We start from the raw sequence: 278,971 nt of genomic DNA, 5'->3' as shown, positions 1-278,971 counted from the left end.
GGAGGGCCCGGAGGGCAGGAGGAGGCAGTGAAACACTCCAGAGAACAACCTGGGGTCATAATGCTGAAAGCATTCCAGCAGCCTAGCCTCCAGGGCGGGTTTCCCCTTATGTAGCTGTGAACTTCCTCTGCCGTGCCTTGGCTTGTTAGAGGTCCCTGCTGGGCCAAGAGGCAGGACTAATTGGCCATCAAAGAGAGCAGCTGGGCCAGCGGGAGGCTTCCTTTGTGAGCCGTCTCCACCCCTCTGCCTTCTGTCCCCGCAAATCCTCTTCCAGCTCTTCCAGGACGGCTTCTATCAGGCTTCTCTGGTGACCCTGTCCCCCTGGTGGCTCAGAGCAACAGCCATGCCGTTCTACAGTCCGGGGTTTGAATCCCAGGTCTACCACTTGTTACAGGACGTGTGATCCTGGGCAATCACTTCACCCCAGTTTCTTCATCTGTGCAATGGGCCATGATAGTACCTACTCAGAGGGTGGTATGAGGATTAAATGAAGCGACCTACATTAAGTGCTTTGCCAAACACCCAGCTCAATACATGGCGACTGCAGTTACCACCTGAGGTGTTATATAGCTCTTATCCACCTGGAAGCGTGCAGACACCTACTGCGCACAGCTCTTTACAACTGACAAAGCCCCTTTGCCTCTCAGATGTTACAGTTAGTCCTCACAGCAGCCCCAGGTCAGCGAGGCAGAGCAGGACCAGTGACCCTACTTCATACATGTGGAAACTGAGGCCCAGAAGGGGAAGTGAATGACTTGCCTGAAGTCACATGGCCTGTCAGATGTGGAAGGAGGGTCTAAACCTGGGGAGTTTCTAACCCAAACCCATCGCTTATTCCACTTTAACCATGGAGAATACCAGCGACCCAGCAGCCCCCATTAGGAGGCCCATTATCTGCTTGATCTCCTGCCCGCACCCTGCTGGGGACTTGTGAGCGCCCACACTGCCTGGTTCCTGCTCTGGGGCAGGCCCTGTGCCATGCTGGGCCTTAGTTTCCTCCTCTGTGATGTGGGAACACTACACCCCTCCCTGCAGGCTTGGGAGTTTTTGCCGAGATGTGGCATGGAAGGGCCCAGAGCCAGGTGAGCGCCACAAATGGTATAATCCCAGTCTCCTCCTCACTTTCTTCCTGTTGGCCCAGGAACTGGAGGCTGTGAGGCTCATGCCCTTGTCTGTCGGTTCTTCGGAAACCTCGTCCTTGTCTGGTCTTCTGGAAAATCGTTTCTGGATGTGGTCTCCACACCCCAGCCTTTGGAAACAGGGACAGGGCAGAGTGACTGTGAAAGAAAAATAGAGATCCAAAGAGACTGGGGAGAAGAGGAGGGACTGTGGCTTCCTTCTCTTGGCAATGTCTCAATCCTGGGGCTGGCGTGTGCCTCCCAGGGGTGTGAGGAGCCAGCAAGACCCCACAGGCCCTCTCTTGCTGTCCCTGGGGACTCTGCCCCAGCTTACGCCAGCCCGGGCTCTGTTGGGGCCTGCCTCCCCTACCTCCCCTGCCTCCCTTGCATTCAGCTTTCCACCTCTCTCCTTGACCGTTGGCTTCTCTCTCCTAGTTGTTCTCACTCTGTATTCCTGCCCCTTTTCTCCTCCACCCCACCCCCACCCCTACTCACACTGTGCTGACCCTGTGGCTTTCTATCAGGCACCAACAGAGGAAGTCTGGGAGGCCATGCATCCAGCAAGGTCAGCCCTTGCTGATGTCAGGAGCAGAGGGTGGGGTTCTCCTCTAGTGTCCCTACCTCCTGGCCTCTGCCACCAGGACCATACTCATGAGAAGTTCTCTTAAGTCCTCGGGTCTCTGGTTAATAGAGAGACCTGGCTCCTTGGGGTCCAGCCAGGAACCCCCAGGGATGGCATGGTCTCCCTGTTCTTTGTCCTCTGCCTTGCCCCCTTATGCGAGCAGACTTTGCGGGAAAGGGAGGTGTCAGGCAGCACCCTTGCTATGCCCCAAACACCATCCCTGTACTCAGGTACAGTGACAGAATGCAGATATGAAAACAAAACTGGCTTAGAGAGGAATCCTAGACAGAGACGTGCGCACCAGGACTGTGCGAGCATATCCACTCAGAACTATGAACATTCAGGCACAGATGTGCACACCTGGAGGGAATAATTTTATACAGAGACACACACCTGTACACAAACAGATCGCTGTGTACCCACGGAAATAGACGTGCACTTATAAATGTTGACATGCGGAGAGGCACACATCCCCTGAGATTGTCATGCACACACACAGCTATGACATTTGCACTTAGACACAGATATACACCCAGTGAGGGACATTCCCACAGAAATTTTGTACAGATCCAGAGAGAGAGCTGGGTGTGTGCAAGTCTAGATGTCTATCCATAGAAATAGAGACACTTCTACACACGGAAGCGATGTGATTCACACGTATACCCAAAGGTAGGCGTGTATGCAAAGAAACAGATATGAATACACGGTGATGGGTGCCGTCACAAAGGGCATATTCACATTCAGAAACTGACAGTTACCCACAGAGACTAGTAGTGTACTCACTGCCTGATGTGTAAACCCTAAGATGGGTTCATGTACCCGAGGAAATGGCATGACCAGATGATGACACGGGAGCATCCAGAGACAGGAAAGTGTGCACAGTCACAGAAACAGGCAGGCATGGCAGCAACCCCCTGCCCCCAGACATACCCACAGCTCCCCGCCAGGGACAGCCCTTGTGTCCGTTAGCTCTGGGATGCTGCAGAGCCAGACATGGAGAGGAGGGTCATCTCAATGCCAAGAAACCCCCAGAAGTTTGAGAGTAGGTCCTCAGAACTCAGTGCCTAGGGCTCCTGTCCCATGAGCAGCTTGGGCACTCACTTACACACCACATGTTGTATGGACCCTGGCAGGCAGGCTGCAGGTGTCTTTGTTGCTTCTCTGCCACCTCCCCTGGGGACCAGGAGAGAAGGCTACTGATCGGAGGGAGGGGCAGCCAGGAAGGGGAGGCCCCACCCAGAGGTGCCATCAAGGAGAGATGGGTTGAAAAAGCGCAAGAAGACTTGAGGCCTGTGCAGGATTTGGAGCTCACACAAATGCAACGATTGGAGGGAAGGGTGCAGGAGCACTTGTGGATGGGGAGAGGGCTGTGCGATGGAAGAGTTCTGCTTCCTGGCTTGCCCTTTTGCTTTGTATGAGGGGTGGGGTCATCTGCAGGGGCAGGTGGGGACGCACTGTCTCTGGGAGACTGGTGACCATCTGGGATGTCGTCTGTGGAGAATCTGAGTGAGAGCCACCTTAGGAAACATGAAGAGGCAGGGTGGGAGGTGAGGACGGAGACCCTGAATGAGACTGGAAACCATGGACGAATGCCGTGCTGTCTATGTGGTAATAGGACTCTGCTCTGTAGTGCTCAGAGGTCAAGGGAGAATGTGGCCATCAGGGCTTGTCCAGCGGTTGTTTAATGAAATCTCCTGTCTCCTCAGACTGCCCAAGACAGCTGAACCTTTTGTTCAATCTGCCAGTCAAGCCCCACAGGTAAGCTGATGCCTCAGGCCTGACTATTCCTGATGCTCTTTGCTGAACACCTTCCAGGTGGCCTCCCATGCTGGCAGCAAAGGGCTCCCTGGGGACCTGACAAAAGGATGGGCCAGAGGCAACATGTGGTCTGGCAGATGTACGTCTGAGTTCCTCTGAGGTAAATAAAAATCATACTTGCTCCTATGCACTGAGCCAGGCACTGGCTAAGACGTCCCCCCATACATTATCTCGTCCAAGGCTCACAGCAAACTGCAGATGACTGCGTATTCCTGTTTCACAGTGAGGAGCCTGGGCCTCGGTTGCGTGACTTTCCCAGGTTCCCACAGCCTGGCAGCGAGTGGTGGAGCCAGGATTCAGACCTCATTGGTCACACCAGAGCCCAGGCTCCTCACTGGGAGGCAGAAAGGTGCCATGTTCACCTCAGATGCCCCGTGCCAGGTGTGCACTGTGAGCAGACGAGCTTTGGAAATGAGCATTGGGCTGAACGGAACCAAATAAGTCCCCAGGAGGAAATGGATCCTGTTTCCTTGTTGGACACACGGCCCTGGAGGGCATTTCTGCAGCTTAGCTCCTAACACAAGACCTGGCACACAGGGATGTTCAAGCAAGTTTTGGGGACTCAATAAAGGAGTGAACATTTAATATCCTTGGGCAGAATTTACACTATGCCCTGATCCATGATTGCATTAGGAGATGCACAATACAAGTTTCCAATTCTGTTATCCCTGCTGCATCCTTCCATGAAAAGGCTTTTCCCTTGTCCGCCATCCACTAACCTCCTTTGCTCTCCCTCTGAGCTAATCTAAGCATGTCTGAAGGATGCTTGTCCCACTCGCCCCACTAGAGGCCTCTTTCAACTCCCCCCTGGTGGGGAATGGGAAAAACCTATAGCGAGTGCCCACTCTGTGTTTTAGCGTATATTATCATGTTTCATTTCCACAGACCTATAGGCACGGCTGAATGGCCCCACTGGACAGATGAGTAAGACCAAGACCCAGAGGAGTTAGTTAACTTGTTCCAGGTTACCTGGCAAGTTACGGGCTGACCTGGATGCATTCCAGATCTACCTAGACCCCATACTCATGCCCCTTCTCCATCGCCAGATTCTCTTCCAGCCCCAGTTTGCTTCTCTTCTCGATGCAGTGTGGCCAGTGCAGATCTCAGAAAGTGTCAACCTGGTGACACTAGATCCGTCACCTTCGGGTGGAGTGAAGGAAGCACCTGGGGATCAACTTACTAATTCGAGGGGCCACTGAATTATTCACACCATTAACTTGGAGGCCCTTTCAGCCTCACTTCTCCTTCCCCTGCGCCAGATCCTCAGATCCTGGCCTGCCTGGAACTCTGCAGACTTGTGGGAGTCCCCCAGTGAGGAGATGCTGGCACAACTGAGGTCCTGTCTGCTGCTGGCAGTGGCACTGCTGGGCCCAGGCCCCAGGGCTCAAGCCATGAAAGGTAGGCGCTCCCGGGGACAGACAGGACCTGGAGGAGGGGGAATAGAATGGGCAGGCAGCAACTGGAGTCTCAGGAGGTTTCTATGTGGGAGGCCAGAAAGCAAGAGGTCCTTTTGGGGGACTTGGTTCAGTCAAGGATAGATTTGTTTCTGAAATGGGGAAAAACAATATCTACCAAATGCCTGATATATGCTGGATGCTTTACATGTATGATTGTATTTCAACTTCACAATAAACTTCAAGGTCTCCCATTTTACAGATGAGAAAACTGAGGGCAAGAGAGGTTAAGTAACCTGTCTAAGCCCGTATGGTTTCCAAGGGCAAAGAAAATGGCTCAGAAAACTAAGATCTGAAGGTTTGTTGCTGGCAAGAGTCTTTATTTTGTTCCTGAGAGCCTGTCGTACTCCCCCACTGCCAGCCAAGTGAAATCAAAGTTCCTTATTATGGTATTTAGTGCCCTCTGAGCATTGTCTCTGATTTCTGTTTAATATCCACCCTCTGTTCCCTGTGTCCCCTGAGTATCCTGTGCTCTGTCAAAGGGTCGCACCCTCTTGTGGAGATGCTTCAGCCTCAGGGCTTTCATCCACTGGCCCCTCTGCCTGGAAGGTCCCTTTTCTCTTTTTCCACTTTAGAACTTCTGGCTCATCCATCAAGCTCAGGTCAAACACCACCTCTTCCAGGAAGCTTTCCATGTCCCTTCGTCAGCCTCCTGCTCTCTCCTTGGAGCTCCCAGAACCTGGCTAACACCCTGGTCCCAGGCCATTTTGTGCTGCTCCAGCCTCCCCCACCTGCCCCCCACCCCGAGTGTTATATGCCAGTCTGTGAAGTGAGGGAGATATCATCTCACCCATCTCAAAAAAGTGTGCAAACAGCCATCAGTGACTTGTTTTCTTGCCGGCTCAAGGGGGCTCAGGAAGGAAATATAACTCATTTGTGTGACTCCCCAACCCCTGTCCCCCCACCTGAGCTCTCAGGTAGGGGCCCATTCTGAATCAGCACAATCCTGGGACAGGGACATGCTTGGTGAGCATGTTTTCTCTTACAGGAACTTTGGTTAAGGGGGTTCTTCAGGATGCTTTTGCTTGCAAGTGACAGGAACCCAACTAGAATGAGTTTAAGCAAAAAGAGGAATGCATTGGCTCTGTAACCAGGGAGGCAGGAATGTCGCTGAGCTAGACTCAAGGATGCCTGAAGCCAGCGCATCTTGGCTTCAGGGCCGTTTCCACTGTTCACGTGATTCTTGCCATCTACTGACAAGCTTTCTCAGTGGGCCCTGAGCGTGGTCCTTCCCAGGGCTCTCCTTATACCAGGGAGCACAGGGTTTTCCACCAGGCATTTGCAGCAGGACTCTGGCCTGCCCTAGAGCACAAGCCCACTCCTTAGGCCAGTCACTGTGGTGGCAGTTGGAGCCCCAGGATTGCCCAGCTGGGTCATGTATCAACCCCTGGGACAGAGGTTTAACCACATAGAGTCAGGGGAGCCAGTGTCTAACAGAGGGGGTGTGTTGTTGCAAGAGGTGGTGCCAGGCAGACCAAAATGATAGCCGTCAGCTACAGCAAGTTACTTCCCTTTCTGGGCCTCAGATTTCTCATTTGTAAAATGAAGTCAATAACACCTGCCCCGTCTATTTTATGGGGCTATTGTGAGGATGATGTAAGACCATTCACTTATTCAATTCAGTAAATATGCACTGAGCACCTGCTTTAGGCCTGGTACTGTTCTACATGCTTGGGATACAGCAGAGAAGAAAACAGGCAAAAATTCCTGCTCTCAGAGAGCTTACATTTTTGTGGAGAGAGACTAATAAGGAAACAAACAAGTGAAATATACAGTATATTGGAAAAAATGTAGCAGAAAAGAAAGAGGAGTTTAGGGATATGGAGGGTTATATTGTCAATAGGGTGGTTGGGAAAAGCCTCACTGAGAAGATGACTAAGAATTCTGTGGTTATTTTTTTTAAGTTTTAATTATGAAAAATGTCAAACACACACAAAGTAGAGAAAATACTATAAAGAATCTCTGTCTCCAACAACCGCCTTCAACAATTATCAACATTCTGCTTGTCTTGTTTCTTTTCTCCCATCCACCTCCATTTTGGGGGGTCTGGAGAAATTTAAAGCCAATCCAGATATATTATTTTTCATAAATATTTCAGAATATATCTCTAACAGAGAAAGATATGTATATATACACATATATATGTATACATACATATATATACATATATGTATACATACGCATATATACATATATATGCATATAAATGCATATACATATATTCACGATATCATTATAATGGTATAATAATCCCTTAATTTTATTTAATATTGAATTCATATTCAGTTTTCCCCAACTATTGCCAAAAAACCCAAACTCATTACAATTGGTTAGTTTAAATCAGAATCCAAACAAGGCCTATACATTACATTTGGTTGATATTTGACTCTTAAATCTCTTCCTTTTTTTTTTTTTTTTTTTTTTGCCAATCTCTTTCCTGGCAACCATTTTTCTACTGTTTCTTTCTTCCTTCCTTTCTTTTTTTAATATTCCACATATAAGTGATATCATACAGTACTTGTCTTTCTCTGTCTGGCTTATTTCATTTAATATAATGTCCTCAAGGTCCACCCATGTTGTCATAAATGAATGAATGGCCTTCTTTGAATTCCATTGTGTATACATACATACATATATATATATGTGTGTGTGTGTGTGTACACACACACACACGCACACGCACGCACACACACCCCCCCCACATTTTCTTTATCCGTTCATTCATCAGTGGACACTAAGGTTGTTTCCATATCTTGGTGATTATAAACAATGCTGCAATGAACACCAAAGTACAGATAATTCTTTGATATCCTGCTTCATTTCTTTTGGATGTACACTGATAAGTGGGATTGCTGGATCATATGGTAGTTCTAATTTTAATTTTTTGAAGAACCTCCATATGTTTGCCATAGTGGCCGCACCATTTTACATTCCTACCAACAGTGCACAGTTTCCCTTTTCTCCACATCCTCACCAGCACTTGTTATCTCTAGTCTTTTTGATAATAGCCATTGTAAGGGATATGAAGTGATATCTCATTGTGGTTTTGATTTGCATTACCCTGATGATTAGTGATGTCGAGCACCTTTTCATGTAACTGTTGGCCATTCGTATGTCTTCTTTGGAAAAATTTCTATTCAGTTTCTCTGCCCATTTTTAACCAGACTATTTAGTTGCTATTGAGCTGTATGACTTGCAAATATTTTCTCCCATTCCATAGGTTGCCTTTTCATTTTATTACCTACGAAATTAACTTTTTGGGTATTTTTTAATTATAATAATTTTCAAATATTTAGCAAAATTGGAAGTATTTTACAGGGAATACCCGTCTACCCAACCATCTAGGTTTTACTTCTCATTATTTATCTTTTACTCAGTGATTAGAACAGACATTGATGATGATTATTTCATTAAGGTTTGCAAAAATTTTTTCCTAATGTGGTTATTCTTTCTGCAGTCTAATATAAATAACAATTTTCCTTCATCAGCTATTTGGTTTTGCTGAAATAAAGTCCACAACAGGAAAAGTAAAGTAGATGCCTAATTCTATTTCTACAGATCAATTAAAAGAAAAAAAAAAGAATTTGTGTCCCAGCAATCTCTAAAAGAAACTAATGAGATTCTTTTTAATTTCTTTTGAGTTGCATTATGAATTCATGAATTTTTATGTATTCAATGTGTTTCAATTCGCCACAGTCATTATTCTTTTTTGATGCTCAAATTGTACCTTCTCTAGCCAGTGGGAGCCCCTTCAAGTAGGTCCCTGTGTCCTTTGACACAATCCTAGCAGTCTTTGGTAGCTTCTTTGTTTTTCTGGTGTGACAAGATGTCCTGAGAATGTTCTGTATATTTCCTGTCCTAGACCCACCATTTCTCTAAGAAGCTCTGGTTCATTTTAGTTAGATATAATTATCCTAATCTAAAGCCTAGGGTACAAAACTACTGGAAGATCTTTGACTTTAGGACTTTTTAGTGAACAGAACTAGGAAATTATTTTTTTTAGAAAAAAATCTTTAATTCATACTGAAGTTTCCCATTCAAATTAAGGATTACAAAGGTTTACTTAATTTTTAAATTTTATATTTGGATCATTCTTACACTGAAAAAATCTTAGTTTCTGTTTGACATTAACATACTTGCTTTATTCTAATACATAAAATACAGTAATAGTATTTACTATTATTATTAATAATCAATCAACTGAAGGTACTTAACATTTCTTTGTGATTAATTTTGCCCTTGGGATATATCCCACGAGGAATATACAATAAACATAGTGTCTTTCAAAATCATTTAAAATCATTTTTCCCCAGGTGAATGTGCCTCCAACTTGATAAATAGTTAAGTTTATTTTTTTTAGTTTGGAATATTTAGGAGTTATTTAAATTTTGTTTGATAATTTAAAATTTTTATTAATATTATTTATAAAGTCAAAATTATAAAACAAGTTGCATTTAAAGAGGTCTAGTAGTCATGTTTGCCTCTTTCCTCCTGTTTGCTTCTCCTCTTACAGAATAATTTTTATTCCTTTTCTTTCATTGTTTCCCTTTTTCAAATATAAACAGAACAAATATGTACCTACTAGGATGTACTTTTAACATTGTTGTGCAAATTTTCACTCAGGGCGATGGGAAGGGTTATTATTAATTTTAATTTTTAAATTCCCTCTCGTACATATCTAGGGCCAGGCATATAGCACTATTTTATCTAAAATTATAGGCCCACCCTGACATGTCCTGTCTCCTTTCTGTGCTTTATTTTCCCCCATAGCACTTATCACTATTTTATATGCTCTATATTTTACTTATTATGTTTACTGTCTGTCTTTTCCACCAGAATGTAAATTCCACAAAGGCAGGAATTTTTGTCTGTTTTGCTTCTGCTGTAACCTCGGTACCTAGAACAATGCCTAGCACTCAAACAATATTCATCAAATGAATAAAAGGGTACCTGTTAAGTATTTGAAGAATAGTAAATAAATGAACAAATACATGAATAAATGAATTAATTTGGGACCATGGATGGCCTCATGCTCCTTCATCCCATCCCAGGGACCAAGCTTTGTAGCTGGTCCCACCACGCAAGACCCCAGCACTGACTCTGAGCCATTCTTCCCTCTTGCCTCAGGTGTCAAATGTGGGGGTGTGCTTTCAGCACCTTCTGGAAACTTCTCCAGCCCCAACTTCCCCAGGCTCTACCCCTACAACACGGAATGTAGCTGGCTGATCGTGGTGGCTGAAGGCTCCTCTGTGCTGCTCACCTTCCACACCTTTGACCTGGAGTACCATGACACCTGTGGCTTCGACTTCCTGGAGATCTACAATGGGGCCGCAGGAGACAAGGGCAACCTTCTGGGGAGGTTCTGTGGTCAGGTGCCCCCGCCACCCTTCACCTCCTCCTGGCATGTTATGTCTGTCATCTTCCACTCAGACAAGCACGTGGCTAGCCGTGGATTTTCCGCAGGCTACCAGAAAGGCAAGGGGGTACTCAGCAGTGGAGAGGGTGGCCCTGGGATAGAGGTGGGAAGAGAGCAGGGAGGCTAAGCTGAGACTTGCTGGGTCTCAGCATCTTCTCATGTACGCTGCTCCATAACCTGGATGACCCTCTTCTTGTAGCTCAGGGGACAAAGGCAACCTCCATATCTAGTCTTGGTAGCTGAGGGTTTTCAGCCCTCACAGGAACACTCCCCATGTCTTCCTCCATTATTCCTGGGAGCCCCAGAGGGTCTCACTGTGCTCGGGAAAGAGGCCTCTTATATTTTTCTATCATTATCCTTCCTATCCCATGCCATGGCATCAGAACACAGGAGGGAAAGCCATGCTGCCACTGCTGCTGATCCCTCTGTGCATCCTATCTTTTAACAGGCACAGGACCTCCCTCCCCGCCACTCCCAGAGTGGAAGGAGCCAGAGGGCCCTTGTGGAGCTGGTCACACTCTCCCTCCCCAAACCTTTCCTGAACTTGCTTCTTGTATCCTGAGTCTTTAACCCCTCCCTCCCCCAACTGGGCTTGCAACCTGCCCCTTGGTCTAGAGAAGGGAGCAGAGGCCTTGTTCTCCTTATCTTTCTCCTTGACTCAATCCTCCTATACTCAGGCTCCTCCGCACAGACTCAAACCTCCTGCTTTCTCCCAAGGCCAAAGCCAAAGGCCTTATTTATGGCAGCTCAAGCAATAGACAACTACCGAGGCTTCTGGTGCACGGGGTCCACCAACGGCAACCAAAGGGATGGCGGGGGAGGGTCAGGTGGGACACCAGTTCCCTCTGGCATTAGAGGCATAAAATTTTAGAATGCTCAAACACAAGAATTACAGAATGGTCTAATCACAGTTTTGGAATTTTAAACTGTTAGATTTTTAGAAGGTTAAGATGTCGTAACCTTCATCAATGTCATAATATCATGGGCAATGTAGTCCAACATTTTTTAGAACAGGAGTACCCATATATCAAATGAAACCTTATGTTAACCTCTGATACATAAAAGAGATAAAGGCGGCATTTTAGTGGTATACGTTTACTTTGTAAGTTCATATTTTTAACATTTACTTATTATAAGCCAGTCATTGATAACATAAGTCAATATCGATGGCCTCCAATAAGTTAAATTTTTACATGTAAGACATGTGACTGTGGACATTGTTTTTCACTGCATTAAAAAATAGTTTTAATACAACATAAGAATGAAATTTGCACCAGATGCCTGCAGATAAATGCCCCAGAGGGCCATGGTGGAGTCCTGAAGCACAGTTCAAAAGGCTTAACTATGGGTATTAGCCTTGGAGAGGATCTCACAGACGGCTAAAACTTGCCCTCTCATTTCACAAACAATAAATCTGAGACCAGAGAGAGAGTGCACCGTCCAAAGTTAACACAGCTCAGAGGGGAAACACCGGGACAAGAAGTCAAGTCCTAGGCCACCCAGCAGTGCTCCTTTCACAAGCTATGCTATGAGGCAAGATTCTGTTGTCTCAGGAAATACATCCAAGTGTGCCCCTCCCGGGTCTTAGGATTTCTAACATTCCCATGAGGCTCAGAGAGGCTGGGTTACTTGCCCAAGGTCACACAGCTAATGTAAGGCAGAATTGGGAGGACACTTGCCTTCAGACTTCAAGCCCATCTCTACTTCATTAGATGCTCTCTCTAAGCCTCAGTTTTGTCATCTAAAAGGGAGGTTTGATAACATATCTGAACTCAGGCACCTCAGCCTCTGTACCCCAGGTAAAAGGGGACAGTGAGTATCACAAGGTTGAGTGTACAGGCTGTGCAGTTAGTCAAACCCCATTCTCCATGTTACCTGCTGGGTGACCTGCTGTCAGGGGCCTGCTCATGTCTCTTGGGACTTGCTGCTTTAGTGGCTCCTGCCAACCCTCTCATCTCTTTGCTCGAGGGCTTTTACCGAAGACTTCATGAGTCACTTCTTCCCACAGCAGCCCTCAGCCTGGACTCTCTGGAATTGGTGTCTGAATGCCCCAGCTCCCTTACCTTCAGGTGGCATAACTGAAGTGTGTGTTCTACATCATTCCCCAGAGTTCCCCAACATGGCTCCACAGCTGGTTTGTCAATGCCCTTTAGTAGCCATCTCCCCTTCCCTCCCCTTTGGTGGCCTTCACTCCCTCCCTCCCCACATGGGGTCCCCTGCATCTCCCAAATACACTCCTTGTGCTCAAATCTTTGTCTCAGGGTCTGTCTGGGTGAACCCAAACTCACACTGGTAAGTTACATAACTTCCCTGTGCCTCCATTTTCCAACTGTCAAACGAGAAAAATCACCGTGCATCCCTCATTTGGTTATGGTAATAGCTTAAAAAAGAAGGCATAGGTGCTAAGAGCCAGGCCTGTGCCTGCCACATAGCAGGCACTCAGTGGATGGTGATGAGGTTCCCTTGAGATACCTCTGGAGTGGCACGTTGAAGGTTGACTGGTTCCCAAGGGAGGGGTTTGGGGAGCCATGAGGGGAGAGGAAGTTCAGTTCGAGTGGGCTTCCTTGCAGATGTGTGTGGTGGAGTCCTGACGGGCCTGTCGGGGGTCCTCACCAGCCCCGAGTACCCCAACAACTACCCCAACAATGTGGAGTGCCACTGGGTGATCCGGGCTGCGGGCCCCGCCACCGTCAAGCTGGTTTTCGTGGACTTCCAGGTGGAAGGCAATGAAGAGTGCACCTATGACTATGTGGCTGTGCTTGGGGGACCTGGCCTTGCGAGTGGGCGACACTACTGTGGCAGCACCAGGCCCCCCACTCTTGTGTCACTGGGCCACGAGCTGCAGGTGGTCTTTAAGTCCGACTTTAACATTGGAGGCCGGGGCTTCAAGGCCTACTACTTCTCAGGTAGGAGGGGCTGAAGGTGCACCCCAATCTCCTCTGCATGCTGAGCTCCTGTCTCCCCTGTATGCTTGTGGGGAGAGAGAGTTACAATTTCCTGCCTCCGGGCTTTGAGCTTCTTGCTCTTTTTCTGTCTGGAATGCTCTAGTACACCCTCCCCTGCCTGGCCAACACCAAGGCGTAAACATGTCACCTCCTCTGTGAAGACTTCCTGATTCATTCAGAATTAATCCCTTCAACTCTTTACGGAAGTTTTTTCACAGCAATAATCTAACACATCACTTCCGTGTGTGGTTTGTATGTCAATTTCCTCTGTCTGACTGTGAGTTCCTATGGGCTTATCTTTGTACTTGCCACATAGTAGGTATTTAATTAATGTTTGTACAAGTGTATGAACAAATCTGTGGGGTGTTTGCTATCTATTAAAGAAGATGGACAAAGAAATAGACAATGACAACTCACTGTGACCTATGCTATGTAACAGTAAGAATCATGGATGACATCCTGAAGGAGGAGAGTAACTGGCAGTGCTTTGAAAGAGTTAAGCAGAGGCGGCAGGAAGGGACGGGTGTTCCTAGAAGAGGGATCGGCATGTGCACAGGCATGGAGGACAGAGAGGATTTGCTTTGGTATGCTTGTAGTACGAGGAGATGTTTGGTGAGGCTGGAAGGTAGGGGTGGTTGAGGGCAGTGAGAAAAGGGGAAAGGTCAGATCATGAACAGCCTCGTCTGTCAAGTCCAAGTTTAAACTCATCTCTGAGGACGGGTATTAGGTGCTGTTATCGAATTTCTAACAGTGCCAACACTCTTGAAAGGGATTGTCAATTGGAATGAGGGTCCAAGCTTTCAGTGAGTTTCAGTTTAAAGCAGGTTTGGGATCAATTGTATGGTTTGCTGGCCATGGTGCCCACAACCTTCCAGTGTGATGTTAGGACCCGTGTAGCACCTGCTGCTCAAGTGTGGCTGCAGAGGGAGATAAACCCCCACCCTCTCACCATTGCTCCTTCTACCCACTCTTCCCCAGGAGAATGCCAGGAGGTATACACAATGGTGAAGGGTAACTTCTCCAGCCCACAGTACCCCATCTCCTATCCCAACAACATCCGGTGTCATTGGACCATCCGCCTGCCTCCTGGATACCGGGTCAAGGTGTTCTTCCTGGACCTGGAACTGGAGGGACCGAACAGCCTGACCAGGACCTGTGACTTTGACCACTTGGCAGCCTTTGATGGGGCCAGTGAGGAGGCGCCCCTTCTGGGGAATTGGTGTGGTCGTCAGCTGCCACCACCGGTCACCTCAAGCCACAACCAGCTCCTGCTTCTTCTGCACACAGACCGCAGCACCACCCACAGGGGCTTCTCTGTGGCCTACATTGGAGGTCAGTTGGGGTTGAGGCGTTGGGTGTGCTGGATGGGAGAAAGCGAGGTGAGGGTCCCAGGTCTTTAGTGCTTCCTTCCTTTATGCCCGACTTGTCCTGATTCTCATGAATGGTCTCCCCTAAGCCGTTCCCGGGTGGCTCCACCACTGCTGACTCCCGCCTTGGGACCTTTGGTACCAGTGTGGCCCTTGCTTGCTCATTTCCACTATTGCAGGGCCCTACTTTTCCAGCTTCCAACTCCATGATCCCTAATCCCTCCCTATCTGGCCTCTCTTGTACTATGGTTGATCCTTACCTAGGGGTAAGACAAAATATGATAATATAGTTTACAATAAATAATTGGTATAACTGCTGAAATGCAACCAGCTTTGCTTGTATCAGTCAGAAGTCCTGACTGACAGTGCTTTGAACAAAGGGCCTTTGTTTTCCTCACATAACAAGAAGTCTGGAGCTGGGCAGCTACTGTGTTGTCCCAGATGGTATCTCTGGGATTCTCCTAGCCTCGTGACTGCACAATGGCTGCCACAACTCCAGGCATCATGTCCATGTTCAAGGCTGGAAGAGGATAGGAGGGGTGCCTATCCTCAGCTTTCCCAGCCTCCAGAGCACCAGTTAGATTTACCAGCCGACAGTGTTCACCATTTCTTTGCTCCTCTCACCACCTTTCCCTGGGCCATGGGTCCAGAAAGGCCTGTGCTCTGGAAGCATTTTGCCCTCTGCCTGACGAAGCCGAAGCTCTTGTTGCGCAGATAAGGACATGGCGGTACAGAGGGAGGAAGGGTCTTCGCTGCAGTCGCACGGTGGTGGGTGGCACAGCTAAGACTAGAACTCAATTCCCTGCCTTTTTGTGTAGCCGAGCAGGAGGGGGGAGGGGGCCCGGACCTGAGCTCAGACAGATCAAGGCCACGTCCACATGCTGCAATTTACTGACCATCCACAGGGGCTCATCTGTAGAAAGGGTTGATGAATGTCCTAGACAGGCAGTCGTTAAGATGAAATGAGGTGACACAGGTCACAGTGCTTGGCTTTGAGGACATCCTGGCTGAGGGTGTCTTTCTCTCAGGTGCTTCAGGCCTGAGAGAAAAATCTTTCCTCTCTCCTTACCTCATACACAAATTTGGGGTCCCGGAGATGGGGAAGGAAGCAGTAGAGTTGCAGCAAGCAAGCGGCAGTGAAGTGACCGGGGCAGGCCCACCCTTGCTGAACCTCAGTCAGCTCCATCCCTAAACTGAAGGAGAAAAACTGTCCCTCTGTTAGAGCAATCCTCTTCTCCATTGCACTCTGGAGAGCCAGGTTCCATGCAGCTCTGCCACAGCTAGCTGGCAGGTCGCTTTCTCCCTGACTGTCTAAGTTTTTCCAACTGTAAAACAAGGACATTGGCTCAAGGAGCTTTAAAGTGCCTTTTGTCTCCCACAGTCTTATTTCCAGGCCTGAGTCCTCTCCCAGCTCTGTGTGATCGCGAACAAGTCCCTTTTCCTTTTGGTGCCTCCAGAGACTGAGGGTGGGGCAGCTCTAATCCTGGCTCCTGTTCAGGGCCAGGGGCCTTGCTCCCACCCCACACCGCCTCCCTGCCCAATCTCTGTGGGAGCCCGGGGTCAGACAGGGGCACTCATGCTGGGCAAGGCGCCAGATGTGGCCCAGGCTGCAGGCAGCCTCCTGGCTGGAGGACAGCTTCGGCATCAATCAGGGGTGACACACAGTTCAGCACCACCAAGATCATCGTGGGAGACGGCGGGCCCATAAATCCCCAACTGCCCAGACACCAGAGGCTGAAATATGTCTGAGGCATTTCCCGAAGAGGGGTTGAGAGTTCCAGGCCTCTGCCTGCCGGCTCTTTCCTTTTCCTTCCACCGTCACCCCTTTCCTTTCTCCTATGCTCGCCCCTGCTCCAGCAAGCACTGCCCATACACACACACCTGCACACATGCACACATGCATGCGAAGACCCAGACACTTAGAATCACGCTATCCTGGCCTGGACAGTGCAGGGGGCCACTAGAGAGGGGAGACAGACCAGGACCTCTAAAATCCTACAGACTTGATGCTTAAAATCCCAAATCAACCACTGCAAATTTCACCTCTCAGAGCTTCAGTTTCTAAAACTGTAGAGTGAGTTTAGTCATGTTCACCTCATGGGGTCATTGTGAGGACAGAGCGAGGCTCCTTTGTCCACCTTTTTTTCAAAACTGTACACCTACCCCACTCTTCAACACTCCCCTACCCCAAAACCTGCTCTCCTTGCCTTTCTTCTTTGCCTGGTTTGCCTGCAGACCACTCTGGTGCTTAGGTATATTTTGCATATTTATTGCCCCTCACCCAACTACAGTGTACGCTCCAAGAGGGTGGGAATGTTTGGCTGTTTTTTTTTTTCTTTTCATTTCTGTATCTGTGGTCCTTAGACTAGTGCCTGCATATAGTAGGCCATCAGTAAATATTGGTTAACTGATTGAATGAATTGCTTGACACATGGCAAAGTGATCAGCAAATAGAAGCTTTTATTATGACTAAGAATATTCATTCAGTCAGTCAATCATTCGTTCAGCGTCCACCGTGCCTGCCAAGCTCTGCGCTGGACTCAGAGAACTCTGAGAAGCATGTGTGGTGCCTGCCCTGGGCAGCTCATCAACTGATGGAGTTAAATGGAGTAAAGCATGTAAAATGTCCCTGTAGGACTGCATAAGAGCCATCCTTGGGTGGGGGCTTGAGGAGGGTGGAGGGTCAGAGTGCCTGTCTTGAAGGCCTCCAGCTCCTCCCTCCTATCCTCAGTTGTGCCCATGAACGTGAGCTGCTCCCGCACGGACTTCCAGATCCTGATCTCTGCCAAGGCGCTGGCCCCACTGGGGCGGACCCAGGTATACCTGGGCAGCAGGCGCTGCACTGCCCAGGAAGTCAGCGGCACCTTCCGGATCCAGGCCCGCTTTGACACCTGTGGCACTGAGTCTCAGGTAGGGCTGGGGGAGGAGGGCAGGCATGAGGGAGGATCTCTGACCCCTGCTGAAAGTCACCTGCCATTCCAGAGAATCAGCTTCTCTTCCTGGCTGACTGGTGACTACACGAGCCTGCATGCAGAACTCAGCCCCTCTTGCCTTTCCCTCAACAAACTTGCTCATTGTAGACGCAGCAAAGAGCTCAAATATGGGAGACAGAAAAGGGATCCTACTGTACAACCTCCAACAACCCCCTAGTGGAGGCTCCTCCCACAAAGCTCTGTGGGCTAACCATCTCCAAAGTCTTCCTGCTGCTCCCCTCCTTCTTCCCGGAGCTCCCCAGGGCCATGGAGTCCTCACCCTCACCACTTTAATATGCAGAGCTGCAAGTGAGCCCGGCTACCTGGCTACCTCCGGCCCAACCCTTCCCTGACCTTGTGATCCAAATTCTTCCCTGGGCTCTGCAAAACAAAAGGGCCCTTCAAGTAACAGGATCCACCTCCCTCCAAAGGCAGCAAGGCTTGAAAATGATTTTTTTCTACGATGCTTGTATTTTGGAGACTTTGAACCTGGGTTTGGGCCCTCAAGAGTCTCTGGGCAGTGTCCCAAGCACCCTAGATGTTTGTATTCTTAGGGACAGGTCAGGCAGGGGAAAGAGGGAGAAGGGACAATGGCTTCTGTTGGGGAGAGCCCCACCTGCCCACCCCCCCCCCCCCCGGTATCGGGGATTTGCCAGACTGGCTTAGCAGAAATCACGTATTTTCTAGCAAACCGTATTCCTCCACTCCCCAACATTAACTGAATACTTGCCCCTAGCCCCTCTGGTCTACCTCTCTGCTTCCCCAGCCTCCTGGCCGCCACCGTCCTTTTGACCTGAGAGGAGATATGGGAGACCAGTCTTGGCTGCCCAGATAATCTGCCCTTACTCCTACTCCATGCCCCAATCCTCCGGGGATTTTCTTTGGGGCAGAGCCTCACTTTCCTCAGAGCCAGGAAACGATGGAGACGGGGTCTCTCAGAAGCAGGGAATCGTGAAATCTAGGAGGGACTCACAGGCACTTAGAGTCACAGAACCACCACCAGAGCATGGAAACACGGAATCACAGAATCTTGGAATCATAGACACATAAAAGCTGAGGACCTGAGACTCAGTTATGGATTCTTAGTGCACCCCTTAAAAGCCTAGACTCCCGAGGACCAGTCTGCTTTCACAGATGCAAGGATCAACCGGCCAAAAACAATGACAGCCTTTCCGAACATCTCTTAAAAAATATTGCAGACTTGACTTCATAATCGTAATACCTTATCTTGTGCCATTTTTCTTTCCTCCTCAAGCTTCTCACTCATCAAACACTTTCCTGCACTCCCATTTTATGATTTTTTTCTCCCTTCTTTATTATGTAGATTCATTTCCACCCTTTCACTGGATCCCTTTCCACTCTCAGGTCCTGTCTTTCTTTGCCCAATGTCTCAATTCTGTATCACAAAATTCCAGGATGCCAGTCTGAGAGTATGGTGGCAGCCAGGCTGAGGAAACAAATGCAGTCCATGGGGGACATGGACTCAGAGCCTTTTGGAAACCCAGAGTTGGAAGAGACCCTCAAGGTCACCTGTCTTCCAAACCCCAGATTTGTGTCTCTCCTTCACACCCTTCTCCAAAGTGTCCAGCCACAGCAGCTTCCTACTGCTCATGACTGCTCATTCTGCTTTAGGCAGCGTTGATTTTTAGAAGTCTCATCTCACTGGGCAGGAGCAGTTGGGCAGCCTGAAGAATGTAATGACTGCTCCAGATTTGGGGAGGGTAGGGACAGTAGCCTTGCATCACTGCAGCAACTTGCTCCAGACAATATCAGACTGCCCCCCAGTCCCAGGCCCAAACACCCTACCATCTCAGGGCAACTTGACTCCTGCCTCCCTCATGTGTGGGGGTGAGGGGGCAACAGTGTGCCAAGTCCCCCACTTCTCACTCCTCAATGGCTCAACCTTAAGGTGGTGCCACTCTGGTGACCAGGGACTCAACAGCAGAGACACACAATTGCTGCAGACATAATTGGAAGAAAGATTCCAGAAGGAAGGTCACATTACACCAGGGGGGCAGGAGACGTGGCTTCTGGACCCAGCTCTGTGCCTTGTTGCCTTTGCTGGGCCTCAGTAGTCACATCCGTAAACTGCCAAGGAAGGGAGATTGAGCTAGGCACCCTGAGAGTCTCTTTCAGTCTGATGTTCTTTGGTTTGAGTGAGGCATGATGGTTAAGAGCATAGTTAAGAATCGGGCAGATCTGAGTGAGAATATGTCCTCTGTCACCGGTGTGCTGTGGGACTTTAGACAAGGGGTTTAACCTCTGGGCCTCAGTTTCCTCATCTGTGAAACGGAGATGTTAATGGTACCGATAAGAGAGGGTTGTTACTCTCTGTCGTAGACCCTGCCTCCTTGAAGCCAGAGCAAACATTGACCCATTAAATCTGATATTGTCCTTTCAGACACCCTCATAAGTGCCACTTCTAGAGGTGGGGACACTGAGGCTCCACATGAGAAGGGAGTCAGTGGCCAAGCTGGAACTAGAACCTAGGCTCCTGGGTTCTGCTTTCTGGGCACCGAGTTCCCACATACGGGGGGACAGGGTCAGCCCTAGCCCCTTCAGGTGTGAGCAAGTGCCTCATGACCCCCACAGAGAAGGAACAACACCTCAGTGATCGTCAGCATGCTGTACATCGACTTCTCGGCTGACGGGCAGGAGGACATCCATGAGTATGAGGTCCTCTGTGAGCCACGGCGCAAGGAGGCTTCTGCCCACCTGCTATCCGGCTCTGACTGGCTTGGGCCCTATGCTGCCACAGCCGAGCACCTTCAGGAAGCACCACCCAGGGACGAGGCAGAGGCACTGGAGGGCCCTGTGGCTATGGTAGCCCAGGACACCAGTGACATTGTCTTCCTGGGTCTTTGCGTACTGGCTGGAGTCCTCATGGTCATTGCCATCGTGGTCCTGATGCTGCTGTGAGCAGGCAGGTTAGACATCTGGCATCTGGCATCCCTGGGAGGCAGCTTGGGGACCCTACACACAACAGAGGAGGAACCAGGCTTTGCTGACTTGTTGGTGACCATGGGCAAATCACCATCCCTCTCTGAGCCTCAGTTTCCTAAGGATTATCACTCTGCCATGCTTATTTCACAGGGCCGGTGTGAAGCTCAGAGAAGAGAATGAGTCAATAAGAGCTTTGTAAACTATAGCATGCCATGTATGTGTATGCAGTTGTTATTATTAATTTTAAAGATATAAAAGAACCGTGTGTGTTACTGTCACTGATGACAGAGTGGATAAAGCTGACTTGTTTTGTAACTTGTAAGAGTGCTTCGCCAACTCAGGGTACAACTAAGGGCACCTCTTATTTTTTCAACTAACCACTCATCCGAAGACTTCATTAGCAGGAAGTTCAGTATCCATCCAGGGGCCTTCACTCTGTTGAACTGATCCAAGAACCCGAGGACTTCATCTAAAGCAGCCCAGTCCTGCCTCCAAACTCCAGAACAGAGAGAGGGAGCTGAAACCCCAGCTAGTGCTGTGGTTTTGGGCCCTGACACATGGTGTTGCTATTGAATGCTCTCCCGCCGAGGTGGCAAAGCCCTGCTGGGTCAGACCCCTGTGTAAACCCACAGGCAGACCAACACTGCTCAGCGGCGAGGCCGGCCGAGAACTGGTATCTCTTTCATGTTGGAGTTTTTCCTTAAATATCTTTTGATCCTTGACTGAAAAGCTGATTGAAGTCTCATGCGTCTCTGTCCTCCTCACCCCTGATGTTGAACTTAGGTCAGCAGCCCACCCTTCCTTCCAGATGAATTCTCTTTGGAGCCCTTTGGACCTTCTCCTGCCACTGAATTTACTCAGAGCTACTCCAGTTCACCCATGTTTTTCAAAGTTCCCATCACAGGGAGCAGGGGCTGGGTTCCCGGTGCTGCCCTATGAGAAGACTTCTGGCATACATCTGCAAATGGTCCATCCTTCCCAAAAGCTCTACATACAAAGAAGTGGAACAATCTTATTAACAGGAAATAAAAAAGCATTTATTACGCACCACGTTCTTTTGCTCACCTGTATATTTGCATCAAGAATCACCAAAGTGAGTCTTTTCGCAGTACTAGAAATCTCCAAATTGATCGTGCTGACCGCAAGTATCAACTTAAACAATTGTAGCCCAACATTCATTGATGTCCAGCTTGAACCTGTTCTTGTGACAGGCTCCAGGCACATAGCAGTCAACACCTCAAGGAAATGCCTGCCTTCGAGGTGCTTGCAGTCGAGTGTAGCAGAATCAGGGGTGGGCAAGCTGGGTGTGTTTCTAACTTGAGGAGAGAAGGACTAGAGAGAAGAGAACCAACAAAGTAAGAAATAAATTAAGGGAAAAAAAGTTGCCTGGACATTAGGAAAGCTAAAGTCCTCCTAAAAACTAATGTCCTCCTGAGCTGGAGCCTCTTAGGACCCCAGGTTCAAGTTCAGTTTCTTCTTATTATTAACTTTGTAAGCCTGGGCAACTCACTTTGATTCTATGAGCCTTGATAGCTCCACCAGTAAAATGAGACCACTGTTCAGAGTTTGCTGTGAGAATGTGGCAACATGATGAATTAGGGAGGTCTGTTGAGGTAATGAATGTGACAGCAGGAGAGAGTCTTGACTGCTACCCTGGGGTGTTTGGAGCACAGGCCCCTTCCTGTTTCTCTCCCATCCACCTAAACACTCTCAGACTTCTGGAGTCACCAAGTGAAGCTACCTCCTCCAGCCTGCATGCAATGTGACCACCTCTCAAATCACTTGGGTCTCAGTTTCTGTGTCTGGGCAGGATTGAACACACACCAGATATTCTCTGAGGGTGCCCCCCTCAGGTTCTGCCCTCCAGGACCCATGGGTGGGACTTAGGGTACAGCTGGTAAGATCTGGAGCAAGTGGATCCAAGCTAACCGTGTTCTTGTCAGCTTATCTGGGTGGGGGAGACAATAGCTCAACCTGTGTGAAGCCTGATTCTCAAAGCTGAGTGTCTGATTGTGTGTGTGTGTGTGTGTGTGTGTGTGTGTGTGTGTGTGTGTGTGTACATGCATGTATACGGGAAAGTTGGAGGCCTCCACCTCTGCTCTCAGCAGCTAATCCTCTGGGGCCACTGCATAGAGGCCAGAACTTGGGCTCTGCAGCCAGACCATGTGAGGTTTAAGCCAGACCACCAATATCACATCCAGCACCATCACTGTCATAGCTACCTATCATCTCTTAAGCACTGACTACATAGCAAGTGTGTAAGATGTGTCATCTCATGTAAGCCACCTCATGAGGCAGACACATTGCTCCCATTTTACAGATGAGGAGACTGAGGTTTGGGGATGTAACGTGCCATACCCAAGGTCACATGGTTATGAAATGTTAAAGCTAGGCTGAGAAGAGATAGTTTTTCCCTGAGCCGGGGGGCTATGCCCAAAACTGGGGCATCTTGGGACCCCAGACCAATGCTCTCAAAGATGAGGGCTGTGTCTAGCTGGGAAATGACGGGAATGGCCGAGAGGGAGAGGATGATTTTATCCTCATGGAAGTGCCCAGGTGCTGTCATTCCCAGCCCTCTGGGCAGCCAGCATATTGATTATCCTGCATGAGCTGCAGGAAATGACGGTCTTTATGACAGTACAGTGTCTATTAGAAATGAAAGAGCTAAAATGATATCCAATAGCCAACATGTCCTGGCCCTGGAAGAATGTCAGGGTATGGTGAGCATGGCACAGGTTTGTGCTCACCTACCAGTTTCCCATTTGCCAAGGACTCCCTCATTGGTAACATTAGCCCTACAGGGACAGGTTTGCAGGAGGACCCAAAGGTCTCAGCTAGAGGTAGGCACATCCCAGGGCCACACGGCCAATGGGAAGAGAGCTGGGGTTTAAGCCCGACTCTTTTCACAGCCTGGGTAGCACCAGTTCCTTCTCTTAGAATGGTGAAAGCAGCCCCTGTGTCCTTAGCTTCAGAAGGAAGCCGCCCACTGAACCGAGAGGGCCAAGTGACTACTCTTTTCTGTCAATGATGTCTTATCCTGGGACACAGCCCCCATGTAGAAAGGCCCTTGATCTGTCAGCCACACGCACCATTTGGAAGTAAGCCAGCTTGACTCAGCGAGCTGAGCCCTGGGTTCTGTTTCTGTCACCTTGTGGTAAAGTAACCTTGGTCTGTCAATCCACCAATTCTCTGGGCCCCTTTCAAGAGGCACTTCCTCAGCACCCATCATGAGCCAGGACCTGGGCCAGGGCGCCAGGGTCTAGAGAAGAATGGGTCACAGCTGGTGTCAGGAGTTGGGCTTGGGAGTGGGGTTCCCGTCTTGGCTCTGCTACTATCCATAACCTCTCCAAGTCTCAGTTTTCTCATCTGTAGATTGGGAATAAAAGTTGTACCATTTATTGAAAATTACTCAATGCTAGACATTTTTTTAGATTTTTTTTTGCATTTATTTTCTCCTTTAATTCTATAAACAGTAACTATGATTATCCCCTCTAGAAACAGTAGAGGCAGGATTCAAACCCAAGCAGTAGGTCTGTCTGCAGAGCTCAGTAAAGCAGAGGCCAGTGAGAGGAGTCAATGAGAAAAACAGATAACCATAAGTCACCTTTGAGGCTATAACAAAATACATGTTACATATGAATATTGAGCTCTTTGTATCTGGCGTTCTCAGAATCTAAGTACTTTCCATAAATTAGTTTATCTAATCCTTGCAGTAATGCTGTGAGGTGAGTACTGTTATGAATCCCGTTGTACAGATGAGGAAACTGAGGCACTGAGAAGTTGAGTAACTTGCTTCAGGTCACAGCTAATAGCTCCCAGAACTGTTTTCGACACTGTATCTGTATGAGCTTGTTTAGGCCTCACGACAGGGGAGCTAAGCACAGAAGTGCGTATCTCACCCATGGTCACATTCCTAGTTAGTGGTCCAGCCGAGCCTTGACCAGGTGGTCTGATTTCAGAGTCCCCTCTCCTACGCAGCAGCTCTAACACTTCTTGGCTCATTGGCCAGTGCACAGCACGAGCTTAGGAAGTTTTGACCAGTCCCAGTGTGATGCCATGAAATGAGTCCTGGGCTCCTAAGGTCCTGGACTCCTGAGGTCCCAGAGAGACCCCGACAAGCTCCTGCCCCATCGCAGGTGCCTTGTCAGAGCTCAAGGCTGCTCCCATGTGGAGCCTTCCAGATTCACGGCCTCCCTGGGCAGCCTGTTCTGCCCTCGCAGGCACTGAAACACATAGTGCCTGAGTCACGCCTGAGTGCCCTGGACACTGCGCCTCAGGGCCTCCCAGGGCTGCTTCATGGGGCCCTCGAAAGTCAATGATGCCCCCTGGCTGGCCTTCTTCCTGGAACGTCAGTGAGCTCACTGGCCTTTGCCAGCTTCCTTTGAGCCTGCCCAGGGTCCAGAAAAAGCAAGCACCTTTGGGGAGGTTGCTCAGCTCTCTCAGGGCCCTGGCTCCACCTCGGCCTGGATCCCACTGCTGCCCCGGCATCCTTGCTGCCGCTTTGGGGGGCTGCTCTGCAAACAGCCCTGGATGCCATCTCCCTTGGAATCGCTGGCAGAAATGGGAATATAGTAGCAGTGGCTCCTGCTCAGTGAGCCCCTGAGCATTCAGGCACTTCGTCCACCCTAATCCTCACAACCACCCCACTTTACAGACGAGGAAGCCGAGTCCCAGCCAGGCTGAGGGGCTTACCGAAGACCACCCAGCTGGTAAGTGGTGGAGTGGGAACTTGAGTCCAGCTTATATCTGGGGGTTCTTTCCATAAAATCAAAACCGCATGGATTCTCCCAGATGGTCCCCTGCTCTTTGTTCCAAGAGGACCCTTCAGAGGTATTCATTTATGACTTTTTGAATGCCTGGCCCCGAACTGGTGGGTGTTGAGGAGACAGCGGGAATACAGTAGTGGGCAAAACTGTCCATAAACCAGCAGTGACACAAAGCAAATGAGCACTGTGGCCAGCAGAGCCTTGATCCTGCCTGAAAGCATGGAGGTTCCCCGGGGCTGGTGATGCCCAGGCAGGTCCTAGGGGTCAGTTGACATTCAACAGATCATTCAGGGGAGTGAGGAAGAGGAGAAAGGGCAACAAAGTTGACCAAGCCCCACCCAGATCATTGGGGCTAGGCAGGGAGTTTCCCTGTCTTTGAAATCAAACACAAACAAACCCCAAACAGAAACTGCCTCACAACTGAGCTTCCAGGTAAGTGCAGCCCAGGCTGGTGGGGTGTACACACCTTTTGGCTCACATCCAAAAGAGACCAAGAATAAAAACTCCCCTGGGCAGGTGCCCAGCATTTTATAGTTTGCAAAGTGCTTTCCCAAAGCATTCTCCCTTTGATCCTCATACCTGCCCTGGGAAGGAAGCTTTGCCCATTTTACAGAGGGAGTAACCGAAGCCTGAGAGGTGAAATGATGTGCTCAAGGTCACACAGCGAGTTGATGACACATCTAGGGTTAGGAACAAGCAGCCCCATTAGGCTGCACGTGTTGGCCACAAATCAATTCAGTGATTTGTCTCTGACAAATGTGATGGGTAAAACCAAGGGTCATTGGCCTGAGTGGGATGGAGGAGGAGGTGCCAGGGAGGCCGAGTCTTTCAAAGATGCAGTCACCAGGCAGAACGGAGGGGTTTGGGGGAGAAGGGCTTCCCGAGGAAACAGCGCGTGCAAAGAAAGGCCTGCAGTCAGGAAAGCAGGTGGACAGGGTGTGTGGGGGACACATGGAGGTGGCGCCCTCTTTCCCCAGTGGCCCTCTTCTTCCTTGCTGTGCCTCCCAGCTGCCTCTCTTAACATCTTCTCTGCTGTCACTGTTGGCGTTCAGTTCTGTCTCCCCTGTCATCTTGGAAGCTCCTGGAGGACAAGGTCCCTGTCTAGTTCATCTCTGTGTCCTCAGCCTCCACCACCACAGGGGTGACCTGGCTCAGAGATGGAGTCAGTGAACGAATAAAAATGAATGAATGAATGAATGAATGAGTACACAGTGCCAGCTGCATCACATAAAATAGCAGCTAACATTTTTTTGAACACCAACCATGTGCCACCAAGTGCTTGGCTAACTTACTTTATATAAGCATCGTCTCTTTATCCTGTGATACCTGTGCTATTATTTATTTTTTATTATCATTATAGTCCCCGTTTTATAAATGAGGAAACAGAAGCACAGGGAGGTAAAGAAACTTGGATAAGGTCACAAAATCCCTAAGTATCTTTGGGATTTAAATCCAAGCCACAGGCTCATTTGAGAGATTTTGTACATACTTTCAGCTACATGGAGAGATACTCTCTTGTATATATTCATTATTGTGCACACACATGCACACACACACACACACACACACAGAGGTACGCACAGCTGCATACATATGAATGTGCAGGCTGCAGCCCCGTGCTCCTGGATGCCCACTCCTTGGATTTGCTCACACCCAGCACAGCAATGGGGCTCACAGGGCTGGTGCCAGGCCAAGGGCAGGGCAGGGTGGGTGGGAAGAAGTCAGTTGGGCTCTGAGACTGGCCCACCCTTTTACTCCCCTGGGGATGCAGCTCCTTGTCCTTACGCACCTCCAGCTCTGTCAGGGATATGGAAATCCTTTCTTTCAAATCTGCCCACTCCACACAATCTCCACCCCAAAATGATGATTCCCAGTCATAACGGAAGCAAAGATTTCCCAGATGCCCCTGTGTCAGCTCCCTACACAGTGCCACCCCTGGAGCGGCTTACCAGGGTGCCCAAGTCATTGGAGTCAGAAGTGGAAAGGGAGTTCTTCTGATTCGGGTATGTCGATCCTGCCAGCCCAGCGCATCCCTTACTGCCCAAGTCTCTCACTAGGATCCCCCAAGCTCCCTTTAGGTCTGATGGAAGATGGTCAATCCTCCCCAGGAAGCAGGGGAGAGACCTCAAAGGGGAAGGCCTTGCCTGAGGTCGCATAGCCAGTAGAGAGGAAGCTGGAGCCAGGCGGGAGGTGGTGGCAGGTCTCAAGAGCACATTTCCAGCCAGAGCTGAATTTGAGGCTGGCTGGGGGCCAGTCTGGAGATTTGGGGAAACCCTCCCTGGGCACTGGCCCTTTTCGCCAGCTCTTTCATAACAGAAAGAGGCCCACTGGGGGTCTGGTGTCCAGACCAGGCCTGAGGTTTGAGCAGCAGGCGAGTTTGTGTGCTGTGTGTCCCTGTGCTGGTTGGTATTCACACACATGGCTGGATAGGGGTTCCCTTGAGTGTGACTGGGGCACAGGTGCGAAGGGCTTGCGTTGCTGCATGTGCACCTGTATTTGAGTGTGTTTGCAGATGTACGTGTGTGTCTAACGCTGCCGCCACTGCATCGTCATGTGTGCCTGACTCGTTTCAGCCTATGAAACCCATCTCTTCCAGGATATCATCTGATTCCCACCACAGGGCTACGAGGAGGTGTGGCAGGGGACGAGGAGGAAGGAGGCCGAGAGGAAGCTAGGATCCCTGTGCAAAGTGAGGGGAAGCGCCTGACTGCCGGGAGCAGCTACGTGCATGTGTTCATGTACAGGGGAACTCCCGTGTGTGTGTGTGTGTGTGTGTGTGTGTGTGTGTGTGTGTACGCTTGTGCATGTGGGTGCTCTCTCTTTAGAGGGGACTGGAAATAATGATCCCTCAGGTCCCTGCCAGCTCTGCTGAGCTTGTTCCTGCAGGGCTGTCAGGGTTGGGGTATTTCGGGGTCTGTGTGGGCAGGAGAGTGTGTCAGGGTTTACATATGCCTGGTGAGAGAGAAAGCCCATGTGTGCTGTGGGTGAGTCGGAGTGTCTTCTTCCACCAGATGTTCCCTGAAAACCCAGGCCTCAGAGGAAGGACCGGGAGCCAGCTCAGAGGGTTGGCGGGTGCTCTCTGGATCCCTCTGCCCACCTGGCAGAGGCCTGGGCTGATGTTGGGCATAGCGCCACCTTGTGGAGCCTCAAGGTGGGATCCGTGTCATCACTGGGAAGCCAGCCGATGGCCTCTCTGGAAAGAGGGATGGTGATGGAGGAGCGGCCTGGGTGAGCTGGAAGGCCAAACCATTCCCCAGAACCTGGCTGAGCCACTGCATCTTGGCTGTGCCAGTTTTCTGGCAGGGGAAAGATCCAAAATGCTCCCCTGAGGTTCTACTCCCACATTCCAAATCTGTCCCTAAATCCTCCTGGAGGATTCTCTTCCCCCATTACTGTGGACCAGCGAAGACAAACACTGACCGAATCCTTGAAACTGAGATAAGCAAACGGTGACCAATTGTCCTGGTTTTCCCAGAACTGAAGGGGTTCCCAGGATACGAGACTTTCAGTTTTAAAATCGGGTCAGTCCTAGGCAAACCGGACTCATCAGTCACCCTCAGTGAGTGAGTGTGGCAGAGGAGAAGCAACCAGTGCGTGGAGACAAGTTCCCAGAAGCCTAGCCGAATCTGAAGGGTCCCCCCGCGTCCCCACCCCAGCGGGAGTCTTGCTGGGCACAGACTCCTTGTACAGTTTCTTCTGTCTTGGTTGGTTTGGTTGCCGTCTCTGTAGTATTTGGTACCTCCCAACCCGGGTCTCCCCCCCCGACCTCTCTCCTGGGTTCAGTCCCCTCATCTGCCGCTATGGATGACAGTGCCAGGCCATCCCGTAGGCACAGCCACCCCAGAGGCCTCAAGTGGAATCATTATGATTTCTAAGCCTCTTCCTCTTCCTGTGTTCCTCTCTCAATGAGCAGCATTGCCACCTACCTGTCACTCAGACAGACATGTGGGCTCCTCTTTGATCCCTCCCTGTTCCTCACCTCCCACGTCCAGCCCTGCCAGTTCCATGTACTCCCACCTCTCCAGTCTGCTCCTTTCTCTCTCAACTCCACTGCCTTTATGCTGACACCATCAGCCTCCCCTGGCCTCCCTGGCTCTAGCCATTGCCCTGAGTTCACCTAGACCATGGCCAGACCACGGAGTCTAGTTCTAGCTTAAGGATAAGAGAATGTTGCTTTGAACTTGATTCCAGGTTTTAGGTCCTGAGAATTTGTGCCAGTCTTGGGACATGCCCTCCTCTTAACCAGCAGTGGAGGATCTGAGAAGGTTCCACCTATATCCTTGAGGGCTTTTGTCTGGGCAGGCTGGCGACAGCCGGTTCAGGCCCCTCTACTCCATCCCCATACTGCAGCTGGGGGCTCTTCCTGTTCAGGCCCCTCCATGGCTCCTCGTTGCCCTCAGGACTGACGCTGGAGCTTCTCAAAAGGCTCTGCATGACCAGCTCCCATCATTCTTGGAGCGATGCTGCCAACCATTGTTCTACCTGCACCCACTGTGCTGCTGGTTTTCTGGGTTCTATGGAGAATGATAACGATATGTGTGTAACGGTGCGTGTATGCGTGTGTGAATGGTGTGTATATGGTGGTATTCATGTGTGGTAGTTGTGACAGTGTGGGTGGTGACTGAGGTATGTGTGGTTGTTGGGATGGTGTGTGGTGATGGTGATGGTGATGGTGATGGTGATGGTGATGGTGATGGTGATGGGGTGTGTGTGTGTGTGTGTGGTGGTTGTGATGGTGTGTGAGTGTGCTGATAGGGACAGAATAGGGCTTTCAGACCCCTCATGTCTACTGCAATCACAGCAGTTCCATTTGTACCTGTTTTGTGGATTGGGGTTCCTCATGTGACCGCCTTTGTAAGAAGGCTTCTGTAGCTATGAAAAGTTTATCAAGAATCACTGCTCTAAGAAGACTGGTCCTCCTCTACTCCTCCTCCATGTCAAATGGGTTCCCACCTCCGTGCTCTGGCCCATGCTCTTCCAACGACCTCCATCTCTGTCTGTGGAAATGTCACCCTCTCAATGGCCATTCTTAGGGGATCCGCAGTGACTATTGCATCATCCTCACTAACTGCAGCCCCTGACGAGCCTTCCCAGGACTAGCCCTCAATTGGTGCTGTGACCCAGGCTCTTTGGCTCTGCCAAGGGAAGGGCTCCCTACTTTGGGGAACACTGACAGGTGCCCCAATAAGCCTCTGGGGCTCTCTGCAGGGATAGGATGGCTCCCTTCTCTGAACACCATTGCCCTTCATCTCTCCCTCCTTTGTGTTCTGCTCTTACTCACCTACCTAGGCTGAGTAATCTCCACACTAGTATTCTTCCTTTTGTCTCTGCTGACTCATTCATAGAAATTAATAAAACCTTAATGGGGTTTTTGTGCAGAACACGACTCGGTGGGGAAGATAGAGGAGAATATCATGAGTTTGGTTTGGACCTTGCAAGTTTGATTTGGACCATCCAGATGGAAATGTCCTCTAAGCAGTTAGAGTGTAGGGAAGGAGACTGGGCTTGACAGTCATCAGCATGTAGCTGAGATTATCAGGAGAGAGCGGGGAGGAGGGAGGTGAGAGGGGGCTCAGAGCAGGACGCTGAGGGTCCCATTATATTGTGTGCTCTGGAAGGCAGTTCCTGACCATCTTGCTCACCACTGAGTCACCAGACCTAGCACAATGACCAACACATAAAAATAGCTGGATGAATGAAGGAGTCCACAATAGCCCAAGACCTAGGAGGAGAAACCAGAATGTATGATGTTGGGAAAACCGAGAGAAACAGGTTTCAAGGATGAAGTGGTCAGCAGTGCCAATGTGGCAGCCTGAGTAAGAGCAGACAATCGTGATTTATGTTTGGGAATGAGGAGATCACTGGTGACTGGGCGAGTGACAGTGGTGAAGGTGGAGGCTGAGGTGAGTGCTCAGTGAGCGTGGAGGCAGATTTACAGAGTGTAAACGTCAGGGTAATTCTGAGAGCCCTTGCAGGAGAGGTGTGGAGTCAACAGTGAGTGCAAAGCCTTGTCTGGTCAGCCTCAGCCCTGGTCAGGAAGCCAGGATCAGACTAAATGAACTTAAACAGCTGTGGTTGGAGGAGCTGTAGTGACTCTACTGCATCCTCACTGGCTGTGGTCCCTGACAAGCCTTCCCAGGACCAGCCCTCACTTGGTGCCGTGACCCAGGCCTAGGGGTCCTGCCAAAGGAAGGGCTTCCTACCTCAGGTAACACTGATGAGTGCCCCCGTTTTAAAGTGTCCCTAGGAAGTAGGTAGGTGGAAAGGGATAACTAGAAGCTTATAGTTTTCTTTCCCTCTCCTAAAGCTGAGATTTTTCATAAGCTCCAGGCATATCAGATGTGAAGGCGAAAGGCATCTGGGAGGAGCTGAGATACCTTAGAAGCACTTAAAGTCAGAGAGAGGGTTGGCCTTGCAGCCAGATGGCTCAATAAACCCTACACCATCTCACTGCTAGCTGGAACCTAGTCTAGCTGCCATGGTGACACCTAGCCCAGAGGTGGCCCCCACGCCAGTGGTGGTAGCTCTGAGGGATGCTGGGGCTTTGGCTCTGGCTGGCTCACTTCCTTGCTAAGTGACCATGGGCCAGGAGCACCTCTTCTCCAAGAGCATTTCTTGCCTCTACAGTGGATTTACTTTACTGCCCAGTGCCCTGACATTCGAGGACTCCAAACTGTCCTACAGAGACCAGTAGCAGACACAGCACAGCACAAAAGATTCCTGGAGATGGAGTGATCAGAAATAGGTGTGGGGCCTAAAGATTCCCTTCCTATTTGTTGAGGGTCTACTAAGCGCAAGGCAAGGTGCTGAGAGCAGAGGTGCAGCCTGGGAGGCAGGAGCTCAGATTCTAGCTTCCTTTGCTTTTAACTCAGTGTATGACCTTGGTTTCCAACTTCTTGTGCATGCACAATATCAGAATCACCAAAAAAGGACACAGATTGCTGACGTAGTAGGTCTGGGGTGGAGCCCAAGAATTTGCTAACAAGCACCCAGGAGATGCTGATGCTGCTGGTGGAGAAATAGTGCTTTAAGAAATGCTGGGGGGTCAGGGGAGGAGGTAGACAGGGTAAAGGGGGTCAAATATGTGGTGACAGATAAAAAAGCTAACTATGGGATGTGGACGCACGGCGTAAATATATATATGCCTTACTGTTAAAGTGTACAAGCTGAAACTTACTGGATTTCGTTAACCAATGTCACCATAAAGAAAAAAAGAAAAAGAAAAAAAGAACCACTGGCCTAGCCACTTCCCCTCTCTGAGTCTGAATTTCCCTGGCTCTCAATAGGGAGACTCACCCTGGCTCTCCCTATCCTCTCCCAAGAGGTGCTGTGAGGCTCAAATTTAAAAAGCCAGGTGAACCTTTGAACTTCTGAGAGCTGGTTGAGACCTCAAAACCTATCTGCTTTGAACTCCCCGCTTGACAGGAGAAGAAACTGAGGACCAGTGACTGCTCGGACCAAGGTCACAGTCAATTTGAAGGTGACAGAGCTGGAACTAGAATCCAAATAGTCTCCACCCTTCTCCTGGGCTCCCCCAGCTTGAAGGAGATGCTTTTAGCATCTTGTCTTTTAGATGAAGTGACAATACATGGCATTTAGAGCTGATGCTCTGAGTGTCCTGCCTGTGTCCCTTGTTGTTTGCCATTTCTGTGCATGCTGGCTTGACAGCTTCCGAGTGCCAGCCCCTGTGACTCTGCCTAAGGACTTTCTCTGGACTTAGAGCCCCTGGGGCATGCATGCAGACAAGTTGCCAGAGACTTAACATGCACTCCCCCACAGCAGATGCCAGCAACGACTCACAGTGAATACACACACAGCTCCCTCCCTGGACTGGGACAACTTTGAAGCATGGTCTATACTATCACTCAGAATTCCTTGGTGGAATTGAGCCCTGGTCAATAATAGCAGAAACTTCCATAATAACATACCCTTTACTTCTTTCCCCCTTCCTTGTCTCATCTTCCAACACTTCTACAGGTGCTTCTTCTGATCACCTTTCAAATAAACCACTTGTCTCCAATCCTCATTTCAGGGTCTGTTCTTAGGGAACCCAGTCTCAGACAGCTCAAAATTATTATTAATAATAATAATAATAAACAACTGCCATTTATTGAACACTTACTATGTGTCAGCTGTCATGTACCCATCATCATGTGATCCTCATGACAACCTTTCTAAGTGGGCACTATCACCTTTATGTTGCTGAAGTTGCTCAGATGCAGAGGGGAGGTGGCCTGACCAAGGACTCTCAGATAAACTTTCAATCCACAAAGGGGACCCAATCCCTGCACCTCATAGGACTAGGTGTCAAGGGACCTGGATTCCCTCCCTGGGGGCCTAACTCCACTGGGTGGTTGCAACCAGAGAAGAAACAGTGTAGGGCACTTTTGAGTCCTGACACTGCCCCACAGAGGCACTGTTAATGGTGGCAGCAGTTAGACTCCTTCTAAGGGCCTCACTGGTCGAGGATATTGACGAAGAAAGAGTCTGAGCTGGAGAGGAAGCACAGGGAGTTGTCTTATGGTGACTATAATCGATAGGCTTGTTCGTTGCTACTTTTGGGGATTCCTAAGAATAGCTGGAGGACCCTTTGAGAGGGATAAGTTCCCGCTTATGTAGAAAGGGGCTCCAGGTCATTGGCTTTTGGACAAAAATACGACTCCGTTTTGTAGTCATAGGCTGGTGGAGTTGGGCAATGTGTAGGCTGCACTTCATACATTCCTAATTGTGGGGACAGAATATGGTCTTTGTTTATGGAGGTGCAACATCTTGCTTTAGGCTTAAGTTTCAGAGCATGTTTCCATAGCAAATAGTTTTGTTATATAAAAAGAAAGCTATTTGGGTACTAATGAAGTCATGCACTCATCTACAGTAAAATAAGCTCCCTTGATAGTACTCAGAGGCCAGCATTAGACTTCATGCTGGGCCCATTTTCCCTGGTGGGAACTTTGAATATATTCCCCATCTCTGGATTCTGTATCTTCATGTGTGATAAGCAAGGCAGCTGAATGGGCCTCATGCTCTCTGAGGTCCCAGGTTTGACAGGGCCCGTGGCTCTCTAGGGGCAGCTTGGCAAATCTAGGCAGGTTTCTGCCCCAGTCTAGCCTGGAAGCAGATCTGTAATTGAGCCTGCAGGGTCACTGTGACAGGCATAGCCTGTAAATCTCAGCTGAGGAAGCAGCCCAGGGAGATAAATATTACTGCAGCTGGCTCTTCTGTCTTTGGAATTATCGTGGAGAGAAGGGGGAGCTGACAAACCATTCCTCACGGATGTAACACTCAGTAGGGCAGGGAGCATGAGGACCCAGGCCCCCTCTGGCAGGGAAGGAATGGTTGCAGAATGGAGTTTGCTCCTTGGAGCCCATGAACATGAGCACAGGATGATTTAAGCAAAACAGTGACTTGGTCAGAATGAATACATTTTCATGGGGTATTGACATGCCTCTCTCCTCCCTTGGGTTCTGAGGCCGGACACTGCCTCTGGGTCAGCTTGGTGTGCCCAGCGCAGGGAATGGGAAAAGGTAGGCATCACTGAATACAAGTAGAATATAACAATGGTAGTTAATAGTGATTGCTTATTCTGGGCCAGGCCCTGTGCTTATTGTTCTACACATATCATTCACTCCTCGCAACAATCCCAGGAGGTAGGTACTTCAGGATATAGTTGAGAACACATCTCCATGGCACAGAGAGCTTGAGTAACTTGCCCAGGATCACTCAGCTATTAAGTAGTTGAGCCAGGATTGAAACCCAGGTCGTTTGGCTCCAGCGCCTAGGCCCTGAATCACTCTGCAAAATGATCAATACAGTAGTGAGGACAATGATGAAAACTTATTGTGTCGAGCGCGTGTCATGGGGTCTATAGGAGAAATGAACAAAGGATGGGTCGGGATCTACGAGGCAGCCTGGTGGAGGGAACATCGAGTACAAGGATGCAAGGCTGAGAACTGTTATTGCACGATTGAGGAATGACGATACGTAAAGTGGCTGTGTGCTGAGAGATGGATCTGGGGAGGACCGTGGTGGGGGGGCAGATCCTGATAAATCTCAAGGGCCAAGCTAAGGAGCACAGACTCTATCCCATGGGCAAGGGCAAGGCAGTGACAGGGCCAGGCATGAGGACCATATCACCTCTCACTAGCTCTGTGACCTTGGGCAAGGTGCTTCCCCCTCTTAGAACCTCAGTTTCCTCATCTGTAAAATAGGGGTGACAAATCCTTCCCATTCTGCCTTCAAGGCTTAGGTCGGACTGGTAAGACAATAGACAAAAAGGATTTGGTAAACTATGAAAGATTTTACCAAGGCAGGTTGGTGGGTAGGATGGAAAGAAGTGAACATCCAGTAGGTGTGAATTTAGCTAGCTGTTTTTCCATGAAGACTACCAGATTCCCTCCATCTTTTATCGTTATTGAAAATCACGCCATTTGAATGGGGCTTTGCTACTTGCCATTTTGCCTTTATTACCTCACTTGAGGATCCCTAAGCCTTTTAAGGTAGATGTAATTATTCCCATCTTATAAGTGAAGACACTGAGGGACAGAGAGGTGGCATGACCCGCCCCAGCCATGCGGGCCAGAGGGGCAGAGTTGAGGCGTAATCCAGGTTTTATGGCTGCCAAATGTGTTTGTTCTAGTCTTTCTCACATCACCTTATTTATACTGAGCAGCTTGTCAGAGCTCATGCCTCCGAAGGGCATACCAAGGGCATGAAGGTGCAAGGAGGCAGGAAACAGCGAAAACTGATGACTTAGAGGGATTCAGGATTGGAATATTTGAGGTCTTGATGATTTGTCAATAGCCTCGAAGGTCTGTGACAGGTCGTAATTTGTCATCTTATTGAGACTCAAATTTGAATTCTTTGCTGTAAGACTGGTAGATAGAGCAAAAGCCTGTCAGTGAGGAAGTCCAGCTGACTGCCCAGCATACACATCTCAGCTCAACTTTCCAGTTTTCTCCTCCTGTGGGAGGCAGGGCGGCCCGGGGTTAGAACTCACATGGGCTTAAGAGGCAGCTCATCTGGGGCAAAATCCCAGCTGTGCCGCTCGAAGCTCTGCGACCTTGAGTAAGTGGCTTGCTGTCTCTGAACCTGTTTCAGGATACATAATACAAGAATAATAATACCTATCTTAAAGGGCCAGTAAGAAGACGAAATGAGATACTAGTAATTCATGGATTCTGTGGGACATCCCAGGAACTGGTCACATTGCAGTCTCTGGGAAGGGAAGTGGGGGACAGGGGTGCAGAGGAAGGAGACTTACCTTCCACCAATACCTTTTTGTAACTCTCTTTTTAAAAAATGATATGTAGAGGGTTCCTTATTCAAATAAATAAATTTCAAAGTGAGATAATACATGAAAAGTACTTAGTATAGTCTTGACACTAAATAGTCCATAAATGTTAGGTTTTATTATTATAAATATTATTCTAAAACAGTTCTTAAAAACTTCGTTTCTTTGCGGACAGTGACTCCCCCAAAAGCTGAATGGTCCTTGATAGAGCTGAAGAGGAAGAGGTTAAGGCAAGTGATGTTTCTTAGCCAGAAAATGGAAGTTTCACAGGGCAAACACCTGTTTTTGACTTGGCTGAGTCAGGAGAGGCTCATACCTGGGCACCTGAAGAAGCGTGGCAGCTTTGCTGCAGAGGGAGGCTGGCCTGCTCAGGAAGGGCCTTGAATGCTCGTCAGTCCACAGCTTGTCTTAAAGCCTGTCTCAGAGCTGTCTCTGTGGCACACTGGCCAAGTAACCTTGGGCAACTCAATCCACCTCTCTGAGCCAACAGATTTCCATTTGACAAATGGGGATGATGATACTCGTCTGCCTTGCAGGGCTGTTGTGGGATTGTAAGAGAGTTATGTGGTAGCTGCCATCATCACATCTTCATCTCCATTATTATAAGGCATTTGGGCTTCATCCTGGGACAATGGGGGCCAATAAAAGGCTTTCTGTCTGGAGTGGTAAGGTTAGATTTTAGGGGTTAGAGAGATCACTGTGGAGGGCATAGAGAGGAGGGAACTGGTGGGGGAGAGCGGGGAGAGGACTGAGAAGGATCGTGTGTGACCCTCCCCTCTCGTACCTTATTTGACCTCTCTGAGCAGCACTCTTAGCCATGAGTTGGACTAACCCAGCAAAAGGATAGTTTTAGATTGTGTCAGGGAAACAAAATCTGAATGTAACTAACAGAGCTTTACCTTATCCACTTGCCTGGGATGGTATTTATGCTAATCCTATTCCAAGCAAAAGCAACTCAGACTAATAAAAGCCATGCCTCTGCTCAGGCTCCACACCATCTGTCAGTCCACACACTTGGGATTAGCTTTGCCTAAGTAGTGCAGATCATGCTGCTTGGCATGGGCTCTCATGGGCTAGCCTGGAGGTGTGGAGGGGGAGACATTCATTCATTCACATGTACATTCATTCAGTACCTATGTATGGGACCCTGCTAGAGGCCAAGCCCTGTGCCAGGAACTGGAGAGCTGGTGGGGAAGAGACAGACAAGGTCACCATTCCCATGAAGGGTGTGCCCTGGTGGGGGAAGCAAAAAATAAATAAGTGAGTATGATAAGTTCAGATAGTGTTGAATCCTGTGAAGAAAAAAGGACTGATGTGTCAGACAGTGACTTTGGGATGAGGGCCTCACTAAAGAGGGCACCCCGGGAAGATCTTTCTGAGGAAGAGAGACCTACACGACAAGGGGTCAGCACGGGATCATCAGAGTGTGCAAGGTAGAGGAAACAGTGGTTGCAAATGCCCCAAAAAAGAGTTGGTGAGTTTGAGGGACAATAGGCTGGAGTGGGGGAGCCAGGAGTAGGATACGAGATGGAGATAGTACCAGAGGTCAAGACACGTAAGACCTTGTAGGCCACTGTAAGGACTTTGTGTGATGCGGGCCACTGAAGAGCTTTGAGCAGCAGGAGAGTGACATGACTTGTTAGTAGGTTTTAGATGTTCACTGTGACTGCCAGGTGGAGAACTGATTACAGGAGGGACAAGAATGCCCCCAAGGAGAAAATGCAAGAGCCTCTGGCTTTGAGGATGAGGAGAAGAATAGTGATTGAGGTTATAGTTTAGAGGTAATAATAAGAGTAAGATAGAGTGTGGAGCAGCAGTCCCCAAACTTTTTGGCACCAGGGATCAGTGCTCCTATGAGAACCTATTTTTAAAAGATTTTTTTAGGAGAGGCGACACTTGATTGACCTCACAGATTACAAGGAACTTGTCAGCTTACAATCCCTTATTTTTTATTTTTTACACCCACGGCACCTGGTCTTCCTAGGTGGTCTCCCATCCAAGTCCTAAAAAGGCTCGACCCTGCTTAGCTCCCAAGATCAAATGGGATTGGGCTTGTTCAGGGTGGCATGGCCATAGTCCTATGAGAATCTAATGCCTGATGATCTGAGGTGGAGCTGAGGCTGGCCCTGGTGAGCAGCTGCAAATACAGATGAAGGTTCTCTGTCTTGCCCACCACTCTCCTCCTGCTGTGTGGTCCAGTTCTTAACAGGTCACAGACCGGTACCAGTCCAAGGCCCAGGTTTGGGGGACCCCTGGTGTAAAGTACTTAGCACAGTTTCTTAGCATGTAGCAGGGGTTCACTACATGGTGGTTGAGGTTTTGATTATTTTGATTGTCCTCTGCCAAAAGCCACCCCAAGTAACACCTTTTAAGGATCCCGATATTTGATCAGTTCAAGTACTGGCCTAGAGGCCCCCGTGACAAAGCTAAACATATTTTCTCTTGTGCGCTGGCCTCAATTCATGTCTCCCATGGCCATGTGGGCTGCTTATCTCTGAAGCGAAACTCCCATGGGCCATGCATTTTCTGCCTCTAAAGCAATCCAGTCCTTAGTGCTTCCTCAGGGAGTCTTGAGCACTGCATCAGCAGGAGGGGATGGGGCTCCTGCGTGTATAAAGATCTCCTGACCCAGGAAATCTTCAGAACCATGAGAAACCCATGGCGGAGGACTTGACCTCAATCCTGCACAGTGAGATCCTAAGCGGAACCCAGGCACAGGGTCTCACCTGGTCTTCTAATTTACTCATTCAGTGCATGTGTACTGAGTTCCCTCCCGCTCTATACTAGATTCTGCTGAGGACACAAATGAATCAGACACAGTCCCTGCCCTGGAGTTCAAATTAAGGTGGAGGAGGAAACAAAAAAATAGTGCTTGACGTGTTATATGTACTCAATGTTTGTTGATGAACAGTTACCCACATTGTAAGCCTCTGATACTATACCTATAATTTTACTTAGGTATTTCCTTATCTCAAAATATCAAAATTCCCCAAATAGAAATTCTTGGCCCAGAATTCAGGCCCCTCACAGACTGGTCCCCAACTCATTCTTCTGTCTCACATTCTTTCTTCCTGGACTTTGGTTCCAGACACATTATACTTATTGTTCTCTGTTCTTTGACATTTTTCTGGCTTGTATATATATACCTTGTATGTGTGTGTGTGTGTGTGTGTGTGTGCGCTCCCATGGTCCTCCATTCATCCCTCTATTATGTCAGATTGCTATGGATTGATGACTTGGTGGCCCCACTAGATTGTGAGTTCTCAAACAGAGTTCTTACCTGGTTCATTCCTGTGGCCTGGGAACTATGACAAGGCCTCACGTAGAGGAGGGAGATATTTTGTATTCCATAAGCATCTTCATGGTAGTGATAAGGACGTCATTGAGGCTGTAGTATACGTAGATGAGAGGTACAAGAATGAGGCTAAAGAGGTCAGCAGATGCCTGTTAGGGCAGGGCCTTGAATGCTGGGCCTCTGAGTGGGTTTTAGCCACTGGGGAAAAAGCTGAGGAAGAATAGGAAGAGACTGTCAAGATGATGGGACACAAGGAAAGACAGAAACCGCCACAGAGCAGAGGAGACTGAAGAGGCATGATGACTTAAGTGCCGTGTGGCGTCCTGGACTGAGGCTTGGAACAGAAGAAGAAGAATCAGAAAAAGAAATCTGACTTAGAAAAGTGAGAGAGCAGAGCAGGACTATTTGGGGTTGTGATAGGGGATATAAATATTGATTATGTTTATGCGATGTTCTCAAAGGCTATTAGCTCTGGGTTTATTTTCCAACATAAATAAGAGAAGATAACCCTTGCCATTAGGAACTTAAGGTCTATTAATAGACACACACACACAAAAATACCTGTACTCCTATAAACATACAAACATTATCCCCTTCACCACTGAGACCATTTCATGAAACACTCTCTTATTCAGATGGGAAAATCAAGGCCTACAGAGTTAAAATAGCTCATCTCAGGTTGCTAGCTGAATAGCAATAAGCCAGTGATTATCCTACTCAAAGGCAGTCATGAAGAGTTGTGGAGAAAAAAAATCTTGCCAGACATATGGTTTGCTTCTCACACGGTACAGTCATTTGTAAGTTTCTGCAATAAAAAAGAAAAAAAATATATATATATACATATAATACATGAATTTATGTTCATTCACTGGGGAAAAGCAATAAGATTGGAAGATAACCCAAAGTATAAAATAAATATGAGAGTCCATACTGATGTTAAATAAAATAAATAAATAAATAAATAAATAAACAAATAAATAAATAAATAAATAAATAAACAAACAAACAAATAAATAAATAAATAAATAAAATAAAGAAGGAAGACTGGACAGTTCTTCCTTAGGGAATACTTTCAAATAATATCAGTAGACACTTCACCCTCCCCCAGAAGGTGGAGTGTAATTCCCCCACCTTTGGGTAGGGCCTGGTCTTTGTGACTTGCCTCCAAAGAACAGGGTATAGAAAGGGAAAAATAATAACTTTACAGTAGAGAAACCTGGCAAACACAACCGTAGCCAGGCAATCAAGGTTAACATCACCAGTGATAAATTATGTGGATATCCTGTACCTCATGATGAGATGTGACAAGAAGGGCACTTTGCATCTGTGATATTCTTCCCCCAAACTCATAACCCCAGTTTAGACAGGAGGAAATCATCAGACAAACCCAAATTGAGGGGCATTCTGCAAAATACCTGGCCAGCACTGCTCAAGACTGTCAAGGTCATGGGAAACAAAGAAAGACAGGGGGACTCTCATAGAGCATAGGAGGCTAGAAAGGCATGATGACTAAATGCAGTGTCTTAGATTGAATCTTGGAACAGAAAAAGGACATTAGTGGAAAAACTGGTGAAGTCTGAATGAAGACTAAAGGTTAGTCAACAGTAATGTACCCATGGAGGATTTTTAATTTTGACAAATATAGCACATTAATGTAAGATGTTAGCAATAGGAAAAACCGGGTGAGGGGCATATAGAAACTCTCTCTGTTATCTTTGTAACTTTTTAGTAAATCTAAAGTTATTCCAAAATAAAAAGCTTATTTTGAAAAATCAGATTAGGAGAGAGTCCCTCCTTTCCATCTAAATCCTCTCTTTAAATTGAGGTATGTATCTGTACATGTCTTTTTTTTTCTTTTTTTCAATATGTTCCTATAGAAATAGATTTTTTTCTAATATAAATGGTTCATACTGTAATATATTGTTCTGCAACTTTACTTTTTCACTTAACAATTTGTCTCAATGATGTTTCATGTCAGTACTAACAGATCTCTGCTGTTCAATACAGTAGCCACTAGCCACATGTGGCTATTAAGCCCTTGAAAATGTAGTTAGCCCGAATTGAGATGTGCTATAAGTATAAAATACACATCAGATTTCAAAGACAGTATACACACAAAAAGCACAATATCTCAATAATTCTTATATTGATCACATACGGAAGTGATAATATTTTGGGTATATAGAGCTCAAAATACATTAATTCCATCTGTTTCTTTTCACATTTTTTAGTGTGACTACTGAAAAATTTTAAATGACATATGTGGCTCACATTATATTTCTCTTGGATGGTGCTGTTATATAGATCTAATCTTATTTTTTCTATCTGTTGCATAGTATTCCAGAAATGTGTAAGAACCACAATTTATTTAACCATTTTTTTCTAATGTACATGTAGATTGTTTCTAAAATTTTGATATTACAAACCATGTGGCAATTAAAATCTTTGAACATGCCTATTTTGTGCACATGTAAAAAAATTTCTCTAGGGCAGGGGTTAGCAAATTAAGACCCACAGACCAAATGTAGCCCAATGCCTGCTTTTGTAAATAAAGTATTATCAAAACACAGCCACACTCATCTGCATGTTGTCTGAGGTTGCTTTTGCACTACATCATCAGAGCTGAGTAGTTGTGATAGAGACCATATGGCCCGCAAAGCCTAAAACTTTTACTGTCTATCCCTTTTAAAAAAAACTTGGCTGCCCCCTGCTCTGAGTTGTTACCATCAACTTAGAGGAGCTGTGTCGCAGGTCCAGTTCCCTGGAAAGTAGACTCTGAGATGGAGATTAACATACAGGAAGTTTATTAGAAATTGCTCTTGGGCAGAGGGAGGCAAAAAGGCAAGATTAGGCAGAGAGATAAGTTGAGTGATGCAGTGTTAAGACCTCAGCCAGTTGTAAGGAAGCTCTGAAGCCTGGGCTGGTCTGTCAGAGTTGTCCTGAGTTGGGGCAATGGAGCTGGACCTTTTATAACCCTAAACAACCTGCCCTGGGAAAAGGGTCTGACCTTGGTTGAGGCAACTCTCTTGAGCTGGGGGAAATTCCCAGTGAGGGCTGCTGGCTGAGAGGAAATAGGCCCATCAGTCCTGGGGGTGGGGGTTGGGCTAGGCAGTACAGAATAGCATCAACTATAACCCACACCTGTGCCACACAGCTCCACTTCTTAATTTAAGCTCTGGGAACATCTCTCCTAGGATTCTGGTGGGCCTCTTTTCCTGAACAAAATTTACAGAGAAAAGTTAGTCGGACAAACTACAACCCCTACTACCATGATTGATCTTGAGGTTGTAACTGATACTCATCATCCCCCTCTTCTACTCCCCATTCTTGATCCCCCTTATTCTCAGTGCCTCTTCTGGCCTTAGTGACTTACATGGTGGCATGATCTAGACCTTCTATCCAGAAGGATCTGGGCTATGGCCCCTGCACTTGTCAATTTACCATAAATATTGGACAAGGGAGTCTCCAAGTTAATCAACTGGGTGCCAAAGATATAACTCCCTGCCTTCCATTGCTTAAAAGCAGCCTTGCCTCCTCCTGATGATCAGCATTAATTATCCCTAAAAGAGTAGTGACTCTGCTTATTGCTTGTTGGTCCTTCGACACAAGGAGCTCAAAGTACCTGGGTGGCAGTCACAGCTACAAGTTCAATTCCTCTTGATGTTTCCCCTGGTGGAAGTGTTGCCTCTTTGTGAACTAGGACCTCTAAACCTGCAGAATCCAGAACTGTGGAGATGGGAAGCACAAATGCTTCCTGGAGTGATGGTAAGAGTGAGACCACTTCTGCTTGCACCCCTGGACCCAAATATTCTACCTATTGGAAACAAAGCACTGTGTAATGGTCTTTGAATTATAGTGTATGCTACATCTTGGAGGATGGCACCCCATTCTCGCAGAGTATTGTTTTTGAGCTGGTGCCTCGCCGTGCCTTCAACAGATTGTTCCAAAACGGCGGTTTAGGGATAGCACGGTGTGTAAACGGATAAGTGGATTACATAGCCACGTGGCCACTGCTTCTCCTCCCTTGCGGTAGTCATATGGGACCCCAAATCAGTAGATCAAACACTCTATAAATCCTTAGAGAGTTTTGCTGGATAAAGCCCTACAAGCAAAGTTGTATCTGGAATATATGACTATTCCAGTAAAAATGAATTGCAGCTCTACCCACGGTGGAAAAATATTTAATCAACTAGTCAAATGGCTGGTTGTTCTCCTCAACTAATGGAGATGTATCTGAGAATTGGTCTCTGTAGTCAACAGGCTGAACACTCAGCATCAGCAGTAGCTAGGTCAGTATTGGCGTGAGTCCATACTATTGGGCCCATAGCTGCCCTTTCTCTATGCCACCATGGTTACTGTTCATGCACCCATTATGCCAGCTCTGGGGTGGCCTTAGATAGAGGCTGGCTGGTGTCAACTGCATATACGTGGCTGTTCAGTGCTTCTTCCATAGTATATATTCTCTGGTGGGTGTGAACATGGACTATGATGATCTTCACACTTGTTACCCACTCTCATAGGTCCAACTACAGGCCTCTACCCCAGATCTCCTTTTCTCCAATTTTCCAATCTTATTCTTTCCAGTCCCCTAACCAACCAGACAAGCTATTTACCACTGTCCATGAGACCATGTATATTCTAATCTCGGGCCTCTTTTCTTTCCACAAAAAGTGGATGACTAGATGTAATGTTTAAAGCTCTGCCCATTGGAAGGATTTCCCCTTGGCTGTCTTTCAAGGACACTCCTGTGTGAAACCGTAGTGCCACCAGAGTCTGCTTTTTACTTGCTCATTTGTACTGAACTGACTTACCTGGGAACAAAGCTTCTTTTCTCCTCCAGCTGGATATAAAGGAGCTCCTCATGCAGCCATAGGTGAGCTGAGGGAGAGGTGCTGGTGCAAAGGTGGCGAGTGACATAACTGTCTGGACCACCTTTCATGCAGCTACCTTCTACTCTTTGGCCCTGCTGTGCCCATTGCCAGTTGTACCACGTCCATTTTATGATGAACTGTTGCTGGGCTTTCTGACCTTATGATTTGGTAGATTTGATAGAATCCAACTCACAATGAGCAGCTTTGGCTGCACGGTCAACTTGATGATCCGTGCTCCAATGATCTGTCTCTTCCAGAATCCTGTAGCAAACCAGTTGTTTTTTGAAACGTATGTCATTCCTGGCTACAGATGGCATGTCCCTGCTCCAGAACTGCAGAGGTCTACCTTGTGATTCTCCTCCTAGGCCTCGTTATAAACTCCATATACATCTTTTCCCACTGATACCTCAAATACCGCAGGTTCTGCTAGATCATATGGTCCATGCGGCATGGCTACTTGTACTAGTCTGACCTGCTGCTGAGCCTTTTCCTGTTCTGGGCTCCCATCAAAACTGGCAGCATTTTGTGTCACCCATTATATGGGATGGAACAGTATTCCCAGGTATTGAATATGCTGCCTTCAAAACCCAAAGAGCCTACAAGGCATTGTGCTTCCTGGGGAGTGGAAGATGCAGTATTTTTCTTTTACTTTGGAGGGAATGTCCTGATACATCCCAGACCATTAGCCCCTAAAAATTTCACTGATATGTCAGGCCCCTGAATCTATGCATGTGTCTTACCGAAGCTTCCAATACCCTTACTGTTTCTTGCTCATCTGGCCCAATAAGCTGGTATCTTCAATATAGTGGAGAGGGTGGTGGTTTGAAAGATATCTAGGCAGTACAGGTCTTTTCAGACTAGGATGTGAGAGGTAGAGAGAATTAATAGCCCTCGGGCAAGACTGAAAATGTATATTTCTGTCTGTTCCAAGTGAATATAACTCTTATCTTTTCTGATGGGGAAGGAAGGAAAAGAGAAACATTCACCAGATCAATGGCTATATAGCATGCACTTGAGAACATGTTAATGTGCTCTAGGAAAGGTGCCGCAGTTGGCACAGCAGCTGCAATTAGAACTACCAGCTGGTTGATTTTGCTGTAGTCCACTGTCATCTTCCGGGATCCATCTGATCTGTGTAGGGGCCAGAATAGTTAATTAAATAGAGCCATAATGCGGATCACTGTCCCTGCATCCTTTACTTCTTTAAGGATGGCATTTATCTTTGCCATTCCCTGATTACTAATGAGGCTGAGCATCTTCTAACATGCTTACTGGCTTATTTCCTTTTTTTCGAAGTCCCATAATTCATAATCATTTGCCTTTTTTTAATGGTTTATCTAGTCCTTGGCATTCGCCTTCACTAAACTGTATGCTTTCTGGGGCCAGAGACTATGTCTTACTTGTGCCTGTGACCCTTGGACCTGGCCCATAGAACTCAATAAATATGCACTAAATGAATAATTTTAACAAGGAATTAAAAGCAACACTTGATTGGACATCCTGGTCTTCTTGAATCTTGAAACTAACCTCCTTAGCTTATGAGTAAACCTTTCCCTGACAGCAATAATATCATTTTGGTTGATTTAAGAGAAAATACAATGTCATCCAATCAAACCATTGCTCTTTTGAAATCAAAGCAGTGTCACTGAACTAATCGAAGCTCCAAAAGCCTTGTTTTCTGGATGGACTCCCTTCGATAGCAATAATGGGTAGTAACAAACTGAGCCCTCGCCCCATATGGCTGTGATAAACGCATCCAAAACATATTACAAATCTCAAAATGAGGCTCTGAGGCCTGAGGCTGCAGCGAAAGAAAACCAAGGTTGACAGGCACAAGTGTAAGAACCTGATATTCTTTAAATGAAAAAAGGCCAGCTGCCTGTTCCTTCACCACTGAACACAATAAATACATTATCTGAGCTTCCTGGCATTTTTCAAACCTGGGACTCTCTAATGATATCTGTTTGGTCAACTCTAAACTTCATTTGTCAAAAAAAAAAAAAAATCTCTAATTTACTGAATTGTGAGTGTTTCTTTCCTTTGCTGGGGTTTTAAAATATTTTAAATTTTCTTAAATATCTGTTTATGTAGAAATATTCTTATCTTTCTAAAATGTACTTCTTATTAGGTCCCTCAGCTTCTCAAAAATTTCTCATGGTCACCCATTATCTGAAGGCCAAAGTTTAAACTCCTTCATGAGACCTCTAAGGCCCTGGCTAATTTTTTGGTCTCATTTCTCTCTATCATTCCTAAGAACCTTATGCTTCTACTACCCCACATTATTTGCCTTTACTGAAACAAAGGCATGCACTTTATATTTCTAGGCTTTTGTATGCACACTGATCACTCTGCTAAGAACTCCTACCTATCCTTAAGACTTGGATCAAATATTAATTCTCTGTGAAGATCTTCTTTTCCTTAGAATGATATTAATCCCACCCTTCTCCACTTTCTCTACATTTTAAATAAATATCTATAATAATCACCTTATATGCTATACTGTAACTATTTACCTATGTGTTGTCTCCCCGCCAGACTAAGAGCTCCTTAAGGGTAGAAATTATTATATCTCATTTATTGCCCTTTCCCTAGTGCCAGTCTAGTCCTTGGCACACATTTGTTTGCCCAGAAGATAGGCAACATTTATTGGGTGGATAAATGAAAATAGACTCAGTCCCCATCTAAAGGGCCAGGACTTCCAATTTAACCACCAGAAGAAAGGGTCAATAAGTTGCCAGAGCAGACTCTAATAGTATTCAATCCCCCAAATTTCCTCTAGCAACTAAACGAACATAGAAGACGTATTCACGCCTAGACTTGAGGGAACTCATAGGTCCTAGGAACTTTTTCAGCCCATTTCAAGAGCTGACCCCTTCATTTTTAACAGGCTGGAGCTAAGAGGTGCTTCTTAGTGGGTGGGTCAGCTTGGATGGATGTCTGGAAGCCTCTTTCCCTTCAGCAAACACTCAGAATAGCTCCATGAGTGTTCATGGAAATTCTGCACATGCATCAAGGAGAAAACAGCCACCAATAACAAAGGCTGCTTTCCAAATCTCCAAAGCACATCTCCGCAATCATTTTACTTTATAACTATCACCACTGATGCCTTTCAGCCACAGAGCAATTTGTTTTCAACTTACTCTGGGTTCCTAAGTTAGCAGAACTTTTTGGTTGCTTATAAATGAAGCTTCCTACTTCCAGTCTCTCTCAATGCTCCAGCTGTCTTCCTCAGCCTATTAACAAAAACCCAACCAGTTCCTGCTTGAAATCGGTTTATATGCCTTCACCTCAAGACCCTTCAAATTTGGTCCTGGTCCTTGCCCTCCTCTCCTGCTTCCTCTCGAGCTACTCCCCTCTACTCCAGCCATATGTCATCTTTCAGATATCTCACAGTTCGGAATCTTTCCATACTCTGCTCTTTTGCCCGACATACACCTCAACCACCCAATTAACTACTTCTGCCCTTTAAGACTGCACGCATGTATCACCCCCTCTAGGAAGTATTACCTGATCGTATTAGATGTTTTCCTGTATGCCCACAACTAGTCATTTAACTGTTCAAAGTTACGGAGACCTAGCTTGTGCCAGGCTCTGTTCTAGGTGCTGGAAATACAGCGGGAAACAAAGACTACTTTCATGAAGCTTAAATTCTTTTTTAAAATTTAATTAAGCTTATTGAGGTAATAGTTAATAACATTACATAAGTTTCAGGTATACAATTCTATAATACATCATCTGTATATTGCACCGTGTGCTCACCATTCAAAGTCTGGTCTCCTTTCATCACCACATTTAACCCCTTATACCCCCCCCCTGCCTCCCTTGCCCTCTGGTATCACCACACAATTGTGTCTTACTGATTTTTGGCATAATCTAGTGGGGAAAAACAATCAAAAGCACCACTACAGAACATGTGGATATGTACAGAACGATACACGGGCTATTATTTAAATAATACTAACACCCAATTAAAGGGGCAGGAGAAAGAATTAGGTAGAAAGTAGTATTTCAGAGAGAGAAAATAGGATGTGAAAATGCTCAAGAGGGGGAGTGACATGGTGGAATTTCACTTTGTTTCTAGCCATAGAGAGGTGGATTTGAAGAGGTTAAGAATGAATGCAAAAGGACTGGTTAGGAAGCCACACAGTCAATCTGGGAAAGAAAGGATAAAGTCGTGAAGTAGTACCAGAGATAAAGAAGAGACAAGAGATTCTAAATACATGTGAGGAGTAAAACCATCAGGACGCTGTTGGGTGAGAGAGTAGGAGAGGAAGGGTCTAGGTTGACCCTTAGGTTCTAGCTAGAGTGCCTGCTTTGCCAATATTGTCAAATGAGAGAAAACATCTTATACCTGAGATGCCCATGGGACATACAGGAGATATTATATGTTTACATGACCACATGTAAACATAAACGATACTTAAAACCATGACAGTGGATAAAATCAACCAGGGAGATTGTATCCAGTTAAAACAAACCTGGGTTTTGAATCCTAGCTCTGCCATTCACTATCTGTGTGACTTTGAATAAATTACTAAGCCATTCTGAGCCTTGTTTTACCCATCTTTAATTGGGTGTTATTATTATTTAAATGTCTATCACTGTGCTGAGCAAATGGTAGGTGCTTAATTATTATTTTAGCTCCAGTTACTTCCCAGTAGTGGGAAACCGAACAAGATACTTCTACTAGGCTCCTGCTAGGTAGGTATCCATAGTACCCCATGCTATGCATGCTCAGTAAATGATTGCCAAATAAATGAAGAAATCTAAAAAATTAAACAATACGTAGTAACATAACGAGAGAAAGATTAAATAGAAGTTTTAAAAATGATATAAAGATCAATGTAAATGCTAATAAACTATCTTAGGAAAAGTATCTAGCACTTAGAAGGTAGATGATGCTACCCTTCCATTCTTTCCTTGCTTTTAACCCACCCACCCCCCATTTTTCTTGAATTTAAAATCGCTCCCTTTTTATTGGCTCCTTCTTTTCAGATTACAAACATGCTCTTGTTTCCCCTAACCTAAAAAAACCTTCCTTGGGTCTCGCTATCTCTCTCAAATTCTTGTCACCAACTATACTTTTTCTCAATCCAAAACCTTTTCCAATAAACAAGCCATATCTTTTGGTTTGGAAAAAAAAGTCTCAGTTTATTATTCCTTTAAAAAAGCAAATATCATTTACATAGTTGTTCAAGCAGGCCTATATAGAGGTATTTCATTTTAAAATCTATATGTATGTAATTTTTCTACTACAGTAATTCATTTCAAAAGGAATTTCATCACGTTATTATCTTCTATAGAGCCCTAAACTGAAAGAGCCAACATATTCAAATAAACCCCAAGATGTAGGGAAGCTTCAGGCCAGTTCCTCATTAGAAGCCTCAGCATGGGGGCTCCAGAGACCAGCGCAGAAGGTCTTCCAGGGAGAGCTGAAATGTTCAGATAAGTGAGTTCTGGGAAGAAGGGGTAGTTGGCTGGCTCCGGCAGGCTCACCCCTGGGGTACAGAAAAGAGAACAGACAGGGGAGTTCTGAGAGGCACCAGAGCTATCTAAACTCAGGGGGATGGAACCGAGTGAGCGGCAGCAGTAATTGAGTTTCAGTTACCTGCAGGGTGGCGAAATAAAGTACTAACTTCATCTGCCTGACATGGGGGAAGTTTAGAGGTGTCCTTGGCACACTCGCAGTGAAATCTATCACCTTTTCGCTGTGTTGGGTGATGGCAACCGCACAGCAGCGCTTCCTAGTGACAGCTAGCGCATGTCCTGTTAGGCAGCACCAGCGTACTACAGCTAATGAAGCATTTCCTGCAGGCTTGTCTCCTAGGGCTCTCTGCATCCTCTGTCTGAAGGAATGGCACCATGGGAAAATTTAGCACAGCCAGCATCAGCCATCACCCAAACTCAAAAGAGTCTTTGAATGACATTTCCTTTCTGCTCAGCCCAGGGTTAGAACCATCTTCAGGTCACTTTTTGTGGGTCTGTACAAACGTGCCGACTGGCAGTGAGCCGTTCTTCACCTGAGCCCGGATTTCAGCTTGGTGCTTTAATGTGAAGACCAGGGCTCTCACCGTCCGCCGGTATGGCCCATTAATGAGGCGGGAGCAGAGATGAAACGTTTCCCGCTCAATATTTTCAACCAGTAGGTGATCCATCTAAAAAACAGCAAAATTATCAAATTAGGGCCTTGCATTGCATACGGATTAAAAGCGAGAGAGGCTGAAGCACTCTGCTCAGAGGCCTCCATTAATCAACTGAAATTCAAGGACATCTACTTCCTGTCACAAGAGAAACAGGAAGAGCAAATTAATTCCACCCTGGCAATTAAGGAACAAGGCCATGTGCTTTGTGACAGGGACCTCATTCACAACCCCTGCCGGGTGGTAATATTTGCCATTATAACAGGAAACTGGCCTGAACTAAGCAATGGGTACCAGGCCCGTACTTTACCAACCAGGAAACAAAGACCAAGGATAATAAATCAGTATAACAGTTTATACTTTGTTTTGTTCTAAAAGTGCCTTTTAATCCCTTACAGCATTTTAGAAACACTGGGTCTGGATCTTAATATGTGTGTAAAGCAGTTATAAATCACTTTTCACATTTAATGCTCACAACTCCTATTATTTCATTTTACAGATGAGGAAACGGGTTAAAACATAAAGATTCGAGTCTTATAATTACTAAGAGGCAGAGCTGGGACTTTGACCCAGAGCCCCCAACTCCAAAGTTCATGTTTCTTCCCTTTCACCATACTAACTGGCCCCTCGACATTCTGAGACCAGTTAAGTTCGGGGAGACCCTTGCAGGGTCACCTAAGCAGAACAAGCCTGGGAGATGGAACCTGTAGTGATTCTAGGGTGGTCTGGCTCAGGCCCAGGCCCTCCTGAGGTCACATAACCAAGCAAAGCAGGACAGGTCTGGGACCCTGCTCACATAGTCTGGATCCAGGAAGCCCCTCAGCCCTACCTTCCTTTCCAGACTCATCTCTCACTATTCCCCTACCCAGTTCTGACCACAACCCAGCCTGTGCCTGCTCAGCTGCTTTTATATACCTCTCTGTCTCTGGCCAGGTATTTGTTCCCTCAGCAAGGCACACTTTCCCTAAGAAACACATTCTTATTTGTATGTCAAAGCTTAGCAAAAAGCAACATGCAAAACAAACAAACAAACAAACCAAATCCTAGCTCAGAGGACTGAAGTTCTTTGAGCTGTCACAATGTTCTGGGCTTGCCTTAGTCATTATTATATTATAATGATCTATTTTTTTTTGTCTCACCTGAGAGTGAGTTCCTTAATTACATGACATAAATTTCTCTCTCATTGACTTTTCCCCCCTTCATTAGAATATTTATTCAGCATTTACTATGTGCCAGGCTTTGTGCTTGGGCAGAGGAAAAAGCAGCAAACAAGGTGGGCACAGTGACTCCATGGAGAATACGGTCTATTAAGAGACAGGCAGTAAATAGGGATTATAAGAGTACTGAGTGCTAGGAATGGGGACAGGAAATCGTGCTGGGGCACAGAACTATGGCAAAGGGACCCAACCCAGGAGGGCGGCACCTGGTTTCAGGAGGAAGTAATGTCTAACCTAGACCTGGATAATGAGCAGGATCTGTCTAGGTAAAGTGGGCATCTGCTTTGTGATAAATTCACTGGGCTGTACCTCTATCTTTCGTGTACTTTTTCGATATATGTACTATACCTTTATTTAAAAAGAAAAGTTTATGAAAAAAAATGCACCAAAAATAAAAAAGGATCACCTAACATTTGATAAAATATCCCAACATAAGAAGCAGACACAACAACAACAACAACAACAACAAAACAAAAAAGAAACTTGGAAGAAATAAGGACCAAGCAGAGGACAGAACAGGATTGAGAGAGAGAGAGTGACAGAGAGAATGAATATCCAGGCACAGATATCCGCTGAGGTGCAGCAGACAAAAGATGTTCAGGGAAGTTTGGTCCTGATGACTGATCATCTAGGCCTGTGCTGGAGTGAGCAGATTTGGTGCCATGGCTCTCCATGAGCTTTCCATGGCCTCCTGGGTGGGCAGTGAACTAGCCCTTGGCCTGAGGCAGCCCTGGTAGCAGATTACTTTTGAAGGCTGGAATGGTGGCCGATGTCTGCCGAGCACTTATCCAGCAGCAGCATTTGCCAGAGAGACCTCTTATTCCATTGTTAGGATGGTTAGTTACTAACTGTTTAGAGATTCCCTTGGTTTAACTGTGAAGAAGAAAACAGTTTTGTTTTGTTTTGTTTTTTAATTTTTATATTTTAGAGGGGAGTGGTTGTTAGGGGAAGGAGGGTATATGTACCTTGCAAAACAGGTCATGGCCATTCCATCTAATTGCTGTGTATACACACACACAAAAAGAACTCTGAGAATGCCTTGGAATTCATATAACTAAATACTCATACATAGTTAATCAGCAAATAGTTCCTGAGCTACTACTCTGAGTCTGGCCTGAGTAGCAGGGTATTGGGGACACTGAGCAGAAATGCCCAGATCCCTGCCCTCCAGGAACTAACGGCCTAGAAAGGAGACAGCATTTACACAGACAACCACGGGGTAGTGGAATAGGCGCTCTACCAGCAAAGTGATGGGAATAGGGAGCAAGCACCTCACACTTCTCATGCATGCTTTTTATTAAATGAAGGCCAACTGGAATGAAGAAATGAAGAAAAACATCAGTGATATTAAAATGTGAATTATAAGGGAAAATGATTTACCTTGCACACTTGTGTATAACAAGCTCATTGCACAAAGTGAAAAATGCCTCTCTTACGGAATTTAATGGATAATCCAAACCTACCCAAGTTGTTGAGTCCTTTCCAATGGGTTCTAACCTGGTAATTTAGGTAAGCCTTTTTAGGTGAAAGGACCAATCTCACTAAGACCTTGAGAAAAAAGGGTTTTGTTGTGAGATGTATCTGTAGGATGGGAATGGGAATAGGAACACTGTAAGAAACCTAGGGCTTTAGTTAAGAACGATATCCCTTCTCTGTGTCTCTCATGATCTGCCTGGTCTCTTCCTCACAGGTTTTTGCTCCTCTCCATTTGCCTTACTCATTATCAATTCCAACTGCCTTATTCTTTCCCCATATTCTACACATCTCTACCTACAGCTTCTGCTTCCTCATAACTCCTCCGACATTCCTTCTGTTTTAACACTCCCACCGTTGCTTTCTTAGTATTTCGTAGTTCATATTTTTCAAGACACAGAGAATCTGATTTGTCTTCCTTATCTATTTGTACCTGTGAGTTATTCAGTTGTTCAATCTTGGACGAACTGGCTATGTCTGGGAGAAGTATAAAACATGATCACCTAAAGCTGTCTTTCATCAAGGATTCGAGCCTCAGTGGGAAATGGTGCCATAATCAATTAGTGATGTCTGCCACATCTGTAAGCCCATTAAAAGCAAGAGAACAAGGTCTTCTTCGTGTGTTTACCGTAAGTGCAGAACTTCCCATATTGTGCTGTAACTGTTTATTTGCAGTATCTATCTACCTCAGAAGACTGAGCCCCTCTAGGGCTAATACTGTGTTGGATTCATTTCTAAATTCCCCCTGCCTAGTATAGGTACTGGTAAATAGTAAGTGTTCAGTAAATATTTGTGAAACGACTGTCCTTTTTCTCCCATGTAACCATCCTCCTTTCCTGCTCTTTCAGGAATATCCTATGCATAGCACATAAGATTAAATATGATGTTTCTATTTTATATGTATTTTTTAGTTAGCAGAATCCTACCCCTCTTACAAAGGCCAGCTCAATTACCATCTCTTCTGTGAAACCACCCCAGATTCCTCCATCAGATTTCACGTTCTGTTCTTTGTATATCTACACCACTTACTAATACCACTATTTCGTCCTGCCTCGAATTAGTCATTTACAGGCTCTCAGCCAGGGGACAGTAAGCTTTCTTAAGATAGGGCCTGCAACTCACTTATGTCTGTAGTCTACTCTGATACTAGTAGCAGTAGTACTAAACATTTGTTGAATTAAATATCTACTGGAGACAAACTTTCTGTGAGTTTTAGCACACATAGTATGATTGGATTTGTACGTATCTACCCACACTCCTTTTTGACCACTTGAATACATTTATAAAAGAGCTGGTCAAAGCCAGAGGTGCAGTCTGAGGCCATTAAACAAAGAAAAAACTAACAGTCCCATATGGGGATGTACCCCTGACCTGGATCTCATTAGCACCATCTGACAACCAACTGGGCCAACCAGCCAGTGTTTCATAACTCTTAATGATACAGGCTCACTTTGAGAATCGGGTTCATTTTTTTTAATGACATAATAGGAAAATGATCACAGGCCATGAGGTAGGAAGGAGAGTGGATAATGAGGAAGGGGAAGTAAGAGAATGACACCACAGGGGACGTTCATATGAGGGAAGATCTAAAAGACAGGGAAGAACAAAGAAGATCCGGAAGGGAGAAAGTAAAGGGGAATGGAGCCACAGTCTCAACAATGGAGTTTTTATTCATCTGTTCCATTATTCCTAGAACAAGGAAACAATCCATGAATCTGGAAAGCATGATCTGTAGAGTAATAAAGAGATGCAGTTGGTTGTGTGTGTGTATTCATCATCTGTGGCTTTCACTACTAAAGAATATGACTGAAACAAACAAAATGAAAACATTTTTTTTCCTATAGAAATGTAATGAGCAGATCTGCAAAAACACATGCTAGGATCAAATCGTGAAGATTTTTTAGTCATTGGGCCAATAACTTATCCAACGGTTTTTACTAAAGCCTAATAAAGTACATTTATGGAGATCTGATGTCTGATTTGAACATATTCAACATTGGTTACTGTCAAAAACCAGATACTGGATTAGGTGAGTCACTGATTTACCCTAATATGGAAATGTTTCAAATGATGATAGGTGCTAAGAGTTAACTTTCTGTAAAAGTGTTTAATTTTCTGACATACCAAACTGATAAAATTATTATCAGTTATTATGAAAGAAACAGATTGATTGATTTTTTTTTGGGGGGGGGTGGTACCAAAGAAGGCAGTAAGATGCATACTTTTAATTTTTTAAATTTACTCTTTGGGAATGAAACCATTCAACTATGCTTAATCTGATATTTTTTCCAATTACACTGGATAGCACTAACGAATGTATCACTTTTTTAACTTAGCTTTGTAACACTTGAGTGCTTACCACTTGATGTGCCATTTAAAGGATAATTAATGGATAAACTAAAAGGATAATTATTATGGAGTTTAATACAGAAGGCAAACTGCTCATTAATCCTTACAAGCATTGCTTCGTTATTATCATTTACTTAAAAAGATACCACAGGGAACTGGTATTTACCACCACATTAACTACATATTATATACCCACACTCTATGTTTCCGTAATAATTTTGGTTTATTTAAAAAATAAACTTTATTTAAAATACCAAATAGCAAGTCTTGCTGGCTAATCAATACTCTGGAAAATTAGACTTACAACCTTCATATTTTTTCTGTCTTTCAAGGGTTTAATATTCATATTAATGCTTCCTTCAGGAAAAGGTAGCCGAACTTAACAGAATAACAAACAATTCACTGAACTATTAGACATCCAAATTATAAAAATGAAAAAATAAAGATATATAGAAAAGGATATACCAAATGACACTGATACTGATCAAGGGTAAAAAGACAACACAAATGTAAATAATGATAATTTCGTGCTATGGAACATTTGGCATATAATTGGCTCTTAATAATCAAGGATAATCGTAATTTGCCCAACATTCATTTAAAAAGCTATAATAATTTACCAACAGAATATACACCAAAATGCTAACAAGATTATGTCTGGGTGGTAAGTTCAACGGTGATCTTATTTTTCTTTTCTATATTTTTCTCATTTTCTATCACAAGTTTATATTTAAAAAAACAAACAAACAAAACTCAGAGGAGAGAAAGAGCAATTAGGGGAATCGTTTTATAGACTATGTAAATGTCTAACCAATGCACTGTATACTTGAAACTAATAAAATAAAATGAAAAAACAAACAAACAAACAAAAAACCCAAAACTTGATTTTAAAAAGGTAAATAATATACTACAAGTCCATTTGCCTTCTGTGGACGCCTAATTGAGATAGAAATGTTATAATATTTTATCAGAGAATGCAGTAGCAGATCTAGCATCTAAACCAGACTTCTGAAATGCTTCTTTTGTTAATAATATTAAATTATTCTTTTTCATAGGGATACCCTAAGAAGAAAAAATATGGATGTTATGTTTGATTTTCCAAGAGTATTAATTGACCTATAGAATTTTCCCCTTTACTTTGATGATGACGATGATTAATATTGTTAATGAGCGAAAACCCTCTAGCATGCATACCTCAAACCACTAATATCATCTGAACCGTTGGCTATGAAGATGATGGGAATTATGTCTAGCCGATTGATTATATGCTTTAAAACTAAAGTTATGAGTGTGGACCAAAAAAATGGGGGAGTAGAGTCTTTTCAAGAGATGCTATTTATTTTGCCACTGATATTCCGTAACAGAGTCCATCCCAGAATTTTTGCTTCAGTGGGAAGGAAAAGAATTTTAAATGGGAAGGAACCAATATTTGTAAGTGACTTCTAATCACCAGGAATTATAATATTCTTTTGTATAAACGGTTCATTTACTCTTTCCAGTAAACTTAGGTAGTAGGAATTGTAATAATTTTACAGATAAAAAATAAAATCTTAGAAATGTTGAGGGATTTGCATAAGGTGCCACAACTAGCACATTCCAGAGCCAGGGTTTTAATACAGGTCTTGCTAATTCTTTTCTATAACACTATCTCCCAGAATGATTATAAATCCGGAACTCTTAAAGAAAAACAGTTGGAATAAAGCCATGGCACTAAGACTATGCAGGTTCATTATAAAAATGTGAGGCCACTTAACGAAGAGTGCTTAGTAATCACATTCCAATCAGACATTACCTCTAATTCCAAGGCTTCTGAGATTAATTTCTGGGCGTTTTTCCTAAATGTCTCGGTTTTGGGATCACTTCGGACTTCAATAGAAGGTCTATTAGAATGTTTCTCAATGAAAGTTCGCCACTCAGTATAAACTTCTCTGGCAAGAGAAGCGACTTCTGAATCTGAGTGTTGACGCATCTTGTTCACCGTATGACCTGGAACAAGATGAGAGAAACCAAAAGTTGTTCTGTCTTCTTCTGAAAAGTACAGGACTAGATGGACTGATGTGTGTGCGGCACCTTGTCATTCACATACCTAAGGAAATACTGGGTCTTGTGCAAATGAAGACCATTTCTTAAAGGCTGAGATAACAAGATAAAAATCACTGGGGGAGAATCAGTGGATTATACAATGCAATAAGTCATAAACTAGAAGCATGATCAATAGATACTTAAAACAGAACAACTAAGGTACCAACTCCTTAATCCACAAATTGCAATAAAAGAAAATGAATTAAGCATTTACCTTATCATTTCGATACATATTATATTTCAGGACAACCAAATAGCTCTAGTTATTGAGGGAATGTTCTTTGTTCAGCTAAAAAAATGTGAAAAGATTGACCTAATGTAAAGAAATTTTCTAACCCTACCAATGACATATTCTTGCACCCTTCTCCTAAAGAAAAGATGAACCAGATTCTGATGAGTCATTCAAAGCTAACCTCTCATTTATAGAAAATATAAGAGACAGAGGAATAAATTAAATTATACTATGAGAAAACAGACAAGTCCAGAATGCGGCACATTCTACAGAAAAAAAGACCTGGTTTCCATAATGGTCAATGGCATTTAAAAAAAAAAAAATGGAGTAAGGTCATGGACTGCTATAAATTAATAATCTTTTGAGTCCAAACTACCAAATGTGTGATATGCTTGCAAACCTTAATGCCATCTTCTAAAGTAGCCAGAGTTGCCTTCATTTGACTTTATTATATTCTGTTTTAGGGAGATTTTTTCTAAAACATAAATCTAATTTCTCTGCTCCATTTACATCTTTCGATCCTATACCCAAACTTTTATCTTTAAGTCATACAAGCCCCTTCTCAATCTGCCACCCCCTACCTGCTTTCTAGCTTCATTTCCAGCTACTATCCCACTGTCACCCTATACTCGAGCTACTTGCAGTTACTAAAACGCTTCAATATTTTTTCTTGGCTCTACTTCTGCATATATGACTCCAATGAACATTCTTTCTGCCTGGAATACTTTCTTCCCACTTTATCCAGTTAACTTCTACAGTGTCTTTAAGACTCAGTACAGGAGTCCCCTCCTCTATGAAGTCTTCCTTAATACTCCTGGTCTTGGTTGGTACCTCTCCCCTGTGTTCCCGTAGCACCTTGGGCTTTTGTTCAACACAATAATTATTATAATTAGTTGTAATTAGACCAGTTTTATCTCTTGTGCATGCCAAAGAGAGCTCCTCAAGGGTAAGAGCTTTGACATGTTCATCTCTGTATCTCCAGCAGAGAGCACAGTGGCAGGAGGTAGGGATCAGGAGAGAGTAAATACTGGTGGAACGAGAGACCCATATGAAAAATGACATATTTTTATTAAAATATGTATCAAGATTTGAAAAAAAGGGAGTAAATTACCATATTATGTAATGGAAAGATCAGTAAAGATGCCAATATAGAAATTTATTTGTAGATTTAATGTAATCTTAATAAAAATTCTTGATAGGCTGTTTTTATTAGAATACAATCAAGTATTTCTAGACATATCTTTGAAATACAAATTTGCAAAAGTATAAAATACTATTTTGAAGAAGAGGAATTATGAGGTATAAGTAGCCTTATCAGAGAGGAGAACATAATATAAAGCAACTATAATTAAAATTATAAGAATTAGCATCAAAAAAAGATGGACCTATTGAATAAAAATTGACGCTCAGGACCCTAATATATATAAGAATTTAATATATAATAAAAGAGTTATCATTGAACACACAGAGACAGAAAAAGAATTTAAATTTGGAGAAATGGCTGAAAACATTTAAAGTTTCCCAAATTATGCCAACTTTGTAGCCTAACAATGATTCATTTACTTAAGGCCTACTCTTTGCACTGGGTACTATGCTATGCACTAGTCACATGCAGAGCTGAACAAAAAAATACCCCTGCTTTTAAGGTTCTGGGAAGAACATCCTGAAGGTGAAAAAGAAATGTAACTTTGAAGTGAAGACAAGTCTTTAACTTCTCACTCTAACCAATTATCTACCAAGAAATTTCATCTAGCTTTTCTCCTGCCCAGGGAAAAGAGAACATCGACACACACCACAAGGGGAGGGACGAGGAGGCATGTGGAGCACTCGTTAGGGATGTCTCAAAGTGCTTCCTAGTGGCAATGAGAGTGAGGTGCTTCCGGAACACACAACAGTTAAAGGCTGGTCACTACTTAATACTTCCCTTTTCTCAGTAGAGTTCTCCATAGCCTTGAGATTATTTATTCAGCAAACAAATTTTTGTGTTATTGGTTATGGTTACAGATGCTAAAAATAAAAAGATAAACGAGACACTGCAGGAACACAAAGACCTAAATTCAGGGCACTTTAATATTTTTACTAAGCTCCCACTTTATGCTTTGTGTTGAGGGTACAGAGATGAGAAAGACACAGTCCCTAGAATTTAACCTACACTCACCCTGCCAAAGTGTGCAAAGAAGGTATGTGTACAAAAATATTCATTCCAGTATTGTTCGCGGTACTGAAAAGCTAGAAACAACCTACAAACTCATCATTAAGGGTCCAATTTGTTAAATAAATTATAGTCAATTCGAACAATGAATGCTCTGTAGCCCTTAAAGACTAGACTAGCTCAACATGGAAAAATGATCACTTTATTCAGTTAAGTGAAAAAAGTAGGTTCTCAGAAGAGCACATACAATATAAGCCAGTATTTGTTTTAAAAATTATATTTGTGTACACATATAAACATATGTTTGTTTATATATAGAGGAAAAAGTCTAAAAGAATTTATAATGAAATTATTAGCGGGTCTCCTCTGAGTAGTGGGACTATGTGTATCTATGCAGTTCAGCTCACAATGTTGTGGGCTGGCTCAATCTGTAAGCAATCCTAACAGTGCAGGCAGTCTGTGTTGTAATAGAGCTGCATTCGGGTTTCTTTAGAATAGAGAGTGTTCTCTTCATGTGCTCCCCATATCATCCTTTTCTCTCGCCAAGAAAGGCACTGAGAAATGAAGACACAGAAGTCTCTCAAACTGAGTCCTTCTACCTGTGGAATCCAAAGGACCTTCTCCATCATGATGTTACTTGATCCCTCTGTGGCGTCTCACACTGCTGCCTTCTCACTTCCACTGCTTTGAGACGCAACCTCTTACTGGTTCTCCTCTTCCTTCTCTATCTCTTCTGCTGGCTGCATATGCCTTCTTCAACTTTTAATTATCTGTGAACCCTACCTGCATTGTCCTTGGCCTCTTCTGTTCTTTCTTCGCCTGCCTTCCCTTGAATAATCTTACCTGTTCCTGTGGTCCAACTACCATCTGCAAGCAGATCACTATCAAATATGTATCTCTAGCTCAAAAGCTCTTGCTAAGTGCAAAACTCAAATATCCAGTCCCCTAATGAACATCTCTACTTGCTTATTTTGTAAGCACCTCTAACTCAACATTGCTATAATAGAAAATGGAATTCATTATTATCTCCCTCAGTCCCTCCTCCTATATTTCTTATTATACAATGACACGGCCATTCATCCATCATGTTAGGCTTCTTAACATTTCTTATATCTCTTTCTTTTCCTCTTCACCTCCCTCTTCATCCTCACTGCTGCCCTGATTCAGGGCCCATCACCCGGAAGCATTTATGGCAATGATTTACTAACCAATCTCTGTGCTCTGTCTAGCCTTCCTCCATTTATTCTTCTATACAGATGCCAAAAATAATCTTTTTAAAACACAATTTGATCACATCACTTCCTTACCAAATCCCTTCGGCAGCTCTCTCCACCGCCCTCAAATTAATTTCTAAGTATAGCATTCAAGCTCTGGATGACTTGAACCTCTTTGGCCTTACCTTTCACCATGTTGCCTTCTTTCCTACTTCCTCTCACCTCCAGTATTCCTACTCCTTTACCTCCATGCACTAAGTTCTAGCCATAAAGAGCAGCTTGCATATTCTTATTTTGGGTTAGGCTGTCTGGCCTTCTTATATTTCTGTGCCTTAGTTCACTGTTCCCTTTGCCTAGAATGTTTAAATGTTCACTTTCCCCTCCAAACTGCAAATGGCTTGAGGGCAGAACTTATTCCTTACTTCAAGTTCTATTCCAAGCTCCCAGAATAGTGTCTAGCAGAGAAAGATCAATAATTGTTTGCTAAACTGAATCAAAGAGTTAAATAAATAAAAAAAAATCATATTTGCCTTTCAAATTGTTTTTTTACTTACATTTGAATATGGATGCATTTGATTGGGAAAATCACACAATTGCAAACAAAATAATGAAATGGTACTGCAAAGAATTGAATCCAAAGGTACTAGGAAATCAAAAGTTTCTAATCTTTACCCGTTGCTAAGAATTCATCCTGCTTGCTACTCCAGATTTTATATAAATTATCTCATTTAATTTTTATAACTAAACAATGAATTAAATGCTTTTTTTTTTATCTCTTTTTATAAATGAAAAATTGAAACTTAGCAAAGTAACCGCCACGGTCTTAAAGCTGGTTAAGTGTGGAAGCCAGGATTTGAATACAAGTAGCCAGACCTCAGGACCTGCACACTTAACCCCTAACACCCTGTACTTCTCTGTTATCAGGGACCAGGACGCAGAGAGTGTTCACCTTCTTGGTATTCCCATATCAGAAGAGCAGGGGCCCTATGATGTGGCTAAAAGGCCTAAGGCTTCCACTCTCAGGGCAAGGCAGTGGAGTCAGTGCTTCTAGCCTGCAGCGGGCAGCACGTCCCATAGATAACTCCCACAGGAACCCCACCCAGACTGGTCAGGAGGCTCTGCCAATACCGAGGAAACCGTCCCAAGAAGGCAAGGCTGTAAGGGACCCAGGGGGATGTAAGATTTGTTAGCAAGAGGAAAAAATCTCCAAAAAAAGAGTGACAGCAGGAAGAGCAGTCCAGTTTGGGGCCGGAAAAGAAAAGAGGAGAAGGTGTCTAGGGAACCCTCTTCTAGAAAAACAGGGCAAAAATCATAAATTTTAGATCAAAAAAAGAATTCATGATAACAATAATGATGACAGCCACTGTGTTAAATGCTTTACATACCTAAACTTGTTTGATTCTCAGGACAACCCTATGAGTTAGCTGCTATTGGGATTCCCCGTTTTATAGGTTAAGAACCTGAGAATCTAAGAGGTTGAGTAACTTGCGAAGCACATAGCAAGTAAGAAGTAGGGCCAGGTTTCAAACATAGGCAGTTTGGCTCCAGAGCTCATGCTTTAACCCTATGCTATTTCCTCTGGGATCACACAGTCCTGCCTCCTCCTGATTCAGGTGAAAAAAACGAAGCTGCATGACCTCTCCCCAAGGTCACAAGTTGGTCAGTAGCTACATCAAGAAAGTTAATGATCTGCAAAAAGTCATTATTTGCTCCATGAAATTTATGTTTTAAAGCAAGTGGTGCCACTGGCTGGTCTTATGATCTAAGTCAGGTCCCCTGGGCTTAAGGATAGGGGGTTTCTGCATCCCAGCACACTGTTAAGACAAATTCCTTACAGGAAATAGTCTTTCACTCATTTAACAAACATTACCAAATACTAGGTATGTACCAGGCCCTATGCTAGACATTGGGATACAATGTTCAGAAAGACACAGCCTTGTATTCAAGGAGCTCCAGGTAGGTCTAAGTACAGAAAATACCTAAACAAAACAAATGCATGTAAGTGTTACAGGTCCCAAGATAGCACTGAAGGGGGACCACCAGGGAGGGCTAAAAGGATAGAAGAGTCAATTAAGGATAGAAGAGCCAGGAAATACCATGAAAGGGGCAAAATCTCATCCTGAGTCTTGATAATGACTCAAGGAGACAGGACTCACATAAGAAATAGAGTGAACAAGATCATGGAACTTGAAATTGCATGGCATAATTTGAGGGCTTGTGGTAAGCAAAACAATGGTCCCCAAAGATAGCCATGCCCTAATCCTCAGAACCTGTGAATATGTTACTTTACATGGAAAAAAGGGACTTTGCAGGTATGATTAAGGTTAAGGGCCCTGAGATGGGGTAGATTAGCCTCAATTATCTTGATGAGCCCAACCTAATCATACCAGTCCTTGAAAGTGGAAGAGACAGAAGGGTGGGTCAGAGAGATGAGGTGTGAGAAGAATTCAACCCACCACTGCCAGTTCTGAAGATGGAGGAAGGGAACCATGAGCCAAAGAATACTGGTGGCTTCTAGAAACTGGAAAAGTCAAGGAAACAGATTCTCCCCTAGAGTCTCCAGACAGGAATGTAGCCATGTCAACACCTTGATTTTAGCCTACTGAGATCCATACTGAACTTCTGTTCTGTAAGATAATAAATTTGTGTTCTTTTAAAACACTAATTTTGTGGCAATTTGTTATGGCATTATTCATAGAAGCCTATAAGTAGTTTGGGATTGTTAAGCAAGGGGAATCTACGGTACGACTTGAGAATAGAAGTCCATCTGAAAGGTCCTTGCCACTAACTTATACTGTGACTTTAGGTGAGTCAAATCATATACCCATTCACTCACTCACACACATTCTCACTCATTTATTCATTCAATAAATGTTTTTAGTTTCATGTATGTTTCATCTGGGTCTTGAAGGACAAGAGCTTGCCATGGAGAAAGAAAAGTGCATCTTGAGGTTTCAGGAGGAGGAATGACATAGGATAAGAACATCTGAGCTTAGTCAATTATTATTTGGTTTTCTGACCTGGGTAAGTTAAATTCTCTAAACCTCAGTTTTCCTATTTGTAAAATGAAGAAAATAATAACATTTACCTTCCAGAATTACTGTATAGATCAAATGAAGTCATAGATGGGAAATCACTTTCTTAAGTATAGGTTTTTTGGTTGTTAATCAACCATAAATGAAAATAAGACATCCCTGAAAGCAGATCAATATGATTGACATAAAACTTTTCCCAGAATATTCATATATACAGCATCGCAAAGTGGAGCATGCTTGCTCACCAGGTTGAGACTGCAAGGCCTACCTCCACTGATTCATCGGCCATCTACTCAATATCCCTTATCCACTGGTCTTCTTAAAAATAAAAGTGTCCAATCAGAGGCTCCATTAAGGGTCAGGTCCAAAGGCTTTAGCCCAGCTGGACCTTAACTTCCCAGGTCACTTGAGAACAGTGAGGCCTCTCATTTCCTCTGCCTCTTAAAACACTCCTCCTTGGCCTGCATGTCACAATACTGCCCTGGCTCTCCTCTTCTTCTTGCTCTAATTATACTCCCTCTGCCACTTCACTGGCTCTTCCCCCTCCTCCCGTTTCCCTACCATAGATCTTCTAAGTTGAATCTTTTAGCCCTTTAATCATTTCTTTTACTCAAAAAATTCATCCAGGTGATTTTAAGCAAATTTTTCTAGACAAATGACTTCCAAATATATATTTTTAGTCTAAATCTCTCATCTGAGCCTCAGTCTGACATCTTCAACTGCCTGCTGGTCATTTCTGCCTTAAGAGTTTATGTCAGATGCTGTAGGCGTAAAAAATAAAAAAACAAGGGATTGTAAGCTGACAAGGTCCTTGCAATCTGTGAAGTCAACCAAGGGTTGCCTTGCCTAAAAAAATACAAAGAGTTTATGTCAGAGAATTCTAGGGGCATTGGCTAAAATGGGAGTACTAGGAGAAAACTTGCATTTGAAGTACACAAGAAAAGGTACTAAATTCTGTTTAAAAGAGGTGAGTTTGAGCAGATGGCATAACCCATAGAGATGGTCCAATAAAATAAAGGCACATATGGCTGTGATCCAAGGCACAGTGGCAGTCTGCTAACCAAGAAAAAACAATTCCCCAAGAGACCTGGGTTCTCATTATATCTCTGGTTCTAACTCACTATGTGGCCCTGGATAGGTCACTTTATCTTCCTTGGTCAGAGTTTCCTCCTTTATAAATTGAGATAGCTAAATGGATTTAAAAGTGTTATGACATTGACATTTACAAAGCTCAGAAATAGATAGCAAAATTAAAAGATCTCAATAGTAAATGGACAAAGAACACAAACAATTCACACAAAAAAGGATGAAGTGCCAATAAACATAAAAACAATTCCATATAGCAAATAAAAACAAGATGCTATTTTTACCTTATTAAATTAGTAAAATTTTAAGAAAATGGTAGGAATGTAAACTGGAACAACATTTCTAAAAATCTAAGATTCAAAAGTGGATCAGGCTGGGAGATGCATACCCAAAGGTTGTCTGAATTAAGGTCTCAGTTAAGCTGGAGAGTGAACAGGCTCTCTGGTGAAGTGCCCTAAAGCAGCAGCAAGACTGAGGCTGGAGCTTTACAGAAAAGCACCTTATTAGGGAACAGGGAACAAGGACTGAAGAAACAAAGAAAGGCAAGAAACAGGGGTCCAGAAAGCTAGAAAGAGCCATGGAGAAAATCTTATTGGACCATGTCATTTTTATTCATTTGATGACTATATCCTGAGTTCTTGCTATATGCCACACTAATGCTTGAAATGCGTTACTAAATAAAGTGTGTTGCATGGTCCTGCTGGCATAGAGTTACTGTTAAGTAAATAAAAAATAAATGAGTAAATTATTAAATAAGTAATAACAAACTCAGATAAGGGCTATGAAGGCAATAAACATTTGAAAAATAAGGAATTGGCAACAAATTCAGTGTCATTTATATTGACAGAAAAGAGATTTAATCAATGGTCTCAAATTCATAGTTCTGGGAAGATGAGAAATGAGACAAGATGATTGGATTTAGATAGAATTAAATCACTCGTGTCCTGGAGGAAAAAAAGAGTGGTTGTGGGAGAACCAGTATGGAAAGAGTTGAACGAAGGAATGGGAGGGGCAGAAATGGGAGTTTTGATTATCAATCACTTTTAAAACAAATGGCCTATCTGGAAGAGATGGCAAAGCCAATTAAAGGGGAAGATCTGGATGTGTCTGAAGGTAGAAGGAGCCAGTGGAGAGGGGAAGAGAGGCAACAAGATGAGAGGCATCTGACATCCTCATCTCCACAGTTAACCCTTGGTGAGTCCAGTCCACTCTCTATAAGGTCTACTAAACTGTCACTCAATGGGTTAGACTCTCTCTATTTTAAAAATGACAACTTTCTTTGGTCCCACATTCCTTTTCTGATACCGTGACCTCTCTTTTTTCTTTCAATACCAAACTTCTTGAAAGAATTGCCTATTTTCATTTTGATTTTCTTACCTCCTCCTCACTCAACTTTCTGCCCCAAACCCTACTTTGACCTGACCAAAACCATTTATGACCTTACTTTGCAAAATCTAATGTGCGAGTTTTAGACAGCATATTTAACCCTTTGAGAACAGCAGACACTGCTGACCAATCACTCTCTAGAAATACTCCCTCTCATTCATGACAGTATTCTTGTCTGTTTCCCTTCTGTTTCTCTAGTCATACCTTCTCAGTCTCCCTCTATAAGTCTCTTAAATATGGGTCCGCTTTAAGATTTTGGACTTAGCTCTATGCTTTTCTTAAATACTCTCCCTGAGCAAGTTTATCTATTTGCATTGCCTCAGTTTCTAACTGCATGCTGATGATGACTCCCAAGTAGAAACTTATGGTCTCTCCTTAGCTTCAGCCTTGTACAACCAACATCCTATTTCCTCATGGATTTCCCTCAGTATATCAAACAGTAAGTCTAAAACTGAATTTATTAATCTCTTCGCCTCTAAACCTGTTGTTCTCTATCTTAATGAGTAATACTGCTATCTACCTACTTGCCCATAGTAGAAATCTAGCTTTCAGCCTTCACTCCTTTATCTTCACTTCCAACATCCAATCAATCTATAGGTCCTTTGGGATTTTATTCCATTTATGTCTCTTGATTCCAACCGCATTTCTCCATTCCCACAACTACTACCCCTTCAGGCCACCCTCATGTCTCAGCCAGATGTTTCTGTAGCTTCCTCACTGGGCTTCTTGCCTCTAGGTTTGCTTCTCTCCAATACTTTCCCCACATGGCATCCAGATAGATTTTTTTCTAAAATGCAAATGTGAATATATCATTTCTCCATTCGAAACCCTTCAATAATAATCATTTTATTGTGGAGTAAAGCTACCCTTTCACTGCAGTAAATCTGGATTCTGGATAAAAACCATCTTATTTCCTCTTCCAAAAAAGTAAGCAGAGGCTAAAGGGGTAGGCGCAGGGAGAGGCGGGGCTAAACTAAGGGCTGCTGTTAATAGCAATGCTGCTAAAACACTTAGCTTTGGGCCAGTGGTGAAGTAGGACAGCTAATCCTGGGACTCTTACACTGAGCTGGGATCCTTGAGAGGGGTACTAAAGTATTCCAGGTCAGAAGTCACCCTTCTCTATTGGCAGAAACAAACAAACAAACAAACAAACAAACAAACAAGCTAACCCCTCTATAGGGAAGCTTCTTCAATTTAGTCACACAAAATTCCCATAGATTGAAATAAAATAATGCATTCACAATTAAAAGTCTACAAACACATGGGGAGCCAAGCACCATGAGGGTTAGACGAAATAATAAACAACAGATCTAAACCTCTAAAGACTACAGATATTAGAATAGTCAGATGAAAAATACAGAACTATACATTAAAGGTTTAAAAAAATAAAAGGTACAATCATAAGAATGTACAAGTAATATTTAAAAGAAATTTAGGGGAAAAATGAAATTTATAAAAATGATCAAGTTTTTGAGATAAAGAACTCAGTGAATGGGTTAAATAGCAGATACAAGTCAGGAGAAAAGAGAATTAGTGACTTGGGAAATATATACCTAAAATTGCCCAGAATTCTATAAGAGACAAAGAGATAAAAAAAATGACAAACAAGCTCAGGGGTACGGAAAATAAAAGGTCTAACATATTTTTAATTACAGAATCTCAGAATGAAGGAATAGACAGAATGAAAAAGAGGCACTTTTGAAGAGATAGTAGCTGTAAAATTTCTACAAATGAACATAAATCTACATGTCCAAGAAGTATAATATATCTAGGAGAAATAAAAAGAAATACTTGCTGTGGTAACCAGTCTACAAGATAGCTACCAATGGTCCTGTCCTCTTGGTATTCATAACTTGTGTGTAGTTGCCTCTCGAATTGTACCAGGGTTGGTCTGTGTGACCAACAGAATATGAGAGAAGTGACGGTACGTCATTTCTGAGATTAGATTATAAAAAACACTGTGGCTTCCATCTTTGTTGTTCTCTCTTGGATCGCTTGTTCTAGGGAAATCAATGGCTATGTCATGAGCAGCCCTAAGGGGAGGCCCATGTGATGAAGAACTGAGGCCTCCTACCAGCAATCCTCTGAGTATGCCATTTTGAGTATATCCTTAAGCCCCGGTCATACTTTCAGACCCAGCCAACAGCTCTTTAGAGACCGTGAGCCAGAATCACCCAGATAAGCACCTCAGAAAAACTGTGTGTGATAACAGATACTTAAGCTGCTAAATTTGGGGGTAATTTTCACACAGAGACAAATAACCAATAGATTAGTTTTGAATGGCTTCCAAAGGGCCTTTTCCTACTGATCCATATTGTCTCCCCAGCTTCACTTCGAACATACAAAACTTCTTTTAGTTTCTGCAGTGTATCCTGTTCTCTCCCACCTCCAGCCCTCTGTACAGCTCACATGCCTGACACATTCTTTAATATCTTCTCCTCTACTTCCAAAGCATATACTCCTTGGGCTAACTTCTCCCAATCATTAGAGCACTCATTACATTGTCTGAGGAAGTCTTGTTAAATTGTCTGTCCTTCCATTAGACTGCAGGCTTCATAGAGGCGGGGACAATATCTGTCTCTACTATTATGCCAGCACAGTTCCCAGCACAAAGAAGACACTCAGTAAATATTTATCCCTTATAGCCCACAGGATAGGGACAGGCAGGAAGCTAAAGGTGGAAGAATGTAAACATTCTCAGGCAACGATCCAAATGAATCTTTAGCCTGGCAACTGATGTGACTCCAAAAGAAATCAAGAAACCCCTATCTCCCATACAACCTCAGGTTTAGGGAAGGCTTAGAGTAGGGTCGAGACTCAAAAGTTAGATGGTTTCCAGCTCCTCCCAAGTTGAGGCCCTTGTTTCATTATGATCCTTGAATTGAAATCTCTGATCGGACACACCCATTCTTAAAAGCATACTCACAATTTACTCAAAGAACAAACAGAAATGATTTTTCAAAAATGATCATGTTCTGTATTTGTATGACAATTCCAGCCTATTATATGGTTAAAATCTGATCATAAATAGTATTTGTGGTGTGTGCCTAAATATGAACACATACATATATGTAAATATATACGTCATAAAATATTAATCACCAGTACCCTCTACTGGTGGAAATTCCTTATCTGCTCATCTGAATGGTCTTATTGCCCTCTAGCGACCACAACCTATAAAGAGAAAATCCACCAGCAGATGGGAGAATCTCCTTGGCTATAATGATAGGGTTTTATGTTCTTTAAGCTCTAATTTTCTCAGATTCTGGTTTATATTACAGGGGTGCAACTCTCAAGACTCTTGGGGGGTCCTCTGGGGCTTTCACACAGCTCTTGCCAGCTGTTAGCGCCAGTCTAAAGCTGCTCTCTCTCCTGCTTCTCATGAACAAGAGGTCAAGGGGAGGCAGAGAAGCCAATGACTGCACTAGTGAGGGCAAGAACAGCAGCTGCGAATGACTACCCTGGACTCCCTGGGGAGTTGGGAGCAGCTTGAGGAACACATGTTGGCTCTCCCTTGCATATTATTCACAGTTGTCTACTGTACTAAAATGGCAATTCAATGTAGTCCCTGACTTACCTTTTAAATATCTCTAATGCTTTATAATAAATGATGTAGCAGCAAATGATGCTATCATTTTGCTTTTATAAACCATGCTTTGCAAGTTATTTCTACTCAAGACAGAAAAGCTAACTCTCAAGATTTAACGGAAAAGATGCTACTTCAATGAAGCCTTTTCTGAATTCCTCAGATGTAAGTAACTACTCTGTCCTTTATACCAGCACATACCTTACACAGATCAGAATGGTACCCAGGATATTATTTACATGTTTTTATGTATAATCCATAATACTTTACTGTTCCCATTTGTCTACATGCTTATTTCTCCACCAAACCCTAATTTCCTTGAGGTCACGAACCAAATCTTACACATTTTTGCACACCCACCATCGAGCACATTCAAAATGCTATCTACAGATCACTGCCAGTTACCAGTCCATGCAGTAAGAACTGAAGCATTTAGAAGCATTTATAGCAATATGCTCTATAATGTAGCAATATGACAGTAATTCTATATGTTAAATCTAATTTAAAAAGTAGGACTCGTATTTTGTATATTTTAATTTTCTTATAATTTTTATTATATATTATTGTTCTGCAACCAATGCAGAATTTTTTAAACAATGGTCCATTACCATGAGTAGTTTGAGAAGCACTGATATGAAGGATAACTTAATGTTTGAGTGAGGGAGGAAAGGAAGAAGGAAGGAGCCAAAATATAAGTACTTTTTATAACATTCAGAAGGAACGTACCTATCCTTGTCGATTTTAACACTTCCTTGGAGGGTATTTTCTTCTTTAATTCTTGTAAGGCTTCAACTAGATTCTCTTTGGTTTGATCAGGAAGCTCCAACGTAGTTTTCCATCTTTTGATGTCTTCTATAACCACAACTCTCTGGGAAAAGGAAACGTCATTTGGAAAATGGAACATTTTCATTAGAAAGACATCTGCCTTCACCTGAGCTAATGGGACTCCTATTGACATATGAATTATTGATTATGACCTGAACCAAAGCACAGTGTGTATGATAGCCCCAAATGATAGGTAATTGCTTAAAAGCAGGTCCTGCCTACTGCACATCAGGAAGGGAGTTACACCTATTAGGAAAAGTGCAAGTTTTAATCTTACCGTGTTACACACTACTGGGCACTTAGCAGTGATACCAGTGAGAGGCAATAAGATGGGAAGAAAAGAAAAACGATGCCGAGGTGAATCAACCCTATAGCTCACTTAAGTGTCTTAATTCATAGGCAAGGACAGAGAGCAGAAAAGTCATAAAGATATATTTATTTCAACAACAAAAGCACACTTCAACAGCTTCCCACTTCCTAGATGATAAAACTTAAACTTCTCTTGTTTGAAGAATTTTTAAAAACTTCAAACACAAAGAAAAGTACAGAGTAATTCACTATTTATAATGAAAATAAGTTAACATTTTGCCATTTCACATAGAGTAGTAGAGCACTAAATTTTAAGTCTCCTTACCCTTCACAAACTCATTCCTCTCTTTCAATTCCTGGAAGAATCTACCATCTTTCCATTAAGTGTAAAATATTAACAATAAAGGAATATGAGTGAAGGAAATGGGAAGCTCTTTGTACTATGTTGTAGCTTTGATATTATTTCAACTAAGGAAAAATTTTTAAAAACTAAACTGAGAAACAAAATAATAAAGTTGCTTTTAAAATCTCCTCAGATGGTTACTACCCTGGGAATGGAAGGGGGCACTGGGGCTCTAGGACTCTGATAATGTTCTGTTTCTTGATTTAGATACTGGGGACACAAGTATCTTTACTTTGTGAAAATCTGTCAGGATGTAAACTCATGTCTGTCCACTTTTCTACATGCAGGTGATAGTTCAATAAAAAGCAACCCCCCCCCCCCCAAAAAAAAGTCTTACTCCCTCCACTGGCTGGGGTCTGTTTTCAGCCCAGCAGGCCATGGTGGGAGGAGGGGATTTCTGACTCTATTTCCCTATCTTTGTTCCTCCCTTTTCCCAGATCTGCTTCTTTGCTTTGGTCTCTGACTCTACCAGGTTCAAAGCTAGGAAAAGGAGGAGAGGTAAGAGACAGAAAAAAAAAGCCTTACTTTCTGTTGTGATGCTATGCTAATCAGGTTTTAGTGCTCTCTAGTCTCAGCAGATATATAAAGCTGACTCCTTTTTTCTTAGGGGTTCTTTTGTGGTTCCCTGGAGAGTTCCATTGTTGAGATCTCACTCGCAGTTCCCAAAAGGTTGGCAATGCCTCTTCCAGCCAATTGCTTACAAGTCCGCCCAAAGTCCCCAGTTTTGGCAACCCACTTCACACAGACTCTCTGTGGAGGGCTCCCATTGTCCTTCCAAGGACACTTGTAAACCCAAACCCTTTAATTCAATTCCAGAGCAGCCAGCATTTTCTCCACTATTGCCTATATATTTGCCCTGAAAAATTCTGAGGGTTAACAGCCTTCTCAATGCAGCCACTTCCCCTGGCATCAGTCAGCCACTATCCCTGTTTTCAGATGTTCCCAGGCACAGGCCTGGTCTGTGTCCACCACCTCCAAGATCTGAGGTCAAGTCCTCCAAGTGAAAACACTCACTTTATCTAGAGGAATTATTTCTCTTTTCTTCCTTCAACTTCAACCTTCATTATAGCCTAAGGTGGGTGATAGGTCCAGGATTCCAAAACCGGTCTTCATGTATTGCCTTCACAAGTTCTGCATGGATGGTCTAGAATCTTACTTAGGAATACCGTTTCATACCTGTTGCTTAGTTCTCAGCCTTTAGAGGCCCAAGCCAAAATGAGACAAAGTCCTTTTTTATAATCTATTATAATATAAAATAGTATTAGTGTTAAATGGTCTGAAAAATAAATAAATGAAGCCAGCTAAGGGGATATTTTCAATAGGAAGAAGATATAAATGTCATGTGATTCTGCAACTTGCTTTTTTTCACTCAATATATTTTCTTGATTTATTCACATTGATATGTGTGTGTGTGTGTGTGTGTGTGTGTGTGTAAAGCCAGATGATCCACTTTAACTATATTGCCTAGTATTCCATTATTTTTATATACTAATGTCTTAGAATTTTAAAATCTATTTCCCTAATGAATATTCAGGGTCCTCCTGATGCACACATATTTTTCCTGTTATAAACATTGCTTCAATGAATTGCTGCCTGTGACATATTCATATTTGGTCTTCCATCCCTTTACGTTCAACTTTTCTAGGTCATTATGCTTTAAATATCCCATGGCTGGTTTACTTTGCTCTGCCTTCCCTTTCAATCTGAGAATTTCTCTCTTTTAATAGGCATGTTTAACCCATTTGCATTTATTTTGATTACTCATATAATTGGACATACTTTCTTGTTTTGTTTTTTCTCTTTTACCTTTTACTTAATAGACTAAATTTTCTTTAATCTTGATTTTTTCTTTGTGATTTAGAAGTTATACATTCTATTATTTTAGTATTCATCCTTACAATTTTTAAAGATGTATTCTCAATTAAATCTACACTAGTATCCTCTCTCTTCCTGGCACCTGAGGATTTCTCTTTCTTGCTTTCAAACTCAGTTTTGTATTGAAGATTTTTTATACAGCATTTCTACATGGTTAGGATGAGGTTTGGGGTTTCACATCTGATAATTTCAGCATATGGAACTATAGAAGCCCAAACTTTTTAGTATGGCATAAGAAGCCTTACATGACTTGGCTCCTGACATCTTCTTCAGCCTCATCATCTGCTCCAGATATACTAAACTATTGTAGGCTGTTTAAATGAATCACAGTATCTCACACTCTCTGCTTGGGATGTTCTTTCTTTGCCTCAACCACGTGATAAAAACCTATTTACTTTTTAAGACTCTTCAAACATCACCTCTTTTATGAAGCCCTTCTTGCCTCTCTCCAACCACATTTGACCACACTCCATTCTGGGCCCCTCTGTAATCTATACAGACTTATGCTATTGCAACTCTGCTTTCTACATATACTTATCTAAAGGCTGTCTTCCTCACTTGACTATGAGCAACTTGAGGGCTGGAACAATTTATTAGTCTCTCTATCCCCAGCGCACAGTAGGTATCATTGAACAAAGACATTTCTACCCTCGAGGATTAAGTATAGAACAGTTTTCAGATCTGAAATTTAATTGGAGAAAAAGAAATATGTAGCAGTCGGTTTCAGAGCAGAGGAATTCCATAAACATCAAAGAATGTTTCCTTATGTCTGTCCAAATATGGGCCCAAAAACATAAATTTCAAGTTCTTATCAGAATTATTTAGAGGAACAAGGAACATGAACATGAAATATCAATGGGATAACTACAATGAGTAGCGGAATGGTTATTGCCAGAAAGAAGATGTCCTCTCCAAAATACCATTTGGTCTTACAGTTGTGGATGGCTGAAATATCAACCTTGACAAAAACCAATTAGGAAAAATGATTTGCTCATAAGCAATAACATGGGCACCACTCCACTGGTTGGGACAAGGAACAACATATAAGCTAGCCAACCCTATAAAGGGAAGAAAGGTTTATAGAGCACTCTTGAGTACTGAACCTAAAAAAATTAACATTCTAGAATCTTTTAATTTAAAAAATCTCCTATTGCAACCAACAGAAGAAATTACTTTCCCTTAAGGGAGTAAGAAGAGATTAACAAAATTAACCTCTACCATTCAAATGTACACTACATGAACTCTATTGAGTATCACTTTCATTGAATGTGATAAGACTATGGCAAAATTACTTGTACTATGCTGATAACAGAAGTACAATGGTCCTAATATTCTAAGATTTTTATATCTCCTTTGCATGGCATTCAGAAACCTCCACTTTTTTTTTATATAGAGAGAGTGTACCCTACAGGGGGCAGACTGTGGAATTAGACTGTCTAGTTCAAATCCCAGCTCTGCCATTTATAGCTGCAAGACCTTTAAGCAAAATATTTAATCTCTCTATATCTTAGATTCTTCATTTGTAAAATATAAATGATAAAAGCAACCATTTCACAGAGTCCTTATTAGAATTTAAATGGTTAATATAAAGCACTTTGCACAATGCCTGGTCTATAGAAATGGGCTCAATAAATGTTAGTAGTAATCATTATAATTATCATCATCATCATCATCTCGGATCTACTTTTACTATACAAGCCTCTCCTTTCCCATACATGAAAAGAGGAAACTATCACTTTTTCCTATGTTCCATGCACAATGCTTAGCCCTTTCAACATGCATTTACTGATTTAGCCCTCATAACAACTTTGCAGGTTAGATATCATTATCTTTGATGTTACTGATGAGGAAATTGAGGCTTGAACATTTAGCAAATTCTTGACATTAAACTGTGACACTGGTGTGTGGTCATGTCATTTGGCAGAGAGTAGACCTAGCTAAGTCTATAGAACTCGCATTTAATTCAATTTGATTTAAATTTGTCATTGTATACACATGAAAGTAAGCATGTGTGCATGCATAAATAAAAGAGAACAGCAAATACCACTTATTGAATGGTGACATGTCACTACTTCCCTCTACTTAGTCAAATTTCTCTCCATCCCTTCAGGATGTTCTGTCCACTAAAACAAACACTGAGCTCTCTCCTCTCTTAACTCTTACTGTCCAAAAAACAGTTTTGTAATGGAACACATACGAATTACTTAATAATTTCTTATGCTATGATCCTCTAATGGGAAGTCCCACAAGTCCTCCTACTTTGAACTCAAATTTCTCTTTTGGTCCCTAGAGCAGCAGTCCCCAACCTTTTTGGCAACACGGACCAGTGCTCCTATGAGAATCTAATGCCTGATGATCTGAGGTAGAGCTGAGGTGGTGATGCTAGCTAGCGTTGGGGAGTGGCTGCAAATACATATGAAGCTTGGCTCTTTGGCCCGCTGCTTACCTTCTGCTGTGTGGCCCCATTCCTAACAGGCCACAACACAGCTGGGGATTGGGGACCCCGTCCTAGAGTACCTACCATAGTGCTGGCCATAAAGTTAATTCACGATAATATTTATAAAATAGTTTAATATCTAGACTCTGCAAGGGCATCTCTAAATAAGAATGATTCTTATTTATTCAAAAATTTTTTACCTATAATGTATAGGTACTGTGTTAGGTCTAGGAGTGGAATCAGAACTTAATAAGACACTGTAGTCCTGGTCCTTAGAAGTTCATAGTAGACAGGAAAACTACAGGTAATTAGATGATTATAATACAGTAAGATAAGTACTATGACCAATATTTGACCAAGTGATAAAAGACTATTGAAGAGGGAAAGATTAACTCCAAGGACCTAGAAGGCATTTTAACATTCACTTATTTAACAAATATTTATTGACCACTTAATGTATGTCAAGTACTGTGACAGGTCCAAGGATACAGAGGTAAATAAAATACCCAAGGTCACCAAAATTTATAATCTAGGATTCACAGGGAAAGTTGCATTTTAGTGGGTTGACAAATGAATAGAAATTCACTCTGTAAAAAGAAAGAGAAGGCTTTCCAGAAAAAGGGACCAGCATTATTCAAAGCCTTGGAGACAAGAGAGTAGTGTATTCAGAGAACAGCAAGAAACGGGGCGTGGCTATAAAGAAATAGGGTGTAGCTCCCTGTGAATGGGGAGCTACAAGAGATGAGATGACAAGGCTCACTGGGTCAGAACAGGAAGGGTCTCATACGCCATGTCAAAGCTTTTTGGAGTTTTAGTTCATTTGGTCATTAGGAAAAAGGTATTGAAGCCTTCTACATGCCAAGCCCTCTGCTAGGCACTGCAGTCACAAATCAATAAGACATACTCTTTCGAGACGCTTAGAGTGTAGCAGGACACAGGTATGTAAAGAAATACTTATAATATAGCACAAAGAAGTGCAGTGATGGGGGCATGTTTAAGATATAGGGATGGCTTAGAGAATGTGAAACCGAATAAAGGAAACTGCATTCAAAATAGACTCAGGAGGCCAGAAGGAGGAGCTGTCATGCACTATTGGCACCACCACTCCATGTCAGTTACAGACCCCAAGAGGAAGTGACCATATCTTGCATTCCCCACAAAAAATGTCTCTACTACCTGAACAAAAGGAAGGAAGATTTTCTACTTGCCCACAACAAGCCCAGCCAATGGGAACCCTCAAAACTCAGTCAATGAGAAGCCATCACCACTCTCTTCCCTTCAATGGACTTACTTGCAAAGCACCTCTCCTAATTTCCTCTTTTTTCTCTATAAAGCTCCCTAAACTTTGTTTCCTAGACTTGCCTATATTTTTTTTTTGCTATAGCATGCTTCTCTTGCTATAGCAGAGAATTGTAATTCTCTGCCATTCCTGAAAAGAAAAACATTTTTGCTGATAAAATAACTGGCTGTTTTATTTTTAAGGTGAACAAATATCTGTGGGATAGAAGGGTAGTCGAGAAAGGCCTCATAGCAGAGGAGACTCTTGAACTATGTCATGGGGACCAGATAGGATTTCATAAAGTAAATGATAATAACAAACACTGACATAATACTTAATATGTGCCGGGCTCTGTTCCAAGTACTTTACATATATTGACTCATTTAAGCTTCATAACTACCTTATAAAAGATATTATTAATCCCATTTTATAGATAAGAAGACACAGAGAGGTTAAATAACTTGTCCAAGGTCACACCAGGAGTAATGGCAGAGCTGGGATTTTAATGCAGGCAATTTGGCTCTAGAGTCTATGTTTTTAATTACTATACTATATTGTTTCCAAGAGAGTAAAGTCATTCCAGGCAAACAGGAAAGCATATGCAAAGGTACAGAAGTATGAAATAGCACATCTCTGGGAAATTGTGAGTGGCTGACACTGGGTTGAAATGTAAATAAGAGCAGCAGAGACTGAGGCAAGCAGGTGCCAGGTCATGGAGAACTTTTGGTGTCATGTAAAGAAATGTCTTTATCGATAGGTACTGAGAAACCACTGAAGGATTAGGCAGGGAGGTGACTTGAATAGATTTCCATTTTTTTTAAGACTTACTTCTCTGGCTTAAGTGTGGAGGGGAGAAGGACAAGATGCCAAGGGCAGGGAGATAGGTTAACAGACTATGGCACTACTCTAGAGGAAGATAAGATTTTTGAATTTAAAGTGGAAGATATAAGGGCAAGAAATATTTTTAGGAGACAGAATTGAAAACTGAATATAAGCGAGAAAAGAGCTAAGGATAGTCTCTAAGTTCCTAGTCCTAGTTATTGGTATATGGATACAAAAGTAAATATAGGAGAATAAAGAACAAGCTTGGAAGAAAAGCTATTACATTCAGTAGAAATGTTATTCCATATGCCTATTGTTTATTCTGATTCCATAAGTTTCACATGATTTATTCTCATCATCCTAAAAGTGAGTCTCAACTGGGGCACAAGTGGAGATGCAGAAGGAAGAAGGGTCAGGTGGGAGTAAATTAGAATTTGGGTGTTTACATATGAGTGTATGTGTAGTTCAATTACTAGCCTCCTCTCTTTCTCTCCCAGTTGATAGCACAATCCTGTCCACCACCATCCATCATTGAGAATCACTGCTATACACAATTATCCGTGAATACTCTGAAAAAAACAGAGACAGTTGAAAAACTTGAATGTGTTCCATGAAGTCACAGAACTGTAAGACTAGGAGAGATTTTAAAGATCATCTAGAGTTCAGTAGGTCTCAATCAAAGGCTGGAAATATGCGAGGGCATTTTTGGTTATCACAATGAAAGATGCTATTGGCATCTAGTGTCTGAGGGCAAGGGATGTTAAACTTCCTGTTCATAGGACAGTTACAAATAATGAAAAATTATCTTGCCCTGAATGACGACGGTGCTCCTTTAAAGAAACACTGATACGGTTCAATCCCAGAGAAGGAAATGACTTGCTGAAGATCACCCAGTTACACAGTAAGTACTATAACCCAGGGCTTCTGTTTATACTTCCCTTTCTAATGTGGTTCTGGTAAGCCTGTAGTACATCTAGGAGTGGAGTCCATCCTGAGTATATAAAGTACACAGAATGCCACCTTGCTATCAGTTCTTTGCACATTTTTTCTAGCCCCAGATTTCACTCTCACTCTCAGAGATCTAGGCTGGAGGTGCATGTATGGTAGTTATCAGCATGGGAAGCCTTAAAATGAATAAGGTCACCCTGGACAACTACAAAAAAATGTGACAAAGCTCTGGGGAGCTCTGGACAAAGCTCCTAACAAATATTAGGAGTCTACTGGAGGAAGACAAACCAATAAAGGAAACCGAAAAGAAAAAGTCAGAAATGTAGGAAGAGAGGTTCTAGAAGACAAAGGAAACTAATAGCAGGCAGGTTTTTATTTTTGTTTTTGATTCCTTGCTGGTTGTCTATCCTATATCTATCTTGGCCTCTTCCTTGCTAACAGAAATCAGGCTGAGTACGATGTTACAAAAAGTCCATTGAAAGTCTCTTTCCCAGTCTCAGCTATAGCTATGGAGGCCATGTCATACAGTTCCAGCAGATAAGATATAAGAGTATAGTATACCACTCAGCCTTATTGAGTTTGTACACAGTACACAGAATCATATTTGGTACTTTAACATTTCTAACAGACAAGAAAATTTTGCAGAAGAAAATAACTTAGGGGTCTTGTCGTACCCACTAGCAAAACATACCATAAAGCCAAAGTAATCAGAAAAGTGTAACAGAAGTGAAGGAATAAATTAGTCTGTATGAGGTATGGTTGAAACAAATTAGTAGTTGTTAGGAAAACTTTGGGGAGTAAGCATAGCAAGAAATAATTCACACATCTCCCATGGTCGACCTCTTTCACACAGCCTTACTATCACAGCCCTCTGCACATTTTCTCCAGTCCCAGATCCCCTCTCACCTTCAGAGATTCAATCGTGGCCTGCTTGTAAATCTTTCCTCCGGAATCTTTCTTCTGAGGACTATTCTGGATTCTAGGTGTTCGAATGACGAATTTATCCATTTCTAGAGGATTCCAATTACTTTTGGTGTGTTCTGCTCAAGAAAGAGGGCAAGTCTGATCCCAGAACAGGAAGAGGACATGGAGGTGGGTGGGGGATAAAGTTCAAATAAAGTTTGTAGTTTTTTTTTTTTTTTTAAAAGAAGGAAGATTCTAAAACATCATCAGAACTGCTGGGATGCATGTTCACTAAAGTGACACAACTGGGTTCTATTTACTCTGGAAGCATTCCTGAATTATAAGGACTACTGGGTGGAATTTAAAGGAAGATTTCCTTTTGAAAAAGAAACATCTTCCTAAGAACTCAAACTGTTACAATGATGGGTTTACTTTCTGAGTTAGGAAGGACCTAGCTTTCAGGAGTGCACACTGGGAAGGGGATTCCAATACCAGGCATTAAACCTGGTGGCTTTTAAAGCCTCTTCCAACTTAGTCTGCGTTATGGCAGGGTTAGAGTTCCACTGGGTTCAATGAAACTCTCTTTAACAACTACCCCCACCATAGCCACAATCCAAAGGGGTCTACTAGTAACCAGCAATCAACAACTACCTTTAGATCTCAGCAGGATCCTAAGATCAAGCAGCCATCTGCAAGAACTGCTTGGTAGTCAGAGGACCCTAACCGCGACTATCCTCTTCTGGATCCCTTGGAGCAAAAGTAAACACACCGTCTCCCTTTGCCCTCGGCAGGCATGAGCCCAGGACAGGAAACCTAACAGCGGTCTGACGGGAAACCCATCAGGAAAAGCAGCCCTGGCGCAGCTAGGCCCCTCCAGAGAACATCCTCTGAAGCCACCGAGCCTGGACCACGGGTAACGAAACTAAACGGACGCTTCCTTCTAGGGCGGTAGTTTCTCAGAAGAGGACCAGTCCGCCTGCAGAACGCCTCAGGAACACAGCAAACCACACTCCCCAGAATGCATTACGAAGGGAGCGAGCGATATCCCGCCTAAGGTTGCTGTGGTTCTCCCAGACCAACTTTCAGCACCGCGCCGTGCGCCTCCAGCCTGCAGAGAACTACAAGCCCCAGCGTGCTCCGCAAAGGGAAGGAGCCAGTTCGCTCCAGTACTCGCGATGGTTGGCCCCACCTCCTCTCGCCAACCTAGAAGTTCGTAGACCCAGAGGTGGGGCGGGAGGCGGCAGTTTCGGGCGGGTCTGGGCGGAGCCGAGGAGACTGCGGAGGCGGAAGCGGAGGCCCGCGGGGCGGGGAAGGGGCTGGTCCCGGAAGGAGGAGGAACCTCCGAAAAGAAAACATCAACTAGCTGAGCTGCTGTGACAGAGGGAAACAAAATGGCGGCGGCGAAGGGGAGCTTCTGGGTCGGGGCCCAAATGGGGCTACCGCCGCTGCTGCTGCTGACCATGGCCTTGGCCGGAGGCTCGGGAACCGCTTCGGCTGAAGCGTTTGATTCGGTCTTGGGTGATACGGCGTCTTGCCATCGGGCTTGTCAGTTGACCTACCCCTTGCACACCTACCCCAAGGTAGGGCCCGTCCGAACTGGGCTACAACCCTCCCCCGGCCGCCTATCTCTCCGTTCTCCTGCACTCTGTCGGCTCTGGAACCTAGCCGTTGAATCCACCATTCAACCGCTGTCTCGCACCTTTGTAACTCGTGTTTTCCACTATCCTACCCGCACCCCGCCCCTACTGTAATTACCAGAAGTTGTGCTGCACCTACCTACCCTGTAAAGGACTGGGGGACACAAAGATGAGTAAGATGCGACTCCTTTCCTCCGGGAGCTTGCGGGGCAGCAGGGGAGACGAGCACTCCAAGGGGGAGGAGGATACTGATTATTAATGTGGGGTCCTCACCTTCAAGGAGCATAAGAAACGGCGGGTGTGGGGGCCAGGAGCAGATACGCAAGCCCGCAAAAGGTTAGTTCGTAACCTACGTTTACTGAGCGCTTTTCAGGGCCGGGAGCGCGGTCTGCGTTTGCAGAGTCAGGCGAGTAGACAGTTCCGCTGTGGTGTGAAATGTATTAAATCAGCCTAAGGAGTTGTGAGACGCACAGGAAAGGCTTTGCGCCTATGTTAAATCACTGTGTGCAAGGCGCTAGGGACTGGGATGGCTTAGAGAAGCAGTAAGGTTTTTGCATTCAAAGAATTTACCATTCAGGGCAGAAGACAGGCAATTCGTGGAGTGAGTAAGGAAATGAGACCGCCCCTCGGGGGAGAAAGGGACATAGCTTACGGAGAGGAGTGACTTTCACTCCTTGGTCGTCCATCGCCCCCCACCGCAGATGCCTTTTCAGCTTCTTGAGAACTCTATTCACTCAACGTTCTAAATTGCATGGTGACTCGCCCACTCTTTCTTATATATGATTTGGGTATATGTTCCCTTCCCTCACTACCTTTATTTATAAGAGCTTTGCTAATGTTGCTGGTCTTTCTTTGTTTTACTTCATCTCCTCCGTATTGTTTGCTTAACCGCCTGGCTAGCCCTTTTTGCTCTTTCCAACTACAAAGTGACCACGAGGACAGGTCCAGTGAATTTAGGATGTTTCTTATTGGCAAGTGTTTTCAGGTCTTTTAAATGTAAATGCTATCACTTCCCCTATTTGCTGCTGTATTTTACATTGGGTGAGGAATACCAGTTTTCAAGAAAAAGTGTAGGGGAGGGTATTATCCTAAAATTTTCAGAGACTAATACTAATACAGCAAGAAAGAAATGAGAAATTTCAACTTCCAGACTTAAATCAATGTATAGTGTCCCTAAATACATTATTTTCTTCTCTTATAAACTTCTCATCTAAGAGGATTGTATGAGGAAACTCATTAATATCGATTTGGCCTGGTTTGGGGTAGAGACTTATTTTGTATCATTCTACTGTTTCGTTGTGGAGTTTTGTTTGATTGTTTGTTTTGAGATTTTACTAGTAAATTCGTAGTATAAACCAGAATGCTGAGAAAATAAAAGAAAGGATAAACATTTTTGGAACTTTTAGGTACTTGTATAGCATCCATTACTTTCTAAAACTCAATGTGATATCTAAGCCATTTTTACATATTCCTTAAAGCTGTTCTCACCAGGAACTCAAAATCATCTGGCTCCATGTCCTGAACTTAAAATTTATTAACTCTCTGCCCTCTGTTAGCCAGTATCATGGGCGATTTACACCCAGTATCCCTAATTATCATAACCACTCTGCAAGATAGGGTTCTACAACTGATAAAATTGAGGCTCTGAAAGATTAAGTGAATCGCCCATGGTTACATAGCCAAGTAGTGGAGTGGTAGGACTCAGTACTAAAACTAGCTACACTGTGCTGCCTGCTATTAATAAAGTTGTATTAAAAATATTTAATTTACTTATTTCACAGATTTCTTTGGCCCGCCTATGATTTACTGTGCTTTGCAGTTCAAGAAAGAGCCGTGTTATATAAGAAATGAGTTTCTAAGGTCACAAAGCTTCTCTTGGTCTGGTATTTGTAGCTGACAGATAGAAATCTTATTAATGACTTTTTCAGAATTGTTGTAATAAAGTATCTTACCTGTTCACAAGGAATTATTTAAAAATGATTATATTTTCCCCTTGAACTTTCCTCAAAAGTGCCATTGCATAGTTTGCCTGGCTCCAAATAACCAGAGACATAAGTCATGTTAATAACAAAGCTAACTAGAGCCAGCCTGCCATTTTTTAACGAAGTTTGGTCTCTGGAACCATGCAAACCTGGGTTCCGTTCCCAGCTCCACTTTTACTATCTGTATGTCCTTTCTGATCACTTAACTTCTCCTGACTTAATTTTGTCAGCTGTTAAAACAAACAAACAAACAACCTCACACCTTGCAGCGCTAGTGTGAGGATTAAAGATAATATATGTGGCATTCTCAGCTCAGTGCCTAACACATGGCAGTTTCTTGTTACATGGCATGAAACCAATTTGGTACATGTAGTATTAGTAGTGCTGAATAATGAGAGAATACTTAGCTTGACTTACCTCAGGATATGAAAACGTGTATAAAATCTATAAATAGTATCGAGATTCCTTGTAATTAGCTGATACTCTGTTTGGTGGGAAGCACCATCTCCCTGTACTCTAAATCGGGATAAGTTTTATTTAAAAAAGCTTGCCAGTCATTTGGGATACGTAGGGCATGAATTATTTCCTTGAAGTAATAAAACGTACTTGGAACAAGAATATGATTCTTCATAGCTACCTTTTGAATGCCTACTCTGTGCCAGGTGTTGTATAAGATGTTAAGTGTTAGTACGGTGCCTAGCACATTGTGGGTGCTCATTAAATATATTATTAAAGTTATGTCTATTTATTAGATAGTGTAACATAATATTAATGATATTATGAGTATAAAATGTGTAATCCTCAAATTCCAGACTGATATAAAAGTATTGTCCCTGTTTTACAGCTAAGGAAACAGCCTGAGAGAGATTAAGTTAGTTGTCCAGAGTTGTACAGAATAAATGATGAGGCTGAGCTTCAAATCTAAGCTCTTTTTACCATGCCATACTCTCTTCTGAGAAGAGTCCCGGAGGGCTTATTGGGTTGGTTTAAAAGAAGAAAACATCTGAAAATGAAATAGTATGCATTATAGCTCTTATTAATGAGCCGATGCTTCCTCTGTGCAATATAAGGAAGGATGGGGGGCTCCTAATATATGAGAATTGTTCCATTGTTTTACAAAGCTTGCAAAAACAACTCAGTTATGAAACTTATTTTGTTAAAAGGCTTTCAATTTCATCTTAACAATAAATGCCACTAGAACTGAGGTCCAAAAATGTGTTACCTTCAAAGCTATATAATAAATCTTATTTAATATTAGACTGCAGCCATCTCTTCCTAATGGATTGCTGCTTCTGCATAAATTTTACTAATCCTTCTGCTGGAAAGAAATGCATATCTTTGTATTCCATTGGTTGCTAACTGGTATATGCACATGCTGTTTCCTTCCTTATTAGGTGCCTGCCAGTTTGTACACAGTGGATCACACAGTAAGTTGAAGGGGGTCCCCCACATACTGATTTGTTTCAAATACTCTATTTCATTGAAGAAAGCCTGTTGAAGACATTGTCATAAGCAATTAACATTTTCCAGTAATGAAGAAACTATTCTATCTTGAGCTCCCATACATGTACAATGATGTGTATAACTATTGTTTTCTATTTTAAAAATCCATTATGATTAACACTACCACCATTTATTGAGCACCTTCTATGTCTCAGGCACTGTGCTAGGATAGCTGTCTTCCAGCATTATTGAGGGAGCTGGAGATAATTTATAGCTATTATCTCCTTTTATGATGAGAAAAACTGAGATTTAGATAGAGTAACTTGTGCAGGTTCACTCACCTCTGGCTGATTCTAGTGGCCTTTGCCATACATTACACTGTTGCTCTTGCTTGTGTTTTGTTAAAATAAGCCAAGTTTTAAAAATCTTTTCATGTATGAGTTTTTATAGATGTACACCTCACTTCGTAGGGGTCTTGATAGCACTATTTGCCATGTGAAGCTAATCATGATACTTTTTCTAATAATCCTGATTACAAATAAATATTTATGTGGCAGGAGTATGCCATTGGTCCTAAGTTATTTGCTTAATCATATCTACCTCTGTTAAAGTTCTGATTGTCACTGTTATTTTTATTTTCAGTTTTTTCCTCCAAAATATGACCACAGAATATAGGAAATAAGTAATTTTACCCACTAGGCTTCTTTTTTGGGTATCACTTTAAAAATAAGAAACTAAAGCTTCTTTATATGGCAGAGGTCTTAGGTATTACCTGGCTCATCATTTTTCTTTCAGTTATAAACTTTATTAGAAAGTTTATAATAAATCCTACTAACTTTGCTTTCTTTTTTACCTTTTTTTCCTCTGAGAGAAAAGTACTATTTTTTGGTAATCCTCTCTATTCTTGAATTCCCTAGGAAGAGGAATTATACGCTTGTCAGAGAGGTTGCAGACTGTTTTCAATTTGTCAGTTTGTGGATGATGGAATTGATTTAAATCGGACCAAATTGGAATGTGAATCTGGTAAGATGCTAGGCTAATGACATCAGCAGTATATAACATTTGTGTTTTCTCTGAGTTGTGTTATATTTTTAATGTATTTTCCTCAGAAAATGACAAGCATAATGTTTAAACTTGTCATCCAGCACAGTAAGTATTAAATTTTAATTATTATGAAGTTAAGAGTTTTAATAGCTCCTGCTAGAAATTTCATGGGCTTTAAATTTTATCTATTTGTCGAGACAGTATTTATTTTGTACTGTGGATAGGACACCTTTGTTTAACTGAGTACTTGGTTTCGAAAAATGCAGTAGTAATTATCCTTCTCATAATTCATTGCTACCTTTTCAGTGGATAGTATAATTTTTCTAAGCTTTTCAATCATAGTCGAGTTGACTTAGCTCCAAGTTTTTTACTGAATCAGGCCTTTGACTTAGTATTTAATAGTGTATTCTTTGTGGGTCATGCCAATACAAAAAGTAACCAGAGTCTTTGTCATCTCTTAAACCACTGTTCTTACCTTTTGTTGAAAGAGAGTTGTTTAATAAAAGAAAACTGTAATCAGGGCAACATTGATATTTAACTTTTTAAAGAACTATGATGGAATTTTTCCACTCATTACATTACACTATTTATTCAATGTAGCAGGAGGTGCCTTACTTCTTATCACTGCCATAACTCACATCCAGCCTGTGATATAACCTTATTTTTAATGGCTCAGTCTCCTAACCAGCCATCTTTATGTGTGCATAATGCTGTTCAGTTTATTATCCAGCATCTTCAATAAATATAGTACAAATACATAACTGGGTTGGGAAGAAAAGTAAGATTGTTATAGTGGTATAAAGTGTTCTATTACAAAAAGAAATGGCTCTGGTGAACTAAATGAAGAGAGTGTGTATGATAGAGACCCATTTCAACTTCAGACTCCTGCTGTAGAATATTTTCTTAAGTTCCATTTTCTCAGAATTTAGAGTGTTAGACTGATTGCTTTGTTTTATTTTTCCTTGCCATGTGAGTACCCTTGCTTCTCAACTAAATGATCTAGTTGTGAACAATAAGATATTTGTGTAAATCACTATATTATTTTGTTCAACCACATGAAGTAGATGGTTGTATTTCTATTTTAGAAACATGGAAATCAATAGTCAGAGAGGTTAAACAGCTCAGCCCAGGTCACGTACACAGCCAACAAATAAATGATGGAGCCAAAACGTCAGAAGGCCTGTCCAGTGTTTTCTCCACTAAGCAAGTCTTAGCTATGAGGCTCCCCTCATATGAATGTCATATAGCCAGAGTCTGAGTGTGTAATTAGTAGATTTATACCTGAAACATTTGACTTGTGGAAGGTAAAAGATAGATATTTTATTAAAATAATACATTTGCTACTGTTAACAATTTGGAAATTCCTATTGATGAAATGTTTTATAAGAAATTTCTTCATAAATGCCAAATCCCTTTTGTCTCCTCCCCCTTTTCTTTCTTTCTCTCTCTCTCTCTCTCTCTCTCTCTCTCTCTCTCTCTCTCTCTCTCTCTCTCTCATAATTTGACTGTTTTTCTCTTACAGCATGTACAGAAGCATATTCCCAATCTGATGAGCAATATGCTTGCCATCTCGGTTGCCAGAATCAGCTGCCATTTGCTGAATTGAGACAAGAACAAGTATGGAACAATACCGCCTTTCAAAATTGCCTGCTTAGGTTACACTCACTTGTACTGAAATGTTTATCACCTATTCGATCCTATTTTAGTGTTATATTTTATAATTAGTTTTCAGCAAACAAATTATATGTTTGCAAATAGAAATATCAATTATATTTTTGTATAATGCTTTACTGTTAAAAGATATGTTCACATCCATAATCTCATTTTGTTTTTTCTCATGGTCTAGTGAAGATACTGTTCCCATTTTACATAAGAAAAAACTGAGACTCAGGGATATTGATAGTTCAGAGTCCTTTTTTTCCCCCCATCTCAATGGCAGTTACCTTAGCTCAGATTGTCATCATTTCTCATCTATATTACTAAATTAACTTCCAAACTATTTTCCCTCTATAACCCCTTTTGCTTTCTCTTTTAGTCTGTGTCCAGATATTAATTTTATGAACTGGAATCTCATCATGTCATATCTTATATACCTTAGTAGCTTCCCACTGCATAGAGGTTTAAGTCCAAACTACTTATCACAACCTGGCTCCTGATTACCTACCATTCCTATGTCATCTGTTATATTTCCCCACCCCTTGTACTCTAAACTCCAAACATGTGGTTTCTTAATTTTATTAACTTTTGCATAGATAATATAGCCACATGGTACAAAACTCAAAAAGTAAAAAGAATTTGTAGTGAAAAGTGTCTTACCTCTGTATGTCTTAGGCACTTACTTGTCCTCCATTAAAGTAAACATGGTTACCAGTACAGATAGATTATGTATATACAAGGATAAAGTTTTGTGGTTTTTTTAGTATAAATATACATAAAGAATGTCTGTTTTTTAAACAACATAATATTCTCTTGTATGGATGTATCACTTTTTAAGTATTCCTTTATTTGTGGATATATAGGTTGTTTCTAATCTTTTTCACTTAAAAACGATATGCATATTTTGTACATTTATGAGTCAGAATTGGAGAGGAGATAATACCAATTAATGTTAAGATCTTACCAGTAACTTACTACATAAATATTCAGCCCTTAAATACTTTTCTCACCCTGCCCTGTTACTAGATGCTTCACATTTTATACATATATTCTTTTGATTGATCGATTGACTTTTTCCTTTTTCTTTCCATCAATGTTCATTAATGCATGATTTATTTTTCATAAAAGCATTAAAGATAAGAATTGTATGATTTATACCTTTCGCTTCTACATCTTAAGGCCTTATTTAATCAAATCTTAAAATTCTCCACATTTTTGGACCTAATTCAGAAGGCTTTTATTCTGATACAGGTGACAAGCAGTTTATAGATATGTTTTTGGCAAATTCAAAGGATTTTAAGCTTTACTATAGTTAATTTGAATAGATAACTAAGAGTTTCCTCTGATGCTAACAATTATAGCAGATTCACTTAATTGTTTATACTCTGTCCCAGTAAGGATTTGGAGAATCTTAATTGTGTTCTCTCTTGAATATACATATACAAAAAACAACATATTTATCATAATTTAAATTTTTTTTTTTTAAAGCTCATGTCTTTGATGCCGAAAATGCATCTACTCTTCCCTCTAACTCTGGTAAGGTCATTCTGGAGTGACATGATGGACTCCGCACAGAGCTTCATAACCTCTTCATGGACTTTTTATCTTCAGGCTGATGATGGAAAAATAGTTATATTCCAGGTAATAACTGCTTCATAGATTAATCTAAATACCAACAGTAAATGTATGTGTTTTAAATTAATGTCTTGGCATAGAGCGTGTATTCAGTTGCAAATATTTATCATGAAAAAATAATTGCTTATTTGATGTAATGTAAATTTTGGATATCACAACGCAGTGGCTTACCCTTCTCTCTGCCCATTGGAAGCCTATTTCAAGACCATCGGTCTTTGTCTAACAAGAACTCTTGAGTTTTCTAAATTTTATAGTGGTTAAGTTGATAAGGTGAAACCTCTAGATTTGGGACATAAGAATAATCAATATACTTTGAATATAAATAGCGGCATGAATATACATCACGTGGATATTAGAGAAAAGCAATATGACATAAATTTTGTTGTTTTTAGTGCTTTTACTCATAACTCTTGTAAGAAGCTTCTTGAAAAAGTAGAGTTACCTTCTAGAGGGATAACTTTTTCCTACTTCATTATTTACTATGTGATGCGATAATAATAGTAGCTATTTCTTGAAGGTTCTTATGTACTAGGGATTTACATATTTTATCTTAAATCTTCAAACAACTTCAGGAGATTGTATTATTCCTATTTTATTGATGAGGAAACAGAGTCTAACTTGTTTAAAGTCACCCTGCCAATAAGTAACAAATAGGCTTCAGACTCAGGTCACTTTAGCTTCAAGGCTCATATACCATTATACCATGCTGTCTTCTTTTTAATACCATAGTTGAATTCCTCATGTTCACCAGCCCACAAATTACGTTGTGGCACTATCTTTCTCGTCATAATAATTAAAGTGAATCTTTTAATTGTTATTGCTAATTGAGCGGCTTACTTTAAGGCTAGTATGTTATTTTTAACACTATCTTGAGCCTTGGGTCTCTAATAAGTAAAACAAAGAATTTTCTCTGATTCTGTCTTAAAGCTATTTAAGTTAAAGCTTAGGTTGACTTTTAGAGTGGAGGTCTCATTTATACCTGATTAGATGTGAAATTAGCTCTGTTTCTCTTTCTGTGTCAACTTGAGTATAACTAGGATAGAGATGAGTGATATATGTAAAGGTAAAGTATAGAGTGTTTAGTTGTAATTTATGAATACTCATACTTGAGAATGGAATATTTCAGATGAGAAAAAATAGAGATGATAAGCATTTAGCCAAAAATGTTGACAGTCTGCTAAATTATTGCTGATCAACTAGAATTAGAACTCATTTTTGCAGGATATGATATTTAATACAGTATGTTGTAATTTGTCCCTCTCTTTTTTTCTATTTTTAAAAAAATGTTGTTAGGAAATTAAACTAACTAAATATTTGATGGTGCCAGAAATCTGTCTGTTTCCTTGTAAGGCACTGGATCTGATGTTTAGGATGTACAATTAAAATATATTGTGGTTAATGAGTTTTATTTTTTATACCATATTTCTGTTACTTTTACTCAATTTGAATATTTATAGAGATGATGTGTTATAGAACTTACTACTGAGAAAGGCATAAGAAGTACAAATGACTTAATTGCTGTCATTATCATTTTAGTCTAAGCCAGAAATCCAGTATGCAACACAGTTGGAGCAGGAACCTACAAATTTGAAAGAGTCATCACTAAGCAAAATGTCCTGTAAGTTTTAAGTTGCTCGGGATAAAAACATTAGCAATCAAATCTGGTTGTGGTAGAATTGATTGTATGATTGTTTATACATTAATGAAAGACGAACAAATAATTTCTAAAATAGTGGTTCTCAAATTTTAATGAACATTTGGATCTGGAGAGCTTGTTAAAACAAATTTTTGAGACCCCACCTCCAAAGTTTCCAATTTTACTAGATCTGGGATAGGACCTAAGAATTTGCATTTCGAACAAGTTCTCAGATTTTATTAATGCTGCTGGTCTGGGGACCATACTTTGGAAACTGCTAGTCTAAAAACATTTAGTTTGCTTTGAGGGATGTTTTGAGTATAAACTAATTAAATATTCTGATATTTCCCAATAAACTAACTAGTGAAATGACCCTGAAAGTGTGAGTTCCTATTCTATTTTTATTTCTATACTAGAAGTGAATTTTAACTCATAGGAATATAAAACATCAAGCTAAAGCCGAGCTTATCTTTTAAAATGTACTAGCTCATACCTTATTTTAGATACTGACTGAATTAACTTTCTCATTATTTTAGTGAGTAGATAATGACAGCACATAACATAAAGCAATCTTTAACTTTAGAACAAACCAAAGTCTGTTACTCAAGCCCACGTGTAATTAAACTGAAAGCATCAGTGTCAATGAGAATTTGAAAATAAAATAGGAAATCCTTAATGTAGTAGAATATCCATTTAGTGTTTGATATGCCACAGGAATTTGCATTCATTATAAAATGTATCAGATCACACTTAAAGACAACTGGATATCTGTACAGTGTACAGATCTAGAATTAGTCATTTGAGACTGTCTTTTAGAGTATAGGATATCATAAACATATACCTTGTTATTTCAGCAGATCTACAAATGAGAAGTTCACAAGCACAGAGAAACTATCTTGAAGATGGAGAAAGTGATGGCTTTTTAAGATGCTTCTCTCTGTAAGTATTCCTCTTCATTTATGAGTATAAGAGATCAAATCCGGCTTGTATTATTTTTAAGTTATTATTAGTCACTCAAAAGGACCTTTTCCCTACCAAATTTGTACTTCTGGATATCTTAGTTTCTTTAAAAGGTGATAGGCATAGTACTTTAATAAAACCCAAGCAAGTAGTTTTCTTTTTACAGTACAAAAGTTTTCTTGTTAGGATTCCTTGATTTATCTTAACAAATGTGCTTCTCTAGCCATTTAAATCAAGCTTTAATTTTAAAGTATATGTTAATGGTTTGGGGGTTGGATTTTTGATTTTAGCTGCATGGCCACACACAAAGCTAGGGGAGGCAGATGAGTGCTTTAGATTAAGCAGGGCTTTGTGTTCTATACAAAGATGCGTCAGCTCTATACCAAGTATTCTTAAGTATGGAAAAGTGGGTAATGGGTACCTTATGCTCTCTAAGGAAGGAATATCAAGCCTTCTGAGGATGAGGAGGGTCTTATCAAAGTATGCATGCTTCCACTCCTCAAGAATTCCGATATGAGCCCTCCCCAAACACCCCCCACTAAAGAAAAAGAGAAAGAGGACTGTAACACTTATTGATAATTATTTACTCTGTGTCAGGTACTAGGCCAAGCACTTAGGTAGAGCAGCAAGCCAGCTGCAAAGGGCTCGCCCTCATGATGTGTATACTCTAGTGGGCTGTTCTATTTTAGGTGTAATACTGCACTAGTCCAAAATGTATGCTTCCTGTAATTTTTTGTGAAAGAAATAGTTTCTTGACAGGTTTTATCATATCAGTGAGGTTATATTGGAACCTGGAAAGTTAATGCCTTTTACTGAACAAATTTCTTTACTGGGTGAGAGAACGAAGATTTAACTTTGAATTTTCCCTTTTCTTCATTTCTAAACCTGCTTTTGACCGTTTGCAAAAAAAAACCAGCAATTTTTCTCTCCTTTTTTTTTTTTTTTTTTTTTTGCAGTTTGATACTTTTATGAAAGCTATGTAATCACCTAATCTTAAGTTATGATTTAGTCTCAGTACTATACGACCTGGCATCTTATTGGAGACTTAGTACCCTTTAACATTTTGTCTTATTTATGTTCTTTTAAATCTAATATTTTAAAAATAATTTGATAGATGTTTAACTTAGGAAACAACTAACTATAACTAGAAATTCAATCCTATGAAGTTTCTGTGTATAAACATAAATTATTATAATACTATCCTACATTTTAATAAAAAGTATTCTTTTTTAAATGCTTTTTCCCCTCAGTGATTTCAAGTGACTCTTAGAACAGTATACCCTGTGATAAGTAGACAGATCAGAGAGGTGAACCAACTACCTCCAAGGTTATACATTTACTGTTAAAATTCAAAACTAGGTTTTCTAATTCTACATCTTCTATGCATCCTATTGTGCCATAGCTATCTACTTTCTAAAAGGTCATGGTTTTCCATGATTGCAAGCAAGATCACCAGTCAGTGGAATCTGGTCTTCTAACTCTTACTACAGTGCTTTTTATTATACCACAGAGCTGTTATGAAGGTACCCTTGTCTTCCAGAATAGAAATTGAGATCGTACTCTTTTTTTCACTTGCCATTTCTTTTTCCAGAGTCTGTTATATGCCAGGTATTGTTTTAGGGACTTGAGACCTAAGAAAAGATGTTCCGTCTCTGCCTCTGCAGAGTTTTTAGGTCTAGTATTATTGTGAACAACACAATAATAATTGCTGTATATTGTATACACACATATACACCTCTCATATACACAGTACAGAGAGTATACCTAAGTCTGTCAGAGGTTTCAAAGGGAGAATTTACGGATAAGATGAAAATAAGTCTTAACGATGAATAGAGATTTTTGCTAGTTACTGCACATTTGTTTAATTATTTTCAGCTATGCTGGCTTCCTAAAGAATGTATAAAATACAGTAATACGTGTGAAGAATCAGGAGAATCGGTGATTTGACCAATCTAAGGAGACAGGAACTAGATAAGAGCAGGAAAGTAATCGTTTTAATATCAGGAAGAATCCTGAACCAGATTGGAGAACTAAATCAGGCAAGAAATTGTGAGGCCTGAACTAAGGGCAATGGAAGGAGAGCAAGAGAGAATGGTGATAGTCAAGAATCTGTAGGATTGTTTTGTTGTGGAGTTTGAAAAAGCAGATTGACCTTATAAAGTGAGCTTCAGTTTTCCTTATTAACTAGTTGTTACTGGAATCCACATATCAAATACATCCTCCTCATTTCATGGAAGGGAATTCCTTAGTACCCAGATTAGAGCTGGAATATGTAAATTAGGTATTTTTTATTAAAAAATATTTTTTACTCTATTATCTTTCTAAATTGGAATACTTAAAGCATCACATAGGAGTTTCTGCTTTTAGATGCAGTGCATTTTCCAAAGTCTGCCTGTTTTGCCAGGAGACGTGCAATGGCTATACATACTTTTTCCTTAGCATGTTCAAGTGTTGGCAAACCATCAAGTGAATGAGTTATGGTGGTAAGTCCAGGTATTTTATTAGTGTTGTATGAGCACAGGTATGAAAATTGGGCTACCCGTGTTAAATCCATAGTTTTTCAGAATTAGACTCTTAATTATCTAAAAATAGCTTGATATTTTTTCCTGTTCCTGGAATCTTTATAGTTTGGCAAATAATAGGTCAATTATGGGAAGAATTGAAGTTGCTGATTCTTGTAACTGGTTTTCTACCTGAAGATATTTTCATCATAAAAAAACATATAACTATATCTTTACTAAGATATACTGTTAAAGGTACAGAATGCCTCATAATAGATTTACTCTTGTAAATTGAAATATATGTAAATTGTAGCAAATTAAGTATTTGAACTATTCTAGAAAAGCTAACTTCTGGAAGCCTCTTGTGGATCCCTTTATAAAACAAATGATTTCATAATTTACCTATTCTACACCTTAACTCTGGAATATTGAATTTTCTTAAAGCGAGTATCATCATAATACCTTGCAAAATGATATATATGACATTTTTATAGCAGTGTACTATTTATAGAACAATTTCATTTGTCTTATCTCATTTAGTAATTCAATACCCTTAACAGTAATTTGCTCTAATTTTTTACATCTAGCAGAGCCAGTATGTCTGATTTTTTAAATTACAAAAGTTATACAGCATGTTACAGGAACTTGAGAAATGGAGGAAAGGATATCATGCCACCCTAATATAATAGCTATTATAGAATTTCCTTTTATAAATATGTTTTTAGAAATAGTTTTAAGGATAGTACACTAAAGTTTTAATTGTATTATTAAACTAAGTACATAAGGTTGATTGCCTTTAATTATTATCTCCTATAAATGAAATTTTAACATGACTAATTGTTGATATTTTTTCAGTAACTCTGGGTGGATTTTAACCACAACTCTTGTCCTCTCGGTGATGGTATTGCTCTGGATTTGTTGTGCAACTGTTGCTACAGCTGTGGAGCAGTATGTTCCCTCTGAGGTAAATTTAATTCCAACACTTAGGTCATTGGAAGACTCAGCCATATGATTTACCATTCTAAATGCCTTATTTGTTTAACAAGAAAAACAAGGCCTCTCTACTAATAGAATGAGAGTAGATTTGATGGTTTAGTCACACACATAGGGTTTGGCACATATGAAAATTATAAGTTTGCAGCTCAAGAATCACTGCTCTCAGTTTTCTGTAGTGCTAACTACCATAGTTACATATATGTTGGTTGTTTGAATAAAGTGTCTCCCTCCCTTGTTCTTTGAGACTGAAAAGAACCTGTTGACATCAGTTTATAAGGTGATATTTAAGAAAGAAGACTTTTAGGATCACTTAAAATTTTAAATTAATTGCCACAAATCTTAAAGGGTAATTGCCGCTTTAGAAGCAGCAAGACTAGAATGTTTGGTTTTGAGTTAACATGTTCTGGTATATAACTCTGAGAGAGACAGAAAACTGTCATGACTTCCTTGGTAATTAAAATTAACTGGCTTAAGAAACAACTGTTAAGGTAAAGAAATTTTGTTTTGAGAAGTCTAATGTGATTATTCTATTTAGCTTTCAAGGAAAGTTATTTATATAGCTAAATACAGTATAATGATGTTTATTGATATTAAATCCAGCTGAAATAAACTTTAGTTCTCTTGTGCCTCCGAAGTGCAATTGAAAAAGAAAAGAAAGGAGGGAAATTAAAATAGAACCTAATATTAAGCAATTAGCATGTGCCTAGCATGGTGCTCGGCAACAGTCTTAATAGACTATTAAGATATGTTTTAATATAAGAGTTACACATGAATAATTAAGGTAATATATATATTTTATTAAAACAATATGTGATATAGGCAACTAGAAACTAGGACAGCATGATGTTGTAGTTCTTTAAAATTTACAAAGTATATATCTTAAATGTCCAGTAGTACTCTACAGCAGGTTTTAATATCCATTTTATAGATGAGTAAACAGGCTTACAAAGTCTAGTTAACCTTCCTAGGATTGCACAGCAATGAAAGTATTGAGGCTAGAATTAAGCTCTTGTCTTTTGACTTACAACTTCTTTTTTTTTTTTTCCTGTGTGCCATCTTTCCTATGGCTGATAAGGTGGTTAAGTGGCGAAAATAATAAATGTATAAAATATTAAGGAAAGCAGAGGCTATGTACTGGGATTATCAATTAAAGCTTTTAGATAATGTTGGTCTTGACCTTAATCTTGAGGGATGGATAGTAAGGTGTAAGGATTAGCAGAGATTAGAGGGGCAGAGGTGGGCAATTTTCCCAGGTACAGACAAGAATAAGCTAACTGTTATGGAAGTAGTATAAGGAATTGACTTGATTAAAAGAGCTTAAATTAGGAAATTAAACAAATTGGATAAGGTTCGACAGGATTGGGAATTGTGGAAGTGTTATAAAATGCATAAATTCCTGTTACATTCATCGACTTATGAATGTACTGATGGCATCCTCTTGCTGCATTACCTACTTGTGTTCTTGTTTGGTTCTGATGTCCATATTTTAGTCATTTTAGTGTTCCTTATAAAATGAAATTATACATCTTACATAGATTGCCTGTGCCTATTAACTTTCTTTTGAGTTACCCCATGCATTTTAAATCCTATATTAACAAAGTTAAATACCTATAGTAATCTTTTGAATGGCTGGCCTCAAGTGAAATTTACCTTAAATCTACCACAACCTGGATTCTGGTTCCCAGGCCTACTGACTAATGTTGAGCGCTTTCTACTAGGCACTGTTTTACATGTTTTATATGAATTAGCTCATTTTAGTCCTTTCACTAATTCTATGAAAAATGGAAATTCTATCTCCATTTTCTAGATATAAAAACTGCCAGAGAGAGTGTATTAATTGTCCCAGTGTCACATACTAGTAAATAGTAGAACCAGAATTTGAACGCAGGTGGTATGACTCCAAAGCCAGTACTCTTAAGTTTCTTTAGTGATTCTGGAATCATAAGTGGAAGAGTTGATTATGAGATTTATATTAGGAGCTGATCTATGTGTGCCCTCTGACACTAGAAAGATAAACACCACAGAGACTGCATGGTTTCTGTTTTTGAGCCAGGATGCCCAAACTCTCTCTTATCCACATTGTTCTTAGATGGACATTTCGTAGTTTTTCCTCTCACCTCCTTACTTAACTTATGGAAGTGACCTCTTCTTCTACTGTTTAGATATACCAGTGCCTCTCATTGTGGTGGTCACATCTTATAGATCTGGAGATCTTTCGCTCCCTTTCAGATAACCCTTAACCTTTCTTCCTTTTAGACGTTGTCTCTGCTATGATAAATTTTGTTTTGATTGTATAGCTTTAATTCTGTGAGAAATTCTCTTCCCTTATATCTAAGTTCATTGGGGAATACCTCACTTTTCCCACTTATGCCGCCTAGACCACTGTGATCGTAAAGTCTAAGTTATCTAAGTTATCTAAGTATTTCTAGAAAAATGTATGGAAAATAGCCATTTAGATACACTGCTTTTAGGCTTTACTTTGTATGTGAAACCACATGTAGCCTAGGTAATAATGTTTCAGCTATATTTTTATTATAAAAATACTATATACTTCGTTTGGAAATTTGTAAAGTACAGATAAAGAAGCAGAAAAAAAATCCTATCATTCAGAAATATTGTATTGCCATTTTAGTGGATTTCTTTTCAGTATAAATGATTTTTAATGTTTCCTGTTTAAAAATATAGTGTAAATACTCCTTTCCTGGTATTTTCCCTTTTGTTTACCATAAAAATAAGTGAGAACTTAGCATTAGAAAAATTATTCGGATATTTTTGGCCAAAAGCCATCTGTTTTAAACTTTACTTTCATAAAGCCTTTTCATTGACTTTATTTCCGACCCCTCTCCATAGTAACTTGAAACTCCATTTTAATTCATCTATGAGCAGTGTTATTTATGTTGTGTAATGTCGTTTACATATATGATCCTTTATATTTGTAGAAAATCATAAGCCTCTTGAGGGAATGTGTTTCTTCAGTACAGACCTGGTTCTTGGAGCTTAAATGTGAAATATAAAAAGCTTCCTTTTTCAGTCACTACAAACAAAACTTAAAATGATGGTAATAAAGGTCAGGAATTTTGGTCTTAGAAACTTATGAGTAGCTTTATTTTTCTTATTTAGGAAAGCTCTGAAATAATTTATCTTTACTTTGCATGTAGTTAGGTAGTCCTCATATATCAAGTATGCAAAAAATTTCATTTCCTTGGCTGATCTTAAAACAGTGTCATTTTAAGTGACGATATATAAAGATTTTGATTCTTTTTTCTCCACTTTTTTCCCCCTCTGTTCCTTCACATTTATGATGTCATTGTTTCAAAAATGACATTGTTTCATTTTTGAAACAATGACATCATAAATGTGACACTTTTTCTTGTTGAGCTATTTATTTAAGAAAAAAATGAAGAGTCGTTACCCAGAGTGGTCCTTGTCAGGCAGGTCAAACTTGACATATAAGAACAGGGTTCAGCAATATTGGATATTCCTTTTTAGAGATCAGGCAGCCTCAGAAATTTGCTATAGCAATAGTTATTGCTATATTTGTCAAGTCTATGATCCTCTGATTTCATGTGGTCAGCTAAGAAAGGCTTTAGAAGACTCCTAATAACACTTGCATTAGTAAATCACATACATTTATGGATAACTTATGTGCCAGGCTCTGTTTAAGGGGTTAAAGATACAATGAAGAATAGATCACGATGGAAGATAAATGTTAAAGGCTTCTAGGACTCAGGAAGTAGGGTGAAACATGTCTTAAACTATAAATATTATTTCCTTTGTCTAAAAAACAAGACCAAGAACCTTGCCATTCAGAAGCTTTAAGTCTCATAAAAGAGTCAGATGATCAAAAATAATATAAGTACCACAGCTTTTTAATCTAAATTTTTTTAAGAAACTGAGTTTTAGAAAATATTTAACTTATCTAGATCACATTACTGGTTATTGGGTAGCTATGCCTGAAACCCAAATATATATTTACTCACTGAATTTGTTTAACTTTTAGAAGTAATCATGTAACAAATTAAACCTTCCTCTTCCTCACTTCTCAGATAAATAATAATCAATAGTTATTTAAAATTTTCCAGTGGTTACCATTTTTAAATTTTATCTGCTATTTTTTTTTTTGTTTTATCAACTTTAGACATTATTTACTATCTTCCTACCGATAAATAAGGAATTCTCTTATACTATTTCCTCACTTCACTTCATCTTTTTATTCCATATTGATGTTTGAAATCATTTAAACAGTTCCTGGTTGCTGTTTCAAGGCCTTTAAATATTGCTAGGTAGAGTTGTGAAGGTTTTCTTTCACAATGACCCAGAGCAAATGATCACATGTTAATTCTAGATTTTAAAGAGACCACACTGTATCAGATCCATGTCCAATCCATCCATCATGGAATTTGTCTGGAAGATATTCTCTTACTAGAAAAGTAGAAGGTACTGGACCATTGTTGTTGCAGAAAAGTCGTCTTGAAACAGTAGGCAACAGACCATATCTGAAACGTGCAAGTAAGCAACCATCACAGTAGTCACTTTTGGAACACTTTTATCACCACAAAAAAAAAAACCTCATACTTAATATTCTCTCCCCATTTCCTCCCAAGTACCACCACCACCACCACTAGGCATAGTGAACCAATACATGCTCCCTTATGACTGGCCTCTTTCACTTAGGAGAGTGTTTTCAAGGTTCATTAATGCTGTAGCATGTAACAGTATCGATAGGTACTTAAACTCGTAAAGGTGCTCTTTGTGCAAAATCTTTTAAATGCACCTTTCCAACATTAAGTACTTCTCTGTGGTTCTAGTCACGTGCTCTATTAGTACTTCAGTTCTTAACTTATGATTCAGAGAATTGTCATAGGAGTGAGTTAACAAAATCTATCTCATTTCCTAGCAAAAATTTTTCACTTCGCTTTTCCTCCTCTAGGAGATAGACCTATATCTAAACAGACCTACTTTCAAAAGATATTAGGTATTCCCATTGTACTCTAGTGAGTTTTATGACATTTGCAGTGATTCTGTTTTACATTTTTATTCTTTTTATTCTTTTGTTGGTGCTGTCTTCTCAGATACGATAGTAATAATTTGAGGAGCTTTTATATGTTTGTGAAGACTTTTCTATCAGTGTTAAAATGTTTTTAATATATTCTTTGTTCTACTCACAGCCTTTTAAAATAGCATATATTTTCCAAATGTATTAAGTTAAAACATTTGGTAGCAGAGAAACTTACCCCAAATCATTTGACAGTTTGGTCAGAGAGCTAAGAGTTCAAAGGAATTGATCGTTTAAGGCATCAAACATCCAGAATCAGTGCTTTTGGTATGACCACACTAAACTCCATTTAAAGTGAGCAATTTTCTTGACATTCAGTTGTTATACTTCTAAATATTTTAGTTGGGACATGTGGAAAGTATTCTTCATTGTCGAAGATGTTTATAGAATTTTTTTTTTTTTTTACCAAATGCTTGTAGATTAAATTGTTATTTGAAAACTTACTTAGAGAGGTTCCTAATTATCCAAATTGCTAATATGCATTGATTTTCTTTTGCAGAAGCTGAGTATCTATGGTGACTTGGAATTTGTGAATGAACAAAAACTAAACAGATATCCAGCTTCTTCTCTTGTGGTTATTAGATCTAAAGCTGAAGATCATGAAGAAGCAGGGCCTCTACCCACAAAAGTGAATCTTGCTCATTCAGAAATTTAAGCTCTCTTTTTTTTAAAAGAAAAGTGTGATAGACATCTAAATTTCCATTCCTCATAGAGCTTTTAAAAATGGTTTCATTGGATATAGGACTTAAAATCACTAAGAAATGCAAATAAAGTTACCCAAATTTACAAAGACTGTATTTGCTGTAACTTTACCTATAATTTTTTCCTAATAATTTAAGAGATGGATATTTGGGATTGTATTTTAATTTTAATATCTCTAGCCACTTTATTATTATTTGCATTGTTTTTGTTTTCTTTTTAGCCAAATTCTGTGAGCTGATCATTGTTCTTCCCCACCTCTTCCCATGATGCTATCAATCACCTTAATTAATAAACTGAATACTCAGTAGAACATGATGCTTCTGCTCAGAAATGGCCCACAACCTATAAAATGAAATTTAGCAGGAAATGCCCTTTAATGACACTACATTTTCAGTTGTATTGAACTGAAATCATTAAAATTTTATTTGAAGAATAAATATGCTGAGCTTTGAGTTAATATACTTCTAATTTTCTAAATCTTCTCTCATTTATACCCAACCCATGTGAAAATCATGAAATGTTTTATTTCTGTCTGTTGCTATATAATAGGACGATTAGGGAACAACTCGAAGCAAAACCGATCCTGTGCATTTTATGTTATTTGCACAGGCTATAGATTTTTGTTGATGAGTCTTTTCAAAGAATTGTTTTTCTCTGTTAGAACGCATATCAGTATAAGTTTAAAGATATTTTCAGAGAAAACTTTTCATTTTGACAGTAAAATTAGACTCTTATGGTGTAGAATTAAGTATAGATTTCACTTGGCAAAAGCTATTATTATCATTCCTTTATAATGCAGATTTAAAAGAAGAATGATATCAGGTAAAATAGTATGCCAGAATCTTAACATGATTCAGTGTCATGATACCATGAAATGTTAAATAACTTTGCCAACATATTTTCGTTACAGGGGCATGCTGGCACTGCAGTAGTGCTTTATGTCTAATGAGTGAGTCACATACTTAACCTTACAGCCTAAGTCGTTAGCTTTGTCTGAGACAAAAAAAAATAATAATAATACAATTAACAAGTAAGACCTGGGTCACAGAATGCAGGTTTTGGTTTTAAAAATAGTTTGTCTAGATTCGAAAGATAGAGGTTTAGAAAGTATGTGAACACGTTGAGATGGGGAAGAGAAGAATTACTAAGCAGTCATCAAGCAGTCTTTGTCTCTTATTTATTGTGAGAAAACAGTTACAAAACATGAGGAGTGGATTGGGGTTCATGCAAAAGCCTGGTCATCTTATTTCCCACTCATAGTACGTACTTACATTCCTTAATATCACAAACAGGTTTAACTGATATCTATCCTGGGAAGTAAACTGAGGAGAAATATACAAAGTGCAGATTTATAGGAGTCAGTCCACTGTTAAGAAAGCTTGCCCTTATAAAAACAGCAATAAAAGGAATATATAGATAAAAAGGAGCAACTGTATGATTGATTGTTCCATATTCTCTCACCAGGCCTTGGTTTTATTTCTCTTCCTAAATAAGATTACCTCTGAGATAATATTTGTCTTGAAAATATGGATCCAAGGGTAGTCAAACTCACCCCTTTTGTTTATGATACAATTCCTGTATGTGGAAATAACCAGTCATTCCTGGTGTTTCATAGGCCTTCAAATACTATGTCCTGCCTTCTTTTTATTTTAGTATGATTAAACTAGACTGAAATTTTCAAAAAGAGTTTTACTTTAAAAGAAGAAAAATTACCTCCCCTTTATATCCCCCCGTGTGTGTGTGTGTGTGTGTGTGTGTGTGTGTGTGTGCGCGCGTGCGTGTATACATACACAGCATAAAAAGTGACTTGAAAATTCTAACAAAAGCAACCAAGCTGAGCCTCCAGGCCCCTTCTAAACAGTTTAGCCCTTCTTAGGCCCAACTTTACTTATTTCCATGAGACAGGTGTCACCTTTCCTACCGCATAGGGATTTTCCAGCTCCTTGAGAAGCTTATCTTGGTCCTAGGCATATCCTTTAGACCCTTGAATCTTTGATTCAGACCTCCCAGATTCCTAAGGTCCTTCTTGATTTAGATCCCTGGTTGAAGAGACATACTAGTTCAGGCAATTACAAAGATAGTGGTAGTCACCACAACGAATAATCTAATTCCAAGATTCCCAATTTTTTCACAAAACTTTATGGATGGATACCTTTTATTCATGATATATATTGGTAATCAACAATTGCCATATCATCTGATCCGTTTGGTCTCAGATATTCCTGTGATGCATCAGTAGCCAATCGGCTGCAGATGAGCATGTGAAACCTAGTATTTTTGCTTTGAACTGATATTCCAGCCAAAAGCAAACAACTTTCTCATTATTTGTTTGGTGTCTTAGATAAATGTGCTATTTCCATTCTAATTTTCGAAATATATAAAATAGCTCCATCATAATTTTTGTGGTCTCTTAGGTATTTTAGGATCACATATTGGGAACCATTGATACAGAGGTTAATTCTCAACTGAGTCCCCACTATCACCACACAATGGCATTGATTTTGTCCAGATATTCTATAATAGATCTACAGTGTAACCACTGAACAATCACTTGAGAGTCTGAATGCCAGGCCCTATGCTATGTGATAGGACTGCAACACAAACAAGTACCTGACTCCAGTTGCTCAAAGTCTAAAGAATATTATTAATGTGATAGTTGCTGTGAGTGGATAAGCAGAGTACTATAGGAGTACATAAGTACTCTGGGAGGAAGCAATATCCAAGTGTAAACCTGGAGGAAAAGGAGAATTCAAAAAATAGAGGGAATATTCCAGGCAGTGGGGAAGTATGCTCAAAGACCTGGAGGCAAAAGAGTGGGAGAACTACAAGTTGTTTAGCAGGCTGAGATAGAGCATACAAAAGCTTAGCAATAGATGAGACCAGATAATAAAGGACCTTGTTAAACTTGTACTTGCTCCTGAGTGTGGTGGAAAGCCATAGAAAGGTCTTAAGCAAGAGGGTTATAGTGTTTTAGAATGACTCAACAACAACGTGGTGATAGACCAGAGGAGCAAGTCCAGAGACCATCAGTATCTTAGCTCTACAGTAACCTCTAAGACCTATTAAACTTTGTACTTAACCCAGGCACACTGAAATGGGAAATTTCATTCCCTTCCAAGAGTTTGCTTTTTTTTAAATGCCTAATATTCGTATTTCATTTTATTTCATGTATATTTTTGAGCTCTTATCTATAAGGCTCTCTGTACATCTACATTTTGTTTGGATGGTAATCCTAGGACTGGTCTCTGAAACATGGTCACCATCTGAGTGTTGCCAAGCAAACTGGGAAGGCTGTTCCATGGATCCCAAACTTACCAGACTTCATGTTCTAAATTTTTAGACTATAATGCTAGGTCAACTTACCACTGTCCTCAAATTCTAGGTTTGCCAACCCAGTCTCTCCTAACTCAGTGTGCTCTTGAGTGCCTCCCACCAGGTTTCCAGTGGCTAAACATTTTATGTTTGCTTTTGAGTATCATCAGTATGAGTTACACTATTTTATCTTTCTTTCCTTGATAACTTGTTCTAGACTGGAGTCGGGGGGGTGGAGATATGTACAGTGATAGAAAAGATTGAGATAGTGGGAAATGCAGTCCTCTGTGGGAAGCCAGTTTGTACAATTAATGTGGATTATCCAATTCCTTCAAGTAATTAAATTCTGAAGCATAATTTACCTTTTTTGAAATTTATAATTGTAGTTGGCTTCACATATTTCACTATTAAATAATCTCTTCCTGTGATGTTAATGACTTATTTGCTTAAAGCAGATGTTCTTAACCTTTTTTATGCCATAGGTTTTTTTTTTTTTTTTTTTGGCAAATTGGTGAAGCCTATAGACCCCTTCTCAGAATAGAGTTCTCATGCATAAAACTAAATGTGAAGGATTGCAAAAAAAACCTAATATACTAAAATAGTTTCAAAATTTTGTGGTATAGGTATCTATGTACTTCTGTTAAAATAAGATCTAGTGCTGTTTCTAAAACTATTATAATTTCAAATTACTATTTTGAAATACATGCAATAACTGTAAAATGATATCTAAATGTGATTTCTATGAGTGCTAAAGTGACAGATACTGCTAATCCTACTGTCAATTGTTTCCTGTGTTCATAATTGAAGGAAATGCTACATTTCAGTTGGAAGTTAGTAAAAATAAAGACTTAATTTTTTTTTTCCCCATCCCTGAATCCCTGGTTTAGAGGTTGTTTAATTTTATCTTGCCATTTTAAGAGTGAAATATTTTTGTTTGTTCAATTCTAAATTATTTGGGCTTATTTTACTGCCTCTTGTATGCTTTTTATCTTTGAATTGTTCTGCAACATTGAAATAGCAATAATTAACGGCTTGGATGGAAAGAAGTCAGCTTCTGATTAGAAATGAAAGGTTTCAACAAAAGCTCTTGATAATGTGTTAGCTCAAGATATACCACCATGCAGTTACCCACATCCGTTAATTTTATAATGCTTAAGTATGTAAACTTCAACAAAATTTGGATCATCTGCATTAAACAATATTATAGTGCTATCTTATAAATGTGTCTACATAGATATTTCACTAGGGCATTTGTCTACTTTTGCAAAGCCCTTTTATAGCACTATAACTTTCACCTTAAATGGGTCCTCGTAACATCCCTCTAGGAGAGAAGAATGGGGTCTAAACATCTCAATTTTAGAGTTGAGGAAACAGTCTCAGGAGAGGAGGCCAGCCAGGGCTCCCAGAGTTGTGGAAGGTACAGGGAAGGAGTGATAAACGCTGAGGCAGGGACTATGCCTCTCCTCTAGGCAGGTCTGGAAGAAGATCTCCCGGGTCTTTGAGTCAATCAAATAGTGGTGCCCACTTAGTATTCTCCACCCCAGAGATGGGCCCTGGACTTAGAAGAGTCCCAGCCCTCAATCAGATCTCTCTGTAACTGTAAACAGGCCAAGGCATCCAGAACATGTTCTGCACCTCAAAGGGTGAACATGTTCACATATGCGCACTCACGTCATCCTTACCACAATTCTCTGAGGTAAGATTTCTTATCCCCATTCTTCAGTTGAGGAAACTGAAACTTAGGCTATAACTGGTCACTTAAATTAGATAGGTATTAATTTGGGAGAGTCAGGATCAAAACCCAGGTCTGTCTGGCTCAAGCTGAGGTTTGCTGATCTCATGTCCAGAGGGTCTCCCCTAGCCACAGCCACACTAAGATTGAGCCCTAGTCCACACGAAATATGGGGAAGGGTAAATCCAGGGGAGCAGTAGGAGTCAAAGAAGTGAAGCAAGAATTTTACCTGGTTCTGGGCAAGAAAAAATGGATTTAGAAAGGTAGAGAGAGCCCCCAGAAGTCACTCTGAGCAAGTGATGATCTATAGACTGGGAGGGACATGTAGAACCCATGTAATGAATTATTCAAATTTAGCATAAAGAAATGCATAAATCAATAAGGAAAAGAAACCACCCATAGAAAATAGGAGATAGGAAAAAGCAATTCACCAGGGAGGAAATTCATATGACCAATATATTTTAAAAAGGCAACCTAAAAGCATGGGGTAGAGCAGGGCTTTTCAAATTGTGCATTCAAATCTTCTGGGGATCTTATTAAGATGCAGGTTCTGATTTGGTAGGTCTGGGGTGAGACCCACCTCTAACCAGCTCCCAGTTGATGTGATGCTTCTGCTCTGAAGACCACATTTTTGAATACTGGGGGTATGGGAAGAAGTAAAGGTGTGATCCTTTTAGCCAATCAGGCCTGTGTCTTGGTTCTGCCACTTTTCAATTGTGAACCTTGGACAAGTAACTTGATATCTCAGTGCCTCAGTTTCCTCATCTGTAAAATGGAGATGATAATAGTCCCCATCTGTGGCTGGGAGGACTAAATGAGTTAACATAATGTAAGGCATGTAGTATAGCATGTGGCAAAGGCAAATGCTCAGTAAGTGTTAGTGATTGGTGGTAGCAGCAGGAATTATTAGAGAAATGCCAATTAGCCACACTGAAATACCATTTTATACCTACCAAACTGGCAGATGTCAGAAAGTCTGACAATTTTCAAGGTTGGAGAGAGAGAAACTCTCATACACTGCTAATGGGAGTGCAAATTGGTACAGTCACCTAGAAGAGGCTTTTGGCGATATCTGGTAAAGTTAAGTGCCCATAGAGTGTGATTCTATGTGTGTGTGTGTGCCCCTTCCAGTGCTGCTGTCCCTGAGAGCTGCCCCTGCCATTTTGTCCTCTCCCACCCTCTCAGACCACCACAGACTTAACCGTTTATATCCCAACAAAAAACAAAATGCTGGTCACAGGTTAGACAACCCATGAGCATCAGAGATAGACAGGCTGCAGAAGGACCCTCCCTGGAACCCCCAAGCTCATTTCTAGACATCTCTCCTCCTTTGGTCTGGGGCCTCCGACCAGACCCTTAAGCTCCCAGGACCTTGGTTTCCTCAGCAGAGGGAGTGGGCTGCAGGAGAACACATAACAGGTGGGATGGGGAGAAGGGGTTAATCAGGTAATCAACCTGCCCCGCCCCTCCCCTATCACAGGCACCATCTCTGAAAAAATTTAAATACACGTGGCCATTTTTTTAAAGAAAATAAGATTATATCTGCTTTATAATTTCAGTGGAAAATACGTGTTTACACTCTTTGGGCACCTCAACTTTACCAGATATCGCCAATGAGAAAGGTGGAGAGAGCCACTGCTCCTGCCTTTCAGCCACTGGAATATTAATTCTGGGTATTTCTGCCTGATTCTTTCTGCAGATAGGCAACCTGAGATCCTCTAGTCTCATCATTGATGTGGAGGAAAAAGCATGTCTTGAAAAGCTTTTAGGTTCTAAGCTCTCCCTCTCCCCTACTATGTGATTCAAGGGACTTTTCTCGCTCTGACCCTCAGGCTCTTTTTCTGTCAAGTAGGATGAGAATTCCCCCTTGGGATTCAGTTGCCCGTCAGACTGCAGAGCGGGGAAGGGCTGGGAAGGAGGAGGGCCCTCCTGCCCTTTCCTCTACGTGGGCAGCTTGGGAGGGGACTGTCCACAGGGTGGGTGTGGCCAGGCGGGGCATCTATCCTCCCTCCTCTTGGATGCCCCTGGTGACAAAGCAGGGAAACTACCCTGTGCTGGCCCCAGTGCCAGGAGATGAGCTGGTCACTGGGAGCCTGAGACATGAACAAGATCTTCCCCCAGGTAAGAGCTGCCCTGACATGGCTCCTGACCTGGAGCCAACCATGGCTTAGCTCTCCCCTGCCCTGGAGACTTCTACCCAGCTTGTATGGGGACCTGACAGGTGAACCAGCTACCCAGTGCAGGTGGCGGGCTCTGGGAGGGAAGCGGGGGGCCAGGGGAAGAAGCCGTCGGCATGATGGGAGGGGGCGTCAAGGAAAGTCTCTCTGAGTTGAAGTTGCCTGAGTTGGTTCGAAGGACGAATGTTTGCAAAGTGGGCAGGGGAGGCAAAGGCATTTTGGGTAGCGGGCAGAGTACAGGCAAAGGCATGAAAACGTGAAGCGGGTGTAATGAGTTTGGGGCATTCAGCATCCTGGAGAGTGAGGAGCCAGGGGATCCACCTAAGACTCTTTGTGGCCCTTGTGAAAAACTCTTCTGTGTGGCTCCCTGAGGCTGGACCTCACCTCACCAAGGCCCACATCTCACTCTGTTCTCTTGGGCAGGAGGATGTCAATGGCGATGCTGTCACTGGAACCAAAGCCCTCCCTGGAAGGGAAGGTAAAGGATGGAGGGTCTGGGACCTGTGCTCTGTGAGCCCCCTCCCAAGGTGGGGTTCCCTGTAGCCGAGCCTTCCCTGCAGAGGCACAAAGAGCACTCCCTAAGGCTCCCACTGTCCCTCAGATGTCTGCCTCCTATATTGATATCGTTTACTTCCAACTTCCAGGCTGGTTATGCTGACAGCCATCTGGTTAAGAGAACTATTCATTATCTCCATGCACAAGCATTTGTATGCTGTCTACCCCACGGGCTCTGCACCACATACAGTGTCCACCTGTAACCTATAGAGGAAAGAGCTCTGGCGTCCAATACCTGACCCAGTGGGTGACCTGGGCAATTCTCTTTGCCTGTAAAGGGTAAAGTAGGTGAGATCGCACACTTATTTAGCACCAACTATGTGCCACTTACTCACCATGTGACCAGGACAGTCTGAAGGAAGGAAAACACATTTATTGAGCATCTACTAGGTGCCCTATCTTGGCCCACATTTGATTAATGAGGAAACAGACCCAGAGAGGTAAATACTGATGATGGTCATAAAGGATCAGGGCCCTCTTATGTTCTTGGCACTGTATGGTCTCTTAATCCTCAGGACAGCTCTGAGAAGGGGGGTCCTGTTATGGGACAATGATAGATGAAGCCGATGAGTTTGGGATCCCAGATCAGTAGGAGGTGGGAGAGACAAGGTTTGAATTCAAATCGGGATCCCTCTGCAAAACCCCGGTGACTTTGTTGCTCCACACTGGTGTTTGTTTATTTCCAAGTTCTGGCTCATGGTGGGCATGGTTATGAAACAAATGGCCGCATTTTCCCCCATCTGCCTGTGGGGTGGGGGAGGGAATTGGCACCTATGTTCTTTCTGGCTTTGAAGTACAATGTCTTCACCTGGGCGTGGGCCTTAGTTCTGCCAATTCTGTCTCCATTCTCTCTGTGGCCCCATCTTGCCCCCACAGCCTGCGCTACACAAATATTTGAGGAGCAGCGCTTGGCTGACCAGGAGGCATTTCTTGCCTAGCCTCAAGCAGTCTTCCTGGTTACCCGAGTTTACACTATGTTTAACGGACAACAAGGGAACCACTGACTGGGCTGTGGGGGTCATCGGTTTTAGATTTGAATTGCATCTCCTACTATATCCCCTTTCCCAATGCACGCCCATCCTGGGCTCCAGCCACACCAGGCCATTGGCTTTCCCCCACAGATCATCCACCAAGCCTTTACTTCTCCTATGCTCTCTACCTAGAATGCCCTCTCCTTGCACCCTCCCCTCACCTGCCCGTAGAAATCCCACCTTCCTTCAAGCACCCATGGCACCTTGCTCATGCTTCCTTAATCACACTTGCTACCTGGCTCTCTGAGCTACACAGGAACAGGTCCGATTGGTAGGGAAGCAGAGTAGGCAGCTCCACAAATGTGGGTAGATTGGATGGAAATGACCCGAACTGACCTGAAATGGGGCCCCGCCTTTGTCTCCCTGATCTCTGAGTCAGTGTTCACAAAGCACCTACTGTGCCTATCTCTGGGCCGGCCCTGGGGACACAGATTCATCAGACCTGCTCCTGCCTCTTTCTCTGAGATAACTGGGGCTCGGAGAACAGCAGCTGCGCCCACACTCTTCTTTTGACCTGTCCGTACTTGTCTCCTAAGTGCAACTGCAAACCTGTAGAGGGCGACCTGAGCTGCCACTGCTTTTGTGTCCTCTACACCTAGTAGGTCCTCAATAAAGCTTTCTTTTATTGTTTCCCAAGCAAGCCAAATTAAAGGAGCAAGGTAAGTTTAAGAAGCAGGATGTCTCCTATTATCATTATTTCCACAGTGTCTAGGATACAGCATGGCACCTATTAGGTTCTCAGTAACACTAACAATAACTTAAACTTTTATAGCACTTACTATGTGCCAAGCACTGTTCTAATATATTAATTGGCTTAATTGTCTCAATAACCCCAATGTAGATATTATAACCCCCATTTTCCACATGAGGAAACAGACACAGAGAAGTAAAGTGACCTCTCACTGGGGCCCAGTTGGGAAGGGGTGGAGCTGGGATTCCAACCAGCATCCTGGAGGGCTGCAGAATGCACAATCAGTTGACATCATGGAAAGGGCCCCAGTTTTGGTGGCAAGCAGGTGGAGATTCACATCCTAGCTCTCTGCAAGAGGTGACCTGGACCTTGTCTTCTCTGAGCTTCAGTTTTCTCATCTATGAAGTAAAGATTATTTTGAAAAATATAAATAATGGCCACGAAGGGTCTGCTATAGTAATCCTGTTGTAGGGGCTTCGTAATCAGTTGTCCATCTCTGCCTGCCTCCTGAGGAGACAGCCTCTTGGAAGGACAGGAGGATGAGGGTGGTGGAGCAGAGACCTGAGACCCTCATCCCAACTGCCACTCACCAGCTACTGGACCTGGGCCAGTGATGGGCTCTTGGTGGGGTTGGGCCCACAGGCAGAACCAAGAGCATGGTGGTGGGCTTGGGAGCCCCCTCCCTCAGGGAAGCCCTTCCTGTCTCTAGACCCCCAGGCGGGGAGAGGCCTCTTGTAGGAGGAGCCAGAGGAGCAGGATCCCAGGGTCCCAGCACTGGCTTCTCCATCACTGATTTCCTGATCCACACAGCAGGCTGCGGCCCCCTCTGCTACTCACGCCAAGGGGCCTGCCTCTCGGCCTCCGTGCTGCTTCTGCTGATAACTCTTGCGGCCCTGATCACGCTGATCATCATCGCTGGACCGCCACCACGTACGCCAGGTCAGGGTGGTCAAGAGAGGATGGGTCAGACTTGCTGGGAGCAGGTGGGGGGCACAGAGAGATGGGGGAAACCTGATCCTGCCGGGCTTCTCCATGAAATGACTTTTGGACAGTTCCTTAGGGTATGTAAATAGATGTGAGCACACACACTGACACATACATGTCTCTGAGCCTCTATTTGCACATCTGTAGTATGAGCTATTGAGAGGACCTAGCTCTGATGACCCATCTCCTCCAGGAAGCCTCCCCTTTTCCTTAGGTTGGTTAAAAGCCTGGCCTCAGCCCTACAGCCACATACTCCCTGTTTCCCTAGCCTGGCTCTCCTGGGTGGTGCCATCCGTCTCTGAGTCTGTCTCCACCATAAAGGACAGGGACGTGTCTGATACATCCTTTCTGCCCTGGCTTCAGTAGTGAGCCCCAACACGGTCTGTCCCTGCCTTCACAGAGCTAACAGTTTGGAGAGCGACATGAACATTAAATAAGCGCATTAAGGCGAGGGTAATGGAGCTCTGAGAGTCTGGAACAGGGGCTCTGACCCAGTGAAAGGGAGTTGAGGTATGAAGCTAAGCGGGAATTAGTTAGCAGAGGGGGTGGCAGGAAAAGCATCCCAAGCACAGGGCACACTGTGGACAGGAGTAACATGAAGGGAAAGAGAAACTGCAAGAAGGCGAGGGGACATGATGCCCTAGAGCAGTGGGCGGGGACAGGTACCCAGGACCACAAAGGCTGCTCTGGGAAAGGAGATGACCATCCAGAGAGCCATGGAAGGGCGTTGAGCTGGGGGTGGGGTTTCACCAATCTACCTTCCTGACAGATGGCTCTGTAGCCAGGCATGTGTCGAGGGCAAGGTGGAAGAGAGAGTAAAATCTACAGTGTTCTACGTGCCCGTGCAGGAACATAGGCACTGAGGGCATGTGCGTTGATGTGTGTACGTGTGGGTGTGTGACAACGTGAGTGTCTCTGAGAGTCAGTCCCCCGGCCCCCGCTCACACGAGCCGAGACAGTTCCTGGAGCTCAGACCTAGTTCACATATGCCCAAATGCACAAGTGCAAAACCACTCCCACTTCCAACCTGTGTGCATGCGTATACATGTGCACGGCCAGTGGAGCCAGGTGACCTCCCAGCTCGCTCTGCCAATTTCTCTTTAATTGTTTGGGGCAGCCCTGGGGATGGGTGTTTCCCCTCAGTGGGACGGAAAGGAAGACTCTCAGAAGGACATACATGTTTAGATGTCTGCCCGTAATTCCTGGACTCTGGGAAGGCAGCCCTGGCCTTGGGAAAAAGCCAAGTCAGCAGGCCTGGGTTATTAGTTGTGTGACTGGACCCATTCCACCTCTCTGAGAACTTCCTTTTCTCATCTATAAAATGGGGCTAATGATGATACTTCACAGGGGTTTGAGGAAACGGTAGAATAAAAATGTGAAAATGCTTTCCAGACCTTAAAGTTATACCCAGATGTAAAGAATTAAGGCATAATGGTCCCCAGCCAGCCCCATTATATTGCTTCTGACAACCTGTTCTGGCACTAGATGCTCCACCAGCAAAATCCCTTCACTGACTGAGCCCTGTCCCATGAGACCATCAATAACTTCTCAGTAAAGAAAAGAACCATGACTTACTCTACACATTCTATGTCCTGGGGTTATGTAAAATTTCCCAATGGTTCTATGGGGTATGTGCTATGATCCCCATTTTGCGGACAAGAAACCTGAGGTTCAGAGAGGCTGAGTCATCTGCCAAGGTCACTCAGCTGGCAAGCGGTAGAACTGGGACTTTGGCCCCCAGTGCCCAGCCCAGAGTTCTCCCCACCGCTCAGCCCCTCAGGCCAACTAAGGGTGGGGCTCAGGGCCAGGGACCTGGTGATGCCTTGTGAGTACCGCCCTTGACCCTCTGGGGCCTTCCCCTGCCCACTCAGGGGCCCAGGCCTGCGTGACACTGACGAACAGGACAGGCTTTCTATGTCATGACCGGAGGAGCTGCATCGCAGCCAGCGGAGTCTGTGATGGTGTCCGCACCTGTCCCCACGGCGAGGATGAGGATGAATCCTTGTGCCGTGAGTATCTGCTCAGTCCTGCCCCTGCCCCAGAAGGGCCTTCCAGGCCCCCCTCGGTTGTTTCCCCCTAACTCCAGCTATCTCTACAGCCAAACCGAAGCTCAATCACCCGTGAAATTACCAGATACTTTCATGTCCTCAGGCCTTTGCTTATATGGTGCCCTCATCTAGGAATGCCTGCCCCCACCCACATACATACATACATGCCCACACTAGGGAATCCCGTCACTGCATTCTGTGCCCAGAGAACCTATATTCAAATTTCATGGCAGAGTTACCAGGGAGCCTTCCCTGACTCCCAGATGAGGTTAAGATCCCTCCTTTGGGCTACCACAGCCCCTGTACTTCCCTGTGTCCCAGCCCTAGTCATCTTGGTTGTCACTCTTGATTGGCACATTTGCCATGGCCATCAGGCTGTGAACTCCTCTGGGGCAGGCCTGGTCTATTTGATCTTGGGGCCCCAGTGACTGGCACAGGGCATGACACACAGGGGTATCTGGAATGATTTGCTGAATTAACGATGGAATGAGTGAATGAATGAATAGGAAGATCTGGTCCCAGACCTGAAAGACCTGACAGTTCTTAGGAGAGAGAGATCAGGGAGGGAGAAAGCTTGATGAGTTGGAATGGGTGGGGTGGGGGAGATTTTGGGGGAATCATGGATTCTCAAGATTAGAAAAGATCTTAAAAGTCATCTAGTCCAGGTCCAAGCTCATGCCCAAACCCCTCTATAACAAAGCCAATAGAGGCCACCCGGCCTCTACTTACATATTCCTGAGATAAGGAGCTCACTACAAATGATGAGAGGCAGCTGTACCCATCATTGCATGGGTTTTTCCATGGGATTATGTCCCTTGTCTTGAGTTTAAAGCTGCCTCCCAGTAGCATTCTTGAACGGTTCCAACTCTGCCCCCTCATCAACTCCTGCCCCCACCCCCACCATGAACCACATTTTAATCTATCTCCTATGATGGTGGACTACATGGATTTGGAGATTGCTTTCTTGACCCCATGAGTGTTCCCTTCTCTGGGCCATACTCTTAAATTTCATAGCCATTCCCCCTGTGATAGATCTTCCTCACTCCCAGCACTTCACAGAGCACTTACCAACTGCCCATGTCCCTCTCCCTGGACAGGCCCCAAAACCATTCATGACACTTCTGATCAGCTCTGGCTAGTCCAAGAAACAAAGGCTTTTCCCCTCCCAGGTCTGAGTTATACCTCTAGTGATGTGGCCCAAGTTCGTGTTAATTTTTGGTAGCCCTGTCACATGGCTGCTTAACACAGAGCCCACTTTCAAGAAAGGTATTCTGATTCCCTCTCATAAGGTATGTGAACCCATATACTCTGAGTTCTGAGTTCTGGGACCCAAGCACAACTCTTCATATTTATTCTTGTTATGTTCCAGTTGATGGAGGCTTCCCGGAGGTGAAGGAACTTGAACCTGGCTAGACTTGATAGGTGTCGAGGAGGACATTTCTAGAGGGAGTGTTAGTTCAGGCAATGGTGTAGGGTGAGGATGAGGAAGAGCTAAATAGGGAATGAGGAAAGGAGAGGCAACCTCTCTGGGCATCTTGCTAGAAAGGGAAAGGACACCCCTCTTTCCCTGACCCAACCTCCTCCCCAAGAAACCTTCTCCTGTTCCCTTCCTAAGATGGGTGCATGGTGACCCCATGTTTGGCAACTGCTAGGGTGGCCAGGATGAGACAGCTGTGGCCAGATGTGGACTTTCTCTTGCCTCATCTGTCCTTCTGTAGGAGATGTGCCCCAGAGCCTCCCCACTTTCCTCGTGGTCCGCTGTGGAAACCCGAGTTCCTGGATCTACTCGGACCAAAAGTGTGATGGGACCAATAACTGCGGTGACTGCTCAGATGAACTGAGCCCAGGTGGGGATCTGGACACAGGCCGGGCTGGGGCAGGTGGCCAGGCAGTGGTCAGAGGGCAGAGGTTGACCAGGGAAGCTGTGAGGTTGCCTCACTACATCCCCTCCTTGCATCCCAGGAGGAAGTTTTCCACCCCTGCCTGGATACCTCCAGTAGTGGGGGGCTCACTAGCACACACTGTGGCTTCTTCTGGAGGTTTATACTTCTGTGGCGGGAAACTTGCCTTCAAGGAAACAGATGAGGAAACAGACTCAGCGGGTGATCATGGAAGGGATATGTATGTACATGGCCAAAGTGGGATTTGAACTTGGGTTCCTCTCATCTCCTCTGCACCTCCCAACAACCCTGTGAAGAAAGCAAGGCAGGAATCACTGGCTTCAGTTTATGTGTAGGTAAACTGAGGCCAGAGAGGAGAAAGGGCTTAACACAGTGAGTGATAAGAAAGGAGCTTGGGCGTATGCCCAGGCCTCCTGACTCCCAGACTTTCACTGCCCTGGTTTCCTTTCAATCTCTTTTCCCATGTTTAATCAACAAACATTGTCTGGGCAGTGTTGGGGGCTGGGCCTTTGCCAGGTTCTGCTAGGAGATACTCCGGAGTCAAACATATGTCCCACCCCTAGAACTCACATCATACTAATGCTAAAAGGAAGTGCTGAGGACCTGGGAAGGATTTTGTTTTTGTTTTGAGGGGGAGGGGGTAAGATTCAAGGGAGACCTCCCTCGGTGTTCAAGCAGGCCTCAGAGAATGGACAAGGTTTCAACAGGCAGAAGCTGGATGTGTAGGGAAGAATGCTTGAGGTCAAAGTTACAAGGCAAAGGAGGGAAGTCTGTGAGTCATCCTCAGGGCGTTCTAAGTGGGCTGTGTGGCTGAGTCAGGGTGATGGAGGGAGGGGGTGCTGGGGAGACAATATGCATTAATTTTTGAACCCTGACCATGTGCCTGGCACTCTTCCTTAATAACAACCTTGAGCAGATGAGGAAATTGAGGTTCAGACGAGGTCAGAGACTTGCTTGAGGTCATACAGCCTATGAGTTGGGGTCTAGATTCTCTCTCCCACACGGAAATAAGGAATACAGTCAACTTATGCCAGGTGGCATGAAGCTTTAGGGAGCCATGGCCGGTGTCAGAACTAGGGAGTGTCCTGGTATTTGGCGCACTCCAGGACACTGCGGCTTCTACTCCATTGGCTCTTGTCCCCCTAGTGACTGAGTGCCCACCTTGTGGCCCTGGGTGGTGGCGCTGCCCTTCAACTGTCTTCAAGTATTGTGGCTGTATCCCAAGGAGCCTCTGCCGGGACCACGTGCAACACTGCTCCGACTGGTCCGATGAGTACTCCTGTCCTGGACTCTGAGTGAGCACCCAGGCCAGAGCAAGAAGTTGGTTGGAGTGGCACTGATAACCCTTCACGTGAGAGTCAAATCCAAGAACACGAAGACAGGAAGGAACCTTCAAGATCATCTAGTGAGATCTATGCACTGTTGCCTCTGAATGAGAATCGCCTCTACTGCTTTAAAGATGTTCAGCTTCTCCTTGAATACCTCCAGTGACAGGGAGCTCACTACCATGTTAGGCAGCTCCCAACAAGAATGAGGGAAATCTGCTTCCACAATTTTAGGCCTGCCTCTGGGACCCCACAGAGGAAAATGGCTTGTCTGCTCCATGACAGGCTCTCAGATCCTGACCTTATCACCCCTTGGAGAACACCAAGCCAAGAAGGTTAGCCTTTATAGATGGCACATATGTGAAGTACATGCCACTTCCTGTCCCTTTAGTACCCAGATATTGCTGGGCTTGGCTGTAGCTTTATCACTTTTCTTATCTCAGTAATCCTAGCAGACCCTACTGACGGAGCACAGGACATCTCACTTGCTATGCAGCATTTGTCATCCTGTGAGTAGGAAGCCATCTAGGAGCTGTGGATTAGAAGGTTTGGAGAAAGAGTAGCCCTTCAGGCCATCCTATTCTCTACCCTACCACTTTCCGCCTTCCACCCCATCACCAGTGCCCAGCCAAACAGCCCAGGTTTCTTGGAGTAGGGATTGTATTTTGGTCCCAGAGCCTGAGTATGGATGAGCTGTTTCTCTGTACACCTTTCCAATTTCAAAACACCCAGAGAGCCAAGGATGGATATCCCCATTAAACAAATGAGGAAATTGAGGCCCAGAGGGAGAAATGACCTGTCTAGGATCATACAGCAAAGTCACTGTTAAAACTGAGACTCCAACACAGTCTATGGTGTCCCAAACCTGAAGCCTTTCCTGCCGCCAATGTGATTATATCTTGGCGGGGGGGTGGGGGATGGGGATGGGGGTGGGGAGGGGGTGCATGCAGAGTCCCTGTGGGGTATTTTCAAAAGTAGCTTGAAGGTCAGAAAGTGTCCCACCCTTGTTCTGAGAGATTTGGAATCTGACCCCAAAAAGATTCCTGTTGAGAAAGATAATCGTATCCCCATTGGAAATTAATAAAGTCAGATTTATATGTCAGTCTCGTGTGAATTTTAAACTGAAAATGGGCAACTGAGAGACAGGTGAGCTCTGATTCATTCATCACTCACTAAACAGTCTCTTTGCACCTGCTCTGGGTCAACTGCGTGCCAGGCACCGAGGAGTGAAAAGACCTGGGTCCCAGCATAGGAGGAGCGCAGGGTTTCGCAAAGGAGGCGTCTCACCATGGACAGGTGGGTGGGACAGCAGGAATTGCTAGCCTGAGGGCACCAAGGAGGGGCCTGCGGGGGCCAGGGCGCAATCACGTTTCTGAGCCAGATGACCTAAAGACCAGTTCCTGGAACAGGGTGCTTCAGCGAACCTGCCTGAGGGATGGTCAGCCCTGGGCACTGTCACCTTCGGCTGTTTCTCTCCAACTACAGCACAAGTGAGGAGCTGCTTGCATGCTCAGGACATCCTGGGTTCTCATGACCAATCCAGAAGGGCCTCCCTCCCAGGGGAGGGGCACTTGGGCTGGCTCTGGAGGCCCAGGAGAAGGTCCGGTGGTACACGCAGAGGAGAAGGGCATTCCCGGCTGAGAGGCCTTGTGAACGAAGGGAAGGGGGTGTGACAGGGTACAGCTCACCAGTCAGTGCCAGTGTGATTCAGGGAGGCCAAAGCATCGGTAGGAGGAGACAATAGGAGGTGAGTGGTGACGCGATCCTGGAGAGCATAGTGTGTCACACTTCATCTGAAGGACAGTGGGTGTCATCAAGGTGTGATAAGCAAGAACACTATCTGGAGATACAATGACCTTTAATTATAACACTCCAAGAAAAAGATGCCAGGGCTTGGACCAACTGGGCAGAGAAGAGGGGATGGTTAAGGGCTACTTACTGGTGGAACACGTGGGCCTTAGGGAGAGGGGTCAAGGAGGTGAAGAGGAAGACAAAGGAGTCTGGGAGCCTGAGAAGGAGCACGTGGCCTCCTGCCCTGGACCATACCTTCTCTAACAGGACATCCATCTCTGGGGGAAGAAAAAGTTGAGGAATAAGAAAAACTCCCAGAAGTTCATTTCTACACTCAAATGCCAACATATTCCTGATGCTCAGAGCATTGGTTGTTGAAAACGAGGTCACTAAGGAGAGGCCATAGGAACATGAGCCTATGTTTGCTCATACCAGTCGGCCTTGGTGGGTCAGGTGGCAGGAGAACACCCAGTTCCCAGCAGGGGCTGGTGGTGCTGTGGTTGGGCCCCGCAGGAGAGAGGCAGGTGAGCCTTGGCGGTCATTCAATCCTGGTGTTCCTCAGTGGCCTAGAGCTCTTCTCAGAAAAACGCCCAGAGACACCTGCACCGCTGAGTGCGCCTCGTTTTACCCTGTCTTCCCAACCAAGCCCGTCCACAGGCTCCTGGGGGTACAAATGCTTCATTACATAGGATGGAGAAACCAAGGCTGAGACCAGCTTATCCAAGTCCACTGGGCATGTCAGTAGCAGGGTGAAGACTAAAAGCCAGGTTTCTTTTCTTTTTTTAAATTTAATTAAGTTTATGGGGGTGACATTGGTTAATAATATTATTCAAGTTTCAGGTGTACAATTCTATCACCTAACATCTGTATATTGCGTTGCGTGTTCAGCACCCAGTCTAGTCTCCTTCCACCATCATATATTTGAACCCCGTCACCCTCCCTATTCTCTCCCCACCCCCTTCCCTCCCGGTAACCACCATACTGTTATCTGTGTCTATGAGTTTATTTTGTTTACTGCTTTTTGTTTTATATCCCCCAAATCATATGGTTCTTGTCCTTTTCCATCTCACTTATTTCACTTAGCATGATACTCTCAAGACTTATTTATTCAGATGTCACAAATTATAAAAGCCAGGTTTTTAGGTGCGCACATTAGCACCTGGTGAGCGCTTCCTACGAACAAGGCTCTGTGCTAAGAGCTCATCCTATCTACAGTGCCCAGAGGAAGGTACTGCTTTTACATGAGGCTTAGACAGGCCAGGCAGCTTGCAGGGCACATGACTGATGGGATGCAGAGCCAGATGCCTGGACACTTAGTCAGGGTGGTTTGCTGTTTTATGCTATGTCTCGTGAATTCTGGAAGCCTGAGGATGCCTGAGCAGGGGTGATGAAGCCAAGTGGGAAGCAGGGACAGGGCAGTCCTGGATGAGGAATGTGAAGCAGTTCCCCATGACTGCAGTGTGAGGAAGAGCCTCAGATTCTGGGCAGCAGGAAGTGAACTTGACTCCAGGCTACAGAGTGCTGGCAGAGGATTTGAGCAGGAAGGACACATTGAATTACGCCCTCTGAGAAGGGGCTGCAGGGAAGGCTCCCCCTCTCTGTACATCAGGAATAAGGACGTCATGGCCAGACTATCTTGCAGGCTTATGAAGAGGAAAAAGTGAGAACGAAATGTGAATGTCACTTGGAAACAGTAAAACTTCAAGCAGAAGAAAAGAGAGTGCCCTGTGCTGTGCTAGGGGATTGAATGAATATTTAGTAAGCATTCAGTACATGCCAGGCACCATTGTAAACTTTTGTATTTCTTGTCTCTTGTAGCTCATCTTCTCTAATCCTCACAGCCTTTCTCGGAACCTGATTTGGTTATGTGTACTTTACTGAGGCATGAAGTTGCTTGCCTAAGATCACACATCTTTTAAAGGACAGAGGAGCAAACCTTGATAGGAACAAATCCAGAGCCCACCATACCTCCTCCTTAATGTATCACTCATTCTTAGCCAGGGCTCCCCAGAAGAGAAAGTTGGAGCCCAGGCCAGGGGATACAGCCTGTAAATAGGAGGTGGCTGATAATGGCAGAACAGTGTTCTTTTCTTATTTATTGGTTCTTCCTTTCATAAAGAAGCAGATGCCGTAGTATTCAAAAAAGCACTCCATAAGCCAGGTCCAGAAAGACACGAGAGCCCGGGGCGACCAGCCAGGGCCCTCCCCTGGTTCACATCAGCAGAGCGAGGGACTTAATGCCACAGCCCGCAGGGAGAACCCTGGCAGCCTGTGTCAATATTTGCCATCTTCCAGCCTCCCTGTCCCCAGCTCCAAGATCAGTACTTTGATTACAACAGGTTCTTTGCTGTGCAAACACGCAAGGATAGATGGATGAAATTTAAAGTGGCTTAGCCTTTGCCCCAGGGGTTGGATTGGATATCTGGTCTGGTTTAACCCTCTGCCATCACTATTTGCCTGGGATTCTCTGTTCATCCTTAGACTAACTGAACTACAGACATTAGAGCTGGTGAGGCACTCAGATCCCAGCCAGGCTTTTGACAAGAGGACATAGCTTCCCAGAAAAGAAGGGACCGACCCAAAGTAGCACTGCCTGGTGGCTGTTGATGGCATTCTGAGGGCCAGCCAGCAACTACAGGTCAAGGTAGAGCAATTTTTCCGAGTCCTTTAAAAAGTTTTTTAATCAAGATGTAATTTACATATGATGAAATGCATAGATCTTAAGTATACAGTTCAATGAGTTTTTAAAAACAGCTTCATTGAAATATAATTGACATACAATAAGCTACACATATTTAAAACGTACACTTTCATAAATTTTGACATATGTATATAACCACGAAGCTATCGATCACAGTTAAAATAATAAATATGTCTATCAGTCTCAAGTGTTCTGTGCCCTTTGTAATCCTTTGCTCTCACCCCTCCTCACTCCCATACACAGGCTACCACCAATTTATTTTCTATCATATTAGCTCGTACTTTTCTAGAGTGTTATATTATAGAAATGGAATCATTCGATATATAGTCTTTTTATTTATTTTTTGTCTGTCTGGCTTCTTTCAGTCAGAATAATTATTGTAAGATTTATCCATGTTGTAGCCTGCCTAAGAGTCATTCTTTTTATTGTTGAGTAGTATTCTGTTGGATGGATATACAATAATTTGTGCATTTCAGGCTGAAGAGATACACTCTTCATTCATCCATTTGTTAATATATTTGGAGTTATTCCCAGTTTTGGCTATTATAAATAAAGCTACTATAAACATTTATGTATAAATCTTTATATAGATGCATGCTTTCTTTTATTATGGGGGAGTGGAATGGCTGGATGTGGTACGTGTATGTTTAACTTTTTATGAAACCCCCTGTTTTCCAAAGTGACTGTATCAGTTTACATTCCTGCCATTAGAATATGAGACTTCCAGTGGCTTTATATGCTTGGCAACACTTGGTTTGGTCAGCCTTTTTAGTTTTAGCTGTTCTAACAGGTGTTGGTAGCATCTCATTGTGATTTTACTTGGCATTTTCCTAATGACTAATGATGTTGAGCATCTTTTCATGTGCTTTTTTACCAGCCATATATCTTCCTTAGTGAAGGGTTTGTTCAAATCTTTTGCCCATTTTATTAGATTGCTTGTTTTTCATTATGGGGTTTTTAGAGTTCTTTATATATTATGAATACATGTCTTTTATCTGATATATGATTTGTAAATATTTCTCCCAGTCTGTGGCTTATGTTTTCATTCTTTTAAGTGCCTTACAAAGAGCAGAAGGTTTTGATTTTGATGAAGTACAATTTATCAACTTTTTTCTTTTATGAATCATGTTTTTGTATTTAAGAAATCATCGCCTAACCCACAAAGATTTCATCCTATGTGTCCTTCTAGAAGGTTTATAGTTTTATAATTAGGTCTACAATTCATTTTGAGTTAATTTTTGTACATAGTACAAGGAATTAATCAAAATTCTTTTTTGTTGTTTCTGTACATGTAATTCAATTATTTCAGGACCATTTGTTGAAAAGACAATCCTTTCTCTATTGAATTGCCTTTGTATCTTTGTTTAAAAAAATCAGTTATTCATTTATTTGTGGTTTATTCGTTCTATTGATTTATTTGTCATGTTGATGTCAATACCATACTGTCTTCATTCCTATGTCTTTGTAATAAGTCTTGAAATCAGGTAATGTTAGTCCTCTTACTTTGCTCTTTTTCGAAGCTGTTTTGGCTATTCTAGGTCCTTTGTATTTACATATGAATTTTAGACTCAGTCTTCTAATTTCTGTAGAAAAATTCTGCTGGAATTCTCATTGGGATTGCACTGAAACTACAAATCAGATTTAGGGAGAATTGACACCTCCCCATGCCCGTCTTTATTGAAATAGACAATTGTCTTGTATTTACATTGTACAATTCAATGAGTTTTTTTTCAATTATAGTTGACATACAATAATATACCAGTTTCGGTTGTATAGCATAGTGATCAGAGATCTACATACCTCGCAATGTAATCACCCCATCAAATCTAGTACATATTTATTACATTATTAACCATCTTCCCCATGCTACCCTCTACATCTCCATGTCTATTCTGCACTATCCATTTGCACCTCTTAATCCCTTTGTTTTTTTGTGCCTCCAACCCGCCTCCTATCTAGTATCTCTCTAAATATTCTGTTATCTATGAGTTTATTTCTGCTTCTGTTGTTGTTGTTGTTGATTTTGTTCATTAGATTTCACATGTATGTAAAATCAGGCAATATTTGTCTTTTTCTATCTGACCCATTTCATTCAGCTCAATACCCTCTAGGTTTATCAAGGCAATATCTTTTTCCATCCCCTTCCTTTTAGTCTGTGTGTGTCTTTTAATCTGAAGTGAGTCTCAGATATATATGAGGGGTCGGCATATGTAGGGCTCTTGTTTTCAGCCACTCTATCTTTTGGTTGGAACACTTAATTCTTTTCCATTTGAGGTACTTGTTAATAGAAATGTAGTTAGTATCATTCTTTATTCCTGTTTTTGATATATGGTTTTTCTTTTTTAAAAAGTCCTTCCAACATTTCCTGTAATACTGGCTTGGTGGTGATAAATTCTTTTAGCTTATTTTTGTCAGGTAAGTTCTTTATCTGTCCCTCATCTTTAAATGATAGCTTTGCTGGATAAAGTATTCTTGGTTGTAGATCCTGTGTTTTCATCATGTCAAATATTTTGTGCTAAGCTCTTCTGTCCTGCATAGTTTATTTTGAGAAATCAGCTGCCAGTCTTATGGGTGCTGCCTTGTAGGTAACTAACTACTTTTCTCTTGCTGCTTTTAAGAGTCTCTCTTTGTATTTAATCTTTGACATTTTAATTTTGATGTGTCTTAGTGTGGGCCTCTTTGGGTTCATGGTTTTTGGGACTCTCTGAGCTTCCTGGGGTTTTATGTCTATTTCCTTCACCAGGTTAGGGAAGTTTTCCATCATTATTTCTTCAAATAGCTCTTCAACGTCTTGTTTTCCTTCTCTATGACATGGATATTTTTACCTTTAAAAGTGTCTCATAAGCTCCTTAAATTATATTATAGTCTTGGCCTCTTTTTTCTTGCCATTCTGATTGAGCTTTCCCATCCCATATATAAGTCATTTGTTCCTCCTCTTTATTCATTTTATTTATTCCATTTAATATACTTCTCATCTCAGATAACGTGTTCTTCATTTCTGACTGGTTCCCTTTTATAATTTCCATTTTCATTTTTATATTTTTTATCTCTTTGTTAAAGTTCTCACTGATTTCATTTATACTTCCCATAAGTTCATTGAGTATCTTTATAACTAGTGTTTTGAACTCAACATCTGTTAGATTGCTTGACTCCATTATTTCTGGATCTCCGTTTTGTTCTCTCGTTTCTGGTTCTTTGTCTTCCCATTTGGCTGCCTTTCTGTGTCTGTTTCTATTTACTAAGCAAAACTTTTAAAGCTGTTCAGTGGCACAGTCCTGAGAAAGTTCAGCCGCAGGCCAATTTTAGCCCCAGCCTGTGCCCCTTTGGGGCCACCTGTTAAGATTCAGCAAGCAATCCACAGATGCTGTGCATATAGTTACCACGAAAGATCACATCAGAAACTGAGGCCAGCTGCCCCCAGTATGAGTTTAGGCACTGCTCATCAAGGGGCACCAGACTAAGAGTAGACATACCTGTATGTGGCTTGGGTGGGGCCATGAGTTGGGGGAGGTGGAATTTCAGGGAGTCCTCTGGGCGGAGTGACCTCTGTTACCTAGTTTGATGGCGTCTCCGCTATGGCGGCGCTGTGTCCGCACACTGGGAGTGGAGAGGGCACAACAGAGGAACAGTGATGCTCCAGCACTTCTGTAGAGAGCGAGTCTCGCCTCGGCCCTCACTCTGACAACTCAGTGTCCCCTTGTAAATCCCTGGTGCCCCTTGCGCAGCCAAACCGGCACTGATGCTCAGAATGAGCAGGTCTGTCACCAAGAAAGTCCACTTGCAGACATGACCCCTTTAAGGGGTGTCTGCAACTGCTGCTACCGCAGCCTCTGTCCCACTCAGCCGCTCAGGACCAGGCAGCCTCACATCCTCACCCCGTCCTACCTTCTGCCGTTGCAGGGCAATTTCTCAGATTTCTCCCTTGTATGGTTTGTTCATCTAGATAAAAGGAGATTTCCCTTGCTATTTGCTCCTTGTTTCTGTCACAACTTTGATTTGGTCACCAGAGGGATGAACAGAGCCTCTACCATCTAGACCTTTTTTTTTTTTCTGATCGGAACTGCCATCTTAACATGAGTTTTCTCACCCATGATTACATTATATCTCTCCCTTTATTTTTTTTCTCTACTTTTACTCAATAATGTTTTGTAGTTTTTGGTGTACAGGCATGTAACTCCTTTGTCTGATTTACCCCTAAGTATTTCATATTTTTTAATAGTAACTTGTATTTTTTAATTTTAATTTCTAGTGCATAAAAATAGTTGATTTTTGTGCATCAATTATGATTCATACAACCTTAAGAAACTCACATGTTAATTCTAGTAGGTTTTTTTATAGATTCCATCAGATTTACTATATAATCATACAGTCTATGAATAAAGACAGTTTTATTTCTTTGTTTCCAATCTGGATGTCTTTTATTTCCTCTGAGCCTCAGCTTCTCCATCTGTAAAATGAAGAGCTATGATTATAAGAGTCTATAAGAAGAACTCGACCTCTCAGAAATGTTAACATACTTCTTTCTTGTCAAAACATTTTCACTTCTAGGCTCATATTATACTCTTCTGGTTTTATCATCAACATTCACTCCCCTTTCACTTGATCTTAAGTGTGAAAAGGCCCTAAGCCCAACCTCAGGCCCCCTTGTCTTTTCTATCTACACTCTCCCGAGTTGATGTCATGCAGTCATAGGGACCAAATATCAGCTCTATATTGTTGAACCAGAACTTTATATCTTTAGTCCTGACCACTTCCTTGAGCTCCAGACTCCTAAGTCCAATTGCCTACTTATGCATCCCATCAGGCATCTCAAACTTGTCTAAAAAGAACCCTTGATTTCTCCACCCACCCCAAACCTGTTCTTCTGCATTTTCTCATGTTAGTAAATGACACCATTAACCACTCAGCTGCTCAGAGAAAACCTTAGGAAGCAGTCATCTTTGATTTTACTCCTGTTCCTTAACTCTCTGACACCAAATGCATCAACATGACCTATCATCAGCTCTCCCTCCAAAACAGCCCCTGAATCCAACCTCTTCTCGTCGACACTACCACTCCTCTAATGCTAGCTGCCCTCATCTCTCACCTGGACTTCTTTAGTGGTTCTAATTAGGCTTCCTGCTCCACTATGATGCATGTTCCACACACACACACACACACGAGGCTCATCAAGCAGCAAGGTTTCACTCTAAAATATCAGATTACATGTGATTTTACGCTTGTTCAGTGGCTTCCTGTTACACTAAATTTCAAATCCATGACTCACAAGACCAAGAAGAGCTGACATTTGACTCTCTCTTAAACGTATCTTTTACCACTTATTCACTATGTACTAGCCACCTGGCCTTCACTTTCTTTCTTTTGTCCCTAGAACATGCTAAGTGTTTTTCATCTCAGGTTGTTCTTTCCTTCCCAGAGAACTTTGTTCAGATGTTTGTATGATTAGCTTCTTATCATACTTATCAACGCAAACATCACTTTCTCAGAGATGTCTCTGCAATCTCCTAAATTAAAAACCTAAATTAATTCTCCCTATTCTCAAATATCCCATTACCCTGTTGCACTTTCTTTAAAGTACTTAATCACTATGTGAACTTTGTTCACTTAAGGTCCTATTTACTTACTTCTTGCCTGTCTCAACACCCACTCCCCACCCCCAAGGAAAGCTTCTTGAAGGCAAATACTATCTTTTGTCTTGTTCACTGCTGAATCCCTGGCATATGTTAAATGTTTAATAGGTACTTTCTCAAACTTATAGCTCAGTATCCTTTGAATAAATGTATAAGAAAACTTGGCCTAATGTTAGAATCTCATGTAATTCTAACAAATGAAAAAGATGCTGATTTCATAAAAATGGGTAGGGTCCAGAAATTTTCAATTTAACAAATACCCCAGGAGACTCTGGGGCAGAGGTCCACAGACCTTACTTTTGAGAAACACTGACTTATTTATTTTTGAAAGCATTATGTAGATAAGTGGCACAGTTTTAAAGGGGTAAATTGAGGTTTAATAGAATTGAGTCATGTGCTCAAAGTTCCTAAGTCAGCAAGTGAATTCTAAGAATAAGAAATGGTAATTTAAAAATAGTTAATCCTTGCATGTGAGTTAAACACGCACAAATTACCTTACCTATTTTACGCCAGTCATAAATTCCTGACCTTCATCTCGGTCATTAAAACAAAGTCTAGACTTTCATAACTCCATTTGAATGACTACAATTAATGGTTCAGATCAAACAAGAAATATTTGTTTAAGGGAATCACTAGAAAAGGAAAATGAGATCCTTAAAAGAAAAGGATTAAAGAAAATGAAATCTTAAGGCTTAAAAGTAAACTGTGTTTATAAAAGAAGTAATCAGAAGTTGCTTTGAAGGAAGATTTGCCTTCCAAAATGATCAGAACAGGTGGGATGTTTGAAAAGGAATTCCAGATGCCACTTTCTGACACAGCACTGCAACACCACAGCCATCGGGGAGAGGGGTGGTAGTGGGGAGAGATCAAATTAGACTCAAGTCTGACTAACGATACATGCTAAGTTTGACAAGTAAGGCCGTTTACTTGCTCCAGGAAATATGGCAAGATGTCCACCCAAATGACATTTTAAAACTCAACTTTACTTCTACAAAGAAATCAATCTACATTGAATCTGTCTTTTTCATTTTATAAATTTCAGAAATCAGAGCTTCTGATATGATCCTGGGCAACAGGGCACCTTTACAGAGGTAGTACCTTGCCTAGCTCTAAATAGCAAATACCTATCCAATCCAAGATCCCCCTTATTAAAATCCTGATTAAAAGCCAGAGCATTTCCAAATGTCAAACCTGTCATAACAATGTTCTGGATTTCTTTAGGTATTCTCTCCATTTAACTTGCCAGTAAGCCTTGCTTTAAGCTTCCTTTTAAGGACAGAATATGGTCTAGAGTAGCAGTGTCCAGAAGAAATAAAATGCAGATTACAAATGCAAGCCATGTAAGTTTTTTAGTAGCTACATTAGAAAAATAAAAACATGTGAAATTAAAATTGTTAACTCCCAAATTACCATTTTAATGTGTAATCAATACTTAATGCAGATATCTTTCATTAATACTTTCGTAGTTTGATGTCTGATATCCAGTGTGTGTTTTACAGCACATCTCAATTTAGCCACCTTTCAAACGTTCAATGGCTATATGTGACTGAGGGCTGCTGTATTGGACAGTGAAGGTCTAAAGCCGTGCTACTCAAAGTGAAATCCACAAATAAGCAGCACTAGCATCATCTGGAAACTTGTTAGAAATGCTGAATCTCAGGTTTCCAGACCAACTAAATCAGAATCTGTATTTTAACAAGATTTCCAGGTGGTTTTCATCTGTAATCGAGCTTGAGAAGCACTGGTCCAAGGTAAGTCATTGGTCCCAGGTTCCTCATCTGTCAAATGGAAGATGATAAGCCTTACTTTTAGGACTACTATGAAGATTCCTGGTGCTTTACTTCACATATGTAATAGTTGAGATTTTAACAAATGGTTAACTATTATTTAAAAGGCAATGTAAGAGTGTGGGCTTCAGGGGTGGATAGAAAGGAGTATAAATTCTGGTTCTGTCACTTATAAGCTTGGTGACCCTGAACAACTCACCTAACTTAGGTTAAGTGAGTTTTCTTAACTCTAAATTGGGGCTAATCCCGACCTTCCATGATTCTTGTGAGAGCAAGGCATGGCAAATATGATGCATTCTATAATGACAACCATACACACACACACACACACACACACACACACACACACACACACACGTATACATATATATCCCATTGGTTGGGCCAAATTGGGGTATTAGCAAATCATGCTAAGCTGCCTGGTTAGTTCACATGGTCTTTCATTCCAAACCAAAGTGTTATTTCCTGTGGCTCCGGTCTATATTTCACAAGCAGAACTCAAGGACAGCAAAAATGTTTATTTGAAAAAATTACTATGTATTGAAAATATACATTAGAAATTATTACATACTTCCATAGCATTCCCCTTCCCCACCACAAAAGTAGAAATATCTGCTTGCTATGCTAATGCCATAGGTAAAGTCAAACAAAAAGGAAAACATCAGCTGCCTTTCCTCATACGTCAGAGCTGGGGGAAGAAAGGTCTGTCAATCAATAGGAATTTAACAAGTCCCAGTCCTCCACAGCAAGACACACATACTTCTGCTTTGAAGACTGTGAAGAGTTACCCTGTTCCTTTTCTGGCTCTTCAAAAGCTCTCTTGCTCTTCTTTGACTCCTGGCTTGAGATAGCTTCATGTTTCAACAGTGGCCCATGGCAGTCTGAGACTTTCTCTTTATAGAACTGGAGTTTCTCAGTGGAGTTCATGTGGGTGTCTGCCAGGGGACACTTCACTGGGGTTTCTGTTCGAGTCCTCTTCCCATCTATTATGAGAGTGACAGAAGGGAAGGGTAATGAGTTTACTACACTGACATATTAATGTCTGCCTAAGTCTAGAAAGATGATCCAAGGGAAATGACCAAGGCCCAAACAGGGTGATGTCTGCATTAATTTTATTTCCTTCTGAGTGCCCTAGAAGGTAATGGTGGCATATGCACTAGCACAGCTGAAGGCCTGTGCTCTGCTGCCTCCTGGATACGTGACCTTGAGCAAATGACTTGTTTTGAGATTTGGTTTTCTCATTTTTTATAGGTATATAAACCTATTTCATAAGGGTGATGTGAAGATAAATAATGTACATAAAGTGCTCAGCACAATGCTTAGCACACAGTAAAAGCTAAAAAAAAATGTTAGTCATTACTATTCAAATTCTGGATTGTAATTTATGGCACAACTCTCAAATGATACAACCTTATTATATATTTTTTGGTATGCCTTTGGTTTTTATTTTGTTACCTTTATTTCTCCTTCACTTCGACTTCATCACTTAAGTCCTTTGTAAAACGTTGTTAAAATATACATAAATTTCCTATTTTAATCCTTTTTTAGTGTATAGTTCTGTAGCACTGTTGTGTAAACATCAGTCCATCCATTTCCAGACCGTTTTCATCTTGTTAAACTGAAACTCTGTTATTATTAAACAATAACTCTATTACCCTTTCCTCAGTCCTTGGCAACCGCTATGTCTTTTTTTGACTGGTTTATTTTAGTTAGCATAATGTCTTCAAGTTTCATCCCTGTCATAGCAAGTGTCAAAATTTCCTTCCCTTTTAAGGCTGAATACTACTTGATTGTACGTAGATACTATATTTTGTTTATCTATTGATCTGCTGATGGACACTTCGGTTGCTTCTACCTTTTAGCTAAATTTAATTCCTTTTTAAACATCTGTACTGTCTCCTGTGCCACAGCAAATCTCTTTTCGAACAAGATAGGACATACAGATATACATACATACATATATACATACATACATACATACATACAAACAATAAGCTATTTTCCTGGTGCTTGTGCTCAAAGCTAAGAGTGAACTCACGCTGTAAGCTGTGTTGAGAACACAAGTTTTTGTGATCTAATTAAGTCAATACCATCACAATTAATTTTCCCACTGAATGAAGATAGGATTACTGCTTTAAGGGTGGCAAACAACCTAAGGGCAAAAACTCCAAAGGAAAAGGAATTTCTCACAGAAGTGCTGAGCTGCCTTTCGAGATTCTGAGGGTTCTTGTGGCTTCACAGCTTCCGAAGTCACACGCTCCCACTGCAGAACAATCTAAAACATATTTGGAAAGATCTGAGTCTCAACAAAAGCTCAAGCTTTTAATCTCAAACCTTCCTTATTCCCCCTGTTCTCTTTCCATAAAAATGATAATCTTACTTCAGATGATTGTTGATAAGAGTAAGAACTAAGTCAGCCCTGGATTTTCTGTTTTACTGTAGGAGTCGGGTAACATACAAACATGTTGGATGTATGTATTTGCATGACTTAGGACAAATCTGTAAAGCTGACTCCCTATTTTCATGTCTATTCCAAACTAGAAATAAACTGCATATCCTTAAACTAAATAATAAAATTTAAAACCTTAATCAAATTACTTTTACACATTCCTTGACTCACTCATGTCTTAAAATATACCAGCTATAACTCAAACTCTGTGTGTGTATAAAATGCCCACATTTCCATATTCTCAACATACTTCATGAACAGCTTCCATTTTTTAAAACTGTTACAAATGTATTTTTATTATAAGCTACAAATTAATTTGGAAATTTGGCTGGCTATAAACTATACATAAATAAAATAAATGATTATTTCACACATACCACAAGTAACAAGAACTAAATTAAGTATTTCTCATTATAGTATGCAATTAAATGATTATAAAGAAAAACATTTTCGGGACACAGAGGCAGTACAACACAGAGTTTAAGAATACAGTTCCAGAGTTCGCTTTACTACTTACTAGCCAGGGGACCCTTGGCAAGTCATTTAATTTCTGAGTCTCAATTTCTTCATTTGTAAAATGAGATAACATACATGTAGGGTGTAGCATAGTGTCTGGCATCCAGAAAGCACTCCTTAAGTATCAGTTGTCATGCCTTCTATGATACTTTCCTGATTATGGAAAACGGGACACATCTGAGAGAATGTGAAGATGAATTAGCTGAATTTGGAGATGTTTGGAGATGAAGAAGAAGAAAATGAGTTAGGCCCTGGACACGTTGAATTTGAGATGCCAGGTGGAGATGTATGGACGATATTTAGGAATGGGTCTACCATGTGCAAGAAGGTGGAACCATCACAGCAGGGACAGTTAAGGCTTTGAGTACAGTTAAGATCACCTGGAGAGTGAGTGGAGAGTCAGAGGAGAGGAGGAAAGGAGGAATTAGCAAGAGCTAAGGGGAGAAGTGAGAAAGTTAGGGGAGAGCCAGGAGACAGGCCAACAGTGGAAAAGCTGCAGAAAAAATGCTGCAGAAAAGCCAAGCAGGTGAAGAATGAGATTACATGCCACCTTTAAGAGAACGCTTGCAGGAGAGCAGTAGTGGCTAAAACTAGATGACAAGGAACTAAGAACTAAATAGGCAATGAGGAGGAGGGAGAGATAAGAATAGAAAACAATTCAGTTGTGTTGGGAGATGAGGACATGTTAGAGTAAAAGGAGCGTAAGTATGTTTATACACAGAAAGAAAAGAGCCAAGAGAGGGTGAGGCTGAAAATGCGAGTCAGGGGGCAGTCGAGAGAACTGATTAGTGAACTATCAGAGAGGTAGCTGCTGATCTTAGGAACAGGGATGAAAAGCAGCACCCTTCCCTCTGCCCCCCCACCCCCCAAAAAAAACCCAAAGGGCCAATCACTGGAATAAAGTGGCATACCTGCTCTCTTTACATATGAGGGAAGTAGACTACAATTGAAGAAATGAAGAAGTCTTGAGACAGAAATAGGGAAGTAAGGGGACTCTGTTAGATGGCCTCATTTTTATGTGTCATATTCTACTTCCCTCCTAGCTAAGGGGAACAGTATGTCACCTGCTGAGAATGAGGCAGGAAGAACATGGAGTCAGCCTGCAACAGTTTCAACAAGGAATCAACAAGATAGATAAAGCTCTGCAGCCAAGCGCCATAACCAGACTGTCGTCGCATGGTGTAAGCTGCACAGAGCCCAATCCACTTACTTTCAGGCTAGGCTGTTTGGTATTTCACCTATACCAAGCTCTGCAAGAGAGATCCTGGTTTCCATGTTTTACAGATGAAGAAACAGAGACTTAAAGTTTCCTTAAGTCGTACAGCTATCGAGTCGTCAAGCCAGAATTCCAAACCTAGGTCTCTTTGACTCCAAAGCCTATGGTCTTCCCACCATGGCACCTGCTACCAAACTATATCAAGCCTTTGTATAACTATCCCAACCTGGCCCAAATCCACTGGCTATGTCTAGGATTTATCCAGTGCTACAAACTGTGTCTGGCAATGCACTATGATAATTACTTCAGTATGTGTTTTCTGGACTAACTTCAAAGTGCTTCTGTAACACTGACTCACCAGTCCCCCCACCTTCCTGTTTACTTATAGAAAGGTGATGCTATAATCAGGCAGTTGGACAGGTCCACCATCATATGTATCACAGCTTAAGCCAATCAAGTGGTAATGAGGTCCTCTGACCTCAAACCCTGCTCCTTCTATTCTTTGGACACCACACCATCCTGCCATACTTTCGATGGATGCTCAGTTAAATTAAATGATCCCTTTCCCCAAGAATGGATCCAAAACAAGAGTTTGGGGAATTCTCTATGCCTCCACTAAGAAACATTGGTTTCAAGTGTTTGAACGAGAAAGGCACCAGCTACAAGCAAGATAGCATCTACTGGTGCTGTACACTTGGCTACCTTCTGATTTCCTACTTAAGTGTGTACTTTACCAACTTAAGGGAGACCAAAAAGACAAGCCATAGTCAAAGCAAAGTTCAGTCACGAAGTTGAAAATGGGAAGGCTCAGTGAGAAAAAGAGAAAAAAGACTTCTCTTTACTAAGGCTCTGACAGGTTAAGAAATTTGCCCCTCAAAAGGGGAAGAGTCAGATTTGAACCCTTACAAGTATGACTTACTTTCTCTCTAGTATATACACATTGCTAAGAAAATCTGTCCTTCTGAAACTGGGTCATGCTGCTTTTTTCATGGTAAGCCAGAATTCATTATGTTTCTGAGTCATTTCTAGGATGGCATTTTCTTCTAGACCCAATAAAGATGAGGCATGATCTAGTGACCAGAGCATGATATTTAAGGACCAGCATCTAACACCTTTTCTTAAGTAGCTGGGTCAGTTATAGCCCATCAGTGTCTCTGATTTGACATGACGATGACAATTGAGCCAAGGAATACCAAGAAAATTAATGTTTGTTCTAAGTATTGAATAAGACATTTGGAATTAAAATGAAAAACCATATTAACTGTAGGGGAGAAAAATCTGCAGTACCTGGTCAGCCCAGCCCTCTGTCTTGCAGTTACTGTGATCAAATTCCTTCAAAGGCACTTTGGAGTGGACAAGGCCTATGTGGGTCTGGAGCTTGTGCTTGATGGCTTTGATGTCCTAGTGAGGGAAAGACAGAAAGGAATGCCCGCATATCTGGTCAATTCGTACTTGCTTTCGGTAGGAAATAAACGCCCTCAAAAATAACAGCCCTCTCTCAACACCAATTAGCAGAAAAAACATATTTAATTGTGAGTGTGCAAAAATAAAAGAACAAAAGTCTTACCTTGAGCCCTGTCCCAGAGATATCTAAGCAGTTTAGTTTTCTAAAAGAAAAGAGGTATCCGATTCCCGCATCTGTGATCTCAGGGTTACCTTGATGTCAAAAACATAGGTAGTATTCTGTTATAGAAGAACTGTTGCTAAAATGTCAACAATAAGGTCAGAAAAAAGGACATATAATGATACAATATAAAATACTGAGTGAGCAAACTTTTCAGAGTAAATTAGATATATGGATCTCATCTTTATACATCTCTAATATGAAGGAGCCATGCTAGATAATCCTTAAGATCCTTTATAGGGCTAACTTTCTAGGAGTTGGGGGTTGGCAGAAAAATAAATGGACCAGGTTGTTAATTCAAAGGGTTTAATTTGCAACCATATGAAAACAGCATATATAATCATGTATTAAAATGGTTCATCAGATTTTGTTCATAGTCATTTCACCTCCAAAGATTTAAAAAATTTCAAAGGTATTCAGACATAGAGACTATTACTACTCTTACTAACCATAATTTTCAGAATCCTTTCTTACATATTATCTTCTCACAGCAGAGAGTACTACATTTAGCAGAGTCCTCAAGGCTCTGAGCACAGTGTCTAGCACACTGTAGATGCTCAAAAAATATTTGTTGAATGAATACACACTTCCCTGGGAGGAAGGTTAAGATATTCATTATTATCTTCATTTTACAGAAGCCAAAACCAAGGCTCTGAGAGGTTAAATAACTTGCCCAAGTTACTTAGGGTAGCTAAGTAAGAGCAGCAGAACAAGAAGTGTTCTCTGACCTCAAACCCTACTCCTTTCATTCTTTTGACACCATACCATCCTGCCATGCATTCCGTGGATGTTTGGTTAAATCATAAATGATCTCTATAAACTTTCTAACATTGGAGTCAATATCTGGTTAATCCTGAATAAGTTATCATAATTGTTAATTTATGTGGATTTTCACCAAGCAAATGTTGATTAAAAAAGACCTAGCTCACAGACAATATGGATCAGCAACTGAAAGAATGTAAAGATGAACCAAATGTGCTTTATATATGTTATGAATATGATGAAAGGCTGCCCTGTCTGTACAGTGAGTGACAGAGATGAATATGTATGGGCTTTCCCTACCCTAAAGAGGTGGTAGCATGCCAGGAGAGGTATCTGGCCAGGAGTCAAGAGCCTTTGGCTTTAGTCCTGCTCTCCCACCTACTTGCTGCGGCACCTAGGAAAGTACCCTCAATTTATCACCTTTAAAATGAAAGGAAGAACTAGATGATTTCTAAGGCCATTCTTCCAACATTAATAATCTATAATTTCTAATAAAACTTACAAGATAAGTCTAATAATGTTAGATTTTCAAGGCCTCTTTTCATCACTCGAACTGGTGCTGTCATTTTCCGCACCCCGGCATCAGACAAACAATTATCCTTCAGGTGGAGTTGAGTTACACTAGGGAAACAAAGTCCATAAATAAATTAAAGAGTTTGAGAAAATCTAGGTATGAGAACATGCTTTCAAAAATTTCATTAAAAAATATAAATATCCTCTACCCCCTATTTCACACTCAATGCATTTAACAGTTAAAAGATCTTTTGGTGCTATTTCAGTTACTAAGGGAAGGTTAACTTAGAAATCAGTGTTATGTAGTACTAACCTCAGAGGGCAGAGGGCACTAAAGGTATATGGTGGAATGGGGCAAATGAATTTTATTAAGGAGATAAATATACCTTGATTAATAGAAAAGCTGAATTCCTGACAAATGCACCAAAAACACTCTACGTATAAAGAGAAAGTCTGTTACAGAACTCCTATGAGAATTCTTTTAGCAAAGGAAATAATCCTCTAAGTTTAACCAACTTTATAAATCTAGATTTTCAGATTGAGTTTTAAGGTATACTCATTAAGCCTATCCATTTAGCTAACCTCACAGTAGTGTATTAATGTGTTCCACTGTTCCACACTGAACAAGAAATTTGAACTTTTACTATCCTCACACAAAAATACCTTTGTATATGGCAGTATATAGGTGTTGCTGTCCTAGGCAGACCCCAGGAAGTGGGTTAGACTCAGGTTTGTAATTTTGTTGTCCTTCTGGGTGTTTATGAAACCACAAAGGAATCTATCTGGCCTCCTCTCTGCCCACCAGACTGAGATAAGTTGGCATAAACTGGGCGATTTCTTTAAATTGTGGTTCTTGAAAGGATGTATTTGGCTGTCTTTAATAGTTCACTATTTAAATAATTTATAGTTCATTAATAGTTAAAATAGAAAATAATTACTTCGGAAAATTGGGTAACTTCTCATCTCTTGCTAGAATAAACTAGGACTAGACAAATAAAGTGCAAAATCATTTTTCAACTCAGGTATCTTCAAGCACTACAAGTTGAAATAAAGGTTATTTAGAAAAATGAACCAACTGAATTTCATAAGAGTTGTCAAATCTATATTGCTTCTACCAAGTAAATGGAGATTAAAAATATTTTAGGAAAAAAACTAGCAAACACAGAATTGAGAAGTAATTGGTATTCTTCAAGATGATCCCGTTGGATCACCCTTTAAAAAAATGATAAAACAATTCATCTGCAATGGTGGCAGGTCAATACCTAGACAGAGCCTCATTGGTGAGATGTTCTAGAAGTTCATGCTCATCTCCAAGCTTGCAACAGGAAAGATCCAGGCAGGTCAGCTCCCGGAAAGACTTAATCTCCTCAAGTTTTTCTGAGATCACCAGATATCTGTGGGGTGTGGAGAGCAATCAACAGCTTTTCTTTTTCTTCTTTGAAATAGTATCATTTGTGGCTTTCTGCTGTAGTCCACATTTCATCAGGACAAACTACTATGGAATAAGCACACTTCACTGATTACTACATGGGCACAGGTTAAATTGTTTCATTAGTTAATGCCTTGAAAGTCATTTTACATGACAGTGGAATAAAAACTAAATAATCTATATGAGCAAAGACAAGTCACAAAGAGATAACATCTGCTTTGTTAGCAGAAAGACTTTGGTGTTGGTGCTGAGGTCTTATCACAGATTTTCCAAACTTTAGGATATTTGAAATTTTAATTAATAATTTCTTGAAGGTCGCTTTTTCTCTAATGTTCAGTATCCAGTGGTTGGAAAACTGGAAGAGGTCCAAGAACTCGAGGTTCTAATCTTCACATCCAATGACCTACCAAGAGATATTTAGCGTATCTCATTTTATCTTCTCTACTGAAACCCAAGTTTGAGTGTCTGCCCACTCTCCACTGTTCCTCTGTTACCCTGCTAACTTTACTCCGAAAGTATGTACAGTATAACTATTACGAGGACCCACTCAAATCTAGATGGTTATTAAGACAAACCCGTGAGCACCACCAATTTAATTACACAGGAACTGTTACCAGGAAGCATCAGGGAGGCCTCTGGAAAGGAAAAGGAGATCACAAAGGCATTCCACAGCCCAGGCTGTGGTCTCCACCCTGCTTTCTAGTCATTTATCTGTTTTAGATGAGGTCAGTGAGAAAAAATGAAAAGGAGTTAGGTTTGACAGGAAACAGAGAAGAGGATCCTAAAAGAACAGGGAAACTGACTTGTGGCAAAGCGCACACCTTTCTCATTCATTTCCTCATGGATGTCTAGAAGTTTCCAGAGAGATGGCATGCTAGGACCAATGCGGTGAAACTTAAAAGTGTTGACATCTCTCTTCTGTCAGCAGGATCATAATTACCAAAAAAGGATGAAATAATCAGAAAGTAAGAAGAAAGTCAGATCTCTTTTCTTTCTACTTCCAAGAAAAATAAGATGTACTGAAGCTGTGGCTGGCCTGACTGCTAGGTTCAGATGGCCTGGGGCACTGATACCCACTCTAAACTGCCTAGTAACTGAGCTCAGCTGGGTACACAAATGAGCCTTATTTACTCAGATGTATTTTAATTGCACTGTAAATAAAGCTGCCGGTTTCCATCTTACAATCAGAGATGAAGTGGGTTAATAGGGATTTGGGGGATTACTGGCAATCAGAGAAAGGAAAGCATACATCCTTTGATCAATTAACCAAAAGATTTTTAGTAATTCTGAAACGAGTTATCTGTGAAGGGCATAACAATGTATAACATGATTAACGAACATCACAAAAATTAAAGCTGAAAAAACAACATGCAAAGCAACAGACATTAGTAGATGTTTACCTAGAACACAATCAAAGTTCTAAGGTCTTGCTGAAAACTAGTCTTCCAATTTGTCCCTTAAAGAATTCAGAATAATATAGTGGGGAAGCAACAGAAAGATCACAGACATATTTTACTGTCAGACCTGAGCTTGGATTCTAACAACCCTAATTACTTGTGTGATTGTGAGAAAGTTACTTAACCTCTCTGAGCTTCAATTTCTCCAGCTAGAAATTGGAGCTGATGATTACTTCTTTTCAGGATTATAAAGAAAATTAAAATAGTATTCTAAAATACATGGATTCTAATAGGCCCTCATTAAATGGTAGCTATTATAATTACTTCAATTATACAGGGTGATATTTTAAGGAAAACATACTTGCCTCCCTGCAATCACCAGTGGGATTAAAAATCACTGGGGTTTCAACACAGGGAATACAGTTTCATAGCGTCAGAACCCAATTGCAAAGATACTGGCTTTTCCTTCTGGCAGGCAGCTTTGACTCAACCCCAAGATGGCAAGTCTCTGAATCTACCCAATTATCTCATTTTCAATTATTTTCTCAAGTGCTTTCCTTTTGACCTGAACCCTTTTGTGCTGGAAAAAACTTTGCTGGTAAAATCTTAGCTGCTGCAGCTTCAGCCCTGGATTGCAAATGCAAACCCAAATCTCCTGCCCTCTTCCTTTTTTCCCTTGGAGATTCAAGAGGGGACTTTTTTTCTTTTTTTGTAAATCACAACTGAAAAATCTCGCTCTTGTATCTGAATAAGACAGCAAAGTTTGGAATTGTTGCAATAAAATATGAGCCAAAAAATGTTTAAAATGCTTCTAATATTTTTTAATAAAAATAATACATCCTCCTTAGAAAAAAAAAGAAAATATAAAAAATTATTTAAAAAAATAAAACTTAAAAAAATTAAAACTAATTTCAATCCCATTATCCCACTATCTAGATTATAATTCAGTGGGTTTCTTTTTTTCTATGTATGCAATACATAGAAAAATTCCTATTTTTTAAATAAAACTGGGATCATATAGTATATGTAAATTTAATTCTTATATTTTCATTTGGTACATAATGAACATTTTGCCCCATCTTTGGATATTATCTAAATAGTTATATAATATCTCATCATATCAATGTACCATAATTTGCTTAACTGATTTTCTATTATTGAATAGTCAGCTTTCAGGTTTTCGCTAATACAACTAGTACTATAATGAACCTTATGTAAAAATATTTGCTCCTATATATAATTTTTATGTTAGAAAATAGAATAGATTCCTAGTAAATTGAATTAAAGGGCAAACAAATGGTATAGATGTTTTAAAGGTTTTTGATACATATTGTCAAGCTGCTTTCCAGAAATGCTTAGTTATGTGTGCATCAAACGTGAATAAAAGTGCTATTTTCATCCAATTTCACCACTAGAACAATATGCAGACACAACACATGTGTAAAAAGCATTTTCACTATCATGAGAAATATTTAAGCTGTAATAGTAGGTGGAATAAAAGGAAAACAGGATACCAATTGTAGATTAGGGTATATTTCCAAATGTATAAAGAAATTCTATTAAATTTATTAAGAAATATTAAATTAAATTACTATAAATGGTGGGACTAAATTTTTTAATGTTATGTATTGCCTTTATAAAATAATTTTAAAACAAGATATTCATTATAATTATTTTTTCATTGTTCTAATTTTTCTATAACAAATATAAATTAGAATAAAAAATAAAGGAGTAATATGTATTCCAAATGTATGAGCTACAATGAAATTGCTTGACTTTTTCTTTAAGGCAAGGTAAGATTTTCCTTTCCATTGGCGGCAGCGCCAGGCCCAGCCGTGACTGAGGCCACAGCACAAAGACAGAGCTTTCATAAGGTGTCTGCACGCTTCATGAGTCCATGGTTCTGTTTCTGTCTGCATTTATTCATGCCTTTTCTTTTTAAAGGATAATATTTGGCCAAGGAAAAACATTAATTCTATGAGCTGATTAAATAGATGGCTTCTTTATTTTTTTAAGTATACGAGCTTAGCTTATGTTTTCTAGTATAATTTCTCTTCTTTTATCACATGCTTTCTGTTTAGCCTTTTTAAAAAATTTATTTAATTTTTAAAATTAAGTTTATTATGGTAACATTAATATAACTATATAATTTTCAAGTGTACATTATAATTTGACATCTATATATTCTATTGTGTGATTACACCCCAAAGTCCAGTTTCCTTCAACTACCATATATTTGATCCCCTTTACCCACTTCACCCTACCCCTACCCCACCATATTTGACTCCCTTTACCCCGTCTACCTCTCCCCTCCTCCACCACACCCTACTCTCTGGTAACCACTAGAGTTTAGTCTTGTTTTAATAATCATATTGATAGTGCATCATAATTGTAAGCTGTCTTTCACATTTTCTAATTACAAAAAAGTTCATATATTGGTAGATTTAAAAAATCTACAAGCATTGATGCTAAATGATTTTTAAAATAAATGAAGAAAGCAAGGTGCTCAACAGGGTAAGCAGCGTGCTGCCATTTGTATGACAAAGGGGAAACCTATACATGCATGTATATGTATAGAATACTCTGGAATATTATAAAAGAAATTGATAACAGCAGCTGCCTCTAGGGAGAAGAAACAGAATGATGAAGGAGGCTTATGCTTTGCTTTATACTTTGTTGTGTCTGTTTTAAATTCTTTTCCATGTACATTTTTTAAAGTTTTTCTTTTTAATTAGTAGATGTTTTGAAAATCATCTTCCATGATGGTGGAAAACAATTTTAAATAGATCAATAAAAGTATATGCGTGAAGTCACAAGAAAATACATCTGCTCAGTTAGAAAACAGACAGACCTTGGTGTTGGTGTTGGGACCTTTAAGAAAATTTCCAAAATTTAGGATACTTGAAATTTTAATCACTCATTCTTTCAAGTTTCTTAATCTAATGCTCAATATCTTCCTTTGCCTAAATGAAAAGGTCTAAAAACTGGAAAAGGACTAAGAACTCTGGTTACTAGTTTTCACATCCCAAGAGCATATGAGAGCTCTTTGGCATGAAGAATCACAATTTGTCTTTTCTATTTTCTCTTACTAGAAAAGTTGGTTGAAGAGTATTTTCTACATAATAAAAGAGCTGTGGCAAGCAACTAATCTTGGTAAAGTAGTTTTAAAATAAAGCTAAGTGCTGTCTGGAAAAGGGAGGGGACAAAAAGAGTGATTTTTCTTAAAATGGCCCACCACTTTGTGTCTGGAAGTTCTAAATTGCAGAGCTAGTTATTGGGAGAAGGCCCCAAGCCCACTAAGCCCCAGAGCGTGACACAATTAGCACACCCAATAAAATACTCAATATTCTAATCAGAACACTCACCTGTTTCGCAGACACAGGGAGCAAAGCACCAGACTTCCATAGGCCTCAGTGAATTTCTGTAAAGCCCTTAGCCCTGTACCTGGTTCTGTGAATTTCTGTCTAGCTTCAGCAGCAGAGAACAGCTTTTCAGCAATCTGCTCGGGAAAGCCAATAAGGGAATCAATGTGATCAACATTGTCGGAGATGAAGCCCAGGACCAGGCTGAAGAGGGATTTGGCAGAGTACCGAAGATTACCCTCCCGGGTGTATGTGAAGATGAAGTGATCTGTCTTCTCTTTCTGTGTGGTATCATCTTCCCGGTTCATGCAAAGCTCTACAGAAAACCCTTTGGGAAACAGTCTGAAAGGCCTTGGCTTCTGCAGGCTATTCCTGACGCCATCCAAGGCCAGATTGACCATGTGCAGCTGCCCATTTTCTCGCACGTAGATGGGCCCTGGGTCTAGGTGGTTTTCTGAGTTGAGGTAGTAAGACATTGCCTTTGTTGTAACTGTAAAAGCAAGGCACAAAGGAAGCAAATCCAATTAAAATGCCATTTGTAACATGTAACTTCATCTTGCTGTGCCCAGAGCTTTTTGAGCCTACCGGGAAGGCCCCGTGGCTGGTTTGGGGAAACGAAGCTTACCAGCTGCTTGTGAACTTGGGCACTGGTAGTTGCCTCTATTGCTGCTACCTGGAATTCCCTTTTCTACCTTCCCCCTTTTCTCGTCTATCTGGTGATCTCCTATTCATCTTTCAAAAACCAGCTCAAATCTCATTTCTAAAATTCACCCTGAAGAAGTTATCACAGAATGGGCAGAGTCATTTACAAGGAAAGTCATGGCAACACAGTTGATGTTAGCAAAGCAACTGGAAACAACCTAAGTGTCCAAAAACAGAGGTGTTACTAAATAAATTATGATATATCCATACCATGAAATGTTATATAGCCATTAAAATTATAAAATGTTTATTGATTTGCAAGTTACAAACGAGTACATATGGAATTTATTATTTGTTTTTTAAACCATGTTTATGCACAGAACAAAGACTAGAAATGAGTAACTCCCTTGTTACTCTGGCCCATTCTACACACTTTTTGGTTGTACTTGGCTCACGATTCTGCTGCTGATTTGTTTCCTGGCCTGTGTTCTGCTGGTTTGAGCTCCTTGAGAAGGGACCATATTTAATTCATCCAGACTCTCTAACAAAATGTTCTGGTATGTAACAGTCCCTGAGCACATACTTACTTGCAGGACTAAAATTTACTCATTTCCTAAACCTTACATAGACTGAAGGAACAGCGTTTTTAAAAATCTATATCACAAGAGCTAAATAAAAGCTATTATAGTCCCTGGAAGCTTCATATCTATTAAGGTTCTATTAGGGCACTTTAAAGATAAGGCAAAGTATCAAAAACAGGTATTTATGTGATAATTTGGATGACATTTTGTGCACAAGCACTAACTGGAATAAATATTTTCCTGAGAAACTGTGGGATTTCAAAATACACAAGAAATTGCTATGTTAAATAAAGTGAAAAGATTTGATGATCATTTCTACAACAATTTAAAGGGAGGGGAGGTAAAGTTTAACATAATATAGGTAAAAAAGCTTCTGTTATCTCTAAAAGACTCTGATTGACTTATAGAGTGAACCAATTCAGCTTTTTCTGCATCAATACACGGCTAAGATGCAGCTCTGATGCCACTTAAAAGTGTCAGCAATCAAGTCAGTGATCAAAAATGCTGAGTCCCTGGAGATCAAACAGTTGATCCTGTTTGTGGGCATCAGTACAATCCATGTTTCTCCTGAGGATAATTATGTGTGTAAAAACACATCAGAAAAGAAGGACCTGCCTAGTCTGGGAGCTCGTCCTTTTCTGCTCATTTCCTTATGCCCTACTCTGGCCATGCCATATGACCCAGGTAAGCTGGCTGTGTTCTCTTGTCCCAATGGCCTTTGCCCAATTTTGCTCCCTTTGGCTGGAACACCCTCTGCTTCCCTAAACTCTGCACCAGTGCATGCCTGTCTGGTTTTGCCCAGAGCACCGCTGGCTCCTTCTACATAGCACTTAGCACCATGACTATGTCTTTCTCTTACTAATGTCCCCAGAGTTGTGAGCTCTTTGAAGGCAAGGCGCTTATTTGATTCATCACACTTTCCTAGACCCAACATAGTGCCTAGTACTGAGTAAGCCCTTGACGGATTATTTGCTGAATTTACTGAGAGGAAGGGTGAGACCTCAAAAGGACAGACTTAGTGCTCTGAGCTTCAGGGCCTGCTGATACTGTTGCTAGGAGCCAGTGCCTCTTCCAGGCAACAGCTGCAGCACCTCCCCCACTTGCCAGACCCTTCTGCAGGTGGTAGAAGAAAAGCAGATGATGGGAGTATATTGCTACTGGTATGACGATGGCAGGAGGTGGGGGGGGGGGATCTACGAACCAGGAAAAAAACCTCTTGCCACAGTGACAGCTCTTATAACTGATACTCTTGCCTGTATTTAGTGTCTGCTGCTAAGAAGATACCTCATTTATTCTAAGATCTTCTTCCAGTAGGAATAAGCATCTGGCGCCTTCAACCTCACAGACTTTAATCTTGGCCAGGAGATAAAGCAGATCCCCTTTGGTCTTTATCCCTATGATTGGATATTCAGAACCTTATTCTATCTGTTTATCAGAAAGTAAACATCAAGCATGGACCTAAAAAGGAATGACTTGATCTAAAAGAAAGGCAAATTCAATGGAAGGTAACATATTATAATAGATCAGTACATTATAAGCTCCCTGACAAAGAAATAGGGTCTGCCCATCTGTACTGTCCCTAACCCTCACCCTCAATACTGCCTTCAACAAACTTTGGAGTAAAATGGACAAATAGATGAATGGATGACTACTTTGGGTAAAAAGCAGAAAAGTCTGATTCCACCCAGCAGAGGGCACAGCTGCTTGGGACAAGAGTAAGGACGTTAACCCAGGCTCCCCTCAATCCTGGCAGCTCCTGCTTCTAGGAATCATTTTTCTTTCTTTCTTTCTTTCTCTTTTTTTTTTTTAAAAGACACAGTTATGGCTATAGTTTACCTTTAAATTACTCATCAAATGCTAATTCCCTTTCTATATGATTAAAAGAAATCCAATACTTCCTAAAGAGTAAACCTACATCATCTGTCCAAAAGCCTCCAGGCCTCTCTATTCTTCAACTATGGGATTTGTGAAACCCACCTTCGTTCAGGGTATCCTGGTGAACTGAGTTCTACTACTAAATATGTGCATCCTGCATTCTCCCAATACGGAGTATCTTGAAAATTTGTAAGGTACTATAAAATGATCTAAGAATTATATTAGTGTTTAAACCTTTCAAGGTTCAGAACCATAAAGCAAGTGAATTCCACACAAAGCTTCTGAACTTGGCTTTTGCTTATGCCTGGCTGTTGCACATGGTGGTCTATTATAATGGGCGCCCTCAGGAGACATACTATGGCAAAAATCTTCTGCAAATGGGAAAATCAAAATAATCAGTATCTGTAAGAATAACAATGTTCATTGTAGATCTGCATTAGCTATATTTTATATTAGGTCATCAAAGTAATAGGCATTTTAATAGTCTTCCAGCTTCCTACAGAGAGGCAGTTTTGTAACCCATACAACATCACAAAAAAAAATCACTATAGTGCATGTTCTAATATTTGGCCACATGAATGGGCCAAGTTACCACAAAGCATGTCATTTCATCAAATGAAGAAAGTATACTACATTAAAAGTTCTCTATAGCCTTTTGAATAAGAGGCAAGATAAAGAGATTGATAAACACCACAGCTTTTTATACCTTGAAGCCAGTTTACCAAGCAAGAAACAGGACTATCCCAGTTAAGTGGGGGTAGGGGAGGTTGGTAACAGGATTAAAATTGTGAACTGAGTCTACAGCTATCTAATTTGAAGAGAAAGAGAAGAAAGCACCTAACTGTAGTAGGTAAAGTAAGTTAACAATCCTATAAGAACAATAATGATTATTCTTAATTATAGTAATGATTAGGATGATAGTGATAGTGGGTGTGATAGCAACCATTTACTAAGCACCTACCAGTTGTCAAGGACTGTGCTAGGTACTGTATTAAATGATTTCATGTAATCCTCAACAATCCTATGAGGTCAGGATTGCTGTTGAACAGATGAAGAGGCTCAGAGAAGCAAAGTAACTTACTTATGGAACAGAGCTAGTAAGTGGCAGAGCCAGAATTCAATCTCAAGGCTGTATTACTCCAAAGTTCAAGCTCTTTCCACTGCATGATGTTGTCTCTTAAGAATAAAAATATGACATCAGCCTTAAGGATAAAAAAAAGATGTTAAAAATTAATCTCCTCCACCTGTTTGATCCCTCTGGTATTTACTGACTCAATCTAGGGGGACAGGAAGGAGATACACACACACATACACACACCCAAAAAGACAGTGAACATCTGAGGAAAGAGATGGTGGGAACAGAGCCAGGACAAAGTTACATTGAGGCCTCACTTCTTCCCTCTGCCAGGCCATAAATTACCCACATCCACACACCAGGAAAACTCTGTCAATCCATGGCCTTCATCCCAAAGCTGCAGACGTCCCGTGTTTATTTGGAAATGCAGAATTTTTGAGAAAATTTCTAATATAAAAACCTGAACAGAAACTAGTTCCTAACCACCAATAATCATCTAACAATCTTACCTTCATTGTTCTGTGTCAACTACCATTATTTGATTTTCAACTTCTCTCACTATTTCTTTTTTCCTATAACTTTCGTTTCCTACCTGCCTTCTTACCCATATCCTTCTCTCCCAAGCTCCAGAGGGTCACACCATATCCAGCTCCCTATTTCCCCCATGAACATACCAATCTCTCCCACATCTTGACACTCTTATAGTTTTTCTCCCAGCTAACTCGAGAGCTGCTCACACAAAATCCAATCTCCACATCCAAGATTCTAACCCCTCCTTCCTTCACCCACTTCCAGCTCCTATGCCCCTACTTCTCTTATGCCCTTCTAATACTTCCATGGCCCTTCTGAAATCTGGCTCCCCGTTCCCCAGACCCAATCCCACCACCACCTGCCTCCCCCTCCTTCCCTACACCATTCCACGCCGACCCACTCTAACCAGCAGGCACTCTTTCTCTGTCCTTCACCAGTTATTCCCTTCCTTTCACTCTGGGATTCCATCTCCTAGGACCCCAATCTCTCCATCTCTTTCCTTGTCTTCTTGTCCTCAACCTTCAAAATCCTTTTCCTTCAGGCCTCATTATGCCTAATTTCACAATCCACAGCCCCAACTTCTTTCTTCCCTACCTCCAAGACCCCACCCTTTCTCCTATTCCAATCCTAGATCCTTTCCTCCTTGTACTCAAAACCCCTTACCCAGCAGGGCAATTCTTCATCTCTCTAAATTCCCACGCATGCCCCTCCCCGGGTACACCCTAGGTAATCCTCCTCCCTTCTCCCATCCTATCCCGAACCCCAATTCGTACCTCCCCATGACTTACCCCAGCACCATGAACCTCGCCCATAAACCCATCTCCCACACGCCTATATCCTCATCCTCATACCTTTCACCCAACCACACACCCCAATCCCATTCCTCCGGGTCCTCCCCTCCCCCACTCCGCCCCTCCGTCACACACCGCCCCCGCCCCCACTCGCAGCCCGGGGCTCCGTGAGCCGTCCAGCCCGCGGCCGCCACCTACCTGTGCCCCTGCCTGGGGCAGAGAGCTGCACTCCTCAGTGGCAGCTCCCTCCTTCCACGGAGCGGCTGAGGGGGGTGAAAAACGGCTCAGCGCCCGAGGCACAAAGCTAAGGAGCGTGGGACAGAGCGAGGATGGGAGGAGGGAGGAGGCTGGAGGCGACTTAGCGCCTTGGGACCGCGGGGCTGACAGGCGGGGGGGAAGGCTGGGCAAGGGAGACGCGCGTGCGCGGGACCCGGCATGAGGGGCGGGGCCGAGCCCAGAGGCGGGGCCCGGCCCTGGGTAGGCGACCTGAGGGCCAAGAGCTCGGAGCTCGGAGAGGTGGGCACTGCGCGTGCGTGTTCGCTCGGAGGTGGGTCCGTCGGTCTAGCAGGCCCCAGTGATCGAGCTGCGGGAGAGTAGGCAGTGCTCTTGCCTGGGGTTAAGACCCCTGGGCGGGGCTGCGCAGCTCGGCCCGCGAAGTAAAGACGAGCACGGGGGCGTGGTCTAGGGGTGGGGCATGAGGGCGGGGTACAGAGAAGAACCCGGAGTAGGGATGTAAGTGCGCCTGGGAATTCCGAGGAGGCCGGGGCCAGAGGGGGTGATGCGGCAGGCAGGGTCGAGGGGCAGGGTCGGGGGGCAGGGTCGGGGGGCAGGGTCAGGGGGCAGGGTAGGGGGAGGCGGGCCGGGGATACGCGGATACGCGGGGCGGGGCCTGCGAGTGGGGTGGAGCGAAGAGTCCGAAGTAGGGATGTGCGCGCGCCTGGAAACTGGAGGCCGGGAGGAGGAGGAGGAGGAGGAGGAGGGGTGGGGCTGAGGGCGGGGCGGACAGGAGTTTCCCGAGGCCCTGCTGTCCGTGCCCCTGGAGCTAACCTGAGGCCCAGCGAGCGGGCTGACGCGGCGGGTTAGGCCGGCACCTGGGGAGGTGGGAGCCTGGCTGGACGAGGTCAACGGAGAGGGATGGTAGTGGTGAAGGATGCGAGCGAGAATGGAGGGGGGGGGAGTCATGAGGGGACGCGCGACGCGGAGGCGGGAGGCGGAAGGGCGCTGAGGGACGGCTGGTGAGCGGACCCGGATAGGGGAAGCCTGACGCAGGTCTGTTCCCTTAGCCCTAGACACACTAGTGCCAGCCCACAAACTTTTTTGAGTTCTGAAATGTTTTGACTCCCAAAAGGGAAAAACAATTGCAAACCGAAATAAATCTACGAAAAGGTAACCTGACACCACCATGTAACCCATATAGCTATGCATTATATTTAATGTAGGGTGTGGGTTCATTTAATATATTTAATATAATTTGAGCCGAGATATTCAAAAAAGTATGAGTGCTTAGGATCCTTGAAGGTTTCAAGATGGCCTTGGGCTAAGGAGAAGGGTTTTGGATGGAGGGGAAAAGGCGGTATCAGAACTGGTTTGCCTTTTGAGGGATACCAAACATAGACCGTGGGCACCGGGAGACAGGTTAGCTGTTTTCTAACTTACACGGAAGTTCCCAATGGTTGTTACGGGAAAAGGTTTAAAAGTACCATAACCAAGGAGCTAGCTGCTCAGGGAGAAAGTGAATCGAGGACTAATCCGGAGAAATTTTCGGAAAGGACCAGAAAGGCCATGTGAGAAGTGAATGGATAGCTAAGTGGCCCTGGATTAAGAGGACAGGCGAAGGCATTCCAGAGAAGTTCAGGGTCAGGGGTATTTAGAAATGCAAAGGATAGCACCCTGGAGTGCACCACCTTTGATAAACTGAGGCCCTGAGGAAATACATGTGTTTAAAGTAGGCCATCCCAGGAAGAGAGATTATACTACATCCCAAACCCTGCATTTTGGAGTTGTAGAAGCAACATATTATATGCTGAGTAGTTGTTCCATGGGTTTCTTTGGGGTTAGTTTGCCTCTTTCTCATTAATTATAGCAAGAACCTTAAAGAGAACCCAATTTCTGCCATTTCTTTCTTGTTATTTAAGTAATTCCATCCAACAAAGGAAATAGGAAGGATACTGATGGATATTGGAGGTATGAAATGAGTTTTGTATTAAAGAATGTGTTTGCTTTTCTCAGACAACTTTGATTTGTTAAGAACGTGAGGTAAGAAAAATGAATATTTGAGGAATACACTCTCTTCATTATCATGTGTTACAAGTCAATGCTAGATACTTTTCCCTAAAACATAACACTTTTTTAAAGCAAGCCCTTTCCCAAAGTCTCTAACCCATACATTACCACCCCAAAAGTAGATTACTGTATAGTTTTTCCACCTCTGTGCCATTCACATTTTAGGTCAGATAATTATTTGTTGGGGGGACCGTCCTGTGCATGATAGAATATTTAGCAGCATCACGAAATGCCCACTAGATGCCAATAGCATCACCCTCCTTTCCAAGTTGTGATAGTCAAACTGTTTTCAGACATTGTCAAATGTCCCCTGCGTGGCAAAATCACCCCTAGTCTGGTTGAGAACCATGGGACTACAGGATAAAGCATTGTCTTTAACTTGGCTTTTAAAATAATTCATTATCTGTTTATAATATACCTTTCCTAGAATTTGATTCAATCTAAACCACCAATATAGGAATCCTTTAGTTTCATTCATAGATATCACCTAGTCTTCTTGAACACTTTCAGGAATGGAAAAGATTTAAAATTTTTACTTTGCCAGAAAGTTTTTATATCTATGATGTCTTCCTGCTTAAAATGTGTATTTGTTGAGTCCAGTTCTCCCACTTGCAGTTGTAAAAAAAAAAAAAAAAAAATTCTATATCCATTTTTGAACACTTGTGATATTAAAAATTGTGGTCATGTATCTCTTATCTCTCTTGAAACATTTCAGCCTCTATTCTTTCACCTTTCTCCATGTAACAGTATATAGATTATCACAAACTTTTTGCTCTTTTTTGGATAATACCAAGACTGATAATGTCTTCCTTAAAATATACTACTCAGAACTGAACACAGTATTCTGGATGTAGGTCACACTATTAGCATATACTGTTATTAGTTTCATGGTTGTCCATCTTCCTTGACTCTGAACTTAAAAGCAAGAACTAAGTCTTAGTCACTACCTTTATCTTAGGTTGTGGTCATGTTTTCATCACTAGCATAGTACCTGGTGCTTAGTTGGAGTTCAAAAATTCTAACTGAATGTAGTTCCTCCTTAACTTTCTTGATATCTAAGATCTTATTACTTTACCTTTGGGGGCAGATACAGTGTACTCTTGCCTTATAGTGACTTTGTAATGAACCAAACTGATGCTTTTTATCAAAGATCAGCAAACTTTTCTTTAAAGGTCCTGGTAATATTTATGCTTTACGAGCCTTACTCTCTGTCATAACTACTCACTTCTGTCTATAGCACAAAAGTAGCCATGGACAATGTATAAATGAATGATTGTTGGCCATATTCCAATAAAACTTAAGGGAGACTGAAGTGCAAATTGCATGTAATTTCATATAATTTTCATGTGTCACAAAATATTTTACTTTTTAAAAGTATTTTAAAATAAAAAGCATTCTTAGCACATTGACTATACAAAAACAGGTCCCTGGCTAGATTTGGCTCACAGGTAGTAGTTTGCCCACCCTGATCTAGACCAATCCCTGTGTGATTGGTTTTTTATGTTTGAGGATACGCCTTTACTGTTATCCTTAACAAATATTCATTGCAGCCCATATTTCTAGCTTACGCAGGTCTTTTTGGATGCTGATTCTGTCATCTAGCATATTAGCTGACATCCCAGATTTATGTCATCTGCAAAATTGATAAGCATACTTTTTCTATCCTTAATAAAAAGGTTGAATGAGATAAAGGATAGAGGTGTTATGTAGTTAATTTTTTCCATTAATTTTCATTCTTTTAGCCATTCAGAGAGTCATAAATATCGACCTAAAGTACTGCCTGTCAGTCAACCCACATGTCTCTGTCTAGTCCACAGGGTATCTTGAGAAACTTTGAAGTTTTGTCGAAATGTTCAGAACATGTCTTTAATTGGTATAAGTCTATCAAACAAACAAAAATGTATAGGTATGGTATAACTTTCGTGAACTTATGTAACTACTGCTTCCTATTTTACTATCTCATTTACCTTTTCAAGGCCATCATTTTAATGATGGAATTTAATAATTTTAGAATTTTGTTGAGAATTAATATCCAAATTCATCAATCTGTATTTTTAGGAATTCATTTTCTTCTTTTCAAACTAGGGGTTAACAATGTTCCTCCCACACCAGTCCTCTGGTTCCATTAGTGTTAAAAGCAAGAAAAAAGGCACAAATTAAAATATTAGAGTATATGCCTTTTTTTGACCAATCTTACCACAGCTTTTAACACTATCAGATTTTAAAATTACAACAAAAGTGAACTTTTTGCCAATAAATATAAAAAGAAGAAATGGATAATTTTCTACAAAATATTAATTTCAAAATTGTCTCAGGAAGGTGTAGAAAACTATTGACCTTGAAATAGTAAAAAAAAAATCTGCGTACAAACACTATATCAGGCTTACAGGATCATATAACCCCTATCTTATAAAGCTTGTTCCAACAGCTGAAAAAGTGGGGGAGCTCTCCAACTTCTTTATGTTGGGAGTATTATATTTATTCCAAAAGTAGACATGGACTGAATAGCAAAGGAAATTTATTGGCCAATCTCACTTAGAAATATGTTTGCAAAAATTACAAATAAAACATTAGCAAACTGAATACAACTATGGATAAAAATAATATACTTTGGTCATTGTAAATAGACTTTATGCTAGAATCTGGGGATGTTGTAACATTAGAAATATTGATTTAATTTATCACATTATCAACCTGTAGAGAAAGCCATGTGATCATCTTAGTAAATGTTAGATGAGCATTTGATAAAACTCAATGTTTATTTGTGGTTAAAATAAAAATAGCAAACTAGAAGGGAATTTCTGTAACCCAATGAGCAGTGTCTAATAGAACCTTCAGTGAGCATTACATTTAATGGTGAAATGTTAGAAATATTTCTTGTGTGATAAAGAGTAAGATTTTTTAAAAGTAATATTTTTAAAAGAGCCCCTGTACAATAGTGATAGAAACCATAAGGCATCTAAGAATAAATCTAACAAAAGCGGTGAATATATGTTTGGAGAAAACTATAAAACAATTTAGGGACTTAAAAGAGGTTTCAATGAAGAGATAATCCCGACCATGAATTTTATTGTTATACATATGATATTCTGTCTAGATTAATCTATAAATGGAATTGAATTGCAATCAACATTTCAAAAAATATTTGTTTCTGTAATTTAACTGTTTCTAATCAGGTACAAAGCATAGAACTAAACCAATTTTAAAATTAAGTAGAGGAATTTACCTTACCAGATATTAATACTTATTATTCCTATCCTTCCATTTTCAGTCTATCTATATATTTAGAATGTATCTCTTGAAAAGTGTATCTAGTTGGGTTTTTAAATTCAGTCTGATAATGTAGTGTTCAGTTTATCAACATTTAATGGAACGATTTATGTATTTGTGCTTAAAACAATCTGGTCATTTTATATTTGTCTTTATTCTTTTGTTCCCTTTTTTGGCCTTCTTTCAGATTAATCCGGTATTTTTATGGCATCCCATTTTTTCTTCTCTGTTGCCAACTTCCTATAACTCTTTGTTTTATGGCTTTTAGTAATGACTTTATTCTAATCCTAGGATTACAACATGCAGCCTTAACATCCTCATCTACTTTGAATTAGTATTATATCACTTCATGTTCAATGTAAGAACTTCACGAAAGTACTTTATAGAAAGTCTCATGTAACTTCTCACCTTCTGTATTATTATTGTATTTATTACTTCTACATCCATTAAATCCCTACCATTCACTGCTATTTTTTTCTTTAGTCAATAGTCTTATAATTTTTAAAAAATATTCTTTTATGTTAGCAATATATTTACTCTTTCCTGTGCTCTTCATTCTGATACATTCAGGGTTCAACCTGGAATCATTACCCTTCAGCCTACAGAACTTCCTTTAATATTTTTTTGTAGGGCGGATCTACTGGTAACAAATACTTTCAGCTTTTGTTTGCCTGAATATATCTTTATTTTGCTTTCACTTTTGAGGGATGTTTTTGCTGGATATAGAATTCTATTTTTTATTGTTTAGCACCTTAGAGATGTCATTCCATTGTCTTTTGGCTTCTATTTCTGATGAGAATTCAAATCTGATTCTTACTGTTCTCCTTAATATTATGTGTTTTTTATTTTGACTGCCTTTCCCCCCTTTCTTTTTTCTTTAAATTGCAGCAGTTCACTAAGGTGTGACTAGGTGGGATCCTCTTTGTATTTATCCAACTAAGGGTTGATGAACTTCTTGGATCTGTGACTTTGTCTTTCATATATTTTAGAAAAATTTCAGCCATATCTCTTTATATTTTTCTTCTACACTATGTTCTCTTTCTCTTCTCCTTCTGGGACTCCAATTACATGTATCAGAATAGTTTGATTGTGTTTCACATATATCTGATGCTTTGTTCTGTTATTTTAATTTTTTTCCTCTGTGTTTCACTTTGGATAATTTCTATTGAACTATCTTTAAGTTCAATGACCCTTTCCTATGCTGGTTCTAGTATGACGTTAAGCCTATCTGTTGCAATCTTTATTTCAGGTATGACATTTTTCAGTTCTAGATTTTCCATTTTGTGTTTCAGAGTTTCCACTTCTCTGCTAAAATTCCCTTTCTGTTCATCCATCTGTGCATCTTTTTACTAAATTCTCTAACAGATTTATAGTATTTATCTTTATCTTTGTTTGCTAATTCCAGAACCTGAGTCAACTATAGATCTGCTTCAGGCGACTGTATGCTGGACATTGTGTTTAAAAGAACAGACACAAAACTATATAGTGTTTTTTCCTCAGAACACACAATTTTCTTTGTCTAGGAGCTGTGATAAGGGGCAAAACACTTCAGTCCAGCGCTGAATTGTGCTGGAATTGGACCGAGTTGTAGTTTTATTTAAATAATTTCAATTTACCTCTGATTTCTGATATTTAGGAGTGAGATCAGTTCCCTCTTTCATGAGATCTTTGAGATGTAAGTACCTGAGGTCACAGAAATCTTTCTTTGCTTTAGTTTATACCCAGTTTGCCTGTGAAGCTCTGCTTAGGGGCTGATTTTTTTTTTTTTTTTAATCAGGAATTAAGCTGTGTGAGAGCTAAGATGTAGCTCTGCTTAGTTACGCACAACAACATGGATGTATCTCAAAAATATAGTAATGAGTGAAGCCAGATACCAATGAGTACAAACTTTTGATTACATGTATATGAAGTTCAGGCAAATTGAATCTATAGTGTTAGAAATAAGGACCATGCTTACCTTTGGGAAAGAAGGTGGGGTTGTGATTGAGAAGGGGCATGAGGAGGACTTCTCAATTGCTGATAATGTTCTATTTCTTTACCCGGGTAGTGGTTATCAGGATGTGTTTACTTTGTGAAAATTTACTGTGCTATATACTTGTGATTTATATTCTTTTCTCGATGTGTGTTATAGTTCATTAACAAAAAGGAAGTGTGTGTGTGAGGGTAACTTTTATACACACACACACACACACACACACACACAAACACACAAAAACAAAGTTAAAAAGAAAAATCAAGCCTCAGAGTAGAAGACATTTATAAAACATATAACAAAGGATTTGTATCCGGAATATTCTATTTTAAAAATACCTACAAATCAAAAAGAAATGGGCAATTTTTTTTGAAAGAATAATCCAATAGAAAAATGAGCAAAGGATAGGAAAAAGGAAATAACAGAAGAAGAAACCTGAATGGCCCATAAACGTAAGAAACAGTATTCAATCTCAGTAATAATCTTGGCAATACAAATAGAAATCTTATTGAGATACCATTTCACACCAATGAGATACCAAGTAGGTGATTGTTAGAATATGAGGAAACAGAGACTCTCATACACTGCTGATGGTACTATAAATTGTTATAATTTAGAGATCAAATTGATCAATTATTGAAGATATGCTGATTCTAAATTTCTGCAATTTTTCTTCTATGAAGAAATTCTTTTATCTGAAAAACTTTCTCCCACATGTGCATATGGATACATGCACAAAGATGTGCATTGTAAATTTGTTTATAATAGCAAAATTGGAAACCAACCTAAATATCCATCATTAGAGCAATGGAGAAATACCTTACAGCAGTTAAAATGAATATAGTAGATTTACATGTATCAACATGATAAAACCTTGAAAACAATATTGAATGAAAAAATCAAGTAGCAAAAGGATATATACATTGGAAAAAAACCCAAGTTTTCAAAGAACAGTACCTATTTTTTGGAGAGATATATATATATATATGATACTTATGTATTAAATATATGATAACAGTATAAAAAATATAGTCAGGAAGCATATTCATTAAGGAAGGGAATAGGGCCAGGTAAAGGCTACATATTTCTCAAAAAATTTTTTCAAATAGATATGGCAAAAATGTTAACATTTAGAAATTTGAGCAGTGGTACATAGTCATTTAATATATGTAATATTCTTTGTACTTTGTCATTTGTTCATTTGAAATAGTTTTGTTTTGTTTTGTTTTTGAAAAGTTAGACTGGAGTCAGAGTATGAAGGGTATTGGAAGCTTTTCTCACTTTTCTAAATGTTCTTTTGATTCTTTGTAGATACAGCTTTTCTAGTCGCTTTGTACCTATATATTGGTTTGTGCCCACCAGATCAAGGAGGAGGGTGAGCGAGATCAGATAGAATCTTCTCTGTCTTCCTTCTGACTTACTCACCAAGGTTCATAGTCAAACTCAATAATATCCTTTCAGGATACTACCATTAAACTTAAAATATTATTATACAACAGAAATGTCCTTAAGTCCATGACCCAAGTGAGTGATTTGTAATTTAAAAATAAGTAAAAAGATGTTTTATCTCTTCCATTTCTGCTAAAAAAATTACAAGATGTCTTTTCAGATGTAAATATTTGTTTGCTACTTCATTGATAAATGTATAAACAGTCTCAAAGAATCTGTTTTTATGCTCCAAGTTTTTTTTAATTTCAGAAATATAACTTTAAAAAATTTACCCACTAATTTATATCACCTTAGCTTGTTAACTATTTCAGCATAGTTATTGAGAGTTTTAAATTTTAGAAGCAGAAAAATGATTTCAGAGTAGTCAAGAACTTGTTTTGAGGAGTAGAGTAGTCGAAATGCTTATATCTTACAGATTATTCCTGTGAGAGGTCAGAAGTCTGCTTATGTAAATAAACATGTTAGAATCCCTCCCACTTGTTGAATGGCTTGGTTGTTAAGCTGTGTGCTAGGCAACAGGCTTTCTTCCTTTCTCAGTTAAAGTGCAGAGAATTCATAAGTTGCTTTTGTTGTTACTGTTTTATTTGCAGGTTAAACACTTAAAGATGAGAAAAGTTGATCTCTGTTTGAGCACTGAAGGGGCTGAAGTGATTTTAGCTACATCAAGTGATGAAAAGCACCCCCCTGAAAATATGATTGATGGGTAAGAGTTACTATTCTTTCTTCCTTAAAGTTTTTATATTAGGTCAATGAACCCCTTGAGTACTGGGACTGTGTTTTATAACAATTAGCACTGTTAAACATAGTTTAATAAACATTTGGTGATGTAGATAGTACCTGACAATATCCGTCTTTGGCACCATTTCTAAAACTAATTCAGTTGTATATATTTAGGTTTTTGATCCTTTTCTTCATAATGCCTAAACTGACCTTTTTATACAGATAGTTTTTTTAAGAAGTGGTTTAACAGGGCAAAACTTCAAACACTAACTACGTCATTTTGTACAAGTGTACACTTTAATATCTGGTTATGGTTTTATTCCAAATTTGTCTTAGTAAATAGGAATATAAACATTGTAACTTCCTATGTATTGCCTATTTCCTTATTAATCTAAGCAATATCTTTTCTAAACTGAATGTTTCATTTCTTGCTATCTGCCTGCATTGTTTGCTTCTCAACTTCTTGATATTATTCCAGTTTCTACTCTTCGCTGTGCTAGAGCTTATTCTGCATAGAGATAAATATCATTCTCAGACTTTTAAATTCCAAGAAAAAGGAATTAATGGGAGAACTCTGGCTATTTTATTACTCTCTCGAGTTCTCTTTCTTTGTATTTGTATAGTGACTAGAATTTGACTCATAGAACCCTATAATTTTAGAGCTGGAAGGACTTAGGAGTTCATCTTATCTAAACCTTTCATTTTAGATGTGTGAGAGAGGTCAAGTATTAGTTTTAACTATTGAAAGCAGAGCCAATTGTAACACAGATCTTGTTCTTTGTGTTCTTTTGTGAAGCCCATGTATCTGGATAAAATTAGCAACTCAGACTCTTCCTTTAAACCTAGTTGTTATTTCCTCTCTGATATCTGTCTTTTTTCCTCAAGTAGAATGAGTTTACCTTTTTTGTTGGAACTCTAGTAGAATTCAGTATATACCTCTATTACCTTATTTATTCCTTTATTATATAATTACTCCTCTTTAATGTTTGTCTCTTAACTGTGAATTGCTAGAAGTCAGCAACTATGACTTATTCATCTTAAATTCCACAGTGTCTTAAAATATTTGTTGAGTAGGTTGTTGAAGTAGACCATCAAATATTAAACTCAGCTAATACTGGAGAGTAGCTGAGTATTTATACATACACATACATATATGCATAAGTTACTTTACATTTGCATAGGACTTTTTAGTCTCATAGATGTTTTGTTATTTGACCCACATTGTAGGCTTAGTGAATAAAAGGCAAAGAGAAAAAAAAAAGATTTTCAACCCTAGAGGTAAAATGACTTGCTCGAAATCATACAGATAACCAATTAGCAGGATCAAGATTAACACCCATATCTTCTAACTCCTAGTTTGGGGTTCTTTGTACTGAACAATGGTAACTCAAACTTAAAGTTTGCATAAAAAAACTTACTATCTGTTTTATTTGTCTTTTTGTTTGTTTGTTTGTTTTTTGCCTGTTCTTAATCTTTCTTAGTGTTTTACTTTCTGAAATTCAGGTAATAGTTATTTATCCCACTCTGCCTGGGAGTAGGGAAATTAATGTGGGAACTGGTGTGAGAATACATAAACCTATAAAGATTTGCCTCAAGTTGTTTGTCAGAAAAATAGATCTTTCCACATATCAGTCCATATTAATGAATGGTTAAGTATGTAATATTTTTTTAGGGTAAGCAAAATCCTTAATACAGAAAACCATATGAAATAAAAATAGTTACTGACCTCATAACTTAATAGAGCACATCAGAGACTTTTAATCCATATACATTTCCAACAAATAGAATTAGACTTTATATGGTAGATATAAAAATTATTCTCTGCTCATACATTGATTAGTCTAAATGGAAGTAACCATAGAATTATTTAGAGAAAACAGTGCTATAAATTTGCCCCTACAGGGAAGTGCTCCCAACTTTCTGTTTCCCAGAAATGAGAATTAAAGAAAGTGATGATATTTTTATTTGCCCTTGACTCCCTTTTTGCCATCTGGCATTTTATACATCAGTGAAAAAGGAGAAAGGAAGCTTTTAGAAAAAAAACGAGTTAAGAGAAAAATTAGAGAGATTAGTCCTTTTGGGATAATGTAGAAGAATACTAGATTTACAGTTCAGATTCCTGGATAAGTGCACTATATTTTATCTTGGGCTAAAAATATACGTGTTACTCTTTGAGCCTCGGTTTTCAGGTCTGAAAAATGGGATTAACATTACCTTCCCTGATTATCTCAGAGTTATGAAAAAATCATATGAGGTTATAGATATTAAACAGTCATTGGCTGTAAAGCCTCATTTAAAGAAAACTACTATTTTCATGACTTTATTATATCTAATAATGAGGATTCAGTTATATGTCATTTTTAAATCCATATGTCTCTGCACACTATTTGATGTTATTATATTGGTTTTGTTCATTAAAAGCACCCAAGAAAAAACATAGGGCAATCAAAAGTCATTTAATTTACTTAAATAATATTTAAAACCATATCAATGTAAATGTTAAAATTATGAAATATTAAGCATAGTATTAAAAATCCAGAATTGTGAGTTAGGAAACCTGCTTCTTTTTTTTTTTTTCCCTAACATCTTTACTAACATATTATTCACATACCATACTATTCACCCCTTTTAAAGTCTATAATTCATTGGCTTCCAATATATTCACAAGAGTTATACAACCATCTGCACAATCAATTTTAGAACATTTGATTGCCCTAAAAAGAAACTTCAGAACCTATTGAAATTACCCTGTCTTTCCCTATTCCCACCAATCTACTTTCTGTCTCTATAGATTTGCCTGTTCAGATATTTCATATAAATGGAATCATACATATGTGGTCTTTTGTGACTGGCTTCTTGCACTTACATGTTTTCAAGTTTATTCATATTATAGCACATATCAGTGCTTCATTCCTTTTTATTGCCAAATAATAGTCTATTGTATGTATATAGCACATTTTATTTATCCATTTATTACCTGATGGAAATCTGGGTTATTTCTACTTTTTAGCCAGATTTTCCCAATCTTATTAAAAAATGTCAACTTACAGATCCAAGAAACTAAGCAAACCTCAACCAGGATAAATACAAAGAGACTATATCTGCTAAAAAATAAAGATAAAGAAAAAAATTTTAAAAAGCGAGAGAAAAAGTACATTAAATACAGGGGAACAATAGTACCAGTTACAGCTAACTTTGTATCACAAACGGTGGAGTCCAGGTAACAATGCAACAATATTTTTTAATGCTAGAGAAGAGAGACCAACCCCCCAAAACCCCTGTCAGCCAGAATTCTATATCTAGCTAAAATATCCTTCAAAAATTAGGATAGAATAAAGACATTTTATTTATCACAAGTAGACCAACATCACATGAAATGATAAAGGAAGTACTGTAGTTGAAGTGATTATAATACTAAATGAAAATTCAAACCTACAGGAAGAAAGTCGGTACATTGGAAATGGTAAATATTTGGGTAAGTAAAAATAAAACCTTTGTTTCTTTTAATTTTTTTGAAAGACACTGACTGCTTAATGGGAAAAAAATAAATTATACAGTGGAATTTATTACATATGTAATAAGGCACAGGAGCATGAGCCTGCATGACTTGTTTGCAGATTTTAACTGGCTCACTATGACTACAGTGGTGGAAGATGATATCATGATGGGAGAGGAGACAGTACTTTAATGATGGGACCAGACTGTACAGGTCATAAAATGCCACACTAATACATTTACATTTATAGGCATTAAGGGGCCACTGAAGGCTTTTCGATAAGAATGACATAAATTCTGTTTCTGTGTTTTTAGGAAATACATCTGGTAGTAGTAAAGAAGAGCTATTAAAGTCGGGGAAATATTAGAGGCAGAATGAACAGTTAGAAAAGGATTGCAAGAATCCAGGGGTCATTTATTTTTTTAAATACTGATTCACTAGAATTTTGTGAATGTTTAATTTTTACTTGGCTATTCCTTTCTCTTTTTCTTTAAAATTAACAATAGGAATTTAGAAACATTTTGGACCACCACAGGAATGTTCCCCCAAGAGTTCATTGTTTGTTTTCACAAACATGTGAGGATTGAAAGGCTTGTAATCCAAAGTTACTTTGGTAAGCAAATCATACATTAATTTTCATCATCTTTTAATTTCTCTATAGGCAGATGGCACATATGTAGACTTTTGGCAAAACACTAATTTTCTTTGCATCATGGAATCCAGTTTTTTTGCATTGGGAGAGTGGAGAGTATGGGTTAAGTGCCTTAAGCACAGTTAGACTCTCTGAAACTCCAAATTTGAAACCCTTCCAAAGCACATAATAATTTCCATGTAATTTACTATGTGAAAGTCTTTGGCAAAAGACTGTATTATGAACATAAGAAGCCAGCTCGCCAGAATGCCAGATTCCTTGATGTATTTATTGCAGATTTATTTGACTTGGGGTTCTCTGTCAAATTCTTTCTGAAAATATGATAACCCTGATTATTTGTATTGGATAATTTTGATTCTTCTATTAATAATGAGCGTTTTCTGAGGGCTTTAGGAGGAGAGTCTCCCATTGCAACATCATTCTAATCCTGCCTTATGTTTATTTAAGGATAAAGTATTCTGACAGAATCATAGTAGGAAACAGAATACATTTCAGATGGTTCAAATGAAGAAATTTTATTGATGGGATTACTTAAAAATTATGTTCTGGCTTAAGGGAATAAACCAGGGATGGTGAGACACAAAGAAACTGGCTACAGCAGGAAGGCATTTCCACCTCTGGGCCAAGGGAAGGAAGTAGTGTTACTGGAGTCCAGTGAGAGCCGTAGCCTGTAAATAACGGCCTGCCTGGCAGGAGCTGTAATTATGAAGGGACATAACCACTTTCAAAGACATGGCACTGAAGCAGGAAGGGAGTGGAGAAAAAAAAACCTGCTCTACTTCCCCACTGCCCTCCAGTTTCCTCCCAGTGTCTCCAATTGGCCAGATCAAACCAGTAGCCATTGGACAAGAGAGTCCATGTGATGCAGTCCACAGGGGTCCTCGCCCCCCTCCACTGGTCACAGAACAGAGAAGGGGATAAATCGGTCTGGCATAGTGGGGACTAGGTTAGGGTAATGGAGAAAAATCATTGCAGAAGGAAGATGACTGCTGTCCTGTTAAGTTTCACTTCTGTCATCAGTTGTAGAAGTTCTGGTGTCAGACAGACCTAAAATTTAAATTTCAGTTCTGGCACTTGCTAACTCTATATTGTTGAACGTTTTACCTGACTTCTCTAAGTTGCCTGATTTCTCTAAGCCTGTTTACTCTTCAGTAAAGTAGGTTAGTAATACTATTCTCACAAGATTGTAGTCAGGAGTAAATGAATAAATATGCCTGACTCATACACAGTAGATTCTCTGTAAAGATTTATGACCAAGACTACTACTGTTATTATTATTACCTGTATAGAAAAAAAATCGTGGTGATACTAAATTCAAAAAGGCTCCACTAGGTCTGTTTGTATGCTCGCAATCACTTGTAAGATTACAGTGACACAAGACTGCATTTTACTCTGGGGACTTATGGAAAAACAGTAAATGAATTATTTTCAGAACATGATGTTCCTGATCCCAGTTCTTTGTGCAGTCGCACCTATGCCTGACAGTCTCAGACATAGGAAAAAAGGAATATAGGGGCAGAACATAGAATCATGTAGATAACACTTTACTTATTTTCTTTATTTGCAATGTCAGTGCGAACCTTGAGGATTGAAAAGAGTACCTCTAAAGAGCCAGTCGACTTTGAGCAGTGGATTGAAAGAGGTATGTGCTTGTTTCACCAGCATTTTTCTGAGCATGACGGAATAGAGAATTGTTCTTTAACTCTGTTTCCAATCGGTCTGCATTTTGGTGAAAACAGATGACCTGAATGATTCTTGTGACATATTTAGAGCCTAGAAAAACCCAGTTTTGCCACAAGACTGCTTCTTTACTTAGTAGTTATGTAACTGTTAACATGTTACTTAATGTTTCTGAGTTTCTGAATCCTTATCTGAAAAATGGAGATGATACCTACCTTTTAAGTTTTTTGTGATTATGAAGTCTGGTGTATGGTAGACAAACAATAAATATTAGTTTCTTATCTTTCCTTCCGGATTAATGGTACTATGTATCAGAAGAATTAGTAGCCTCTAGTTACACATATATTGCTTTCCTTCCCACAATGCCATGAAAATTATAGTAAAGGAATAAAAAGAAGCATAAACCTACAAGGACAAAAACAAAAAAAACAAAAAACCAGGAGATCAAAGCAGTTGTGAGAGATATATATTGTAGAAGAGAAAACACAGATGTAGAAGTGATTTCTGTAGCTGAATTGAGTGGGTTATAACTTAAGCGCTGGCCAAGGAGTAAATCACTAAGAAGCAAGCCAATTTGCCCAACAGAACCCTGGAAAAGTCTAGAATTTGAGGCAAATGGTACCATGAGAAGTGTGAGTGAGACACTGGCCGGAAGAAAAGGGTCATTAGTTGAACATCTATATACAGAATGTTTGAACCCTAGGTATCTTCTAACCCACAAAGGTAGGTAACCACTCCATTCCCCTACAAACCACCCCAAGGGATGACTTGGAACATTGAATATTGAGGTTCTCTCTACCAGGCATAATAGAGAGAGTGATTGAGACATGGAGGGAAACAGATTTAGGTGGAAGCTTGTGTATTGAATAGTGGGAACTCCTCCTGTGCTCTGCTGTTTATGACAGCAACCAAGATTATAGCCCCAGGTAGGAGATAGGAAGATTCATCTTTGGAGGAACTGAATGGCTCCAGAAAAAAAATCTATGGATGCTGACAAAGGCTAGTTCATTCCTGCTCACACTATCAAAGTCTACTGGTCAACGAGCCTGGCTCATGCATGCAGTTTTCAAATGATTTATTCATAAGGTGCAAAAGACAAAGATCATCACACTTTAATGAAGGCCTCAAATCCTGAATATAATCAAGTCCTTAGCTCTAATTTCCAAGCTATAGGAAATATGGAGGATAAAAGAACAAATTAAATCATGAAGACACAAAGTGACAAAATGTAGGACATTCTACAGCAGGGATCCCCGTCCCCTGGGTAGTGGACTTGTGCCAGTCTGTGGCCTGGTAGGAACTGGGCTGCATAGCAGTAGGTGAGCATTGGCACGAGTGAGCGAAGCTTCATCTATATTTGCAACCACTCCCCAGTGCTAGCATCACCACCTCAGCCCCACTTCAGATAATCAGGTATTAGATTCTCATAGGAGCACTGGTCCCTGGTGCCGAAAATGTTGGAAACCGCTGTATCTATAGGACAACTGACCTGATCTCTTCAATAAGTCAGTGACATGGGGAAAAATATGTGTGTGGGAGAGAAAGCAGTTCAAGATTAAAAGAAACAAGTCTGATTTGAATAAATCAACTATGAAAATATTTTGGGGACAGTGGGAAAATTTGAGTATAGACTGGGTATTATATGATATTAAAGCTTATTTTTAATGTTAATATGATAATGGTATTATGGTTATGTAAAAATGTACATTTCTTATTATTTAGAGATGGATAATCGAATATTTAGAGGTGAAATGTCATGATGTCTTAGACTTGCTTTAAAATACTTGAGCAAAAAAAATTAGATAAATCAAGTATGGTGAAATGTTAGTAATTATAAAATCTAGATGATGAGTATATATATATATAGGATTTAGTTATGTTCTGTCTTTTATGATATTTGAAATTTTCCAGTTTTTCATAATTAAAAACTAAGCAAATGAAATGAGTTTATTATTAACTCCTGGTGGGGGAAGAGTTGAATAGGAAAATGTGATCATCATTCGTTACGTATTTCAGCAGCAAATAAAATTAATGTAGACAGTAATATAACCAAATAATTGATTTCAAAATTGAGAGAATGGCAGAAGGGAAAAGTTGCAAGAGGAAGAGGAAGAGGATATTAGTTTAAGAGATCTAAATTTTCATCTGCTATAATATAAAATTAGTAAAAAATTTGACAAATCAAGACAAGGGATATAAATATAGTATAATTCCAGGAAAACCAGCTTAAAGAGTTGAAAATGCTATGTACTTCTAGGAAGCAGGACTGGAGGAGAAAGGAGAGATCGAGCAGAGGATTACTATTTTTCATTACCTCAGAGAAAGGTTGGGAAACAAAGTCATACATAATCTTCCTAGAGACTTCCCTTTTTATACCATGTGCCTTTTAAAACTATATACACTGACTATTTTAATACAAAATAAAATTAATTTTTAAATAATGTCAGTATTTTTTATTATATCAATTAAATCTTTTGTTTCCAAAAAAAGTTTGATATGATTAACTAATGACCAAATAAATCTGTCCTAAAATAATATGAGTAAAGATTTTCTAAAGTTGGATACCAGTAAAGATCAATGCAGGGCAACAGAATTTAGCATGATAGTAAAAATTTACCCCGAGAAACTGAGCTTTAGTCATTGCCCATGGAAACAGTAAGATGGCTCCTTTTAGGCCTGCAATTGCTGTTAGTAGCTTGATCCTTAAAAGGGATTTTCACATTTTATCAAGTCCTTTCTTTATATTCCTTTACTAAAATTTACATTTACATTTCCTTATGTTTATACATACTCACTAGAGGTATTTTATAACTCATAGTTTATCTTTTGTACCTTTTTTATCAAGTATCTTTATTTTTGTATTAAATTTAAATGCCAAAACACAGGTAAATTTGGTGTAATTTTAGATTACCAGATAGTGTGTTTTGCTGAACATAAATTTCAGTAGTTATCCCTCTTGTACTTTGAGCCCTAATTTATTTCTGTTAAATTTGTATTTTAGATCTAGTACACACAGAGGGGCAGCTTCAAAATGAAGAAATTATGGTAAGTAAATATACTTCGTAGAGATAAACATTATATTTAGCTAGCATAGAATATTTAAATTTTAAACCTATCTCCATAGTCATAAAGTTAATACCCTCATGATATGATAGGTTCTATACTTAGTTAACCAATAGAGAAGGTTATTTGCAATAATGTTATAATCTAAATGTAGCTTTTATAAATTAGGCTTTTATCTAACTGACAGAATGACAGGCAAAGATAAAACAATTCACTTATTTGTTTTTATTTTAATTTTTTCATTCATTTATTTGGAAGTACTTTCTTTGCTTTCTTTCATTTGATTCTGTAGGCCTTTTAGAATAGTAATCAAAAAAGGTTGAGATGCCAAAATTGGATGTTAATTTAAGCATGAAAGGACAAGAGAGATTCAGATAAGGGGAACTGGAGCATAGGATCAGCAACAAATAAGCCAAAGAGAGATGAGGTGGAAAGAGAACAAGCATTTTTCGACAACATTCCACTGGGCTTTGCTTGTCAAGTGGAATGAATGCCTGTTGATGAGGAAGCTGCTGCCTCATCAGGAGTTTTTCTGTTCCTGCTAGTTTGTCAGGCTCTGGTTTTAGACAAATACAAAAACATGAAAAAAGTGAGTGTGTGTTTTTTCAGGTGGTAGTATTTAATTAAAGCCTCTTGAAATGAGGGTTAAAGTGGTACCTTGTTCATTAAATTTCATTTTCACAACTTTCTGGGAGCTGCTATGAAATCAGTGTTTCAAAAGAGTTTGTAGGAAGTTTTGAATCCTTTTCATTGTCTTTTCTACCAGCCAAATGTGCCCAGTGACTGTGGAGGCCAATGACGGGGACAGAAAATAATTAGACTGAATTTTATCTTCCTACTTTTCTCCATCTTTACCAATGGGTTATGATTAGTACGTCTCTGCTGAGTATTTTGTTTCAGGACTTACTGTGGATCAGGGAGGCTCCCAGCATTATAGAACATTTAGAAAATAGTAAGAGGGAATGGGAGGCTGAAAATCCCCCATATTTTTATCATCCTGTCACAACAACTTTTATTATACCTACTTTTTTCCAGTTGTTGACCATATATATCACATATAGTTATAATGGTAATATGTCAACAATTTTGTATCATTTTTAAACTTAATATTATAATTTTATAATTATAATTTTAAGTTTAAATGTATGCAAATAGGCAAATGTTAACTAATTTCCTTTTTCTTCCCTCTGTCATTATACTACAAGGGACATCTTTACGTTTTTAATTATTTAATAAGATTAAATTTCAAGGAATGGAATTACTAGGTTCAAGGGTATAAACATATTTATAGCTTTTAAAATATATTGCCAAATTGCTTTATAGAAAAATTATATAAATGTAAAAGTGTAGTAATGTTTCAGGGCGGTATAGTCTGAGGCATCATTAACCAAAGGAAATTTATTATGAAAAATACTTTAAAGAGACACTTTGAAAAAATTGGTCAGAAATGTCATTTTTAGCTCCACATGCTATTTTTCATCAAAGCATGGCTGATATTCAGCTGATACACACTAGAACAACTATACTATTATATGTAGCTGGCTTCTCTTCTGAATATGATCTTATATATGTTATAATTAGAATTTTACTTTTGCATCATCAAACCCTTTCTTCTGGTAACTGCTTATTTAACAGTTAATTAGAATTGCTAAGAGCATCCATATTGATTTTCCCCCACAGGCACACGATGATGGCCATGCCACTTACTTGAGATTCATTATTGCATCAGCCTTTGATCATTTTGCATCTGTTTATAGCATTTCTGCGGAGGGAATGGCGGTCTCCCATTATTCTTAATAATTATAACAAAATGCTCTTGCATGATTTTTAATAATATATTTATTTAAAAATGAAATTGTCATTGATATACTTTATTAAAGGGATTTTTATCAATCTGTTTCAGTTTTTATTACTTTTTGTTAACATTTTGTACAGAAGAGTTTGGTATTATCAGTCAGCAGTGATGGCTATCATGAAGTATATAAAAAAGTTCTTGCTTCAATATATATCTTAATCAAGGAGGTTACTGTACATGAAAACTTAACTGATCACACATTGTGTTCCCATAGCATCTAACATGGTGCCCTTCAAATCTTAGTGCATTAATTTTTTAATTTATTTATTGATAGATGCAAAGGGCTAAGTGAGCAGTATAGATAGTAAACAATGTACAAGTTCAGAAAAGAAAAAATACTTTATGGGAAGGTTTCACCGAGATCATGGAACTTGAGCTGGCACTGTGGGACAAATCATTATATGTATGTATATATGTATGTATGTATGTATGTATCATTTTATTTTGTCTTGATTTGAAAACCTCAAAGAAGAGTTAGGAAACACAATTCTACTGTCCAGAGACAACCATTTGATATTTGGAATGGATTGAGGGAAAGTAAGGCTTCCTTAAATATACTTTATTATATAGCTTGACTTTGTAAACACGAATAACTAATATAGCCAAAAATTTAAAAAGCAGTTCAAAAATTTGAAAACAAATAGACATGCATAAACCTAACTTTATCACAAGTTGATGAACGCACAAGAAAGAATTGACATTAGAACATAATATTTTGTCTGTTGTCTATACTAGTTTCTTAGTGTTGCTGTAATAAAGTACCACAAACTTGGTGGCTTAAGCAGTAGAAATTTATTCTCTTGCAGTTCTAGAGGCTAGAAATCAGAAATGAAGATATTGGCAGGATTTGTTTCTACTGGAAGCTCTGAGGGAGAATTTGTTCCATGCCTTTCTCTTTGCTTTTGGTATTGCTAACAATCTTTGGCATTCCTTGGCTATGGTTTCATAGATCCAATCTCTGCTGCTGTCATCACATGGCATTCACATCATCTTTCCTCTATGCATATATGTTTCTATATATCTTTTTATCTTCTTAAAAGGATATCAGTTATATTGAATTAAGGGCCTACCTGACTCCAGGATGACTCATGTTAACTAATTACAACTATAATGATCCTATTTCTAAGTAGGGTCACTTTCATAGGTACTGGGAGTTAGGACTTGAACCTATCTTTTTGAAGACACAATTCAACCCACAACACATTCTTACTGAAATATTTTTGCGATAGTTAATTTTATATATCATATCAAGTAGGCCACAGTGCCCAGATGTTTGTGTAAACATTCTGGATGTTTCTCTGCAGGTGTTTTTGGATAAAAATAACACTTAAATGGGAGGACTTTGAGTAAAGCAGATTGTTTTCCATAAGGTAGGAGGGCCTCACCTAACCAGTTGAAAATCTTAATGGAACAAAGACTGATCTCCTCTGGGCAAGAAGGAATTCTGCCACCAGCTGGCTTTTGGACTTGCAACAGTGGCTCATCCCTGGGTCTTCAAGTCAGTGGCATGGAAAATGTTAATTAAGAAAGGGGGCCTGCTCTAGATTCAAAGAGATATGAGTCCCAATAACCACATGCCATGTGTGGATTGTATATGGATGCTGATTTGGGAAAACCAACTGAAAAAGGACTTTTTTTCCTTCTATTTATTTATTTATTTGTTTGTTTGTTTGTTCATTTAAACAATTTTTCCAATTACCTTTAACATACAATATTCAATTAGTTTCAGGTGTAAAACACAGTAAGTAGACATACATATAACTTACGAAATGGTCATCCCAATAAGTCTAGTACCCATCTGACACCATACGTGGTTATTACAATATTATCAACTATATTCTTTATGCTGTACTTTACATTCCCATGACTGTCTTTATAACTGGCAATTTGTAAATCTTAATCCCCTTTTTTCACCCTTCTGCCAACCCCCCTCCCATTTGGGAACCATCAGTTTGTTCTCTGTATCTATGAGTTTGTTTCTGTTTTGTTTATTTTGTCTTTTAGATTTCACATATAAGTGAAATCGTGATATTTGCCTTTTTCCAACTTACATCACTTAGCATAATACCTCAGAGTCCAACCATGTTGTCTTTTTTATGGCTGATTAATATTCCATTGTATGTAGATACCACATCTTCTTTATCCATTCATCTATCAATAGATGCTTTGGTTGTTCTATATCTTAGTTATTGTAAATAATGCTTCAATAAACATAGAGGTGCATATGTCTTTTTGAATTACTGTTTTGGATTTCTTCAGATAAATATCCAGAAGTAGAATTGCTGGATTATATGGTAATTCTAACTTTAAGTTTTTGAGGAAACTGTATATTGTTTCCCATAGTGGTTGCACTAGTTTACAACCCTACCAATCTTCACCAACACACGTTGTTTGTTAATTTATTGATGATAGCTATTCTGACAGGAGCAAGGTGATATCTCATTGTATTTTAATTTGTATTTGTCTGATGATTAGTGATATTAAGCACTTTTTATATGTCCATTAGCCATCTGTGTGTCCTCTTTGGAGAAATCTATTTAGTTCCTCTGCCCATTATTTAATTGGATTTTTTTTTGGGGGGGGAGGTGTTGTGTGAGTTCCTTATATATTTTGGATATTAACCCCTTTTTGGTTGTATCATTGGTGAATATCTTCTCCCATTCAGCAGGTTATCTTCTCGTTTTTGATGGTTTCCTTTGCTGTGCAAAAACTCTTTAGTTTGGTATAGACCCATTTGTTTATTTTTTCTTTTGTTTCCCTTGTCCAAGGAAGCACATCCAAAACTATATGAAGGGCGAAGAGATTTTCAGAAGGGAATTACTTCAAGTTAGGAACAATTTTAAGGTTCTTGATACTTCCTGATAAATTGCTTACTAAGATTTGTTGCTCAAATTTACTCTTAGAAAGGTAGCTTTTAGATGAGTAGAGAGTAGGAAAGGTATTCCAGGAGCAGCATTGGTGTGATCAGATGTGAAGGTGAGTACTCTTTCATGAAACATATTTGGGGAATAATGAATATATAAGTCAGACTAGAGCAAAGAATAGACTAAAACCGTACATTATAGCCATATCATGGACAGCCTTTAATGCTTTCAGCTATTTCCCCATAATGCTGAAGCCATTTAAGGTTTTTGAGAAGGAAAGTGACTTAGAGCAATTGGGTTCATGTTCAATACAATGAAATGCTGAGGATTTTCTTTGGCCAACTTCCTAAACTGAAATGTCAATAATTCTTTGCCTAAGAAACACTGCACTGAGGCTTACAGATTGCTGGGAGGGATCTCCAGAGGTTATCTGATTGATCTCTTTGGCACAGGCCTCGTAAATTATCTACAAATCTTTTTTCTGTTTCTATGTTCTGTGGATGCAGAGAACAAGTTCATATAGTACTTGTAATACCACTTTATGATACTTGAAAAACAGCATCCTTTAACCCTTCATTTTCCTAGTTCTTAACAACTCATTTTGCCTTACAAAACTAAGTTTCAAGCAATAGATATAATAATAATATGTGGTTTTATACTGCTCAACCCCATCATCTTCTTAAAGTCTCATTTATCCCCAATTCCTCTATCCTCCCCATTTGGCCTTTTCTCCACCCTTCGCTAACTCCCGACTACTATGGTGCTGTGCATGCTATGTGATCTACACCTTTAGGTTTGTTGTTTCCTCTTCTAGGAGGGCTCTTTCTCTAGGTTATCTACCTGTACAGCGAGCTTTTTCATTTACTGCAGATCCTTACTCAGCGAGACCTTGCATGGCCTCTGTATCTAAAATTACAGTATCTCTCTTCCCTCTCCACCAGCCCCCCACCTTGAACCCCTCCCAGCCCTGCCCATGGGATCAGGCAACAAGGTAGCCACCCATGCCCTATGTACCTTACACCTCTTTTCTCAGTACCATTAAAATACAACTTAGATTTTTTTCCTTTAATGATATCCTGAGTGCACTATGAAAGATGAGGGCATTGCAGCCTCCTTTCAAGTGTGACTATCTTGAGTAGGGGGCTCAATTAATTGAATTGCCTCCACTCCCATACCCTTGTAGGGATGTCCCTGCTTCTCACTATCTATTTGTTTCTCATTTATTATGTAGATCATTTTTATTATCTCTCTCCCTCACTAGAATGTAAGTTCCACGGGGCAGGGAGTTTTGCTGCTTTTGCTTATGACTATTCTCAGTGCTTAGAACAGTGCCTGGCACATAGTAGATTTTCAATAAATATTTGTTGAGTGAATAAGTGAATATTTCGTTGAAGGAAAAAAGCGTTAGTTGAAGCAAATATGACAATTCATTTATTTGCATGTCTATCTATATTTGAGGAGTTTTTAATAAAGCTAGCTAATAATGTGTGTATTTTTGTATCACTTACTGTGGGCCAGTGCCTATCACAGTGCCTTGCATAAAATTAAACAACTAATCCGTATTTATTTAGAGGGATGGATTTTAAAAGTAAAAATCTAATAACTTTTTAACTATGTACTCAAGCAAAGCAAAGAAATATACAAATAAAAGTCATTATGTCTATCATCATTCGTACAGAATTTTAAGAAAAAGATTGCAGTTGTGAATTCTTTCTCAAGAATATCCCTCTGTGCAGGGCATCCTTTGGGGACTTCACTTTCTAGGCGATGATCCAACAGCTCTTTGTCACTTGACCCTGATAGCATGTCTTCTAAAAAATACTATGTGGTATAGTATATCAAAGTTTTAAACAGGCATATATGCCTTTGACACAGTAATTTCGTTTCTAGGAATCTTGTCTAATGAAATAATCAGATAAGTGCAAATGGACAAAGATTTATAGCAATGCTGTTTGTAAGATGGGAAACTGGAAATGATTATACATCCATACATTAGGAAGTATGATATATGCAGTCATCATATATCATACTTTATAATGGGATATAAAACAAATATAAATGAATACTTCTGGTTAAAGATGATGGAGTAAAGGGATTTTTACTCTGTCTTCTTTCTCAAAAGTCATTATTCACACAAAAAAATATAAAAAGAAAAGAAAAAATTTTCCAAAGAAATCCAAGGAAATAGAGTCTTTAACTGGGAAGCCTCCTTGCTAAGTACTGTGAAATCAGGATTTGGTGGAGGAGAAAGCTGAGAACTGATTTGCTTTCTCAGAGCTAGAGACTTTCTTAAAACATGTCACAGTTATGAAAGGCTTATTAAACAATCTCTTGTGTAGATTGAAGTGATCTCTGTCTGCAAGTGGCTTCAAGAGCTTGGAGCATGCTCCCATATGGCTCAAGTTAGTAACTCAAAATTACGGAGGAGATGGAGCTGGAGAAACCAGGGTAGACACACCAGAGGAGACTGCTGGGGGTTAAGCATAGTGAAAGAAAGTATCTTAGATTGCTTGGGCGGCCATAACAAAAGACCATAGGCTGAGTGGCTTAAACAATAGAAATTTATTTTTTCATAGATCTGGAAGCTGAAAGTCCAAGATCAGAGTGCCAGCAGGATTGGTTTCTGGTGAGACCTGTCTTCTTGGCTCGTAAGTAGCCACTCACCGTGTGCTCACACGACCTCTTTGTGCATATGGGGAGGGAAAGAGCACGTGCACTCTGGTGTTGTATCAGGGTCCTAGCCTTATGGCCTCCTTTACCTTTAATTATATCCATATAGGCCTTACCTCCAGATACAGTCACATCAGGGCTTAGGGCTTCCATATATGAATTTGGAGGGGGTTGGGCACAATTCAGTTCATAGGAGGTGGTGAAAAGGCAGCCAAATCAGAAAGAGTGAGATTGAAAGGATTTCTAGGCACCCCATTGCAAAGGAAGTCATAAACTTAATAAGAGGGCATTCAAAACAACTAACCTAAATGAAAGTCTCAGATTGCCCTAGCTTACTTCTCATCCTTCTATACTATGTTTCAGGAAATAACAAGCCCCATTAAAAAAAAGAATAATCAGAAAAGATACAGAAAGGGACTGCTTAAGTCAAGTTCTCTAGAAACAGCCTGACACAGAAATTCTTGTAGGAGAGATTTTACTGAGGGAGTGCTCTCAGGAAGCAGGATAGGGCAGAGGAGAAGGTAAAGTAAAGATACGGCTTCTGCTGAAGTTTAGTCTCAGCCTGACCCCATAGGGAATTCTAGAGCATGAGTGTTACCAGAGAGGTATGTTCCCTGACCTTGAGGCAAGGACCAAGCCTCTGTACTCCCCAAATCCATCATTTGTTGGCTGTGGTTCACACTGACTGGAACATAAACTCTCAGGCATTTCTGGGTAAGGTGGTAGCTCCTGTCATTTAGGGCAATTTTCAGAAGAGGATTCTGTGAGCTATTAGCAGTCAACATAGCAACTGGCACATGGATACATTGACTTGGTAAAGGGGGTCTGGACAGAGCACCAACAGCAGTGTTTCTCAAGGTGTGGTCTCTGGAATAGCAATATCAGCTTCATCTGAGAACTTGTTACAAATGCAAATTCCCTACGCCAACCCCAGGTCAATTGAATGAGAAACTCTGGGAGTGGGACCCATGAATCTTTGTTTTAACAAGCCCTCTGGGTGATTTTGATGCATGCCAACGTTTGAGAACCACTATAACATAGGGAATTATGACTAGGAATTACAACAAGGATGGGGGGAGAAAAAAAAAATAAGGCAGGTACAGAACATTTGTTGTAAGAGAAATTACACAATACATCAAGAATTGAGACACTCATATTAATTGCTCAAAAAGGCAGCGCTCAAAGAGAGATGCAAGGATTTAAAAAAAAATTATAAGACACAGAAGATGAAAAGTTAGCTGGCAGAACTAAGAAAATAAATGGAAGAGAAAACTAAAACGTTCAGAGGTAAAAGCACATAAGAAGCAAAAGGATGATGATGGGAATTGTAGTCAGTGTTCATTTAGGAAATCTGTAATCAATTTAGATATATATTCAAAGCAGTGAGAGGAATAATGCAAGGAATTTGTTACAAAGTATTGAAAAGGCTGGGAAAACAAGTAGGAGATGGGAGTGTAACCCAGAGCTAGAGCCCATGATCCACACTCAGGTTGACCCTTGGAGGCACCACTGCTGCCTCTGAACAGAAACTACCCCATCACCATGGCTAGTGATACCAAAGCTGCTACACAGTGCACAGTCACCTGTGATCCCTACAGCCAGTACTGGAAAAAATAGCTTTTCCCTTCCATCTACTTTGTAATTTCCCACTGTGCTTCCCATTGGTGGAACCTAACAAGAAAGCACTGACAGAGGATTCTAGAAAATGCAGTTTTCAGGCTTCCAGCTGCCTGAAATCCAGAGGAAAGTATGGAAGAGTGGGGATGGTTGAGAACCAACAAACTATTTCAGGTACAATAATAAACGCAATTCGAGGAGAATCAGGATCACAGGAGAAACCTTGAAAGAAATCACAAAATGGAATAGAAAAAAGGATTAAAAATAGTTATAGAGAAGATAATAGTTATGGAATAAAAAGGGATTCAACATACCATATAATTATTGTTCCTGAGTAAGAAAATAGGACAAAATACAACAGAAAAGATACTCGAGGCAACAGAAGAAAATGTCCCTGAAATTAAAAACAAAATCTAAATCTTAAGATCTAAAGAGGATATTAGTATTTGCCTTAATCCATTTGGGCTACTGTAGAGTGGGCAACTTGTAGACAACAGAAATTTATTTCTTATAGTTCTGAAGGCTGGAAGTCCAAGATCAGGGTGTCAGCAAGGTCAAGGGAGGTCCTTCTTCTGGGCTGCAGAAGTCTATCCTCATGTGGTGGAAGGGGGCACACTAGCTCTCTGGGTCCTCTTTTATAAGAGCATTAATTGTGTTCATTAGGACTATGCCCTCATGACTTAATCTCTTGCCAAAGGCCACGGTGAGCTTTAGGATTTAGCGTATGAATTTGGGGTGGTAGGGAACATAAGCATTCAGACTATAACATTAGTCCAGGAAATTTTTATATAAAACAAACACTGGAATATGTCTTGGTGAAGTTACTGAACTTCAAGTATAAAGAAAGAATCTGATAGATTTCAAGGCAGAATAAATGCAAGTGCCAGGAGAAATGCAAGTGCTGGCCTCAGACTTCTTCTCTCTTTATTGCTAGATAACAGTGGAGCAGTGTCCACAAATCTCTGAGGTGAAGAGATTGAAAGATAATAATCTGAAACCCAGGCAGGTGTCCTGCGGGAGTAAAGACTGCAGACTGGCATTAGTAAGCATGTAAGACTTCATGGAACACAGGATCCATGTGCCCTTCTTGAAAAACTACTTGAGACTTTTAATGATGTAATCTATATGGCTTGTTAGATATCCTGGAATCCTTCCTCAATCAAACACCCAATAATGCTGGATAAAATACTTTAATACTTTAATACTTTTAAATTAATGGTGGAGCTTGCCAGAAATGAAATATGTAGCCTATGGCCAGGAACAAATTGAGAGGCTGACTTGAGGGAGGCGAACAGCATTAAAGGCAGCAGGTTGTTTCTGGGGACATCTACTAATTCCTGATAGTTGGAGCTTTGGTTTCCTAGGCCTCCTGCCAGGCACACAAGGCAATGTTTTTCATCTGCCAGAATGGGTTGTAGGCTCCTTGCCCCACATAAAGCCAAGTACTGCAAGGGGCATCACCCTCAAAGAACAAGTGAACTGGGGAAAAAAAACTTCTCATCTAAAGCAGACAAACATGTTGTGATGAAATATTTATTTCAAATTGATGTTGACTGCAAACTGTACTAAGAGCTGGACGGGACATATTAACAAGCTTCTTTTACTTACCAGTAATTTACAATGTTAGCTAAGCAGAATGGGTTCATTCTTGCTATCCAGACCCAGAAAGGTCACCTTCAAAGAGAAAAGCCCTTCTCCATCATGAATTAGAATTGAGTCCCAGCTTTCTGCAGCCCCTTGCACATGTTCTTTTTTCCACCTTTGCCAATGTAGTTTTCTCCACTTAAATGCCCTTCTCCCTCCCCATGTTCTCCATGTTCCCATTCCAAATTATGGAAGTTCTGGGTATCCTTGAAGACCAAGCCCAAAGGCTACCACCTCCATAAAGCTTTCCCAGATCCACCCAACTCAAAGGGATTGCTCTTTCCTCTGTAGTTACTGAATATTTAGTGTCTCCTTCAGCTCTAACCCATCATATTCCCGCTTGAATTATGGTCATCGCAGCGTATATCTGGGCTCCCATGAGGTTAAGCTGCTGAAGGACAATAGCAGGACCTTGTCCATCTTTGCATCACTCAGCACCTAGAAAAGATTCTGCTTAATTAAAGCCTGATGCATTAAATTGAAGAGAATTGAACTGGAACTCTTGAGGTCTATTTTATTCTGAAAACTCAGTTCCACCTGCGATTATTTGATGGAAACTGTGAGGTTTCTGTGCATTTATAGACATCAATTGGAGGAGTCAGAAGTGATTGAGATGAGCATGGTCTTATAAGCTCTCTCCTTTTGTGGAACTTAGGCAGGACAGTCCTCAACTGTGTTTTAATTCACAACTGCTCATTCTCAGTATACCCTGCAGACTCATGCTGGTATTGGTCAGTTGCTTTGGCAGGATAAAGAAATTTTACTGTGTCCCTTCCGTCCTGTCTTCTTACCATCTCCCATCCCCTAAAAAGGGAGCCCAAAGAGGTAGTTGGGGAACAATAATAATAATAATAATAATTGTCAGTACTTCCATGGCATTTTTTTCTAACCCAGGCACAGTTCTGAGTGCTTTACTCATGAATCCTCTCCATGGAGTAGGCACTATTGATACCCCCACTTTATAGTTCATGATATCAAGGCAGCTTAACCAAAGTCACATAGCTGGCAAGTAGAGCCGGGACTCTGGCCTTGAAGTTAGAGATGGGGTTTGAATCTCAGCTTGTTACTTATTAATTCTGAGACCCTCCACAAGTTAGTTAATACTGAGTCTTTATTTCCTCGTCTGTAAAATGGGGATAATAATCTCTTCTTTGAGATGTATAGGGTTTAAATGAGATAACCCAACTGAAAGTGCCTGTGTCTGATAGATGACTAATGATAGCTATTTTGAAAAAAGAGTAAAATAGCATAGTAATAATAACATTGTAGCAACTATGGCAAAGCCCAGGAGAATGTTTTCATGTAGAAAAATGCCTCCCAAGTCCATTCTTTTATGTCATATTGCGAAGGTACTTTGATTCTAATGTGAAAAATTCTCTAGCAGGAGTTCACATATTTGACATGTAACACATAGAAACTCAGTGTTCTTTCCATCAAATGAGGCCCTTCCAGCATATGGTATTTTTGCAGATCAGATTACTTACTGTACATTGGGTATAATAAAGGATAGAACAGGCTTATGCAAATTGGAAAAGAAAATGTAAAGATCACACTGAAGCCATCCCTAATAGGCTGATATATTTTAATCATTCTGTATTAACTTGCTGCATCTTAAAATATATATTTTTTCAAATCAAGTCACGGCTGTGTGTACTTTAAGCTGTGGCCATCATAAACAAATATGAAAAGAGGCAGAGTTAAAACAGATGAATAGCAATGATATCCATTAGGCTGATGTAACTAAACACAAATGACCATTAGGAGACTTGCAAAAAAGTCAGAGAAACAGAAAAGTCAGAGCTCTTACATAACTGATGACAGCTTTGCTGGTGCCTGTTGTCTAGTTTGATCAAGGATATAAAGTATTTGGGAAGCCAATCCTTCAAGTGACTTTGTTGATAAGTAAAGATAGTTAAAGATTCCAGGGTACAGAGAGCTAGATTTCTATGAAATATATTTAATGATCATAAAGTGAGTCTCTTCCTTTTCTATGATAGAAGTGGAGGTGTTACCATGGAAACTCACCCCTCATTACCATCACCACTGACTGGTTTCAGTCTTTTGTCAAGGAAAGGATTACCATCTTTACTGTCTCCTCCCGTCCCTACTCTCTCCTCTTCCATTTCCTCCTTTCTCTCTAAACATCTGGAGTTGTCCGCATGCTTGGTTCTAAAAACTAGTATAGTATCTTAAATCATCAATTCCATAAATGGAAAATTGGGTAAAATGCATTTACCTGATATGAAGGATGCCCTATCTCACCACTTGGTATTAGAGTGACAGGAGAAGTACGCTTGTGCAATGCAACTGCTCTCACACACAGCGGAGGCAGTGTGGAGTTGTGCATTCTTTAACACTCTGCTCACTTGCTGCTTCATTTTCTGATTATAACAATTATTTGCTTAGATCAGAAAAAGCTGAGCTAGTGATTCAACTGGGGACACAGATCAAGAAGTAAAAGCCAGCTAGGTTGTGGGGAGAGCCAGGCCTTGAGGAGTCTTCCTGTTGGTCACCTAGAATTGGGGGATCCTTCCAGATTAACCGTGGAGCTTTTCCAGAACAGCACGAACTTCCTCTGGATGATAGTTCCAAGGGCCAGGTTTACCCTGCAAAAGAAACGAATCAGCATTCCCAGATTTCTGACTTGCAAGAGACCTGGACTAGTGATATCTCTGTGGGAGTGATCAGGGCGGTATAGTCAGTGGTAGATGCAACCAAGAGGTAGGTGAGATCACCCAGGCACAGTGTATGGGATGGCACCAACATTTAGTGGGAAGACTGGACAGAGAAGTAGGAAAACCGGGGTGGGGGGGTAAAGTTAATAGAGTTTAAAAGGAGAAAGGGGTCTATACAAGTAAGCTTTCTTTCTATAATCAGAACTTCAAACTGGCCTTATTTTCGCCCCTCACATCAAGTACTTTCCATTCCACATCAGAACCACCTCTGCCTCTCTGTTGACACTGCCCTAGTTCGGCTATCTCCATCTCCTACTTGAGCAGCTACTACACCTCCCAACAATACCCAGTCCTTTGCTCCCCTGCTCCCTCCAGTTCATTCTTCACCCAGTAGCCAGTGATCTTTCCAAAATAAGGATCTGATCGTGCGTCTACCCTGCTCAAAACTCTACAACGGCTCTCCTTTGCCCGAAGATGAAGGGCAGATCCTGTGGTCCAATGCCCACAATTGTCCATTCACATGCTGCCCTCACTTGCCTCAGTGCCTTTGCCCACCCTCTTCCCAATATTTGCAATAATTTTCACTCACCATGCTCATGTGGTTGGCTCTTTATCCTTTAAGACACAAGCAATTGTCACTACCTCTGAAAAGCCTACCTTCCTCCTGGGATTGGAAAACTAACAATCTGAAAGCTAAATCTGTTGTGATGCCTCCACACCCTTTTGTTTACCTATCTTTTTTTGGGGTGGGGGATGTCCACAAATTTGAAAATATTTACTTCCTGACCCTTTACAGGAAAGGTTTTCTGACCCCTGCTCTGAAGTCTCATAGCACTTGGTTCCTAGACTGTGAAGTAAAATTTGGACCATTGTTAGTTCATTTTTTGGGTTTTTAATACTTGCACAGGGCCTAACCCAGGATAGGGACGCAGTGCCCAGTTTGCCTCACTCGTGCCATCTTAGAGCCATTTCTCTAAAGGAAGGACCTGAATCCTTGCGCTGCTGTGACTCTTGGCACCCTGGGAATTCATCTGCATGTTGTCGCTTATTTCCCCTGCATACATAGGGATAGCTTGATGTGTGGGCAAAGGAGCATCCACATAAATGGGCTTCATGTACTCTCCAAGACTGGAAATCCCTTCATTGTCTATAAAACTTAGTTTCTGCCCTCTTGAGAAGCCAGTAGTGTCAAAGGGGTCAGAGGCTGTGCTTATGTCCCTCATGCTGGCCAGGCTGGAAGCCATGAGAGGAAGGCTGGACTCAATTCCTGCCTTGAATTCCTGTTTCAGCATTTCCACCTCCGAACTGCAGAGTTTGTTCTCTTCTGGCCTCCTGCAGCCCCTCCAGGTTCAGGCCTGCCTCAGACATTAGCTGCTTTGTACCCTCCTATTCCTGATTCATCCCATTCAGAGGATTTAGAATTGAAATCAGAACCTTGTTCAGTGTGACCTTGGGCAAGTCAATTGCCCTCTCTAAGCATTGTTTATAAAATAGGAACAACATTCTTCAACTCTCAGCTTTAAACTAAACCAGGGCTGGGCCAGTCTTCTAGGCTCAGAAAGCAGCCAGGAGGCTGCAGCTCCAGTCTAAATGTTAGGGACTTTTCCTGTGCATTATTTCGTCCCCTATGACATGGGGGTCAACATCTCCATTTTTCAGAAGAAACTGAAGCTCTAAGAGAGGAAGACTTGCTCATGGTCATATGGCTCGTAAATGGCTGGGCAGTGATTTGAATCCAGATCAGCCTGATACAAAGCCCTCTCTTTGCCTTGCCCTTTGCCCTCCCCGGACCCTGGCCCCTAGAGAGGGTAGTTACCACCTTGTAGAGGATCCTGCCCTCCTGGAGCACATAAAGCCTCTCAGGCAGTGCTGCGTAGAGGTGGCTGCTCTGGTTCTTCATTGTGTCCACCACCACAGGGCACTGGGGGCTTCTGTCCAGCAGCATACGGGCTGCCTGCAGGCGTTCCTGGAGGTTCCGGTGGTTCCTGATTTTCACGTTGTTCTTAAAAGCCCAGCCATCTGCAAGAGGAAGGCCAGGCACTGGACTCTGAAGCCATGGCATATACTTCCTACAGACTAAATACCACCTCCTTTTAACTGTAGGTCCCAAGTAGAGGAGCCCTTGGCCATGATTTGGCCCAGTTTCCTACTATGAGTAAACGCATGAGATTACGTAGAAAATTAGTGGTTAATCCAGAACTGAAGCCTGCAGCTCCTGACTCCTAGACCTTGGCTTTTCAGTGTAAGACAGGCCAAAAAACCAGTGCTTCTGAAACTATAATGGGCAAATAAATCACTTAGGGGCCTCGTTAAAGGAAGATTCTGATTCAGTCTGTCTAGGGTGGCACTGAGTCTAGCTAGTTCTCAGGAAGCCAAGGCTGCTGGTGCCTGGACCACACTTAGGCAAGGGTCTCGAGAAATAGTTCTCTAAGTGTGTGCTGCCCAGACCAGCAGTGTCAGCATCACCTGAGAATTTGTTAATAATGCAACTTCTCAGACCCCACCCTAGACTGACCAGGAATGGGGCCCACCAATCTATTTGAACAGCCTTCTAGATGATTCTAACACATGCCGACATTTAAGAACTACTGCTCGAGTCTAAACAATTTTCCTCTAAACAATTTTCCACCAGAGCGTTCTTTCCAAAATGCAAATCTGACCATGTCACTCTCCTATTTAGATCTTTCAATGGCTTGCTATTATCCTCAGGATAAATCCCAAGCTCCTCAGTGTGGCCTACCAGGTTCTTAGTGAACTGGCTCATCTCTCCAGCCTTCCTCCAGATTTTTGCTCCAGATAGGTGGGTGTAATACTTGAGGTTCTTTGATCCACTCACCCCCCAATCTATCTCTCACTTCTGCCATTTTCATCACAGCTCCTGCCTTTAACTGCAGTGTGAATAGAGCAAGACCTTCTCTTTCCTTGTTTGGATACTATGACTTCCGCTGCTGCAGCTGATGTATTAGCTGTACTGGCAGCCTCATGATCAGGCACTTAGAATGAACTTAGAGCCTGAGTACAACTCCTAGCCTGGCAATCACTCTTATTTTCATCCCCTCCTAAGCAGTCTTCTTGCCACCTAATCTTACTACCTTTTCACTCATCCAAAAATCTCTGAGAATGATTCCTAATGTAAAATTTGATGATATTTTTCCTCTGCTTAAAAACCAATCACAAGACCAACTCCTTAGCACAGCATTTAATGAAACCTGTCATCTCTTCTGACCTGCATTTCCAGTCACGGCTGCCAGTCCTTCCACATGAGCCAAAGTGGACTCCTCCTCAAAAGACTCTGATACTTCTCTGCTCCTTCTCATCATCTCTTCCACGTGTGAAATCCAACCTGTCCTTTTAAGGCTCAACTCTAATGCAGGGCTTCTTAATGTTAGTACTATTGACATTTTGGGTCAGATAATTCTTTGTTGTGATGGGCTATCCTGTGTGTTGTAGGATGTAGAGCTGCATCTCTAGCCTGTACTCACTGTATGTCAGAAGCATCCCCTCCTTCAGATTGTGACAACTAAAAATGTTTCCACATATTGCTAAGCATACCCTGGAGCAGCAGTTCCCAACCTTTTGGCACCAGGGACCAGTGCTCCTATGAGAATCTGATGCCTGATGATCTGAGGTGGAGCTGAGGCAATGATGCTAGCACTGAGAAGCGGCTGCAAATACAGGTGAAGCTTCACTCGCTCGCCCAATGCTTACCTCCTGCTGTGTGGCCCAGTTTCTAATAGACCACGAACTGTACTGGTCCACGGCCTGGCAATTAAGGACCCCTGCCCTGGAGGACAAAATCACCCTCAGTTGAAAACCACTGCTCTAAGACCATTTCTTCCAGGAAGCCTTATCTGTCCCACTCAGCTGTGCGATATTGGGCAAGCACGTCATATGTCTTTAAATTCTCAGTTTACCCATCTGTTAAATGGGGTTAATAGAACCTATATTGGTGAGACTTAAAGGAGTCAACTTGGAGTTCCCTGTGCTCTGCTTGGTTAATAGAAGCTGCTAAAAAAAATATTGGTTTATTTGCCTGACTTCTAAAATAATAGAAAGATGGGAAAGAAGCCAGTTTTTATTCTACACCACAGGGATTTTTTTTTTCTTTCTACTTTGCTCTAGAGATCCCCACCACCCCCACCACCTCCGTGTCAAAAACTAAAAATGAAAAACAAAAAAACAAACAAAAAAAACCAAAAAACAAAAACAAAAAACCCTGTTCGAGGCTGCTTAACTTCAAATGGAAGAGGATTTTCAACTGGCCCCATTTGCCGAGGTGCCCTTCTGCCTGCTTACAGGAGGTGGCACTCATTAGCTAATGGGCCAACAGGTTGAAAAAAATAACCATAAAAACCCTAAAACCCCCAAAGGACCCTAAATCTCAGGCCCATTTGCAGCCCTACTGCCATTGCCCTTCTACTTGCCCTATTTCTGGGGAGCCTGGAACCCAGATAATGTGGTCACGGGTTCCTTCGGAAGGTACGTGGCCTGTGTTTATTGCCTCCCAGGGTAATATAAGTTGCTTAAGTCCATCAGCAGAATTGGCTCCACATCCACAGCACTTCAAAGTCCTCTGCTCAGTACTTGCTCTTCCCCCAAGAAAAAAATACTTAAGTATTTATTACCTGCCCCAAGACTTCAAAACTTTGTAAATGGCAGTAACACCAGCTTATATGATTAGGCAGTCAGTCTTGTCCACCCACTAACTCACTGGAGCTTCACAGCAGCCTCCTATTAGAGACTGTGCAGAGGCTCTCATCCCCATCCTGCAGCTGAGAATGTGGAGGCCCAGAGAGGAGGTGAATCCCAACATCAACTGTGAGTTCCTTAGAGGCAGGAACTATGTGTATCTTTCATCTCTATATCGCCAGGCACAGCATAGGACTAGATACATAGCAGGCACTCATTAAATATTGCAGAATGAGCAATTCTGTGAGGTCAGTGTTGTCATCCCATTTTAGTGGCACAGAAATAAGTATGGAAGGTAAGTTGCCCCAGGTTGTGTGGCCAGCATGTGATGGAGCTGGAACTCACACTCAGGTCTGAAACTCCAGAGTCTGTTCCTCCCACCACAACTCATGGTTCCCCATAAATTATCTCAACAAACATGATGTCTGGGAAGAAGGAAGCCAACAGATATGGGCCATAGACTTTAGACCTCTTTGGATTGGTAGACACTGACTCTGTGTACTTTAATTCTGGGATTTGGGCCATACCCACTTCTGTCTGATTGACAGAAATGAGTACCCTGGGGAAGGAGGTGGAGAGGAGAAAGAAATGCCTGAACTAGGAGTGGCAAAGCACAGAGGCAAGAAATTGTCAGGACAGATAGGAAGCCTTTCCTCAATGGATGAGGTGGACAGCCCTGGGTTGTGGAAAGGGTTAAACCCGCTGATTTCAGGAGAAATGGGTCAGGACCAGAAACAATTTCTATGATGATCTGATCCCTCTTGTCACAGTTTACAACTTATTCTTTTTGGAGATTAAAGCTGGATCTTCTAGGACCTTGTTGCTCCAAGTGTGGTCCCTGAACCAGCACCCTCAGGATCACCTGGGGAGCTGGTTAGACATGCAGAATCTCAGGCCCCTTTACAGCCCTACTGAGCCAAAATCTGCATCTTAGTAAGATCCCAAGGTGACTTAAGTACACATTAAAGTTTGAGAAATGCTGTTCCAGGACAGTTCAATGAGCTTTGGCTGAGCTTCAGTTGTCAGCTCTAATGACATCAAGGAATCATCTCTTCTTAGCCATGGAGACCACAGACACTTGTAAACACCCAAGTTATCTCTTTAACTGATGGCTCTGCCCTCCCAAAGGGGTTTTTGAAGAAGGGGTACATCATGCTTGCCTTTGATCTCCTGTTACCTATGCTGTTTAAATGTTATTATGGAAATTTTTAAATATGCATAAAAGGAGAGAGAACGGTATAGTGAACCTCTGTGTACCTGTCACCCCATGCTAATATTTTAAGTTGACCCAAATTCCTAATGAGGCCAGAAGGTACCAATTAAATGAATACAATATTAGTTGAAAGCAGTTGTCAAACTTTTGGGTGGATATAAATCAAGATAGAATGGCCCGGGGTGGGGCCCTGGAAGATGCATTTTCAACAAGCAGCCTAGGTGGCTCTGACATCAGGGATCCAGGGACCATACTGCAGAAAGTTTGCTGGGCAGCTTTGCTGACAATTATTTTATAGCAATCTCTACACTTACAACACGAGGATAAACCAGTAAAGCTATAAAATATTGGCCTAAACCACCCATCACCCAACTTTTACTGAGCTCTGAGTCTGTGACATGGACTCCGCCAAGTGCTAGGTGACAAAGACGAGTCTTGTAGGGAGATGGGTGAGTAAATAACACTCATTCTACTTGGCCACCTGAACTTCTTGCCTTATTCAGTCTCTGGGTTTGAGAGCTGATCCAAATTCATGAGTTCGATCCCCATGAAAACCAGGTATATAGAAGTATATCTGACCATATGTAAAGTTCATGGGGCTTAGACCAAGCTGAGAAGTTTTAGGGAGAGAGATGTCTGCCCATTGCAAGAAAGGGCTTTCTCAATAACAGAACTGTCCAGCAAAGGAACAGTGAAGGAAACAAGATTTCCCATGAAGTAATAAAGATGGGTGACCACCTGTTAGGGGCTAAAGAAGAATTCCTGCCCCAGATAAATGCTGGCCTGGAGAAGTGGTTCTCCAAGTGTGGTCCCCAGACCAGCAGCTTCAGCATCACCCAGAGCTGGTTAAAAATGCAAATTCTCAGGTTCCACTCCAGATCTGTAGGGTGGGGTTCGGCAGTCTGTTTTGAACAAGTGCTTTCAGGTGCTTTCATTGCCCATTAACACTCAGGAACCACTGACTGAGATGAACCACAATGTACCCTTGAGCTTGGAGAGTCTTAGGATAGATTTTACGAGTAGCTATATAGCAGTCATTTCACTTGTGTCATTTCAAGTCTCAGTTCCTTGTAATTGTGTTCATATTAGCTTCTCTTCCTTGCTTTCCCTATTTATCCATTCAGAATGTTCAATGATTTCCCAGCTAGACCCCATCACTCTGGGTTTTCTGCTCTGTGTGCCTGGTTGAAAGCATAGACTGAAGTTAGTGAGTGGTAGGTAAACCTAGCAAGGACTGAGAGATGGTGGGAACTCATGAATAGTGGCCCCTTCTCTCTCTCCTCCTATACTTCTTCCCACCCTCAACCTTGAGAGAGGGAGAGAGAGAAAAGAGAGGGCAGGAGGAGGTAGAGGCAGGGAATCTTTCTGTACCTGATGCATGTGCTTCTTCAATGTAAATGACAAGAAAATCTGCTATGGAACTAAAGTCTTCAATAAGTTTCTTGAATTGGTCAAATTTCAAAAGAAATGAAGGTCAGGTACAACTTCCAAAATTCAGCACCAATGGTCTGTTGCCTGAAACAGAAATGGAACCATCAACAACCAGTACTCTACACACAGCATTTCTTTTGTAAGCACCTTCTATTATCCTGCATTTAATTCTATTATCTTTATTTCCTCTCTAACATGGATCCAGCGCCTGACTTAGCAGAGGCTAGAGCCACTTTATTCCTCTCTAAAATGAGCAGTTTTATCAGTTCTCAGTGGACCACTGGGTGGGAATCAGAAGAATAAGAAGAGTCCCTTTCATGCATTTTATAAGGCAAGCATACATCCATCTCTCATGTGATGTGGTTATTATCCTGTAAGGTAGATAATTTTTTCCCTGTTTTATAGGCAAACAGGTTTATAGGCTTGCTTCAGGTCACACAGCAGGTCAGTGGTGGAGTTAAAATTAACACTGTGGCTTCTAGACTCTCAATTCAATGCTCTTTCCATTCAAAGCACTTCAGTTTCCTTATCCACAAATGGACATAGTAACAATACTTTATAGGATTGTAATGAGAATTACAATCTGCATTAAATAACTTAATACAGATAAGGGCTTAAAACGGTGCCTGGCCCACAGTAGGTACTCAATGAATGTAAGCTACTGTTATTAGCTATTATTTATTTCCTGAACCATGAAGTGGGGGAGGCCGTAGAGGGGACTCCACAAAGGAGAGTAAAGGGTGGGAGCAGGGCCAGCTACATAATTACTGGGCCCAGTGCGAAATGAAAATGTAGGGCCTCTTGTTCAAAAAGTGGAGGAAAAAAAATTCCATTAAGTATATTAAAATACAAAGATTTTTCTTATCTTCTGTTGTCTCTCTCTTGCCCGGGCATGGTGCTTTTAGTCGCTATTTAATGTTGTACTCCCCTGGCACAAGGATATTCATAGGGTGAATGCAAACCCTCACAGTGCCCCAGGAGCCCCATAACTCAATGCGCATGTCCATGTATGTTTGTGGCCCCTGGCTACTGGCATTCCTCTCTGTCTAGCCTACCAGACCAACTTACCATGCCCCAGCCAGGAGTACAGAAATTGAGCCAGACATTTCTCCTTCCCACCTGCCCACAACTCCAACTCACAAGATATTACAAACTGCAGGGACATGCTAGGTACCTTGATGGGGGAGTAAAGTGGGCAAAAACTCCTCTTGCCAAGTCACCCCTAGTTACTTGCCAAATTGCATCATGACACTGTCATCCCAGGATGGGGATAGCTGATCCCACACCCTGCCAGGAGATGCTGCGAGATGCACACACCTGACCTTGACCTTTCCCATGCTTATATCCAGGCCTTATCTGGGGCCAGAAGGTGGCAGCAGTCAGTGGTACGGAGCAGGAAGGAGGCTGAATGGGCTAGGGTGCCTGGGAGTGGAAGAGTGAGCTTTGAAGAACATGTCCCAGAGAGGAGCAGGGAGGCTGTGGAAGGTGGAATCCTGCAGGAGCCAAATCTCCAAGTCCCTGGGGCATGCTCCATTGTTCCATGAGGCTTCACTGACTAAATGCAAATTCAAAGATAAAAGTATTAAGAATTTCAGTACAGCTTCTACAGAGCATTAAACCCCAAGCACAGGCCCTTCCGAATGAGGGATTCTTTGTGATTCATTGGTCCCAGCCCTGGATGGGAGCCTTTTCAAACTCTCCCAGCCTAGACTAGGGGCAACTCTAGGGAGCTGCCAGCACCCTGTGGCTACTTATGGCCAGAGCAGACATCGTTGAGCCCTTATCATACATCTGTCAGAGCATGGCACATCCTGCACTGTGACATGGCCTGTTTAAGTGTTTGTGTCCCCAGGCTACTCATTGAGGGCAAGGCTTGTTCTTCATTCATCCTCACGTCCCTGACATTGAACACAGGCTCATTCCATCTACAGGCATTTATTCAGCACTTAGAATGTACAAGGCTCTCTGCGACACACTGGGGATTCGGCAGAGAGCAAGACCAGTAGATCTCTGCTTGCATGCAATTTGAGGTCTGTTTAATGGGGAAACAGGTAAAAAAACAAGTAAACATAAATGAAGTAATTTCAAGTTGTGATAAGGGTTACGAAAGAGACTGTAAAAGAATGAGCTACTTTAGACGAGTAAGTCAGGGAAGGCCTCTGAGTAGATGCCATTTAATCTGAGAAATGAAGAGTAGGAATGAGCCAGCTGGGGCAAAGAGAGAAAGGCAGGCCAGACAAAGGGACTTCATTCTGTGTACAGAGGCCCTGAGGAGGGACAGAGCTTGGTGTATTCACAGACCTGCAAGGTCATCATGACTAGAGCCAGGCTGGGGGTCAATGAGAGTGGTGGTTGGAGAGGTATGTATGAGCCAGAGCAGGCAGGCTCTCATATATCATAAAGAATCTGAATTTTATTCTAGATACTACAGGACATCATGGGGATACAAAGCAAGGATGGTAGATATTTGTTATAATTTTGGCACCTAACTCTTCTTCCCACTTGTAATTCCCCATTTTATGTACTATTGATGAGAGAGTGTGCCCAGCCTCACTCTATGGAAGATAGAGGGGCCAGTTCCGTTCTCTGCCTACAGCAGCCAAGGCACAGACAATGATTAAGCATGGGCTCATTAAACCCTCCCACATAGATCCTTGATTCTGGAGTCATGGAGATGGTAGAATTAATCTACAGCTGAGTCACGGAAGGTGGAGTCCTACAGTGGTGATGGGTTCCCATGGTAACCAAAGTAACAACAGCATCCAGGCCTTACCGTTGACGCTAAAAGACAGTCCAGGCCCAATGTTCCAGCTGTGGTTGATACTTGGGACCCTGCGACACCTTTCTAATATGTTCCTTTGTATATGTATATGTACATGTATTTGTATGTGAGTTAGAAAACCACAGTGAGTTTGTTTTGCTTGTACGCCAGCACCCTGATTGCTACAGCAGAGCTGTATATTGAAAAATGGTCAGATTTATACAAAAGATCACTCTGGCTGCTCTGTAGTGAAAAGACTGAGTGTGAGAACGAAAGTGGGGGAGAAGCAGTTGAGGACATGGGAGAAATACACATGAGAGAGAATGGGAGCATGGGCTAGTATGTGCGCAGTGGAGAAGGGAAAAGCTGAAATTGACTGGACTTACTGATGAATGGGGAGTAGAGGGCATCTTGCTTGTGGTTTATTTGGTTCATTATTTCTTCATGTATTTCCGTAGAAGATTTGAAGCAGCTTACATATATAATATTAAATAGATATTAATAAAAATCATGTCCCTCTGGGAGGCATAGAAGAGGAGAGAAATGTGGAACAGAAAAAGGCCTTAGGGTCCCTGCATTTGTTATAACTGTGGTATATTTGATTCTGAGTTTCCTGGTGGCCAAGTATAAGGAGAAGCAATTGGTTATATATTCCTCATTTTTAGACATGAAGAGAAAGCAGGCCAGTTTCTCTGGAGAAACAAAGTTCTTGTTGTCCTTAGCTCACAGATTTTCTTATAGGAGGCCCTAGAGGGCATTGAGTGAGCCTCAGTCCCTGTTGGTTGATTATGCAACAAGTCCTCACCCATGTGACAGGGTTGCCCAGGCCTCAGCAAGGGAGGCTTAGAGGCCAGTCCTGGCTAAGTGGTCAGCCACTGCACTGGCTTCCAATGACCCTAGGGAGTCAGTCACCTTTCAGATAAGAAGTCAAAAGACTTAAAGTCAGGACCATTGTTAAATATTAGCTGTCTTGAATTTGTTCTTAATTGGAAGTAAAGATTCAATACCCACTGATTAGGACCTTAGAAGAGACAGAGCCATTTGTTTATTTGTGGTGTGGTCTTGTACAGTGATCAATATTAAGGACAAAGTTTAAACTCAGTTTTCTGCTTTCCTCATAGCAGAGAGAGGAAGGATGGGTACAAGGGGGTGGCAGTGCTGAGGGCTGACACCTTGCCCAGGTCCATGGTGCAGAGAACATAATTTCAAGTATGTTGGGCAAGGAATGTCAAGTCCAACTCGTCTATATAAATGGAAAAACAGCTTTGTATTAGTGCTGGAGTCGAACCTATCATCACAAACCCTAGACCAGTAAATTAACTTGCATACCAGGTTCTCTCAGCAGAAAAAGCCTATTTATAGTTACTAGGTGAAATCTCATAAGTATGCTTTGAGAGTTTTTAGAATATATTAAAAAAGGGCTGAAATAAATTCGGTTTCAGATTAACTTCTAGTCACCTAGAAAACAAATCATCAGACTTGCTTTCTACCACAATACACCAGGTAATCAATATTTTGCTGTGTGCATGTCTAAGAGCATGCGTATGTAATATGTGTGCATGTGCGTATGTGTGCAGAGGATAGGAGGCGGCTGAGAATTTCTCTGAGCCTCTGTTGCCTTACCCAATAGCAGAAAGTGCATTAGCTGAGAGACAGAAGGCATGAATTCTAGGTCTGGCTCTATGAGAACTCACTGTGTAACTCTGAGCAAGTAATTTACCTATCTGGGTCTTTGCATCTAAAAAATGTAAGAGTTGCTTTAGGGTATCCATAAAGATGGACTGCGAGGGGAGGCATGCAGGTGAAATTGAGAAGAAAAGCTGGAGTCAGCCCAGGGAGGACCTTGAGCACAAAGCACAGCCCAGGAAGACCCTGAGTATTTGTCCTGAATGCAGAGGAGAACTGCCGAAGCTTGGTGAGCTGGGATGTAGATTGATCAGGGATATGCTTGTGAAAGGATAATCTGGCAGCCATTCACAAACTGGGTGGGAAAAGAGGCCACAAGGAGGAGGAGGAAGTCCTGGCAAGAAGAGCAACTGAGAGGACAGAAAAGAGAAAACTGATCCACCAGGTCTTTAAGAACTCAAATAGAGCTGGTTTGCCTGGAAGAGAGTGCGCCTGAGACATCTTCAACAAATATTTACTGAGCAACTACTATGAGTCAGCAGCGGCCATGGGAACATGATAGTGGATTAGAGTGACAATCTCCACCTTCACAGAACTTGCAGGCTAGTGAGGACCACCGACATTAATCGAATACGCACAAATAATTACAAACCAGGACAGGTGTAATAATAAAAGTTTAGGATGTTATGCCTACAGGAGGGGGTAACCTAGTCTGGAGGAGTTGGGGTTGGCTTGTCGCAGAAGTGTCACTGAGCAGAAGTCTGGAGGATGAACCGGACTTGACCAGGTAGAGTGAGGGGTAAAGTGCATCAAGCAGAGCAACTATGTGGTAATAGCCATGCTGGAGAAGCTAACGGCTAATGTGGCTGGTGTGTGGTTTGGTTGCCTGTGAAGGTGCTAATGCCACTCAGAAAGACAGAATCCAGGAGAAGTCCTGGTTTCAGGAAGTGGGAAGAGGACAAGAAGCCAAAAAAGAGCAGCTGGAGTAGTAGAAGAATTCAGGACTCTCAACCCCACTCCTCACTCCCTTCAAGCACCCCCATTTCAAGAACTCAAGCTGTATCAGCCTCCTGACCTTGCATGAAGTCCCAAATGTTGTACCGCTGTCCTGAGAGGCAGACCACAGGGCAGTCTGGGGCCAGACCTCCTTCCTTAGTTGTGTCCTCCAGTTGTTGCCAACGGACCTTTAGGACGAACCAGAAATACTGGATGCCGAAGAGGCTTGGGAGCCAGTTGTCAAAGGAAAAATGAGGGTTCCTCCGGTTCATGGCCACGATGTTCTGCTTGACTCTCCTGGGAAACAGGGTCAGTTGGACTTTGCCTACAGCCACATGTAGGGCCACCTGCAAGAGTACCCAGAGCCTCTTCAGCCACCGTCTTGGCCAGGGCAGCTCCATCTCAGCACAGCCAGAGCTGGCTCTGAGGCCAACGGGCAGCGAGGCTGCAGCTGGGCCACACTGGGTGGAGCTGAACAAAGGTTCAGGGTCAGAGTGACAAACCTGTGAGAGGAGGAAGGTACCGGATCAGAAGGTGTTTTCCTTCCTGTCAATGGAATGGAAAATTCCAAACTAGGTGCTCAAAGATATGATCTAATTGTTATCATTTCTGATTCTTTGCCTTAACCTTTGAGAGATTCTTGGATTGGAAAATGTCAACCTTAAATTCTCTTCTGATAATTTTTAAGAACAAATACTTTTAAGAGATCACACTTAAAGGAACTCGGTGGTCCTTTAGAAAAGTTCTGTTGTGAGTCAGTTCTAATGTTAATTTATTCTTTTAATAAAATATTTTACTAAAGATGTTTTTCCCATTTACAGCTTCTAGCTGTTGGTTGAGAGTTTTTGGAGGCGCAGCCCTCCCCAGAGGATTTGGGTCTGGGAACTCCCTAGGCAGAGACAGAGCTAGAGCCATCCCTGAGGAGAACTGGGCCTGTGACTTCCCTTGGCCCTGGGAGCATGTTGTAAATACAATACTCTCTCTGCTCTCAATGGGGTGGCAGTCTAGAGTGGGGAATAAACAGGTAAACAAAAAATTACCGCTCACTTTGCAAAGACTTCGAAGTCTACTGTTTTGTCTTTTAAAATGTATGTAATTACTTACAATTTTTATAATCAAATTTTGGTGGGAGCTGGGGTGGGGAATACATATGTGAAATTCGCGTCCTCTGGCCGACCCAGGCAATGTGCTGGCAGCCTATTTCATTTCTCTCTTTATCACATGTGGCTTCAAACGACCTAAACCCTTAACACCAGGTACATAAAAAAAAGGAAAAGAGGCCTTTGAGACTCCCAAAGAAAATAGATTAAAGTGGTACCAACTGCCCATACCTTATTTAGGACCCCTGGAGCCAGGGTGAGATGCTTCCTCAGTGCTGGCAGCCTTCTTGGAATGGATATTGCTCATGGGGTGTTGGAGACACTTTCTGGAGCATGGCTCCACTGTGTGGTTGCCAGCTTTCCTCTTCACAGAATACCAGGGGACTCAGTCAGGATCACATGCAGCATCTAACCAAGGCTCATACTTTTCAGAGTGTCCCCTCCACCCCGGCATACCTGTCCATCAGAGCAAGACTTGCTCATCAGCTTCCTTCCCCTACTTCATTCTTCTCTCATGCTGTCTAAGTGAGGGTGGATAGGTTCTATCTCTCAGTGGTTCATTTCCCCCTCAGAGCAGTAGAGATCTGATTAGTATCATCGGATGGGCTCACCTGTTTACCATACTTGGACAGACAAGTTAAGGAAATCTGAACATTCGAGCTCAGAGTTTTTCAGCCTTGACACCATTGATATTTTAGACTTATGAGGGGCTATCCTGTGCACTGTAGGATGTCTAGAAGCACCCTGGCCAGTAGCACCTCACAAGTCATGACAATCAAAAATGTCTTCAGACATTGCCAAATATCCTCTGGAAGCAAAATAGTGCCCAGTTAAGGATTGCTGTTTTAGTTAAACCAGTACAGTTATCTTTGATTCTTGTCTCATTTTGAGGCAAAAATTAATGTCATTATAACTAATATATCAATATAATGTTTACTTCTGTTTCCAAGAGAAGAGACATATAATCTAGGTGTTATCACCTCCCTATATCACATACACGCTTATCACCAGCAATAGAGTTGTTGTTGCTATACACTGGTGAGCAGTCCAGTTCCAAAATTCCACCCTGAGGGCTGTTTTCTGGGGTCCTTCTTGGTAACAACATGCCTTCATGTGGGTTCTTCATATAAGTACTTTATTGGCAATTATGAATCCAAGAGCTAGGCGTTCAAGACCAAGGTTGTAAGGCAGGTGAGGAAGGAAAGCTGTTCAAGGACCCATTATCAAATTGGCCACTTCCAAAGGCATTTGGTTGCAAGATAGTTTGAAAGCTGCATGAGATATCAGAGGATGTATGACTGAAGGGAAAAAGGAAGAAGCATCAATTCATCAGGTATTGACACCAATGGTCAAAGATTTGCCCCCTAAAGCATTAACCACTCCCCACACCTGCACCTCTGGGTTGCACTTGTCTGGGTACGGAATGGTTTCAACTGTCCTATTACCTCCATAGTACCAAGACTCAAGCAGAAGGCAAAAGAGCCTGAGGTGTGGGCTTGAGGTGGAGCTCACTTAGGTTATACCTTGCTGAAGCTATGGAATAAGATCAGTGTGGTGAAATAAGCAGCAGGTGAGGCCAAGAGGATCTGAAATGGGACATAAGAGGTGTTTGATACACTTTCACACCTGAATTTGTGTATCGAGATTCGTTCCTGGTACATAGTCAACCAAAGTACCCTGCACTTACCTTAAGCCTCAGCTCTCTCTTTTTAAAATGAGGATAATCACCTCAAGCTTGCAGGCTTATTCTGAGAATTAGAGATCCTGCATATATAAAGCCTGATAATGATGTCAGTTCAATAAATACACTGAGTGTATGTGTAATTATAGTTAGATATAAAGTCTTTCCAATTGACCACAAGGGCCCATTGTGCTGAGGCCAAAGTAACAGGTTCCACTTAGTGTGAACCGTGACTTTGGCTTACGTGGCTCAAATGGTCAGAACTTGGTCATTCTACAGTTAGCTTTCACTGAGCAACTATTGTGTGCCAGACCCTAGACTGGGTGCTGGGGACCCAGAGACCAGAATCATTCCTGATCCTTGCCCTCAGAGCACTCACAGGCAAAGATGGGCAAAGAACAATTGTGGTGGGAGAGGCAAGCCCAGGGTAGTAAGGGAGCAAAGAAGTCCTGGGAGGTGAAGGCCGCCTTCCCCTAGTAAGAGGAAATGGTAACAAAATCTCGAGGGCTGTGTAGGCATTAACTGGGGAAAGACAGGAGGCTGGGCAAAACGTTTTTCACCAGTCCACTCAGTGCCAACTCTACCACAGTTGTTTACTGGGCGGGGCCCTGCTGTATTAGAACTAGCAGTCAGTTGCCTGTAAGGGGACCCTGGGGTGAGGGAGCCAATCCTTACTGCCGTCCCCACCAACCCTCCTGCCCCCATCTCTCCGGCATAAGGCAAACTGCCACGGGAGTGAGGAAACCAATTACCAAACTTACTGAGGTGCCTGTCTTAACAAACATCACTCATTCACAAACTCAGAGTAATTGCTTCATTCACTCCTTCACTGGTTAATTAAATTTTTATGGCCAAAAAGAATCGTGGAGGTGGGATTGATGACTTTTTTTTTCACACTCGTCCTTCGTTACGCTACTTTATATTCAACAACAAAAAAAGAGGTATAAACACGGGAAAAAAAACCCACGCCCTAAAGAACGCTATGCGCCCGGTCATAGCGAGGCGAGCGGAGGGGAACCCTCTTAGCGCTCCCACTCCGCTGTCAGTCTCTTTGAGAATCTGATCTTCGCACTCTAGAGGGGATGGCGGAAGGAGCAGGCTCTGGAAGCCACCGCCCGCTGCGGTCTCCGAAAGTACCGTCACAGGCTGCCGCTGTCTTTTTAAGGAGGCGGGGCTCCGCCCGGAGGAGGTGGAGAAGTTCCGCCTCCCGGATCTCCGGCTTCCGGCAACTCGGAGGGACCAGAACCTGTGTGGAGCATCTGAGGCCCGAGCCATCCCGGGACGGGCTGACGCCGAGTTCCCAGAGGTGAGGCAGCCGGGTGTGCGGGGCTGGCCCGGAACAAAGCAGGCCTGGGTTCTCCCGCCTGCCAGGTCGCTGCGGCCCAGCTTCTGCACTTAAAACACTGCCTCTACTTTGTGGGCAGCTCTTTTCCCAGACTTGTTTGGGCTCAGGGTGCCCCAAGGCTGCAGGGTTGCCATCACTCCAGCGCCTACTAATTGCTTAGCTGTGCACTAAGCTCCTTACGTCTCATTTAATGGCCCCCAACACCGTATGAGTAGGTACCATTACGAACCCATTTTACAGATGAAGAAACTGAAGCCCCGAGGAACCCACAGTCACACAGCGAGAAGCAGCAGCATTCATTTAGGAATGAAGCCCAGGTCTGTCTGATCCCAGAGCCTGTGACCTTAACCACCGGCTCAGCTGAAAGGCTTTTGCATTTTATTATCCTCACAGCCAACTTTCTTAACCCCCAGCCTCCCTTTTCTCATCCTTTCATCTCCGGATTGCACCCGATCCCTAACACACAGTGAGTGAGATTGGTTAGAAACTTTGGACCCTGCTCCCTGGCCCCAAGTTAGTTTCTTTATAAGTTTTAATATTATCTGATGCTAAATGGCTATCTTTATATAAACCTAGAAAACCCTGCTAAAAAGGGATGCAAATACCATTTTGAACGCTGAAATAAGATTTATTTGCAGATATTTTATTTTGGCATATTTTATTAAGTTTATTCATTTTTCCCTTTTAGACCTCTGCAAATTTGATTCCTTGTAATTCAGAGAAGACCCACTGGCTGAATGGCAGCTGTAGATGACTTGCAGTTTGAAGGTACTTTAGTTGAGTGCCCACCTTTGTCTCTATGATCAATATTTGTGCAGTCACAGCAACAGATTTTCATTGCTATATTGGAATACACATTAAAGAAGGTTATTTCAAACATCTTGGTAAAAGAATGTTGGTCACACTCAAGTGTCTCTGTTTGTCCATACTAGCTATTCTTTTTTGCCAAATAGCTCTTCAGATGGTAACATCATAAATTTAGTACAGAGATTACAGAAATGTTTGTTGAGTTCCTGCTTTAGTTAAAAAAAAAAAATCTTTTGAACATCTACTTTGTGCTTAGAACTGTACTAGATAAAGGAGAAATTTTTTATACTGCTAATGTAGATAAAAGTGTAAAAAGGTGATTATGATGAAATATGATCAGGTTGTTTATTCACTGAATCAGTAAGTATCTCATGAGTGTGACCATGAACCAGAAGTTGTTCTGTGTTATCAGTGATAGAAGAGTGAACAAACAGCCAGCTTCTTCCTTTATGAAGATCTCAGTCTAGTGAGAGAGATGTTTGTTAGATGGTTATGTAAATATCTTATTTAAATATTAAATAATCCACAAACGATGAAAGCGCCATAGGAAAAATTCATAGACTTGGGATTGATGAATACTTATTTGTCTTGTAAACACTTGTGTAGCTCCTACTATATGGCAAGCACTGTTCTAAGTGTTTTACAAATATTAACTCATTTAATCCTTATGTCAACTTTATGAATTAGTTGTTTTATTCTCCCTGCTTTACCAATGAGGAAACTGAGGAACAGAAAAATTAAGTAATTTGCCTTAAGGTCACATAGTTATTAAGTGGGAATGCAGAGTTTGAATTCAGGCAGCCTACTCTCACACCTATGCTATCTCACTACTATCTGAGGAAGAGATATGAGAAACCATTTCATCAACAAATACTGTCAGTTCCATCTTCAAACTACATCTAGCATCTCACCGCTTCTCACCACCTCTGCTACTCTCCCACCATGCTCAAGGTCACAACCACGTCTTGTCTAGGCTTCCTGCTTCTTCTCTTGACCTGCTACAGTAGGTATTTTGCAGCTAGAGTTTTTCTTTAAGACCTTCCAGTGGCATCTGTCTCACTTGGAGTGAAAGCCAGAGCCTGTTCTGTGCTTCAGAGGCTCTATGTGATCTAGCCCTCCACTGCCTCTGATTTAATCTCTTGCTACTCTTGCCCTTTCTGTCTCTTCTCTACCCATGCAGGCTTTGTCACTGTTCCTCCTAAACACCAAGTACCCTCACAGCATAGGGCTTTCGTGCTATTTTCCTGTTGGGGCATTCTTACTCCAGATAGCCCTATGGCTTGTTCCCTCACTCTGTTCAATTCTCGCTTCAACAGAGAGGCTTCCTTGGCCATCTTAGTATGGTGGGAGAGGCCATCACAAGGTGAAGTTTGAGAAGGAACAAGAGCCAAATCTCACAGGACTTTATAAACTATGTTAATGACTCTGCTCTTTAGAAAAGAACATAGGATGCTGCAGGGTCACGGAAGGCTTTCATTGAGAAGAATGGTAGTATTAGATGAACGAGTGGAGTTTAGGACCCCTCAGGTGGAAGATATTGTGTCAGGAAAGGAACAGAGGCAAAATATAGCATGGGATAAGCCAGGATGTAGAAGCAGAGAATATTGGTGGTAGAAATAAGAAACATACCCATTTCTCCCTCCCTCAAGGAGCACAGATGGACAAGAATAGCTAATAGAGAGCAGAATATGTGAATAGTCATCATGTGAGAGGTATACACATCCTGCATTCCAATCGAACTATGCCTTCTGCTGTTTCTCAAACACAGGACACATTTTCCATCTTTGGGGTCTTTGTCATCCCATTTATTTTGCATGAAATGCTATCCCCATCACTCTGACCATCGTTATAGCAGCTTCTCCAAGAAGCCTTTTCTAAGCCCATCAACTAGATGACTTATTGCCCTCCTTTGAACCTCTTTGGTCTTTGTACTTAAAACATGACACTCTCTGTTCTTTCTGGCATGCCGTTGCCCCTGGTAAACTATTGCTTTTTAAATGTCAATGCCCTGTTCAGTCAATAAATGATAGCTATAATAATACTTATTATCTCATATCATTCTCCGAATCTCTATGTAAGATAGATATTATCTGCCTTTTATAGTTGATGAGACAGAGATTCAGAGATATGGAATAATTTGCCTAAGGTCATGGAGTGTGAGAGTCTTAACTTAAAAGGACCAAGTCACTGCTGAGCCTCATGCTGCTTCGACAGACAAAACACTGGAGACTGAACTTAAGTAATTGTAACATATGAGCCATCTAATTAATTTCAGTCATTTTAGTTCTCTCCATAAAACTATTTGCATAGCTGGAAGGCATTAAGAGTGGGCTCGGTTATCGAAGAGCCCCATCCTACTTCCAATTGTGTGATTCGTGCCATGCTTGTAGTTATATGGTGCCCTGCTGATACCCTGTCTTCGTCCTGCCAAGTTCCAGAGCGGCCCTGAATTATATTCAGGAGCAACTGAATAAAGTTTGTTAGGATACCCAGAGACAGGAAGTTTCAATCAGACAACAGGCAAATTCTGTTGTCTTCATAATCATTTTTCTATGTCAGTTTCATTTCTAGTTGAGATTTTCTTTTCAGAGCCTTTTGCGATTTGTATCAGATAGGGTCTGTAGCAAAGACAAGGTTTTAACAGCTATCTTTAAAAGTATAGCATTTTCAGTGGGGTAAGGTCTCTGATGCCTTTATGTTCTAATTGATTTCAGAATTTGGTGACGTAGTCACTTCTCTAGCAGCAAACCCAGATGCCACCACAATAAGCATTGAGGATCCTGGTGAAATCCCCAAACATCAGCCAGGCCCCTCAAGAGGCTCAGGGAGAGAAGAGGATGATGAGTTACTGGGAAACGATGACTCTGACAAAACTGAGGTTCAAACTTGTCTTTGCAATTGTTTTTTTTCTTTTAATTTTGTGTGCCAGGTGCTGGAAACAAAAAGTGGCCTCTTCCTTGGGGGGATAAACAGATAGGTAAATAGACCATTGTTATACATGGGAAGCACACTGGTGGACAGGAGCACCAGGGTAGTGGGAACAGAGAGAAGGAGGTTACAGAAGGCTTCTTGGAGTTAGTGAACTTAAAGTGAGTCTTGATGAAAGAGTAGAGGGTAGCCAGGGGAGGAAGACAGAGAAGGGTGATTCAGGTAAAGGGAACAGTTTTGGTGAAGTCACAGAGACATGAAGGAACACAGTATAGAAAGCACATCTCCCATCTTCACATACATTGGGAACAAAAGATAGGTGAGGACAGGAGATGAGGCTACACAGATAGGACTCAATGCAATGACTATGAATTGTATTCTGGAAACAATGGGTAGCTATTGAAAGATTTTAAACAATATAGCCAGATATGTTGAAAGATATTTAAGATATGGTGATCATGTAGAGTATGAATTAGAGGCAAGAAGACCTGGTAGGAGACCGTTGAAGTAGTCTAGGCTAGAGGCAATGAAGCCTGAACTCCAGTGGGACACAGATGTATATAGAGGGCGGGCTCCATAGGACTTCGTGGCAAAGGGTGAGAGAGGGAGGGGGAAGATTCTATGGAAATTTCAGGGTTTCTGCATATGGTTGTATGGTGATTCTTAGGTGGCTTTTTTGGTCATAAAGATTTATTTCCATGTGCACTATTGTGTTCCAGAAAAATCATATTTCTAGTAATATTTTGTAAATGGACTCATGACTATAATACACTAGAGAGCTCCCAGGTTATAGCAGTGGGTTCCTCGGCTTGTTAAAATAGTGGCGCTCTTGGGTGTCAGGTGCTCCTTGTGGAACTCCATGAAATAGCAAATTAAGTACCAAATGAAATACAGGAAGCTGAAGGTATTAAGTACCAAAGTTTATGCTAAATTAAATACCATTATATGCTAGATATTGTGAAAGGAGCTCAGACTTAGAAGCCTAACTTTGAATCCTGATCTGGCTAGTAGTAATAGCTATGTGTCTTGGGTAAGGTACTTTAACTTTTCCTTAAGCCTAGGTTTTTTCATCCGAAATTCAAGAATAGTATGTTGACTATCATCCTTGTCATTACAATAGTTAATATTTATTCAGAGTTTAATAGCTGCCAGACATCATTTAAAGTTCCTTACTTGGATCATCTCGTTTAATCTTCAAAACAACTCTGTGTGCCAGGAACTATTTCTGTCCTCATTTTACAAATGGGAAACCTGAGGCACAGAGTTTAAGTAACTTGCCCCAGTATACACAACTGGCAGGCGGCAGATGGAATTTTAAACCGAGGCAGTCTGAGTCCGAGTCTGTGTTCTTCCTCTCTATATTAGAGTTAGTGTATGTTAAGTACTTATTAAAATCACTCCCTAAGAAGACAGGAGTGATTTTTAGTATAGATGAATGTATTAGCCAGAGTCCTCCAGAGAATTAGAACCAATAAGTGTATATATAAAGAAAGAGATTTATTTTAAATGGTTCACATGATTGTGGATGCTTGCTTGGCAAGTTCAAAATCTGATGGAGTAGGCTGATAGGCTGGAGACTCAGGAAAAGTTGGAGTTTAAGTCTAAAGGCATTCTGCTATAGAACCAAGAAGACCAATGTTGCAGATGAAGTCTGAAGGCAATCTGCTGGAGAATTCCCTCTTGGCTCAGGAGGTCAGCCTTTTGTTCTATTCAGGCCTTCACCTGATTGGCTGAGGTCTGCCCACATTTTGGAGGGCAGTCTGATTTACTCATAAAGTCCACTGATTTAAATGTAAATCTCATCCAAAACACCCTCATATCTGGCTCAGACACACCGATACATAAAATTAACCATCACACTGAGCAATAGTAGGCTTCAAAAGTTTAAGAATGGTATAGGGGGAAAATTTTTACATTGAAAACATGCTGTCCATTATTTTGTCTGAATAGGGGAGAGGTTACCAATAGTCCCTAGCCTAGCTTATGGAATATGGGTCTGTGGTGTTCAATGTCTTATGATATTAGGGTTGGGAAGAACCTTCAGTTTCCTCAATTTCAGCTTTCCTTCCAAGATATTGATATTGTCCGTGGTATGTCAGAAAGACAACTTGAATACTTCCAGAAGCTGTTCATTACCGTGTAAAGCAGCTGCAGCCACCGTTTGGACACTTTAGCTGTGAAACAGTTTTTTTTTTATAATGAACAAAAGTCAGCTACCTATAGTACCTTCCCCTGTCCTGCAGAGCTTCCGAATCCATCAGAACCTTTTGCTCTACGAATTCTCTTTAAGTATTCGAAGATGGCAGTCATGAATACTGGCATGGGGCCTATATTCTTCCGTCAAACAACTATGCTGTTGGGACAGGTGTGACTCCCCTTGTGTCCCTCTTCTAAATTAGAATTCTGTTTTTTGTCATGGCTGTATATTTTAAGTTTTCAGTACTTTCGAGTGAATTAATGTATCACATTTTTGAAAATTCAGGTGGTGATAATATGAACATTTTGAGGGGGTGAGGTAGGAAAAGATTTATCCTGACTGCTTTCTGTATGTGTATTCTTATGTGTGTACATACACACACACACACGTTATTTTACATAATCATTTATATAATTAATCCTCCCTAGAATCCTATGAGGTGAAACTTGGTAGCTGTTCTTTTTATTTAAAAGAATGAAGACTGAGACTGAGACAGTCTAGTGATTTGACAGAGCTGCCTCCTAGTGGAAGAACCAGGATTTGAAGCCTTTTGGTATGACTTCAAAGCCCAAGCTTGTTTTCATCAGGCTAAGAGTTAGGCATGGTTACTGCAAACTTGACTAATAATGCAAAAGAGCTTAGTATTTTGTACAACTTGATTTTCCATTAGATCGGCTTCCTTTCTGTTGGTATAGCTGGAGTAAGAAAATTACTTCTGCGTTCATTATGTTTTATTTTACCTCTGACAGTTACTTGCTGGACAGAAGAAAAGCTCCCCCTTCTGGACATTTGAATACTATCAAACATTCTTTGATGTAGACACTTACCAGGTTTGTAAGCAGTTTCGCCTTTCCTTTAAATGTAATAGAGACTTGTTTCTTCTACAGTTAAACAATCAAGTAATGTTAAAGCTTTTGTTACTGGTTATAGTCTAACAAAAGTAAAGGTTTACTAGCATTTGAAAATACTATCATAGGAGCTCTAATAACTGAGTTTCAATTTTGCAGTAGTTGAATTTATTTAAAGAAAAATCTTCAGTAGACTTACTGTTGTGTTGTTTTGCAGGTCTTTGACAGAATAAAAGGTTCTCTTTTGCCAATACCAGGAAAAAACTTTGTGAGGTTATATATCCGCAGCAATCCAGATCTCTACGGTATGTGTAGTGCCGTTTTGATTCTTTACCATGTGCCAGTTGAACTCAGGTGAGTATGAGAGTTGCCTGAAAAGGTGGAGCAGTGCACTGTTGGCAAGGCATGCAGCATTTTGTTTGACGCTTCTGAGCTTCAATAGCAACCCTTACAAAGAATTTTGGAGAAAATGCAATTATCTGCTATATTAATGCCATGATTACAAGTAATAGTATATTCTTTGAAAGTCTTCAAATGACATTACAAACGAGGCAAATTAAGTTACTTTGTCTGAGAGGAGATGTTGATTTTAATTTTAGAGGATTAGGGGAGGCTCCTGAGTGTGGAGAAGGTACTCTTATACTTTTTTATTGATGTGTTGAGTTCCAGCTCTGCCCATAGACAGGCTGGCTCCCTTTGGGACTCAGGCAGCAGCACGAAATGTCCATGAATTATTTTTTGGTGATCCTCCAATAAAAGAAGCCATAAACAAATCAGTGTCTTTATTCACCTAATTGTGGGAGGTGTTTTGGCCTTTACATTCCAATCCCCCCTGTCTTTAATGCAGCTAATTACTGAGTTGTGTGTTCGACCTTTCAAAAAAGAAAATTCCCATTGAGTATTGAATGCATCAAAAATTCCTTTTTTATTGCTTACATGAATAGGGTGAGGGAGATAGGGAAGTGTTCTGTAAGAATTTGAAGACTGGTGCTTCATTTTCTTATCTATGAGTTTTCTGGTCTCCTTTGCAGGCCCCTTTTGGATATGCGCCACATTGGTCTTTGCCATAGCAATTAGTGGGAATCTTTCCAACTTCTTAATCCATTTGGGAGAGAAGACATACCACTATGTACCTGAATTCCAGAAAGGTTGGTGAACAGCTTAATTCATTTAGAATGTTGTCAGTTTGTAACCATGAGTTCTTTTTACCCACTGAGTTTTTGGGTCCCTGTCTGTAGGTGTTGTGGCCCCGGCTTTCTGTATTTCATGGTTCAAACATATCTAGTGTCTCAGAATTTACCACTCATCTATATATATCCATATAATCTTTTTTTTTTAATTGCGGTAAAATATACATAACAAAATTTACCACATCGACATTTTTAATTGTACAATTCAATGAGATTAAGTACAGTCACAATGTTGTGAATCCACATAATCTTCTGGAAAACTATAAGAGAATGCCCAATAGCAATTGGAATTTATCCAAAGAAAAATATACAAAATATGTAAAAAGCAGTATGCATGAAAGTCTCCATTGTAGCATTAGTTGTATTATCCAAATGTTGGAAACAATAGGGGCATTGTTATTTAAGTCATGATAACTCAACTAGCTAGGTTTGTAGCCACTAATTATGAAACTCTAGAGCAAGGTAGGAGACTGATAATCCAAATTTATGTCTGTGCTGTTAGCGACTTTGTAAAAGAAGAGTCTGCAAATGGTCAGGGCCTAGAAGGGAAAACGCAGATATGAGTGTGTATTAGTGTTGGGCTTGTAGATGACATTCTTGTTTTAAAACTTCCTTTCCCGTGGTAATATTAAATAATTTAAAAAAAGAAAACAAAAAATGAAATAGCTTTTAGGGACTTGCAGATGACAGCCACCCCAAAATGAGGAAGTTTGGCTTTGTAGGAGATTCGGAGATTGGTCAGTGCCACTTTCTCAATTCTGTCCTTCCCTGCCTGCCTGCTCTCCTGTTGAGAGGCTGTGCATAGACTGTATGAGAGCATGGTTTCAGGCACCATGTCACCGGCTTCGAGTTCCAGCCCCACCACTCATTAACTTCTGTGTTGTCAGACAGGCTGTTTCATCTCTCTTGGTTTCTGATTCCTTATTAGTGAAATGGGAATAATATCTATATTATAGGGCAATTGTAAGAATGCAGAATCGAAATATGCAAATAGTTATATTTATATATAAACATACATACATGTATGTGTGTGTGTGTGTGTGTGTGTGTGTGTGTATGTATAGGGATATGTATTACCTGCATGTGTCTATGTGCCTCTGTGTATCTTTCCTTACTTTTTCCCCCTGTTCCCTCCATGCTCATTTCCCATTATTCTCCTCTTTCCTTCCCCATATTGAGTCAGACTTGAATTCAGTCTCAACTCCATTTGTCAAATGGCGTTTGAGTTTAACTCCATAAATGTTATCCATGACATATAGACTCTACCTTCATTGTTTAACCAATGAGCCATTGCTGTAAATGGTATGTGTTTATTTCTATATCTGAGGTATGTATAGATATATTGAGCAAAAAAAAAGGAGTGACTTACCCTGCCTGAGGGTTTGGAAGCTCAGGACAGGTTTTATCTGTTCTTATCCTCTTTGGCTGGGTATCTCAGTATCAGAGAGTTGTGGGATGCATGTACCGTAAGATAGTCATTGCCTCTTATCAATAAACAATTTTCCATTTTATGTAAAGGGTATAAGTCACACATCCAAGGCCAGATCTTGCTTCCACTGCTTATTAATTATTTGACCTCAACCAAACCATTTAGCTTCTCTCATCCTTTTTCTTCATCGCTAAAGTGGAAATGTAGAATATATGAAATAATGTGTTTACATGTCAGTTAACAATATAAAAAGCCAATTATTGAGCATTTATTATTTCTCAATCAGTGTTCTAAGTATACCTGTTTTTCCTCATTTACTACTAATAATCTTATAAGGTACTATACTGTTATAATTCCCATTTTACAGATGAGGAAACAGAGGCAGGAAGGTTAAGTAACTCACCACCTGAGGTTACTTAGCTATAAGTGGCAGAGCTAGGATTCTGTATCCAGAGCCTGTGCCCTTGACTGTTATACATTGTTGCCTCTCAATAAAGCACTCAGTATAATGCCTGGCATTCAGTGGCTTGCTGTAGCCATAGTAGTAATTCTCTCTCCCTTCTTTTAGTTATCTAAGAAAAAAGCAGTAGGTCAGCAAAATTACATTTGGTTTAATCGAGGAGTTCTTAACATGAAAAAACTGCTCTGGAAACTAACAATGTTTCAGACAATGGCATGTCTTAACCAGAGTCTGACCATAATTGCTAGGGGTAGCTTTGTTCTTACCAAGAGTTTTAAATTAATTACCTGCTGATTTTCACGTAGGAAGGGCTGGTGCTGTGGGCTTAGCCACGCGTTATGATCCTCCCCTTCAGAAGAGGGAGAATGAATCCTCTAGGGCGTGCTGTTGCTGCTGGAGGAGGAGGAGGGAGGTTCAGTAATACACTGAACATTGCTGTTCTGAGGAGCCGCTGAATAGCTTTTCCACCGCAGAGAGAATTATTTAAAGAAGAAAGTGAAACTGGAGAATATTTTAAGCAATTCATCAATGAGCTGGAACTCCCTATTTCAGAGACAGAAAGAACTCTAAATAGCATACAGAGCAAGTTAATCTCTACCCAGGGCATTTTAATAAATTTGCTAAAGAAATCAGTGTCAGCTCTTGTTACACTAGGAAAGAGGACGTGTTCTTCCAAGGGGATAGTTAGTTGGCTTTTATTTGATTGAAATGCTCAATATACCTAAACACTTATAGTGTGGTCCTCCGAAGTGTTTCAGTTGCATAATTTAGTTTAATAATAAAAATAATTAATAGCAGTTGTTAGTTATCAAACAAATTTTAAAAACCGTATAAGAGACTGCTGGTCAGCACCACAAAGACAAATGCTAAAGATTCAGCACATTTATAGAGCGCCTACTTCTGTGTCAGGTACTGTGCCAGGCTCAGAGACTATGCACACCAGTGAGGCACGATCCCATGGTCCAGAGAAATAGCCGGATGTGTTAGAAGTAGGTTCAGTAAGGTACTAGAAGTGCTCTGATAGTGCACGAAAGGCTTCATGGGGATTAAAATTTGTGTCCTGTCATCCTCAGTGTCCATAGCAGCCACAGTCATCTATGCCTATGCCTGGTTGGTTCCTCTTGCACTCTGGGGTTTCCTCCTGTGGAGAAACAGCAAAGTTATGAACATCGTTTCCTATTCGTTTTTGGAGATTGTGTGCGTCTATGGATATTCACTCTTCATTTATATCCCCACAGCAGTAAGTACCATATTTATTCTGGGTAATGTCCTGTCCTTGGTTGGAAATTCAACCTACATCGTTATTTCTAGCCTAACACTGATGTGCGCCTGAAAAATACCCTTTGAATTTAGAAATTCAATAGGAATGGAGGGGCCGGGGAGCCAAGTGCCTTCACAGGACGTAATGCCTTTCATTATGGAAGTATTCACCTCAGTCTGCATGCTGGTGGTGTTTCTTCGGGCTCTGCTGAGAAACTAGAGGGACAGTGGGGGCCCAGTGTTGATTGGCTTATGGGCTTTTATAAACATATGTGCCTGGAATGAACAAACGCTTCTCTGAAATGCCTCCCCAAACTCCTCCCCTTTCTCTCTTCTTTCAGATACTGTGGATTATCCCCCAGAAAGCCGTTCGTTGGATTCTAGTCATGATGGCCCTGGGCATCTCAGGCTCGGTCTTGGCAATGACATTTTGGCCAGCTGTTCGTGAGGATAATCGGCGCATTGCACTGGCCACAATTGTGACGATTGTGTTGCTTCATATGCTGCTTTCTGTGGGCTGCTTGGTATGGTCTCATTCCTGTGTTATTCTGGTGTGCTTTAGAAGCAAATACTTTCTGAAAGGCCTCAAACTGTTAGAAGTGATGGTTCTTTAAAAACTGGCTCCAAGGAATAAATATTATTTTAGATAGGCTATTCTGGATGAGGAGTGGTAAAGTCACGAGAATTCGATTGTCATGTCCCACTTCACCTAATTTCTGAAGTTTGGTTAAGATTTGGTGTCTCGCCAGAGGAAGTGGGGGTGGATGAGTGTCTATAAATAGGATTGGGCAGTGAGATGGGGGGAGCTTTCCTTTTAGATACCTTTGCTTATTTTCTGCACATACTGGAAAGAGTTTTGAAGTTTAAAGCCTCATAGGTAGAAAGCTTGAGAATGAATTCAAATATAGGAAAGGGGAGTAATTTTTCTGGTGAGGAACATTTAAAACAATTTTCGAGTTTGTGTGTTTAGGTGTCACTTTAGGGAGAGCATGTATTTTGAGTCAGACAAGTCCAGATTGAAGACCAGCTCTGTCACTCACTGTTTATGTGAGCTCGGTACTGAACTTCTCAATTTGAATGTCTTAATCTGTAACATGGATATAATGGGTCCTGCCACAGAGAGTTGTTCTGAGGATAATATAAAATGATACATATAAAGCACATAACATAGAACTTGTCCCATAAATGCCCATAAATTAGATTCCTTTTTTTTTGATCCTAAGGAGACATCATTTTGTATCTTCTATATATGTGGTGTCCATGCCCTTCATAAAGCGTGGCACAGGTTTTGAAAAAACTCTGAGTCCAAGAACGTTAAAGTCAGTGATGAAGTAAAGGACATGCCCATGGGAAGATGCTCCCCGTAACCCATGTCTAGACTCTTGGTCATGTTTTGAAGTTGTGGGAGGAAATATTTCTTTGGTACCATTTGATCATTAACATTTTTGTGTAGACAACCATGGTCTCATTAATAAGATCCCAATACTTTATCCTTGAACAAGTCTTATAAAAAGTGCCAAGTTCTGATACAGAACTGATTTACATGTGCTTTACATGTGCCTTAGCTTTAGACCCTTAAGACAAAGACTTTTGGTTTGACTCATGGCAGAGTGACACTGTTAATTTCTGGCAGTTGAATCTCTGGCTGATCCCTTGAAATGCTGTTGTGACCCTTCTGTCTGCTGAAGAAGAATGTCCTTTTCATTGTAACTAACTCACTGTAATGCCTCTCACTAGCATCTTCCCATCTCTCTTCTGAATTTTTTCCTCATTACAGACCTAGTTGAGAAGTTGGTGGAGAGAAGAAGGCAGGAGAAAAAGGCATTGCCTTATTCAGTTCTAAAAAGAGGAGCAAGGCAGATTGGACAATAGGGCAAGTGTAGTTATGGTTGTTGTTGTTGTTATTATCCCACTTCATCTGGTACCTGCGGCCAGGATCGTTTACTTCCTATGCCTATTACTCCCTTTTGGTAAATGACACTGAAGTTAGGATTTACCTTCCCATCTTGCTAACTCAGGAACTTTCTAATAGAGAGCACAAAATGAAGTGGAAAGAGCACTGAACTGAGAGCTGCTTAACACTGTGAGCCCAGGCAAGTGACTTAACTTTCAGAACCTTGGTTTCCTCATCTGTCAGGGACGTTCATCTTTTTGTGGGCTTTTGTGAGACTCAGTTAAATGGCTTTGAAAGCCCTTCATATAGTAGGAAAGTTTCTCCAGATGTAAAGAAGTTATTAAAAGAGCACTGTGTCATCCAGGAGCTGCCAGGGCCACTCCGCTGCTTTTTCTCCTGAGTATCCCAGTGAGAGTTATCCAAGGTCACACAACTCTAAAGACTGTGCCCTTCCATCGGTGCCTCTCACTGACGTCTTCCTGCCTCTCTCCTGTACTTCTTACCCATTATATACTCGTTGAGAAGTTGGAGGAGAGAAGCAAGCAGGAGAGAGGCCATTGCCCTGTTCAGTTTAAGGGACTCAGAGGAACCGGGCAGATTGGACAGTGAAGTAACTGCAGACATAGGACCTCATCTTGGAAAGAAGCACAGTTTTCTCCTCCTCAGGGAAGGGAGTCATCCTCGATTGGGTGTATAGCCAGGCGCCTGCTGTGCCTGGGGTTTTGTTCTCCACACTGGAAATTTCCTCGCCCTTTCTCTTTTGGAGGAGGTGTGCAGTTCCAGAGGGCTGAAGTAAAAATAGGAGATGGGTCTTAGTCCTAATTCTGTCACTCCCTGCTTTGGTTATTTTCCTTCTCTGGACCCCTACCTCTTTACTTAGAAAAAGGAGCTGTAGAAACATCTTTATTGTAAGGATAGAATGGTATGTACAACATGAAAAATATGATGAACTGTACAAAGAAAGACATTATTGGAAGGGCCAGGAGAGGAACTGGCAGGGGAGTTATTTGAGCCGAAGGGAACTGGCTGAACCAGACAGCTTGGCCTTCTCTTCCCTGGAGAGCACAGATTGGTGTTTTTGCCTTTGCGCAATGAAGCACATATGACAGTCCTACACCTGCTGAGGTCCCCTCAGTGCTGCACTTGTATATAATCTCTAAGTTTGTACTGGCACGTACCTGGCAGGGATGACTGAGGAAGCAGCAGAGGGTACATCTTTGGCTGGTATGACTGGACATGTATGAGCCTATGTTTGATAGCAGAGGTTCCTATGCCTTAGTATTTGTGGAAATCATGCATCATAGAATTATAATTTGCCCTTAGAGATAATTTTTTCCAATTATTTTGTTTTACAAATAAGAAAACTGAGACCCACAGGGGTAGATCGACAGTGCAAGTTACTAGCAGAGCCAGGCTTAGAACCTGGGCCTCTTGGCTCATCCCACGTGATGAGGGCTTCCTCCAGCAGAGTGGAAGAAAGGCATTAATCCTGCATCATGGCTTTGTGGCTCAGTGCACCTGCCAGATAATTGGAGGGGCCCCAACAACAGCTGCATGGCCTCTGTCTCCCCGCCCCCAACTCTTGAAGTCAGGGACTGTTCTTGCCTTGTCTTAGAAAAGAGCTTCTGGAAGGGGCCTGGGAGAGAAAGACTTTTGAAACTAATAGAATAACTCTGGGGATGTGATAAACTTGGAGTGTACAGCTAGAAACTTTGAAATGGACTATTGAGGAGTTAACCAGGGAATTTGGGAAAGCTCCGGCATGTTGTGTTGGTGCCCCCTTCTGGCTAATAGAAAGCAGTACTCATGAAATGGTTCCTGACTCTCGCTTTTTATCTTTTTACTTTCCTAACGCCCTGACTCCAAGGGGGAGTCATGACTGAGCAGTGGTCCTTGATTTATTAACGATTCACCTTTCCTTTGAACAACCAGTGCTCAAGGCTAGTGAGATTGGTATTTTCCTGGGCTAAAGTTAGGATTCTCAGACCTTGAAACAGGTGGGAAGATCCCCTTCAATGTTTTCTCTCTTCTACCTCCTTCTGATTTTTGACAGTTAAATTGTAGACATGAGTAAAAGCACTTAACTAAACCTTTCATTTCCATGCTGAAGAATTACGAGGTACGGCCTGCCTAGCACTTTCTTTTACAGGTCTTTACAGAGAGCCACCTGGTTTAGCAGCAATCTATCATAGTTCAGTTCATTAAGTATTGATTGTTTACACAGTGTGCCAGGCCCTATGTGAGGGGCTGGTGACACAGAGACAAAAAGGATACATACAGCCTTTGGAGGAGAGACCATATAATATAGTGATTAAGAGCTTGAGCTTTGGAGTTAGAAATACCCAGCTTCAAGTCCTGGCTCCACCACTCATTAGCCATGTGCACCTGATTGAATGACAGCCTCTCTAAGCCTCAGTTTGTTCATCTGTCAAATGAGGATAATAATAACAACCTGACTGGGTTGTAATGAAGATTACATTATATGTAGAAAGTGCTCAATAAATGGTAAAAAAAAAATTTAAAAAGGCACTCACAGTTGAGTGAGCAAGACAGACAAAAACAGAAATGATTGTAGTTCAGTGACAACCAGTGTGGCAGGGGGAACATAGGGGTCACAGGAGCCCAGAAGGACTGTTAGTATGGAGTCTAGAACATACTGTTACGGGTCTCCTGTTACGGGTCTCCTTTTTCTGCAGGCATACTTTTTTGATGCACCAGAGATGGACCATCTACCAATAACTACAGTTGTTCCAAACCAAACAGTCGCAGTAGCTACGTCCAGCTAAAGAGGAAAGTAAGAGATTATATTTTTTTAATCTTCTTGCTGTGTGGTACAGTGAAAAATGGGCAGGCGCATCAATTCTGTTACAGTTAGCCTAAGAATACAGAGGGCCAGAGCCTTTAAACTTTTTGCACAATTCAGTGTGGTGTGTGTGTACATGTCTGTATATATGTGTCTCTCTTGCTGAAGTCTTCAACTGTGAAATCCATATGATCTGGATTTATAGCTTTGTGAAGTATGAGCTCTTAGATGATTCTGTAAGAGAAGCTCGAATCTCGGTCCCAGTATCCCCTCTCCTGTAATCACTGTCCTCTTCCCAGTAATACAGTATGGGTTTACTGTCCTGGCAGGTTTTTCTAGTTTCCCTGTGACTTCTCAGCTTGGCTTCAGACTCTGTGACCTCTCTTGAATTACTTATGGGTTCTCCAAAGCTTATGAATTCTCATGCCTGGTTTGCTCTATGGGCCTCTGATGATTCCTCTGTCAATGGTTGGCTTAGTGGGTCAGAGTACAGGTAAAAATGTCAATTCCTCCATGGGCTGTTCCTTGCCTTCCTGTTCTACCTCCTCAGTATATAGAGGCTGCAGTCATGACAGACTTCTTACCATTGCCAGAATACATCAGGTCTTTGCATCTGCTATTCCAGATGTCTGACATGTTCCTTCCCTTCCAACGGTCATCACTTACCTTGTTGTCCCCTTATACTTTGTATTGTACATCACAAAGGGGGTCTTGTTTAAACTGGGTGCTTAAGGTTGAGCAGAAGCAATCAGTTGCCCATTGTTCTGAAAAGAGTAGTAGCTGCCTGTGGCTTTCGGGAAGGTGAAAGCATAGGCTGTTCATTGGGGCACTGTGATACCACATCACTGAGAACAAGAAATCTGAGCCCAAGTGGAGAGGGACAGAGGTAGGGACAAGGGTGACAGTTGCTTGGGTCCTTGCAATTTTGTCTCGAATGCCAGACATCAGCCTACTGAGGCCCTAATGAAGGGCTGGCTCTCTTGCATGCTCTTCAACTCCTTTCTTACATTTTGTTTAGGAAGGCTCCAGACCAAGCGTCCCTGGTGCTTTAAACCTTAAAAGTCAGAAGCCAGCATCTGAGAACAGCCCAGCCATCAAGGCCCTTGCAGACCTCCCCTCCTGATTTACACAGATTTGATATCTCTGGGCTTTGCTCAGATCTATAAACTTAGGTGTCAGTGCCTCCATTTGGGTGTCAAGTCTCCAAATGAGATAGTGATGAACAGTTTCTTTGGAGCCTCCTTGGCAGAAGCATCAATCGCTTTGCCAATGTGAGGGGCTGTCTAGAGCTCCAGGCACTGCAGATTTATGAGCTGGCTGTGCCCTCTACTGTAATCTCTGGACTCCAAGCTTTCACTGAAAAAGTATGGCTTCTAATCTTGCAGATAACCTTCATGTAAATCTATGCATTGGAGGGCTTAGCCTGGAATGGATTACTGAGAAAGCATTAACCCTTTCTCTCCCTGAAACCTCAAAATCATAGGGGAGCCTCCAATTACTTTTCATCAGGGAAGTACCCCCCTACATAAGTCATTGAGATGTTATAAAGAATATCTGGCTTCCTTCTTTGCCGCTTCCTTTTTAAAAATTAGCTCATCACCTGAGGGCCTTTGCCATTTCTCCTCTGAGCCCAAACCCTGGTAAACTCTGGAAACTGTACCTAGGAAGTCTTACTTTGGCTGAGGAATGAAGTATCTGAAGGGCCACATGCAGATTGGGGCTGCTTTCCAGGGGTGGTGACAAGTGGGTCTGTCCAGAGGAGCATGGCCAACAGATACTTATACTGCAGTGTGAGAAGGCTTTAATGAGAGATGAGCAAAGAGTTTCAAGAGACTCCTTTATAATTAAAACCCTCCTGATTTGATACGCAGGGTTTATGTGCAATTATCCTTTCACTCACTCATGTCAAGAGAGTTCATTTTATAAGTCAAAGCCATGAACGTTTTTCTAGGTTTCTACACATCAATTCTTTTATTCTGAAGTCAGCTTTAACTCAATGCTGTAATCCCCTTTAACACAGCATCCAAACTGCGTGGCTTCACACCGTGGCTAACACTATTTTCCACCAGCTCCTCATTCTTTTCCACACTGTGTCTGAAATGTCCCTGCCGAGAGGATCCATGGGCTATTTCTTTCTCAATGTGCTTCTTTGTTCCCTTTCTTTGAGGTAAATTGGGAGAACCTGGAGTGGCAAGTGGGTCCACATAATAACTTTTTATTCTTTCTTTAAACTTATTTGTGGAAAATTTTAAACCAAGACAAAAAGTAGAGTGAATAGTATAATGAATCCCCATGGACCCATCAGCTGCTTTTAACCGTTGTCAACTCTTATTTCATCCGTACCCCCACCTTTTCCCTCTATTATTATTTTGAAGCAAATCTAAGACATCCTATTATTTCCTCTGTAATATTTAAATTCTATATCTATAAAAAATACTCTTTAAAATATAACCATAATACCACATATACTTAGTGTTTGAATTTCACATTGCAATTGGGCGATGTATCTCTTAAATGTCTTTTAAATTATTTGACTCCTACTCCGTCTCCCTCTTTTTCCCTTTGCCATTTATTTGTTGAAGAATTATTTATCCTGTAGTTTCTCACTATCTAGATTTTGCTGATTATATTTCCATGGTGTCATTATACATGTTGCTCTGTCTTCTTTTTTTTCTGCAAATTGGTGGTTGTATCTAAAGGTTTGATCAGATTCAGGTGTTTTTTGTTTTTTTTGGCAGGGGGGTTGGGCAAGATTACTTGACATGTGCTATTAAATTCTTCCATTCATAAATTCATAATGTCTCATTTACTTTTTCTCTTTTTGATATTAGTATCCATTAATAGGCAATGGCTAGATTTGTTAATTCATTAGGAGTCAAAATAGTGATATTTCTCTTTCCTCCTTTGTTTATTAGCTAGAATACTTCTTTTATAAAACTTTCCTTCATCTACTATTTGGTTATTCAATGATATAGTTTATATAAGGAAAGCAGTCTGGTGGTGGCAGACTGCTCTTGGTGTTCAGGTTATACCTTTAAACATAAATAAATGTGCTTTGTACAATTAAGCTCTTTCCTGTAGGAGGGAATCCTTATCTTGAAAGTTACTCTTCTTTGTTTTTCAGTCCTCTTTTATGTCTTTTGGAGTGTGGTTCTTTTGGACACCAAAGCCAGCAGGAAAACCGATGGAATGGCATCAGCCCCTAACATCTGGATGGTGCCACACTGAAGCCTCATCACCTATTTAACAAACAAAAATTAAATGTTGTCCCCCACATGTGTCGTTCAGCTCTTTTTTCTCCGCTGTCAATGATCATTGTGACTATGTGCTGATTTGGAATGAAACACTAGGGAATGGGTTAGGCAGGCTCACCTACATTCCCATTTGCCTCTCATTGTCATGCGATGTACTTCACATTAGGTGTGCCCTGAATACCTGAAATGGATCCATCCTGACTTCTGATGTCTTTTCTCTGAATTGTGTACAGATTTCCTAGGTGATCCTCTTCTCTCCAAATGCTCGCCATCCTAAAGTGGCCAAACAGTGTGACCTTTGGTCGGGATTCACTGGGAGCCTGAAAATTTGTCTTTGGTGACCTGATAATAGGCAATTGAACCCAATGGTTGCAGAATAAATACCTCATGTGACGTCTGTGTCTGCACTTCATGTCTCTGATCTCAAGTTCTTCCCTGATGTCTTTAGCATGCTGGATGCTGCTGAGAATCTGATTTAATGTGCTAGCTGCTGTGGTATGGAGGTTAAATTGAACATCCACATTTTTCTTCCTAAAAGTATGGAACAGTGGATTTAAGGAACATGCTCACTTATAACCTACTTTGACAATGATTTTAGAAAATTCTTCTAGGGAACTTTGAGGGCCTCTTCAGGTTGGCATGACTTCTGGCTAGCGTGCATTCAAGAAACCAGTAATACCTCAGAGGTACTTATTTATACTTTATATTAAAAATACACACCATCTGGGAGGCTGAGCTTCTGCCAGGTCAGGATTGTTGATTCCCCACTGTTTCTGTTGTCCTCTTCAGGACAGGAGCTCCCTCTGTATTTCTAAGTGGACTACAAAGACACATTTGGACTTACAGGCTGACCACGCAGATAAAGGAAGATGCACACAAGTTTAGGCAACAGCGCACTTAAGGTTACTTGGCAAACTTCCCATCAAGTGCTGAGTATCCCCCCATTAATTCACTCAACAGATATATATTGTACATCTACTGTGTGCTTATCACTATTATAGATATCGGGGCTAGAGCAGTGAACAAAACAGACAGGGTCCCTGTTCTCATAGATCTTACATTACAATCCCGTGATATCGCTGCTAAGTGGTTGCCAGCCTCAGGCTCTCCCTGGTAGCCATTCCCTCCTTTGAACAACTCTTCTGTTAGCAGTGCCTCTGCTCTTGTCACTCGTTGGTCCTAGCTTTGCCCCTGGGCCTCTCAGAACAAGTCTGAGCCTTTTTCCCTTTGTTAACTTCAAATGTTTGAAGATAGCTATTCTATGCCCCCTGAGTCTTCTCTAGCTAAATATTTCTTTTCTCTTCAAGCAGTCTTCAGAGAACTTGGTGTCCACACCTCCTGGTCACCCTTTGAACTGGTACTCTGGCTCATGCTTTCTTTAATACTTAATTCCTGCTGCCCCAGGCACTGATTCTTACACACTTGGATCCTGTGAATTCTTCTGTATCAGCCACCTGCAACCTCCCCTTCCTATTGCTTAACAAAAATGGCAGGACCTTCCTCCTATTGAAGAAAGAGCATCTTGTAAAATAATAATAAATATCTATATTGGTCTCTGTCAAGTTCCTAACACAGAATCCCTAAAATCTTGTCAATAGGAGTATTAGGAGAATCTTTTTTTCTAATATTTGGTCTTTGACCCCAGTTCCTAACACAGAGCTTTTAAAGCCTGTGGAATTTCCTGGGTGATAGAGCATCTTTTGTAATGAGGTGACTTTTGGGGGCCTCCTGGATGGCACCAGTCATCAGAAAGGCTGAAAGCTTGGAACTTTCAGCCCCATGTCCCATTCTCCAGAGAGAGGAGAAAGGTGGAAAATGGAGTTAATAATCAATCGTGCCTATGTGAGGAAGCCTCCACAAAAATCCCAAAAGAATGAGTTTGGAGAGGTTTTAGGTTGGTGAGCACATTCATGTGCTGAAGTGTACCCCAGCTCTGGGAGAGACAGAAGCTCCTGTGCCGTGGACCCTTCCAGACTTCACCCTATGTATCTCCTCATCTGGCTATTCATTTGTGTTCTTTAAAATATCCTATGTAATAAACCAACGATAGTGAGTAAACTTTTTTCCTGGGTTCTGTGAGCTGCTCGAACAAATTATCAGACCTGAGGAGGGGAATGTGGGAAATCCGATTTGTAGCCAAGTTGGACAGAAGTTGTGGGTGACTGGGAGACTCACTATGTGCAGTTGGCACCTGAAGTGGGAGACCGTCTTGTGGGACTGAGCCCTTAACCTGAGAGGTCTGTGCTAACTCCAGGCACTTAGTGTCAGAATTGCTTGCTGTGGCAAGCCCACACAGTTGGTCACAGCAGTGTAATAATTATTAGAGTAAAGGAAAACTGAGTTTTCCCCAGGAATTTATAAATATCCACAGTTGAGGGAGGTTTAGTTACTATGAAGTACCTATAAGTGGTATGTATGACTGGTACATTTTTCCAAAAAATTTTAAGTAAAGATTTTAGATATAACCAGCATCATAAATTAGCACCATCTTATAAAAGAGAGGACGTGATAATATCAACTAACTTAGAAGGGCATAATCTCAGTACTAAAAACTTGAATAAATTTAATATTATGAAAAACTAAGTTGTTCATTTTTTCTCACCTACCAAGGACCAGTGAAAATCTCATGAACCTGCAAGCACCACTATTTGGGAGCCGTGCTCCTGGGACCTCTATGTAGCACTTAAGAATTGCATTTAGCTGTAATCAAGCATGAAAAGCAGTGGCTTAAACAAATTAGCAGTTTTCTTTTATAAATGTAAATATAAGTTTAGAAATAGCCCCAGGTTAATAAGCTGCTCCATGATGCTATCAGGGATTCTTTATATATTTTTTTCTGCTCAGCAGTCTTTAGCATGAATTGGTCATCATTTGATCCCAAGATGTCTACTCTTTCTTCAGCAATGTGTAGGCACTGAGAAGTCTTGGTCCCAGGCAAAAACCTAAGTGAAATCTTTTGGGCCTGACCAACGGCTGTTACAAAGCTTTACCTGACAGGCCTTGGGGAAAAGCTGCTCACCTAGTCTGGTGAACAGCCAGCACACTGTGCTCTCTGAGGTGAGTTGCAGTCAAGGACTCCGGCTCCATCCTGGCCCATCACCCAGCCATGCTTTTATGCATATATACATCCCCAGTCCAGGAGGCCTCCTTATGGGGGGAAGGTGTGGGAGCCCTATCCATGACCTCTTTCAGGTGCTTCTGCTGAGACCACCTTATTGGGGCAGGGATAGGGGTGGCGGTGCCTTGATATTTCTCTGTACTCTCAGTATTCAGTACTTTTTTACTCCTAGCCCTTCCCTCTCTCCCTCCTTCTAGCCTCCTGGGTTTGTAAAATGACAGAGCCTTTTGTTTAGGGATCCACTGGCAGTGAGACAGTCCCCACATCTGCACTAGTCTACCAGACCCCCCTCCTCACTTGGCACTGATTTATTTAAGTTTCTCTTAATCTTTTTATAAGATGAAGAGTGAAAGTACAGAAACCTTTTCCCATCGTCTTACATAATGACTTACAGTAATCCCCAAATATTAAGTCTATAAATACTTCACATTGAAAGAGACAAATCTGAGGTTGTCATTTCTCTGTGGTTTTAGTCTTTAATTCCACAATTCTAAGAAAACTAGCAAGAAGAGAAACTTTGAAGCTGTGGGTGAAATTGGTAGACAATGGTTCAATACAGTCAACAGAGCCACTCAGAACAATTCATTTGTGCTCATGATTATTTAGAATCACGATAGCCACGATCTTCCCTTAATTCCCAGCCAACTTTTGTTTAGGCAGACCACTGGAGAGTGGGGAAACAATCAAATCACTCAAATTCCACAGTGGAATGCCTTCTGGTACATTTGGATATGGGTGTATTTGAGAAAAATGGAACATTAGAGGAACCAGCACTTTCTCTTAGTCTGTTGCTTATACTATCACAGTAAATGATTAAAGTCTTGACCATTACTTTTCATTTTCACTACTCTACTCAGACACCTGGCAACTCAACTCTCTCCAGCTCAGCTCAGCTCTTGACATGCAGGAATAATGGAAAGGGCGAAAGGGGTTGGTCGTTGAGTTTGACCTGCCTTTTAATGGTCTTTCTCCAGTGCCACCCTCAAAGGGGTTTATATCTTATTGGTCAGAACTATATCTCAGGGTCACCCCTAGCTGCAAGGTAGGCTAAGAAATACTCTTAAGCTGGGCACACTCTCACCCTCAATGAAACCAGAATATGATTTAGATAGACAACTATTATATCTTAGAGACCTTACTTTTAGAAAAGTTAATAGATGGTGGTTTGTCCATTGTCAGTTTGATTTCACTGGTTGGCATCATAGAAAGAATTGAGAACAAAGAATTCTGGCAGAAAAAAAAAAGATGGCAGTGGCAGTAACATAGTTTTTTAATCTCCCTGAATTCCCCCATAAAAATAGAGCAACTGAGTAGTAAAACTAAAAACTTATAGACAACATTCACAACAAAACTGGGTGACAAAGTATCACCCCAAACCCCAGAATTCATGTAACTGGAAACTACTGGCAGCTTGAAGATCTGAATGGTATCAGCGTTTTTCTGTAAGGGACAGAGGGAAGCAACAGGGCCTCTGAGAAATCTGAAAATAAGAGAACCCCAAAATAGCCAGCAGGAGCTCCCTGGAAAGTACAGAGGAGAACAGCAGCTGGTACTGTAGGGTGTGTATGTGGTGGAAAGTTTTTTATAACCCAGTTTGCAGCTGATAAGTGCAAAGGATCTAAAATAAAGCCTGAAGAAGCTGGAGCAGTCCAGATGCTGTGACCTCTCAAAACCAGACACAGTATCTTGCCAGAACACCAGAGCAAAAAATGCAGGGAAAAGAATACAAATAGGGTAGGCCAGCAACATTTGGGGCAAAGGAAAGGGAAGTCCAGATGAGAATGGGGATGAGGAACATAGCCAGGAGATATCAGAACATCTGAAGCCATATTTTTGCACACTTTATAAAAACATAGAAAAGGAAGCTGTAGAGCCTTGAATTTAGCAGAGTTATCCTGACTCACCCTTTCCTCCTAAATGTGTAGGAAAACTATTTTCCTGCTACCCAAAGGACTGCAGCCAAATCTCATAATGAAGTTATTATTAAAATAAATGAGAAGGAACCTCCATCATGAATGAAAGCATTCCAGAAAAACATGTCCACAAAACCAGATAAAAACTATAACATTTCAAAATGAGTTGAAGTAAATTAAGAAAATAGTAGAAGGAATGAAAGAAAATCAGAATTAGAAAGCAGAAATTAGGTAATAAAACTCAGGAAAGAATTGGAAAGAAAAAGGAAAACTCATTTCACAAATGAAGATTGAACTAGATGGATTATTGGAGTAACATAGTTTTTGCACAACAGATAAAGCCTTAAGGGAATAAAAAGTGAAAAGAAGGAAAAATTTTAATTCCAGAATGAATAAAGAGAAATCAAAGAAGTCAAGAGAAAATGGCAAATATAGAAGACAGGCAAGAAATATCTAAAGGTATATTATTCATGTTCCTGATGAAAGAAAAGTGTTAGGGAATGGAGGTGAATAAATGCAAATAACTATAATTAAAAAAACAACAACAACAAAAAAACTTCCCTGAAAAAATAAAAGGGTTTGAGACTGCTAATAGAGCACACTTCATACCTGGGGTAGTCAGCCCAGAAGATCAACACCGAGGCATAGTCTGGTAAAATTAGTGAATTTTAAAGAAAAATTTGAGGCATCTAAGCTAAAAGACAAATTCACTTATACAGGAAAGAAAGTCAGATTGTCATCAGACTTTTTGACAACAGCACTTTCTGCCGGAAGACTAGAGTAACAACATACCTAAGATACCTAAGGAAAGAAATGTTAGCTAAGGATTTTACATCCAGCCAAACTAATTTTCAGGTATAAAGACCACAGACAAAATGTTAACAACATGGAAGATCAGAGGGAATATTCTGAGGCATCTGCTAGGGAGCATACTTCAGAAAACCAACGTGGAAGGTGAGACAGACATGAAAGATGGTGAGCACTAAGTACATATTTCCTTTTGGAACTAAAACTAAATGATGATTAAAGGGGGGAGAATATAGTTTATAATGGTTATGTGCCTTTAAAATAAATATATACAGTATAACTAACAATGGAAGGGGAATGGGGGAATAATTATAAGGCTGAATAAACTTGTTGATTGCCTTATAGTTATTAACTGAGAGTGAAAGAATATTGCTTCAAATCAGATGCCGGAGAGAAAGGGGAGGAGGAAGTTATCAGATAAAGTCAATGCTGTTCATTGAAAGGACAATCAACAATAATTGCCCTCCCAAAATAGAGGGGATTAAAGGTATTACGGAAAGGAAATAAGTTTTTAAAAATACAAACCTTTTTAAATATTAAAAAAAGGAGAGAGCAAACAAATATATAGACCACACAGTGAAAAACTATGTGAAAGAGTTGAAATGTTCAAATAGATATGGGTGTGAATCCCTGCTTCACTTTACCTCTCTCTCTGCTTGACTTGCTCTGTAAAAGATTATGTATATAATAAATCTTGAAGGGCAAGTGTGAGAATCAAATTTTTATGATATGATTTCTAATATCCAAGATATAATAAGTGTTCAACGAAAGCAAGATCTCTAGCCTCAGCTAGGGAGGAGCAAAACTAGGACTTGAACACAGGATTGTCTGGTTCCAAAGTTTGTTCTTTCTCTATTGTGCTACTCAAGGTAGGATGTAGCCACTGAATGGTGGAATTATATGAATTAGAAGGAGAGATCCACAGGAAAGCTTCATGGAATATATGGCATTTGAAGATGCAGAGAATCCAGCTTAAGCAGAGGCATAAAAAAGCAAGATGTGTTGGTGAGGAGGTGAGGGTTATATAAGCAGATCGGTTCTTGCTTCTTATACCTGAAGTTATCATTTTCCCATGAACAACTTAAAAAACTAGAAATTGATAATAACTAGTTCTACTAGATGGATTAGTTGAGAGTTTAGGAGAGAGTTTAGGAGAGAGAATATCTAAAGATAGGGGCTGTGTACCTGACAGGAAGGTCCTGACAGCTAGGGCTCTGCTCTGCTGTACATTCAGAGCCTGGCCCATACTCATTGCTGAGTAAATGCTTGTGGCAAGTGAATTAATAAGGTAATAAATAAGATGAAGTTTTTCAAGGGTCTTTCAAGCCCTCTTCAGGTAACTGCATTTATCAATTTGCTATTTGTATCATTCAGGATAGGTTAGGTTATTCTGCAATAACAAACAACCCCACAACATCAGCAGTTCAAAGCAATATTTTATTTCTTGCTTGTGTTACAAGTCTGTCACAGATTGGCAGAGAAACTCTGCTCACTCTAGTCACTCAGGTCCCTGGGGTCAGTGGAGCCAACCACCAACTCGAATATTGTTTGTCATGGTGCCAGATGGAAGGTGAGCTCTGGTGGGTATCACAATGGTAATTAAATCTTTCACCTGTAAGTGACAATTCATTGGCCAAAATGGTCATGTGGCAATACCTAACTTTAAAGAAGGCCATGAAGTGCAATCCTATAATATGCCCAGAAAGTAGAAAGCTGAACAGTATTAATAGCTATGATGTTATATGAAAGGTTGGTAATGGGACTCAGTTTAGGTAGACAGAAAGAACAATGTACACTATTATCCCCTCTAACAGTTGAGGAAACCCATGCACTAGGAGGTTGAGTTACTTGCTCATACTAACCTACTATTAAGCAGGGAGCTAGCATTCAAATCTACATTTGTCTGACTCCAAAGCCTTTACCTATTGATTCCTAGGCACTGAAGTATGCATGTGAAAAACCTTAGATCCTGTCTCTTCCTCATACTTGGAGATGAGGCCCCAAGTGGTCTCACCTTTATAGATTTCATTTTACTGTCTCTGTGTCCCAGGCAGAAGGTTAAATCAGACTTCATAAACAACCTAGGTTGTTTATAAAAAGGAGAAAAAGCCACCTCTGAAGCCTGGGTTACATATGCTTTTAATATGTGGATTTTTCCTCGAGGATCTCCCTCTATCATCATTGCGCTTTCCTTTGAAATCTGACTCCCAAGAAACAAGCAGCAGAGGACAGCCCTTCCCAATAGCTAACAAGAGGTTCAAGGAGGGGGCATCGAAAAAGGGAGGAGCCTTATTTTCAATTGCTGAACCATTCAAATTGAGTTTGTTTAAAAAAAAAAAAAAATGACTTAGGTTTATCCTGGGGAGAATGTGTTCTCCATGCCCTTTTAGAAAATACCCAGCTGAGCTGCAACTAGAAACCAGGTTTTACGAAACTAAATGCTCCTCTAGTGAAAGAGAATTTTTCCATTTCAGTAAAATTAGTACCTTTGTGGAGAAGGCCGTGGAGAAGGCCACAACATCCTTTGATTTCACTTTCAGGCAGTCAAAGTAAAATCCAGAGAAATGAGGGCAAATCATTTTGCCAGATCTTCCTAAGAATCCCGATCCTTCAACACTATAGGCCATTTAGGTAGTACAGGCCTTATAACAGACTACGATTCCCAGCATGCCACAAGGTAAAACTTCGACACCCAGCATGCTGTACTTTGGAACTCCGAAACCCAGAATGCAACACTCCTTGGTTCTGAGGGGCGGGGGTGGGGGGGGGGTGGGGCTCGAGACTACAGTTCCCGGCATGCAGCAGCGCCGCCCCCAGTTTCTGGTGCCGCGCTGGACTCTGCTTCGGAGAGACCTTTTCGATTCTAGGGGGCGAGTCCTGGAGCCCCGGGACACTTTTGGGGGCGTATCTGCGGGGAAGTTCTGGCCCGTTGGACCTGTCCAGACGAAACTTCGAAGGGATGGGTTGGGGCCTGGACCGGGCCTCACTCAGGCGGCGTTTAGGGCAGCCCCGACGGGGTCCTCTTGGGGCCTTCCTCCCTTTGAACTGCGGTGGCGGGCGGGCTCACTGGCTCCTGCACCTCTCAGGGTAGGGGCCGCCATCACCATGGCCACGGCTGCGAATCGGCACTGCGCCGACGGTTCGCGGGACATCTTGTGGCGCGTGAGTGTTGCGCTCGCGGTGGCATGCGCCTGGCTGCTCCTGGGGTCGGGCTGGTCCGGCTGACCGCGCTTGAGCGCTGGGCTGGCTCGAGTGTAGCGTGGCGAGCGCGCGGGGAGGGGACCGCCTAAGGGACTGATTACAGTGTTGCGTGGGGCGTCCTGAGTGGAAGCTGTTTACAGGGTGGAAGGGGCGTGTTAGGGAAAGCCGGTTACAGGGTGTATAGATGCGGGACAGCCTGAGTACAAGCTTTTTACAGGGTGAGAAAGGAGTCCTGAGTGGAAATTGGCCAGAGCAGGAGGGTTGGCCTGCATAGGAATTGGGGCAGAGAATGGAGGAAGAGTCTATGCAGGGGTGGTGTAGCTAGTAGATGCAAAATAAACAACTTGTTGATTACTTGGGATAAGAAGTGTGAAGGAATGTCCAGAATTGGAAGGAATATGAATCTGTGGCTTTAGCAGAGGCTGGAGTTGGGAATTAGGGAAGCAGGAGAGGTATTCTTTGTTAAGTTAGGAATGTATGCCCTGTAGGGCCAGATGAGGAGGTAGGTACTCCCTCGATGAAGTTGAAGCTTCAGTTTTGCATCCATTCTGTGGAAGACAAATAGAAGTAGTATCCCTTTTAGAATAGTGCTTCTGCTCCAGTGGCACAGCTGTCTACCCGATATCCCAAGCTGAAAACTTCTGTGTCTTTAAGTCTTACTTATTCTTTACCACCTACATTATCAATCACTGACTCATTCCCTGTAGATTGCATGTCACAAATGTGGCTGCAGTTTTTTGCTTTTTGTTTTTTTTCCTTTTCCATTGCCATCGCCTGCCTTCAGACACTGACTATAGTCTTTGGCTTGGGCAATTGCAGTGGACTGCCTCCTGTCTCCGGTCTGGGTCTTGTTCCTCTGATCCATTTCATCAAGCCGCCTTACAAACAAAAGGGTGTTTTACTTTCCAAAATATAAATTCGAGTGTCACTTTCATGCTTAAAACTCCTCAGTATTCATTCTCTTATTCACTTATTCGACAGTAAATCTTGTACTTCTTAAATGGTGAGCTTTGGTGATTCAGACGAGAATATGATGCATTGGTCGCCCAATAAGGAGTGTATATCTAGTAATTGTAAACACAGTTACAATATACAGATGGCTCTCATTAAATGTATATATCTTTTAGATATTGATATATTTATCAATTAAACCTAGAGAGACAAGTATAAATTGCTGTAAAATACAGTCGTGAAACTAAATAAGGTGCCCTCCCCACCGCCTCTCCCCCACTCCCTGCCCTGCTCCCGCCCCTTCACCGCTGTGATATTTAATGTGGCACCTGACACTGGATTAATAGAAACATTAATTCACTGATATTACAAGATTCTGTAGTGGTATGTGAAGTTATTAAGAGTAACATTGGAGTTTACATACAGCTGCATGGACTCTGATCTGGGTATAAATATTAGTAATATATATCCTGTATGAAAAGATAGGATTTGCATAACTGAAATAGTTTAACTGACTTCATGATTGAGTGAATTTGTTTGTTATAGGTTTTGGGCTGGAGGATAGTCGCAAGTATTGTCTGGTCAGTGCTACTTCTACCCATCTGTACCACAGTATTTATAGTCTTCAGCAGCATTGATTTATTTCATCCTATACAGTGGCTGTCTGGTAAGTGATATTCAATTTGGAGAAAACATTTATAGGACCTACTTCTCAACATAAAAATTGCATTATGTTTCAAAAAAATTTTAAATTATTGCCTATATTGACATGGCCAAACATTCACTTTGGGGTAATCTTAAAGCATTCTCTTAACATAAACCACCTTTTCATTATATAATAATATTAGTAAACCTGTCAGACTGTGTATTATCACATGAACAAAAAAACCATTAGAAGATCATGTAAATTAAAACTCAATTTTTGTCTCTTTTTGACAGCTTTATGAGATTATCTTTTAAAGGAAGAGTACTGTTCCTTTATTTAAAAATTATGGATAGAAAATATGACATCTCTTTGAAAAAGCCCACCTAAAATTAAGAATATTTTATTTCTGTATTGTGGCTAATAATAAAGAAAGCTGAGAGAGAAAAGAAGGAAAGAATTAAAGACTAAGGAAGTTAGAGTTAAACACAAAGATTGATGAGAATCTGTCAGTTATTGCTATCTACTATGTGCTAGGCACCACGCTAATAACCTTAAGTATATTACCTCTTATTCCGACAACTACAACCCTGTGTAGTAGAGAGGTATTATCCCTACTTTATAAATGAGGAAACAGAGACTCAGGTTAAAGTCTCCAGAGACACACAGCTCAGTAACTGAACTAGAATTTGAACATTGGTCTGTTTTTCCACTATGCCACACTAGAATTAAAAAAATAGAGAAATGTTGCCAGAATAGGTTTTGAAGTCTTTAAAGTCTTGCCTAAATCTCAGAAGCACAAATATTCTTGAAATTCTTTTTATTTCCTCTCAACAACAATAATAGTAAGTTTCTTTTGCTTTGGAAAGTGGGAAGTGTGTTGTTAATTTAATTTTTCAGAAGGAAATGCCAAGCTTTGCTTTGTGGCTTTTGGAGAGATTGCTGCCAAAGAATTAAAGTCATGTTAAGTTTTTGTTGAGATATATCAGTCATTTCTGGGGTGAGTCCTACAGATCAGATGAAATTAAGCCATAAACTAGTACAGGGATGGCAAGTGTTTCTGTATCCACTTTGTTGGAATCTGCATCACTCATGGATCTTTTGATCTTGGCTATTTCTTCACAATCTCAGAGCATTATAATCTAGAGCCATTGCCAATTGTTCGGAATTGGCAATTTAGATAAAAACTTATGGCCATCGTATGTCTGTTTATTTGGCCAAGTATTCTTTAATCCTAATAATACTTTCTCTCCAGTCTCATAAATTGGATTTGATTCATGCCATTTTCTACATCAAATGTTGCTTGTCCTCTTCAACTCTTGCTTCACCTAGTCTTTTCAGAGAAGTTACACTCTTTCCTTACTTATTTCCAGTCACATGGATCAGTTCTTTGTTTTAGCTCAGTACAATGCTTAGATTTAATTGTGGATGCTTAATTCATTTTATTAATTTTAGTTAATGAATTATACTTTTAAAAATAATTGGTTTCATTACTAAGTGTTCATCTGTTCAGCAGACACGTCCTTATTTTTCTCATGATTTTAGGCATAATACATACATATTTTAAACTTTTGCCATAATTTTGAAATGGAATATTAATTGTGGAATGACTCTAAAATGTGAGTGAATTAGTATTTCACAGAGATATCATGTTTTGTTTTTTCATTTAGCTAATTTAGATGATTTATGGATTATGCTATTTACAGAAATGTTACTTTTTTAGCTATAGTAGCTAATTGGATTTATTAAGAGGCGATCCGAAAAATATTATTTACATTTTAAAAAGAAACTCTGTTGGTACATTACCAAATATGTACTTCTCTATTTCACATAATGTGATATGTTTACACGTGGTAGTATTTTGTCTGTTGTTAACATCTGGGTTATCTAGAAGAAATTCTAGTATGATTTAAGGGACCAGAGCTTGGTCCAAATAGCTCACATTGTAGTTCTTAAGTGGATGTCCTATAGGACATGTCAGCAATATCTGAATAAATTCTTAAGGAAAAGAAGCTTTTAAAATTAAAATTAGAGTAGTGGTTCAAACCCTTTTTCTATTGCAGTATACTGAATGTGATTACCTGACTGAGTGAACTTTACCAGTTCTTCTCTCTTGTGTTTTAGATTCTTTCAATGATTTATGTAGTTCCAGTGTAATCTTTTACCTCCTGCTGCTGTCAGTGGTAATAGTAATAATAAGTATTTTCAATGTGGAGTTCTATGCAGGTGAGTTTTTCCAAAGTTAATCATCTTAACATATCTGAATTTATTAAGGTCATACTCAATGCATTTTGTATATGAGTGTGTATAACAGGCTGTGTTTTGTGTCAAAGTTCTAAGTTTTACAAATGTATGCAGAATTGTATACTTTGAATGTCTTAAGATTCAAGTGCTAGTTTCTGTGTTTTAAAAAAATATTTAGACCTTTTAGGACAAATATATGATTCCCTTTATGAGGTACCTAGAGTAGTCAGACTCATAGAGACAGAAAGTAGAATGACAGTTACCAGGAGCTTTGGGGATGAGGGGATGAGGAATTGTTTAATGGGTGTGAAGTTTCAGCTGGGGAAGATGGGAAAGTCTGAAGATAGGTGGTGGTGATGGTTGTACAACATTGTGAATGTACTTATGTCACAGAACCATACACTTTAAAATGGTTAAAATGAATAAACTTTGTTAATGTATATTTTACACACAAAAAAATTTAGGTCTTTTAATGGTTCACAGCTTGTGCTAAAGTTGTGATTCAGCAGATGTATTATGAAAATAATGCCTTTATGGGGTAGGAGATTAGGACCAGGTGATTTCTTAGGTCTTTCTCAGATATAAAAGTCTGTAATTCTAAGATTTTCTTAAAAACTTAAACATATTTGTTTTGCCTTGGGAGAATCACCTGCTAGATTTCAGAGCTTTTTTACCCTCCTTAGTTTCTTTCCTCATTCTTTTTGCTTTTCAGATTTCTTGAGTCTGTCCTTAAGATGCATACAATAAGAAGCATTTTCTGACAGTACTTGTTTTGCCTATAACATTCCTCATTTTAGCTCTTCAGTAGTTTCTTACTTGATAAGAAATCTTCCAGATATTATAATACGTACATTCTTTTCCTTTGCTTTCCTAATCCCTCACTACTGGCTGATGGATCTTTTTCTGTTCAAACCATCAAACCGTGTTCACAACTCCTTGGCTTACTGCGTGTGCCCTCACACTGCCCCTTCTGGCATTTCTGGTGGAGAGGGAAAGGTGATAGCAGCCTCTTCTCCAAAGTGTGAAGCACCTAAGTCCTTGCCCTTCACTCTTAGTTTCCTACCTCCCCACAGTCTCTTCATTTTGAATATGTTAAAAGAAAAATGCCTACATAGATAAGTTAGGGAACCCTGTGCTAGCTGTTTCAAAGGTCAGCATTCCTCACCTCACCCATACTCACTTCCCCAGCTCACTTCCAGAAAACTTTGGATTACCATAGAGGTATTAGAAATTCCCATACAAGCATTTATTTTTGTATTCACTGTTGTCAGTATTTACCTAGTTTGTGGTTATTTTTCACAGATGGACTGTATAGTACCAATTTTGAAATGCTGAAATAAAGATAACTTGCTGGATGGCAAGCACTATCTTCTTAAAAATATTATTAATTTTTTTATGGCACTTAGGATAGTGCCATGGTAAGCTTTATTGGAGCTATCAGGAAATTTTAAAATGAAATGAAAAATGTTACTCATACTATACAAGATGACTTGTATAGTTTAATAGTTTAGACTTCTACAGAAGGTGCTTTTTATTTACATCAAATATTTTTGATATTTTGTTTGTTGAATTCATCAATTAAAAAAAACACTCTATACACGGTGCTCTACTAGATTTCATCTGTAGATTTTTCAGAGTTTCTTTTTTTACGTGCATCTCTTTTTATTCAATTTTTTTTCAAATTATTTTAACTGAAAAATTTTTACTAGGAATTTTTCTGTACTGTGTTTTACATTGACTCTGGGTTTCTTCCTGCCCTTTGGAGTATTTGTGCAAGGATGAGAGGGAATGGTGTAGGTCCTCCAAATTCATATGCTGCAGATTATAAAGCCATGTTAATGTGTTTCGTTTGCAGTTGTGCCTTCTATTCCCTGCTCCAGACTGGCACTGATAGGGAAGATCATTCATCCTCAGCAGCTCATGCACTCTTTTGTTCATGCTGCAATGGGAATGATGGTGGCTTGGTGTGCTGCAGTGATAACCAAGGGCCGATACAGTTTTCTTGTGGTTCCCTGCACTGGTACTAAGAGGTAATATTAAATACATTTTTCTTCTAAGGAATCTTGTTTAGTTACTAAGCCAAAGATGACTTGTATAATTTACTAGTTTATGGACATTGTTTGTTTTCTAGACTTGTACAGAAGGTGCTTTCTTTTTTTACATATATCATATGTTTTTTATATTTTATGTTTGTTGAATTCAACAATTTAAAAAAAAAACATTCTATACATGATGCTATACTAGATGCTGTTGGATTTATAAGAGTGATTCACATGTAGGCTATAAGTTCCTTAAGAGTTGAAAACAGGGGAATTAAACCGTGGATTCAAATAGATATAATAGAGACATAGGAATGTGTGAGAGATAGGTTGTAATGGGAAAAAAGTGAGCTGTGCAGGTAAAACCTGTGGAAGTTCAGAAAGCAGGGAAGATTCACACATAGCTCCTTGGAGGAAGTAGCATTGTTTTTTTCTTAAGAATTTGTTTTTATTAGAGTATAAGAGATGGGTTCGGATGGAAAATACCCCATATTCTAATCTTCCTGGTTTACTTTTTTTGGAACTTTTTCTTGGCACTGCTGCCTTGCTTGCCAGCAACTTCTTTAGGTCCACTGTCGACTAGCTTCTCCTTGGAGAAGTTCTTTTTCTTGGGAACACTCCTGTTTCCTTCCTCTCAGGATCACTAACTGGTTCCTCCTTGGGGAAAGATTTCTTCCCTTTGGGAAGGCTTCCATTGCCAGCTGTTTCTTCAGGATCACTACTAACTAGCTCCTCCTTGGAAAAAAGATTTCTTTTTCTTGGGTTTGGAGAAAGCAGAAACATGTAGGTCTTTCTTTCCATTCTCCTGAGGAGCCATGGAGGTGGCATTTAGGTTGGACTTTGAAGGAAGACAGTATGGGAAGAATGAAGAAAGATAATTTAAATAATTATCACTACCTTCTTCAGTAGAGTACTGTCATGATTTTGAAACTAATGTAGTTCTTATACACATGACATTGATAAAAATTGCAAGTTAATTACGACTTTAAAAATCAGAAATGATTACTTAAGTAATCTTAAGTTCCTGTTCTCCACTGACTTTAAAACATTGTTCATGAGTACTACTGAATACTTGATTTTCTTTCGTGCCCTAGCTATTATCATTTAAGGCAATTTTTTTCCCCTAATGGTAACACATTTTATTCAGTGAAAACTGTCCCTGTGTGGGATTGCCCAGTTATCAGAGACAACACAGAGAGAAGCCCAAAGTTGTAGGCATCTCTATCAGGTATATGTAGTTTGTTTATAGTTCCTCTTCATCCAGGTACAGTTTGTTAGCTTGTAAGCAGTTCTTATTACCACAGGAAACATTCTTACTCTTACCAACTTTCCGGAGAACAGAGCTAGAGAGTTAAATAAGGGTCAGAGCCTCATATGTCAGGGAAAAGAGTTTTGGTAATCTTTTGCCCACACTTACCTAAAACAAACCATTTTGTTAGAATTTTGGGCATTTCTTTAGTGATTAAGTAAGTCAAAGCTTTGCCTTTAGTAGAAATGGGGCCTAAAATAGTGATGTGTCCCTGACTGTTGAATTAATAACCTGACTTTTTCCCTTCAGCTTCGATAGCCCTGTTGGACAAACCTGCTTAAATGAGTATCACCTTTTTTTCCTACTGGCTGGAGCATTTATGGGCTATTGCTATAGCCTCCGGTATTTTATTAACAACATGAACTATCTTCCATTTCCCATCATACAGGTAAGCTGTCATTTGAGAATTACCTTATGTCAGAATTTGGCAGAGTTAAAATTGCCTTGGCAATTTCGTATAACTGGCCTCATCTAATTCAAAATAGAGTGTAGGACTGAGATTCTCAAAATGCCATTTGGAGAGGAGAGAGTTGTTATCATGAGACTTTAACATATATGTTTGAGAGCTGTAGCTGCCTTCCTTCTCCCTCTCTCAGAATACTGCTTTGCTCCGTTCTTTCCCTCCCTGCTAGGTAGTGGCAGTTGCTGTGACCTAGCAGGGCTGGGGGAGAATGAGGATGACATTCATGCAAAGTACCTCTGTGCAACTGCCACCTTCTTTTTGAACCTAAGAACTTCATGAACTTGAGGATGTGCAAGTAAGTATAGAATATATCAGTAACTGTCTCAAATCCTTTTTAGAACAAGGTATGACATGTATAAATAAAAATTTCAACTGACTTGATTGGAACAGTTTAAACTCTCTTAGTAGGTTTTTAAAAATCTGCTTAACCAGGTAGAAGCTGTCTCTGGAACTCAGAACCACCTACTTTGGCAAGAAAGAGAGAAAGAGATCGTTTGAGATTCTTACTGCAGGATTAAGGCTCTCCCCAGGCTGTTCCCACTACTTCCTGACTGTGCTATTATTTGCTTCATTCCCACTGTGCAGGCTGAGGACCGGGCTTTGAAGCAAAAATATTAGAACCAGCCCCTTCCCATTAGAACCCAATCTAGTGGGGAGAGAGGGATGTATAAACAAATCGTGTCATGAGAGTATAAAGTTTGAGAGTGTGGTAGTTTAGAGTTCTCTTGGTGTAGCTAAACATTTAACATGTCTGTTGCATCCATGGGAACAGTCTGATGAAAATACACATATAACAAGGAGATAGTGCTCACAGAAAAGGGTGTGGGCCTTATCTCCGTGCAGTCTGTAAGTGTATGAAGAAAAAGTCTGTTTTAGAAATTCTTATATCTTGTGAAGATGAATTAAAAGTAGGGTGGTAGCTTTGCCACTTCAAATCTTCACAAGGAGAAAAACTCCAAAATTTTGTATGGAAATATTCATGGTAAATCATGTTTGGTCCAAATGTAATTAAGAATATAGAGAATTAAGAAAAGAAAATATTCAAGAAAAATAAGATACTCCCAAATCTGTTGCTCCTCTGTGGACCTCAGTTGAAAGTGACCATTACTTTTACATCACAGATGTACAATAATGTAAACATAGGAGCAGTCTAATAATTGACAGTGCTAATAAATTATTGTTTACCACATATTGTCAAATTTGTAAAATTTGACTACTAAATTTTTTGTGATTTCTTTTGATAAAATTTTAAATTTGTTTTTATACCCCAGAAGTTTATTGTCTTATGGTACTATTCAGCTTTGGCTTCAGGTTCAACTTTGGCAGAATGTTGAATTTTAACATTTGGCTATTTGGTATTTGGCCAAAACATATTTTGGGGGCATCTCTTGTAACCATGAGTGTACAGTGGTGTTTGGTCTACATAGTTGGGTGTTGTTATCCAGACTAGGGTTGTTGATGCAGGAATTTTGCTGGATGGGTGCAGTAGAGTATGGAGGTAAGGATTTTGGCAAGAATAGTTGAAATGGTGGATTTTTGTGCTTCAGACCATAGTTTCTCATCCATCAGGTTCATAACCGTCTGTATTTGCCTTGCCGGGCACACTCTCTTTCCTAGAAGCCTGAGAGGGAAGAAAGACACTATACCTTAGCTTTTTTTCATTAGTCCTAAGAGCATGGTGCACAGTATAGTCTTCTCTCATGTGCTTTAAGTTGTTAAGGGAAGAGGGATTGATGGTCAGGAAATTACGAGCTTGATGTGAGAAATCAGGCCCATTCCTTCTTCTGAACCTCCTTAAATTGATGTGATGCTTTAGCCTTTTACTATTTTTTTTTAACAGCCACGCTGACCAGAGATTGTTAGACTTTAAATAATTTTTTGCAGCAATAGCAAGTATTATTATCATTTTATTATTATTATCCTCATTTTTTGATGCTGCCTGTCAGCCATCTTCCCAAGAGTATAATAGTATAATTTTTTACTATAAAATATTCAAATACTATAGAGAAAGTAAAAGTTCCCTTTGGCTACTCTGGTCAGTCTCCATCTTTGCCTCAGAGATAGTGACCAGTTTAGGATATATTCTTCCAAACTCTTCACTGTACATTTACATATGTATGTATCTGTAACACTGTATATTTTGTGGGGTGGGTTTTTCATAAATCGTTTTACACTGTACATATTCAGTAACTGCTTTTTCATGTAAAAATATGAAAAATTTGATCTTTTAAAAGATATTCTAATTTTAACCAACTTGCCATTAACCCATTAGATTTTTTTAAAACTTGCTACACAACTAAAACCAGCTCCATTGCCATTATCAAATTCTTAATGACAGACAGGACAATCAGGATGTTAGCATGAAGTAAGGGATGAATAAATGGATGTGCACCAGGACAGGGCTTAGCAAGCTCTAGGCCAACAAGACTGTTTGAAAGTATTAAATAAGGTTGATAGATCCTGGCACATGGTGAACATTCAGTAAAGGGTAGCTCAGAGCCAAACCACAGAAGAAACCCAATAGGGAATTGAAAAACACTTCAATTTTGGAGCAAGATGAGTGCACATGGCTATTCTCTGCATATCTGCTGAAACGTCTGTACACTTGTGAGTAATGGTTAAAGCGAGAGCTTTTTACTGGGGTGGATTGAAGGGAAAAGGTAGTAACATCCAGGGGCTGCATAAAATAGTGCAATTCCACATCTTGTACTTCGAAAATATTTGAATAAGCCAGTATGTTTGAAGTCGTACAGTTAGTGACTGAGTATTCATATTGGCTGCATTTTGTGAGATACTGTAGGAATCTGCATACGTGGTATGAAGATGTAACTTCTACCTAAGTACTATAGTTTTTTGCTGTTCTTTAACTTCTGAAATTTCGTAAAGAAGGATAAGTCCTAAATTATAACAAGCATAAAAGAATACATATATTCTTACATATACATAAATGTAATAATATAATTACAAAAGAATTTAGGAAGTTCATCTTTTGTTCATTAGGTTTTCTTAGATACGTTCCAATAATTAAAAAACTTTTTTCTGTTGGTATTTTTTTGAGCAGGAATGGGAGAGGGGTAAACCTTTGTTTTGCAACAAGTGTAGTTTTTTTCAGAAAAAAGTTTTATATTTTTTCTTATTTGTTTCTTTTGTCTTAGATTGGTAGAACTGGGAAGTTCCCATTAAGGAACTATTTAGTTGGTTCAGCCTTATCTCACAGATAACTAACTAGATAGGAGACTTGCTCAGTGTTGTACAGAAAGAGGAAAGCACTGGAACTCAGGTCTCTTGATCGCTAGCCTAGTGTCAGCTTTACTGCCTACTATTTTTCTGCAAATAGCATTTAAAAGAATTTAATGTAGAGGCAATATATATTACCATTAAGATTGCAAACTCTGAAGCCAGCCTATCTAGATTAAAATCTCAGATTTTCCTTTTGCTAGTTGGAAACATTGCTTAAGTTACTTAATCTCTCTGTGCCTCCTTGTTTTTCTCATCTGTAGGTTGTGGATAATAATAGAATCTCCTTCATAGGGTTCTTATGAGGTTTAAATGGATTAATGTATATAAAGTGCTTACTTAGAACAGCACCTGGTCCACAGTAAGCACCCAAAGAATGTTAGCTGCTATTGTTATTGTACTTCATTTCCATAGTCCTTAGTATAAGTATAGATTGATATTGTTAATCTTTCCATTTCTGATCTCATATCAGTGAGCTAATGTAAATATTAAACATTTAAAATCAGAAATAGTTGATATTTTGCTTCTAGAATAAACTTTGTCTTTTTATACAATGATTTTGTTTTACATGTGGACCGTTATAGTTATATGCTTGCTTTAGAATGAAGTAGAACCCCTGTTTGGGAATGTTACTTGATTCTGTTTTTCTTTTCCCACAGCAATACAAGTTCTTGCGCTTTAGGAGATCTCTGCCCTTATTGGTTAAACACAGTTGTATGGAATCACTGTTCCTGATTAGAAATTTCTGCATTGTGTATTATTTTCTTGGTAAGAATTTCTGCTTTTTGATAGTGTATTTGTTAGGTGATAGCTCAGAAAATGTCAGTTGCAAAGTCATCGTTGTTTTTGTATGTTTCCTATACTTGTAGGTGTGTGATTAGCCCAACTGTTTAGATTCGTTTAGATTGTCAAAAGTATTTTATTACGGGAAATCTTGTTAAAAGTGTGGTATATACATATAATCGAATATTATTCAGTCTTAAAAAAAGAAGGAAATTCTGTCATGTACTACAACATGTTTGAACTTTGAGGACATTATCCTAAGTGAAGTAAGCTAGTCACAAAAAGACAAATACTGTGTGATGGTACCTAGAATAGTCAGACTCTTAGAAACTAAAAGTAGAATGCTGGTTGTCGGGGACTGCTAGGAGGGAGAAAAGCGGAGTTGTTCAATGGGTACAGAGTTTCAATTTTGCAAGAGGAAAAAGCTCTGGAGATCTGTTGCACAAGGCACATATGCCCACTTAATGGTTAAGATGATAAATTGTATGTGTTTTTTAACAACAATAAAACATATTCTTTAAAAAAAGGAAAATATTGTATGGGATTTGGTCATTACTCTGGAAATAGCACACTCCATTTTATAAGTTTATAACTTAGTACTAATACAATAGCAATAGTCTATTGCTAGGGGAATTAGCAATACATAGAATAAATTGCAGAATTTATTAATATGAATATAAGTATAAAAATACAGCTTTTTAAATATAATTCACAGTACAAGTTGAATGGAAAATATTAATTTCAGTAGCAACACATAATAATATAAATAAAATCCAAAACTCTACATGTTGTTTTCAGACTATAACTTTTTCTGATCCAAATTTTTTCTATGAATAATTTTACAAAATTGTTCTCACTGTGTATAAGCCATTTGTTGTGTGCTTTTTTCAGTTGTAGTTTATATAATCATATTTTTTAAAATAGCAATTTTTAAAAATTGTCATTCTAATGTTAACATTTTGTTGTATTAACCTACTACAATTAGCCTGGCTGTTCCCCCATATAGGCATGCCTCATTTTACTGTGCTTCATTGAACTTCACAGATGTTGTGTTTTTTGCAAATTAAAGACAAGACCTTCCACCAGCAAAATGATTACCACTCTGTTGCAGTACTCTGTTGTGTTACTCTGGAACCAAACTGTACTATCTCAGAGGTGTGCCTGTAGTCATACATTGGGCTGACATAGCAGCCAAGTCAACATTTCCATGGGCAGCTATTTCTTCATTGACTCCATTTATGTTCCCTTCAGATTTTATTTCCAGTGTTACCACTTTTCTTTGTAGCACTTTGGTCTTTTTTTGGCCAGTTTCCTCTTTTAATTTATTCATTTTTATAAAATGTTATGTGGGTTTATCATGGCAGACAAGGAGGCAACACAACTACATGCTTTGTTGTCTGTGCCGAACTGAGTAACTGATGTGAGTGTCCAATCACCAACAGACTTTTTTTCTTTCTTTTTCATATTTATTTTCCAATCACAGTTCATATACAGTATTATATTAGTCTTAGGTGTACGACGTAGTGATTAGATATTTATATACCTTATGAAATGGTCACCTATATAAGTCTATTACCTACCTGATGTCATCCATAGTTATTACAATGTTATTGACTATATTTCCCATGCTGTACTTTACATCCGTGTGACTGTTTTTGTAACTGGCAATTTGTACTTCTTAATCCCTTTCACTTTTTTCTCCCACCCTGCTAACCCCCATCCCATCTGGCAACCATCAGTTTGTTCTCTATATCTATCAGTTTGTTTGTTTGTTTAATTTTTAGAGGCCATATATAAGTGAAATCATGGTATTTTGTCTTTCTCCACTTAGCATAATACCCTCTAGGTCCATCCATGTTGTCACAAATGGCAAAATTTCATTCTATTTATGGCCGAGTAATGTTCCATTATATATATATTTGTATTTATTTGTCTATTGATAGACACTTAGGTTTCTTCCATATATTGGCAATTGTAAATAATGCTGCAGTGAACATAGGAGTGTGCATATGTCTTTTTGAATTAATGTTTTGGATTTCTTCAGATACATACCCAGAAGTAGAGTTGCTGGGTCCTGTGGTAGTTCTACTCATAATTTTTTAAGGGACCTCTATCTATACCGATTTCTATAGTAGCTGCACCAGTTTACAATGCACAAGGGTTCTCTTTTCTTCACATCCTCGCCAACACTTATTGTTTGTTGATTTATTGAATGTATTGACAGGTGTGAGATAATATCTCATTTTGGTTTTAATTTGTATGTCTCTGATGACTGTGATGTCGAACACTTTTTCATATGCCTGTCGACCATCCCTATGTCCTTTTTGGAGAAATGTCTGTTCAGGAACTCTGCCTATTTTTTAATTAGATTTTTTGTTTTTTTGGTGGTATGAGTTCCTTATATATTTTGGATGTTAACCCCTTATCAGATGTATCATTGGCAATATCTTCTCCCATTCAGTAGGTTGTCTTTTCGTTTTGTTGATTGATGGTTTCTTTTCCTGTGCAGTAACTTTCTAGTTTGACATGGTCCCATTTGTTTATTTTTTCTTTTGTTTCCCTTGTCCAAGGAGATGGTTCCAAAAAATATTGCTAAGAGCAGTGTAAAATCTACTACTTATGTTTTCTCTTAGGAGTTTTATGGTTTCGTGTCTGACATTTAAGTCTTTAATCCATTTTTTTTCCTTTCAATTTTAATTTGAAAAATTTGAAAAATATTTATTTTTGGCTTTTAGGCATTTTAATTTTTCAGTTACAGTTGACATTCAGTATTATATTAGTTTCAGGTGTATAACATAGTGGTTAGACAATTATGTAAATTACAAAGTGATTCTTCCCCCAGAAGTCCAGTAAACACTTGTCTCCATGCATAGTTACTATAGTATTGACTATTCCCTGTACTGTACTTTATATCCCTGTGACTCTTTAATTCATTTTGAGTTTATTTTGGTAAATGGTGTGAGAAAGTGGTCTAGTTTAATTTTTTTTTTTTTGCATGTATCTACCCAATTTTCCCCATACCATTTATTGAAGAGATTGCCTTCACCCCATTGTATATTTTTGTCTCCTTTGTCGTAGGTTAATTGGCCACGTAAGTGTTCATTTATTTCTGGGCTCTGTTCTGTTCCATTGACCTATGTGTCTCTTTTTATGCCAGTACCATGCTGTTTTACTATTTATCCTTGCAGTATAGTTTGATATTAAGTATGGTGATACCTTCAACTTTGTTCTCCTTTCTCAAGATTGCCTATTTGGGGCCTTTTGTGGTTTCATATAAATTTTAGAATTATTTGTTCTAGCTTTGTAAAAAATGCTGTTGGAATTTTGAATAAAATTGCATTAATTTGTACATTGCTTTGGGTTGTATGGACATTTTAACGTGTTAATTCTTCCTTATCCATGAGCACAGTATATATTTCCATTTATTTGTATCTTTATTTTCTTTCTTCGATGTCTCATAGTTTTCCAAGTACAGGTCTTTTACCAGCTTGGTTAAGTTTATTCTTAGGTATTTGATTCTTTTTGATTCAATTATAAATGGGATTGTTTTCTTCATTTCTCTTTCTGGTAGTTTGTTACATGTGTAGAAAAATGCAATCGATTTTTGAATATTAATTTTGTATCCTGCTACTCTTCTGAATTCATTTATTAGTTCTAACAGTGTTTTGGTGGAATCTTTAGGGTTCTCTCTATATAGTATCTTGTCATCTACAATAGTGACAGTTTTACTTTTTCCTTTCCATTTTGATGTTTTTGATTTCTTTTCTTTGTCTAACTTCTGTGGCTAGGGCTTCCAATACTATGTTGAATAAAAGTGGTGAAAGTAGACATCTTTGTCTTATGCCTGATCTTAAGAAAAAGCTTTTTAGCTTTTCTCCGTTGAGTATGATGTTAGCTGTGGGTTCGTCATATATGGCCTTTATTATGTTGAGATATATTCTCTCTATTCCCACTTTGCTGAGAGTTTTTATTATAAACGGATTTGGATTTTGTCAAATGCCTTTTCTGCATCTATTGATATGATCATATCATTTTATCTTTCATTTTGTTTATGTACTATATCATGCTAATTGATTTGCTGATATTGAACCAACTTTGTATGCCAGGAATAAATCCCACTTGATCATGTGTATGATCTTTTTAATGTATTGCTGAATTTGATTTGCTGATACTTTGTTGAGAATTTTTGTATTTGTGTTCATTCGGGATGTTGACTTATAATTTTCTTTTTTCTTTTTTTTTTTTTTTGCAGTGTCTTTGTCTGGTTTTGGTATCAGGGTAATGCTGGCCTCGTAAAATGAGTTTAGGAGCCTTCTCTCCTCTTCATTTTTTTGGAATAGTTTGCAAAGGATAGGTATTAATTCTTTATTGAATGTGTGGTAAAATTCACCTGTGAAGACATCTGATCTAAGCCTCTGTCTGTTGGGGGTTTTTTGATTACTGATTTGATTTGTTAGTAGTTATCCATCTGCTCAGATTTTCTGTTTCTTCTTGATTCAGTCTTGGAAGAGTGTATATTTCTAGAGATTTAAACATTTCTTCCAGGTTGTCTAATTTGTTGGCATATAATTATTCATATTATTTTCTTGCAATCCTTCAATCACCAATGGACTTTCAAAAAAGATAGGTGATTGGTTACAGATCGTGGCGTACATCTGTTATCTACATACTGATTTGTGTACTGAAATCTAGAATACTATATTCAGTTGCTCACAGTTACCGTGCTTTGGTAACTCAAATTTCAGTTGTGTTGTTGGGGATTGGTTTAGTAACCAAACCATGATAACTGAAATATGTACATATCAGAACTACAAAGCAAGGACTTCTTGTATTGAGAAATTATTCTTTTTACTTGCCCATTCCTAATCAGTCTAGCATTTTGACTGAGGTCTTGGTGTCTACTTGGCTGTCTCATCAATCCCATATTCCAAAGCATGATTAAGGTTTGCTTTATTAATTTTTTATGTTCATACTGTTGTATTCTTTCCCCCTCAGGTTATATTCCTAAAGCTTGGATTAGTACTGCTATGGACCTTCAGATAGATGAGTAAGTGCTCTATGAAAAGTCTAATTTTAACTCTTGTAAATGTTTTCATTCTTTTAGATGTTTGCTTCTTTCCAGATGTTTTGTTTGGTGTAGCCTTTAAGATCTTTAAAAACTGTATTCATTTTTGAATACACATAATTCACATAATTTAAAATTCCAATGGTATATAAAAGGGTATATTTTGCCTTTGTCTCTACTCAGTTACTCTCCTAGAAATAAACAATGATAATTCACATTTTGTTAGATATAGCTTTTATATTATGTAAAAGGGTGTACTTTAGTTGCATGGACATGCCTCATTTTTCTTTTCAATAATCATTCTGTGCTATGTGGGGCTAGACAACTGTAGTGCTGTAGCATTATTCTTATTTTTGCCTATGAGGAAACCAGAATTAAGCAGGGTCATGTGACCAAGAGGAGATCATAAGTGACAATCAAATGGCAGCACCGGGGTGTATTCTAGTTATTCCCCATGCACTTTGCACATAGATAAAACCTTAATCTTTACTTGGCGGGTAAATCTAAATTTCTGTATTAGTGTTTGTTCTTTTAATAATTAGTTATTCCACTGTGAGATTTTTTTCTATCATACATGGACTTCACTAATACCAGTTTTGGGGAGTGGGAATATTGGCATATATAGGTGTCTCTGAGATGTTATAGTTTCTACAGTGTATATTCAATTTCTAACTTTTAAAAGTTCCTAGGTAAATCTTTGTTTTATCTTCTGCTTAATTACTAGATATGAAACCAAATGCATGGGTCATTAATTATGTTAGCCCAGATTTTAAACTGGATCAAATGGAAAGAGAAAAATACTGATGATATTTGATAGACATTTAACATACCTTTTTTTTTTCATGTTTTGTTTGTATGGCAAAGTGCCTGATTTTCTGTCCTTAATGTATGCTAGTACCTCAGTAAATGTTTACTTAAAAGCTGAAAATAACTCCATTTATCACACCCTCTTTTTCCCACTTCACAAATAAATGTCAAGTACTATGCTGGGCACTCCTAACATAAGGTGTTTTAAATCTCATAATAGCCCTAAGAGGTAGAATAGAGATTATGCCTCTATTATATGGATGAGGAAACTGAGAATGAGATAGGTCAAGAGATTTATGTAATCACGACACATCACTGGCAGAGTCAGAGGTTCAAATTCTGTTTTTACAATTGCTCCTTGTGTGATTGTAATTATGATGGCTTTATTAATTGACTTAATCAAGGTTTTGGTAAGATAGCATTTGTTTTATTTATCATTCTAACAGTTTCTTAAGTTATTTTAAAAATAAAGATTGTTATTTTTAGGTAGAACTATGTGCTTTTAACTACTGTGAAACTGTTTATAGGATATACAGACACAGGTGAAATCTGGTCAAGAGAGGTGCTAGTCATGTTGAATGAGTTTTAAGTATCAAACTATCAAGCAATAATAATAGAATTATACTTAGCCTGCAGGGGTATACTTGTAGGTGTGGCTCGTTCTTGGAACATGAGAAACTGAGTGCCAGTTTAGGTCTACTGTTCCCTTTAAGCTCCCTTATGTACCTCATTAGAAGGTATTAGGGAAAGTACTCTAGGGATCAAAATGAGAGGAGTCTGTCACCATTATTATTTACAAATAGAATTTATTTTTTTTCTCAGTGTTGAGTCTCAACTCTTTAAATGCTTAGAATGTATTTTTCCCTTAGGATTAAATAGTAATTTCTGCTTTCATAGGCAATTTCATAGGCCTCTTGACACTATGAGTGGCCTCTTGAATCTCTCATTACTCTATCATGTCTGGTTATGTGGTGTCTTTCTTCTGATGACTTGGTACATCTCATGGATACTCTTCAAAATCTATGCCACAGAGGTTAGTATTGAGTTTTTTGTTAATACTTTTGTGCTTTGGAGTGTATAGGTTTACCTTTAGTAGAACACTGATCAACATGATATTATACGCAAAACTATTTTGGTAAAATGAGTTTCAGTCTCTTCTGAGACTTCATTAGAGATGTATCATTTGTAACCATCATTTATGTTTTTTTTTTTAAATGAGGAACAGTGTTGGTATTCTTAATTATTGGAAACTAAACTGAATGGACTACTATCGGTACTACTTACTATCTATAGTCTAATTCACTAAAGCTTTCCATTTCTCTATTGACTACGTAGTAGGTGGGCTTGAATTTAAAAATTATTTATATTTGCTTTATATTTAAAATATTAATAAGGCAATACAATATTATTTGAATGAAATTTAAAAAATTAATATTGAAGAAATATATTTAAATGAATGGGGATTGATTACATTGTCTTTATCATCCAAGTGTTTATCTTGGGCAGTGAGTGATTCTGTTTCATTTTACCATCTCTCTAGGTTTATATCCTTCTAAGGATCTTTGTTTCTAAAATTTGTTTCAAAAAAATTAATTAAATAAAATAAACTTTGTTTCTATTGAATCCAGAGATGTAATAAAATAGGGAGAGTAACATTTTAGAAAGTATTATGTTTGAATATATATAACTTTAAAATAACCTATTTTTGCAAAGAACACTAAAGATGTTAGTTTGGTAATATTGTCTCCCTTTATAATAAATTCATTTAGTACTTGCCAAATGTAATCAAGTCATGAAAATAATCATTTTTATAGTCTTTGTATTATATTCGATAGGCTCATCTGTTCCCCGTTCAACCACCATTTGCAGAAGAGTCAGATGAATGCCTCCCAAAAGTTTTAAATAGCAATACTCCCCTCATCATAAAGGTACCAGAACTGTTTATTTTATATCTGTTCATAGTCATCTCTGACTTATCTTATGGAGAAATTTAATATCTAGCTTATTTAGGTATTTAGATAAAATTTTCAAGGGCTTAGAATAGTACTGGTATTATAAAAATTACCTATATGCTACATTGAATGCTATTTACTTTTCAGTTTTTTTCCAAGTGACTAAAGTACAAGTATTTATTGCAGTGTATATATACAAGCCAAGCTAATTCTGTATTTAGAAGAGATTTAAAAATATTTCCAAGCATGAAATATGATGATATCCAGTTATATGCATTAGCTTTTCATAAACTCCTCATGGTAGCAAAACAAGCAATGTTGGTTTTTATATTTTTATTACTGGATCAAGACATATATCTGTAGTCATGTAGTATTGTTAGCTTTTGTAATCAGAGGTAATGTTTGGTGGTGTGTAGAGACATTCATGAACTCTCTCAAAATATGAATAATGATTATGATCCTAAAACAGATTTTAATGAAAAGAGTTTAAAGAAGTTACAATACATTTAAAAATCAAACTAAGTGAGAATAAATTGTTTTGACTTAAATTGTATTTTGAAATTTTGGAGTAGATTTACAATATATGTGATCTTAGTAAGAGCTCATCATAGTACTTAAAAAAGAACCAAAATAGTTAGAATCTATAGTTTCACTTGTACTCTGGAAAAGTTATAAACTAATAAGAATATGAATCATTGAAGCTCTGATTACTTTTTTAAATGTCAATTATGACCAATTTAATAGATAAACCAAAACATAATTCATTTGGTTATTTCACAGATCTTTATTTACTGGACAGGTGTTAGTCACTGCTAGTTACTTAGGGGATAATGATGAATAAGATGTAGCACAGGCAAGTGCACAAAATAATGCAAATTTATTATGGTAAATACAGTGGGGACCACTTATTCTACTTGGGACCCATATAAGAAAGGTTCACAGAGAGGTTGATGTCTTGGATGATGAGTAAAGAGGTTTTCCAGGAAACAAAATGAAGATTTTTCAGTAAAAAAAAGTACAGTTGCATGTCTACTATATGGCCAGGCATTGCATTTGAATATGGTAGCACAGCTTTGTTTCTGCCTTACAGTTTGGTAGGTGGAACCAGATGAGATAAGTAAACAGGCAATTATAATAAATAATGTTAAGTGCCACTGTTGAAAACTTTATGAGTGAGTGTATGTTAGTGCAGGAGAGGCCAGGAAAGTTCTAGGAGGAAGTGATGTTTAAGTTTCCCACTACAGAGGAGGGAAAGAAGTGAGAGTTCTGTAGTTTCTTGTAGCTGGAGCCTATAGTAGAGTCGCCTTTCCTGGGTACGGGCAGGAAAGTTCTGTAAGTCTAAAAAGGAAGGTTAAAAGTTATTTTCTTCATGGAAAATTTCAACTAATTTCCCCTTAGATATATAATGCTGAGCCCAGTTAATAAATAGGATTTTATATAAAGATTTAAAAATATTAAATAAATTTTTTTTCTTTCAGTATTTGGCCTTGCAGGACCTGATGTTACTTTCTCAGTATTCTCCTTCACGAAGACAGGAAGTTTTTAGCCTTAGCCAACCAGGTATTGCTAAAGTAATAGACCTGATTAGGCATGTGTGTGCATAGCGTGTTCTACCTAAGTTTTTGTGAGATAGATAAAATTAATAAAATATTACATATGAGTGAGTCTATTAATTGAAGTTTTGATTTAAATCTTATCAAACTAAGTGTTTATATTGTTGTGGTTAGATGTTATGTCATCTGGAAGAGTATTTTTAAGTTTTTATATTATTTCCTTCAGCCCTCTTGTTCCTTTAACCTGAAGAAATTATAATAAGGTAGATTGATAGTTTTAAAGCAGGAAATCACAGTTTAAGAATCCTAGAAGTTTTAATGTTACAAGGGGTCTTAAAAATTAGGTATTATAATCTCTAGATGGGGGACCTAAGTCTCAGAGAGATTAAGTGGCTTAAATAAAATATCAGAGTTGAAATAAATTCTATCATTTAACTCCAAGTGCAGACCTCTGTCCTCCTGCAATGCTATCCTGCTTCCCTTAAAAAAATAGTAGATAGAAACTAGATTTGATGGTGACTCAAGGATGCTCTTGGCAACTCCGAAACACTTCTTCACTGTTACTTGCCAAACTCTTCAAGACTGTAATTGTACCACTGCTCTGCTGTATTCCTAGAGAGAAAGCATCCCAGCCGTAGGCACCAGTGGGGAACAGAGAACTGGAATAGCTACTCTCTACTCAGCTCTTCATTATTTGCTAAACTTGCCAATTCCTAGATTATAAAATAAACCTCTGTAGTTAAATGTTGCATGGAAATAAAATCCAGTTATAATATAAATGATGGGAACCACTCCCTTTTTAGTAGCATGGAAAATTCAGAGCTAATGCTCTGGGGAATAGCTGTAGCAATACTTTTCTATCAGACTTAGGTTCACTTAGGAATTTTCTATGCATTAAATATTTTCACCAGATAGCCAAGTAAACTATAAAAGGGTGATATGTTCCCAACCAATGAACTTGCATTCTGGGGCATATTAAAATTAATGGGACCATTCTTTAATTCCCCAGTGGTACGGAGTCATAGCAGTACAAAACATCCTGGGGCCTACTGATGAAGTGTTCTATTTATTTGCAGTTTAAGTGGTATTCCTCTTGACTTGTAAATGGGGGAAATGTTTAATGAGGGATCTAAGTAAAGAAAGAATGATTATTTGGCACCCAGAATGGGGAAACCAGTTTTAGTAGACTCCTCTGCTAGTGTCAACACATAGTGGAACATGGTTGATTTTTACATAACAGCTCTAGGAGATAAAAGTCTTAGAAAACATAATGAGAAGTGAGGGAATAAGAGTGTGGATCACAGTAGTTTAAAAAATGAGATATATAAAGTCTCCAGGTATAAAGTATGATCATTACCAAATAATGTGTGATTCCTACAGATGTAATAGCAAATAGAGACTATTATACAAATAAAAGTGTAAGAGCACAGTGGATCAGACACAGCAGTTTAGAGGTCATTGGGGGCCATGGAGTGCATCTCATTAGACCTGCTAGTGTTCATTGTCTTAGTCTTCAATCCGTTTAATACTGAGGTAGTAAAGTAACCTTGGGCTTTTTATTCAAGCTATGCTCAAGTGTTTGGCTTTGTTTTGGGGATTGGTTAGGGAGGCTTTTTATGGTAAAATAGAAACTTTTTGCTTGTAGACTTTTGGGAAAATTATTTCATCCAAATATTTATTGAACTCCTGCTGTGTATTAGATGGCATGAGTATAAGTCCCCGTCCTGAAGCGAGAAAAGTGGGCCCTGATGCAAAGTGTAATGCAGTATTTCTTATTGATTTTTCTCCCCATTTTGAGAGGAGACTGTATGATGATCTACATTTAAAACCTGATGTTTGTTCCTTAGGTGGACATCCCCACAATTGGACAGCCATTTCAAAGGAGTGTTTGAATCTTTTAAATGATATGACTCAGAAACTAGTTCTCTACCAAGAAGCTGCTGCTACGAATGGGAGGGTAATGTCTTCATCATACTCAATGGAACCTAAGAAATCGAATTCTCCAGGTAACTCTTTGTACTACTAAGAGTAGGGAAAGCAATTGCATTTTACTTCTTGAGTAAGATGACAGTATAGTTAATATAAAGAAATGTATATGAATGTGAGATATATAATTTTGGGGAAAATCCAATATATGGGCTATTGTATTGAACCAAGAAAAAGACTTGGGTATCATTGTAGAAGACCTAGATATCATTGTAGATTGAAAAATATTAACTCCAGGATGGTGGTGGTGTTAAAAAGGCTAAATAACTGTTGGTCACCAAATAGAAGACTTTAGCTTACTCTAAATACAAAGCCTAGTAAATCTTTACAGATAATATTGGATGCTGTTCTTATTGCTGTGCCCCAGAGATGAAAAGTTGTTAGACACTGTCCAGAGAAGAGCAACTAAAATGACTGAGTGATTTGGGGGTGGGAGCATCACATTCATTGTTAGAAGATAGCCTAATATAATGTTAGCACTCCTTCAGTTTGAAAGATGAAAATTGACAGGAAGAAATACAGTGGAGGAACTAATGCTCTTTCACCAAATCCCTTAAGTAGAAAATGCCTATGAAGTGTAAGACTGATAAAGCACTTAATATTTAGATGCCTTTAGGAGCCAGGCATTTCATGAAAATGGGCAAAACTGGCTAGGTGAGGATGGTAGCAAGCCGGAGAGCACAGGTTTTATCTAAAGGGGAAAGCTATGGGTTATCTTTAGTGTGTGTTCCCGTGAGGGAATTTGGACCCAGTATCTGAACTTGTGGTCTTTTTTTTTTCTTTCTTCCTTTATTTTTTATTTTTTAAAGAGAGAAGCCTGAAATCTAAAAAAAGTTTTATGCGAAGTCTTCCCCTTTTTCAATGTTGACAACTAATCTTGGTATTTTAAAAATCCCTATATGGGCCAAAGCAAACACATCTGTGTTTTTGCCTTCATTACTCTGGAGTGACCATATACTAAAAACAAATATTATAATTGAAAATGATCGAAATAAGTTCACGAATGTCAGGTTAAAAGATTCTAGAGCGTTTCAGATGTTATCAACTTTCAGATTAGCATTTATTTATTCAACAAACAGTTACTGAATGCCTCTTACATACCAAGCAATGTGCTGGAATCAAGGGAGTCAAAGATTACGAAAATGTTCTTGGAACTAACCATTTAGTGGGAGACACACAAATGATGACACTGTAACCACTGAAAGTAAATCTGTCAGAAAGGAGCCTGAATGGATAAGATGATGTTTGATAATAAAAGGAGGACTTTTATGATCTAAAAAGGAGTTTAGATTTTATCCCATAGGGATATAGAACCATTAGAGAATTTTGAATAGATTGAATAGACTAATTATATCAAATTAGCACATTACAAAGTTCATTGTAATCTTGGGATGGAGGGATCATGGGTCTGACCAAATGAGTTTTTCATTATTTTAAATTGTCATATCCTATCACAGAGACAAAATTGGCCTTTAATTTTGAGGAATTATTGCAAAACTTAAAAACCCTAGTCTTAATTTTTAAATTGATTATTCAAAGATTTGTAATTGCCACTAACCCTTAAAATGTCATATAATGAAGATATGATACTTTAAATGTATAATGTCTTATGGCGGTTTTATTAAGAATATAGAATATTAGTGTAATTTATTTGTCTTTGTGCTTTGTATTGGAGTGGCAGGAAAAATGTTCCTTTGTTTTCATACAATAGGCTCTAAGTAAATTGGTAGTTATAATTTGTCAAGAAGATGTTTACAGATCAGATATGTAAGGTCAGTTGTGTAGATATTCTGGGAAAATTAGTCTTTGGGATGATTTCCGATAACTTGAAAGAACCCTGGGGAAAATGAGATAAGGTTAGCACTCTCTATTTGTCCATTTTCACAGTATGAACTTGGTTATGTTTAACCAAGTAATAGTTACAGTAGGAGCATGTGATAACTCTAGAAAGATTCTAATGCAATAATTGAAGTTGTTGCCATATAAAAATAAAATATAAATTGATGAGTTTATTCAAAACAGCTTAGAGTTAGAGAAACTGACTTTGAAGATAAGGATATTTGTGGAGGAGAAGGATGTTTAAAGCTCTGTGAATGGTCACTGAGTTGCAGCAGTAAAAGCTGGCTCTTGAAATATAAACGTAAATGGAAACAACCTACTGAGCATTGGGTAAATGCATTAAACAAAAAATTGAGATGTATAAAATTTGAGACACCCCATGCTGGCCTGTTTGGATCAGATTGTCCTTTCAGTCCTGAATTTGTTTTTTTTCAGAAGAAACTTCTCTTCATACACCCAAATCTAGCCAGATGACTCAGCCTTCAGTGCCACCTTTAGTTAAGACATCACTGTTTTCCTCAAAATTATGTACACCTGATGTTGCAAGTCCCCTTGGAACCCCATTGGGCTCTAGTGTAATGAATCGGATGGCTGGAATTTTTGATATAAACACCTGCTATGGGTCACCTCAAAGTCCTCACCTAATAAGAAGAGGGCCAAGACTATGGACTTCAGCTTCTGGTGAGGATTGTTTATTTTCTAAAATTTGAAAATCATAGTTGCAGAGAATCAGCTTGCCTAAGTTTTCACCTTTTTTTTGTTGTTGTTTGTTTTTTTTTATAGATCAGCAAATAACTGAATTTTCTAGTCCTCTATCTACCACTATTAGTACTGAGGGTAAGGCAGTGAGACAACCCAGTGTGATTTATTCATGGATTCAGAATAAACGTGAACAGGTAGGATGGTATGGTTTTAGGATTTATATTTGCATGTAATATTGAAAGCATCAAGGATCTCACATGAGTAAGCCATCAGGAATAAATAGGTCTTTTTCTGATGCTTCATGTATTCAGTTGACCCATATGAAATTGTCAGTATTTTACTGGTTTTGAGCTATGTGTGGTTTGTGTGAGGAGCATGTGAGAACACTAGCGTGGCTGTAGCAAAGTGAGTGAGGGGAAAGTGGTAGGTGGGTGATGAGGTAAGAGGAGTAACAGGTACCCAGAGCTCATCGAGCCCGTTAGTGTTGTAAAGACTGACATTTCCTCTGAGTGAGATGGAAAGCCACTGTGTGGTTTTGCCCATAAGAATGGATGATGTAACCTTAGATTTTGAAAGTGCTGCTTTCTCTATCTGCTCTTTCTCTCAGAGAGCAGGAATAGAAATAGAGAGACAGTAGTAAAGCTATTGAAGTAATCTAGTGTAAGATGGTGCTATCTAAATGACCAGAGTGGTTGTGGAAACCATAGATGTGATCATGGTCTGGATATGTTTTGAAGATAGTTGCAATAGGATTTGCTTATGGTTTGGTTGTCATGTGAAACAGAGAGTCATTATTGACTAAAGTTTTTGGCCCAGGGATCCAAAATAATACAGTTGTGATAAAGGACAGGGCAAATTTCCCTGAGTGTGGGGGAGACCAAGCCTTCTACTAAGAGAAGAGGAGGGTCCTTTGGTAGAAAGAATTCAACACACACCAAAGTTAAGAGTCAAAAGGAAAGTTTATTAGAAAAGAGATAACACTCCACAGAGTGTAGTCTCCTCTCAGAAGCAGAGAGTAAGAGGGACTAAGAGAGATGAGGACAGTGAGAGACAAAGAATACCAAGAGAGAGAGTTGAGAGAGGGACCCTGAGTGCTTGGGGAATTCAGTTTATATAGCATTATTTATTTCCTGTGAGTTGTAGTTTAAAAGACTTAGTTAACCCATTTCCTTTGATATGGACGTACAATGAGAAAGGGGAAGAAGAGTACATAGGGTGAAAAGGTAAGAATATGTAGAGCAAAAGGCCTGCTGGTAGTTCCCAGCCTTTAATCTATAGGTTCCCCATGGTTTTAGCCATAGAGAGTGATTTTATTTTGTGTAGGGTGCCACTTAAAGACTCTGTTGTTCCTGTTTGCCCTTCACAGGTGCTAGCAGTCCCAGTAGAAATCTTCCGTTGTTCTGCAGGTATCCTTCCTGGCCTGGCTGCAGGGCTGATCAACATATTGTAGTCTCTGAAAGTAGCTTGATTTAACATTTGTAATTCTTTTGCCTCCTCCCTACATTAATTGCAGTTTATTGAGCTGCATTTTGCTGATGATTCTGGAAGATGGGATTTGATAGAGGAGAGGTAGGGAAATCTAGAATTTAATTTTAAAAATGTCAATTTTGAGATACTTATTAGACAACTGAGTGAAAATACTGAATAAGAAATTAGACGTATATCTGGAGTGTAGGGAAAAATTCTCGGTTAGAAATATAAATTTGGAAGTCATCAGTGTAGACAGTATTTAAAATTACAAGACTCCATGAAAACTCTTGGGGAGTGTAGATAAGAAAAGAGATACAAGAAATGGGGCCTTCCAATGACTAAAGATCCGGGAGCTGAGGAGGAAGACCATCGAGGTGAGAAGAGAATCAAGAGAAAAAAGCGTTTCAAGGAGATGTGAATGTCAGATGCTCCTGCTAAGTAGCATGAGAATCAAACTGAGAACAAACTGTTACACTAGAAATGTGAAGGACATGGAGCCCTTGTCAAGAGTTTTTGGATGGATAGAGTAGTGGGGATGAATTCCTGCTTGGATTGGGAGAGGAATTGGAGACCACAAGAAAAGTCAAATCTTTACAGTTTTGCTATTGGGGGAGCAGGAAAATGGGTTAATAGCTTGGGGGAGTTGAGAGGTCAGGAATAGTTTTAATTTTTAAGATGGAAGAAATAACTTATTTACTGATAGAATGATCACTTAATAAAGGGGAGAACTGAAGGCATTTTATAAACTTCAGGATCCCATATGGCTCTATAAGTACTGCTATGTCATGAATTTACTTTCAAGTTAGTTGGGATATGTAGCTTTCAGCTTATAATTGCTTTCTCTATAAATGTCAACTCATTAGAAAACCATTTCACAGCTTAAGATTTTTTTTTTTTTGGTAAGAGAAACATGCTCTTTTTTGGTATTAAGTGGTTAAAGAGCCAAGACAGCTGTGGAGACTTGAGAAAGAATATGGTCTTAGAAAATATCACCAGAACTACATAGACTTTTTTGTATTATGACATATCTCTAATTTGGGGGTTAGATATGTGTATATGGTAATAATGTAAGTTAGGTTAGATAGTCCTTCTTGGTGATCCAGTTTTCAGTACAAAGGTATTTACTTGTGTGGTTTATTGTAAATGTTGTTCTTTCTCTGTAAGATGTGGAATGTTTTCTTTAAGTTAGTGTCAGGAAGAACCTAGAAATGTGAAGTATTATATTTGAATAGAATTGAAAACTATCGATGCGTTAATTCTTTTTATTTTTTTCAACCCAGATTAAGAATTTCTTGTCAAAACGAGTGCTGATAATGTATTTTTTCAGTAAGGTAAGAATATGTCATAATAGCATTGGAAATGGGGGGAGAAGAAATGTAGAAATAAAGTAGCAGGATTTGACTTCTAAATATTTAGCTTGATCCTAGCAAGCTAAATGGCTTTGCATAGTGCTTCACTAAACCTGCATTTTAACAATAGCTGTCTTATACTCACCTCACATCTCTCCTCAGTGACTTCCCGAAGCTTGACTCTAGTTGGCCTCCTGAGTCTCTTGGCTATAGGCAGTTTTGTGCTTCATGGCTCATTGTCCTGCTAACATCTTTGTGGCCAATTTGGTGTTCAGATAAGAGATGACTGGGTTAGATTGCAGATGTTAAACTTGCGTTGGATAAAAACTGTAATTCAGAACACAAATAAATAACTTTCCAGCTTGTCTCACAGCTGTTGTAGCTGCCACAGGAGAGTAAATCTCAATTGCAGAAGCTAAAGATTCATTTCTGTTTTCACTGGCTACAGCTGTTGTGTGTTAATTAATCCTTTGATGAGTAAAACCTTTGCCTGTATGTAGGAGAAAGAATTTTTGTTTTTAGTTTTTAAAATCTACCTTCTCGCTTTCTGCAGATATTGCAGTGTTAGCTAATATTGCACTCAATTGTGCCTTCAAGTGAAAGTTTGCATTGGCATACGTTATTCATTTTTATTCTTTGGGAGTCATACTGTGATGGGGGAGAGATCTGAGTAACTTCGAGAGAATATAGATGCACATAGCAAAGGATCATTTCAAATTCTTGAAACTTTTTTCACTACGGTGCCCAGGGAAGATCTACCCAGCTATAGCAATTACCTTTACCAAAGATAATCTACCTTAGGCTGTCCAATAGAGCTTTGGGGGAACTGAGACACTTGAGGAAGGTGTCTTCCACCAAGAGAAAGAGGAGTTATCTGAAGTTTTACTTCAGTGCTTTGTTTCAGAAGGATGGAGAGAATTCACCCTTGTGTACCTTATGCTCTTTTCACCTAAGTGTCCCTCATTTAATTCTAACAGCATTTCTGTGAGTTGTCTTTTTTTGGTCCTCATTTTACAGGTAAGGAAATCTGAGGCCCAGAGGGTTCAAGTAGCTAGCTAGCGTAAGGGCAAATAGCCAGTAAGTGGCAGAGCAGATGCTGAATAAGAGCTTTTTTCTTGGAAGTGAACAGCTACTTTCGATTCTAATTTTGCAAGTGGATCTGTTGTATGATAAGGAGTTGTAGACACTGCTATTTGATGATAAGTGTAGTACACTGTTGCGCTTATTAATAAGTTTCTTTAGGTGCATTACCAAAGCCAGCCTTAATTTAAATGGGTTCGTTGTTGCTTCACACTATTTAGCCATGTTACATTAAAGAAGGTTGGGGAGTTTTTCTTTGGCGTGGGGTTGAGGGTAGACAATTTAAGAGCGATATGTTTTTAGGCAGCTTTTTTGTTGATTTAAAAAAAGCTTTCATAACCATTCTCTTAAGTGATCTCTATGCTAATCCTCTAAGGTACTGAGGCACACAGAGATTTGGAGACTTGACAAGGGTCACATAAAATGGTGGCAGAATGCTTTATTGCAATTAGATCATACTATATAAGAATTTTGGATTTTCATTCTTGAGGCAGCTGTGAATTTTTTATTGTTACAGTCTACATAGTTGATTAGATGAAATAATAAGAGTTTTTCCCTAGGGGAACTTACTTAAATATTTCTGTTGTATTTGTAGCACCCAGAGGCCTCTATTCAGGCTGTTTTTTCAGACGCTCAAATGCATATTTGGGCATTAGAAGGTAAGTAATTTCAGTGAACTGTAACTATGATTTTAATTATCAATTAAATACTGAAGAATAATCCCAGAAAGGTCAGTTCTGTACTTTGACCCTGATGCAGGACAGGGCAAATTCCCCTGAGTGGGGCGGGGAGCTCTAGCCCTGCGCTGAGACACTTGGGAGTGGGGAGAGGGAGTTCCTGAGTGAGCACAGGAAAGAATTCAAGCACAAGCCAGAGTTAGAATCAGAAAGAGAGTTTATTAGAGAAGGGGTAATGCTCCATAGACAGACCATGGTCTCCTCTCAGAGACAAAGAGCTGAGAGGGACAGAGACTGAGAGAAAAGACAATGAGGAGGACATAGAAAAAGACCAAGACAGAAAAAGTAAAGAAAAAAAGCCCTGGGTATTCTTCTGAGAGGGGGACTGAAAGATAAGACAATGAGAAGGACATAGAAAAAGACCAAGACAGAAAAAGCAAAGAAAAAAATCCCAGTTTATATATCATTCTTAGTTTCTGCGAATTACAGTTTAAAGACTTTACCTATTTTTCTTTAATGCAATGGGTCCACCTATGAAAGATGAGTATCTAGTATGAAAGAAATGAGCAAGTGGCGAGAAAGCCTGCTGGCAATTCCCAGTCATCCTTCCATAGATTTCCCATGGTTTCAGCCCTAGGGAGTTACTTTGGTAGGATGCGACTTAAAGACTCTTGTTTTCCCCTTTTCCCTTCAGGGTATAGGTAGATGCTTTGTTGGTAACCCCAGCAGGAATCCTGGATTCTGCAGGTTTCCCTAGGTCTGGTAGCAACACAGTGCAGACTCTGGATACAGCTTGATTTAACATTCAGATCTTTTGCCTCCTCCCTATGTTAATCTCTATTTTGACTTTTCAGATACATTATTATATCTTTGTTTTATATAGATCATTTTTCTTAGGTATTTAGGCATACTCAAATTTGGGCAGAAATTTTCTTTGTATACAAGCAGAGAAACTGAGCCTGGGATTCTTGCATATCTCTCTACTTCAAAAAACTGTACTTATAGTTTGTAACTGTTGACTTATGTCGACATAACTTATTTAACACATTTAAAATATTTTAACATTTAACAGGTTAAATATGGAAACTTAGCTGTTAAAAAACTTATATATTTCTTATATATCCTGCCTTCTCAGAACTTAAATGATACTTCTTCAGAGAGGCCTTTCCTGACACTTAATGAAAAGTAGCCTCATAACCTTCACTGTATTCCCTTATTGAGCTTTGTTTTCCTTCTTAGCACTTACCACTGCCAAATACAATATTATTTAAAAATTTTTTTTGCTACTGGAATATAAAGCAGACTGTCATCTTATTCATGACTCCTGCATTCAAGCACCTTTCCTGTGCCTCTTCCAGTCTTATGCCCTTTTTCTATTGTATTATCCTCTTTTATTTAGAAGTTCTTTATTATTCAGAATATTAATCCTTTCTCATAGATGTATTGCAAGTAGATTTGCCTAATTCGATTAACTTTTAACTTTTTTCTTCTTTTCCCCTTGAGGTCTGTCTCACTTAGTAGCAGCATCATTTACGGAAGATAGATTTGGAGTTGTCCAGACAACACTACCAGCTATTCTTAATACTTTGTTGACGCTGCAAGAGGTAGGCAATATGTGAGTTGGGTGGAGGTAGAGGTCCTTTTCCTCCTCCCACCCCAGCCCCAGTTTTTCAGTTTGTTTTTTATATGTTGTATTTATTGAGTAACAAAGTATATGTTGGAAGTTAATGTAATGGTACTATTCTCACCTTCAGGAAATTATAATCTAGGAGATATTAGGAAAAGAAAATTTTAATTCATTTATAAATAATAGTTTTTTAGTAATAGTAAAAGGAAGTATTCTAAACCTATAGGCTATACTTCTGGTATTAATTATATTATTTAAAGTATTCCAACTCTTCAATGGTATATTTGGATCCTCACATAATTTGTAGCTACCGAAAGTGACCTGTAGTTATATTACCCATGCAAATGATAAATTACTTATTTGCCAGAGGCTCAAAGTGATAAGAGCTAATGGATGCTAACTAGGCTCAGAATGATAAGAGCTGATGTTTTAACTAACAGGCCTTTTTAGTCCTATGCTAAAGACAGAAAAATAAAATGTATAGGTTGCCTTTTCTAATTTAATGTTGGGTAATATGTTTTACACCACCTCATAATATTAGTTATATGTCAGATAAGAGGTATAAACACTGGGTGCTAGAGACAGACAGGTAAAGTCTGGGATATGCAGTAGGTTTTCTGGAGGAAGTGATATTGAACTGGGCTTGAAGTATAACATTTGATGCCTATTTTGGTTTTGGGAACCACTTTAAGATATGACGAGAAAACACGTTTCACTTCCTTCATCTCAATTCATTTTACCTCTTAAAAAGTCTTATCCATCAAAACCAGTGATTTTTTTTTTTTGCTTTGAATCTACTTTGTGCCCACTTTCTCATGTGTGTTACTTGAGAGTACACAGGGGTAGTGTCATTTGCACTCTTATCCAAGTTACCTTTTGCAAAAGAAATAATTTTCCTAGTATTTCTCTGCTACTTCTAATATTTGGCTTGTCTAATCACCCAGTGGAGCAACTATGATTTGGACATACTTTCATCACTCATATAGCATAGTTTGTTTTTCGTCACTCTGACTATACAGTTTAAAATAAAATAACTATAAAGTACGATGCTTTATAGTCTACAGAGCGATTTCATATCATTTTTTTTTTTTTTGATTCTCATAACTATCCTGTGAAATAATTAAGATGGAGATATTTTAGCCCTGTTTTACAAATGAGGGAGGCTTGGTAGTGCAGCGACTTTCTCACATACAAGTCTTGTAGGTGGCAGAGCTGAGACTTGAACCTGAGCTGATTGTAGGGCATTAATGGTGTAGTAGACCCCAGAGAAAGCTGTAGGTCACATTATTTTTTGTCTTGTGCTTTTTATTTTCATGTGGGGTTCTCTTCAGAGAGAATAATAGTTCTTTCCTTGGAACGATGGTTTTCAAACTTTTTGAACCGTGACTTCAGTATGTTTACATTAGACTCTGTAACAGGAACAAAAGATTCTTAGAACAGTACTTAAACTTTTACTGTGTGCATGCATCCTAATGTTTTCCATTTTATTTCATTTAGAAAAATGCTGGTTGAAATGAATTGATTTCATAAGTATCACACTGCCCTAGACATACTCTGTATCACAATTAATTTTTCACCTCCCTACCATCAAAATTCCTAATTCTTTGTAGTTGGTTATGGATAGATATGACAAGGAAAGTCTGTTTATTTGATTATAGTTATTTATGCCTTTGGTTAGGAAGGGAAAAATTACAGATTTGTCAAAGTGTCGGGCCCTGTTTACTTTGCAACAGAGGCATTGGAAAGGAGTACATTTTTGAGGAGCAGAGCAGAAGGAGGCAGAGGCATATTTTTGAGAGCTGGAAGATGTAAAAGAAACAAAGAACGGGACCAGTGACTTCGTTCTTAGCTTCAAAGTATAAAAACCCCTCTTTGTGTGAGGTTTGTGGTGTCTCTTCTCCCCTTGGCCACATCACAGTCAGGCTTTTCATTGTACTTGGTGGTTATCTGATTTTGAAAACTGCTTTACAGTCTTTCCTTTTCCACCCAATATCTTGAGATTGAGTGTAATGAGTAATCCAGTGTCTATATGGATGAATATTTGTCCTACACCCTGGTGGCACAGTTCTTGACTTCCTGTTCTGCTTGTTTTTATACCCTTCGGTCTCATCCTACAGCTATTACCTGGGCCTTATTACTCCCTGAATTCTCTGCTTCCAGAGCTTAAAAATCTGGGATTCTATCTGCTAAGCCAGAATCCTTAAATGTTTTTGTGCCAAAGATCTCTGGCAGTCTAATGAACCCATTGACTTTTTCCTCAGAATAATGTTAAAACAAAGTACTTAAGATTAGAGAGGAAATCAATTATTGCAATATGATTAATGAAAGTATTAAATTTGCGGTACAGTAATGTATGCCTTTTAATTAACGCAGTAAATAACAGGACCAATCAGTGAGTCTAATAAATGTCATCATTTTGAAGTGGTGATAAGACGAATGTTATTTCAAGATAACTGCAATAGTAATGTGATATCAAGATATTGGTGAGTTCTGTTGGTGACTGTCACAGGAATTGCTAATGCTATTGCAGTTTGTTGCTTACATTTGTCATTGAAAGAAATGCAAAATTTTAATTAGAGTTTATTAGTGAAGATAAATATGTACTTTTTATCCTAAAGTTTGTGCCTCTTGAAGTTTACCCACGTCTCTGTGGGCCCATGTAAGAGCCCTTACTCCACGCACAACCCTGTCATGTCCTTGCTTCTGTACACTGTGTCCTTATCAATATTTTCACTGTCTTTGTCTTTCAGCTCCCTATTGGCTACATATACATCTTTCCCTATCCAGTTTAGATTTTATAGTCTGTCACTCCAACCATTTTATTTCTAATTCCTTCAGTTCCTTGTCCCCATGTGCTTCAGTTTTACCAGTATGGCAAAACTCCAAGGGATCAATCAGTTCTGTATCTAACCACCCATCCATTCTTTTTTGCCCCTCCCTCATGCTTTGGCCTTACTTCAGGCCCTTGGCGTTCCTGACCTGAATTATTACTATGGCCTCTTGCCCCTACTAACTCTTAATAGAGATTCTTCATTCTGATTCTAGCCACTTACTTTCCTGTTTTTCCCATGAGCCCTCTGATCTAATAACCACCATGGACTGCCCATTCAGTTTTCCCCTCAAATATATTTTATTTTGTTAACCAAACTCTAACACTATACCTTACGTCTTTTCTTTCCTTCTTCGCCTAGAGCATATTCTTCTTTTGTCTAGTTCTGCCCAGTAACGCCCATCTCAACACTTTATTGCTCTGTATTTTAACTTTCCATTTACTTTTATTGTCTATTAGTTGGAGTAGAGGCAAAGAACTTGTCTCATCTCTGTATCCCTAGCATCTGATATGGTATCTGGCCATCATCATCTAATATTATTATTCTATAGCAGTGGTTCTCAAGCAAGAGTGATTTTATTCCTTAGGAGGTGTTTGGCAATTTCTAGAGACATTTGATCGTCATGACTATGGAAGTGCTACTGGCATCTATTGTGTTGAGGCCAGGGATGCTATTAAACAGCCTATAATGCACAGGAATAGCCCCCACAAAAATCCAGTCCAAAATGTCAATAGTACTGAGGTTGAAAAACTGCTCTATTAGTCATCATTTCCAGTAACAAAGTCTGTTCTTAGCATTTGTTTGGGGTTCTGGCTTTAGTGGAATAAACTTGTTTTAACCAGGTTTTAAGTAGGAGCCTTGAGACAGACCAGGGACTTTCAAGGCTCTGCACAGTGAACATTTGTTAATGACCCTGGTAGATAAATATTCAGGATAGAGCAACTGGAATTTTCTCTTTATTTGGCTTTCATGCATATACTATTGCATATAAATGTAAATGGGCAAAGAGCGTCTGTTTTTATATTACAGCCCTTCTTTAGGTTTCCGTTGGGTCTAAAGATAAGGCCTTCATGGAATTCTTAATTTTTCCTGAAAAGCGTATAGTTCAGTGGTGTATTATACTCTCCACTTACACGTCTCATTATTTGGTATAATTCTTAACTAAATAATTGAGTTCCATTTGTGTGATCCGAGGCTTCAGAGCAGGATGCATATGTAATCCATAAAACGAGTACATACTTGTTTAATCTCTACTGATTAAGTACTTCAGTTCTAACCATGATATATCATTAAATATTATAAACCAGTGTTTCCTAGATTTGTTGTTCACATACTACCTTCCTAGTTTTTGCTATAACTTTTTATTTCAACATCTATTGTTATAATTTTAGTCATTTATATACCACCCAAAGTATTATTTAGTATTATTCAGTATTTTAAGTCCATTTTTAATTTAAATTTACTTAAAAGAAAACTTTATATCGCTGTTGTAAAAGGAAAACTAGTTTGACTTGCTACAAATAGAATACAGGTTTAAGCTACCTTCTCTCAACCCTAGAATAGATTTTGAAATTTAGATTTTTTGGATTTTAAAATGTAACAGGTGGTATACATATCATACATTATATAACACTCCTATTGGTATCTGAAGTAGAATTCGCTTAATCATATATGTTAATACCCATCTCCAATAAAATACTGAATATTTATATTAAGTGAAATAAAAACTATAAATAGCCTATGTCAGCTCAAGTCAAGTTTCGCTGCCATATGAGGTCAGGTCAGGTGAGCTTTTGCCACTAATAGAGTTACAAAAGTTTGTTTTCAGGGCTTTTTGGACTTCAGTATTGAGGATTAAAGTGAGAAAAGAAAATAACTCTAAGCTCTAGCTAGATACAGTTGTTTGGTGAAGTCCCTGAACCTGAAGCCTAATTATTCTTTATTATAAAAGGAAATTAGTGAGGATTAAAGATATGTTAAGAACACATAAGTCTATGGCCATGCCACCCTGAGCAAGATCCCTTCTGATCTTGGAAGCTAAGCACGGTCAGGCCTGGTTAGTACTTGAATGGGAGACCACATTGGAAGACCAGGTGCTGTAGGCATAAAAAATAAGCCGATAAGGTCCTTGCAATCTGTGAGGTCAACCAAGGGCTGCCTTGCCTAAAAAACAAACAAACAAACAAAACAACACTTTAGCTTCAAACTGAGACTCTACTCCTTGATTTAACCATTAGGCTCTGTTGGACCTAATTTATTTTTTGCATTTCTATTTTGTGCAGTTCCAACTATTTGTAAAATTTGATATTTTATTACTTTTATTCTTTCTTAGAGGTCCTTCAAGGAACAGAGAAAACGATTCAGCAAAACTTATGCTTTTGCAATTTACCCTTTAGACTCTTGTAAAATTTCAGTGATTTTACATTTCTAATATTTGAAACAACTTACTATTTGATCATCTTAGGAATTATTTCATTATTAATCATCAGTTATTTCCAACTGTGGTAAAAAGAAGAATGATAAAATCATATAGTGTATTGCATCATCTTTCAAGAAAAGGTGTATATAAGTAGTCTGGACATATCCTTATAGTCTTTTTTTTTTTTTTTTTTTTTTTTTAAGCTTTCATTGAATATGGGTGCTAATTCAGAATTTAAAATTTTTTCACCCACAATGGTAAAGGGAAGAAAATTGCCATTATGTTAAATTGTTATTTAGATAAATCAGAAAGAAGATGAATACAAAGAGACAGATAAGGATACTCTAAACTTCTGTTTAATAGAAAAATAATGCAATCTACATATGTAACTTTACATTTTCTGGTAGTTACATCTAAAAAATACAGGTGACGTTTGTTTTAATATATTTTATTTAGCTCAGTATATCTAAAATGCTATCATTTTATAAGCAATACAAAATTATTAATGAGACTTTTTATATAGTAAGTCTTCAAAATCTGGTGTATATTTTTTACTTACAGTATATCTCAATTCAGACCAGCCACATTTCAAGTGCTCAGTAGCTACAAGTGTCTTAGTGGTCACTATGTTTGACAGCACAGTTATGGACTTTAATGGTGATGGTGAACTTGATCATAGAAGAAGAATTTCAGACTGACTTTTCAGATGATAATCTAGATATATTTGTTCAGACTTAGAAATTGTTGACAGAACATTTTATTTTTAAAGAGAAAAAGGAAATACACATGATATTCTTACCTAGTAAGTCATTTATTCAACAGGAAGGACTTTGTTCCACGATATAAGAACCTCAATCATCCCATTTTGCTGAAAGTACACATGACTATATTTCTTCATCTTCTATGAAATTTGTGAACCAAAATTTACTTCATACACTTGATAAGTGGATAAATGCTGAAAGGTGATTAGAAGGCATAGATGATATCAAAATGAAAAAAGTTACTGGGTTAATCTTTTGAATTTTTCTTTATAAATCTAAGAATGAAAATGCTTTGTAATCATGGTGCAAAGGAAATTGTTGAGCTCTCCAACAAAATTATAAGCTGTCAAAATTTTTTTTTTAATATTGCAATTTGATGGTGCAAATGAAAGAAAAAAAACAGAAATAATGATAAACTAGAACCTGTTAGAGATATATTTTCAATTTGAAATCAGTATTACAAGGTGGATATGTTCCAGGTTGATGCATGATAGCTGATGAGCAGCTACTTGCATTCAAAGGACATTGCCCATTTCGGATGTATTTAGCTTCAGAACATGGAAAATATATTTTTATTTAAATTTCCATGAAGTTATTTTACATTATCATGTCATTCTTGTATTTTTATAAAATGACTTTAAACTATAAAAAGATTCCATTAGACCAAGGTGATAAATGATGATGACTATTTTTCTTGGTATACTGTTAACAGGTATCTAAGAAAATCGAGAAGAAAGTAGCTTTTCCATCGTAATTTAGTGTTATTTAATGTTGCTGAAGTATGTCACTGAATACCACCTCTCATACTGCCTAAAATTATCTCAAGTATGTCCCACTCTTGGGAAACAGTCTTATAAGTTACTCTTGAAAGAATAATTGGACTTGAAGTTATCATGGCCGACTGGACACGTATCAAATCTTATTTCCTTAAACTCTGCCACACTACAGTAAAAGGACTTTTAAAAAGACATAAATCTACAGACAGAGGAGACAATAGCAACAAAATTTTCAAAGCTGGAGAACAGATGGTTGAGATAAAAGACTTAGCAGATCCCCAAAAGCAAATCTGAAATTGTTAATGGAACAAGCACCGGTACCTCTGGAACCAAGGATAAAGAGACAGGTACCAAAATAAAGAGGTTTAGGTAAAAGCTGTTTCAAAACCAGTTAGAGCCATAGATTCTTTCTGCCGGTGATGTTCTTCCATTCCAGCAGCAGTCGAAGCTTATCCTCTAGAGAGAGTAGAACATTGGGTCTCTGTATGAGAGTCTAGAAACAGTTGTGGGTACCGCAGTAAAAGCAAGGGATGTGCTCAGTAGCTCTATTCTCCAACTGGTTGCCTGAGTACTGGAGACCAGGCCCTCCACAGAGGCTACTGGAAAACTCTACTCTGGGAACTGCAAACAATCCAAGAGAATAGACTTAAAGTTACTGAGTTGGGGTTCACCCCACAAAAGTCCACACAGAGCCCCTATTGTGAAGGCTGTTGTCAATAAACTCCAACCTTGTACTCAGAGCTTTTGGTCAGCTCTTTAGGAGGTCCCATGCAGTGGTAAGCCAAGGTTCATTAGATTCCTGAGGAAGGTCTGTAATGCCAGAAGATAAAGAGAAAAGCAAATAGGGGAAAATGTAAAAAAGTGTAATAAGCAAAAAGAAAAAAGAAAAAAGGAAAACTCAACTAAAGTAAAAACAACAAAATATATGAGTTCTTAGCAATAAGAATATTATATCCTTGAAATAAAAATAGGATGCTAAAATAAAAAGGATCACTTAGATGAGCTAAAAAATGGTGAAATTAAAAACGTTATGGCAGAAATCATTTTAACTTGTTTTATTTCTCTTAGTGGTTATATCCATTACTATAAATAATAGGCTTTTACTATTGTCATTTTAGACATTATCTTGCTGTAGTAGATTCATATACTTAGACTTCTCTACCTTCACTTCTGTCTTCTTTTAACATAGTTATTTAAAAATAATATTTACCTTTGGCCTTAAAAGATAACACTTAAATCTTTTTCTTATTCTATCAACTCTAAGTAAAATCAGTTTCATTTCTTAATTCTCTCCCCGCCTATTATTGCTCATAGATGTTTTATCATATAGAATTGAAAAGGAAGATAAGATAGTTTAAAAAATAACTTTCATTCATAAAAAGTATAAAGTTTTGGTCTTTTTTTTTTTTTTTTTTGCTGAGCTTTGTTTTATAATAAAAGCACTCTTACCTTTATATATCGTAAGCAGAGTAGGATATCTGTGTTTCACTACCCTGCTTTGCATCTTCAAGACCATTGTGAAGTATAGCTTCTTTTTAGAGGAAGGTTTGGACTTGTTCCTGGTAACTTCTGAAGTGGCGGAGCCTCTACTGCATTGTCTTTCAAACCATTTGTGATCCAAAATAAATATTTTATAGTATGTCTGTGTATGTGTCTGTCTGTCTATTTTTCTGAAATAAAATCTCCTTAATCATTTGGCCTAAGTTGGCTTTCTTGGTAGTCTGAAGTAATGTATTTTCTTTCTTTCTTGATCTAGGCAGTTGACAAGTACTTCAAGCTTCCTCATGCTTCCAGTAAACCACCTCGGATTTCAGGAAGCCTTGTGGACACTTCTTATAAAACATTAAGATTTGCATTTAGAGCCTCACTAAAAACTGCCATCTATCGAATAACTACTACATTTGGTGAACATCTAAAGTAAGTTTACCTGTTTTGATCTCTGATGATAATTCACTTTCAGGAGTTCCCCTGAGAAATAGGTATGTTCTTTTGGGACATTCATGATTCCTACTGAGAATGAACAGCTTAGATTTAGACTTAATATTTATATTTTAAAATTTGGCCTGTCATAAAAGCTTTGGGGCCTTCTTTCAAATGAAGGAAAAAAAGAGGATAAAAAGTTATAAAAGCATCAAACGTAATGCTGTTTCTTTAAATCACCGAAACATCCTTAAGGGAGAAAAAGGGGCAAAAAAAGTCTGTTATTACATCTTGGTCAGAAAACTAAGACTTGAGGTGAGCCGAGTATTCCATGAATGAGTCCTTAGTGCTTTGTGAATCATGCTAGAAAAACAGTGACAGATCACAACACCTTCAGACATGGAGCCAGAAAGAAAACCACAAATGCCAAACCTGTTTATATATAGTTTCATTGATGTTTACTGCTTTCTTCTCATGAATAACCTAGCTAGTCAGGATAAGAGATACTAGTTTATTAACTAAACTATGTTTACCATTATTTTAAATGAACTTTAGAAGACATGAGAGATTGCTCTGTTTTTTCTGTGTGTAATCAATAAATAGTTTAGAACTTCCTCATATACCTGCTTTTAGACACAGTAGTATATTTTCTTTTACTTCCATAATACTAGGCAGCAGCAGTAGCAAGTTTTATGGCACACTTTGGTTCTGCGTAGGAATACAAAAGAGCTGTAGATAGCCCTCTGTTCTTAAGAGGTTTAAAATATATGCTGCCAAAGTGAGTGCTGTCTTTTAGAGGCTTATTCACTTGCTTAAAAATAAACAAAATCTGTTATCGAGTGCCTTCTACATCTGTACTCTCCAATGTGATAACCATGTATGGCTATTTAAATTAATTAAAGTTAAATTAAAAATCAAGTTAGTCATCCACACTGGCCTCATTTCAAGTCCTCAATAACTACATATGGCTAGTGGTTACTGTATTGGACAGCTTAGATACAAAACATTTTCATCATTGCAGAAAGTTCTCTTTGACAGTGCTGTTCCAGACAATACACTTAGCACTTTATACGTTTATGTTTTTTTATATGCTCTTCTCAAAGAGTCTATGAGGTGTAGAGATTATCATAATTGTACAGATATGGAAACTGAGGCCCAAAGAGGTTAAGAACTTGCTTAATAGCACAATCCAGTGAGTGTTAGAACATGAACCCCAAATCAGGTCTTTCTTGCTTTTAAAATTCCATTTCTTTCCCTGTATAGAACTAGACTGCCTCTGAGCTATAAACTGCTATGCAGGATACTCTCAGAAAACACTCAGTGAACTTAGAGAATGAAATATATGATGTATATTGATTATAGAACAAAAATGGGGAAAATAAAGATTTCTTAGATAAGAAAAGGAGATAGATGACTGATAAAAAATTATAAGAATGAAACTCTGCCTTTGTTTCTCTGAGAAGAGCCATATTTTATACATGCACTAAAATTGATGAAGTCAGATACTTTGTGTGTACAAATATAGGACAGAATGTTACGGTGGAAAAATATACTAGATTTAGAGTTAAAGCATTTGGATATGTTTGGTTACATTATTGATTATCCGTGATTATGGGTAAGTTACCTAATGATTTAAGCAACTTGCCCAAGATTATGTAAGTAGTCAGTCTCCAAGCCAGAATTCAGACTCAGATCTTTCTTACTCTGTACTGTCTATACTCCTAACTAGCAGGCTGTGTTATGTCTCTTAAACTTTGAATCTTTCTGCTACTGTTTACCCTTCCACAAAAAAGGGTATGTTATTTATCCCACTTTGTTCCATTTGTTGTCCTTAGAGATAAAATACATATATAAAGGCCACCCAGTACATTATGTATTATTGAGACAACAACTATTATTACTGTATAATACCTAATTTATTCATTATCCAAAACTCCACCTCTGAGAACCAGGTATAAATAAACTCTTTGAAGTGTGAATATTAACACAGGCTAGTTACTCATTGGAGACACTCATTTAATACCTATTTACTCTTTTTTTTTTAAATTTACTTTTTAATTACAATTGACATACAGTATTATGTATTTACTCTTAATTTAGGTAAATTTGATATACTGGTTTTCCACCCTATAACATATTAAAATTTGAGGGGAAAAGACAGCTGTTAGTGTCAGGAGTACTAACAGTAGTAAGGTATAGTGCAGTACCTACTAGCAGAGGCAAGAATCATGAGAAAACTGCACACTTGGTGTTTGAGAGAGCTCAGAGCCATTGTTAGAGATGACAGCCTCGAACGCCTAGAGGAGATTGAATCTGCACAGTAAAATATTTGGAATGGTTCAATTAGAGGCAGCTATATGGTTTAAGAAAGCAGAGATGTGTATGTACAAGGACTTCTAGAATGATTTGTAGCAAAATTATTATTATAAGACTGACATTTTAAAAAGCGGTGACTGTTCAGTTCCTGGAATTTTATCATTCAATGATAATATGTTACTATTCAACAACTAGAAGATTAAAATTTTTCATTGTGTTCACTTTTTGCCCAGAAGTTTAAAAGGAAGTTTTATACTAGTTTCATTATATATTTGCCCTGATTTTGTCAAGGTAATGTTTTTTGTGGGGGTGAGGGTGAGGAGAGAACTCAATTTCCCCCTCCAAGACATAATTTATTTTCAAAGAGAAAAGTAAATCTAAACCACCAAACTGTTACTTTTGAAAACGATTAGTGGAGTCTATTATGTTTAACCAAACATTTTAGTTTAAAGGATTTTATATTAAAGGCAATTCAAATACTCCACAACTCAAAGATAATGTTGGAATCTGGTTTAAATAAAATAATAAAACCCAGAAAATCTACTGCAAGGCCTGGAACTCTGCACAGCAGGTTCCACAGCAGAGCAGGTTAAAATCGATGCCTTCACTTGTCAGTCTTAATTTGCTTTGGTCTTTTAGAAGGTGAAAGCATGCCGTTTCTGAATGCAAGCCCTCTTCTTCATTAGATTAAGGAGGATTTTCATCCAACTTTTTCAGAAGTACTAAATAAGTGAAGATTTCTACTCATTTTTAATTGTTTTGAAAAATATTGACTCTGTGCTCTGTGGTTCACTTAATATGCTTAATGTAAAATAAAGCTTATGCTTTGAATTTATGTTTTATTTAGTGCTGTGCAAGCATCTGCAGAACATCAGAAAAGACTTCAACAGTTCTTGGAGTTCAAAGAATAGTTAAGTAATATAAACTGTGTTCATTACACTGCTGATACAACTACAGATGGGACAGTAAATGTTCAGCATTCTTGGATCAGAAGAAAATGGACTAATTAGATGCTTCCTTTGTCGTGGTGGTTGCTTTGAAAGCTATACTTTAATGGGAGAAATCATGGAAAGAAATTCTCAGCAGAATAACTGAAAACGGCCTTTTCTGTACCAGTTGCTTTTTGTGTGTGTGGTATAATAAAATCTTTATTCAATTTTGCAGAAGCATCTATGATAGTAGAAATGTCTCTAACTTATATAGCTTAATCATAAATAACAAGAAAATTTTGAGAATTTACCTTTAGGAGGAGTAGAGCCAGTTCAGAAGGCAAAAATAGGCTGACTTGATCTAGTCTTCCTAGTCGATCTGAGAGTTTAGCGCTCTAAACTTGAAATAAACAAACATTTTTAGAGTAGTTTCTATTTGCTAAAGGATAAAAATGGTAACACTGGAGAAAAGTTCACAGAAAAAATGTTGTCTGAAAGACATATTTTGTTAATCTGTTAGGTTGTGTTTTTGTTTCCAGGGACAAATTAAATTTGCATGATTGTCCAAAAAAGGTCTCAATTTACAGATGCTAACTCTATATAAAGGAATGTGGAAAAATTCAGTTCTTAAGTTACAAGATTAAACATTCACATTTGGTTTTTGAAAGACAATCGACCGACATCTATGAATTTATTTTGTATCATGTTAGTAAACAATAAGCGTATGGGTATTTTCCCAACTAGTTTTGCTTTCTTCTTCTGGAATAAAACTTTAAGTGATTGCAGAGTTTTTCAAGAAAGAGAAAAAGTTTTGCAAGAAAACCCGGGAAGCTTTCCCTTTTTTCCCATCCTTCATCTTCATTAGATCAAATTATCTTGTGAAGCTTTTTTGGCCTCACAGAGGGAGCAGTCTTTGCTGTGTTAACTGGCTAATTAAAATATATTAGGAAAATCTTTACAGCCAGAAACAACTTAGTCATCAAATTGCAAGTGAGACCAAGACGTCAGAGGGATTACTTGGGAGCATGTTGGATGTCGCAAAAGTGAGCGAGGTAATTTTATAATTTATTTGCTCAAATTCTTTGGAGATGAAAGATTAGAAATCCTACTGGTAGATATTCACTGGACTAGCTTTGGACTGAAATACTCCCTTGTAATTTTTTTCCAATTTTTCCCCTCTAAGTGTCCCCCAATTTTTTCTTTAGTCAGCACAGTATTGTATATGAATCTTTAATGTGGTGTATGTGTCTACAATTTGTCCGATTACTTGATGTGTTTTATCTTTATTCTTTTTATTTGTAGCCTTTTCAGGCAGCACATGCTAAATTATAAATGAATCCTGTTGACCTTTAAAGTGTCTTTGAGCCAGTTCCCCAGTCATCAGGAGTTTGGAAGATTTAGGCTATTGCCATTTTTTTTTTTTCCTTCTTCTTTTTTTTTTTCCTTCCTGAAGTGGAGTTGATCTCTTTTTGAATTTTAAATTTTAAATGAACTAGTTACTTAGATGACCAGAAAGTGGTGGCTAGGTTGACTTGAGAACTATTGAGTTCCATGTTTTAAAGCCACTGAGCTTTTTATATTCCAATCTCTGTGCTACCCTTGGCTGAGGCATTTTGGGAGAAAAGGAGTCTTTCTGTTTCCATTAAAGAATTGCAGTATTTAACCTACTGGATTCTTGAGACTGAAGATGGGATGATTCTTTTAAACTTTGACTTAGGTATAATGTCTGGCTTTTACCAGTTTAGGTTTGCACCATTTCCCAAATACTGTGGTCAAAGGTACATTTGATGAGCAATGTGAAAATTTTGGAAGTATTTATCCCTGTTTTCTCTCCAGAGAATGCGCTTTGTACAAAATATGGGTCATATAAAGTCTGCCTGGCGGGATTTGGAAACTGCCTTCCCAAATCAGGATTGTATTTAGTTGGTAAGGGTGTCAGTTCCTTTTCTCCATTGCGTATAGGTAGTCTCCATACCGTCTGTTGGGTAGGGTGTGGCTCAGTCACCAGTTATTGAAAAGAGCTCCTTCTCCCTAGTTTCAGGAGGAGGATCTTAGGAAAGCCAAGGGGAGAGAAGCATTTGCTTTGATGAAGTCACATCTTGCCTATGAGCTCACTGATGCTCTAACGTTGGCCTGAAAATTAGTGTTCTTTAAAAGCTTTTTTTTCTGTCCGTGTAAAACATGATTCTATCAGCTTGACCCTCATGGAAGGTATAAATCCATGTAACTTCTTTCACGGAGAACTGGGAAACTGTCCTAGAATAAACCTTGTACAGTTGAGTGAACATGGATAAGCAACAATTTGTTACTTTGCCGGATTTGTTTCTTCGTAATTGTTTTTATGTCTTCCTGTAAATATGGTTATCTGTTTATATCCTTTTATATATCACTGACACTGAATTGGGTATAAAAATAAATTGACATTTTTGGAAAAAATGGGACTATTGAAATATGTATATCTACAATGTTAGTAATTTAATTTCTGGTGTGTGTGTGTGTGTGTGTATTTCCTTAGCTATTTCAATTCCATCTCCACTTTGGTGCTTATAAAACCTGAAAAACCTTAACTTTTTGAGAAATCAGGTTTTGCTCTTAACTAGACTAATTTGGTGGGTGATCACTGTTTAGGAGCCTGAATTTTCAAAGTCTCTTTCTTTATTGTACTGGCTGCCTTTCTTCCAAAACTAAACAAAGGAGACAAGTGCTGAAAGCCATCTCTTAAAAGAGGTTTCTTTTCTTGCCAGAATAGCATTTCTAAATGGATCATATTCCCTCAGGCTAACAGTTATGTCTGTCAACTTTACTTAAATTAGTATAAACTACATCTCAGTGTAGTTGAGGGCCTTATACTCAACTCCCTCTTTTGTTCTCTTAATCAAGTTATCTTCCTTTAAAATCAAATAGCTTATAACAAAGATAGTTTTAATTTATTAGTTAACAATCAAGCTATTCGTAGCAACATGCTGACAACCGTTTTTAAATAAGTAAAATCTATTGTTTCGAGGGCTAAGAAGTGGAATAGATAAGCACATAACCTCTGTAGTTCTCTGTCGTGGTCCTAAGCAACCTTGGCAGTTGCCATGGTGATACAGAGCTAGCTAGTCATAAACATTCACTGAGTCTCTACAGTGACACTGGAATTAGAAACAAATTGAACTGTGAACAAGACAGTCCTTGCCCTCAAGAAGTTTATAATCTAATGTAGTGGCATTTGAAACTTGGAGTCAGAAGCATTGGAATCACAGGAGCGCATAGTAGAAGGAGGTTCAGAGTCTGAACTCCACTGTACTACAGGTTCTGCTTCAGGAGGTCTGGACCGATTCCCAAGAACTGTAGTTTATAATGAATTCTAAGCAGTGGTCTGAAAAAAATCACACTGCGAGAAGGGTTTGTTATAGATCAGGAGTTATCAAACGTAAGCATGCATCAAATCACTTGGAAAGCTTGTTAATACACATTACTGGGTCCCATCTTCAGAGTTTCTGATTAAGTCTGGGTCGGGGCCCAAGAACTTGTTCTTCTAACAAGTGTTCAGGTGATGTGGCTAGTTAGAAGACCACACTGAGAATCACTGCTTTAGTGGATTTTCTTATATGTGGTGTTCTCAGATGAGTGAAGCGTACGAACTATAATTTGCTATAAGGTAGATTTCTTCCATCAGATTTATTGGAAAGCTGGAAGAATATGGTTAGATCTCATAGGTAAGGCTGAGAATTACTGAGGAGTTCATATGCTCATCTTGAAGTTGTAACAGGTGATAGGACCTGAGTTGTTCTTTTACACTATTATATGCTTGTACCTATGTTGTTCCCTTTGCCTGATTTTCTATCTTGGCAAATTTTTCATTCTTCACAATGAGCTTAACCATCCACATACTCCCAGAGATTTCGATGTGTTTTTTTCAATGTTGTCATTCTTGTTTGGACTTCATCATATTGAATCGTAACTTAAGATTACATATCTGCTTCCCATTGTAGACTATGAGTTGCCCCCATCCTTCCAGGATTCCAGTTATACTTTCTCAGTATATCATCTGTATCTCATCCTGTCGACATTTTAATATTTCTGACTTTTCCATCAATGAAGTCCACGTAGACGTTGAGCTCCACTAACAGTAGTTTCCCAAAAAGTGAAAATTAGCAGACCTTTATTTATAATTCTGAGATCCAGAGGGGTTTTGTTTCTGTTTTTGTTTTTGTTTTGAAGTTTGGTGATAAAATTTACTTGGCAGCTAAACCTGACCTTAACTGATATGAGGCTGTTTGCAGACTTAATTTATTTAATGTAGTGTAACTATGCTTCTATTTGTTGTAGGATGTTTGATTATGAGATGCTGTTGCAGACCCTGTGGGAGTGATATATAATATGCATCACTATTACCTTTTTGAAAAATTCCTTATTCTGAAACATCTGGCCTCAGGAGTTTTAAGACAAGGTGTTGTAGACTTGCTTTTGTAGAATACTGTTAATTCTTCCATTTACTCAGCATTCACTCACTGCCAGGCTCTGTGACAGGCACTGATGGTATACAGAGTCACAGACCTCGCCCTCAGAGAGCTTACCACTCGTGTGGGAGAAGTAAGTGGAGGCAACCCTTGTTTTCACAGACCCTTTTTTTTGCTATTGCTGTCTTGTTTTGATTGAGCATCTATTCTGTTCCTAGTCTGCACTAAATGCATCTCCTTAGGTGTGCTGGTGTGAGCCCACACTGTCACTTGTATTACTCGGCAGGAGCTATGTGGCTCTACTTTGCCCTCAAAGGAAAACAACACCCTGGGCCTCAATTATTTCTGCAAGTTTTCAAATGCAATGTCTGTATACAATTAAAAATAACCAGGCGTAGGAAGAGACAAGACAACATGAATGAGAACAACAAAAGCAACAGAGAAGATACCCATTGGGATTCCAGATATTTGAGTTACCAGATTTTACAATAATTGTGATTACTATGTTCAATAAGATTCAAAAATGAAATTTTTATTAGAGAACTAGAAATTACATATATGTGTAGTAGAAACCACACATAAACTACATATGTATGTATATAAAATTGAAAACAGAAATTCTAGGACAGAAAAATAGAATAACTAAAATTAAGTCAGTGGATAAGTTTCTGCAGATTAGACATAGCTTAAAAAAATGACTTGGAAGATAGGGCAGAAGAAATTATCCAAAATAAAGCATGGAAAGTCAAAAATATCAAAATATTGAAGACAGGTTATGACACAGGTGATACAATGAAAAGTTTATGAGTGCAATTAATTGGACTCCTGGAAGGAGGTGGAGATATAATGGAACAGAAGCAATTTTGAAGATTTAATAGCAAATAACTTTATAGAGTCAATGAGACATCAAGCGAGCAGCAGGTTGGAAAATCATTGTGAACCCTAAACATAAATAAAAATGCACATTAAGGTACAGCATAGTAAAAGTGCTAAAAACCAATGAATGTCTTCAAAGTAGAAGAAAGACCATTTTTAAATGAGCAACAACTAAAAAGCTAACTTCTCAACAAGAACAATCGAAGGCAATGGAATGGAAATTTTAAAGTGCATAAAGAAATTTTCTAGCCTAGAATTCCATACCCAGCATTAATCTACAAAGATAACAGGCATTTTCAGGCAAACAAAAGAAATTTCATCAACAGGTCACATTAAAAAGAACTTAATATATAAAGGTAGTTTGTTCAGGGAGAAGAAGGATAGAGAAACAGGAAGAAATTAACAAAAAAGTTAAATAGACTTATGAAACAATGTCTGATGAGGTTTAAAATATATGGAGAATTAAATACACAACAATGACATATATGTCAGTATTTGGGAGTTAAAATATCCTAACGTTTTAACATTGGGAAGAGTATAAGTGTCAATGATAGAATTTGATATAATAAAGATGTGTGTAACTTAAGGATAACTAAGAGAATAGTAAAAGTTTCAAGCTCAGACAGGGAAAGAATGGAATAACAAAAAAGAATCAAAGTGAGGAAGGAAAATTAAATCTGTAATAGGCAGGCTAAAGAAAATGCTCATAGTAAGATGTAGATTTAAACCCAAGTATATCCAGTAATTACGTTAAATATAAAAGGACTAAATGTTCTGATCAAAAAGCAAAAATCAAACTAAAAACAAAATCCAACTGCTGTTAACGAGCCACGTCTAAAACAAGGATAGATATATTGAAAATAATAGGATAGGGAAGATAGGCAAACACTAAAAGGCTGGTATAGTTGTATTGATTTTTTGACAAAATATCATTTAAGGCAAAAGCCTTACTAGGGATAAAGAAGGGCACTTCGAAATAGTAAAAGATTTAATTTGTGAGGAAAATAAAATTCTAAATGCTAATACATCTAGTAGCATAGCCTCAAAGTATGTTAAAATGGTATGGACAAAAGATGAACAGGCATTTCAAAAAGGAGACTATTCAAATTGCTTATGAGAGAAGGTAGGTATTCAGCACCATTAGTTACTAGGGAAATGCAAATTTATACTAAGATACCACTACAGACCTATCAGAAGGGCTAAAAATAAAGTCTGACAATGACAGGTGTTGATGAGGATGTAGAGCAACTAAAACTCTCATGTAATTCCCAGAAGGAGTGAACAAATGGGCAATATCTACTGAAGTTAAACCTATCTTAGAATCTATCAAATTCCACTAACTGGTATATGTCCAAGAGGAATGAGTGCATATACCCACTGAAAGTTTATAAGTATGTTTATAAGCATGCTTATAGCAAGATTTTCCATAATAGCTCTCAAATTGGAGATGATTCAAATGTTTATCAACAGAATGGATAAATACATTGTGCCATACTTTTACAATATAATTTTAAGTAGCAATCAAAAGAATGAACTGCTGCTATGTGAAACAATATGAATGAAGCTCATAGACATAATACTAAACAAAAGCCAGACACAAAGGAATATATACTATATGATTGCATTTTTATATGCATTTCAGGAACAAGGGACAGGTAAAGCTTAATGTTACCACCTTCGGTCAGAATCATGGTAATAGAGAGAGGAATAACCTATTGATTTAGAAGGGCATGAGGACACCTGGGGTGCTGGAAATGGTCTATGTCTTGATTTGAGTTATGTGGGTATATACATATAAAAATGTATTGAACTGTATATAAGATTTTTGTTCTTTCTGAATGTTATACCTTAATAAAATACATAAAAGCAAAAATGGGCAGAACCCCTTAGAAGGAGAAACAGACAAGTCCACAATTATAACAAGATATTTTATATACCCTACTCAGTAGAACAAGTGGATTTTAGAAATCAGTAAGATTGAAGAGTATTTGAATAACATAATCAGCAAACATGATCTAAATGGACATATATGGAACGTTGCACCTAACAACTGAAGAACATGCGTTCTTTTCAAGCTCATGTCGAACATTAACAAATCTGGCCATATGTTGGCCCATAAAGCAAGTCTCAACAAATTTCAAAGGATTAAGATCATTTAGAGTATGTTTGTAAATCAATTAAGGTAAAGATCAATTCTAACTGATAATTAAAACATTCTGTAAGTTTGGACACGAAATACATTTTTAAATTGCCTACAGGTCAAAGAAAAAATCACACAGGTAGGAATTCGAAAAATGATTTTAAAGGAGTGATAATAAAAATACATGTGGAAGCTCATGAGGTATAGCTAATCCTGAGCTTAGAGGAAAATTTATACCCTTAAATGCACATATTAGGAAAAAATAAAGGCTGAACGTCGGTCAATTGGGTATCATCTCAAAAAGCTAGAAAGTGAATTTAATCACTTTAGTCTTTACCACTTCTATAACTTCAATGCACATGTCGTAATGTATTTTAATTACCAGTTTACCTTCTCTCACTGGAAAAAGTGATCCATGAGTTCTTTGGGTTCAGGGATCATGTTTTATTCTTTATATCCCCAGTGCCTATTAAAGTATCTTGGACACGGTTGATAGTTGTTTGAACTGAATACAGTTCAGTGCCTTAGGGTTGTTAGAAACTCAGGGTCTCAAACTCAAGTGTTTACAAAAGCCAAGCAGGTGATATGATGAGTGAGCCTGCTATACGGGGAATGGAGAACATGGCAAACTGGAGGGCACGTGCCGCTTCTAAAGGGACAACTGCTGCAGCTGCCTGACCCCAGTTGATTGTCGCTGTGGGAGAATGCTTGCCTGGTATGTCTAGATCTCCGATTTGTTTATAAGAAGGCAGAAATTCAGATTTTGATACGAAATCTCCATTTTTAAAGTGTTGGAAACTAATTAATTAAAGAAAAAATACGGCGAGTGCCAAACCAAACTACACAGCCCTATGGCTGCCGTTTTGCAACCTCTGCGTTATTTCACACCTTTAAGAGGTGGGAACATGTTTCATGTCTAAATACCCCGGCCAATAGACTGTTGAGCTGCCTTTTCCATCAAGTGTGTTTCTGCCTGAAGAAAGGGATTGTACTGCTTCCTAACTGGATTTCTGGGTCATATCTGTAAGAGGTTTGCAGGGTTTTTTAAAGCCTTCTTTGTAGTTGGCTGTTTACCCCAGCTGAATCAGACATGTGTTCCCAAAGATTTTTTTCCTCTTTTTGTTGTAATATTCTTAATGATGCATTCTGACTTTTTCACTCTGTTTTCTACACATTTGTCACCACTTCTGCTTTTGGATCTTCATGCTGGAAAATCTGAGGCTTACATGGAAGATTGATTTTTAATGCCCCTTGTGTTGTTTTTCGGCTGTAACATTTGCATGCAATTATGACATTTTAAAAATAGGAGACCATGGGGTTTGAAAAAAAAAAAATCTGCTGGGCGGATGAGCAAATGGAAAGGCTGGCCTTTAATTTTGTTAACATCCCAATTACATCGTGGTAACCCTCGTGACGATTTCTGTCCCTTGTAATGCAACACCTGGTTTTTGTTCCAGGGACAGGGACCAAGCCTGGCTGACTCAACCCTTGCTCAATCATGAAAGCTTTGGTCGGAAAGCTCATGTTTTCCACGGGCCAGCAGAGGTCACTATTTCAAAGTTGTTAGAGGGAAAATTGTCCACACAGTCCATACCACTTCTCTTTTATTTGAGAGAGGTTTTATTCATAATCCTGGTGGGAGATTTTTTACTCACACTTTCAGTATTTTCAAATGTTCTTTAAAAATCAATCATTTTTGTATATTGCATTTAAAAGTGCTGGTGGCTTGAGTGGGCTTCTGCAGATCATTGCTTATGGGACTACCATTTATTGAGCATCTACTAGGTGCTGGATCCTGTGCTCTGCACTCTACATTATATTTAATAGCCATTTGCCTGCTAGGGTTGTGAAGTTTATCTCAGTTTTCCAGAAAAAGAGACTGAGGCAGAAGTGAGATGATTTGCCCAAGAACTCACAGGGAATTGGAGATGGGATTCAGAAGCAGAGAGATCTGAATTAAAATTAAGCCAAGCTCTTAATTTTCTTGGGAGCCATACTTTTTTCCCAAGAAGAAATATGTTAACAGCTCAAAGCAACAATTACCGAGAATGTGGGAGGGGAGTATGTATTTTTTGAAGCAAAACCTTAGAAATAACTTGCTGTTTTCTCTTTGCAAATTTCAGCCTATTTTCCTGAAGGAGCTAGACTTTATTTCTTAGTCTCCTTTGAAAATAAGAACTGTGATGACCTGTCGGGCTTTGCTTCTTCTCCACATGAAAACAAATATTAGTAATACATTGTCTCCAAAAATGTCTCACTCAATCAACCATTTAGTGAGTAAAGTTTACTAAAAAGATTTCTTATTTTATTTTACAAGTCCAACGGAAAACTTTTTAACTTTGAAAAGAAATAGACTGTGAATGAAAAGATAAATCTGTTTTAGTGGGCTTTTATTTATTCATGTTTGAAAACATGAATAAATCACTAGTATTTTCCATAAAGCTGGAGAGTTATGAGAGGACAGCTGTGTTCATCACCAGATAATGAGTGGTCAATTTGACCCCCATGTTCTCACTGAAGGGGTCATGTGAGAACAGTAAGAAAAGGCTTTGTATCTTTTGGGCTGCTATAAAAGGACATTTGGTTCTGAAGTCAGTCTTACAAATTGGCCTGGTGTA

At 40.1% G+C, this 278,971-nt stretch overlaps 9 protein-coding genes and 1 pseudogene across 37 annotated transcripts; 6 read left to right on the top strand and 4 right to left on the bottom strand.

Annotated features, from left to right (window-relative positions):
- Nucleotides 1-4,629: 4,629 nt before the first annotated feature.
- Nucleotides 4,630-20,908, top strand: CDCP2 (CUB domain containing protein 2). Its single transcript, XM_036221095.1, has 7 exons — nt 4,630-4,704; nt 4,792-4,956; nt 10,140-10,487; nt 12,999-13,334; nt 14,352-14,705; nt 17,472-17,650; nt 20,305-20,908. Exons 2-7 carry the CDS (start codon nt 4,878-4,880, stop codon nt 20,629-20,631), a joined length of 1,623 nt encoding a protein of 540 aa, XP_036076988.1. The 5' UTR covers nt 4,630-4,704; nt 4,792-4,877; the 3' UTR covers nt 20,632-20,908.
- Nucleotides 20,909-38,667: 17,759 nt separating this feature from the next.
- On the bottom strand, nt 38,668-38,786 carry LOC118605358 (annotated as a pseudogene).
- An 11,212-nt stretch (nt 38,787-49,998) lies between these two features.
- TCEANC2 (transcription elongation factor A N-terminal and central domain containing 2) lies at nt 49,999-81,766 on the bottom strand. 4 transcript variants are annotated; one of them, XM_016120381.2, is made up of 5 exons: nt 81,678-81,766; nt 80,631-80,764; nt 71,553-71,694; nt 57,846-58,039; nt 49,999-51,029 (listed from the first exon to the last, which is right to left on the bottom strand). In XM_016120381.2, exons 2-5 carry the CDS (start codon nt 80,730-80,732, stop codon nt 50,841-50,843), a joined length of 627 nt encoding a protein of 208 aa, XP_015975867.2. In that variant the 5' UTR covers nt 80,733-80,764; nt 81,678-81,766; the 3' UTR covers nt 49,999-50,840. The 4 variants fall into 4 exon arrangements, with proteins under 4 accessions (XP_015975867.2, XP_015975865.2, XP_015975864.2 ...); XM_016120379.2 differs by lacking the exon at nt 81,678-81,766 and adding an exon at nt 81,279-81,671 and having other exon boundaries at nt 80,631-80,786; XM_016120378.2 differs by lacking the exon at nt 81,678-81,766 and adding an exon at nt 81,279-81,671.
- Nucleotides 81,767-81,780: 14 nt separating this feature from the next.
- TMEM59 (transmembrane protein 59) lies at nt 81,781-102,312 on the top strand. 4 transcript variants are annotated; one of them, XM_016120368.2, is made up of 9 exons: nt 81,977-82,207; nt 85,641-85,673; nt 86,607-86,712; nt 88,256-88,350; nt 89,878-90,030; nt 91,561-91,642; nt 92,515-92,599; nt 95,977-96,085; nt 101,673-102,312. In XM_016120368.2, the coding sequence occupies exons 1-9, from the start codon at nt 82,019-82,021 to the stop codon at nt 101,826-101,828; spliced, it is 1,008 nt and encodes a 335-aa protein (XP_015975854.2). In that variant the 5' UTR covers nt 81,977-82,018; the 3' UTR covers nt 101,829-102,312. The 4 variants fall into 4 exon arrangements, with proteins under 4 accessions (XP_015975857.2, XP_015975854.2, XP_015975855.2 ...); XM_016120369.2 differs by having other exon boundaries at nt 81,978-82,207; nt 92,518-92,599; nt 101,673-102,185; XM_016120371.2 differs by lacking the exon at nt 85,641-85,673 and having other exon boundaries at nt 81,781-82,207; nt 92,518-92,599; nt 101,673-102,185.
- A 134-nt stretch (nt 102,313-102,446) lies between these two features.
- LDLRAD1 (low density lipoprotein receptor class A domain containing 1) lies at nt 102,447-118,528 on the top strand. 6 transcript variants are annotated; one of them, XM_016120377.2, is made up of 6 exons: nt 102,447-109,040; nt 109,520-109,574; nt 112,187-112,312; nt 114,229-114,366; nt 116,124-116,252; nt 117,453-118,528. In XM_016120377.2, the coding sequence occupies exons 1-6, from the start codon at nt 109,020-109,022 to the stop codon at nt 117,599-117,601; spliced, it is 618 nt and encodes a 205-aa protein (XP_015975863.2). In that variant the 5' UTR covers nt 102,447-109,019; the 3' UTR covers nt 117,602-118,528. The 6 variants fall into 6 exon arrangements, with proteins under 6 accessions (XP_015975863.2, XP_015975862.2, XP_036090277.1 ...); XM_016120376.2 differs by having other exon boundaries at nt 112,184-112,312; XM_036234384.1 differs by lacking the exon at nt 102,447-109,040 and having other exon boundaries at nt 109,222-109,574; nt 112,187-112,303.
- Nucleotides 118,529-130,038: 11,510 nt separating this feature from the next.
- On the bottom strand, nt 130,039-148,708 carry LRRC42 (leucine rich repeat containing 42). Of its 3 annotated transcripts, none has more exons than XM_016120337.2 (9): nt 148,502-148,708; nt 146,988-147,108; nt 142,812-143,298; nt 137,883-138,014; nt 136,610-136,728; nt 135,289-135,377; nt 135,009-135,122; nt 131,731-131,815; nt 130,039-130,523 (listed from the first exon to the last, which is right to left on the bottom strand). In XM_016120337.2, exons 3-9 carry the CDS (start codon nt 143,282-143,284, stop codon nt 130,252-130,254), a joined length of 1,284 nt encoding a protein of 427 aa, XP_015975823.1. In that variant the 5' UTR covers nt 143,285-143,298; nt 146,988-147,108; nt 148,502-148,708; the 3' UTR covers nt 130,039-130,251. The 3 variants fall into 3 exon arrangements, with proteins under 3 accessions (XP_015975823.1, XP_015975824.1, XP_015975822.1); XM_016120338.2 differs by having other exon boundaries at nt 146,988-147,082; XM_016120336.2 differs by lacking the exon at nt 146,988-147,108 and having other exon boundaries at nt 148,502-148,707.
- Nucleotides 148,709-148,750: 42 nt separating this feature from the next.
- HSPB11 (heat shock protein family B (small) member 11) lies at nt 148,751-178,979 on the top strand. Of its 10 annotated transcripts, none has more exons than XM_016120352.2 (7): nt 149,306-149,402; nt 157,140-157,203; nt 157,868-157,980; nt 162,000-162,106; nt 163,719-163,787; nt 166,827-166,870; nt 168,569-168,785. In XM_016120352.2, the coding sequence occupies exons 3-7, from the start codon at nt 157,883-157,885 to the stop codon at nt 168,683-168,685; spliced, it is 435 nt and encodes a 144-aa protein (XP_015975838.1). In that variant the 5' UTR covers nt 149,306-149,402; nt 157,140-157,203; nt 157,868-157,882; the 3' UTR covers nt 168,686-168,785. The 10 variants fall into 10 exon arrangements, with proteins under 10 accessions (XP_015975843.1, XP_015975833.1, XP_015975832.1 ...); XM_016120355.2 differs by having other exon boundaries at nt 149,337-149,423; XM_016120357.2 differs by lacking the exons at nt 149,306-149,402; nt 157,140-157,203 and adding an exon at nt 148,751-148,850.
- A 124-nt stretch (nt 178,980-179,103) lies between these two features.
- DIO1 (iodothyronine deiodinase 1) lies at nt 179,104-193,385 on the bottom strand. The gene is made up of 4 exons (XM_016120345.2): nt 193,009-193,385; nt 187,487-187,630; nt 182,033-182,232; nt 179,104-180,144 (listed from the first exon to the last, which is right to left on the bottom strand). Exons 1-4 carry the CDS (start codon nt 193,328-193,330, stop codon nt 180,076-180,078), a joined length of 735 nt encoding a protein of 244 aa, XP_015975831.1. The 5' UTR covers nt 193,331-193,385; the 3' UTR covers nt 179,104-180,075.
- Nucleotides 193,386-196,826: 3,441 nt separating this feature from the next.
- Nucleotides 196,827-216,532, top strand: YIPF1 (Yip1 domain family member 1). Of its 6 annotated transcripts, XM_016120342.2 has the most exons (11): nt 196,888-197,016; nt 197,296-197,372; nt 197,744-197,823; nt 200,577-200,740; nt 203,737-203,817; nt 204,053-204,140; nt 204,867-204,983; nt 207,988-208,154; nt 208,516-208,698; nt 212,765-212,862; nt 215,996-216,532. In XM_016120342.2, exons 3-10 carry the CDS (start codon nt 197,793-197,795, stop codon nt 212,852-212,854), a joined length of 921 nt encoding a protein of 306 aa, XP_015975828.1. In that variant the 5' UTR covers nt 196,888-197,016; nt 197,296-197,372; nt 197,744-197,792; the 3' UTR covers nt 212,855-212,862; nt 215,996-216,532. The 6 variants fall into 6 exon arrangements, with proteins under 6 accessions (XP_015975830.1, XP_015975829.1, XP_015975826.1 ...); XM_016120340.2 differs by lacking the exon at nt 212,765-212,862 and having other exon boundaries at nt 196,835-197,016; XM_016120341.2 differs by lacking the exon at nt 197,296-197,372 and having other exon boundaries at nt 196,889-197,016.
- Nucleotides 216,533-224,786: 8,254 nt separating this feature from the next.
- On the top strand, nt 224,787-269,137 carry NDC1 (NDC1 transmembrane nucleoporin). Of its 2 annotated transcripts, none has more exons than XM_036234254.1 (18): nt 224,787-225,125; nt 226,662-226,782; nt 228,883-228,984; nt 230,858-231,032; nt 232,600-232,738; nt 236,710-236,818; nt 241,829-241,880; nt 243,603-243,738; nt 244,541-244,633; nt 246,136-246,217; nt 248,058-248,216; nt 250,474-250,716; nt 250,819-250,931; nt 253,488-253,538; nt 255,232-255,295; nt 256,817-256,917; nt 265,484-265,644; nt 268,811-269,137. In XM_036234254.1, the coding sequence occupies exons 1-18, from the start codon at nt 225,069-225,071 to the stop codon at nt 268,872-268,874; spliced, it is 2,022 nt and encodes a 673-aa protein (XP_036090147.1). In that variant the 5' UTR covers nt 224,787-225,068; the 3' UTR covers nt 268,875-269,137. The 2 variants fall into 2 exon arrangements, with proteins under 2 accessions (XP_036090147.1, XP_015975901.1); XM_016120415.2 differs by having other exon boundaries at nt 224,790-225,125; nt 250,471-250,716.
- The last annotated feature ends 9,834 nt before the right edge of the window (nt 269,138-278,971 follow it).

The sequence above is a fragment of the Rousettus aegyptiacus genome, unplaced genomic scaffold (genome assembly GCF_014176215.1).
Source record: "Rousettus aegyptiacus isolate mRouAeg1 unplaced genomic scaffold, mRouAeg1.p scaffold_m13_p_1, whole genome shotgun sequence".
Classification (NCBI taxonomy): domain Eukaryota; kingdom Metazoa; phylum Chordata; class Mammalia; order Chiroptera; family Pteropodidae; genus Rousettus; species Rousettus aegyptiacus.
Note: the sequence above shows the minus strand (reverse complement) of the source record. Positions and strands in the feature narration are given on the sequence as shown.

What these genes read in the sequence shown, in the direction of transcription:
- TMEM59 (XM_016120368.2), top strand. Translation starts at nt 82,019, where the DNA reads ATGGCGGCGGCGAAGGGGAGCTTCTGGGTCGGGGCCCAAATGGGGCTA. An exon ending in ATCACTAAGCAAAATGTCCT is followed by an intron (nt 91,643 to 92,514) that starts GTAAGTTTTAAG and finishes TTGTTATTTCAG; the next exon opens with CAGATCTACAAATGAGAAGT. An exon ending in AGCAGTATGTTCCCTCTGAG is followed by an intron (nt 96,086 to 101,672) that starts GTAAATTTAATT and finishes TTTCTTTTGCAG; the next exon opens with AAGCTGAGTATCTATGGTGA.
- TCEANC2 (XM_016120381.2), bottom strand. Translation starts at nt 80,732, where the DNA reads ATGGATAAATTCGTCATTCGAACACCTAGAATCCAGAATAGTCCTCAG. An exon ending in CCACGATTGAATCTCTGAAG is followed by an intron (nt 71,695 to 80,630) that starts GTGAGAGGGGAT and finishes TCCTTTTCCCAG; the next exon opens with AGAGTTGTGGTTATAGAAGA. An exon ending in CAGAAGCCTTGGAATTAGAG is followed by an intron (nt 51,030 to 57,845) that starts GTAATGTCTGAT and finishes GCTGTTTTTTAG; the next exon opens with ATGGATCACCTACTGGTTGA.
- YIPF1 (XM_016120340.2), top strand. Translation starts at nt 197,793, where the DNA reads ATGGCAGCTGTAGATGACTTGCAGTTTGAAG. An exon ending in TGTACCTGAATTCCAGAAAG is followed by an intron (nt 204,984 to 207,987) that starts GTTGGTGAACAG and finishes TGTCATCCTCAG; the next exon opens with TGTCCATAGCAGCCACAGTC. An exon ending in TCATTTATATCCCCACAGCA is followed by an intron (nt 208,155 to 208,515) that starts GTAAGTACCATA and finishes CTCTTCTTTCAG; the next exon opens with ATACTGTGGATTATCCCCCA.
- NDC1 (XM_016120415.2), top strand. Translation starts at nt 225,069, where the DNA reads ATGGCCACGGCTGCGAATCGGCACTGCGCCGACGGTTCGCGGGACATC. An exon ending in TAAGAAATCGAATTCTCCAG is followed by an intron (nt 248,217 to 250,470) that starts GTAACTCTTTGT and finishes GTTTTTTTTCAG; the next exon opens with AAGAAACTTCTCTTCATACA. An exon ending in ACTATGGACTTCAGCTTCTG is followed by an intron (nt 250,717 to 250,818) that starts GTGAGGATTGTT and finishes TTTTTTTTATAG; the next exon opens with ATCAGCAAATAACTGAATTT.
- LRRC42 (XM_016120337.2), bottom strand. Translation starts at nt 143,284, where the DNA reads ATGTCTTACTACCTCAACTCAGAAAACCACCTAGACCCAGGGCCCATC. An exon ending in CAGAGGGCTGGGCTGACCAG is followed by an intron (nt 131,816 to 135,008) that starts GTACTGCAGATT and finishes AATATGTTTTAG; the next exon opens with ATTGTTCTGCAGTGGGAGCG. An exon ending in AAAGGCAGCTCAGCACTTCT is followed by an intron (nt 130,524 to 131,730) that starts GTGAGAAATTCC and finishes CTCTCATAATAG; the next exon opens with ATGGGAAGAGGACTCGAACA.
- CDCP2 (XM_036221095.1), top strand. Translation starts at nt 4,878, where the DNA reads ATGCTGGCACAACTGAGGTCCTGTCTGCTGCTGGCAGTGGCACTGCTG. An exon ending in CTCTGTGGCCTACATTGGAG is followed by an intron (nt 14,706 to 17,471) that starts GTCAGTTGGGGT and finishes TCCTATCCTCAG; the next exon opens with TTGTGCCCATGAACGTGAGC. An exon ending in CCTGTGGCACTGAGTCTCAG is followed by an intron (nt 17,651 to 20,304) that starts GTAGGGCTGGGG and finishes TGACCCCCACAG; the next exon opens with AGAAGGAACAACACCTCAGT.
- HSPB11 (XM_016120348.2), top strand. An exon ending in TGAGCAGTGGATTGAAAGAG is followed by an intron (nt 163,788 to 166,826) that starts GTATGTGCTTGT and finishes TTTGTATTTTAG; the next exon opens with ATCTAGTACACACAGAGGGG. An exon ending in TTCAAAATGAAGAAATTATG is followed by an intron (nt 166,871 to 168,568) that starts GTAAGTAAATAT and finishes TTTCCCCCACAG; the next exon opens with GCACACGATGATGGCCATGC.
- LDLRAD1 (XM_016120372.2), top strand. Translation starts at nt 109,367, where the DNA reads ATGAGTTTGGGGCATTCAGCATCCTGGAGAGTGAGGAGCCAGGGGATC. An exon ending in ACCGCCACCACGTACGCCAG is followed by an intron (nt 112,313 to 114,228) that starts GTCAGGGTGGTC and finishes CTGCCCACTCAG; the next exon opens with GGGCCCAGGCCTGCGTGACA. An exon ending in TGAGGATGAATCCTTGTGCC is followed by an intron (nt 114,367 to 116,123) that starts GTGAGTATCTGC and finishes GTCCTTCTGTAG; the next exon opens with GAGATGTGCCCCAGAGCCTC.